General features: G+C 38.6%; 5 protein-coding genes and 1 pseudogene across 16 annotated transcripts; 4 read left to right on the top strand and 2 right to left on the bottom strand.

Moving 5' to 3' along the window:
* Positions 1 to 14,966: 14,966 nt before the first annotated feature.
* Positions 14,967 to 52,083, top strand: csad (cysteine sulfinic acid decarboxylase). Of its 3 annotated transcripts, none has more exons than XM_028471722.1 (17): positions 14,967 to 15,045; positions 15,119 to 15,289; positions 29,285 to 29,452; positions 32,929 to 33,119; positions 33,185 to 33,311; positions 34,503 to 34,593; positions 34,678 to 34,787; positions 35,841 to 35,956; positions 36,203 to 36,282; positions 41,981 to 42,035; positions 42,145 to 42,261; positions 42,934 to 42,998; positions 43,099 to 43,180; positions 49,196 to 49,395; positions 51,446 to 51,497; positions 51,583 to 51,672; positions 51,749 to 52,083. In XM_028471722.1, exons 3-17 carry the CDS (start codon positions 29,434 to 29,436, stop codon positions 51,920 to 51,922), a joined length of 1,569 nt encoding a protein of 522 aa, XP_028327523.1. In that variant the 5' UTR covers positions 14,967 to 15,045; positions 15,119 to 15,289; positions 29,285 to 29,433; the 3' UTR covers positions 51,923 to 52,083. The 3 variants fall into 3 exon arrangements, with proteins under 3 accessions (XP_028327523.1, XP_028327522.1, XP_028327525.1); XM_028471721.1 differs by having other exon boundaries at positions 14,972 to 15,049; XM_028471724.1 differs by lacking the exon at positions 29,285 to 29,452 and having other exon boundaries at positions 14,972 to 15,049.
* LOC114478685 (uncharacterized) lies at positions 47,929 to 48,046 on the bottom strand (annotated as a pseudogene).
* A 1,040-nt stretch (positions 52,084 to 53,123) lies between the features above and the next one.
* fbl (fibrillarin) lies at positions 53,124 to 66,572 on the top strand. Its single transcript, XM_028471743.1, has 10 exons — positions 53,124 to 53,224; positions 57,629 to 57,881; positions 59,524 to 59,601; positions 59,743 to 59,892; positions 60,189 to 60,283; positions 61,282 to 61,452; positions 61,551 to 61,683; positions 63,851 to 63,963; positions 64,922 to 65,067; positions 66,077 to 66,572. The coding sequence occupies exons 2-10, from the start codon at positions 57,872 to 57,874 to the stop codon at positions 66,099 to 66,101; spliced, it is 921 nt and encodes a 306-aa protein (XP_028327544.1). The 5' UTR covers positions 53,124 to 53,224; positions 57,629 to 57,871; the 3' UTR covers positions 66,102 to 66,572.
* Positions 66,573 to 67,203: 631 nt separating this feature from the next.
* Positions 67,204 to 158,240, top strand: dyrk1b (dual-specificity tyrosine-(Y)-phosphorylation regulated kinase 1B). Of its 3 annotated transcripts, XM_028471720.1 has the most exons (14): positions 67,204 to 67,520; positions 67,611 to 67,714; positions 135,104 to 135,279; positions 138,257 to 138,376; positions 138,490 to 138,678; positions 139,416 to 139,563; positions 140,721 to 140,870; positions 141,011 to 141,147; positions 141,820 to 141,966; positions 143,168 to 143,308; positions 146,350 to 146,470; positions 146,597 to 146,779; positions 150,220 to 150,323; positions 156,093 to 158,240. In XM_028471720.1, exons 3-14 carry the CDS (start codon positions 135,211 to 135,213, stop codon positions 156,609 to 156,611), a joined length of 2,028 nt encoding a protein of 675 aa, XP_028327521.1. In that variant the 5' UTR covers positions 67,204 to 67,520; positions 67,611 to 67,714; positions 135,104 to 135,210; the 3' UTR covers positions 156,612 to 158,240. The 3 variants fall into 3 exon arrangements, with proteins under 3 accessions (XP_028327521.1, XP_028327520.1, XP_028327519.1); XM_028471719.1 differs by having other exon boundaries at positions 67,204 to 67,714; XM_028471718.1 differs by lacking the exons at positions 67,204 to 67,520; positions 67,611 to 67,714 and adding an exon at positions 101,925 to 103,973.
* Positions 158,241 to 163,992: 5,752 nt separating this feature from the next.
* Positions 163,993 to 213,217, top strand: ppox (protoporphyrinogen oxidase). Of its 8 annotated transcripts, none has more exons than XM_028471731.1 (14): positions 164,034 to 164,102; positions 167,888 to 167,981; positions 186,820 to 186,920; positions 188,247 to 188,381; positions 189,055 to 189,170; positions 189,590 to 189,722; positions 191,537 to 191,681; positions 193,526 to 193,719; positions 197,029 to 197,089; positions 197,246 to 197,364; positions 198,576 to 198,689; positions 207,347 to 207,496; positions 207,634 to 207,676; positions 207,769 to 209,968. In XM_028471731.1, exons 3-14 carry the CDS (start codon positions 186,837 to 186,839, stop codon positions 207,903 to 207,905), a joined length of 1,431 nt encoding a protein of 476 aa, XP_028327532.1. In that variant the 5' UTR covers positions 164,034 to 164,102; positions 167,888 to 167,981; positions 186,820 to 186,836; the 3' UTR covers positions 207,906 to 209,968. The 8 variants fall into 8 exon arrangements, with proteins under 8 accessions (XP_028327529.1, XP_028327531.1, XP_028327528.1 ...); XM_028471729.1 differs by having other exon boundaries at positions 186,755 to 186,920; XM_028471728.1 differs by lacking the exon at positions 167,888 to 167,981 and having other exon boundaries at positions 163,993 to 164,053; positions 186,755 to 186,920.
* rbm42 (RNA binding motif protein 42) lies at positions 209,910 to 229,625 on the bottom strand. The gene is made up of 12 exons (XM_028471734.1): positions 229,556 to 229,625; positions 226,947 to 227,003; positions 226,671 to 226,806; positions 226,527 to 226,596; positions 221,811 to 221,882; positions 221,062 to 221,219; positions 215,884 to 216,057; positions 213,413 to 213,544; positions 213,152 to 213,269; positions 211,757 to 211,854; positions 210,188 to 210,284; positions 209,910 to 210,077 (listed from the first exon to the last, which is right to left on the bottom strand). Exons 2-12 carry the CDS (start codon positions 227,000 to 227,002, stop codon positions 209,965 to 209,967), a joined length of 1,224 nt encoding a protein of 407 aa, XP_028327535.1. The 5' UTR covers position 227,003; positions 229,556 to 229,625; the 3' UTR covers positions 209,910 to 209,964.
* Between the last annotated feature and the right edge of the window lie 1,923 nt (positions 229,626 to 231,548).

The following is a 231,548-nucleotide window of genomic DNA, read 5'->3' as shown; positions in this document are numbered from 1 at the left end:
GGTGGTTCTTGCTGGCACAAGACTGACACCCCACCCTTTACTCCACCATGGGCCAATCTTCTCTCCCCTAAAGAACCAATCTGCACCACCCATCCCTCCTCGACGATACCAGGACCAGGATCACTCTTCTCCTCAGGCCAGCTGTGTTCAAATTAGAGCGACACAGGTCTGATGTGTGCTGGGTCTGGACTGCAATAGCTCTATTTTTAGGAACAACCAGAAAAAGTCAGGGCCTTATGGAGTTAATGCAGCTTTTTTAATTCCTGTGGTGACAGGTAACACAGGTAAAATTGTTAAATTAAAGAAAAACAAAAAGCTTAATAGAGATTAAAATTTTAATATTATAACATGTCATCCAGTCCACTAGTGTCTCCAGTAAAGTCTTTAAAATTAGCTCTTCTTAATGTTAGATCTCTTGTAACAATTCACTACTAATTAATGATATTGTTTTGACACATCACTTGGACTTTTTACTTCTTAATGATACATGGTTGAATGATGGTAACAGTAATACTATTCTCAATGAAAGTGCACCACAAGCCTTTATTTATTTCAATAGGTGTCGTAAAATACTCTCCAAGCTGACATTAAACTTCGTCTGGCATCCCTCCGCAAAGCAGAGAATTTAAGGAACCGACGGAGAAAGAAAGAACATACACGAACACAGTTCTACAAGGATCCCTTCAAATTCCTTAAAACTCTGTTTGCCAAGGAAAAAAGCGGTGCCCTAAAAACAACAAGAGACGGACTGGAGGAGCACTTGAGAACAACGCACTCTGATCCAAGGCACTACGAACATCTGGCCATTCCTCCAGACATCCCACCAATCGCCCCCCCAGAACATCAATTTGAAATTGGCCCTCCAACCTGGAAGGAGGTGAAAAGCGTAGTCCATCGGGCAAGATCAGCATCAGCCCCTGGGCCCAATGGAATACCATACAAAGTATACAAGAACGCTCCAGATGTCTTGAGATTTCTCTGGAAGCTCATGAGAACAGTATGGCAGAAGAAAATGATACCCAAAGTGTGGCGTAGAGCAGGTGGAGTCTTGATTCCAAAGGAAAAAGATGCAAAGAACATCAGCCAGTTCCGCCCAATCTCCCTACTTAATGTGGAGGGTAAAGTGTTCTTCAGCGTCATTGCACAGAGGATGGCTGTGTACCTACAAAGAAATGAGTACATTGATACAACTGTACAGAAGGCAGGGATATCAGGCTTCTCTGGCTGCCTGGAACACGCTAGCATGATCTGGCATCAGATCCAAGTGGCAAAGCTGGAGAAAAAGGATCTCCATGCCATCTTCCTGGATCTCGCTAACGCCTTTGGCTCTGTGCCCCATGAACTCATTTGGACTGCTTTTAGGTTCTTCCATATCCCTATCACCATCTTAACTCTAGTTAAAGCCTACTTTCAAGATATACAGTTCTGCTTTTCAACCTCTGAGTTCACCACCTCATGGCAGCGCCTGGAAGTAGGCATCATGGCCGGATGTACTATCTCTCCTCTGGCATTCACCATGGCGATGGAGATCATCATTCGAGCCTCAAAATGGGTTGTAGGTGGACAGCGGGTCGGCTCTTGTTTGCGCCTTCCTCCCCTCAGAGCCTACATGGATGACATCACCACCCTGACCACCACCATCCCATGCACCAAGAGGCTGCTTAGGAAACTGGAGGAAAACATCAGTTGGGCCCGTATGAAGATCAAGCCATCTAAGTCACGCAGCATCTCAGTGGTGAAAGGAGTGCTTGCTGACTTGAAGTTCTTTATTGGCGATGATCCAATCCCCACAGTATCTGAACAGCCAATCAAAAGCCTCGGAAGGTGCTACGATGCAAGCCTGAAGGACAGGTACCAGGTGCAACAGCTGCGCAAGGACATCAGCGCTGGCCTACAGTCCATCGATAATACTCAGCTACCTGGGAAATTAAAGATTTGGTGCCTTCAATTTGGTCTCCTACCCCGGGTGCTGTGGCCCCTTGCAGTGTATGAAGTCCCCATCTCAACAGTAGAGAAACTGGAAAGAGGAGTCACAGCGTACATCAAAAAGTGGCTTGGACTTCCGCGATGCCTCACTAACATAGGCCTGTATGGAGATGGTGTTCTCAAGTTGCCCCTCACCAGTCTCACGGAGGAGTTCAAGTGTGCTAAAACACGACTACAGATGACACTGAATGAATCCAAAGACAAAGTGGTGAAAGACAACGCACCAACCTTAGCTACTGGGCGCAAATGGACTCCAGCAACAGCAGTGGAGGAGGCAACATCAGCTCTCAAACATGCTGACATTGTGGGGAATGTTCAGCGCGGAAGAGGAGGCCTTGGCCTAAATACCAGCCAACCAACATGGAGCAAGGCAACTACACCTACACGGAGGAAGATGGTGGTGGAAGAAGTACGCCGTCAGGAGGAGGCTGCAAGGTGGGCCAAGGCAGTCTCCCTTGGCAAACAGGGACAGTGGACACGGTGGGACAATGTGGAGAAGAGGAGGCTCAGCTGGAGAGAGGTGTGGGCCATGGAAGCACAGAGTCTGCGTTTCACCATCAGGGCTACTTATGATGTCCTTCCAACACCTGTCAATCTCCATCAGTGGTTTGGGGAGAACCCAGCTTGTACCCTATGCTCCAGGCCAGCCTCTCTCCGGCACATTCTAACAGGATGTAAAGCCAGTCTCACCCAAGGACGGTACACTTGGCGCCACAACCAAGTCCTAAAGAGCCTTGCGGCCGCCTTTGAGGGCAAAAGATCTGCCATCAACTCCCTACCACTGCCAATAGCCGACCCCACATGGACAACTGCCTTTGTCGGTGAAGGGGTGAAAGCAACCAGGAGCAGCTCGGCACCATCAGAGAGAGGCCAGCTGTGCTTAGCACGTGACTGGGCAATTCTGGTAGATATTGGCCAACAATTGGCGTTTCCTGCAGAGATCACCACCACCACCTTAAGGCCTGATCTGGTGCTTTGGTCCCGCTCCATCAAGAAGGTTTACATCATCGAGCTCACTGTACCCTGGGAGGATTCCATAGATGAGGCATATGAGCGAAAACACCTGCGCTATGCCGAACTAGCAGCAGAAGCACAACATCGCGGCTGGAATACAGAAGTCCGCCCAGTGGAGGTTGGATGCAGAGGGTTTGTAGCAACATCTACCACCAAACTACTCAGGGACCTGGGAGTCAGGGGCCAGAGCCAGCGCGCAGCCATCAAAGCTGCATCGGAGTCAGCAGAGAGAAGCAGCCAGTGGCTCTGGCTGAAGAGGAACGATACCTCTTGGGCCCCCAAATAGCGGGTTGGGGTATGTGGTTGGCTCTGGGGGGCAGGGCGCCCATGCCATGTGCGGGCCTGGGATGCAAGCTATGGGCTGATCACCCTGTGGCTGGCCAACTCTGGGGAGGGTGTATAGTGAATGGCCGAAACACCCTATGATCCGGAGGAACACTACTGATGATGCATCCTAGGCCCTTGCTTGCCCTGTGGGGGGATGGGTGTTCTGTTCCCCGGGTCAAGCTTTTTTCATAAACTTTTGTACGTGCTCGCACAAAAAGGGTATTAACATCTTGTCCTGTGTTTTAGAATTGTACTTACAGGAAAGGTGGTGGAGTTGCTGCCATTTTTAAATCAATATTTCAGTGCAAAGAAATAACATTTGGTGAATTTATCTCCTTTTAATATATGTCATCCTTACTGAAGGGTGATTCAAGAGTTCTGTTTTTAGTTGTTTATAGACCCCCAAAATATTCTGGAGAATTCATGGATGAGTTTGCTGAACTGCTGTCAATTGTATGCACTGAATACAACTTTTAAATAATAACAGGTGACTTAAATATTAATATAGACAATAACATGGACAATACTGCCAAAGAACTGTATGCTTTAATGGACACTTTTGGTCTTATACATCATGTGACTGGTCCGACACACACTCAAGGTCACACTTTGGATCTGATTATCTCTAAAGGTGTTTATCTCTGCTGTTGATGTAAGAGACTTATCTCTATCTGATCATTTCTGTGTCTTTTTTGACTTGGAGACTGTAACATCTGTTCCCCTTACTTCTGTGTAGTGTTGTGTTCGAGACCAAGACTTGCCAGAGACCAGAATGCACCGAGACCAAGACAAGACCAAGACCGAAACAAGTCGAGACCGAGACCAAGACCAAGACCATAAACATGTTTTTTTTTCAATTTAAAAAAATATATAAATAAATAAAATTATGACAAGTTAAATAACATTGTCTCTTTAATTTTAGTTTCTTTTAAATACATTTGATGGACAAAAAAGGTGCCTGCAAAAAATTAACTAAAATATTAAAACTACTACTGCCACTGATAAATTCACAATTATTCTACATATTTGAAAACAAGATTTTTATGTCAGCTGAATGTACAGCAAGTGTTTAAAAGTATTTCTGCCAAGAATTAATGATTCTTGATTCTGATTCTTTGAGTTGTGCAGGTCAACAGGTCACAGATTTCACAAGATAATTTTTTAGTTTGAAAAAGCCTTTACACAGGCCATTTTTATTAATTCACTTATTTGATATAGTTTAATTTGGTTACTGTACTGTAACTAGGATATTCAATTAACAAAAGTTTCCAGCTGTAACTGTAAAAGTGAAACTTTCTGAAATAAAACTACAAACAAGTTGTCATCAGTCTAAAAAACAAAGAGCTACAGGTAGATAATATTGTTGAGAATTATTATTATTATTCTGGATACAGTGGAAACAGAAACTATGAATAATAATTATATTTTGAACCTGTTTATATTGTGGGGAACATATTATATACATAAATGTAATTGGAGTCTAAAGCCACAAAAAAACACCACTTTAAAAAGAAAATGGACTAATATAAGACCTCTTTACAGTTATTTGAGTCATTTTGGCTTGTGCAACTTGTGGTGATGATGCGCTGGTGATGACATAATCCAAGATGGCGGCGGCCCGGACTACAGCCGATACTATGTAATAAAAGCCTTAAAAGACATGGATATAATGAAAAGAGTGGATGGACAGAGGCATAAACATGACACACACGGACACACACGGACTTATTAAGCACACGGACCTCGGTAAACAAAACATGCTTCACCAGCCAGCTGGCACTCGGACCCAGAGGCGGAGTAAGTGCGTCCCCCGTACTGCATTCACAGGCTGTAATATCATCAGTTTATCATTTTACCTGTTGTTAGAGCTACTGTCTTTACCAGGGAGATAATATTTATTACTGGTGATTGTTTTCTGGAGTTTTACTGGGATTTTTACCGGTGATTAGTTAATATCTCCTTCTGCTCCGTGGTCCAAACTGACACCGTAGCCAGACACACACACACACACACACACACACACACACACACACACACACACACACACACACACACACACACAAGTGTGTCACATACGTCACTCAGTCACATTAATGAAGGTTGCGGTCATTATACGGGGTGGATTAAAGAATGAATAAAAGATTTTTTTATCCCGTTCTTCTCCGTGTTATTATCACATTATAAAAAAGTTTAAAAATAGCAGGAATTAGTGCTGGTCTCGAACGGTCTTGAGAGAAAATCCCGAGTCCGAGACAAGACCGAGTCAAAATGCTTCGGAGTCCGAGACGAGACCGAGACCTTTAAAAAAGACCGGTCTCGACGACCACAACACTACTTCTGTGTGTTTAAAGAAAAGGTACAAAAATGACAACGCATGTGCACAGTTTATGGAATCCATAGCAATGAGACAACATTGAGTGCTGAGACAGTTGATAATCTTTTGGATGAGTTTAATACAAAAGTGGCTCCAATCAAAACTAAGAGAAAATCAAACACAGAAAACACCTTGGAGGAGGACTAAGATAATGCAGAATTTGAAATCTGACTGTAGAAGAGCTGAGCGTAAATGGAGATCAACAAAACTCCAAATTAATCTAGCACTGTACAAAATAAGTCTGCAAAAATTCAATGATGGCTTGTTCAAAGCAAGGCAGCAATACTTTTCTGAAATTATTGCCAAAAGTGTCAACAACTCTCGCATGTTGTTTTCTGTAATTAAAAAGCTCACAACCCCCCCAGATCAGATATCCCCTGAATTACTGTCAGCTGGAAAATGCAATTAATTTGCTGTATATTTCAATGAAAAAATACAATCAATAAGGTCAAACACCAAAACAAACCAGCAAAATAACCAAAAGCTTGAACAGCTTCAACCACTGAGGGATAAGTCAACTACAATGTTAGTTTATTACAGTGAACCCAAAAACAATAGAGGAAACTGTTCAACAGCTGAATCCATCAACGTGTTGCCTTGACACAATACCCTCAAACTTTTTTAAAACTGTTGTAAAGTCAAGTGTCACTGATTTGTGTCAAATAATTAACTGCTCATTCCTAACAGGCACCATACCAAAATGTCTGAAAGTAGCTGCTGTGAAACCTCTGTTAAAAAAAGAGAACACTGGATGCCTCTATACTGGCTAACTGTAGACCAATCAGCAATCTTCCATTCATGACCAAGATCATTGAGAAGGTAGTCTTCAACCAACTGAGTCAATTCTTCACATTCAACAAAATATTTGATATATTTCAGTCAGGTTTTCATTCTCATCACAGCACAGAAACTGCTCTTATCAAAGTGATCAATGACATAAGGTTGAACACTGATTCAGGAAAAGTATCTGTTCTCATTCTATTGGTGCATTTGACACTGTAGATCATAAAATTTTGTTGCACAGATTGCAAACATGGGTTGGACTAAATGGAAAAGTAATGCAATGGTTAAAGTAATACTTGAAGTTATTTTGTAAGCATTGGAAACTTTGAACCTGACCGATTACTAATGTCCTGTGGGGTTCCTCAGGGCTCTGTTCTTGGACCCCTTCTGTTTAGCCTTTATATGATTATTTTACAGAACTGTAAGGTTGAATATCAGAGCTATGCAGATGACACACAGCTACAGTATATCTATCACTGAACCCAGATGACTATGCTCCCATTGAGGTGTTGTGTGACTGCTTAGAAAAAGTAAACTGCTGGATGAGTGAAAACTTCCTTCAACTAAACCATGACAAGATGGAGGTGATTGTCTTTGGTAACATGGAAAAGAGGACTGCTATCAGCAAGTATCTTTAGTCTCTCTCTTTAAAGGCTAAAGACCAAGTCAAAAACCTTGGTTTTCTGATTGACTCAGATCTTACATTCAGCAGTCAGAACAAATCTATCACAAAAACAGCCTTCTACCACTTAAAGAACATCTCCAGAGTGAAAGGTTTAATGGCTCAGAAAGATCAGGAGAAACTGGTCCATGCTTTTATCTCCAGCAGACTGGACTATTGTAATGGTCTTCTGACAGGAATCCCCCAAAAGAGCATCAAACAGCTACAGCTGGTTCAGAACGCTGCAGCTCAGGTCTTAACCAGAACAAAGAGGTCAGAGCACATTACTCAAGTTTTAAAGTCTTTACACTGGCTCCCAGTTAGCCTCAGAATAAACTTTAAAGTTCTCCTGCTGTTGTATAATTCTGTGAATGGGTTTGGTCCAGAATACATCAGTGACATGTTAGTCAGGTAGACTATTGTAATGCTCTCCTCATCGGGATCCCATGCAAAAGCATTCGCAAGCTTCAATACATCCAGAACAGCGCTGCTAGGATCCTGATGGGGGTGCGCAAATATGATCATATCACCCCCATCCTGAAATCACTGCACTGGCTCCCTCTGGAACAAAGAGTTGAATATAAGATCTCCCTCCTCACCCACCAGTGTGTACACGGAAATGCCCCAACCTACCTAAAGGAACTTCTTATCCCCCAGACCTCCTCGCGCACCCTCCGTTCCGGCAAAGCTCTCCTCCTTAAGATCCCCAGAACCAAGCTGCACAGCATGGGTGACCGAGCCTTCTGCTCGACTGCTCCCAGACTGTGGAATGCTCTCCCAGACCATCTGAGAGCTCCACAGACTGTGGATTCTTTTAAACGCAGCCTAAAGACACACCTTTTTACAAAGGCCTTTCCGTAGCCTTTTTTATAACTCGTTGTTATTGGTTTTAAACTGTTTTCTAGTTATGTTCATTATAGGTCTTAGGCTTTTCTTTGTAGCACTTTGAGATTTCTTTAATGTAAAGTGCAATACAAATAAAATCTATTATTATTATTATTATTATTATTATTATTATGAACACAGCAGGTCTCTCAGATCTATGGACACAGGTCAGATAGTGGAGCCCAGAGCTCACAGTAGTTATTATGCTGCAAAGAAGTGGAACAAACTGCCAGCAGAGCTGAAGTCAGCATCCAATGTGAACATTTTTAAATCAAAGTCAAAGGCACTTTTTTTCTCTACTGCGTATGATTGAGAGGGAGATTTATGGTCATGTTGTTGATGTAATGTGTTTGTTGATGATTTTAATTGATTTTACTGATGATTTTAAATATTCTTATTGATTTTAAGCTGTTGAATGTTTTATCATGTAAAGCACATTGAGTTGCCTTGTGTATGAAATACGCTATACAAATAAATTTGCCTTGCCTTGCCTTGCCTTGCCTTGCCTTGCCTTGCCTTGCCTTGCCTTGCAGTCTTTCCATTACACCATGAGCTTAGAAAAAGGGAGTAAGCCTGTAAAGCAGTCACATCTTCTGATTTTACTAAGGGCCAAGTGTGGTGGATTGCCCTTCATCTAAATGTTGATGTGATGATGTGAAGAATTCTCCGCGGACACCTTCTTGATATAAGTGAAGATGAGTGTCCAAATTAGATCCTCCATGGTAGGTCTGAGGGCAGGAAAGCCAAACGCTGCTCTGAGGGACGGACAGCCAAGCAAACACATATATGGATCTGACAAGAAACCTGAAGCCCAACATGTGGAGTAAGGCTTTAGCTAAGGGGACAAAGAAAGGAATCAGCAAATGTTTATTACGGTGGTAAAACTCCCATATAACAACAACAAAGGCCGGAGTTAGATTAGTCAATATAACATTCCAACAGCAGCGCCTCTGAGGTGTCAAGGTCCAATTGTGAAAACGTGTGTCCAAACATCCAAATGGCCAACACTCAAGTCTAGGTAAAACACATATTGCATTAAATGAATCATATAAAGCAGTCAATACACCTCACAAGCAATAGCCTTCTCTAAATATGCAGCAGCGACTTTATATTTGTTGCCAAAATGCTCATAAAGCAGCCTCTTTGCATGAGCATAACCCCGACTGGGTTCCATATGCTGGCAACTACGTACTAGTTCCAACGGCTGACTTCTGGTAAATTGCGCCAGGTAGTACAAGCAATCATTACTGCTGACTTTGTCCTCCACCACTTGTTCGAAAGCCTTTAGAAATGAGAGATACTGAAGTGGATCACCATTAAATACAGGAATATCTCTTGCTGGCAAAACCATTAAATGCTGTTGTTGGACTACTGCTGCTGTGATTTCATTTTGTTTTTACATGATGTTACACATGTCTCCGAATTGGCTATTATCTATAGGCTGAGTACTTAACGTGGTGGTTTGTCTCTCCTCAGCTGACTTGGAACATTTTAAATGTTGAAGAGTAGCTTCTTGTTTTTGATTCTGGGTTCTTTGCTGGTGGAAATAACCAATTTTCCATTGGCCGTGACTTATTTTGTTTAATGGTTAATTACTCTTTTTTTTCTTCTCTAGATAAGTATGAATTAATTCCATTTGATGATGCCCTTGCACTTCAACCATCAGCAGCCTGCAGAACTGCTATTTTGGCAGAAGATTCTTCCAGCAAAGTTTCGAGCTCCAGTTGTTCTCTTTGCATTTTTAGCTTTTACTGTTGTTCCTCCAATGCATGAAATTTCTTTAAGGCTGCTACATGTGCCATCAAAGCAGCTTTTTCAGCCTCTGCTTTAACTCTAGCAGAGGAAGTAGTACTTAAACGTCCACTGCAAGCACTCATTTTACTTTTGTTACTAACAACATTAGAAACACTGTGGATTTACCCCATCATTGTCAACATCATGATAATCATCATTACAAGTCAATGTTTGATGTTCAACACTTTTTTCCATTCTTTAACATAAGAAATGCCCTTATTTAACTTGTTTTCTTTCCTCCTGCAACGTTTCAAGCTTTGCAGCAAGTGCTTTAGCAGTTAATTTTACCATACGCTTTGATTTTACAACTTAAGAGTCAGTGTCAGTATTATTAGCGTGCTCATCATTGCTTTCGCCCATCGAATGCGCAATAATACCTGCGGGTTTATCCTTTGACGCATGCGCATCCATTGCTGAGATCGCTCAAACCGAAACTGATAGCAAAAAGTCAACTGTCACTTGGTATTGATGATCAAAGCACTTGGTTTTTCCCAGAGTAAGTGTGCATGCAAACAAATTGTCACCTTTGAGTTGTAGCGTTACACATACCTTGCGGTGGGCCACATAGACCCTAAATCCTACCTCCACCTGGCAGATCTGCAGCCAAGGAAGGTCCCGCTGTCTTCACGCAGGTAAACGATGTCCTCCTCCTCCGAAGAAAACACCTTCTTCCATACGCTGAAAGCAAACGTCAGCATCCTCGTTTTCACCGATCCCCACTGACAGTGATGAGGCGGCCGGCTGCGGCTGCCTGACATAACAGCAAACCTGCATGCCATCCGCAGCCGCCGTGCTCCGATCTTTGTAGCAACACCTCCGTCTCTCAGCTTCTGCGCGCTGCCGTGCATCGCTCCTTCCTCACGGCAAGATCCGATCTCCCAGCCGCTGTGCTCCATCTCGCAGCCATCGACCAACCCTTGTCCCAGAAGTTGCATCACATATATAATCTGTGACACACTCAATTAAGACCCACACTTGTAAACATCAATAAAATGGTCATTACAGAAGGTATAAATGAAAGTACACAGTTCCCACTTCAAATTTTGCAGAGATCAATTGTTACAATTTTTAGTGTACTCAACATACATCTATGATGCACCTGTAAATTAAGAAATTGCTTTGTGTACTTTGCAAATGTCAGATTTATACGACTATGTGCATGTAGATTTAGTTCTATTTCATAATATTCCGTGAGATGTCTCACTATGGGATGCAACCTCTGTCTGCATTCCTCAGAAGCATTTATTTCAATTTGCCAATCCTGATTGGCCGGTGAAGTGCGTCCGTCCGCCACGGGGAGACCCACCTCCTATAAAAGGAGGACGCAGACGGAGGCGCATCATTCAAACACCTCTTCTTCTCTGAGCTATCTCGCATTTTTCTTTGCCAGCTTAACTGTCCACAGGCGGATTCTCTTTATTCCAGTCGCTGGATGCTGGAGGAACTAGCGCCTGACCTGGACCACAACTGGTCGAGAAGTGAGTAAAATACAGCTCTTACCTTGCTTTACTTGGTAGGTGCTGTCCTTCGCTGCCGACAGGTGATGAACCTCCGAGCCTCGGCTCCAGCTGACGGCTTCTTCCAACGCTGTTGCTCCGGCACACATTGGTCCCCAGCGGCTCTTTCACTCTGGTGTTAGCCCCGCTGCACGCCCCTTGTCGCAAGGCCGGTGCGTTGACCTCAGAATACCTCGCTGTTGTCTTGGTCCCATGCCCTCACCGCCTACGGGCCCGTATGCACGTCGGTTCTCCCTCTGGGCTCTCACGAAAGTGTGTAGCGCGACTCCAGCTCCTGGTGAGAGAATCGTATTGTGAACCCAGTATCGTGAATCGAATCATATCAGGAGTTGAGTGAATCGTTACATCCCTAATTTTAAATATAGCAAATTTCTCTTTAATAAAATTCTGAGTGAAAATATTTGATATTTGTATGAAAATAGTGTAATGTCAGAATATTTCTGTTGAGAAATAGTTCCATTTTTTTCAAGTTATAAAAGGAGACCTTGGTTTCTGCTTGCTTAATGCCTAATTTCTTACCTGCATTGATTTAATAAAAAAAAAAAGTTTAAAATGTACTTTTACCAAATTAAATGTACTTACCTGAAATTGTGTTCATTTGTACTTACCTTGTTTGATGAAAAGTTATGAACTTGTTTGCATTGTGTTTTGTGTTCCAAGGTTTTTCACCTTTCTTGAGAATAAAAGTAAGGACGAGTGAAATCCAGAGTCTGGTCAAGTCCTTCCTTTTTCAAGTGTGGAAAGCCATGACTTTATAAAGACACTTGACACACATTATTAATGCAATATATACAACTACACAAAAAAAATGATTTTAATGTATTACTTTGTATGCACTCATTTCATAATACAAAGGCAAACTCCATACCTAAAAACAATTCTTTAAAAAAAAAAGAAAAATTCTTAAAAAAAAAAAATATATATATATATATACAGTATATATATTGTGCATGGTATGAGTGATAATACGTGTTATAAAGGCTATTGTACAAGTGCGCCTTCAGATTTTTATTTGTCCTTTGGTGTGCCTTGGGCACAAAAAGTTTGGGAACCACTGCTCTAGCAGCTGTGTTTATCAGTGCATTTATCCAGTATCCCGTTGAAGGAAAGCAACAAAAAAAAGTGGTCGTAATAATGTGGGAATTCAAAAATGTAATTTATTTTGTTTTAATAATCCGTTTGTTAAATGTGTGTGTGCTTATGTTTAAATGACAGCTGAGGTTAGTTGAATACTTTATTTTCAGTCTCAGTCAGATTTTGTTGTTTTGCAGCACAAATCCACACACACAGAGTTGCGTACACAAAGTCAGACCAGACGAGATCTGATCGTGGCGTACGATCACGTCGGAATTGATTAATACCAGAGCTTGCGTGAAATTTGGTCGAATGCACTTCGTACGCTCAGATCTGAACGTACAAATGGTTAATAAATGGGGGCCATTAAGTGCAGAACATCATTTGGAATGCTTTGGAACACTGAAGCTGCCCATTAACTATCACCTGGTCCACCGCAACCATGAACGTCTTGGCAGTGAGTGGGGAGTAACCTGTGAAAGTACAGTATTATCTGTAAAAACTATGGATGAGAGCTTAATGTTTTAAGCTCACCACACATAGCATGCAGCCCCTCTTGGTAAGCTGTGCGGTACATTGATTGGCACCTTCCTAAGCCAACGGAGTCTCTACCGTACACATAAACTCACTTCCTCACTGCCCGTTGTCTACTGCGGTCAAGCCAGCCGTGGTTCGCGTTTGCCTGGTCAAATCAGCCGCACGTTGTTTACTTGTGCGCGAACAGTGACGTGCCGTCAGGGTAGGCAGTGCCTACCCAAGGGTGAATTGATATTTTGATTATTTAATTATAATTTTTTATTTTATTTTTTTTTTTTATAAATTATTTATTTTTCCATTTCCAATAGCCTACAGTACCTATAAGTTTGAAAGTGTCCGCATTTGTGCAAATTACTAAACAGCGCTGTTTCCTGGAGCAGCTGCACAGTATTTTTTATTTTTTTCTCGCTCCGCTGTAAGGCAGAGGGAGGCCACGCCCCCTCCCAAAGGCACGTCGCTCTTCTGCCTCCGTTCTCATTGCGTGATTTTACGTGTTTGCGCATGCACAGTCAGGTCCCCAATGTGACATCAATTTACGCGTAAAGGCAGCGTAGAGAGCTGCCTTTGCACATAACCCCGCTATGCTAAATGCTATACGTAAGTTCAGAGCACATTAGTGAATAGATGACACGTGACTGCTGCTGCTACGTTCTCTAGCTAGTGGGCGGGATAACACTACAGTGTGGATGACAGATGATAGAGAAACTTTGTTTTGAGGAAAAACGACAGCTTTTAAAAGATGGAGACCAACACCTGAGTTACCAGAGCTTCAGCAAAGGTAAGGTCAGAACATGTTTCATACTTTTCACAGTGAATGGAACAAAAGGAAGGATTGGCTTTGTGGATGCTCCTCACTGAGGCTGTTCTAAGTTGTCATTTTCTCTGTGTTTCCGTGTTTCCAACACAAACAACAGATGTGCTGCCGTGTCATGAGGTATATCTTGTTGGGAGAGTATGGACGCTATATTAAATAATTGTTTATGTTTCTTTAATGGTGTTTATGATGTTGATTTTGTTAGATGGCTAAACACTTGTTCATGTGGATCTTATTGGGTTTTTTCTTATTATGAATTTTATATTTTGATAAGCGCATTGAAATGACTTTGTTGGAAATTGCTTTATACAAATAAAATTGATTTGAATTGAATTAACACTTGACAGCAGAAACATATGAAATTGTCATTGGTGGTCTTGATTTGCAACGTGCCTACCCAGCCCTAGTGGTCACGGCACGTCACTGTGCGCGAATATACTAATACTTACGGTAATCACAATGAGACCGCCCTGAAGAGCTACTGAAAGAAACTGTGAGTCAGACAGCAGTCTCACAATCAGACCCATGAAAATTACGATACATTCGAAACTATTATTATCTTTAGTAATAAACTGAAGATATCACTAAGGTATGCGTCCGGATTTCAAAGTAAAAGACGACGTGAGAGAGAGAGAGAGAAAAAAGTTCCCATAAGTAGTCCATGATTCATATAAACATTTAAGAATATTTCACCCAAATTTGACATGAATAAAAAACTTTTTTTCTATAAGTAGTCCATGATTCACATTTTGATTAACTTAGTACTTCCTAGACTACTTGCATGAATAATAATGAGTACTTTTACTGTGTACTTTTTGAGTAATCCTCAAAATCATGTACAGATCACAATTTAAGGCTATCACTGCTGGCTTGACCGCAGTCTGTCTGCATGTCAGTCCTTTTTACTGCTTTTATTGTCGTTTCTTACTATAATGAGACTGCTCCTGCTCTCTCTGGTCATCAGCTATACTGGTACTTACCGTGCACTTTCACTATGGCACAACAGGATATACAGTTGTTATACCTATGTAATGTTTGTGAATGCCTATTGTAAAGGGATAGCGGATGTGCTGAATAAATGTTAATATTAAATAATAAAAATCTAAACGTACTGTAGCAGCACCAGGGTGTCTGCAGACAAAATGCCCTCTGATTGGCCTCCTTGTTGGGCGGGCAGTATGAAACAGGAACGCTGGGTGTTATTTCCTCATTGAACTGTCAGCTTGGGGACCCGCCCACTTCCTGGTTTCCCGTCGCGAATCGCTCTCTAACCACCGGAGTAGGTATGATTTCAGCTGCATAGTAGTAGTTATGATCAGCAGCCCTTCTAATGCTGATGTTTTTTCCTGTAGCTTTGGGTTTTTCGCTCCATTGGTGCCCGTGCTCACTCTCCGTGGTGCTGATGTGCACTCGCCTTCCGTGTGACACCTTTTGACAACTCTGGGTTACCGCTGTGTACGCCTCTCCTTGCTTCCTGCTGCACTGGTGCGCGCTCTCCTTCAGTGCTTGACATCACCTGAAAGGTATGTTTACAGTGGAATGTGTTTTCAGATCCCGCGATTGACTGTACTCCTGTATGGGCTGTTTTATTGTGTAGCTGTGGCTGTAGCTGTGTGCGCCCTACTCGCTGTCTGCTGCGCCGGTGTTTATAGTTTAAGTGGCGACCATTTTAACTGGCGACCGACTTCCGGTAGCGTGGCTTGTTGCCAGATGTGTTCAAAAAGGACCAGGGTGCATAGCTGCCCGCGTTGATGCCGGGTAGCTTTTATTTACGTTGTACAACTGTTTAAAGTGTTAATATGTGATTGTGTTTGCAGCTCTGTGTGCGGACGCGTTACATGTAGAAAACCGGACTTCTCGGTGCAAAGTGGACTCACCACGGCTGTTGTAAACAGGAAGTGACGTGTCTCGCGCTTCTTCATCCACATGTGTTTTTACAAAATCTACAATCTGTATATTATGATGTAACAATAAAACAAAGAACACGTATGCCATTGCTGTGGCAACAAGCCACGCTACCGGAAGTCGGTCGCCAGTTAAAATGGTCGCCACTTAAACTATAACACCGGAGCGCCTCCGCCTTCAGCCTCTGACAGGTACACAGCCCCGGCTCCAGAACCATATTGTGAGGGGGGGCATGTGATGACCACGGGGGGCCTGATGATTTTCCCACAGATCTGCACCTACATATGCATACAGTACTTAGGTATTGTACTATGGTCTCTATTATTACCGGGACAAGCACAAATTTCAATTCATATGCACATGAAAACCAATTGTAAAACACCAATCACTCATACAAACTTTTTTTTTTTTTTAATTTACAAAAAAAAGAAAAGAAAAATTAAGAACAGGGAGGGCCCAGGGCGCCAGATGTCTCGGGCTGGATGGGTGTACAGGTCAGTGCGTCTGCTTGGTTGCCTACCCGGAATGGGACGCAAGGTAGCTACTGGGCCCACTTTTAATCGCATCTCACTATCCTAGCCTAGGACAAAGGGAAGGGAAAAAGGGGAGAGAAAAAAATTAAAACACAGGTTAGGTGCAGCATGTTGGGAATGCTGATGATGATGATTATTATGGTTACTATTATTGTTATTACTATTATTGATGTTATTATCATTGTTTTTTATTACTATCATTATTAGTGTTATTATAATTATTGGTAGTATCATCATGATAATTATTATCACCATTATAACTGTTATTATAATCTTTGTTATTGTTAGCACCGCCACTATTATTGCTATTATTGATGTTATTATCATTACCACTAGCTTGGCACCCCCATATTTTGAATTTTATCTAATTTAATCAAACTGTATACTCAACCCCCCTCGTTTTTGTTTTTTGTTTTCTAAATCTATTTAGTTATTTATGTAGTTTATTTATTTTTCTTTGTTTCACGATCATTTTCCTTTTCATTTAATTTTGCCATACCAAGAAGTGCATACTTGTCTAATTTGTTCGTTACACCTGACTCAGAATTTTAGATGTATTTAAACCAACTCTGCACAGCTCTGTGATTATAGTGTTTGCAAGAGTTTTGGCATCTCCCTCATCTGCAGTAGCAATAGTTAGTAAACGCTCCCTAACTTCCAAATCTTCTGCTACAAAGCGGATCACGATGGAAATGTTTTCACAGCCCGTGGGGTCTCGGGTGCCATCAACTTTAATGGTAAACCATGAATCACTGACTTCATGTACAATTTCTTCAGTTAAAATATCACTCATTATCTTAATTAGTTCATTTTGTATGTCATGTGATGTATATCTGGCATTTTGTGGGATTGTTTGCAGTATCTTCTCAAGCTGTGGGTCTTTTCTCACAGAATACTCAAACAATGACAAAAAAAGTCCACAGCTTGCATCACCTTGAGAGTTAAATGCTTCCACACTCCCTCTGAGAGGCAATCGGTTTATGGCCAGAAACTGTAACATGTCGATAATAGCACCGACGTAGTACCGATTTCTGGCTAGCTGGCCTTCATTCACAAGGGTAGAAATCTCCTGTCCTGAATCAGCCCTCTTCACTCTCTCTCGCCACTTTGCCACACTCTCCATGTGTTCTCCACACTCTTCATGCTTGCGCAATCCTCTCTCTGCTGCGCGTTTCCAATCAGAATAGCCAGTTTTCGTGATCACAGAATCTCCAGTCCCAAAATTTCGACACGCAAAACAAAATGCAGCGTCAGCTTTGACACTGTATTCTAACCAGTCTCGACGGTTGTACCACAGGGCAACAAACGAGCGTTTCTGACCCTTGAAAAGACGAGAGGGAAACTTTTTCAAGATGATCTGAGCGGGCTTATCCTCACCTAAATCATCCGGAGGACCACTGTGACCATGACCTCGGGTTTGCGAGAGCCCGCTGCTGCTGGGATTGGCGCTATAATCGGCATGCTCCGACTCCACTGGGGGGGCTTGCGCCTCTGTGTTGCTACCGCTAGTTAGCTGCGGCTGCTCACCACCAGCTGTTGGCTCCTCTAGCTCCTTTTTTGCTGCAGGAATATGGCTCTCCTGCTCAGCTGTCGGTCGTGCAGTTTGCGGTAGCGGTGATCGGAAGAATTTCCTGATAACCATTGTTTAATGTCGTGACTCGTGATATTCATTTTTTGTGATAACCGTTTCCTTACGTAAACAGACGTTGACACGTCACTTGCGGCAGCACGCACGCATCACACGACACAAGCCGAGAGTCTCTTAAAAGATTTCTTTTGAATTTTACATTTTATTGATTTCAGTTAGCTGAATATGAATTGATACAATGTGACAAACAAAATGAATTATGACTCGTTTTAGAAAAAAAAAAAAAAATCATTAGGCCTACCACTCTGACAGCCAATGGGGGGCAAGGAGGTATGGCAGGGGGGGCATTGCCCCTCTAATTGACCCCCTGACGCCGGGGCTGCAGGTACACACACCCCATGTCTGCTTCCGCTGTCATTGATGTAAATATTGTTTTTAAATAACGGTTTGTGTGACAGGGTTGTTTATTGGAGTGAGTTGGAGACTGTTGCTGCTTTGCTTCACGTCGCTGCACTGAATATCTGTGGAACTGTGTGAGTCCAGCCGCCCTCTTTGTGTCCCCGTGCTGGAGGACTGGACTTCCCCATGACTCATTCCGACGTGTACCTAGCACTGGTCATTGTTGTTAATTTACTTTTGTTTTATAAAGACAGTTTTTAAAATACATTTTTGTAATAAGCATGTTCAACTGGGAACACGTCTGAAGCTCCTTTAATCAACGGGCCTGAGTACCTTGGGTGATACATTTATTATTTAGTCTGCAAAGCATTAAGTACTCTATTTTATTTTAAATATTACTATTTCCTTGGGTAAAACTCCCAAGGTGGCGTTGTTGCTAATAACAATCTCCTCATATCGCCACATTACCTTGTTTCCAAACATCTTTTAATGCTGTGCTCCGATTCCCCCAGTGGATCCAATAGTGGGAGTTTTTCTTATGTGGGTACATTACCTACATTTCATATCCCAAGTAAAGAAATTGCACATGTTTTCAATACCCACTGAAGTTAATTATGGATTGCATGCACTGCAATTGTATTGTGGTTTCAGTCATATTCTTGATTATGTATTATGGTTCAATGGTGGAAAATTACTTTTTTCATAGGTAATTGTTCACAGAATATGAACTCACAAAGTTGATATGAAATATGGATTTTGACCGCAAATTAGTAAAAACTGTAATGTAACGGTATGGTTTGTATTTGAAATCATAAATATGAAAAATTATATTCATTAAACATGACCTTATGGAATCATACTGTGTACCTATTAATTCTTGGACTCCTGTTTCACATTGCAGTCATTGCAAATGAGTTAAAAGCAGCTTTGGTGGTGTTGCTCTGATTATAGTTTCTGACCAGGATAGCCAGATATGCATTTATTGACTGTAGAAACCAAAAAAGAAAAGAAAAAAGGTTATGATATTGGGATCCTGCGGGGAATGGTTAGACAGCTATTGTGCTGACTTACACAGCTGTAATTGGTTTATGCTTACTAAGAACTTTAAAATTAGTCATTGTACCTCACTTTCTAACTCCTTTCCAGGACCATTCGCATTGATGTCCATGTAGAACAACTTGTAAGCTCCAATTTTAGAAAGGACATACACATTGTTACATTCCCAAGCTTCCTTGACATCTGCAAAAAGTAAAACATGATTTTAATTAAAAATACGTGATTGACAGACACATAAGCTATCAATATCAAAACTAGATTAATGTGATTTTTATTTATTTAGGTTTTTTTTAAAAAAAAAAACATTCATTTGCATTGTATATGAAATCCGCTAGGTTCCCAAAGTGGGGTATGCAAATTGTCACAGGGGGTGGATAAAAAATTTAAAACAGCGTCACAAAATTGGGAACTAGAATACAAATGGATCAGCAGTTGGGAGCCTCCATGCCTTTGTAAGACTGTCCTCTAGTGGTGAGCAAATTCATTACATGGCCAGACGCCCTGCTCTCGCAGACTTGCGTGAATCTAATTAATTGATTTACACCCGTGAGTGACTGGTACTCATTTCACCGTGTGCGACACACCGTTGAAAAAGAAGTGGTTAGAGGTGCAGTCTGCAACTCTTATAAAAGTGACTTTTTGTCATATTTGCTAAAGCTGTCACTATGTACAGACAGCTTTACATGAAACTAGTAGTTTGTGTGGAAAAAAAACAGGCTCATTGAGTCCCCCCTAGTTAGCATGCAACAAGTAGCAAGCTAACTACCAGAAGAATGGCTCTTTTCACAACAGAATACAGCAGTCTTCTCCAAAAGATAACTGAAATGGAGACTACAGTGTGAGGAATACAAGTAAACATTGAGATTAATGGACACCATGGATATGATAATAATACGACTGTGCCGCTGTTTCAGAACAGCGGAGTGGATAGAGCTAACTCGCTACCAGCTCATGCTGTTGGATTAAATGATTTAGTCAAGGAGGAGTCTGAGGTGTTAAAGCAGGATTTCACCCATCTGCTAAAAACTGTGAGCTGTTTACAGCCTAAAGTGTTCATCAGTGGCCCGATACCTCCAGTCAGCAAAGGAGATCTGAAATTCTTGAGGATTTACTCTTTGAATATATTTTTGTCTTTGGCTTGTGCTGCCCTTTCAGTAAATTTTATAGAAAACTTTCTTATTTTTTGGGAACATCGTCAGATGGATTGTGTCTAAACAAGGCTGGAGTGAAACCTTTCACATCCAACTTATTTTACTTCACCAGTCACACTGCTATCAGTCCTGATAAAGACAGAGGACAACATGTACCATTGGAGAACAAAACAACAAGGAAAGAACATGGAGTCGATGAGCTTCCAGCAAGAAATCAAAACTGCCAAAATGAAGAGGTCAACCCACCCCCCACATCTCAGGACCCACCTGCTTCACCCCTAAATTCACTTACTTCCACCTCATCCAGCTTCTCTCCTACGCTTGCCTTCTTGGATTAAACTGCCCAGATGAACGAGCTGGTTCTGGCTGGCACAAGACTGACACCCCACCCTTTACTCCAGCATCTTATTTCGCCTAAAGATCCAATCAGCACCACCCTGACTCTTCTCCTCATGCCAGCTGTGTTCAACTTAGAGCGACACAGGTCTGATGTGTGCTGTATCTGGACTGCAATACCTCTATTTTTAGGAACAACCAGAAAAAAGTCAGGGCCTTATGGTGTTAATGCAGCTTTTTTAATTCCTGTGGTGACAGGTAACATTGTTAAATTGAAGAAAAACAAAAAGCTTAATGGAGATTAAAATTTGAATACTATAACTTGTCATCCAAAGAGTCTGACAGTGTCTCCAGTGAAGTCTTTTTCATTTTAATTTTATATACTTTATTGCTCTCACAATGGAGAAATTCACTAACCAGCCCTGGGGATCAGTTGGCAGCCATTTTGCGGTGCCTGGGGAGCTGTTCGGGGTTAAGGGACTTGCTCAACAAACCCACAGTGATGGCCCAAAATAAAACTAAAAATAGCTCTTAACGTTAGATCTCTTGTTAGCAAATCACTGCTAATTATTGATATTATTTTGGCACATAACTTTGACTTTTTACTTCTTAATGATACATGGTTGAATGATGGTAACAGTAATACTATTCTCAATGAAAGTGCACCACAAGCCTTTATTTGTTTCAATAAGTGTCGTACTTGCAGGAAAGGTGGTGGAGTTGCTGCCATTTTTAAATCAATATTTCAGTGCAAAGAAATAACATTTGGTGAATTTATCTCCTTTGAATATGTCATCCTTACTGAAGGGTGATTCAAGAGTTCTGTTTTTAGTTGTTTATAGACGCCCAAAATATTCTGGAGATTTCATGGATGAGTTTGCTGAACTGCTGTCAGTTGTATGCACTGAATACAACTTTTAAATAATAACAGTTCACTTTAACATTCATGTAGACAATAACATGGACAATACTGCCAAAGAACTATATGCTTTAATGGACTCTTTTGGTCTTATACAACATGTAACTTGTCCGACACATACTCAAGGTCACACTTTGGATCTGGTTATCTCTGGTGCATCCACACCAAACGCGTTTTCTGCGGTACTGTTTGTGTCTGCCGCAGGATTCGCAGGATCAAAAAATGTTTCCCATTTGCTACATATTCGCGTCTGAAGCAAAGCTCCGCCCACCAGACTCCCAAAAAGGCGACAACCAGGCTCTGTTTGTTTCCACCATCAACTATGGAGGACCCCCGTCAATTCACTGCTCCTTACCCACGGAAGGGGAAGAAACGTCGGCTTTCCTGGCTTCACCAGGTTAACCAGCGCCACATCCAACTCGGTGAGCTTCACTGCCTGCTTCAGGAGCTACGCCTGGATGATGATTGCTTCCAGCGGTACCTGTGAATGAGCAGCGCCCAATTCGACAACCTGCTGGGTCAGATTGGCCCACAGATGTCCCGGCAGGATACTAACTACCGGGGCTCCATTTCTGCAGCCAAACGACTGTCTGTCTGTCTCCGGTAAGTTTCATAAGCAAACGAAGATGCCATGATTCATCAGACACATCTATCAAATACACAATAAAGATAGATAGATACTTTATTAATCCCAAGGGAATTTAAAAGCAGAATTATTAAAATTATTGTTTTCTGGATATACATATTCAAGATAAGGCCTGCTTTATTCTTGTCTTTATCATAAATATATTGCAATTAAAATAAAAGTTCATCATAATTTATTTATTTACTATTGTTTTTTTTTGTCCTCTGGCGACCTATTCTGGAAGATGAGACTTGTTTCATTAATAATATTTATTGTTTATAGCTCATAATATTAATAATTCATAAATCATTAGTTATTTACTACTGTTAATTATTGTCATCTGTTCTCTCTCTAATCTCTCCCCCTTTTATGTACACGTACACACACCCACATTATATATATATATATATATATATATCTGATTATCTATCGATCTGAGATTTTCTATTTTGTTCACTGTGCAGGTAAATGGTAAATGGACTTGATTTATATAGCGCTTTATCACCACACTGAAGCAGTCCCAAAGCGCTTTACATATCAGCTCATTCACCCAATCACTCTCACATTCACACACCAATGGGACAGGACTGCCATGCAAGCCGCTAGTCGACCACTGGGAGCAACTTAGGGTTCAGTGTCTTGCCCAAGGACACTTCAACACATAGTCAGGTACTGGGATCGAACCCCCAACCTCTCGATCAGAAGACGACCCTCTACCACCTGGCCACAGGTGACTCCTTCAGGACCACAGCTAACAGCTATGGACGAGAGGTCTTCACATCGTACTTCTCTGCAGGAGCTGTTCCAGGGCTAGACATATTGCACCAGCACAAACAAAACGAGTTTTTTAAGAGCCAACCACATACTTCTATAGAGCAAACTTTCTACTCTGTTAACATGTGTATAATAAATATAGAAGAATGGGGAGAGAAACATCTGTCAGCTTCATTTTTAACAAGAAAGAAATAATCCAAGAAACCTCACTTCTGAAATTAATTTAAGGCATTAAAGGTCTCACAGAGAATGAACATGAGGAAACTATATATTCTTGTATGAAAATATACAACCTTGATGTGGCGTACACATAGCTGTTAAGATGCATTGATAGAAATTAAAAAGAAAACAAAAGTACACTTCAAAATGTGTTTATAATCAACAATTTTGAAAAAACATTTACATTAACATTATAATACCTCAATTTTAAACAAACTATTTACTTCAATATTATAATACTTACGTAATAAACAAACTAGTATAAACAGCTATTCACAATGTGGTTCCTGCCATGCAAAGAGTGCCCCCCACCCCAACCCCCTGACCTATGTTGCTGCTTGTCTCTCGTGGGGAAACAAAGGGGTCGATGAAGGACATGACCACAGGGTATTTCCACTGTTTGGATGTTCCTGCAGCTGACTCAAAACGCTTCTCCTGACTTTTTCCCTCTCATAAACCATCAGTGAAAAAAGCTGGTGTAAGCGGCTAATACTATCATTAGCTAATGCTATACTCGCTCACTGATGACTTTTAAAGATGAAAACTACAGAGAGAACATTTACCTGCTGCTCCCACCTCCTCGCTGATTCTCCTCCACGCCAAATCCTTCCTGGTGCTGGTCCCGGTTAAAATAACAGGCCGTGTCATACTGGTGGTCACACACCGCTACGATTAGCTTCTCCTCAATGGTTGAACGGGTGAAAATACTGGTTTTCGTGTTGCCTGCCTGACATCATTGCCAACAAGGACTCTGATTGGCTTTCGCGTCTGCGCATCATGCGAAACAGCTGCTGGAGTTCAATATTTTCAACTCAAGCAAACGGAGAATATCACAAAAATCGGGAGCGCGCTTGCAGCAGCCATCGCTTTCCACGCGCGAATCAGACCGCGCCGCCCCACCGGCAAAGAATTTGCCTCCCAGCGCGTCTAAACCATTGACTTTGCATGTAATCTGTTTACGTGTGCCGCAGAAAACGCGTTTGGTGTGAATCCAGCATAAAGGTGTTGATATCTCTGCTAAGAGACTTAGCGCTATCTGATCATTTCTGTGTCTTTTTTTACTTAGAGACTGTAACATCTGTTCCCCCTACTTCTGTGTGTTTAAAGAAAAGGTACATACATAACAACACAGTTTATGGAAGCCATAGCAATAACACCAACCTTGAGTGCTGAGAAAGTTGATAATCTTTTGGATGAGTTTAATACAAAAGTCTATAATGTCATGGATGTGGTGGCTCCAATCAAAACTAAACTAAACCAAACACAGAAAACACCTTGGAGGAGGACTGAGATAATGCAGAATTTGAAATCTGACTGTAGAAGAGCTGAGCGTAAATGGAAATCAACAAAACTCCAAATTCATCTAGAACTGTACAAAATAAGTCTATGAAAATTCAATGATGGCTTGTTCAAAGCAAAGCAGCAATACTTTCCTGAAATTATGACCAAAAATGTAAACAACTCTCATTGTTTTCTGTAATTGAAAAGCTCACAACCCCCCCAGATCAGATAGTCCCCAGATAGCCCCTGAATTACTGTCAACTGGAAAATGCAATGAATTTGCGGTACATTTCCATGAAAAAATACAATCAAGAGAACACTGGATGCCTCTGTACTGGCTAACTATAGACCAATCAGAAATCTTCCATTCATAGCCAAGATCATTGAGAAGGTAGTCTTCAACCAACTGTGTCAATCCTTAACAATCATCAAAATATTTGATAAATTTCAGTCAGCTTTTCGTTCTCATCACAGCAGAGAAACTGCTCTTATCAAAGTGATCAATGACATAAGGTTGAACACTGATTCAGGAAAAGTATCTGTTCTCATTCTATTGGATCTGCTGCATTTGACACTGTAGACCATACAATTTTGTTGCAAACATGGGTTGGACTAAATGGAAAAGTAATGCAATGGTTTAAGTCGTACTTGGAGGACCGAAGTAGTTTTGTAAGCATTGGAAACTTTGAACCTGACCGATTACCAATGTCCTGTGGGGTTCCTCAGGGCTCTGTTCTTGGACCCCTTCTGTTTAGCCTTTATATGATTATTTTACAGAACTGTAAGGTTGAATATCAGAGCTATGCAGATGACACACAGCTATATCTATCACTGAACCCAGATGACTATGCTCCCATTGAGGTGTTGTGTGACTGCTTAGAAAAAGTAAACTGCTGGATGAGTGAAAACTTCCTTCAACTAAACCATGACAAGATGGAGGTGATTGTCTTTGGTTACAAGGAAAAGAGGACTGCTATCAGCAAGTATCTTGAGTCTCTATCTTTAAAAGCTGAAGACCAAGTCAAAAACCTTGGTGTTCTGATTGACTCAGATCTTACATTCAGCAGTCAGATCAAATCTATCACAAAAACATCTTCTACCACCTAAAGAACATCTCCAGAGTGAAAGGTTTAATGACTCAGAAAGATCAGGAGAAACTCATCAATGCTTTTATCTCCAGCAGACTGAACTATTGTAATGGTCTTCTGACAGGAATCCCCCAAAAGAGCATCAAACAGCTACAGCTGATTCAGAACGCTGCAGCTCGGGTCTTAACCATAACAAAGAGGTCAGAGCACATTACTCCAGTTTTTAACACTGGCTCCCAGTCAGCCCCAGAATAGACTTTAAAGTTATGCTGCTGGTGTATAAATTTGTGAATGGGTTTGGTCCAGAATACATCAGTGACATGTTAGTCAGATATGAACCCAGCAGGTCTCTCAGATCTATGGACACAGGTCAGATAGTGGAGACCAGAGCTCACAGTAAACATGGTGATGCTGTGTTTAGTTGTAATGCTGCAGAGAAGTGAAACAAACTGCCAGCAGAGCTGAAGTCAGCATCCAATGTGAACATTTTTAAATCAAAGTTAAAGGCACTCTTGTTCTCTACTGCGTATGATTGAGAGGGAGATTTATGGTCATGTTGTTGATGTAATGTGTTTGTTGATGATTTTAATTTATTTTACTGATGATTTAAATGTTCTTATTGATTTTAAGCTGTTGAATGTTTTATCATGTAAAGCACATTGAGTTGCCTTGTGTATAAAATGCGCTATACAAATAAATTTGCCTTGCCTTGCCTAATTTAGTATGCATACGTCACACAAAATGTCACTATATAACCCCTGTATAAATCTGCATGATGGGTGACTGGCACAAGTCATGGAGGGCCCGCCTTCTCCAGCTCCCCTGAGCCGTGGTAGAGGCCCGGCTCCCTTAGTCCTACCTCCTATCAGGGCCCGTCTGGGGCCCGGACCGGGGGCGTGCCGCCCTCCCAGCCCCCCCTATGGCTCCGCCCCTGGGTTGGAGGTTCGCATCCTGCTCTGTCCAAGTCATTGCCATTGTGTCTTTTGGGAAAGACACTTTACCCATATTGTCTAGTATGAATGTGCTGTGTGTGATCATAGGGACCGATGGTCTGTTATGGCAGCCTCGCTTCTGTCAATTTGCCCCAGGGCAGCTGTGGCTACAATAGTAGCTTATCACCACTGTGTGTGGAGTGAAAAAATAATGCAGTCCATGAGTGTCCATGAAAAAGTGCTATTTAAAATCCAATTATTATTATCATTATTATAATGAACAAAAGTGATACTAAAATGAGCGTGACAAAAAGAGACACAAAAATCTGATCAGAAGAGAGCAACACATGAACCATCAAGCAATGCTTGTTTCCCATCAACTGACAGTACCCAGAGGCAAGGACTAATCTCTGAATAATCCCATCCATCCTTTTACATGGCCATTCGTTTGAGGATGATAGGGAGAACATAGGCTTCTTTTTATATTAAAGATTTCACACACTCTCTTGTTGATCTGCAATACAATAAAAAAATACAGTAATTCAATAGCAGTATCATAAATCTCATGCTCATAAAACTATAAATATTATACATACCAGCTGTAAAACAATTATTCTGTGTGTAGAAAATATTATCTTATTAAACAAATAACATGAAAAACAGTTTTTTGTTAACTTCATTGTTCATCTCCTTGCAGATAGCTTCTGTCCAGTATTAGGACTTACACTGTTGTCAAATTTTGTTCTGTTTTTTCCTGCGTCTATGGAGGGATCTGAAACCTGACTGATAAACATCTAAAATATTATTGGTGGTCAAGTAACTGTTGAGCTGAGAGTAAACTGATTTTTCTAGTATTTCACTGAGAAATGGTAATTGAGGATGGATCTATAATTTCCAGTAACTGTTGGATCAAGATTATATTTTTTAATAACCGGTTTGAGGATAGATGTTTTTTGAGGGAAAGATACCGGACTGAAAGGAGCACTTGATAATTTGTTACACCTCAGGAGCTAAACAGTTAAATAATTAAAACGTTTGGTGGGGATGGGATCTAAGCAGCAGGTGGAGGGGCTGAGCTGGTGAACTAAATGTTCTGGCGTTTGTAGATTCAGTGGTTCAAAGTGAGACATGGTGGCATTGAGGGTGTCGTTTCTGTGTAACTGGGGATGTTCTTGAGGTTCTAATATTTTGTCTAATGGTGATCATTTTGTTCGTAAAAAAATAAAAAAAAAAGTGTTCACAGGTATCGGTGGAAATCATCTGTGCTGAGATTTGGCTGTGAGAGTTGACAAGTCTGTCAACAGTGGAAAATACTATTTATTATTGTTTATGTTTAAATTTATCAGTTTAGAGAAATAAGATTGTCTAGCTAATTTAATGTCTTTATTGTCTGTATAAAGTGTATTCCAGTAAATTTTATAGTGAGTCTGAAGTTTTGTTTTTCTCCATAATCATATAAGCTTGCCAGAAAGTTTAATAAAGATGTTTTTTAAAAAAACGAATTAAAAAGAAAAGAAAAAAAAGTTGATCTTTACATTAGGTTTATGCTATTTGTGATAAATTTTATAATCACAAATCTCATTCCTTTAGCTAATTGTCAAAAAAAAAAACCCAACTGTTGTTTTAGTTTCCTCTAAAATGGCAAAATGAGGGTATATTTATTTTTATTTTCCCAATCTAAAACATGGACCTATTTTGCATAATTGCTGGCGAGAAATTCACGTTTCTAGATCACATATAGAAAATGAAACTATGTGCATCTCCTAATAATTTAAGGTGGAAAGGGGAAAGTTGCTTAAATTGAACTGTATTATATTGTATTGTATTGTATTTGTTCAGAGTTACAAAGTCTGAAATCCTACACCAAATGTCTATCAAAGACGTATAAGGTTTTTGTTTTTTTTTAATCTCATGATAAGTCATAAAATGGGCGGTTTGTATGAATATTATGATAGGATTAAAATATTTAATATTACAAGGATACTATAAAAACTATATAAAATCAGGGGATCCCAATTTGGCAGGTCAAAAATGTAACCTGAAATTCTAATCACCCCTGTAATTCCAAGCAGGAGAAAGGAAACATGCTGAAATGAATCCCAGTTATTAGTTAAACTGTGCTTCATAATATAATATACACCAGTTGATGTTTGTGTGACATTTGTGCTTTAAAATGGGGGATCCCAATTAAGGCTGGTCAAAAATGCAGTCTGAAAATATATAATTAAAGAGGCCATTTTTACATTCCATAAAATAAAACAGCCTACTACTCCTGTGCCTGATGTAATGCTTATTGTGCTGAGAGGACACTTTCTGACAGCAGGTCTACATAAACAAAGCAATTACATCATTTATTAGGATCACCAAACATTATTCAAAAAGCAGAAGAGGTGATTAAAAATCAAATGACATGTCCCACATAAAACCGTTTTAAAGTATGTTCAACTGCGTCGGTCCGCTCTCGCTAAATGCATGTGCGCACAATGGCCTAGAGACGAGAGGGGCAATCACTCCTGCTCCTGAACAACTCGAATGGGTGATTTAGCAACTTAATATCATCTTATCTTCTAATTACCCCTTCCTTGTTGTAAATGCATTGTTTAAATTGCATTGTTTTGTCTTGATATTTAAAATAAATAATAGTTTGTACATACTGAGTACCACCTTTTTTAAAAAAAATTTGAAAGCTTTATTTTTATTTTTTAATTTGAGGGGGCTGCAAAGTCCACTCTTGTCTAGGGCACTGAATGACCTAAAGCCGGCCCTGATCACATGGAAATTTACTGGGAAGATAGCCGAGTTAATATCATGTGCTAAGCTGGAAATGCAGAGGCAGACATCATCAGACCCTAGGATTAACCATGGAGACTAGTGCAGAGGGTGAGCATGTTTCTGTCCTCTTTAACTCAAGACGTCTGTATGTTCATTGTTTAGAATAATATGTTGTATTTACTGTATTTTGATTTTAATGACAATACCTTCAGCCACCTGATGATAAGAAACTGAAACTTGTATATAAATGTAAAAATATTGATTTCAATCCCAGACAAATGAATTCCTCTTTGTATACATTCTGTTTTAACTTTGTTAATTTAATTGTAAATTCCTTATTCCTCTTTGTTATATCATTAATATTCCTGCAGGAATCTTTTAGGGCCAGATATACTGTTCATCACAGTTTTCAGTGGGTTGCTAGCCCTTTTTTTCCCTAAGCACAATTCGTCGTCGTATATTTACTGATAACCAGAGCCGTGCAGAGACCTTTGAAGGAGGGGGCTCAAAGTTAAAAAGGGGCACACAGAGAGCATCAAAAATCAAACGATCTCTTTTTTCCTAACAGTCAACCACCACTACCAGCCATATGTTGCTCAGGGTGATCAAAGATACAAAAAACTAAAGGCACCTCATTTTTAAAAGAAAGTATTACATTATGTAGTAAAACTAACTCCAGATAGAAGACTCGTTCAAAGTAGCTGTATCAATTTAAGCTAGCCCTCTTTGATAAAAGTTATAAATCAGATAAAACACCAGGGAGGTTTGTTTGCATTGTTTTTCTTTTTTTTTTCTTGAGTCCGAGACCTTTTCAGCAAGTTTTGAAATAGTCTTCACTAGAATTTTGTCAGACTGGGCTGCAGTGGGGGTCAGATGACAGTGAATGAGGATGTAGGAATGTTTGTTTGGTTCAGACAGAGTCAGCAATCAGATTAAAGAAGGCTGATATAATCAAAAGTGAACAGGAGTAGATAGACGTCAATACACTGCTGTTAATGTGTAATACTAATCATTTAACCTCACAAATCATTTGACAAAGTCCTGAGTCATGAAGTAAACCACGTTGTATTTAGTAAACCGTCTTAGTGGACTTTGTATTCTTACATTGTTACCTCAGTCAATCAGTGACATCATGTCATGATGTTTCATCTGTGTGTTTTTACCAGAGGTGTAAAGAGTACTTTCTCCTACTCAAGTAGAAGTAAAAGTAGCTCAATTAAATAGTACTCAAAGTAAAAGTTACTAATTACTTTTACCCCCACATTTATTTTTGGTAATAAATCTTGCCATGGTTACCTTGCATACAGTAAACATCTCATGTATAAACTTAAAAAGAAAGAGACAGAATCTTGCACAATTGGAACATAATTTATTTTCCATAAAGGCATCTGTATAAAATAAAAGGTTTGTCAAAATGTACACTTCTTCAGCACAGTCATTACAAATATCATACATACCAACCAGACTTTTTATTACCAGAAGATACGAGGGTGAAAACATCAAAAACACACCCTGTAGTCAAAAGAAATGATTTTTTTTTTTTGATGCTCAGAAGTCTTTTGATTGAGTCTAGAAATATTTGTTGCAAAGATTGAATTTTGGCCCAAATTTCATTAAATTGATTCAAATATTAATAATATCCAATTCACAAGCAGCTGTAAAAGTAAACATATTTTTATATGAATGATTTCATTTAAAACACGGCTGTAGACAAGGCTGCCCCCTTTCACCTCCTGTTAGACATTAGTGTTGAACCACAAGCACAGCTCATTAGAGACACAATAGTATAAAAGGACTGACAATAAACCACGAGCAACATAAATCGTCTCTATATACAGACGATGTCCTTTTGTACTTAACCGATCCCAAAACCATGATACCATATTTAAAGAACTTTATTTCAACATACGGTTATTTCTCAGGCTACAAAATACACGTGAAAGTTAACAGAAATATTGCACAATCAACAAAACTCCAAAGTGGGTTCAAATTGCCCAAAAGTGGTTTTAAATATCTTCAAATCTCTCCAAATCTTAAAAGTCTATATGCTAAAAACTACAAAAGCCTGATTCAAAGTGTTAGTAAAGACCTGGACAGATTGTCCGCACTCCCCCTGTCTATGTTAGGCCGTATTGAAAGTGTACGTATGAATGTTCTGCCTAGGTTCTTATGTCTATTCCAGATCCTTCTTATTGAAATTCCCCAAAACACACTTGACAAGTTGGATAGACTTGTTTTGAAATTTCATATGGCTGAAGAAAAGGCCAAGAATAAGACTTCAAATATTACAATTATTGTCCCCAACCTGAGATATTATTTCTGATCAGAACAGCGAAGACCTTTAATAACATGGATTCAAGGATCTTCATACACCCGCTGGCTCAATATTGAAAAGGGTCGATGTGTGGTCCCCCTCGATTCTTTGCCTTTTTCAGAAGTTCCATTAAAAGAAACTAAAAGTGAGTGGCTTAGAAATACACTAAACATTTGGAAGAAAATAAAGACTTAATTTAGACCTCCTAAATCGCTTTTGCCATTTAGTATTGGTTTCATTAGAGATTTTACTCCCTCCCACCTAAACATACTGTAGGTTTTAGAAAATTGTCAGAATATGGATTATCAATCGATACCAACTTCATAATAGCAACCCTAAATCAACAAACAGTTTTGCTCCCAAACACAGATTTTTTTTTCGATATTTACAGCTCAGACATTTCTTAAAAAAACATAAAGTAGGAGAGAGTCATGGAACCATCACCCATTTAAGATTTTCTAATATAATTTAAATCAGACACCAAGGTAAAAGGAGGAATAGTAATTTCTACCAGATATTTGTAGATATGAATACCAGTATTTCATTATTTGTATTTTCACAATGTTTGTGGATTATTTTAAAACTAAAAATAATAATTTATTCAGAAACGGTTGGGTGTAGAAATGTAACAAATTACTTTATTTCTTTTAAAATGTGCTTAATATGGGGTGCCAAGTGTAAAAAATTTAGTATAAAAGTTTTAGCTAGCACATTTTCATTATTTATCTCACTTTTCTCATATTTAGCACATTTTCCTACATTTAACACAACATTTAACCACATATATAGAGGTAAAAAAAAAAGCATTAAATCTAAATATTTAAATCTAAATCTAAATGATATGTTATATCTAAATGTTAAATCTTTATTTTTATTATACATTTATATATAAGATTTAACATTTAGACTTAGATTTAACGTTTAGATATAACATATAACATTTAGATTTAACATTTAGATATAACATATATCATTTAGATTTAGATTTAAATATTTAGATTTAATGCTTTTTTTTACCTCTATATATGTGATTAAATGTTGTGTTAAATGTAGGAAAATCTGCTAAATATGAGAAAAGTGAGATAAATAATGAAAATGTGTTCGCTAAAACTTTTATACTATATTTTTACACTTGGCACCCCATAGCTTAAGTACAAGTAAAATGACTGATTTAGAAATATACTAAAAAATGTGCAAGTACCCATAACAGCAACTCAGGTACAGTAATGTGATTACTTTAATCCATTACTTTCACCTCTGGTTTTTACAGAGTACTCTAAAGAAGACCAGAGTTCTGTGGCAGCATCTGGACATCCAGTGAAACCAGCCCCCGTTATCATTGATGGCATTCCCATAAACAACCTCACCAGAAAGGTTCTGGACTCACAGAGTTTCCTGTCTCAATCAATGAACATCATTTTGGAGGACGCTGTGAAAAAATCAACTGATGTCAAAGAGAAGGTAAAAATATGTTGTACACTGAGCTACTTCAGCCGGTTTAACCTATGCTAACTGTGTGGGTTCAGGTCTGTGAATGGCGCTCCCCCGAAGAACTGAAGGAACTGTTAGACCTGGAGCTGAGAGATGAAGGAGAGTCTGAGTCCGAGATCCTGCAGCGATGCAGAGACACGATCAGATACAGTGTCAAGACAAGTAAGTGGCGTTATGTTCATGCTCATCACACTCATCCTAGCCAGCATGGCACATACAGAGGCTTCAACAGAGTGGGAAGGAAGGAAGACACATTGATTGATTGATTGTTTATTCCGAGTTCAATGTACAATACATATACACGACTCTTTTCGAATTAACATACTTTCGTTTATACGTAAACTGAAAAAGGAGTGGAGGGAAGTAAACTTATAAATTCCCACCCCTGTAATTGTCATAATTCATATCAGTGGTTGCTTCCTTTCACATAACAGATAAACAGTTTACATATCCAAGAAACATACACATGCACATACACATACTTAAATATACACATATAAATATACAAAAAGATATGTTACCAACAATAGTAAGTACTTTAGTAGATCACAATCTGTTGTCAAGCTCTTATATGTAACAGTTTTATTTTTTTAAATTTTATTAAATATATTCCTGTCATTCTTATACTAAAAACACCTCCATTGTTCACCCAGATACACCCTTTACCTTTACATTCTATATATATATATATATATATATATGTATTTATTTATTTTTTAATCACAAAGATCACCGTTATTGTTATAGTTCAGCGTCTTTGGGTGCTCTTCACCTGATTACAGCACATTTGTCAAATTTGAGGCCAAGGGGCCAAATCTGGCCCATTGGAGCATCCAGTTTGGCCTGCAAAAAAATGAGAGAAAACATGAATCATTGTGTAAATAAAACTCAACAATATTAGCAGGCGCTCACAGTTTTCCCATTGCTAATGTTGCATGACTATAATAATTTTTTATGTTAAAATGTTGAAAAAACCCCTCAAAATTCTTACTAAATCCTTACATTTTCCTCAACTTATTACATAATATTTCCATTAATTTAATAGAAATTGGTCACAAAATCTGGAAAATTTAAAGTGAAGATCCTGTTGGGACTGATATCAATCACTTATTGCTTAAATATTGTCAGTTTCTTACATATTTTGTAATATATATATATGTGTGTGTGTGTGTGTGTGTGTGTGTGTGTGTGTGTGTGTGTGTGTAGAAGTGCAAACTAGCTTGGGCACAATAATATTGAAATTACTAATTTTACCAAATAAAATATGTGGCCCACTTGAGATCGAGCTGCTCCGTATTTGGCCCCTGAACTTAAATAAGGTTGATTGGTACAAGCAGAATGTATTTCTTCCAGCTCATCCTCGCTTCTTCAACCAGCTGTTTGCTGGGATGGAGCCCTACTCACTGGTGGCCAGTGTCATCGTGGAGGCCCTGAAGCCCAGCCTGTGAGACACTGATTTGATTTTACTGTTAGCTGAACTGCAGAAATCATGAAGGTGTTGAAGTGACAAACATGTGCTCTCCGTCAGGTACACCTACGAGGTGGCCCCAGTCTTCACCTTGGTGGAAAATGCTGTGTTGAGAAAAATGATGGAGCTGATTGGCTGGGAGGAAGGAGGAGATGGGATCTTCTGTGCAGGTCCGATCAGCAAGAGTTACTCTGTGTCCTTGCCAGTCGGGGACACAGGCAGCTGCAGTGCATGCTGCAGAACATAATGATCTGTGGTGGTGATGGAAACATCTGAGAGCATTTGAACGTGTTGGCAGAGGTGTAAAGAGCACTGATATATCCTACCTAAGTAAAAGTACTGTTACTTGATTGAAATTGTACTCAAGTAAAAGTACAAGTAAGTCATACATAAAATACTCAAGTACAAATAAAAATTAAGTCAATTAAATAGTACTCAATGTAAAAGTTACTATTACTTTTAACCCCACATTTATTTTGGTAACAAATCTTCCCACGGTTCCCTTGTATACAGTAAACATCTCAGGTATAAACCTAAAAAGGAAGAGACCAAATCTTGCACAATTGGAATTTAATTTATTTTCCACAAATGCATCTGTATGAAATAACAGGTTTGTTAAAATGTACAATTATTTAAGAAAAAAAAAAAATAACACCCATGAATTCAATTCAAAATTTAAAATAAATTCCCAGGTTCTAAATAAGTACATTTATGAACTCTGAAACTGAGAAAATAACCTTCATTAAATGCTGTTTTAGTGCAGGGCATTATATTTAATCTGATTGGTCGGCTATGATGTGATGCAATTGATTGTTTTCTGGTCGTTTCCTTTTTTGTATTTTCACAGTGTCCGTTGATCATTTTAAAACAAAAAAAATATTAATTTACTCAGTAACGGTTTAGTTTATTTTTTTATTTGTTTATTAGGGGATCCCCATTAGCTAGTGCCATGGAAACCAGCTAGTCTTCCTGGGGTCCAAATAGCAAACATGCAACAGAAACCATTTACAAATACAAAATTTGATTAAAATGGCAAAACAATTTGATTATTGTTTAGTGTAGTAATGTAACAAATTATTTGACTTCTTTTAAAACGTACGCATGTTAAAGAAAGATTACTGATTAAGCAATATACGCAAAAAGGTTTAAGTACTCATAAAAGCAACTCAATTGCAGTAACATGAGTACCTCTGTGTGTTAATTCCTGCTCTTTCTGTTTCCAGGTGGCTCCATGTCCAACATGTATGCCTTGAACTTGGCCAGATACCATCACTGTCCTGACGTTAAGGAGCATGGTCTGAGTGCTGCTCCTCGACTCGTGATCTTCACATCAGAGGAGGTTGGTTGATTGTGAATGCTTCCAAAAACTGCACATTTTAAACTTCTAGGAAACTTTAAAACTGATTACCACTTTTTTACATGTATTTTTTACTATACCTTCCAATCTGCACAAAACTATTCTTGAAATTACTCTGATCTGTCCCACAGTTTTAGTAAACCCCCTTTTTAAAGATTGATTTATTATATAAACTTATTGTTTATATAATATGATGTGGTATTTATCTCATTTTCAATTGTCTTGCAGTGCCATTACTCCATTGCCAAATCAGCAGCGTTACTAGGAATTGGTACAAAAAATGTTTACGTGGTTGCATCAGACGAAAGGTAAAACATACCTACTTGTGCTTTTAAAACCTTTTCTCTTCTTTATTAGAACTAGTACAGTGCCCGTCAGAAGTATGAATTCATGTGGGAGCATAAGGGGTATATTTGCGGGTGCAAAATGTGGGTGCAATTTTCCTGGTTTAATTCTATGCATGACTTCATCATCACTTTTATATTTTTTTGTATGGTGTATTTTTCTATAATGTATGTTTTTTGGAGTCATGTGTATTTGTGTATCTTTCTGTTTTCTTTTTGTGCATAAATGGTTGCTGTTTTTTATTTTTATTTTTTTGTAATGTATGTTTTTTGGAGTCGTGTATTTTTGTATGATTATTGTTTTTGTTGCTATTGTAGTGTGATTCAGGGGTAATTTTGTGTATTTTTTGTATAAATATTTAGTTTTGTGTATTTTGAGCCATTTTCATATTTTTGTTGTATTTTTCTGTAAATGTATGTTTTTTTGAAGTCGAGTACAGTGCCTGTCGGAAGTATGTATTCATATAGTGGGAGCTGAAGAAGAGTTGTCAATTATGGGCATAATAATAACAACATACTCTGTAGCATTATAAAGGGGTATATTTGCAGGTGCAAAGTAAAATAGTGTGTGCAATTTCCCTGGTTTAATTCTATGAGACATGCGCATGATAAATGTGTTGTTGTTTTTTTTAAGTCATTTTTATATTTTTTTCGTTTGGTGTATTTTTCTGTAATGTACAGTGCCTGTCGGAAGTATGCATTCATGTGGGATTATTAGTATTTATTTTAGTGTATTTTGAGTAATTTTCATGTCTTTGTTGTCATTTGGTGTAATTTTCTGTAATATATGGTTTTTTTGAGTCATTTTGTGTGTTTTTGGAGCCTTTTTGTGTATTTTTCTGCATTTATGTTGTCTTTTGTGTACTTCCTGTATAAATATTGTTTAGTTTTTTGTTTTACGTCATTTGTGCAGTTTTTGTATAATTATTTTTTGTTGCCTTAAGTAGTGTGATTCTGGAGTCATTTTGTATCTTTTTTTAGTGTCGTTTCTTGCATTTCTGTTGTCTTTTGTGTAATTTTTGTATAAATATTTAGTTTTGTGTATTTTGTGTCATTTTCATATTTTTTGTTGTTTAGTGTGTGTGCCTGCCTAACTTTCAATGAACTTATCTATTTTCAGTAGTTAGGTGTAGTGGCAGGTGTGTCGTGAGTGAAGCTGCAGTAATCATCAGGCGGGCTTCACTATGTAGCACCGTTTACTGATCTGACTCAACACTGCAGTCACTACCACCCAATGGACGGGTGTCGTGACACAGACTGTAACCGAACTAAATGGTGGTCCGTTACACACGTAGACGATAGTGAAGCGCACCTGATTGGTGTGTGTGTGTGTGCGACTCTCTACCTTGGACTCTCATCTCCTCCGTTGGTTCTCTCACACACGCGCGCTGAGAAATGTGCAGCTTTCAACACAGCAGCCATTGCCGTCAATAACTTCCGGGTGAGGTTTGTCCGGTCTAAATAGCGAACGATCAAACTAACATGAAAATAAACGTTAGTAAATGAATGCAGTTGAGCCAGCCGTGGTTCGCGTTTGCCTGGTCAAATCAGCCGCACGTTGTTTTCTTGTGCGCGAATATACTAACACTTACGGTAATCACAATGAGACCGCCCTGCAGAGCTGCTGGAAGAGAGAAAAAAACATGTACCGTGTTTTTCGGACTATAAGGCGCACTTAAAATCCTTTAATTTTCTCAAAAATCGACAGTGCGCCTTATAATCAGGTGCGCCTTATGTATGAAATTAACTACTGCGCTTCAACATACTGAACTGAAAAAGTGAGTGTATTGTTCTGTATTTTATGTGTTAAACCTGAACAGTGTTGAGAGTTATTGTTAATGAGTTGAATAAAGTTTGACTTATCTGACTATTTTATTTCGCTTAATGCGTCTTAATAATAATAATAATAATAACAAATTGGTGCGTCTTATAGTCCAGTGCGCCTTATGTATGAAAATAGACCCAGTCAGACCCATTCATTGATAGTGCGCCTTATAATCCGGTGCGCCTTATAGTCCGAAAAATACAGTAAGTATATTTCACCCAAATTTGACATAAAATAAAAAACTTCTTTCCTATAAGTAGTTCATGATTCATATTTTGAGCAACTTAGCACTTCATAGATTACTTGCATGCATAATATTGAGTACTTTTACTGTGTACTTTTTGAGTAATCCTCTGTCAAAATCATATACAGATCACAAATTTAAGGATATTTCACCCAACTTTGACATGGAATAAAAAGATAATTTTCCATAAGTAGTCCATGATTCATATGTCACTGAACTTAGTACGTCATAGACTACTTGCATGCATAATATTGAGTACTTTTACTGTGTACTTTTTTGAGTAATCCTCTGTCAGAAGTGCTAAGTTATTCAAAATATGAATCATGGACTACTCATGGAAAATTATCTTTTTATTTTTTGTCAAAGTGAAATATCCTTAAATTTGTGATCTGTATATGATTTTGACAGGATTTCTCAAAAAGTACAAGTAAAAGTACTCAATATTATGCATGCATGTAGTCAAGGATGTACTAAGTTCAGTGAAATATGAATCATGGACTACTTATGGAAAATTATCTTTTTATTCTACGTCAAAGTTGGGTGAAATATCCAGAATTTGTGATCTGTATATGATTTTGACAGAGGATTATTCAAAAAGTACACAGTAAAAGTACTCAATACTATGCATGCAAGTAGTCTATGAAGTGCTAAGGTACTCAAAATATGAATCATGGACTACTTATGGAAAATTATCTTTTTATTCCATGTTAAAATTAAGTGAAATATGCTTAAATTTGTGATCTGTACAGGATTTTGACAGAGGATTACTCAAAAAGTACACAGTAAAAGTACTAATATTATTGATGCAAGTAGTCTATGAAGTGCTGAGTTATTTAAAATATGAATCATGAACTACTTATGGGAAAAAAGTTTTTTATTTTATGTCAAAGTTGGGTGAATTATACTTACATTTTTTTTCTCTCTTCCAGCAGCTCTGCAGTACAGTCTCATTGTGATTACCGTAAGTGTTAGTATTTTTGCGCACAAGAAAGCAAAGTGCGGCTGATTTGACCAGGCAAACGCGAACCACGGCTGGCTTGACCGCAGTTCGAAACTTCATCACCAAATAAAGAACAGTAAGGCGGGCTTCACTATGTAGCACCGTTTACTGATCTGACTCAACACTGCGGCATTTTTCAACTTTTTGCAGAGTAGTGGGAGTGTGGTTTCTACAATGGGCAGTGCACTGAGGTGATTTGTTGAGTGCACGGAGGAGGAGATCACCTCTGGCTGCAGCGCTCCTCTCCTCTTAAAGCCTGAATTATGCTATTGTGTTACAAGCTACGCCATAGCTAGTGGCACAGTGGTTGCCCAACAAAAGTTCGGCGTCTAAAAAGCGAGTCGCTCTGCAATTTTACCAGCATGCTGCTCGAGGGTAGTGGTTGTATGTGAGTGGTTTTGCGGTGCATCACGTGTGGTGCCAGCCATGAAGGTAAATATTTGAACGCTAGAATGTTTTGGGTGTTTCAGTTCTCTCTTCTGCTTGATCCATTGTAGAAACCACACTTGCACTACAAAAAGTTGAAAAATGGCAATATTGACTGTAATTAGCCTGGAGAAGAGGTTTTGGGAGGAACAATCACAGCCCCTGTGGTCTGCGACATCTCGATGCATAGTTAGATTTTTTTGTAGGTACGCGTTAAACTAAGGCCTGTTTACATAACAACGTTTTGCTTGTGTTTCCGTTTTTGTTTCCAAAAGGTTCTGCATTCACACAGCAATGTCTTCAAAACAATCTCTGTTCAGGAAGAATCAAAAACGATGTAGTATACATGTGAGGCCAATAAATGCTGATATTAGGGATGTAACGATTCACTCAACTCCCGATACGATTCGATTCACGATACTGGGTTCACGATACGATTCTCTCACAATTTATTTTACAAAATGAGACTGTAGACAAATTTTTTTTTGGGAAAAAAGTAGAAAATGCTGTACTATTTTCCTTTTATTTTTCATTGTCAAAAGAATTCCTTGATAAACTATTCAAAACAATGCAATTTAACTAAAAATAAATCTTGAATGAAATAAATAAAGGAATAATACAAATGAAAATGAAGCCTATAATTTAAATTCTGGTTCTATAATAAACAATGCAAAACTGTATAATAGTTCTTTTTCTTTTAAAAGTGCAACTGAAAATGTATTGTGTGCCTTAACAATTGGACTTTAAAAAAAAAAAAAACGATTGCACTGATTTACGTCATATTTGTTTGGACCAGCAGAGGGCGCTGGTAACACAGTGGTCGGTTGGCATGCAGATATCTTGCAGTGAAGAAGAGAAGCTATGCTAGCAGACAGAGCTAATAGAAAAGCGTGACTTTTACAGATATTCAAGTAATATTACAGATATTCTTTCGGTGCTAGAGGGGTAATGAATCATTTAACATATTTAAGAGTAGAAGGCAGCCAGAAAGAAAGTATTAGCAGACTCCGCCCACCGCCTACTCTGCTGGTTAAAAAAAGTACTGCGATTCAATTTTCAGAAAATCGATATCAACCGTGATACCTATGAATCGATTTTTAACTGCCTTAAGATTAATCGTTACATCCCTAGTTGATATGATTTCTACTTCCGCCGAACACAAGTAAGAGTGTTTGTATGCACTCTTTGGAATTAAAGTGTTGATTTACTTCACAGTAAACTGGATCAGTGGAAAAATATTTCATGCCTGCACCTTGCAGGTTCTGATCACAATCACAGTGCTGCACTCCTACTGAGAGCTATTTGACCGAATCTGAGGTCAGGCTTAATTTCTTAATCTCTGTAACACAAACTCTGGTTGGACTCGGCTCGGCACTGCATGGTGAATGAACAGTCAGATGATGTTTCAATAAACGCGAGTTGACGCACAAATGTTTGCTGAGGAGGTGAACAGAGGCTGTCCTCTGGTACATGAATAACTGATGTTATAAAATGCATAAATGACTTGTTCTTGACTTGTGTTGCTGTGTGGGTCACATATGAGAGAGCAGGTCTCTGAGCTGTGTGTGTTACAGCAGTAAACCGGTTCATAGCGTCACATGAAGCTGCTTGTCATGTTTACATTTGTATGCAGAACGAGTGGCTATTAAATAAAGCCGAGTTATTCACATGTGAATAGTGTCGGCAGCAATGGATTCAGGCTTAAAGAGAGGTCGGCTTTATTTGGGTTTGGGCTGTATTCTGACGGCTATTGGCCGGGTAAAGTCTAACCTTGTACGTCCAATTAAAGCTAGCCTCTGAGACACTGCAGCCATAGTGCACATGCACGAGACACAGAAAGTGTTGTTTCCCTGTTTACACAGACGGAGAGGGAAGCATTTTCAAAAACTTCTACTATGGAGCCGTTTTTAGAAAGTTCAGTTTTCAAGCACCAAAACGTCATTGACGTGAAAATATACCGCCAAAACTCAACAAAACTTTTGCTTTTTCATGAGAACACGTTCTCGTGTAAACAGGGCCTAAGCATAGGGGTCTGTGTTGACGTAGAGGGCTATGAGTAGCTAGGGAGGTGACTTAACGCAGAAGCTTGATTTAGGCTTAAGGTTTATATGCAGATTGTAGTGAGGTACAATCTGACTGATCCATGTTGGTCTTTGGTGTTTCTCAGAGGAAAGATGATTCCCTCTGCTTTGGAGGAACTTATAGAGACTGCTAAAAAAGAGGTAAGGACATAGTTCAAATCATCTGATTGGCTTTTAAAGAAGCGATACTTCAGGTTAAAGATGGTCTGTGTCCATGTGTCTGTGTCAATGTGTGTCTTTCTTTCTCTAGGGGACAATTCCCTTCTTTGTTAACGCCACAGCAGGAACCACAGTCCTCGGAGCTTTTGATCCCCTTGAAGAGATTGCAGATATTTGTGAAAAGCACAACATCTGGCTGCATGTGGATGTGAGTTTAAGCGAGATTTACAAAAGGTTTGTGCTCGTAAAAGCATGCACAAACGTCACTACGCATGTTGAAAGCCGTTACAGGGCACCGTACAATGAGGATTGCAGTTGTCAAGCACACAAAACGGCACGCACAATCCATTCAGCGTGTTAGCCAATAATTAATATGCCTTGCGGACCTATTAGCTGTGGGGCACAAAAGATGAAGCCATGCGCTCTAAAGTGGGAGGAGGTAATGTAAATGGATCAAGTTAGCACACACAATGTGATCTACTAAATAGGCCACTGGTTTGCGGAGAACATTGATTTTTCACGTTTGACAGACAGGTGTTAACTGTCATAATGAGGATACAATATTGTTTGAAAGGGAAAAAAAACAATAAACTTTGCAGTGTTAAAATAAACATGTTTTTATTGGACTTTAATTCTGGATGTACTAACATACAGTATTTACTCTGAGTATGACCTTTTCAAAAAATAAAAACAACTTACAATAATCTGGTGTGTAGTAACTCATGGGGATTTTTTTAATCCGACTTCTCGTACTCAAACTCTCGATGATACTTATCTTGTAATGTTTTAATTTTGCGATATCTTGTTGTACTATAAATAATTTTACCTTTAGTAATTATGTTTTTGGTTGTTCATCATTTCTCTTGTTTCTTTTCTCCAGGCGTGTTGGGGAGGAGCTGCCCTCATGTCTGACAGACATAAGCACCTGTTAAAGGGCATCCACAGGTAAACTAACACCACAGTGCAGAGTCATAGTAGATGAACTGATAAGAAATGAAGTACACCATACATCACTCAACGCTAACGCAGTAGCTGTTTCTCTCAGAGCGAACTCAGTTGCCTGGAACCCCCACAAGATGTTGATGGTGTGTCTGCAGTGCTCAGCTTTCCTGGTCAGGGACAAAACGGTAAGTGAAAGTTACGCCTCAGAGAATCATATGTTCCACAGCAAACTGTTCTCACCACAGCTTCATCTGAAGAGGGTTCTCCACACAGGAGATTTCAAACTCCGTGAAGAAGAACAATTTACAGAATGTGTTAATAGAAAAAAGATTCATACAATTTATTCACAGCTTTGAGTTTCAAAGGCCTTCCAGCAGGGCTTGACACTGCGAGTAAATTGGTTGCATATTTTTTCAGTGTGCGAGTAAAAAATTTCATGTGGTTGCATCTGTGAAAGTGCCAGTGAAAATCCAAAAGGAGGAAACTTCCTCATCCTGTTGAGTCTTCCTCCTGTGAATCAGGGTCTGACATGGACACTACATGCGCTGCCATGTCCCCAAACACACACAGCTGCTGCTGCACCAACACTGGGGACAGGCGTCCGGGCAACAGAGTGCATGGGGGGCGTGACGAGCGGACGTGGGGCGAGGTGGCTGGTGATCGGGGTGGTAGTGGCGGGGTGAGAGAGCACGCTGAGCTCACCGGGCTTAGTGACGGAGTGCATGTGGGGTGCCGAGCAGGAGAGCGCGTCGATGGAGAGCGTACACGCGCAGCACATACGCGATTCCACACCAAAGAGGAGGAGCTCATCAGAATCAACATGGAGGGACCACAACTGATGGACTATGATGCCAGGCCAGATGTTCAGCTGTGGTTCTCCCAGGGCAGGAGTCTGCAACCTGTGGCTCTGAAGCCTCATGTGGCTTTTTGAGTCTTTTGCAATGGCTCCCTATAGCTTTTTAAAAAAAAACTATCGAAATAGTTATTTTTTTACAGAGGCTATAAATGACAAATAAAATCAAGATGTAACAATTTGTTAACCTAAAATAAATCACATTGGGCAATGACTCAGCACCTTCCTACTTCACCTCCTGCAACATCTACAGACCGTCAATGTTTCTGCACCTGTGACTAACCTTAAGTATTAAATCCCTGGTAAGATAACTAAACCAACAAAAACACTATTCTGGAAGAAAATAGAGATTTTAATTGCGTGAGGACAGATTCATTTACAGTGACATGCAGTCAGGGTAGGCAAGGTAGGCAGTGCCTACCCAAGGGTGAATTGACATTTTGATTATTTGTTTTAATTATAATATAATTATAAATTATTTATTTTTCAATTTCCGATAGCCTACACTACTTATAAGTTTGAAAGTGTCATCATTTTGTGCTTTTCATAACCCAAATCGCTAAACATCGCTATTTCCTAACCCCTGTAAGGCAGGAGGAGGCCACACCCCTTCTCAAAAGCACGCTGCTGCTCTGTCTCTGTTCCCATAGCATGTTTTTGTATTGTCAGTTCCCCAAGATGACAACCATTTACATAAAAAGGCAGCTATCTACGCTGCCTTTGGGCGTAACCACGCTATGCTAAATGCTATACGTAAGTTCACAGTGCATTAGTGAATTTACGTGACTGCTGCTGCTACGTTCACTAGCTAGTGGGCGGGATAGCACTACAGGCAGGATGACAGCGCTAGAGACTATAGAGAAACTTTTTTTTTGAGGAAAAACGACAGCTTTTAAAAGATGGGAGACCAACACCTGAGCTACCAGAGCTTCAGCTAAGGTAAAGTCAGAAAATGTTTCATATTTTTCACAGTGAATGGTACAAAAGGAAGGATTGGCTTTGTGGATGTTCCTCACTGAGGCTGTTCCAAGTTGTTGTCATTTTCTCTGTGTTTCTGTGTTTCCAACACAAACAACGGATGCGCTGCCGTGTCATGAGATATATTTTGTTGGGAGAGTATGAAGGCTATATTAAATAATTGTTTCTTTAATGGTGTTTTACGATGTTGATTTTGTTAGATGGCTAAATACTTGTTCATGTGGATCTTGTGGGTTTTTTCTTTCTTATTATGAATTTTATATTTTGATAGCGCATTACACTTTGTTGTAAATTGCGCTATACAAATAAAGTTGAATTCAATTGACACTTGCCGGCCGAAACATATGGAATTATCTTTGGTGTTGACATTGGTGGTCTCGATTTGCAATGCCCTTGCCTACTCAACGTAGTGCTCACGGCACGTCAGTGTTCATTTAACCGCCAATGTGCCAGTTAATAATGCATGTTTTATGTGGCAAGAAATTAGCAAGTTTTGACCACATGATCATGCATTATCAAATTCAAGTTACTTTTTGTAGCCTTCCAAATAAAAAAAGAATCTTCTTTATATAACATTGTGTTCATGTAAACTGAGATACGTAAGAATGTGAAGATGCAAGATACTGTTTTATTTCTTGATGTCAATTTATTTTATTTTAAACTATTTTTAAGTTTCCATTTACATGATCAATAAAAATCAAGTTAAATAAAATCAAACATTATTCTGTATAATTTTACCTGTATAGAATTTAAATCACTGTATTATATTCAATGAGGAAGTTAGTTGCACCAGTGCCACCACTGGAAATTTTATTCCAGAGCCCTTCCTTCCAGGCTCTAAAACAACAAAGTGAACCTTCTGAATGTGCCTTTTTTACCTGCATGGGCACTGACTCACACTTCAAACTGGTAGAATTTCTACCGTCAACTCAAACTTTTAATGATGGCGCTTCCAAAGACCTGGACAACATTGAACAAAATTTTTATACAAAGAAGATTTTTTTTTTCATAGCCATACCAGCCTGTCATTGCCCAATCTCGTTAGATCTCGGAAGCTAAGCAGGTCTGGGCCTGGTTAGTAGGTGGATGGGAGACCACTGAGAATTCCAGGTGCCACAGTGGGGTGGCAGTCACCTCAGTGGTATCTGTCATTATGTCCTTGGGCAAGGCACTTCACCTACATGGCCTAGTATGAATGTCGTGCGTGAGTGAGTGTTGGTGGTTGTCAGAGGGGCCGATGGTGCACTTTGGCAGCCTCGCCTCCGTCAGTCTGCCCTAGGGCAGCTGTGGCTACGATAGTAGTTTACCACCACTAAGTGTGGAGTGAAAAAATAATCCCTTAATTCTGTAAAGGGTCTTTGAGTGTCCAAAAAAGCGCTATATAAAATTGATGCATTGTTATTATTATTAACTCAATTTCTTTCTTTCCTCACTTCAAACAGATGACTAGATTTATTAATCAATATCCCTGACACATCTACGTAGTTCTCTCTGTCTCCTTCACAGCCAGCAAACTGCTCTGGTACGAATGAGACCTTGTTTTTATGATGTTTTCCAGGAGTTCAAGGCACACAGTTTTGCCACTCTAGGTGAAAATCAGTGATGCCGACCCTCTATTTGCTGCATACATACCATGATAGCAATACCACACAAAAAGTATGTCAGACAAACCAGCAACACAATAAGCCACACACAACGCAAAGCTGAGCCAACAAGTGTTCTTAAAGTGTCAACAATATGCAGGCATTTTAGCGATTCATATCATGCAAATTGTAGTGATGCACAGAAAATGTGGCCACCAAAAACACTTTTAACACCAAAGCAACTTGGCTGTAACAAGATGTCAGTAAACACTGCGGTCAGTGCGCATTTGTCTGGAAATGGTCCAACACGGACACGTTGCGGCCCTCAGTCGACGCCTGAAACGCCTGTTCCAAAACTACTTATCAGAGGCATAAATTCAGCTTTAGAGTCTTAAGTAAGTAACTTATGGACTGCAACTCTGTTAAATGCCGCAACTTTATTGTGCTCTCACACAACCACACGTTAGCATAATCAGCATACAGTAAGCTTTGTCGTCAAACACTGACATAATTGAGTAAATGACCCTGACTCCTGTCACTTGTCCAATGTCCTGTTTTGCCTTAAGAGAGTACTTCTCTAGGTGATTGCATAGTTTACATATATGGCTGCACCGGCCCTGGGTATAACCCACCATTCTTCACCATTTGCTGGTCTTGTGATTACCAACAGCATGATGGGCCTCCTGGGGTCTTTGTTTTCTAATTGGTAGCTGGCTCCAAGAATCATTATCTTCTGCATTTTCTGTCGACATGCATGTTTATGATGCCTTGTGTGTGTGTGTGTGTGTGCGTGCGTGCGTGCGTGCGTGTCTAAACATTTACAGAGTCTAGTTCCCTCAAGAATGATCCTAAACTGTTTGGCAGGTTACATTAAAGCTAACATTCTGATAATTCTTAAGCTTAGCTCCACAATCAGTGTACATAATCTGACACGACCGTGATTTGAAAATGATCATAGGTTTCACACTTACCTTACTTATACTCATATGGATATGGAATGGGCAAAATGGGCATGTGCCCAGAGCCCGAGAGCGAATGGGGGCCCTTGACGTTCAGGGTTTTTTATTTATTTATTTATTTTCAATGTATTTGTATTTGAATTTTTGTGGTTTTGAAAATGCATTATAATAATGAAAATCATATGAATGTTAAATAATTTATGATATTAGATCATTAATGTGTGATTACACAATGATGTACCTGAAGAAATGCCCTTCTCCCCCCCTGCTTTCCCGTGAGTCTGAATAATAATAATACATTGGATTTTATTTAGTGCTTTATCATAGACAATCAAAGCGCTTTACAGAATTAAGGCATTATTCTTTCACTCCACACTTATGGTGATAAGCTAGCCACAGCTGCCCTGGGGCAGATTGACGGAAGCGAGGCTGCCATAGTGCACCATCGCTCCCTCCGACCACCACCACCACCACCACCAACACAAACACACTACATTCATACTTGGCAATGTGGGTGAAGGACAAGGACACAATGACAGATACCACGGAGTGACTGTCCCCCACTGTGGCACCTGGAATTCTCATTGGTCTCCCAACCAACTACTAACCAGGCCCAGACCTGCTTAGCTTCTGAGATCTAACAATATCAAGCAATGACAGGCTGGTATGGCCACAAAGAATGGGGGATTTACCAATCAGAAAGGAGAATTGGAGCGCACCAGCTGGAGATATAGGACCAACACAAAGTCATTGTTCTGGACTGTTAAGGCAGCATGCTCAAGTTTGCCTCCACAGGTTGTTTGAAAAAGGTTGTTTGAGTCAATTCTGAACAAAAAGAGTCATGGAGATTGCTTCTCTTTGATTCAATTTAGTTATTTAATGCTATGTGGAGATTATGGATCGAGAGTTGACAGCTAATGCAGTGGCCAAGCACTTAATATATTTTTACAAAATCTATAATCTGAAAAATGTGATGATGCAATAAAACAATGGACACACATATTCTGTCTCGTAAAAATAAAGAAACACTTGATATCCTGCATCAATGAGAAAAACAAAATCCATTTCTTCAGGTACAAATCTCTTTTGTAACAGACGTCTCACAAAATGTGTTCAAGCAGCACAGATTCACACGAGAAAAGTTGTTTGTGCATTTGTTGCGGCAGAGTCGAGAAGTTGTAACAACATAGTTGTGGTTGTAAACAATCATTTGCATGAGTAATAAAAAAGAACTTGAGTCTACACGTGTTAATATTTTTTCTGACTTCATATTCAAATATTTTCTTTGGGTTTAAATCTTAAATCTACAGGTTCACATTTTTCACATTATTTGTGACATGAAATTAATTTAACGTATGTGTGGAATATTTACACACAAGCTCACATCATATTCCACAAGCTCTCATTTTGCAACATATCTACCTTCATACTGAAATTATGATGCTTCTGAATCTGATGTGTAGTTAAGAGTCAGGAAACACTCAATGTGATGGGCAGAGTTCCTTGGTGTGCACACACACAGTTTTACACATTGCAATTCTACACACAGATTGAAACACGGATCAAGGTACAGACATACAGATTGTGTTAGAGCTCACAACAATCATTTAGTTATAATAATGCCCCCATAGCAGGGGCCTGAGGCAGGTTTGTGCCCAGGATCCAAGGTCATAATGATCTGGTTATAAGTAACTTTTTAACTATCAGAAACAGTACCTTACACATTAGATATTGGTAACATCCTCCACCCTGTTGGAGCCACTCATAGTGTAGGTGCTGACAAACACTCACAGTGATTAAAACAAGCATTTTCTTCCCTATCCTCAGAGTCTCCTCCAGGACTGCCACTCCTCGCGGGCCTCATACCTCTTCCAGCAGGATAAGTTCTATGACGTCAGCTACGACACGGGAGATAAGTCGGTCCAGTGCAGCAGGAAACCAGATTCCTTCAAGTTCTGGCTGATGTGGAAGGCTTTGGGGAAAGGAGAGTTGAAGCAGAGGGTGGACAGAGCCTTCGCCATGGCAAAGTGAGTCTGCACAGAATACACTGTACGCCCAGTGAGTGCGTTCAGCAGGCGTGTGCACAGATAGACTCCTAATGGTGCTCAAGCACTTACCCTTTTGCCCCGCGTGCGCGCGCGTGTGTGTGATAACCACAGTATGGAGTAATTAATAATGAGTGGAGGTGCACATTGTCTCTAGTGGTCATTTGATGTCACTACAAAAGTAAAACAAGATGTGGTTGCATTGATTTAGTTAGTTATGTTTCAGGGTTTGCAGTAGTCTTTAGTGATTTTTTTCCTGTTGGCATAAAGCGCTCATTTAGCTCAAATGAAATACTTGCAGTCAGTATGACTTACAGTTTTCTGTTAAGTCTATTCTCATGTATTACAACTTAAAGTTTTTCGTTTTCAAAACCACTGGAATAAGTTCACAGAATTAAAAAAAAAATAAGTACATAACCACACAATTTTATAAAAGAAAACAAAAAAAACTGCTTTTGGCTTTCCTGTCAACTGGGCAGCAATTAAAAAAAACAAAAACTTAACTGTTAAAGAACATTTTCATTTGAACTGTAAGATGTTAATGTTTTGCATTAACCAAAACATACAAGAAATGAGTATTACTGTTGCATTATAATAATGCAAAGGCATGGTTTGGGCCTTTTTGCTGAACACCTGCACCTACATTATTTATACATAAAGAGATAACTTGAACAAACCTTTTATAATGATTGACCCAGAAGCCTTCTTTTAGATAAGTTTCTAAAACAAGTCATTTTTGAGGGTCTGCTACCTGGGTGACATTTTACCACTTTCTAAACCAAGCAAACCCTTCTGAATGAATTTAAAGGTGTTAGTCAGTGCTTTGGGACAGCTGCGGTGTAGTGCATAGATCAGTCCTAAGAGAACCAGGACACTGTCAAGTCTGGGGAGGCTGACCATGGCATCAATTTTGATGACAGAGATTCTCACACGGTGATAGTGAACTGGACTTGTGTCTTGGCCACTGATAACAGTAAGGAGACCCACTGGAAAACCACCAAGCTCTGGCTCAGACTCTCCCTGAATGAATGAAAAAGAGATCACAATTTAACACATGGAACAGACCAGAAGACATAATTTATCTTTATTATTACAAGAGACCAGACCCAAAGACCCTATGCTACGAATCTAGATAATTATATCATGGATTAATCTCTGTTAGCGGGCTTCAACTAACCAAACATACCCTGTCAGAGAGAAGCTGTCTTATTACAGTCAAGTGATTTCAACTTCGGTATGTGTGTTCACATATTAGGGGTGGAGATTGCAGCTTCTGACCAATCACTACAATGGAGAAAACTGGCATAGGATTTGGCAGGAATGAAAGAACACCGGCAGGAAGCTGCCGACACTGTCAATGTGTAAAAGCGTGACATTATTCATCATATTAATCCATTGGATGGGATATCCCCATATCCCATTATTATCATAAATAATGTGACACATTCAGTCAGGTGATGAAGCCTGTGTCTCGATCCATATGTGCGTACGAGTTAAGTCATATATTAATTCATTCATTAACTATCAAGACACATGCTTCATCAGCTGATTGTACATCAGTTTGTCAGATGTAAATCTATATCTTTCCTAAAGGATGTCATCAGTCACCTGTCAGATCAGATAATCTCACTTCGCAACATACTCCCGAAATCAGAATAAACAAAGACTCTCAGAAAAACAAAAAGAGGACCACATGGGCTACACGCAAACAAAACATAACAGACCCTGACAGATCCATGTTCTACACACATGAATCAGCCAAATTAGCAGAGAATCAATGAAACCAAGCTAAACGACATTCACAGGAAAATGTTTCACTGAACATCTTATCACTTTGAACAAAACGCCAATACAGTGCCTTTACGGTGAGGAGAAAGAAAACAGGCCATACAGGACAAATGTATGTGTAGCCTATGTAGAATGTCATTTTAATAATTTGGATGGAAAAATAAAACACAGCACTTATTAAAGAATCCCATGTAAAGCATAGTGTAATTTTGCTGATGTCCTGATGATAGATGTGTATTTGCAGGTATTTTGCAGAACAAATTAAACAGAGGGAAGGATTTCAGCTGCTGATGGAAGTGAGTTCATTCATAAACCACAGTTTGTATGTCTTTGTGTGTATTTGAAGTATAATGCAACAACATTTCCGAATCCTCTCTACAGCCGGAATGTACAAATGTTTGCTTCTGGTACATTCCACCCAGTCTGAGGAACCTGCAGGGGCACCCTAAATTCTGGAAGAAGCTCCACACTGTGAGTACCATTAACACACGTTGACATGTGAAAGGGACATCACTGAAGTGAATCATTCCTCCTCTTCCTCCTGCAGGTGGCCCCGGCCATCAAAGAACGTATGATGAAGGTGGGCAGCATGATGGTGGGCTACCAGACACACAAGGACAGGGTCAACTTCTTTAGGATGGTCCTCGTCAGCCCTCAGGTCAGCACGGAGGACGCTGACTTTGTCCTGGATGAAATGCACAACCTAGGAAAGGACTTGTGATGACAGCACATGCATCCTGCTTTCATTTAATTTTCATTTTGTGAAACTATGAAAACTCATCTCACAGGTTTTACTTTCAGTTTGCTCTTCTTTGTTCAGTGTTCATGGTGTATACGTATTTTAGGTGCATACAATACAAATCTTACCTTGTCCAATCTTCATCAGAGGTTTGTCTATTTTTGTGTCTCTGCACATGCTTTATTCAACTTTATTTGTGTAGCGCAATTTACATCAAAGTTGTCTCAATGCGCTTATCAAAATATAAAATTCATAATAAGAAAGAAAAAACCCAACAAGATCCACATGAACAATCATTTAGCGACAGTGGGAAGAAACAACTCCCTTTTAACAGGAATAAATCTCCATCAGAACCAGGTTCAGAGGTGGCAGCTATCTGCTTTGACTGGTTGGGGTTAGTGGACAGAAGGACCAACAGAACAGGATAGAGAGACATACCGTGCAATAGTTTGGCTGACCTGTCCCTGGATAACAGTCACAGTCCGTTAAAATCCAGCCGCAGCGTTAGCTTAGCTTCACTGATGCATCTTTTGGAGACAAAAATAATGCGCCTATTTCCACTCTGAGAAGCTCGTCCTGCTCTCGCATTGACTCGTCATGATTGGCGCACGTGATGTAAACAGAAACACGCTGACAATGCTTCTTCTTCTACTGTTTTACCATGTTTGGCACTGTAAACAGGAAGTACACTGCAGCTAGCAAAGTAACGGACAAACGCACCATATTGTAACGGCAACAGCGTTATTTCTTTAGAAAAATATTGCGTTACAGTACTAGTTACTGTCAAAAGTGATGTTGATTACTGATTACAAGTACCCCTTAGCTCATGTTATACATCATTTATTTGTGTCTGCAGGCTCGACTAAACTCCTGTGTCTCGTCCAACCTTAACCTTGAATTTAGGGCTTTTTATTCGTTTGTTTCTGATGTTTTGCTCGTTTTATAATTTGAATTTCAACTTTTGGTTTATTTTAAAGAGTTGTGCCACAAATTACTAAACTATAATATATATATATTTTTTAAAAACTTACAAATGTTTCTGTATACCTCCTGAGAGAAGTTCAAGTACTCCTAGGGGTACGCGTACCCCAGTTTGGGATCCACTGTACAAACCTTGTCATGGTGTAATATCCTTTTTAACCACTGGACGTCAGCAATACGCCCGACGGCGTCTAGTCTGCCGGAAATACACAAGAAGAAGAAGAAGCAGCTGACGACAAAGGACGACGAAGAAGAAGAAAAAAGCAGGAGCAGAAGCAGCTGACAGCTGTTGCTAAAGTTGCAGTAAGTGTATGGTCATTGGACACTTAGCAGCAGTGTGGGAGAGGTGCTGTCAACATAAGTATGGGTTGTGAGAGGATGTGTAGGACCAAAGTGTATAACTGTGGTGGAGAGCACAGCTCAGCACATCCGGTGTGTGAAACCATAGACATTATATACGTAGACGTCGCATCGACCATCTTGGAACGGTGTCAGTCGCTCCAACAGTGATTACATGTATATGATGTGCTACACAATTAAAGTAGTCATAAATCGCTCAATTCTCAAGCAGTTTTCACGGGATTTGTTTGTAATAAACGTCAGACATGACAAATAGATAGATAGATAGATACAGATAAATAGAACAAAATGAACCCAGAAAACGTTCGAAGTGCTCAGGTTTTTATTGAAACATTGCTTAAGGCTATACATTGCATTTGACAATTTGTTATTATTGTTTAAATTATACTACTACTGTATTATTGTTGTTGCCATTCATTATATTCTCATATTTTTATTATTAACTAATTTATATTATAGTTACTGGTAATATCATTATATTATTAATAGTATTATTATTATTATTATTGCTATTATTATATTATATTCCTATATTACCTTATTATTATTTAATATTGTTTATTATTAATATTATCATTTTTTATTATTGTATTATAGTTACTGGATTCTTATATTATTTTGTTATTGATATTATTATTATTAATAATAGTATTATATCTCTATCATCACCATCTTTATTATTATTGCAGCCAAATAACTGAAATATTCAAGGAACAATCTAAGTGTATAATGTCTATGTGTAAAACCATAGACCAGTGTTTCTCAAACGGGGGTACGTATACCCCTAGGGGTACGCAATGGACTACAGGGGGTACTAGAGAGAGAGAGTGGGGAAAATTAACAAATAAAAGCATTAAAAAATATTGGTTTTATAATGTGTATTAATTTGTTAGTTAAAAATGATAATCATTCTAATTATTACCAGCAACTCACAAAACGACAACAACAAAAAGCACAAAATAAGAGAAAAATATACTGAATAATAAAAAGAACAAACAACAACAAAATACACAAAATGACACCAAAAACACACACTAAGAGAGAAAGATATTTACTATTACAGGCAACACAAAAAACGACAACAAAGACACACTAAATGAGAAAAAAATACAAGGGCCTCACAATACAAGATCAAGGGCCTCATTTATAAACGCTGCGTACGTACAAAAGAAAGCTTACGCCACATATAAGCAAGGTTTGGGATTTGTTAAAAAAAGAAAAACCCAGCGAGATAATGTGCGCAGCTGCATGGCAGCTCTGACCCTGCCGTACGCGCAAAATCATGAGAAACGGGAAACTCCAACACCAACAGGAGAAGAATGAAATTAATGACAGCTCTGTGAAATTAATAAAGTTTGTGTGAAATAATCAAACACATTGAACATTTCACAGCACATTATTTAAAGTATGCATTTGCAAAAACAGAGGAGGAAAAAATTATACTGACGCTCCAGGGAGTGAGTGACGTACGCAGGCCTGCAAATAGTTTTATAATAATAGCAATAATTTAATTAAAATCACATAATCATTGCGCAAAACTGCTGATCATTTGGCCGCAACACCTGTAGCTGTTATAAAAAGGAACACACTCCAATGCGTAAAGATGCACAAAGGCTTATTTGGCACTGCTGGAGGACGAGGTGCACGGCATACACTGGAGGGAGAGGATAAAGACCCCCTCCCCTCACATTTTCTCCTCTGCTTTTATGTGTGATCGTTTATTTTTCACCTGTCACAGTCTGATGAGGCAATGCAACGCGATCTGCCTTTCTATTTTCTTTTTTCCCTATCATTTGTAATGTGCACTGTCGCCAAATTTTGCTCTCCTGCATGTGCCCACCTCAACAATTAATACCTCCACCTCACATTGAGTGAAATTTTTTTTATTTGCTCGTTTTGCCCCTCGATCCACCGTGAAATTTGTATCAGTGAATATTCATTTAGGGCGTTCACCAGACCTTTTATGGGCACCGTATGGGCGGAGCAAGGTGTTTCCCCACTTGCGACAACTTTTGAGTTGACTGTGATTTATAAATGGAAAAAGGCATAAAAGAAAAGAATTTGTACGCACTTCCTGGTTTTTATCTTACACCAGCTGAAGTGTGCTTACCTAGGCACACTTTTATAAATAAGGCCCCAGATCACTACAAAATACAGAAAAATAACAGACACATACGAAACAATCAAAAACACACAAACTGAGAGAGATTAAAACACACAAAATAAAAAAAGAACAAACAACAACATGCACAAAATGACGCCAAAAACACGCAAAACGATCATAGAAATGATCTTGATTAGAACATAAAGTGAAATACAAAGGTCAGTCTGACATCACAAGGGAGAAGACCGTGAATGAGAAAATTATAGAAATAAATCTATTCAGGAAGCGCTAAATACTGTTTCATTCACTTATTTGTAAAATAAGATTGTTTTAAATGTGTGTTATCACTGTGTTATTAATCCTTCATTGTTCTCTATAGTTGGTTTTTTAACAGTATTCTGAGTAGTCTGACAAAGGGGGACTTGGATTCAGAAATTAAAGATGTGGGAATACGTACGTGAGCCAAAAAAGGTTCTATAAGTGTCTATAGTTCCGGACCTCAGACAAGAGTGACTATTGATCCGGTGTAGTGAAAAATAATCCTATGCGTGAAATCCTCCTACAGGCGCATGTGCACTGATAGCGTAGTAAATATTTACACGTATAAGTACGATATTTTGCTACCTTAAACCCTAATTCTAACCCGAACCCTAACCCTAAAAATTAAAGGAAAGATTTTGACCTTTTTTCAACATGACGGACGTGCATGCGTAGTTTGCCAGATGCGCATGCCCATTGTCTACCATGCAAAACTTTCACGGTAGGTTTATTCTGCACTACACCGGCACTTAACGTGCGCATGCGCAGTTCCATCACTGCCGGACAAGCGTAATGTGCCTGTGTTAACACCGTGTTATGATACCCGAGTGGTCTAAGGCGCTAGACTTAAGGACGTTTCCTTCCGCTGATGTGGGTTTAAATCCCACTTCTGACATTTTGTTTTTTTCATTTTAGCATATTTAACAGGGCAAATTCCACTTTTAAAAATACATATATATACATAAAAAATATATATATTTTAGGGTATTTTCTGGGTTAGGGTTAGGGCTAAAATAAAACTGAGGAAACTATAGCTAGAAGGACATGGTCCGGCAGTGACGGAACTACCGGCATTCGGTTTACTGCGCATGTGGACACATGCACACAGGAAGTGCCGGAACTATAGTCAGGATTGTCTAACGTTTGGCTCCGGACCAATAGCAACAGCCAAAAAGGTTTGAGAACCACTGTTATACTGTTGCTGCTGCCTAATGGAGCTGACCTGATTATGCGGCGCCATCTTGTGTGGGTCCTACGCACTGCTCTAGTGCGTTAACTTTAAGGAGGGGTAAACTATTGAAGTCTTCATAAAACAATGATTTGTGAAATTATATTATTGTGAGTTATTCGTTACAAACGGCAGACATGTTCAACCGACAGACGTAAGGAAAATAAAGAAGAACCAAGGAAACATTTTTGGAATATTCAGGTCTTTCTTTAGATTATAGCTTGTAACATATTTTCACAGTTTTGAACTAAACAATGTTTATTCCTTCACAAAACCCAATAATCATCAGATTATATATGGTAAAAATATTTTAACATTTTGAATTTAAAAAAAATAATATACACTACACAGATAATGTTAATCAGATGCTTATTATTTAGTATACAATGCATCTGACAATTATTACAATCACTATTGTATATTTAATAGGAACACATTTATCAGGTATCAGACATATGCTTTAAAACAACAAAATATAACTCATCCTTCATATTAAGGATTACTGTATGTTGCATATTAAATACTGTACATCCAATACCATCACATTATCTCCTAATCACTATGGTTTAAGGCTAAAATAATCATGCATTTACCCTAAATTATTTCTCAATTTATGTATTACACTAGTAAGGAATGCATTACATGAGATAGTGTGATATGAGCTGTTGCTTTTATGGAGTGTCAAAATATTATGGGGTGCGATTGTCTGGCCATTAAAATAAATCTTTAAATTACTCTAAATTCAAATTTTCTTCCCTAATTTAGTTAAATTATAGTCCTGTATAAGATTTCAAATATAAGATAACCTTTATTTCTGTTTTTTATTTCCATCATAGTATTCATGAAAAACTTGTCGGATGACGCCCATTTTATGAAATATCATGCGGTGAAATCCTCATACGTCAGTGAACCATTTTTTCCTTAAAAAAAAAAAAAAATCGTGCTTGATGAATACTGTCCGACTCTGAAATTCCAGGTCCACACTCATTACCACTGGGTGGCGGTAATTCGCCGATTAGTGAGTGCAAATCGCCAATAAACCCAAGAAGAAGAAGAAGAAGAAGCAGCAAAAGTAGGAGTAGAAGAAGAAGCAGCAAAAGTAGGAGTAGAAGAAGAAGCAGCAAAAGTAGGAGTAGAAGAAGAAGAAGCAGCAGCAGCAGCACGTGGGGGCAGCATTCTGATCGACTGTTAAAGAAGTTCTTCATTTCTGCCAGAAAACATGAGACCAGGTAAAGTAAACTCATAGTTTGATTTACGTTACGGTGTTGTGATGTTTTTTGCGATATTGTTAAAGCGGTCGCATCTTCAGTGCAGTTTTAATGCTATTAGAAAAGCTTGCTTACACGTGCGTGTGTTGAGGAAGAAGCTTAAAAGTGGTTCTCAGTTAGAAACCACACACGACTTTTCCTCCGTTTGTCTAGCTCTATGTTGACTGTATTCTTGGATCACCTCTGAATTTAATGATTAGTAAGAGTACTAGCATGATTTCTGTTAAGTTAAACACATAATTGGCTTAGATTCTGCTGCCACGTGGTTTTCGAAGATCGCAGTTATGGAGTTCGGTTTAACAACAAGAAGTTAAAGGGATCAGATAAACATTTAGTATAATAATGTAAGTATATCCTTTAAAATGCAATAAACTGAAATTTCTCACGAGTATGTATTCCCATTGTAATGGAATGTCATGAACCTCTAAACATCTTACAAGAAATAAAACAAGCTAAAAGTTACTTGCATCAAAATCACAACTAAAAACAATGCAAGTCTAAAATCAAAATTCCCCTTAAATATTTAACATTTAGGCACAGAGGTTATAATTGTACATTCCTACAGGTAACTGTGCTGGTCCATTTAGGACCTTTGTATCCCCATTCTGAATGTTTGTGAATTAGTTTACATAAAGACAGTTTTATATTTATATTACATTTACCACTGTGTATATATTAGGGGTGTGCATTCTATTTATTTTACAAAATGGGACTGTAGTCAAATGATGACTGAAAAATATTTTTTTATTTTTTGGGGGGAAAAAACTAGAAAATACTGTATTGTTTTCCTTTTATTTTTCAATGTCAAAAGAATCCCTTGATAAACTATTTAAAACAATGCAATTTAACTATATCACGAAGGTTAGTGATGTCTAACGTGGTGAAAAAAACTACACATTTCCAAAAATGGACTAAAAGCACATTTATAACACTTTCTGCTGATATAATCTGAATTATCACAATATTTGAATGTCAATCAAAGGAAAAGAGGTTACTAGGAACTAAAGTGAAACTGAAAGAACGTCACATTGAGACTGGGTGCTCACTCACCTTTCACTCAGAAATATGAAGTATGTTGAATAAAACAATGTAGCTTAAAATGTCTCTGATCCCTTTTTCTTGAACCAGAGTGTCTGCTTTATGTCAGTTATAATCTGATAACGTCTCACATATCCTAATATATGGGTTTTAGATTATTTGAAATTGTTTAAGGCATAATATTGCATTGGTAACTTACATGATCTCCGTTACTTATTGTTAGTTTCCGTAAACAATCAGGTGTGCGTTTCCCTTTAAATGTTGTCGCCACAAGAAATTGTTGGTCAGCATTATTTTGTCTCCTTTAATAAAGGATGCATCGTGTTTCCTAGGCTAAAGGAGGTATATAAAAAAAAAAAAAACTTTGAGCCTCTTTTCCTGATCTTGGAGAGAACTTGGACGCTCTTTATCATGGCTGGCACTTAAACACTTCTGGGGTGAAAGAACAGTGGGTAGGAAAGAAAATAGGATGGACAATTTGATGCAGCCTGTGTCATTGTAGTTTGATTTGGAATCAGCTCTTTATTCATAACTTTTCAACATGATTTTCGTGTCTGTTTTCAAGGTTTCAGTCCACGTGAAAGGGGTCGAGGTGGAGGCAGAGGAGGCTTTGGAGGACGTGGTGGAATGAGGGGAGGAAGAGGTGAGCATCCTCTTCATAACAGGCTCTCTTTGGGGATGCAGTTTTGTCCACTGGAAAACTTTTCACATCCATTTGTGAAAATAATTGAGCCATAAATGTGGTACTGATAGTTGTTTTTTTTCCCCCTTTTCTAAATTTTAGGTGGAGGCTTTAGATCACCAGATGGAGGATTTCGAGGCAGAGGAGGAGGAGGCGGCAGAGGAGCTCCACGAGGTAGAGGTGGTCGGGGCGGAAGGGGAGGTGGTTTTGGAGGTGGAAAGAAAGTCTTGATTGAACCACACAGACATGAAGGTAAGTTTCCTTATAGCATTTTCAACATTCTTTAAACTACTACAGTAATTGTTAAATTTACTATACAGACAAATTGTGAGGGTTAGATGTGACTGTCTTTAGGCTCTTAGCTGTTTAAAATCCCTATTAGCGCCAACCCTAAAGTTTTGTCTCATACTTAAAAAAAAATTCTAGAATTTGGCAACTCTTTTCTAGACGCATGTTTTCTGAATCTTGTTTTCAGTGTGAGACTTTCCTAGAAACACAAGCATGTTGGTGACCTTTATACATTTGCAATGCTGTGATGTTTTTTCCAGGAGTTTTTATCTGCAGAGGGAAGGAGGATGCCCTGGTCACCAAAAACCTGGTGGTGGGAGATTCTGTTTATGGAGAAAAAAGAATCAATGTTGAGGTAGGTGTGAGATGAATGCGCTGCATGTTTTTAGCCTTTCCTTTAAAGGTCCAGTATCATGCTTTTTTCACTCATCTCCATTTGTTCTAGGAACTCCAGCAACATAGTATTTGAGGTTTATTACAAAGACTCCCATCACCTCTCAGAGTTGGTCGGCCTATGAAAATGACTCTTTTGGCGATGTCATGACAGGAGCTGAATCTGAACAGTGTAGGGGTACTGTTTTACCTGTGGGTGGGCTGTGGAGACCATCCTGGAATTGCTTGTTTTTCTCATTCAGTTTATAGATGTAGACACCAGAAATGTCTTTCATAATATGGGACCTTTATGTCAACTTTGTATATCACTTTTCACAGATTGTAATCACAAAATGCTTCACAATAGTATAGCATAAACCAAACAATGAGTCAACATCGTGGGACATAGTTGACTAATAATTATTGAGCAGATGTTTGCATAAGATAAACATGTCCTCGCATGTGAACATGGGGCAGCTTGTATGTTGCCTGTTTTTTATCTAAAGTGTTAGATTATTTTAGTGTGGTGTATATGGGCCTGACCCAGCCGTGTACATGTCAAAAGCAATTTATTCAGAAGCTATAGCATTTGTTTAGGGTTTGAAATGAACACTTGCCACTGGCAACTAGTCGTGTTGAATAATATGATAAACAAAGCAAGGTAAACAGTTGGGAAACAAGGCTGCTTCTTAGCACAGGGCCAATGGGCTGTTAGTTTAAGAAAAAAATGTTGGTTCTGCTTTTCAACATCCGTTCTGTTTTTTTTATATATATATATTCCAATTAAGATTTTAAGAAGAAAAATGTGTTATGTTGACAACACTTGCTGTGTTCAAAAGTAGTTCACTGGTCAGGAACTGGCCAATAAGTGCCTATTTTTTAATTTCTTTTAAGGTCTATTAAGGCCTCGATTGACCTGAATTTTTGAAGTTTTGGGCATTTTGAGTCTTCTGTTTTTCATTGGTGTCACTACTATTTCAGGAAGGAGACGTGAAGACAGAATACAGAGCTTGGAATCCATTCCGTTCTAAGCTAGCAGCCGCTATTCTGGGAGGAGTTGATCAAATCCATATAAAGCCTGGAGCCAAAGTCATGTATCTAGGAGCTGCATCAGGCACGACAGTATCGCACGTCTCTGATATTGTTGGTCAGGTAAGCATGCTCAGAATGTCTGTTGTAATGTTTGGTTTCCTTCTGTCCAATCCTAAGCTGTACTAAACATGTGTTGGTGTGTGTGGTTTTGTTTGCAGGAAGGCCTGGTTTATGCAGTGGAGTTTTCCCACAGATCAGGCCGCGACCTTCTTAATGTGGCAAAGAAACGAACCAACATCATTCCAATCATTGAAGATGCCCGACATCCGCACAAATATCGAATGCTGGTTGGTAAGTAGTTTTGGACACTGTCACAACAAACACTGGTGACATTTAACATGCGAGTCTGCAAAGAAGAATATCAGAAAATAAACATAAGACTGCTGAATAAGGACCCTCCAGAGGACACACCTCAGTGCTTCCAGGTAGACACTGGGAGAAGTTTTATATAACTTACTTCTGATGTTTTTTCATTCAATACCAAACATGGGTTTTGATCACAACATCTTTAAGCAAAGAAACTATGACGATTCAAATACTAAAGGATTTTACACTAACTTCTTGCTGTCAGGCAACAATTAAATAAAGTGACTAAATAAAATGAAGCATACTTCATATTTTCTTAGCTATAGCAATGTTACTTAAAAAAATTTAAAAAAATCTTACGTCCATTGTCATCCAATCTACTTAGTACATGGTGAGTTCAGATTTAGTTATATACTATGTCACTGAGAACATTGCACACCAAATCATGACTGACTGTGGATATTTCACGCTGGACCTCAAGCAGCTTGGGTTCTGTTCCTCACCTGTCTTCTTCCAAACCCTTGGACCTTGATTGCCAAATGAAAGGCACACTTTACTTTCATCAGAAAAGAGGACTATGGACCACTGGCCAACAGTCCAGTTCTTCTCTTTTTTTTTCCTGCAAAAACTGAGAAGTAAATGGTGATTTCTTCACACTATTCAAATTTTTTGAATTTCTGTTTTCGTGGGTTTTATGAGCTGGAATGTATATGTAAAAATAAGCAAATACTTAAAATCATTTAAATTGTGAGCCCTGAATCTATAATTTATGAAAGTTTAACTTTTTGAATGAAACTAAACAACTTTTCCATGATAGTCTAATTTTTGTGTGTGTGTAAAATCCGCATTTATGGAATTGCGGATGGAATCGACCAATAAAATTCCAATGCGGAAATGGACAAAATCGGCATAAAACGTAGTCATCGTTTTTTTATGGGGAAATGTTTCCAGAGATTTTTTTTTTTTTTAAGGCCCTACATATATATTGATCAGACACCATCACTAAAGCAGCTTTTCAGATCCAGGTTTTAAATCGTGGCTTTTATTAGCCTCAGAATCCCGTGCATGAACACACCTGAACAAACTTGATACCGTTAGTTTCCTTACCTCAGGTGTGTCAAACTCCAGTCCTCGAGGGCCGGATTCCTGAGACTTTTAAATGTGTCCCTACTCAAACACTCCTTGTGGAGACCAATGTATTGTGATACATTGCTCTGCAGAAGCATGATGACAAGCCATTCATTTGATTCAGGTGTGTTGGAGCAGGGACACATCTAAAAGTCTGTGGAATCCGGCCCTCAAGGACTGGAGTTCGACACCCGTGCCTTAACTTATTGAATATTTCACCCTCTTCCTGTTGTAATTGCATACAAATCTGTTCCCCTCCCCATGTCCAGAAACTTCTTTTTTTTTTTTTCCAATTGATATTTGCTTTTTATTCAAGCAAACACCTTATTTTAAACATAGAGAATGAAAACAAATATATAACAGATGAATGACTTCTGCAGTCAGATATTGTACATTTGGTGCTCGACGTAACAGTTGTCCTTTGGAAGTTAAAGTAGAGCCCTGTGTTCCAACATAATGCCATTTTAGTTCTTTATATCTTGTTTGTATTTTGTTTTGCTCATGTTCCTCCTAAATTTCAATTGTAAAGTTAAATTAACATTTTGTTGGTGACACTGTAATTATTAGTAATCAAGGAAACAATAACCGATATTTAGAACAAATATTCATTTGCTGTTAGAAATAATAATAATAATAATTATCCACTATTTGTAGGTTAAAAACTGCTGATACCAATTAGTATAAAATGCTGAATTTGGGCTTATATCGTCTGCCAATTATTAGTCATTTGCTAGTTTAGGAAAAAGATTTTCATGCAACAGACACAATTTCATTTCATGTCGAATTATTTATGCTTTACTGTGATTGTCGTTGGTTTTTTGTCATAAAAATATGCCCTAAAATATGAATTGTTTTGAATGAAACTTATTTTGAGCTGTGAAAGTGAAGCATATGTGCATGATCATGCTAACACTATCTCTGCCACTATTAGAGCTGGTATAAAGCCTCTAGGTGTGACTAAAATAAACATTGTCAATGGTCGCTGGGCCTTGACTGACTTGTGAGTGTATTTCCTGTTTTTTAGGCATGGTGGATGTGATTTTTGCTGATGTTGCCCAGCCGGACCAGACCAGAATTGTTGCTTTAAACGCTCACAACTTCCTGAAAAACGGTGGACACTTTGTCATCTCCATCAAGGTATGTAGTTTAGTCAATTAGGTATCTCTGATTACAAGCTTGTCAAAAGATAACAATTGTTTAGTTTTCAGCTTTAAAAATAAAAAAAATAATATTGATGAGAATCCGAGACTGATCAAAATTACATTTGATAGCAATTCTTTAAAAAACTGTTGCGTAAGGCCAGTCAACCTTTTCCATCTCAATGAATTAAGTTTTTTTTTTTTTTTTTTTTTTTTTTTTTTTTTTCTAAATGTACGTTTATCAAAAAGGTAAAAAATGTGACTACTTTCTTCAAAACTCATTTTTTTCTTTCTCTAATCTCATAAGCAATAACGTTTTAGAACCTAATAATAAAGTACTTTGAGTGCAAAGAAGTATTTAATATTCAGCAAGGCCGTTCTCGTGCCCCCCGTCCAGTTTGGGAACCACTCCGTTAACTACTGCACCCACCCACGAGTAGGCCTTATTGTTTAGTGATTCAAAAATGTGTTGCCTTGTGTGCACGTCACAAATTGTATTGTAAGATCAGTGTTGGCCAGAGATGTATGAAGTGGGCTCTTAGTTTCCTATTTCTAAAATACATGATCTATAAATAATAATGCAAAAACATCTTATAGTGCTTTTCATAGGTGCTTTACATTGATGTACCTTATTCTTGCTCTCTACACACAGTGGTGGTAAGCTACTATTGTAGCCACAGCTACTGGGGCAGCCTGACAGAAGTGAGGCTGCCATAGTGCACCATCAGCCCCTCTGACCACACACTCACACACTACATTCATACTAGACAATGTGGGTGACGTGTTTTGCTTAAGGACACAATGGCAGATGCTACTAGCAACTGCCCCCCAGTGGTCTCCCATCCAGCCCTGGTCTGCTTGGGTTCCTAGACCAGGCAAAGTCAGGCGGTATGGCCATATTGACCTCATCACCTGTGTAACTTTGTGTGTTTGTCCTCCATCATGTCTTTCACTAGGCTAATTGTATTGACTCAACGGCTGCTCCAGAAGCTGTTTTTGCTTCAGAAGTGAAGAAAATGGGAGTTGAGAACATGAAGCCACAGGAGCAGCTCACACTGGAGCCCTATGAGAGGGATCACGCTGTGGTGGTGGGAATCTATAGGTACAAAAAAACTACTCCATCTTTCAAACTTTTACTCTTAGGGACATAACTCCTGATGTAAACACTGGGCTCCACATTTTTTAGACGCATTTGTGCAGTGTGCAGCCAAATATAAATACCAAACTAGCCCAACATGGCAAGTTCAATGATAATTCTTGCTGGTGTGGTGCTGATCATTTTGAATTTATTTTGGCAGGTCCAAAATGTAGCCTGAAATGTTAGCTGAAAAAGGATACGAAAGTATTAAAAGCATTTAAAAGTCCAACAGCGTAGATTTGGGCATTAAAAGTCTAACAATTTAACTCTGCGTTCACTGAATGCATGCGTGCGCTTGCTGCCGTGGGATGCCGGTATTGTCCGGTGGGAGTAAATTAACGCAACACCAGGAACGTAGCGGCTGGGCCTGGTCTGTTAATGTCTGTGTGCTGGTTTTGTTTATTCGGCCTGTGCAGCTGCATAGTAAAGGGTCTGATTAAAGAGAGGCGCTCCCATATTTTCTTTTATACTTGACATTTCTGTCCTCTTTTTTTTTTTTTTTTTTTTTTTTTTTTTTTTTTTTTTTTTTTTTTTTTTTTAACAAAATACACCAAAATGATTCTTGTCCAACTTTTAAACCTTTAAAGTATTTCAATCAACACTTAAACAAACTAAATACATTTGGTTTTATCAGAAAAAAATATCTTTGTGGTTTAAAAAAAACCAAAAAAAAACTCAGATTTTTTTTTTTGCATTGGTATGTCAACCTCAGTGTGTAATGACGTCTCACAATAACAGTGTCCATTTCCTGAATTTGATTTGAAAGTTTTTCATTGCCATTGAGGGGCTAGAATGATGTGCTTTGGAAATTAGAAGGCACATTTAAATAAAATGGTATATTTACACTTGAATGTAGGGAAAATCTTGCTAATCTTGTGCACCAGATGCAATATAACGACACCAGAGTTTGAATCCAAGCTGTTTTGCATGCTTAATGATGTTTGATTACCAATACTTTTTTTGTCCCTCACAGACCACCGCCCAAGCAGAAGAAATGAGATCGACAAGAAAACTATGGTCAACATGTCTGTTGTTCTGTTTCTTTATCTGTTGGCGAGTTATGCCCTCTTTTATAGATTTAAAGCATGGATAGTATACATACTAAACATCTGAATGGGGTTATGTGTGAACTGTAATGGACTCAGTTTCCAGTGTTCATACCAAAGCTCTACATTTTTTTTTTTTATTATCTATATCTAGTCACTGCCTACATTTTTTAAATTGCCTACATTTATTTTCTTTATTTTCAAAAAAAAAAGTTTGGCTCTTTAGAATAAAACTGATCCCTGTAAAGTCCTTCAGACTAATATCTTAATGTTTGAAAATTGAGCTGTTTTTTTTTCTTTGTTTTTTTGCAGTTTTACTTCAGATAAATTCCCATCATATTAAAGCTAGGTTAGAAATGTGTATCTTTTGTACATCTATTGCACATCAAGTAATAAAGATTGTAATTGTATCTGAAAATATAACTTGTGAATTTGCTTTGTTTTGTGAAACTAGCATTGAAATTATTGTCCAATGGGTAGCTGTCATATTCAGCTGCTGTTTATCAATGGCTGTCACCTTTGTTAAAGTTATGTCGCTTTTAATCTTTTTTTTTTTTTTTTTTTTTTTTTTTTTACATACATAAGAACATTAACACCATGTATGCTGTTTTTAAAATACAAATTCCTTTTTATAATATTGCAGTTGTGATTAGATATCTGTTTTGAATTAAAACTTGAACCAGTTAAGATTTTCTTTCAAACAACCAACTCGACTTTCTGGGGAAAAGGAGGGAAAAAATAGTCCTTTTAAAAATAACCCATCCTTAATGATTTTGGTGATTATTTGCTGTCTACCAATGAATTATTGCACAAACTAATTTAATCAGAAAACCTGCAGATAACGTAAAAACCTCGCGCTCCTACCAGGATTATATTATCAAAAGATTATAATCGAAACAGAATACAACGTGGTAAATGTTGATGAGGATCCTGGTGGGAGTGAATGTATGAGAATGAGTGCGGTGGATTTGTTTGTCAGCCATTTTGTGGGATTTGATCTAGGGCGCGTCTTGCGTCGGGAGCGCGCACTGAATGCAGCCCCTGAGCGCGAGAGGCGGGACGCTAACAAGCTAACAGCACAACAGCTAGCTCCACTTTCTAACGCACACTGCAGATGGTAGAGCGGTGACACGGCTACATTTAGCTGCCAGTGTGTGGTCAGAACAATGTGCTCCTTTTCCTTTCGGTTCTCATTGACTGATAGAGTATATAAATATTTCCTGCTGATTTAGTGAGTTCACTGTAAGTGTCGGAGGACGAGCCCTGGCTGAGGAGTGGGCTCTCTCCCCCTCCCTGTGCACGCTCAGTGCTGCGCCGGTCATCACTCTCCTTCACAGCTCGCATCTTGAGCTCAGAAATGACAATAGCAAGGTTTGCCTCCAAGCCAATGTCCCCCGGATTTTATCCCCGCACTGCTGGCAGATTTTTAATGCGACCTTTGTTGGATTTGTGTTGAAAAAGGACCGCTATCATACCGGGGGAGGGGGCTCCGTTCGTGCGGACTGAGGGAGATAGGGTTCAGAGTATGGCTGCTAACCGGAACTGGTTTCGACACACCACCTGAGGTAAGACACCAGCAGACCGTTATTCATGGAGCCAGTTGGACTGTGTGGATGTGAGTGAAGGGGTTGACAGCTCAGTGGTAGAACATGTGCTGGATGTTCAAACCGGTCCCTCTCCAGGGTTTGCCTGGCAGCTCCGTGTCCCTGGTCCTGTACCCACCGTCCACATGCGGGTTTTAAACACATGTTCAACATGGCAGTGTTGGCTGTCAAAGATGGTTTTGGGCTCGCATTGAGATAATATGGTTTAGGTGCCGACGTCAGCTGACAGTATATAACACTGGCCTCACCATCTTTAACTCACCTGCTATTTACCACATCACTTCAATAACCATTTGGTTTTAATATCGTGGTTGTTTTCACAGCAGTTGAATAACAATTAGCCTTTAACAGCCAAAGAAAATGGAATCTATGACTCTGCTTTTAGCAGAAAAGGAAGGTTTAGGCAGATCAGCGGTGCTGCTGTGGCATTTCCATAGGTGGAGGAAGGAGGTGCTGCTATAATATACCAAGAACCATTGGAATAATTATTATACACCAACTGTTCTCTACGCATTGCTTATTTCACCACATACATTGTGGAGTAATACATGATTACTAACTTAAGTAGTTCAATCTTTTATTTGATTTTAATGATAAAATCTAACATAAGCTGTCGGCCTGTTTGTCTTAATAGTAGCACACCAATGTACAGATACTCTGGAAAAAGGCCAACATTTAAAACATTCTATGGGAAAACAAGGGTTACTAGTCAGTAAATCCAGACCAATCTGTCTGTGGGCTTTGCTACAGTTTCTAACCATTGGAATAAAGGAGAGTGATGGCACTGACTCAAGATGTCTGACCATGTCAGTGCAATATTCAATCACAACTCTGAATTACCAGCATGCTCCCACTCCTATCCTTTCATCCAGAGTTACTGGTTTTGACTTAGCTTTTAGTGGTTGTGCTTGAGTGGAAACATGTTCCATATTGACCCCAAAACAGCCATGTCATGTTAACGCAGTTTAGTGTTAAATGCCAGTTTAAGCTGGTTGCTTTTCAAATAATTATTCCTTTTATTTAACTCCTTTAAAATAAGGTCTTTAAGCTCCTAAATGACTCAATATAGTTTAGAGTTTAGGCTAAAGTTAGCAACAACACCTTAAACAAGACCTTAAACTTCCTAAACTACATTTTGAACACACCTTCAGATAAACAGCTACACAAAAATCATTGATATGACACTATGTGCAACATTTGAAGGATATCGTATGAGTAGATACATTTTGAGGTGTTCTATGCATTACCAATAAACTAATGACTTGCGGATTTGTTCAAAGAACACATAGTTGTTTTCTGAATAACTTTCTAATGTCTTGGAGCAGAACTAACAGATGCGTTTCTGTATAATGTCCTGAAGGGATCTCATCCCTTTGCTTAAAGTAAAAAGATTATGGCAAGCTGTTAAAAGGGCAGAATGGGGTTCTAAAGGTTGTTAGGATGTACCCGTGCACATACACCCAGGCTTTAGAATCAGGAACTGTCCTTTATATACACACTGGGCATCTGTGTGAGATAACTGTGTATCTTGGGCCATATGACTGGTGGACATTTAGGCATATCTGATATTCATTCGTCACTAGGAATATTCTATGGGTCTGGTCATTTCTCACCATTACTGAGGACCAGTTTCTTGAGGTAATCGGTTCAGCCTGAGCTGGTTAGGCTGTTGATATGATTGGTTTGAGCCAGCTCTGTCTCAGACCTAGCTAACGCCACATGTAGTATAACGTATATTTACAATAACATTACAGATTGTTTTTTCCTAGCAAATGTTGACAGGCCATAAAGTAGCCTCGGCGTAAAAATGTTCACTTTAACTTGTTAGTGTTCACTAACATTGTTACCATGCTCCTGGATTTGTACGACGTCCAAATCAACTGTCAAAACCTGGGAATGAAATGAAAATCATGGACATTTCAGCAAGTGTTTTTCTGATTTGTGATGCAATGAAAGACAAAGCAATTTTTCTAAGTAATAACATTTTATTGGAATAGACTGAGATAGAACTTGCAAACAATACAGCATTTACATTGTTATCAGTTCACGCTGAAGCAGGCTTGTGCCCCCTGGTTGCGCACGCAATCCGTGCATCTAGTATTGTTTGTACACAAGAGCAGCCTTTTTTTGCTGGCTGTGACTTGAAGTGGTTACAATATTTTTCAGATTGTAAATTGCAACATAGGTTTCTCGCTTTCCTAGAAATTACCGTAACTGCATGCCTGGATGTTAGGCTGCCTCAAATTGGCATAGTGCAATTTTGATTGGCACCTTTTTTTAGCCTCCAGCATGCCTCTTCTATTACAAGGCACACTATTGACTGAAGAACATGCACGGGAGGGCTCTGATTGGCCTACAGAGGAAAATGGGGAAAAATACAACAGTTTATGCAAGCAGAACACTTCCTATTCTTAATGTCAATTTGTACATTTTTATATCTCATTCCAACATGGCATTGGGATTGAAATATGAAACCAGATTAACATTAAACATAAAAGTTGGAGGTGTTTTGAACATGCCCACTCATGAGTATTATCTTGACTACACTGAATCCAAACAATTTATCCATTAGATCAAGTTTTTCAAACTATGGTAGTTGCTGCTTTAGAAAATTGCCTCACTGCAATACAATAAAGGGTTATCAATGAAAAGAAAATTAACTTAAGAAATTAAGGTAGGGTGGGTTTAACATCCAGGGTTTTTTTCTATTGTGAAAGAATGAGGCTGAAATGTCTTTTGCATTTTCACTCTGTTCTAGTGTTGAATGTTCCTGTGTACTCTGCCTTCCTCTAACAGTTTTATATACTGTTTCATCAATTGGAATTTTAAAATATGCTGAATGAGTGTGTGAATGTAATGCTCATGGGCCATTCTGATCTTACCATAAACACAAACATAAAAACACTCTACAGTTAAATTAGAGACACTAATGCTACTTTAACATTTACCCTTCAACTGATGGGTGATGGCTTAAGTGGGGAAGCATTAACCCTGCACCAGGAGCAGGGTCAGCTTTAGAACTGCACATCAGTAAACATTCACACATCCTACTGATGCTAATTATATAAGACCAAGACAATTAAACAATTTTACCTCATTGCAGAAAAATATATGAATGTACTCCTCGCATAACTCCATTTACCATTATGCATATAGCACCAGTGTTGCCACAGTTACTTTGAAAAAGTAAAGTGGCTACTGATTACTCATTTAAAAAGTAACTGAGTAACTTTACAGATTACTTGATTCTAAAATTAACAAAAAAACCATGTGTCGAAGTGTCCTTGGGCAAGACACCGAACCCTAAGTTGCTCCCAGTGGTCAACTAGCGCCTTGCTTGGCAGTCCTGTCCCACTGGTGTGTGAATGTGAGAGTGATTGGGTGAATGAGCTGATATGTAATGCGCTTTGAGACTGCTTCAGTGTGGTGATAAAGCGCTATATAAAATCTAGTCCATTTTACCTATTACATACTGTATGTGAGGAAAATGACAAATAGTAACTCACAGTGATTTTGATAAGTCATTTTAATCTGATTACTGGTTTAGAGATAGTAATGCATTATCTTACTCATTACTGAACAAAGGGTCATAATAGAGTAGCATGTTACTAAGTTACTGGCATCTATGTATAGCACCAAAGACAACAAGGCACTTATCATAAATACGTTATTAATATTAATATTATTAAAGAAACAACATTTAAAGATTTAAAGTCAAGGATTGAAAATGTACCTCAGGAGAAAGATGATTGAAGGTCATCAACAGCTAATTCTTAAAAAAGGTCTTCCATGGTGGTCCATCTTTGTATCATTGTTAGAGTAAGATTTAGACCAATAGTAGCTACACTGGACCCACACCGACACGTGGTGCTGAACCATAGGTCTGCAGCCATAAGCATTGTGAACAACTAGTTTGGAGAGAATGGGAAGAAAGCTTTGTTCATGTCCATGTTTAAAGTTGAGCATCGATAAGCCGTGGTTTGTTCTAAGCGTGTGTGGTTGGTGAACTAAATTTACATATGCATACTGGTAAATTCTGATATTTCAGGGTAAATGTTCATGATGGAGTTATGCATAAGTAGAGAAAGTAACTTTCTCCTTTAGTCAGCGTTACTGACACATCAGGTTATGTACATGCTTCCAAATCAGCACAAAATGATGAAACGGTCCTTAAACTACATCCATCACTTCACAGGAAGAGACCATGGACTAAATCCTTCAACATACTTAACAAGATCTCATTCAATAACACCATAATAAATTTCAATCTGTTCAAAAAATTCACGCTTGGATTTTGACTTCTTTGATAGGTCAGAATGTGGGTGTGGTTTTTTATTGACAGCCCCTGGGTCAGTCTGCATACTATGTGCATGCAGTATGAAGAAACTGTGTGATCTGAAGCACACTGTCATCAGAAGGATCACGAACTATCTTTATATTAAACCTTTACTCTTGTCCTTCCCCTGTATCTTTATATCAGGAAATTGCTGACATTTGATTGTACGAATTGATGCTGCAATTTAATTCTTATAAGTGGAATATATGGATACTATAATGCCAAGGCAGCAGTAGGGTTGCACAATTCATGTTAACAGGGTTATTTTCACATCCCAAACAACAAGACGGACGGATGTGGTGACATCGTACATTGAAAAACAAACCACTGTTATATACCATATATAAAAACAACTTTAAAATCATTTACTACTTAATTTTTTTGGTCATTTGTAGTTCTCAGGATTTCATTTATGGGTCAAATAAAGCTCCCTTGGGCGCTTCAATCCTTCATTACAGTCGAATGGCACACGTGACTGTGAGAGAATAAATGGAACAACAAAATGAAATGAAAATGAATCACAGGACAATTATACAAGTAGTGTTCTGTGAAAATGCTGAACGATTTAAAAAGATAATGTAATGGCAATATGTTTTTCCCTCAATATTGCCATTGCCATTTAAAGCTGCAGTATGTAAGTTTTTTTTGGCATAATTTGGTCAAAATTCTTTAGTAATCTTTCATCATATTGTAATTCTACACTTTCTCTTGGCTCTGTACTCAACCTTTAGAAATCAAGGAGTGGGACACTCTTTTTCAGCCAATAGGTTGATTTCACGTGACGTCACATTGCTGCATTGTGAGAGCATGAAATTCAGATGGAGGGCAGGATGTGAAGTAGCTTGAGAATCTGCTGTCTGAAATAATCAAAATGTCCATGTTTTGTGGAGTTTACGGCTGCTTCAATTGTTCTAACCGAGAAAAGGAAAACAGATCTTATAAAGTACTGAAGATTGTCGTTCACAAAGGTGAGAAATGTAAGGGTTAGGGTTAGGGTTTAGGTTGCCTTGCCCCCTGTTCCTTCTTTCTTTCACCCCTGCACACTGTACGCACAGTAAAAGCTGAACACATAAATGCTATTTCACTACATGTATTATGTATAGTAGTATGTATGTGACAAACAAACCTCTTGTATCCTTGACTGTCAGGCTAACGTCATTAAGATGTTTTGCATGTTTGTTTACATGATAGCCGTTACTGCTTGCATCTTAACACATAAAATAATATAAGAACAAAAATTCACCCTCGCGAAGACCAAACAATAATCATCTTAGAGCCGTTTGATGCCGAGGTTGTGGACCTACCTGCTCACAAAGAAGTTATATTCCTCCCACTTTTATAGGCTTTCATCTGCTGTTTGGTGTAGTAGGATGTCTGAAGGACCAGATAGTTTGTGATATCAACAGCCACGATGGTAGATAGATACTGTAGATCGATAGATTCTTTATTCCCTCTGACTGTTTAATTGTACAGTCGTACAGCGGTGGGGATGAATGACCTGCGGTAGCGCTCAGTCCTACACTCTGGATGATTCAGTCTGCCACTGAAGGAGTTGCTCAGACCCTGGTCGGCAAATTTTGTGAGAAGTGAGAGACTAAGAGAGAGAGTAATAACAGACGTGCAAAGGGGGGCGCAGCAGAAAAAAGTTTGGGAACCGCTGGACTAAGTGATCTACTTAGGCTTCTCATTTTCCCATTCACCCCTGTCAGTACTCTCTGGTGATCGGGCAGCGGGGGTGACTGTCCTGGGCAGCAGATGCATGTGGATTTGCAGAGCAACGTGGTTGTCTCCACTGTGGCGTATCCTGATAGTTGCATCCTGAGCATATTTATCCACGGATACAGAAGCAGCATAGCAGCGAGGCTTCTCCATTTGCTCGGAGTTTGGTTCTGAGCCACGAGGGCCACTTCAGCACCTCCAATTCTGACTCTATCCCGGGCATTTGAAAACACTCCTTGGCAGTGACATGTCATGACCACTAGGGTTGGGTAGGCGCGTTGCAAATCGAGAACACCAATGACAATTTCATATGTTTCTGCTGGCAAGTGTTAATTCTAGGGATGTAACGATTCACTCAACTCCCGATACGATTCGATTCACGATACTGGGTTCACGATACGATTCTCTCACGATTTATTTTACAAAATGGGACTGTAGACAATTTTTTTTTTGGGAAAAAACTAGAAAATACTGTACTATTTTCCTTTTATTTTTCATTGTCAAAAGAATTCCTTGATAAACTATTCAAAACAATGCAATTTAACTAAAAATAAATCTTGAATGAAATAAATAAAGGAATACTACAAATGAAAATGAAGCCTATTAATTTAAATTCTGGTTCGATAATAAACAATGCAAAACTGCATAATAGTTCTTTTTCTTTTTAAAAGTGAAACTGAAAATGTATTTTTTGCCTTAACAATTGGACTTTAAAAAAAAAAAAAAACGTGATTGCAATGATTTACATCATATTTGTTTGGACCAGCAGAGGGCGCTGGTAATACTGTGATCGATTGGCATGCAGATATCTTGCAGTGAAGAAGAGAAGCTATGCTAGCAGACAGAGCTAATAGAAAAACGTGACTTTTACAGATATTCAAGTAATATTACAGATTTTCTTTCTGTGCTAAAGGGGTAATGAATCATTTTTTAACATATTTAAGAGTAGAAGGCAGCCAGAAAGAAAGTATTAGCAGACTCCGCCCGCCGCCTACACTTGCGCCCTCTGCTGGTTAAAAAAGCGATTCAATTTTCAGAAAATCGATATTAACCGTGATACCTATGAATCGATTTTTAACTGCCTTACGATTAATCGTTACATCCCTAGTTAATTCACTTCAAATCAACTTTATTTGTATAAAGCAATTTACAACAGTCATCTCAATGCGCTTATCAAAATATAAAATTCATAATAAGAAAGAAAAACCCCAACAAGATCCACATGAACAAGTATTTAGCCATCTAACAAAATCAACATCATAAAACACCATTAAAGAAACATAACCAATTATTTAATATAGCCTCCATACTCTCCCAACAAGATATATCTCATGACACGGCAGCACATCTGTTGTTTGTGTTGGAAACACAGAAAGAAGTAGACAACAACAACAACTCGAAACAGCCTCAGTGAGGAGCATCCACAAAGCCAATCCTTCCTTTTGTACCATTCACTGTGAAAAATATGAAACATTTTCTGACCTTACCTTTGCTGAAGCTCTGGAAACTCAGGTGTTGGTCTCCCATCTTTTAAAAGCTGTTGTTTTACCTCAAAAAAAAGTTTCTCTATCATCTCTGGTGCTGTCATCCTGCCTGTAGTGTTATACCGCCCACTAGTTAGTGAACGTAGCAGCAGCGGTCACATGGAATTAATTCACTAATATACTGTGAACTTACGTATAGCATTTAGCATAGCGTGGTTACGTCCAAAGGCAGCTCTCTATGCTGCCTTTGGACGTAAATGGTTGTCATCTTGGGGACCTGACTGCGCATGCGCAAACACGTAAAAACACGCAATGGGAATGGAGGCAGAGCAGCAACGTGCCTTTGGGAGGGGGTGTGGCCTCCTTCTGCCATACAGCAGTGTGAGACTGTGCAGCTGTTCCAGGAAATAGCGCTGTTTAGTCATTTGGGCTATGAAATGCGGACACTTTCAAACTTATAGGTACTGTAGGCTATTGGAAATGGAAAAATAAATAATTTATAATTATATTATAATTAAAACAAATAATAAAAATATCAATTCACCCTTGGGTAGGCACTGCCTACCCTGACTGCACATCACTGCTCCTTGGCCTCTGGAGCTCCTGTTCTATTTTTAGTAGATATTTACTGTTCTCCAGCTCCCCTCCTGTCCTGACCACTTTAAACACAGCCTAAATCACCCAAAACACCAAAAAAGTAAGCAAATCATCACTCACTCCAAAATCAGAGCCAAAATGTAAAACTTCGTCCGTTTCTCGTCAAGCGCAACGGTGGTGAAAATGGGAGCAGCTTTAATCAGCTTCACCTGCTCAGACTGTTTAATCAACATCTCATCAGAGCTACAGAAGATTCGTGGGGAAAGTTGTGTGTTGCTGTGGACGAGACCACCGATGCCAGGGATTGTAGAGTCTTACCCGGGGTTTCCACTGGATACGTCTCTGCTGCACCGATCCGGTATTTCACCGCTGTCCGCCATCCGGTAATTCACACCGGTTGCGTTTTGAGTGCGCCGCGGTGCACTCCGGTTGAACGACTGTGACGTCACGAGACAGTTCTCACGATATTTACATAATCGCGCGAGAACGCAGTTAAATGCATGTGTTATAAACGCAACAATAAACAGATAAACAGGTCAGTGTTCCTAACAAAGGAGTACAAGAAGGTTGGACTCTGGATTTGTCATAGCCACATTTTTTAGCAACAGCCAACAGAGCTAAAACTGCACCAGTAAAACATGAACTAAATCAAAGTTGCTGCAGTTTACAGTGCAGTTACAGTATGAGAGGAAACAATATAGTGAATGTGAATTTGTTTTTACACATTATGACATTTTGGTGATGTATTTACTTGAAATATAATCTGAAGTGTTTTATTTTGAAAAGTAACCCGATATTTTATTGTGGAGTACGTGCTTAATTTCCTGTTTAGCTTCATTTGCTCTGTGCTGATTGTTGCGTCGTGCTCCGGTATCAGCCAGAAATAGAAGCCCTGCGTATATATGGCGGAGGGCACTGGACTACCGCATCTGGGAAGGAGCAGACACGCACCGCAGCGAACCCGGTGGAAATTAACACATAGACTAAAGTGGAAACCTATCAGCTCCAGTGGAAACTGGGGGTTATACATCGTAGGTTAATGATAACCTCTGATACTGTAAAATATTCTGGCCCCGAGTGGTGAAATAACTGATGCATTTTTGCGTTCATTTATTTTTGTGTACTCACAATGGCCTGTAATGATGTCATCAGGATAATTTAAATTAAGTTGATCAAAACTTAATCATTAAACCTGCTCAGATTCAGTAAACCATTGATCCCTGAGAGGAAATATGGTGACATTAATGCTGCTCTCTTACATCTTTATATGACATGAATAATAAAAAGGAGCAGTCAGAATAATCCATGTCAGTACAACTTATATCTACGTTTTAATTATATCTTACTCATTATTTTAAATTACATTTTTATTTTTGACACATTTTTGTTCAATTATAGTTTTATTTTTTTTTATTAGTTTTTATTTTGTTTCCTCACAGTACAGTACAGCTAATATTTACCTTTTAATTGTATCTTACTATATTTTTGACATACGTTTTTTTTTAATTATGGTTTTTTATTTATTGGTATTTATTTTGTTTTGTCACAGCAGTTAAAAAATAATATTTTCAGAAAAGCATTAATATTTCTAAAAAATGGAATTTAAAGATATTTATGTGGAAAACATGGAATTTGAAAAAAAAATTAAAATGGAAATTTGGAAAAAAAATGAAAATGGCTGTTGATAAGCTTGTGGGCTGGTGCATGATGCTTTGTGTGATTGACCTCCCCCTTCTGTGTCTTTGCTAGCTACACTTCTTACCCCTCTCACTATCTCACGGTCATCCTACTAACACACATGGACTCTGCTGTAGTTCTGACACCGTCATTCATCCTCTGTTTTGCAACCTCCACTTCTCCTGGTTCTCTCCGACCTTCTCCCTGTTCTTACAATTGATCAGTATGTTATCCATAAACATAGTCCATGGAGCTTCCTGTACCCTGACTTCATCTGTTAGCTCTTCCATCACCACTCTAAAACATATAGATGTATATAGATGATCCGTGGTTTAATCAAACCTCCACTTTGAAAGCTTCTCTCGCACCAACAGCTCTTATTTCCTTTACCACTCTGACATTACTTCTCAGGCTCCCACGACTTCCACATACAATACCACATTCCCTTTCTTAGCACCCTTTCACATGCAAAACACAGAAACAAAACACAGAGCAGCTCCTTCTTTGTAAATCTTCATCAACAATCACAATGTAAAGCAGGCATCTGTACTGTGCGGTCCTGTCCCCTCTCTAATTGCTCTTGTTCTAAAGTTCTCCCTTGCTTCTAAAGGTGGGAATAAGCTCACTTCTTCTCATCTCCTATGGCATCTTCTCACTTTCCAGGTTTGAGTTGAACAGTCTAATTCAAGGTGTCTGCAACCTGTGGCTCTGGAGCCTCATGTGGCTCTTTGACTCTTTTACAATGGCTAAAGCAAAAAAAAAAAAAAATCATTTCATTTTATAAAAACAATAAAAAATAAAAAAATCCTCCCCTTCATAGAATCTATTGGTAAACAAATATATCAAGATTTCAAGATGGCACATTAATTAAATATTTTGATCAACTGTTTAATAGTGCTGTTTAATGAGAGAAATGGCATCTTGTGTCTGTTGCCAATACTTTGAACTTTGGCACACATGCTGCGATGTTCAGACGGAGACATTGATTGACAGTGGTACTTTTCCTTCACCACATTCATTGTGGAGAATGCACATTCATGGTTGTAGGTTGAGCCAAACGTGAGAAGATGAAGTCCATCTTATGTAGCACAATGATTTTAGCTGCAGTTACCATCTTTGTCCAGAAGGTGATAATGTCACACCGAGTCTCTTTCAGTGCAACAAACGCTTTCCTGGAGGTCAATTAACTTGCTTTGCAGTGAAGCAGCTGTGTAATGACTTGTTGTGCTTTTGCAGAGAATTTCTCGCCATAAATGAACTTGTTAGCCCAATGTGAAGACAGCAAATCTTGTCTTTAAAATTTCAATCAGCGTCTCATCAAATTCAACACGATGCTGATGGTCTCCTTTTTCTTTAGTCTGTTCCACATATTTGAAGGAGTGGAACATTTCCTCCTGTAGGGAAGATTAAATCTGAATAAGAAGTTCTGATTTAAAACGTGCTTTCATTTTAAAAACACACGAGGTAAAATCTAGATGATCTGTGTGGCAGGAATGATCAGAAAGGCAACCTATAGCTGTCACCTCCAATGTTCTCTGGAAAGCTTTACTAACATCAGCTCACACACTGGGTTGTCCTTTCCTTGTAGATTCAGATTGAAGTGATTGAGATGATGTGATGTGTGATATCAGTTCATAATGCCACAGCTTTCATCTTTTCTTGATTCAACAGAATGTCCACAAACTTTCTTGCTGTTGCACTTTTATGCTCTGTACAAACACTGGTAGGTTGTTGCTAACGGCCCAAAAAAACGCTGAATGAACCTTTGTCAGGATCCTGCACAGCACTCGATGCTGGAGTGCAGAAGAGACTCCTCAGAAATCATTGTTGCCATAATTTCAGAATACGCTTCTCCAAGACTAGCACAGAGGACAATTTGGTGGATTATGGATTGCTAAGACATCAGGTTAGGGTGGTTCTCTATGTGTACCCACCATAGCAGTTTTAAACGTCTTCCCTCCTGTCTGTCCACAGAGGGTTACCATGGCAACGCATCTTCAACAAACTCCCTCTTCGGCTCATCATGAAATCACACGAACACCATCAACTGATCAGTGATGTCAGTAGACTCATCCACGCTGCTTTTTCACTCGATCACAAAGCTGTTTAATTAGATCATCAATGAGTGAGATTTTCTGTCATCTCTTTTTCTTTGCCTTCAAACATTGTGTCCATCACTGCAACCATACAGCCCTAACACATGTATAGTGTTATTTATTTATTTTGTCATCTTTCTGTTTCCACTATACATCATCTTTTATCTTCTCGTTTTAGTGTTTTTTTTTCTTCGGTTTTTGTGTGTTTAATCGGATGAAGTTTAACAGCAGTTTTTAAAAAATTAGACTTATTTAGTTATTAGAAAGAGTATTCTTACTAATGGCGTTTTATTTTCAAGTCAAGTATTATGCAGTGTCACCACTTTTGGCATATGAAGCTTTATGTGTTGTTTTTCTAAGGCAGTGTTATTCAGTCAGTGTGCCATGAAAGGTCGTCAGCTGGAAATTGACCAGTTTCACATAGTTGGCCATACAATATTTAGAGAAGATTTGATTTGTGTTGTTGGGCTTCCTGTGCCTGCAATGTGCTACTGACAGTCATTTCAATTTGTATCAAGCCGGCAGAGGGAAGTACTGTAGTAACACAATAGGGTGAAAAAGGAGTGATGGTGAAGCCTCTCGGTGTCAGAAAGAGGGTTGTGAGATACTGTACTGCCCACTAAAGTTGCTAAAACCTCCATAAGATTGTTCAGAGTAACGTATAGTTCAATACAAGACACTCTGTGTGTAATATTAAGTTTGAAAAGGAGTTAAACTTAAATCGAGTGCCTTAAGTTGTGTTTCAATTAGATTCAATGAAGTTGTGTTTGTTATAGATAATGCCAAATACAACAAAATCATCTCATTATCGTACTCATCATCACAAATAATGACTGTATTAATTGAACTGGTGCCTCATGTTAACTGGTGACAGAGTATGTGTCAGCTTTTAGGTGTAGGTTACTGAGCTCTACTCCAAACCAGCCAGTGTGTTCAACTTCAGACCCATAAACAAGCTGGTTCTGGACCTGAAATACATGTTTGGGTCACTACCTACATTGCAATATTTCAGTGGTTCTCAAACCTTTTTGGGATATTCCCCACTTGAAACGAAATATCCAAATAATCCTGACAGATAACACATTTTCAAATTTATTCAACTAACAGGAAACAATTAACATGTTACATAATAATTCAAAAATAAAAAAATAGATTAAACTAATCACTTGCATAAAAAACACATTCAAAAATACAGGCAATAACGAAACATTGTTTGCGATCTGTTCCAAAAAGCTTAAGAAAACAAAAAAAGGAAATTCAGTGCATGTATGAAATGAACTAACAGAGAAAAAGTAGCATCATGTTTCATAATGCAAGTAGCATATTTCAAAAATAAAATAAAAACTAAATTCAATTCAATCAATACGTGATTGATGGCTGAGAGAGGAGGAAACACAAGTCTCTCCTAACAGCTTTTAAAGGAGGGGCGGGGTCAACAGTGACTGTTAGTGACGACAGAAAGTAAAAGGGTACCAAAATCAATCTCAGCCAATTGCAAAATTCAATTGTAATAGCAGCATTCAACTCATAGAGGGCATTCACTCTACTATTTTATTATGATTACACCTAATCATATACAAATTACACTTTAATGTTCATGGGTGCATGAGCATTTTGATGAATTAAAGCAAGATTAATCTCATAGGCCACAGTTTTATGATGTTTTTTAATTCAGAATGAATTATTCAGAATTAAGTGTGGAATTAAAGTGTTCTGCTTCGTGTTTACATAGAATTTGTAAATCAGAATTGAGTTTTACATGGAAAACAGGTTTATTCTGCTTTATTCAATTCCGCTTTAGGTCTGGGGATTGGGATTGGGTTCTGATTGGGCAGGGGCGAACGTGACATATCAGGAAAACACACTCAACAAAACTTTTCCTTTTCGACTACAACATAGAAGACCACATAATATGAACCGTTTTCACTTTTATTATGATTTCAGGTTTGAAGCAGCAGCTCCACAATAACATACGGTTTCACTTAAGTCTACTGAGCAGGAGAAGGGTAGCAGACGACTGCACTTTCAACAATCAAAGCCAGCTGTTAATGTTAACGGCTGCTTTACCTTCACTATACAGGATGTTGAGTGAGAGGTGAACTTTAAGACGATTCATGCATCATTAGTGAAGCTCTGTGGTCTGGTGCAAGGCTTTATTTCCCCTATGAAGCCTGTTCCGGTTGCCGATGTCCGTATGTCTGTAATTAGTCAATGTGAATGTCTACATTTTATGCTTCTGTCCATCCACTCTTTTCATTATATCCATGTCTTCTAATGCTCTCATTAAATAAATAGTCTCGGCTCAAGTCCGGGCCGCCATTTTGGATTATGTCATCACCTTGCGTCATCGAGACAGGAAAAGCATGCGCAGAATGACCAGAATTAACTTAAAGCAGAATTAAACAGAATTATTTAATTCAGAATTAAAATCGGAATAAACCAGCCAACTAATTTTGATTTAAGTTTAATTCTGAATTACCATTTTCATTCAGAATTAAGTGTTTACAAGATCAATTTAAAGAGGATTTAATTTTTATTCTGAATTAAAGGGGTAATAAAGCTCTCATGTAAATGTGGCCATTGTAGATGTAGGTGAGCAAGGGGTGTTTGCCTTATCTTGGACACATGTATGAGGGGGCTCCATGCTAAAAACCGTTGAGAATAGCTGCTTTTCAAAAGAGCAATGATATTATCTGGGAGAGCCACTAACACCTCAGAACACATGTTGTTATTAATACAGTGTCTAGTGATGGCATTTCTGAGTAGTAGCATTTAAAGTTTAAAAAGGTTTTTTTTTAATGTGAAGTTTTTACATACCTCGGATAATAATTGAAGCAGCAACATCAGACACATATTTTCATTAAGGTTTTGTGCACTCATTTCTTAATTGAAATGTATTTCCTGTTGATCTTAACATGTTTTTCTACATTGGTTTTGCAATTCTGCTGCTATTCTGTAATTCTGTTGCAGACTTTATTTACTTCTCAGCCTTTTTGTTTTTGACATCCATTTGAGTTGTGCCATGAGGGCATACCTGTATATGGGTCCTCATCGCTGTTCATAAACATCTTCCTCATACCAAGTTATTAGTTTAATAAATACTACAGAGATGTGCACACTGTGAGACAGACAAGCAGCTGAACACTGCCAAACATCAAGGTAATACATTTAAAATGATAAATAATACATGTTATAATAATAGTAATGAAAGTAAGTAAATAACACTCAAAATAAACTAAATGCCACTTGAATCAATGTGGAATCAAGCCGTTTTTTCTGTTTAAAGCTTTGAACAACAAATATTTAGACAATAATCAGTCCTATACTCCAACAGGTTGTAGTAACATTATGAAAAATGTGATCAACAAATACTTTGATATTTGAAATGCATACAAATTTGACTCACTACACAAAAGGCAGCAAAACAAAACAAAAAAACCTTAATTTAGATAATTCTGACATCAGAATAATTCTCACTACTTATTTATCCAGAGCAGCCATGTAATCATTGACAAGTACACTGACATTAGATTTACCAAGAGTAATGTTCAGTATGACTGTAAAGGCACATCATTCACAGAAAGAGGGAGAGAGAAGCCACAGGTTACAGTGTGTGGTCCTGATGCTCAGAACAGGATTCACAAACAGCCAATGAAATTAGGGTTTACTAAGAAGAGTTTGCCATGATTGGATTTTTGCCTCTTGCAACATCAGCATGATTGGGATTTAGAGGGGTTTGTTGTAAATTCACTTATCAGAATGTGACTTCTGCAAAAACAAAAAATGTTTTCTTAAAGCTGATATCCGGAGTTTCTGAGAAATCTATGTTTATGTATGATTCTTTTGAAATGCAAAAATATACCTAGCTAGTCTTTTACTATGGTCTACTGCTGGTGGTCATTCATATACATCAATGTATATAAGTCCCGCCTTTGTCCTATAGACCCCAATACAAATAAAAACGAGCGCGGTGATCATCCAGCCATCAGGCTTTGACTTCCTGTAGCAGAGTCTGTCAATCAAAGTGAATGTGGAACTGTGCACGGAAACAAGGCCGCGCGTCACAACAGCAAACAGGTAAATATGATTTTGGCTTTTACCTGACCCATAGACCTATATCAATGCGACCCGATGTGAGCTTGTTATGTTCCGTGATTGCGTGCATAAAAGTAGAGGCGTGGCTTCCGGTAGTTTGGCAGAGGTAGTGGGAGGAAGTGAAGCTGTTTAAGGCGAGACATCAAGACATTTCTCAGAGACTCCAAATATCAGCTTTAAACTTTGGTCAATATTGAAAAGTAGTTGGCGGCAGGTACAACGTAAACTGCCAGGTGTTGAGGAAACCCCTAAACCCATGACTCATGGTGTTTATTAGCTTTGGTAGTCAAACCAAAGTGTGTTGAGTTTTTCAATGTTAGTAGTGGTTGGTTGATTAACAGATCGATGAGGTCATCGGTCCCTGCTCTGCTGCTGAAGGAGTTTTCATTCCTGAACAGAGAACAGGCTTCTGCAGATACGCACTTGCATCACAGAGCTGCTCGAGCCAGACTTCACACCATGTGGCCATCACACGTCTGTTCATAGTTTGTCTGTGAGAGTCGCTTACTCACAAAGATTGATAGCTTCAACAAGTCTAGTGGAAGTTGTTTAGCCAACGTATTTTTAGGATGTTAAAGCTTAGGTATGTCAGGTTATCTGTAGTTCACTATCCAATGGAAGACAAAGGATTCATTTCATGTGGTTAATCTCACCTTTAAGGTATAATCCTTTTAAAAAAATAAATAAAAAATACTATGTATTATTTAAAGTCCCTCTATGCATGCTTATGTATTTGGTAGCAACTGGACCAGCTTGTGAACACTGTCTTTTCAGAATCACTTTGACCAATCCACATCCCACATGTTGATGATCTACTGTGTCTGTAGAGGACACCGTTAGAGTTTCTATCTCTCACCTTTATTGTGTTGGTGTTTCCGCCGTTTTCACTTTTGTACAGGAGATTTTTACAGACAATAATCTGATACATTTTACTTTTGGTGATTCAAATGACAAATTTATTAGTGATGCACGATATGGAATTTTGGGCTGATATCCGATATATGTTACAACTTGTGTGGTCAATAACCAATATTGATACTGATATTTCCACCCACACACCTAATTGCAGAGATCTTATTGGTTCTCTTGTGGAATTAACACAGAATTATTCTGCATACTCTTTTAACATGTTGGACCGCTTGCAAATGCAGACATATGACAAAAGCAGTAAACATTCCTTGGGCAAAAGAAGAAAAATTATTTAACTTACGTTGTGGAAAACACATATAATATATTTATGACATTTGTTCTTAAACAGTTTTATGCAGCGTAACCTACTTAAATCACTTACTACCTACTTACATGTTGAATTTGAGTGGAAAAAAATCGTGTTTTTGTAAGATCCAAGCATTCTGTGTCAGAGCTATATATGAGGAAAAAAATCAAACCGTTTGGAAATGGGTAAATTCAGTAAATAATTCTACTTTGAAAATGTTGAGAGCCTTGTACCTCTGTTGATTTCCATATATAATGTCTATGGGTTGGTCAAGGAAGCAAAGCCTATTCTTTCATCAGTTTGTTAGTTATATCAGCAGAATGACAGATGGCCGATACTTATTTTAAAGCTGATATTGAATGATCCCAATATTTTCAGATAATATTGTGCATCACTATAATTTACTATTTGAATGATGTTTTGATCTCTCTTGTTTTCTTTTCTTGTTCACTTGATGATCATATATCATTAATACTAGTGGTGGACAGAAACAAAGTAAATTTACTTTATATCCGTACTTTACTTGTATGTTATTTTTGTCAGATCTTTCACTCTCATACTTTTGAGTATTAGTCAGTTTTTACTATTTTAAGCTGCATTTTTTGTATGAAAAGTGCTTTATAAATAAAGTATTGATTGAGTGATTGATTGATACACTTATAATAAACACATTGCAGCATTAATAATTGATGTAGATGGCTATTTAAATGTATATTTAAATAAATGAGATACAAAATAACCTGCGTTGCCAGGCAACACTCAGTGCCTGGAGGTGGCCATTTTTAAAAAAGTGAAATCTGTGCTGTGATGGACACACTCCACCATGTGACTTGTAAACAGAGTTCCTGCATGCTGCTCCCAGCAAGTTCATAAGCAAAACATTATTTTGTGATTTGGGAGAAAATCTGCTAAAACAGAAAGATGTATAACTCTAGATACTCATTTATTGCTAACCTGTTTGAAGTATTCACTGTTGTCAGAGTCTAGAATTGGTCTATAAAAAAATTCCAATGCTTTCTGAGTTTGAATTCCAATCGTGAGGTTCTCTTTACAGCCCAGTTTAAAGGAGGGTGTGCACATGTGTGTCTGCACATGTGACGAATCAAAAGAAACAAAAGAAACAATCAACAAAATTATAAAGAGCTAATTTTTGTATTTGTAAAGGTGCTTGTCACCTGAGTTTCAGTGCATTCTGCTTCGTTACACCTGATCCAATGATTATGGTAATAATAAGTTGAGCTCTACAGGTGGCCTGAACAGCAGAGAGAAAAGTTAAACTTGCAGGACCGCAGTCCCTGAGGACCACTGAGACCACCTCTGCTTTGATTGTTAAGAACCAGCCGTTATCAGGACATAAAAAACAACCAGCAGAGCCAAACACTACCAGGAACAGACTCAACCTGTGTGTGTATGTCCCTCTCATTCACATGCAGAGAGGTTTAGCTCTGACATTGAACTGTTTGATAGAGATTGACACGAGAGCCATCCATTGTTGGCTTTAGGAGGAGGCTTATCAAGTCAGCAGGTTCAATTTATACGTAGTGAAGCATATGACTCAAATGTGAGCTTTTCCTAACAATATTTTCAGTCTTTTTAACAAGAGAGTTAGTTTGACATCCTGAGCATGTGTCATTGCATCTTTTAGCATTCATGGAGTTTCACTCACCAACAGTGAACTGCTACTAGTGGACCTCACACAGATCTAAAACAGCCTGGTTGATGTCTCTGACTCCATCCATATGCACAAAAATAATGAGTTTTTAAATGTAAATAAGATATTCAAAAAGTAAAATAAATAAATGCATGTTTTTTTTTTCAAAGTTGATTTGCAAGATTCTTTGTCAAACGCTAATGCACAAACCTCCAGCTAAATGAATTTGGTAGGTTCTTACTATCCATCCATCCCTTTTCAGGCCCGCTTTTGCCCTATTTCAGGGTCGTGGAGGTCTGTCAGTGCCTATCTCCCGCTCACACTGGGCACTAGGCGGGGGTACACTCGCCTGGACAGGGCGCCAGTCCATTGCAGGGCAACACACAGACACAGACAAACAACCACTCACACTCACATTCAATCCTACGGGCAATTTAGAGACTCCAATCAACCTAACGGTCCTGTTTTTGGGAGGAAGCCGCAGTACCCGGAGGTAACCCACGCACGGGGAGAACATGCAAACTCCACACAGAAAGGAGTCAAGTGCCCATCCCAAGGCTTGAACCCAGGACCTTCTTGCTGTGAGGCGGACTGCTAACCACTAATCCACTGTGCCCAGATTCTCACTAATTTCGAATTAATATTTTTTTTGTGTAATTGTGTGATTGTTGTGCCATATCGGCATACCATAATAATTTTTTTAAAGACATGTCTTATGGTTATTGGATCAAAGTGCTGCATTTGACACTGTGGACCATAACATTTTGTTGTACAGATTCCAAATGTGGGTTGGACTAAATGGAAAAGTTTAAGTCCTACTTGGAGGAGTGAAGATATTTTGGAAGCATTGGAAACTTTGAATATTACAGATGAACAATGTCCTGTGGGGTTCCTCAAGGCTCTGTTCTTGGACCCGTACTGTTCAGATATGCTTTCTTTAGATGAAATTGTACTACAAGTATATAGCTCTAATAATAGATTATCAGAGCTATGCAGATGACACACATCTATATCTTTCACTGAACACAGATGACTATGGTCCCATAGAGGTGTTGTGTGACTGCTTAGAGAAGGTAAACTGCTGGATGAGTGAAAGCTTCCTTCAACTAAATCATGACAAAATGGAGGTGATTGTCCTAGTAACAGGGAAAAGAGGAATGCTGTCAATGAGTGCCTTGAGTCTTGATCTCTAAAAACTAAAGATTAAGTCACAAACCTTGGTGTTCTGATTGACTCAGATCTTACACTCAGCAGTCAGATCAAATCTATCACAAAAACAGCCTTCTACCACCTAAAGAACATCTCCAGAGTGAAAGATTTAATGACTCAGAAAGATCAGGAGAAACTGGTCCATGCTTTTATTTCCAGCAGAATGGACTATTGTAATGGTCTTCTGACAGGAATCCCCCAAAAGAGCATCAAACAGCTACAGCTGGTTCAGAACGCTGCAGCTCGGGTCATAACCAGAACAAAGAGGTCAGAACACATTACTCCAGTTTTAAAGTCTTTACACTGGCTCCCAATCAGCCTCAGAATGGACTTTAAAGTTCTGCTGCTGGTGTATAAATCTGTGAATGGGTTTGGTCCAGAATACATCAGTGAGATGTTAGTCAGGTATGAACCCAGCAGGTCTCTCAGATCCATGGACACAGGTCAGATAGTGGAGCCCAGAGCTCACAGCAAACATTGAGATGCTGCGTTTAGTTGTTATGCTGCAAAGAAGTTGAACAAACTGCCAGCAGAGCTGAAGTCAGCATCACATGTGAACATTTTTAAATCCAAGTTAAAGGCACTTTTTTTCTCTACTATTGTTGATTTTAATGTTCTTATTGATATTTAAACTGTTTGATGTTTTCTGTTGCAATGTTTGATCATGTAAAGCACATTTAATTGCCTTGTGTATGAAATGCACTATACATTTTCCTTGCCTATATTATATTTAGGGCCTTAAATTTTCCATGGTTGCTAAAAACTTGAAAAGAATTTAATTCACGTTTTAACAGAGAAATCAATCTGACCGTTAATTTCTCTCTTTCTCTCCCTTTCTCTCCATTTAAAGCTGCTTCCCCCAATAATTGTTCATTAGATAAAATCATACTGAATGCTTCATAGATCAATGAATCAAACATTATTTACTCCAAAAAGAAAGGAAAATGCTTGAAATTACCACTTGGAAGTTTGTTTTTTATCTCCACTGTATACATTTTGTGTTGAAGTGTAGACCACATGATGGGAAACTGTGGAGGGTTATCTCATAGTTTTTGTGTCCACTGTCCAGAGAGGAGCATGTCCACTCCCTGTGTACTTAAAAAAGAATAAATAAAAAAAAAATTCAATTATTGTCATTTCATTGCACATCTTCATCAAAAGGAAAACTGAAAGGGATGGAGGGAAATCAGATCTAAGACCATATGAATTTTTTTCTCAACACACAGTGATAGTCTCAGATAAACACAACATAAAGGCTAGGTAATGTTCCACACACACACACACACGCACACACAGTTTAAACTGGCAGACTTTATACCACTGTTTGTTGCACTTACTAAGGGTTGTTCTTGAAGTCTTAACTCTTACTTGTGTTGTAATTCTCTTTCGACAAGTGTCTGCTAAATGAAATTCTGAAATTGTTCTGAAAACCTCCCACACATTACAAGCATCCATTTACAATTACATTGATATGCACAAAGCAAAGGCTTGTTACAAAAAAGCAGAATGACATTTATTCATCCAGAAATTGAACTTATCTTAAGCTAAGTATCTTCTTACGTTGCAAAGGTTCTAACATCCAGGAGGGTCTTCATTCTGACTTTTTTCAATTATTTTTTGCTCTCTTTTCATCCCTCTTTGACTTCAGTCCTCCTTCTCTAATCCGAGTGGCTGAAGATTTCATTAAAAAAAAAGCATCTCACGTGTGAGTAAAATTACCATATTGTTGACTTTCATATTAGCTTTCAGAAACTGGTAAAATATCTCCAATAAAGCAAATATTAGTAGCGTTACAGTCTTTTAAATTAACATGTTTCCCGAGATGCGTTCAGGGTCCTGGGAAATCTGGACATCTCCATGAGTTTGTAAAATCCGCCCTGACACCGCCAACAGAACATGAAAAGTGGGCATGTCCGGGTAAAACCGGACGTATGGTCACTTGTGATGCAGCAAAAATTTGAAAACAGATATCATGATGACGTAACAAAAGCTATGGCCGGCACGTGCTTGTCTGGATACGGCCCAACGGAGTGGCTGTATTTCTATAAATATGAGCACTAAAGCGTCTTTGAAGGTTGAGACGGATTGTGGAGCAAAAACATTAAAATGTACGCATGATTTATGATTGTAATTAATGTTTCTGTGTCGTGTCATAGTAGACATCGATGGTAGCTATATGGACCCATACTCCACAGCTTGACACGCGCCTCTAAAGAATTCAAAACTATGAAGTCAGAAGCATGAATTAGGCTTCAGAGTGTCAGCAACCGTTTCACCAAGACTGTACTTGATCCGTGTTATACAGATCCTTACTGGAATGTGGAATAAAGCAGCTCACACAACAAATGATCCATGCCACGATGGATGCAGAGAGCCTGCTTGGAGATGTGCAAGAGAAGGAGAGCAGAGACATAGAGACAGTGAGAGACTGTTCAGTGCTGCTGCTTAAAAACCTCTCTGTGATAAAGCAGAGAAGCTGCTCTTCATCCCAAACTTCAAAGCACTTTGTGTTTTTTTGAGTGAACATATTTCATTTTTTATTTTCTTTTAGTATCCCAGTCAGTTATAGGCCTGTACATTATTATTATTTAATGTAATCATGAGTGGAGTCAGATTTCAGATCATTTTACTTTGTATTGTATTTTGTTTTATATTGTGCATTGTTGGAATGTCAGTGCTTAATAAATATTTTCTTATATTTTTCAATTGATTTATTCTTTATAGCATTCGTATTAATTTGTGCATTTGCAAAGTCTTAATTTTAGTGAGGTCAGTACACAGTCATTGTTATAATGCATATAATGCAATGGTACCAGTAATTGGCATAATCATTTATTTTGGTTTTCTGCCTTGGTTTTCTCATTTTAGGCCAACACAGTTAATTTCAGTGAATCCCTAATAGTCACCCTATCCAACTGGTTTGTTTAGGTTAAAGGCATCCAATAGTTGCCATGGTAGCATAGATTTCCCTGTTTCAATGTGTCTTCCTTGTTTAACTGGAAGGTGTGCATGGATCTGTAGTAAGATGGCTGATAGTGGCATCCAAATGCTGTGCCCAACAACATTTTCAAAGTCCAATTTCTCCTTTCCTGGTAAGTTTTATACATAAGGCTGACATCACCCTGTCATTATTATGACATGGCACCTGTCATTAGCATGATAAAGTGTTACCAACATTTCTTACACAGATTAGTAACAAAGTTTTATTACTCTGCTTTAGAGTGATCAGCTAAAGTGTATTTACAGTATGTGTTGGGTTGCATATCATTTTAACAGCAAATGATGCACAATCCTCCTGAATCCAGAGCGAAACACACACACAGTCTGTATTTGTGCTGCGCTTTGCATATAACACACGCATGACACAAAGGCAGTTTGTAGGTGGAGACCATGCATGTGTATCAGTCTGTGTAACAGCCATGAAGTGAGTGCAAGACTTGTGCTGACAGTTAATCAGTCAGTGGTGGATTTTTGATATGTGCTTTCCACTCAAATGAGTTGTTCATCCAAACAACTGGCCTCCCTAAAATGAGATTTGGATAAACCGCCTCAACTTAATTCAGAAGTTTGGAACCATCTTATTAATATCCAAGTAAAATTTGAAAGATCAATACTGAATCGAATCATGATTAATGGATTCAAAACCTTATTAATCAAAAAGGAAATTGGCCATGATACCTACCTCTAATACCTAATAATACATTAATTTTAGCCCCGCTCTGGGGTAGGACTGTACTTTTTATATGGAGCCCAGTTATGATAACATCATTAATGCTGCTGTACTCTTCTCTTTATCTGGGTTCTAGACCCTCAGCTCCACTAGGCAAACATACATGATGAAGCCAGACTGTTTATAGCTGTTAGTGATTAGCTGTTTTCCTCGCTAGCTTAGCTCAGAGGTTAGTTGGTTTGTCTGAAAGATTAAGCTATGGAAGTACACATGGTGGGTACAGTGACATTGTGAATGACTCATTAAATCACTTAATACCAGTTGTTCTTTACACTAGTTGACGTGTGCATGTTGCTGACATGTTTTTACATTTTACAGACACATTGAATGATGTCTGCCAGCTATTGATGTCACACAAAATGGCAGTTAGCAGGCTAAAGGCTAAAAAGTTGGGACTTTCAAAATTTCCAAAATTTAGTTTATGGTTTATCCAGTTCCACGTCACTTTACACTTCTCCATTTCGTTTCGGTTTCATAATCTTTACCTGTTTAGATTACTTCACTGGCTATTTAATTACCTGAAATCATAAAAAGTGTTAATAGAGTCTACTCAAAAACTAAATGTGACCCAGCTTTTGTGGCGGCTGCAGGATCAATCAAGGTTTTTGAATAATCTCTAAAGACACACCTCTTCTCTCTGGCTTTCAACCAAAGATTAATCTACATCTGGTAAAGTTTATTTTTTATAATTAATTTTTATTTTATTTCACTCCATTATATATTTGCACTATGTTAATATATCTTAGCCATTGTTTGTGTCATTTTTGTCAGTTGTGTTGCTTTAATCTGTTCAGAACTACTGTTATTAATTTTACATTTTCATGCTTCAGATGATTTACAGATCACACAAGATTACAATGCTATAGCGACATTAGCCACAATGCTAGCCCCTTTTAGGCCACCCGTTTAAAATACCTTGGAAATGTATGATATGGTCAGAAAACTACAGTGCAATGAAAAAGTATTTGCCCCTTACATGATTCCTGATTATTTTGCACATTTATCACAGTCAAATGTTTTGGATGATCAAACCAACTTTAATATCTCACAAAGCCAACCCAAGTCAGTATAGCTACATGATGGTTATATTTATTAAGGGTGAAAAAGTAATTGACCCCTCATTGTTAAAATGTGAGTTAACTGTGTCTTTGGAAATGTGAGAACAGTTTCACTGGCCACATGTAGGCTTGATTACTGCTATGATTGTTGAATCAAGAAATCACCTAAATAGAACCTGTCAGACAAATGGAAGTAGGCTACAAAAAGAAACAGGATCCAAAGAAGTTCAAGAACAAATGATAAACAAAGTGGATTAAATCTATCAACCTGGAAAAGGTTCCAAGGTTTTGGGACTACAGCGAACCCCGTTTAGAGCCATTATCCACAAATGGAGAAAACTGGAAACGGTGGTGAACCATCCCAGAAATGATCAACCAACCAACATAACTCCAAGAGAGCAATGATAATTTATCCAGGACGTCAGAAATGATCCCAGAATGACATCCAAAGAACTGCAGGACGATCGGCAGCAAAAAATGTAGTACAGTTTGGGCGTCCAGTAGTGCAGTTTGTATTTACATATATAGCAATAAAGTACAAAATATATTCTATATTAAACTGCAGTGTTTGTTATAGCTGGTAAATAGTTGGAGAGGGGGGAGCTCACATTCTAGGAGGCGTTTTAGGTGACGTCACCTGCCAACGAGGGCAAAATCCAATTCGCCCGTTTAAAGCTGACTTTTTACAATATGTGGAATAACAAGGAAGGGAGGAAACAGAAATTTGTCAACTCTGTCCCTCTGAATGAGGCTAAAGGGATGTATATCACTGTATCAAAACCATTATAAAGTGATTTTTTACATCATACCTCCCCTTTAATGCACTTTAGTTTTTTTTTTGGAATGCACGTTGTGTTTTGTTTGAAGGCCTAATATAAATGAAAAAAATTGTTGTGCTTTTTTTGTAAAGCAAAGGCTACTGGAATAGTTAAAAAAAATGTCAGAATATTCAATAAACATTTACTTTCTTTAAAAAACATGTCTAAAACATTATTCTAGGCTATTTATGCACTATTTAAAAAAAGTGAAAAACATAACAACCGCATTCGATATTTGGTATTATTCGAATTCCTTGACAGTGATGCAAAATACTTTTATTACCTATTGCAGGTATTGCTGCAAAGGGGGACACCACCAGCGATGTTCAGGGGCAATTACTTTGTTACTTTGGGTCAGAAAGGTTTTGGATTTTTTTCCCCCTTAATCTAAAAGATCATTTAGAAAGTGCATTTTATATTGACTTGGGTTGTCTTTGTGAGATAATAAAATTGGTTTGATAATCCAGAACATTTAAGTGTGATAAATATGCAAAATAGTTAAATACTTTTTCAAGGTACTGTATATTTGTGAAACCTTTAATTACCGCAAGCTGAAGAATCATCCTCACGTTTTGCGTGAAATCTTGTGCAGCTGTGATATCGGAGGTGGAATGTTTCTGCAGTAACGTGATCACCAGTTACTTTAATACACCATCCACTAAACCTGTATTTAGTACCAGAGCTTTTGTAGATGTGAATGCCATCAGAATAATGTGAACCGCTTGTTCATCACATTCAACACAGATGAAGCTCTGCATGCATTTTCAGTCAAAAAACAACATTATCACTACCTTAATGCGTAGTGTGAGATGTGGAACAGAATTTTGGGCGGAATCGCACATATTGTCCGTTTCTCACACTTTCTAGACATTTAGTGACCAGTTTTTCAGTGAAAAATAATGTGTAAATGCATGATATTGTTCCAAAACATGCATATGAGGCAAACCTGTGTCATGTTGGGGCCTGATTTTAAATGAAGAGAGGGAAAATGGGGCCATACAGACACAACATTATTGCTGTGTTGTGTTGAAAGTACTTTACAAAGTTGAACAAAGGAACACAAAAAAATGTTTTTCATCTGAAATTTGTATATTCTGATTAAGGCAAAAGTTTGAACTGTTATTGTAATATCTATCTAAAAAGCAAGTAACGTCTGTGTGCGTGTGTGTCTCTGTGTGGAGCAAATATCTCCCCGACGTGGTGCGAGTTCGACCTGAAACTTAGTCAACAGGTTCCAAATATCCAGAATGTGTGTATCTGTTATTTTGGAGTAATTTGGCCATTTCAAAATGTTTATTTTAATTTTATTTCACTTCTGAACAGCCCAGAAATGAAACCTATTCAACTTTTGACCTCAGGGTGTGAGGGGGCGCAAGCGCACCATCTATATCTATTTCACCGCACAGCTCCTCACCCAAGCAAGAGTCATGTGTGCGGCCAGAGTCAATCGCTGCGCACACAGCCAAGCAGACACGGACTGTAAACACACGAGCGATAGAGAAGAAGATAGTTTAGATCAAGACACGGGAGCTCTCTGAATAGATCATCTGAAAACGTCAGTCACTGGTGAGTCTTTTGCAGACAACTTTCCCAACTCATTCAATTCTCCATCTGGAAAACTGCGGATTCTCTGTGGTGCCGCGCATGGAAGCTAAGCTCTGACCACTCGGTTCAAAGGTAAAAAATTATTTTGTTTTTTTAAAAAAAGACAGCCGAATTGTAGATAATACTTTAATTTACTTACTCACTCATGTAGTTTGGAGCTTTACGTTTTGTTTTGCACCGTTTTGTTGTTTTTTTGATTAGTGCTACAATGTCTATGGAGTTTGGTTATCAGCGTCTCAAACATTTCACGGGAACACACACACACAAGGTATTTATTTATTTATAATAAAAATATACTAAATGAGTAAAATAAAACACAAAAAAAATGCACAAAAAGACAACTGAAAGATAAAAAAAAAAAAATACACGACTTCAAAAAATATACATTACAGAAAAATACAACAAAAATATGAAAATGACTCAAATAAAAATATACTAAATGAGTAAAATAAAACAAAAAACTAAACAATATTTATACAAAAAGTACACAAAATGACTCTAGAATCACTCTATAATGGCAACTAAAAACAGTTATACAAAAAATGCACAAAAAGACAACTGAAAGACACACATAATGACTCCAAAAAACATACATTACAGAAAAATACACCAAACAAAAAAAATATAAAAGTGAGTTAAAAAAAATAAAACAACAAACATTTATCACGTTCATGTCTCATAGAATTAAACCAGGGAAATCACACACACTATTTTACTTTGCATCCACAAATAAACCCCTTCATAACACTACAGAGTACAGAGTATGTACACCTCTTTGTACATCCAACCTTCTAACAAATACTAATTTGGCCATAATTACCTCTACTTAAGCTCCCACATGAATGCATACTTCCGACGGGCACTGTACTAGTTCCAATAAATGGTGAAAAGATAATTTCCTACAGAAAGAAAACATCTGAGCAGGCCTACAGATAAAATACTACCTAATACATTTAGTTTAATCATTGTACTTGTGTTTCACGCTATGTTTCTCTGTCTGTCTGTCTGTTAGCAAGATATCTTGAAATGTTAGGAATGGATTTGGATGAAATTTTGATAGTGGAACAAGGAACAGGTGATGTGGATTAACGAAAATGAGAAAATACCACGAATGAAAATGTGAGCTGTGAAAGGGGCCTGCTCCTTTAAGCGTGGTGGCTTATGGGTAATGTAGTAGTGGTAGTGAAGTGCATTGTGTGTATGTCCCGCCCGGTACTCGTACTGTACTCTTTACGACGTGTTTGTGACAAATCTTAAAAAGAATAAATGCGGCAGTTTATTCTGTTATTATTTTAGCTGTGTTTTTATATATTTCATTTTTGTCTTATATAAAGAACAGCTGATGTTTATTCGTTTATGATAAACACACGCCCACCTTTATTATCCACCCGGACATGCCACTGATTGGTGCGTGTTGAATTTGCGCTGCTAAGTGAAGTTGTTGACACAGTAACACTCAACACATTTTGAGAGCTATAAAGCTTGGGTTAAGAAGTGTTTAAATTATATAGCCAATCTTTCACTGATTACATTCTTGCCATCAACATTATTAATGAATTTTAATACTTTTCTCTCTATTACAGTCAGATTTCACTTTCGCTAATGGGCCTTCAGTCAGCAAAGGCCAATCCTTCTCTGATTATGATTGGCTGTTATTTTAACTTTGACCAATCCTAGTTCTCACACTTTAATCTAACCAATCAAAGAAAGGTAGAAAGTTTAAACCTCATTAGAAAACGGTTGTATTCATTTGTAAATTGTTTCTGTTTTAGTTTTTTTCTTTTCTTTTCCTCAACACAGTCAATAGAAAGAGGGGGAAGGAAGAAAAACAAAAAACAACTATAGATGTGTGTTATATAGCTATGTATATGTTTTGTATATGTGTGAAAAGCTATGCTTATGTATGTATATGTTTGCTGTATTTGGTTGTATGATGTATGTGGATCTATATACTGTAAATTACTTACGTGTAGCTCTATATGTATATATTTACCCTGAGATGTGGGATAGTGGGAGATTGTAGGTTGTGAGCAAAATTGTCCTTTCTTCAGTATTGGTTGTTTTATGTTTTGTAATTTGCTGTATGTGAAAGGTTTTATGTCACCCCTCGAAAACGATATATTGCATCTCAACAGGCTTTCCATAAATACAATTGTAATTTGTAATTGTTGATGTTAGATTTAAGATAGACCTTGTGCCATGGAAGATTCCATTATATTTTGGGGGGGGATCCTGACCAATACACTGATTCTTTTTCAGTTTGATGGAATTTCAAAAATTCACATTTCTGTTCATAATCGACCAATATTTATTAAATTTGAATAAGTTATGTCGGGTTGCTTTTCTAATTACTCCACTCCTACGAGTTTCATCTGGATCGGTTTCAAATTGTGCATTTCATTGTGATTTCTCCCAAAAGTGGGGGTGCCCATACATTTGTTTAGGAGTGAATGATCATGGTACCATGATCAGGATCACTGATCCAGTACCTGCCAATATCAGGCAAAGAGCAGATTGGGCGCTTAGTGGAGGTTTGCGCTCTCGTGCTCTTGTTTAAGATGTGCTCCCTGACCAGGATAAAACAAACCTCACTTATTTATTGCTTTGGCAATTGATCCAGAACCCAAGCACGTGTTCAATATTAGTAATTACACACTGAATACTCTGCATTCCAGTCAAAGTTGGTGGTTTATACAATATAAATGAGTTTAATTAATAGATTCAAATGAATGTAGAAGCGATTATCCTCTTTGTTTCACCTTGAAAAGTTTTGCAAGCAAAGTTGGAGTTATTCTGCTAGTTGTTCAAACCTGAGATTAGTCAGAGACAGAGCCAGATGAAATGCTTCTTTTTAAAAATCTATCATTTAATAATGACCAGAAATTAAATAAACAGGAATAACACTTCAGTATGGAAAAACAGCATCTCAAGGCTACCCCCTGAACTATATGCAGAGACCAGTGTCCAACCAACAGGGACCAGGGTCAGCCACCTCCAGCCACCATCTTCTGATTCAACAGTCCTTCATCCTTCCTCCTCCTCCTCAGCATGGGACAGCGCTTCTTTCTTCAACCAGCCCGTTTCTATATACGCCTATGCACTTTATTTCTTTACCTGACCCAGAGTGTTGTAACAACGGAAAGTAAAATGAAGCTCTGAAACATTGAGATACTGGATAAAATCCCACTGTAAACCACAGTTATATTTCTTAATATTAGCTTTTAATAATACATTTTCATAATGTCTAAAAGTGTACAATTACTCTGTTGATGGAGGCTTATTGATTGATCAGTGGTTCTGAATGATTGTTAAACACATGACAATAGACTGCTCCCCCTAAACTAAGTGTGTTCAATTTAAATATGTATGTTATATTATAAAGTAGTATACTATTGGTCAAGGGCGTAACGTTTGTTTGAATATTGGGGGGTCATATAATAACAGAATTAAGTGTTTTTTAATACATGTATAACAAAATGATTGATAAAAATGTGTGTAATTCCCCTACATTCTGGTAGGAGATGCACATAATTAGACACACCATGACCAAATTTGTCATAAATCATTTTTGCATAAATAATTTAATGTCATGTAGGCATGGGAATAGCATGCAAACTTGTCCTAAAATGCTACTGTCATCTACTGTAGTATTCTAACCAGAGCCTGTGTTGTATGGCAGTGGTTCCCAAACTGGGGTACGTGTACCCCTAGGGGTCCATGAGCACATTGCAGGGGTACTCATACAGATTTAACAAATGATTAAAAACTGTTGGGAAATATTCCTAGTTCCTTTTTAGGCTTCTTTTTTTTGCAAATTCACCACAAACTACGTAATTTATTTAAACATTAATTAGCTACATTTTACAAAGGAGACCCTCTTTATTTATGATTGAAGTAATCACATATGAGTTGCATGATATATTCTTTTTAAATAATTTACACATTGTATTGAATTTGTAGATTTAAGCCTTAGGAAACCAATGTTTGAGACACATTTAGGGGTTTATGAGAGCCCGCTGTTCCACATATAAAAAAGCATATTAAATTATGGAGACGGTACTATGATATGAAGAAGGGGTACATATGATTTGACAAAAATGCAAAGGGGGTACATTGGACAAAAATGATGAGGAACCACTGTTGTATGGGGAGTCAGATCTATGTTTGAATTACTTCAACACAAACAGCCCGAGTTAATTCTTTAATCTATATTACCACTCATTTAAAATAAAGTTGACTGTGCATTAAACAAATTATCCAGCCACAGGTTATAAGGTTTTTACTTTTTGCCCAGACCTGTTAATTATTTAGTTTTTATAAATTAAAACAGAAGTATAACCATTGTTTTAGCTTTAATGATTTGGTTTGAACAGATCTTGGTTCTCATAAAGTTGTGTCTTTCCGTGCACATTCATCTATTTCCCTCTCATATGTGCTTGTTTTTGTTCCTATGGCACCGCCAAGTGCTGAGAAAAAGCAAGGTTTCACTTTGTGTGAAGTGCTTCCCACTCCTCGCTGAAAGCACCCTGCTGTAGCAGCATGGTACTTCTATCTTCCCTCTGCATCATGTTTACCTAGCAACAAGCATCAGCCACAGCAGGCTGTCCTATTGGCTGCTTGAAAACGCATCATGGACCAATAGTAGCGCTGTTGCCATGGCACATTATATAGTTGCTGGGTGGAATTTGCTGTAAGGCACTGAGTCTCTGAGTGTTGCCTTCTGACCAACCATTGAAAGCTCTGTTTGGTCTTTGGTACAGCTGAACTTGATTTAATGGAAGCTAGACAATAAGTCAGTTAATGTACTTAAACTACTCAGTGATAAAACAAAAGCACTTCTACTACTATTGGCAGTTATTGAAATTAAACAGTGTGATGAGAAAGCACAGATGACTGAAAGTGATTTGATTCTATTCTTAAGCAGCATCCATGTTTCAAAAGATGTTTTTTACACATATTATATATTATATGATTATTATTATAACAATCATACGTATGCATTGTATTTTACAGCAAACTGTTAAACAAATGATTAAATATTTCCTCAAATTGTGATAAGTCTTCAGTAGAATCAATTTATCAAAGCAGAGTGGTAACAATCAAGCAAAGCAATGGGTTAATAAAAACTAGCCACAATAAACATTTACATTGTAGCTCAAAAAAAGCGTTAACAGTATGGTCTATTGTAAATAATAATAATTACCCCCTTCTAATTATAAGTGCCCTGAATTGTGATTTCCAGTCAATACTGGCCCAATTTAAATTAATATAAAAATAACTCAATATATTAAAACTTGCCTTAGAAAGATTCAGTGAAACTATATTACCCTAATTGTTGTCATCACATAAAAAAATTTTTTGTTAAATTATTTCTTGTTTTCACACCTGTTATATATGTATTACACATTCACAGAAATAACTGAGGGCAATTAGTCTTTTTTTTTTTTTTTTTTTAAATCATATCTAGTCGTTGTTTATCAGACTCACAGTATAAACTTGTAACTACTTTTGATAAAGGCAACAGTGGACTGACAATGCAGTATTTTATTTTTTAGAAATTGCATTTATGATAGAAGAAATCTTTTAGAAATCATTTTAAACCAATTTTTTACTGTACTGTCTAATGTTCTGTTGGCAAAACTAACATTTCTTGTTCTTGTTTTAGTGTTTGCAGATCAAACTGTCATTCTCTAATTCAAAAGGTGTTATTCATTTATCATGTTTCAAAACTTAAACTGAAATTTGTAGTTAAATTACCAGTATTTTCTTTGTAAATATGTTGTTTGTGGTTGTGTTAATTTTTGTGATTGCATTATTATGCAGGACTGGATTGTAATTATTATTTTTAAGGTATTTCAAATTGTATATCAAATAACAGACCATGATTTGTACAAACCTTATTCTGGGAAGCTGCGGTATGGCTATGCAATGCAGTCACGTGTGGGGATGGGGCACCCTGGGGCTGGAGCTGGAAAAAAAAAGGTTAGATCAATGTAGAAATACAGGAACAAGCTCAATATTCATGATACAAAAACTCATGTTTGATACTTAAATAAATGCAAAATAGTCAAATCTTGTTAACATTACAATGTAAACAGTGAAGTCACTGCTGCTTCTCAGTAATAATGTAATATTTGGGTCCAGTGGTTCTAAGAGTCAAAGATACTGAATAGAGGGAGTTACTCTGGCTGGTACATTAAACCGTGCACAACAGTTCAACAGCCAGCGTTGTACTTAATTTAGCTGCGATGTTCAGGTAGCAACAGCAACAATTCAAGTGCAGCTGCGAGAATGACTGGTTTACAGCCAGTCTGTGGACTCCCACAGCCTTCCTGTACACCCCTCCCTCCTTTTTCCCTTTCTACATGACATCTTCAAACTATTTCCGCGTCACTCCTCGTGCAGTTTAAGAGACATTGGAAACCATCCCAGCAGCCCCGCCCACAGGCACGTCGACGAACCAATAGTTACTGCGAACGGGGTTTCATGTAGCCAATCGTCTTCCTGCTGCCATGGCGTCGGATAGCAACAGAGTATCCGGAGGGTTCAGCTGAATGAGGGCAGCTCGTGCATCTGCCCGAGTACACAGAAGTTAAACATTTGTTGCGGAACTAACGATAAATACGCCAACTTTAATGACAATTTTACCAGGACTCCATGAATTTCGAAAAACTGGGTTGGCAAGCATTTATAAAACACGAGTGTAGCGCACTCTGATATAAAGTATTTATTAAAAAAGGGGTGTGTGCACTAAACAATTAGCACTATGTTCCCTGCAAATATATTTTTGTTTAAGCGCAGGATGCCCATGTATGCCTGTAAATAAAGGTCCAGTATATATATCCCACTGTTACTATAAATGGACAGGACAGGGAGGTTTGCTTGGAACGGCCTATGGTGACTAGATTCAGTGACTGTTCTGTTTCTACACAGATCACCAAGTCAGACAGAATCTCAACAGCATTTGGTGTTAAACCTATTTTAACGTAGTGCCAATGTTGTGTTGAAATCATGTCATTTTTTATGCGGCGCTTTTATGGTTTCTTTTCAGAGCTTTATCGGACAGAAGCAGTGGGACCCCTGCTTCTGGTAATGGTACAGTCCGTGCTTGGAGGGTAGAGCGGTGAGAAACTGTAAGAGGAGAGAGGGGCGCAGATTATGACTAACGGGGAAACCTGGACTGAGAAATCTGCCTTTAAAATGGTCCAAATACCCCATGTGGAGGTTTCCACGGTCACTCAACATAAATTCGACTTTCGGAAAGTCTAAGGAGCGGGAATACTGCAGTTAAACGAGAGGAAGCCGCTGGAAGCGATCGGGAGCAGAAAAGGAGTCTGCCTGTAAACTCGCACAGTCCTGATGCAGTGGTTTTTTTTTTTTGTTTACTTTGAGCACATTCAAGAAGTTGGCGGGGAACGCAGGTTCGTACGACATTTCTATCTTTAAGTGAGCTCAACTGGCTTCTGGATGTTTTTTTTCTAGACTGTGTTGGTAAACACAGGCTGATGGACGCTACAGGAGAAATGCATTGATCGACTATGACGTGGCTTCAGCACCGAAAACTTTGACATTTGGACCCATTTACTGCTGTGAGGAAAAATAAGTGCACAACTAACCTCTGTGTGTTTGCTTAGTATGGTACTTTGGCCTCAACTGGAAACTCATCCTGAGGAAGCTTTTTAGGAAAGCCTACCAAGCTGTTGCGTGTGTGTCTACACCAGCTTTACACCCAGAAGACTTATTTAAAAAAAAAAAGAAAAGTGTATTACTCTCCATATTTGTCTGTCTGAGGAAGAGCTGCAAGCAGAGCAAAACTGGAATTTAAAAGGTTCAGGAATCAGGATCCCTGCTGATGAAGATCTGTGTTTTACTGGATGAAGCACGGTGATAACATCACTGTGCACAGCCCTGGTCTTGTCCAGTTGCCAGGTCTACCTCTCCCTAAAAGCATTTCTTACTTGAAACTATTTTTAGTGGAAGGGATGGGGTAAAAGCAGACAGCTGGAAACCCAACTCCCCCCATCTCCTCATCTTTGACCCCATCTATCATTCTACCTCAACTCATCACACTTGGAGTATACTCTGAGAGCCTGGCTGGGACCTTACTGAACCACAGCGTGAAAACAATAGAAACAAGATGTATCCCAATCTGAGGGAAAGAGCACTAACAATGTAGAAATATTGGGTTCTAAAGATAAAGGCTCGTTCTAAAATGATACCTGGTTTGGAATAGGTCAACTATTAAGAATATGAATCCAGATCCAGTCAATAATTACATTTTTCAGACTTTTCAGATCAGGCTTTTTGTTAGTGTGGATACTTGAATGACATTATTTTACTACCTACAAAAACACAAACCAGCATACTGGATGTTAAACATATCCCAATTGCACAGAAAGAATGCACAAAACTGCCAACCTAAAAAAAAAGCTAACCTTACAACCATGTATTATTTTTCTCTAATTTATATAGATAGCCAGATATATATCTTTCGTGTACTTCAACAGAAGACAGATAATACATCATATATTTTTTTATTTGAAAGAGTCTGCCTGTAAACCAGTTCTTTGCCTTCGGAACTACAATCATAAAAGATTGGAGCAAACAAAACCAAGCTGGACGGAGATGGTGCCTTTTTCTTATTCAAGACATTTTTGAAAAAGAATAATTGAATGTAAAATGCTGATTTGAACTCTGGGATTGATGTCACACCTGATGACAAGTTACCTGATCTACAACTTCTCTTTTTGCCGTGGACATATTTTTTTCTCATTTGTTTGAATTGACTGATTTCCTCCTGTGTTGAACCTTTGGCCAAGTTTCTCCATGGTTGTCACATCATCATCAGTGGACGACAAGGCAGTCCCACCGTGCAGGATGGTCCAGTCTGATCCTTGGATTACCTCAGCTCTGCTACGAAAGGCCAAGAGTTAGTATAAACACAACTCTTTCTCTCTCTCTGTGTGTGTGTGTGTGTGTGTACGTGTGCGTCTCCATGGAGTGACATTAAGACAAAAACTGGCTATTTATTATTTCTACATTCAAATGCTGAATTAAATTATTAATGTCTACAAATACCAAATTAGTTAAGATAGTGGAATAAGTTGCAAATTAACTATTGCTTAAACAAAAAGGCTGAGTTGACAATTGCGTTTTCCTTATTTTGCTTTTCAAATACAATTTTAATTTTGTGATTTGAAAAGCAAAGCAACATGTTCGCCAAATGCAGTTTTCATGCTAAATGGAAAAAAGCCTTCATTCAAGTTTTCAACATCAAAACTTTTCAGAAATGTTATCTCGATGGCTATCTGTCCCCTTCAGAGTTTAAAAACATTCAGACTCATTTGAGAGAGCTGTTATTGAGTTAAAGAGATGGACAAATGTAACTAAACTCAGTTCTAATTCCTATTTATTATGTTAAGTGCCCAAATCGTATGCACTGCCAACCAGTTAAATATTTTTAAGTTTGGCTAAATAAATTGCAGTAAAACATGTTAAGATAGATAGATAGAAGCTTTATTGTCATCGCACTGAAAACAATACAACAAAATGTTGTTGGCAGCAGTCAATCATCATACAGAAGAAACTTTAAAATACTCTAAAATATATGTGGATATAATAAATAGAAGTAAATAGCAATGAATAAAGACAATGTTAAAAGTAAAACCCAAAAGCCTGTTAAAACCTGACTCACAATATAGTGACTATAGTTAAATCAGAAATTTAAATACAACATGAAAAAGTTGATGCTGCTGGGGATGCAATTTTTTCTTTTCAAAGACTGTGTAGGCCTCATAGATAATTAAATCAAAGATCATTTTCTGGAAAAAACATAAAAAGTTGAAATTGATGCTCCAAAGTCTGTTTTGAGCTCCACTGTAAACACTCTCTTATTGACATTGTCGGAAAAGTTTGCACATTGCATTGTGGGATATGAAGTCCCATAGACGGATGCATAGAAGTGCTTTTACTTACTGTAATTCTTACCGTGATATCTTGTGTTTTGTCAATCGACAAGAAGAAGATTGATTCTCTTGACACTATTTTTGTTCTAGTTTTTTCTTCCCTGTATTCGGCCAGAATCAGATCTTTCTGTGTAAGCCCCAAATTAAGTATCTGTCATCGTTTTGCCACAAGTTTCAGTCGTTGAAAACATCAGAAATGTGTTGGGAAGTCACTTTGGTATTGGGGCAAAGAACAAGAAATCACACATCTATTTGGCCTACACTATGTCTTCATTTGATTGAACATTTTGATCTCCAATAGCTTTAATGCTGAACAGTTTTTATATTTTAAAAGGTGAATTTGAGTAAAATGATTTAGTTTGTGAGAGTGTAATCTCACAATCTCATGTAATCACTATGATTTTTGACTAGCCTGGTTAAAGTTCCTTTGTAGATGCAAATCTAAGAATTTATTTGATCCTGTTGGATACAGTCCTAAAAAATCGGAGACGAAAGAAGTCTAATTGTCTGCAGATATATTGGAACTGTGGGAAGAAGAGCTTTAACATACTAACATACTATAAGAAGAAACTGGAGTAAGAGATAAGGAGCAGCCAGTTTTATTTCTATTCATAGGGTAATTAAAATGCCAAAGCTTTTCAAAGCTGATTTTTGGCTTTGTAAGGCATTTATACTTTCTATTTAACAGGAAAAACACTTTTTTATGGATCACACCTTTTTCAAAACAACAATTTGCTATTTGGATCAGGCAAGGAAGCACGTGACATTAGACATTGTATGATGGACAAAAGTCTTTTTTTCTGACTAGAAAGAGGAAAGCAAATGGTCCTAGTGGGTTTTGATATGACTTTAAATGACAGTAAGCTCCCACAGGAGATGCACCACACTAGATACACTTTTTCCCCTTAATGAAACAATGCAGCTTAAGGTTGTGCTGGCGCTTCAAACTATGGCTGGTTTACTTAAGAATTTGCAGCTGGTCCAGCTTCTGACTAATAAAAGTCGTCTGTGTGGTGATGATGATGTTGTCTTTTAAAAGGAACTGTGCTGCAATTCACGCCTGCCCGACTAAGTCCCTTTTTCAAGCACAACAACGTCCCCTTTTTGGACATTTTCATGTTGCATGATGTCGTGGTGTAAATCCCATTCATAACATTTGATGGTGGCTGACAGGAGAGTTTTTTTTTTTTTTACCATAACAGTGTCATTAAAAGACTGATGATCTTTGTTTTTTCCATCCTCAGTACATGAAGTCATATTTTCATGAAGTCATTCAAATGAAGCATGAATGATTATTTTTGTGGCAATCATCCAGAATGTTTGGCTCACTCACTACATATTTGTTTTCTTGCACAAGTTATAACTTTTGTTTTCAAACTTTGCCAGATAAACTTCGCCAGTGCAAAAATTACAATACTTTTACTTTTTCCCCTGGTATTAAGATTTAGTTCTTGAGCGTAGGCCTAATAGAATATCTAAGTATTACCTAGGTTTGTCAATATGTTCGTGCACTGTGTTGTGTATGGAATGGTGATGTGGTTACAGTCACATCACCATCAGAGGCCAATATCTTTATTATATTACAAATTGTTGCCCGCATGCAACGCTTTTGTGAGTGGAGCAATATTCACATGAAAAAACACATCCAATCTAGAGGCCGTTGTTTACAGATCACACAGATTTGTTTGCCACACTAATGGCCCTATAGTATGAATCCGATAATCTTAAATGTGTAAACCAATCCGTTTTTGGCAGCTTTTATTGCATCATAAAATATGCGGTCTAACACATCTGTGAGGATTAGGTTGGTTCATCAGTGTGAAATTGTGAAAAACAACTTGCTACAAGTTTATTGAGAAGGTGAGGTTGAGAGGATCCACAGAACTCTGCAATATTTGGCTGAATTACATATTTGTGGATTTTTAATGAGATTGTATCTCTGTCTGAGGCTGCATGAGGGGGCTCTGCATCCGACTCCTCACTGCTGTCCATGGCCATGCTAGTAGCTCAGCTGTCCACAAGTGTCGCGCTGCGAACATCTTTGTTCACCTGCTGACCGTACACCTTGAATATTATGTGTTGCTGTCACTGGCAGGTTACGCTTCAACTGTGGGCGGACTAGTGTTAGCAGTCGATGTGTGTCGATCTCTTTTATCTTTATCTGTATCTGCTCACCAACTGACAGTTCATCGGCCCGGGGCATAAATGTGCACCAAGTCCTGCTTGTGCTTTGTCCACTTAAGTTCTTCTGGTCTTTGGTTTTGATGCCATCCTGTTTCAGCTCCCTAGTTTCTCAGTCACTTGTTTTGCCATGTATGGGATCCCTAGAGCCATCAGGGTTTATGTGATCTACCCATATGCTGAAGCCAGGTCACCCTGGATCTCATCCTTGGCAAAAAAAAAGGGGAGGAGTGCCTGAACATCATTATTCGTCCAACGGTCTGACTTGGTAGCATGTGTTCAAATAGTATGATTGAATAAGTATAGGAATGAAATGTGATCAATAGAGGAGATTGACTGCTCATCAGAGATGAGTTTTGTAGTAGGGCTGGGCGACATGGACCAAAACTCATATCTCAATATTTTTTCTCAAAATGACGATATATCAGATAAATTTTAATATTTTTAACTCAATATAGTCTTACCAGAAAGATAATTCTGGGTTGAATTTGCTGATGAAAAATTCCACACTGGCATATTCATTACCAAACAACTGCACAACATCACCTATAAGGGACAGCACGTGTGAGTGAGTTCTGTATTGTGGCTTGCATAGGGGCAGATCTGGGTCAGGACGTCCATTGAACTGTGCTTTTCATGCTTTTCTGAGAAGTAACAAAAGCAGCGACTCCGAAAATTTGTTTTTAATATCAAATAAGCTATAAAATACTGTATATATCTCCGAAATATTGAAAAATTGTAAAGTACACTGTTTGACTGTACTCTACGTATAATATTAAATACTTGTATGATGGGATTTGTACTGTGTGATTGTATTAATCAAAACTAGTGAAAAAAATTTGATATCTTGAATCTCGATATATTGCCCAACCCTACTCTGTAGACCGGTACATTAATCATTGCCTTTTCTTTCCCTGCACTGAATTTATCATAACTGGAACCAGCCTTACTCACAGTTTCATCTAAGCTCATGGCATCTTAGCTCACAGTTTACATGAGCTATTTTTCTACAGTTTCTTAACTTTCCACTTTTTTAAATATTATTTCTGAAGCATAAATGTCAGCCTATACATACAGCATATTTAGTGGTATTTAGCCATTTCCATTGAGTATGGATGTACTAGTAAATTACTAGGGAGTTGTATGTTTTGTTTTAAACATTTTCCCATTAAAGAAAAAAAAAAAGTGACACCAACACTCCCAATTGGATTCTTTTGTGGCATTCTGTGTATTTCTGCATCCCCATTGTTGTTGGTCTGTAGAATACAGAGTTGGAAATAGGAGCCTTTCATTGATCAAGGGTAACATAAAATAATTGGAAATGTAACATTGTGGCCTCTTGAACTTTCTCTTGCTTTCTCCAAGCAAAATATTAATCTTCTGCAGTGAAAAAACTAGTAATAATTACTAGTAAATAGAGGTAATGAACTCATTCCTACTGTGCATTCTAAACATATAATTGTTGGTTTTTATTTTTAAACGTTTGGAAATAAGAATGATCATCACTTGATTATGTGCAGTTTTCTTGTATAGGAAAGAAGAATAGTTTTTCCACGTGTTGGAATGGACTCTATTAAAAATGAGAATTTAATGCTTGGCTGGATGACACGGACCTCTCTTCTGTCCTGGTTGTCATGTATGTTTATGTTTAAACCTTTAACTTTTTCTACTTGAGACATTTACATTGCTCAGACTACTATTTGGTGTACTGGTAATTTACAACAGTTCCTTAAACTAATGCTGGACAATCTATAAATATAATTATGTAGATAATCATTTGCATATTATAGCACTCTGACTATGAACTGTATTTGAAATACTGCTATAATCAGAGGAATAAGAGTAATATTTGATTTGCTGACAACAAATGCAATAATAATGTGTGTCTGAACAGCTGGATTTATTTAGGCATTCAAAAAATCAGCCTGCAAGTTTATCTTTTAATCATTAATGAAACCTTTCGGTTAGTGCTGGGTATAGTTTATCAAATCAAAACATGATATATCTACCTATAAAAGCAAGGGAGGTCTGTGTATGTGTCTGTGTGGAGCAAATATCTCCCCGACGCGGTGCGAGTTCGACCTGAAACACGGTCAACGGCTTCCAAATATCCCGAGTGTGTGTATCTGTTATTTTGGAGTAATTTGGTCATTTCAAAATGTTTATTTCAATTTTATTTCACTTCTGGATGGCCCCGAAATGAAACCTATTCAACTTTTGACCTCAGGGTGTGAGGGGGCGCTAGCGCACCATCTATATCTATTTCACTACACAGCTCCTCACGCGAGCAAGAGTCACGTGTGCAGCCAGAGCCAATCGCTGCGCACACAGCCAAGCCGACACGGACTGTAAACACGAGTGAGAGAAGAAGATAGTTTTATACCGGAGAGGAGCGTCTGAGTAGCCGTGCTTGCACTGATAAACTAGCAAAGCTCTTAAGTCTCACTTATTGGGCCTGATGTTAGTCACTGATGTTCGTGTGTGTGAGCCACTGCCGACTCCACTTCCTCCTGTGCCATGCTATCGTTAGCGTCTCAAACATGGGAGCTCTCTGAATAGATCATTTGAAACCGTCAGCCACTGGTGAGTCTTTTACAGACACGTTTCCCATTGTTTAAACCATATAACTGTTGCTCAATAACGCACTGTTTCACTAGAGTCAGTATTGACCTCAACCTGTTCAATTTTCCATCTGGAAAACTGTGGATTCTCTGTGGTGCCGTGCATGGAAGCTAAGCTCTGACCACTCGGTTCGAAGGTAAAAAAAGATTTTTGTTTTTTAAAAAAAATAGTCAGCCGAATTGTAGATAATACTTTAATTTACTTACTCACTCATGTAGTTTGGAGTTTTATGTTCTGTTTTGCGCAGTTTGGTTGTTTTTCTGATTGGCGTTACAATGTCTATGGAGTTTGGTTATCAGCGTCGCAAACAAACATTTCACGGAGCACAAATACACTGTATTTATTTATAATAAAAATATACTAAATGAGTAAAGTAAAACACAAAAAAATGCACAAAAAGACAATTAAAAGAACAAAAAAATACACATGACTCCAAAAAATATACATTACAGAAAAATACAATGCGGGTGCACGAAGGAGATGGATGTACACACACAGTATTTATAATAAAAATATGCTAAATGTGTAAAATAAAACAAAAAACTAAACAATATTTATACAAAAAGTACACACAATTACAACAGAAATGCATAAAAATACATAAAATTAAATATTTATATAAAAGAATACACAAAATGACAACAGAATCACACTACAATGGCAACAAAAAACTATAATTATACAAAAACATAACAGAAAGATACACAAATACACATAATGACTCCAAAAAACGTACATTACAGAATAATACACCAAACAAAAAAATATAAAAGTCAGTTAAAAAAACAAGAAACACATTTATCATGTTCATGTCCCATAGAATTAAACCAGGGAAATCGCACACAATGTTTTATTTTTCACCCGCAAATAAACCCTTTATAACACTAGAGTACAGAGTATGTACACCTCTTTGTACATCCAATCTTCAAACATATAGTCATTTGGCCATAATTAACTCTACTGAAGCTCCCACATGAATGCATCCTTCCGACGGGCACTGTACTAGTTTGTATAATTCTGAAATGTTTTTCAGTTTTGGGCAATCAAACCTTTTTTTAACCTCTTTGTACCATTTCATGCTATTTATTGGACTTGCACGACTTGAATTTCAATAAATAACTGGAAAAAATGAGGGCGTTAGGATGACTGATAGTGTATATACAATACAGTATATGGTATACCATGAGATGATTCTGGGTCATAGTCACTAGAGGAGCAATATACAACCACTTTTGGCTTATTTGTCATAAGGGACAGCACATGTGAGTAATTTCTGTAGACTGGCGGGTTTCAAGGCAGATCTGGGCTGCTAAATGCAGTTCCTCGTGTGCAAGCAGCGATCAATTTAAAAACGAGTCCCTGTGCTTTTCATATTCTTCAGTAGCATTACAAGTTACCTTTCAGAGCGAAGGGGAGTGAGTGAGTGAGAGAGCGGGCTTGTAATCAGAGGGTCACCAGTTGGAATCTCTCCCGGGCCATCACTGTGAGATGTCGAGCAAGTCCCTTAACCCCAATCCTGGTGTGCCTGCAATGGCAGCCCACTGTTACCCCTCAATGCAGAGAAGAATTTCAAATACGGTGATGAGTAAAGTATACATTCATGATTATGTTACCTCTACAGTAAGAGTTAGTGAGTGACAGGCGGTGTGATGGTGCTGTGCTGTGCTGAATTAGTTTGAGAACAGACAGGGTAAAAGTAGCAAAAGCAGCAACTTTGTGCTAAATTGTCATTTTGCCTAAAAAATAAATCTTGGGATATTGTAAATCTCCATATTTGGCCCAGGCCTAATAGTTGCTATAAAATCAGCTGTTTCTACCTTTTGTGAGCAACAGACATCACATACAGTCAATGTGACATCATATGTTATGTCAATATGTCTATGGTTGAAACAACACTGGTTCATTAATGTAGCTTAGTGACAGCCTCACGCTGTGTGTTAAGGTTGGATTAGTGATCATGCTATCCTCTGGTAGAAAATAAATGCAGAGCTTTATCTAAAGTGTCTTTTTAATGTGCTGTGATGAACAGGTGGTTCAAATCATTATGACTGCATTCAAAGACGGGTTTAGCTAATGATGTATTAGCTAGGGGTGCAACGATTGTAATTTTCTGGCCGATCACCAATTTTTTTAAAAGCCTGACCTGCCGATACCGATTTTTGCTGATCCCAGTTTTTTTTCCATAACTGGCATTAAACAACTTGAATGTTCAAATCTTATTTTATTGTAAAACATTGAACAATACCTGTGAAACACTACAAATGTGTTGTTTTAACTGCACATGAGGTAGTTATCTGAAATATAAATTAAAAGTTTTGAACGTTGCTGTCCAAAATACAAAATTATATGAGTTCTATTCAGTTTTACTATAAAAAAAAATCACAGCATTTGGGGTAGATGATAAAATAATAACCTACAGGACAAATTAACAAAACATCTTGTCCTGAGTTTTAGGTTTCCTTTTAGAGCAAAAATAAAAAAAAAAAGTCTAAATGCATCAGCTTTGTGGATACTTAACTATAAAAATATTACTCTAAAAATAAATTTCAACAGCTTACATGATAAAAACTCCTAAAAGTCAAACATTCTATAGAAATAATAAAGTGCATCATGTGTAACATGTTCATAAGTCAACGTGTAATGGCAGAATGAACATCACACAGATATGTTGTTCTCACTCTTATTACAGTCACTTGTTCATAGTGGAAGCTTTTTATTAATATTCAATGTCATGAACTCCATCATTTCCCTCCTAGTATCTTTTCACTGATAAGCGCTGTCAGCAGACCACTGGCTCTTTGCTGCACTAGCTTTAGCATTAGCTTGATTACAAGCATCAAATACTGCATACTGGTATCTTAAATGGTGAATGAGGTAACTTTTCTTTTGCAGCATCACCAAGTCTTATTTCCACGTTACAGGAATTACAAATTGTGATCCTTTGCTTTCTTTTTGTGTAATACTGGTGACATGCTAAGCTATCCGTGCTCCGGGTGACTGTTGTTGTTTTCCTGTGTAGCAGAGGCATGCGCACGCACGCACATGCACACATGACATGGTGGGCGGGGCCTGTTTCCCAAATAATATTTTGGGGCCAGATCACACATTTCCATGATGTTGTTCTTATTAAACCAGTAACTGAGGGTCTAGCAGTGTGGCTAACATCGCTCTTGTGACATAATTTTGGGTGATTTCAACTTAACCATCTAGTTTTTGTAAATCATATGAAGCATATCAAATTATTGTATGTGTTATTTTCACATCAGAGGGGTAGTTTATCTTCAAAACTTAGATTTTCATAAAGATTAACAAAAATACATACTCCTAAAGAAAAGTACTATGAGATGTGTTTTGCCCTACAACAGGAATTCTGTCTTGCATAAACTTAAAATAGCTTTGGTCACAAAAAGGAAATTTTTTTCCTGACTTCCACAGTATATCATAACTTACAGTTCAGTTAATTTTTGTGTAGGTGTGGCCTGAGCATAGAGCCCTGGGCTCTTGTGGCTTTTGTCATGATAAGTCATTGAAGTGACGATGCCTTTGGGTTTCTACAGGCATGAGAGTTTCATGTCACTTTTGCATGTTTTCGTTGTCATAGTAAACATTATAGCCCTAAAATAAAAAAAAAGACAACCAGAAGAACCACAAACTCTTCTTCTATGGATTTCTTTTCAATAGTAATGGTGGACAGATGTGTCCCACTGTGTGCTTGCAGGCAAGCGATGCGAGTAGCTCGGTATCACCCAGCACATCTATCCTCCCTTATTGCCTTTTTGTAACAATTAAGTGTTCTTTGGTCCACTTAGCAGCAAGCTATTGAGCTATCAGCTAAGAACTAAAACAATTCTAAAGTCAATGCCTTTCCTTTTGCACAGTAAATAAATGTTCAAACATAACCGACTAAGTTTTTTCAGTCAATGTTACTTTGGCTACAATTTTTTTGTAAGATATTGTATGACTTTATGTATATACTTCACAATAACTGTCTTTTTTTTTAAATTTGTCCTTTTAAGTTCAATTTTATTTTATTTCTATAGTGTGAAATACAACACAGTTATCCCATCAATATAGTTTATTTTTATTTATTAAGGGACAAGTTATGGTATTTGGCATACGTATATCTTTCCATCTGATGGGTTGTACCAGATTTAGCTTGGAGCTCAGCTAAATAACATCTGGCAGTTACACCTAACAACATTACATACCAAAAATAAATATTTCACACTTTAGTAATGCTGAACGAATTACCGTAATCACATCAATATTGAGGTTTTCACTAATGCGATTACCTAACCTCAGATGCAGAGGTTTTTTTTTTTTTCCGTCTCTATCATTTAAGTGATATACTGTGTATGTTCACCAAGAACCACCTTCCTGGGCTGCTGGCCAATCAGAGATGTTTACAGGACATACACTTGTATGAGCTGTAGCGAATCTCAGTTACCCCTCAGTTGGGTGTGCTAACAACTACACTAGGGCCCTATAAAATCTGCGTTAACGGAATCGTGGACGAAATCACGGAAACGACCAATGAAAACGGAATCTCCCGTTGAAAGCGGAAATGGACAGAATCGGGTTGAAACGCCATCACCGTGAGGAAAAGGACTTTTTTTATGGGGAAATGTTTCGGGGACTGCTTATTATGGTTATAACTTCTGATACTGCAGATAATTTTGGCCCCCAGTGGTGAAATAACGGATGCATCCTTTGTTTTTGTGTAATCATTATGGTCTGGAATGATGTTATCAGTATAATTTAAATTAGGTTAATTTAAAATAAGTTGGTCAAAACATAATCAATAAACCTGTTCAGATTCAGTAAACCATTGATCCCTGAGGGGGATTTGGGTGACAATGCTCCTCTGACATAAATAATAAAAAGGAACAGTCAGAATAATCCATGTCAGTACAATTTATATATACCTTTTTATTTTATTTTACTCATTATATATCGTAAATCAAATCCCAATCACAATATCTGTCCGAAAAATTGCTATTAGGTTTTTTGTCAAAATCGTGCAGCTTTATACTTTAGCTATAAAAAAAAATTAAATACTGTAGTTATGAACAGCATCTCATGCTATAGGTATAGGGATTTACTCACAAACAAATGTTGATGGTAGAAATTGCTGCTCAAAAGATTGTTATTGACTCCATCACAAATAATAATCGGTTTGTTGACGAATGGTCATGTGACGTATACTTTTGCACATTGTATTGTGGGATTTGTAGTACCACTACAAGAAAAGCTTATTTAAGAAAAGTTTTTACTTCCTTCTCACTGTAATTTCTTTTGTTTCTTTGCCAGAATATGAAGATTTGCTTGATGCCATTTTGCTCTGGTGTGTTTACGGTGTTCCTGTGATATTTGCTCTACGAGACATATATTTTCGACTGTATTAGACTTTTTACTGTCAAAAGCTACATGATAGATATCTAACATTTGTTTTGAGTGAAAATATCAGAAATATGTTGGGAAATCATTTTGGCAGTGTTTTTCGAGGCATACTGGCATCAGTAGTGGGTGATGACGACAACTGTTCAGAAAAACCTGAGGCCTAGTATACAGACAGCAACCATGTCTCAAAGTGTCTCTTACCACCTTTCCTCAGTCAGAGTCTAAATCCAGATGGAGATGTAATAGCATAAGGTACAGATATTGGAAGTTCCCACGGGCCCAGACTCTTAAGGGTGCTTTCAGGAGTGTGTTGGGTAGGGTGTCCCATCTCAGCTCTAAAAAGCAGATATTATATATCTGCTGTTTAGTTCAATGAGTAAAACCACCATGGATCCCAGCATTATATTTATTAGTTGGAATATCAGAGGATTCAAGAGATCTAATTTTTTCACACGTGGAATACTTCAAATCCACTGTCGTATGTTTCCAGGAGACTCACCTTTGAATCAAAGGTCGCCAGTGGGCAGGCTAATCTGCTCTGTCGTGACTCGTGAGTCAAGTGTTAAACATAAACTTTAATTCAAAAGTAGGCATAAGCAGATTTGCTGAAGCAGTGTGTAAATTTATCAGCAGAATTTGATCTAATTTCAGCTAAGTCAGTAGAACATTTGTTACTACATAGTTATAGTTAGGGGGCCAAGCCCGCGGGAACAGCGAACCCCGTATGTAAGCATACGCGGTTCCTAGGACCAGCTGTGCTAGGAACCCTATTGTAATCGTAAGGATTTTTATTATTATTATATTTAGGGGCCAGGGAACCGCGTATGTAAGCATACGCAGTTCCTAGGACCAGCAGTGCTAGGAACCCTATTGTAATCATTCCGATTATTATTATTAGGGGGCCAAGCCCGCGGGGCCAGGGAAGGTTCCTAGGACCAGCGGTGCTAGGAACCCTATTGTAATCACAAGGGTTTTTATTATATTTATTATGTTTCCTTGGGTAAAAGTGGTGCTGCAGGCTAAACCGTGCAAGGTAGGGCGGTGCCCTATGGTGGTTGGGTCCAAAACCCCCAGGGGACCTTGGACGCAAAAATTCACATATATCTGCCAGCAGGTGGCGCTATAACAAAGGTCAACACGTTTTGGCAATGTTTGTTGCAAATTCAAAACCTTGATTCCTTGAATAGCACCGAATCACCTGGGCTAGGCCACGCCCATTTCCACCTGAACTTTTTTTGGAGCAAAATCGCAAAAACTGGAAAACTTACTTTTTCGAACTCCTCCTTGGGGTTTTGTCCAATCAGCGTGAAACTTGGCACGTAGAGTCTTCATTTGGACCTGATCTACAGTCCTGCAAAAAAATTTTGTTCAGGCACAATATGCGCAAAATATTAACAAGTAAAGTTCTCTAGCTAGCTATTAAAACGCAAACTGTTGCATATATTGGTCAAAATAATTGCTAACACCACCAAATCTGAGATCCTTGGTTGCCATGAGACTGTCGGTGTATGAACCAAATTTGAAAAAATTAAGCCTCTAGGGGGCACTGCAATTATGAGAAATGTATATCTCCTAAATGGCACAACCGATTTTTACCAAATTTGGTGGGTATGACCTTGGGTCGCTCCTGGGACCGTTTGTTGATGTTAATCGTGATTGGTCAAAGTCGGCGTGGCTTATTACTACATAACATATAAATAAACAAACCTTTATTTCAGCAGAAGTAATATGTTGAGGGCTGTGAAATTTACAGGGTAACTATAGAAGAGCACACAGATCACCCATACCAAAAAGTGCAGCACTAGGTGGCGCTATAATGGGTGCAAATACATTTTGGCCTGTAACTTTCACACTTTAAATCACTTCTTCCACAACTTCATATCCACCTGTTCACTGCAAATGGCACGTTGGCCTGTGTCCTGACGCTCGCCACAAGCCCGTCATCCGTCATAACGTACTTACGAAACCTGGGGGCAGAGTCGATCGGGAAGGCTTGGCCCCCTTTCATAACTGCTTGACAGACCAGCTACAGCACCAAGCCACTTCTCAATGCAAATTCATGCTAATTTTAAATCAAATGATAGTTTCCTACTGATGATACTAAAAGAAATGAATTCCTCCAAAATATTTTGAATTGCCCACACTTTCTTGAAAAATTGTAAGCTCTGGAGTTGAATAAAGGTCTGGGCCAAAGTGGTTTCCAATGGAATTCTTAAAACAACCTATGAAAAATTGTTACCAATCATCCTCTTGTTTGTGTTCAGTGAATCTTTTAAATGAGATTAATTCCAACCAACTCTGATATAAGCCACTGTTGTTCTCCTTCTTAAAAAGGACATAGAGTCCACCTCTTGTTGGTTCCCGTAGACCGTTCTCTGCTTGATGCTGACATGATGGTGTTGGCTAACTATAATTACATCTGGTTTAGAGAACATGCTTCCCAATAAAAATATATCTGAACAGAAATAGAAAAGGTTTTAGAAAGGACGACATTTTTTTTTTTAATACACTTTCACATTGAGATTGTGATTTATTTAGATGTTGAAAAGCATTCAGCAGGGTGGAGTGAGTGTACCTGTGCCTCCTTTATTCATCCGCCATGTTAACGAGAGCCTCTCATGGGTCTTCCACAGGTGCTGATCTAACAGAGCGACTGTTTCATATGTCATATGTACACTCTCACTGGGAGTTTGCTACATTGATGAAGCCACCTGTTGTTGAGTAGAAGATGAAGCTGTAGGTGACGGCACAAAGAATGGTTTAGGAAGAGCTTTAGCTTGGGGTCAATTATAATTGGAATTGCTTAATTAATAATTAACCATAGAGTAATTATAAGTGAATAGCCAGCAATTCAAGTTCACTTCAGTTATTTTTTACTGTCAGTATATGGTGGGAACAACTGAGAGCGGGGACAAAAACTTATCAGAGAGCTTATATCGGTGATTTTAGATGCAGTCCAATAAAATCCGATATTCGTTTTTTGGCTGATATCGGACCGATATCCATTATCAATATCGGATAGGGACACCTTTATTATCCCGTTAACCTGTCACTTTTCTTGAAGATCATTTTACCATTTCAAGAAAAATTTAAATCTAGGGGTATACTCAGAAAAAAAAGGCTCATACGACCATATCGAAAATTTTAATACCAATACTTTCATTGATTAGGAAGCCTAACAATGTAACCAAGAGGTAATAAACTAATTAGATGATAAATAATATTTCAGGGGGAAATAATATTGTAATTACAATTGTAATTGGAAAAAGTGCTGGTCAATTTAATCATAATTGAACATGGATAATTGAAGATGTGATTGTAATTTAAAAAAAAAATTGACCCAAACCCTGGTTCTAACCCAGACCTTCGCCTAAACAAGCCACACTACAGATCGCACCCCCACTTGCTGTCCTTTATATGAGAAAAAGCCAAAGGTGGCACATATTGTGCAACTGTTTGTTAATAAATGTGTCTGTGTGGCATTTTGCATCAGCAAATTTAACCCAGAATTGTCTTCCTGGTCAGACATTATTTGAATTAAAACTATCAAGATTTATATCCTATATCACCACTTTGAGAAATAATATTGAGATATGAGTTTGGGTCCATATCGCCCAGCCCTAGGCTCTGGCACGCTTCCATGTTCCTGAAAAAGGAGCAAAAGCAGGTCAGAAAATAAATGGATTGTTCATTAACATGATCCTAGTCCTAGAGAAGAGTGTTGTTGGTCTCCCTTCTATCACGTGCACCAAAGTCTAGTAACTAGTTATTTATTTTTATATTACTGTAAAAAGCAACATTTGCATTACTTTAAAAATAATCCTCCCCCTGCTCCAACTATTGCTGTTATAGCCTATATTTTATATGTTACTCTATAGAGAATAAATCACACTATTGATCACTTTAACAGTTTCCATAAGTTTACAATCATAACACATCGTTATCATTGATACATTACAGGTTTCATGTTTCATTGGCCATATGCTGTCTGGTTGAGGTATTCATGCTACCGGTAGTTAGCTGCCCTTTAAATCAGGTGACTCCTTTGTAAAATTAGGCTGCGTGTTTCTTATTACATAGCGTGCAGTTTCCCAGTCATACTGTCACTGGTTAACAGTCCATCTGTTAATATTGATTTGCTGTTGTTTGAATTGAAATGCTTTAATACATTTGAATGTGTGTGTCCATTGGGTCTCCTTTTTCTCCTAACTTTGTCAAAATTTCACAAATTAGAATTGTGGCAATAGAAATGACATTTGTGCTAAGATTGAAATATTCTTGTCTTTGTCCTGGAAAAAAGAGAAATTGTGTAAATATGTCCACGTGAAGGGATTTGTTTTAGGGCGTACTCAGACTAGGTCATCTGTGCCATGCTTTAGCACAGTTGTTACCAGTCAGGGGTGTTTGGCTGAGTAAAGAAAGAAGCCCACCAAAGATAATATAGTAGTATTTAAATTACTGGATTTAAAAAGTGATGCATTAGTCATGAAATGCCAAAAGTAATGCTGTTCACTTACAGTAACTTGAATGTTCTGGTGATAGAAACGCTCATTATTCCATCATTTGATTGATCCACTGAAGAATAGGAGTGTGACAATATCTCAATACGGCGATATATTGCAATATTTTTGCTTTTCTGCTTTTTCACTTAAATGTGCAGAAAATGTTGTGACTGTTTGTTGGAACCAATATATTGTTTACTGGAATATTGCACTATAACGGTGTCACTGGTAAGAAAGACTTTTTTTTTTGTTTACAGAAAGCACTATTGGAGATACTTATTTGTTTACATTGGTATGTTGACAATTATTCACAGAAATGTTGCACTAAAATTGTGTCGCTGTTCATAGGACACTTTTTCATTTTATTGTCTTTCAGACATATAAAATAAAAATTGTATTTTTGATTTGATGTATTTCATTTATTTGACAGGGACCATGTACATTAGCATTAATCAGCATATGAAAAGATGCTTTGTACCAGATTTTAGCTCCTGTAGCTAATATCCATCAGCAGTCCCCAAGACAGACAATTATAAAACACTGTACAAAAAGCATAAAACAATACAGTTCATAATATTTGCAAACAGTGCTATTATACATTAAAAAAAGTACATTTCATCAACAGGATTGTTCCTTTATAGTCTATACCCACCTCCTGACCTTAGTTGTTGGTTTTTCACTTGATCTTTTTTTTTCTTATGTCATAGATTATTGTATATTGTTTTCTGACCAATATATCGATAAATGCAGTATTGTGAGATAATAGTTATCATGAGCTTTGTATCGCGTATCGTATTGTGAGGTACTCAGAGGGTCCCACCCCTACTGAAGAAGTGAAAGTGTGGCTCAGTGAGAAAACACAAGCATGGCCACCATCTGTAGGAGTTTGTCAGATTTAGACACAAAACATATTGTTGACATGACACAAAAGAATGGATGATATGGACATATATATGTGGACTTATATTTGTGGCTTAATTAAGTGTCCAAATGGCCTGTAGTAGAGAGGAGACGGGCTGTATGCTAGCACTATTGCTAGCACTGCTTTAATGGCACTACCAGGTGGACAGTTGGTAACCATGTTTATTGTTGAAACTCATCTGATATAGATCAGAAATTCAGTATGTTGTTAAAGAGCATTGGTTTTTGATGAGCATTAAACACTATTGAATGTTTCTAATATACAGCAGTCAGTGCTGAACACAAACAATGTAAATGAACAAGTATGGGTGACTGGTGACAAATTGACTCAGTAAGACAAATAATTTACACATTTGTAGGAATTGTTTGTTTCAATATTTAAATGAAGCAAGTTAACATTTACAGAAATCTGAACAAAAAAAATCTTCCCCATGTTTTCACAAATAACATTAATTTGATTCTGTTCTGTTATTTCATTCTTTTATTTCACCCTGTTCACCTGTATTATGTCACCCTCCAAAAAACAAATGACAAAGGGAATACCAGCAGGGGGCGTGTCAGGTCTTAATAATACATTTTATTTATAACACATTTTACAATTGCAAAAAATCTAAAAGTGCTGGTAAATAATACAAATACTAACATTTACTGGATTTCTTCCTGTCCTACAAGTAGAGTCACTGATTTCCCATCTTTAAGGAGCCAAACGTAGCCGAGCTCTTGTTTCTAGAAACTACTTCTCTTTAGTCCTTCACTTTAGTAGCCACTTAACATTTCAGTTGTGAAGCATAATTAACTGACTAAATTTGATAAACAGCAGCTCCTCATTTGCAACACAGGAGGCAATGTTCATATTTATTTATTTTTCTCTCTGTATGTCCTTGTTCACTTACAAAGTTGTTTGGTGACAGCGGCAGGAACTGTCCCTTTGATGCCAGGTGTGCAATGTGCAGGAAATGTGTCTCTCCGTAATTCTTGTAATGAATGTCCGTTAATATTGTGAGCCGATGTAGTTCGTAACAGACTGTAGAAAAAATTGTAAGGTCGTGCTTTCCAGGTAAAGTTCCGTGATGTAGGGTTGTTTACCAGGAAATGTAGATTTTTAGTTGTTAAATGAACAGTATACACTAATGCTGCATTCACACCGGATGCGTCACGAAATGTTTGTGCATCCAGATTACGTACAAAGTCAATGGATAGACATGTCCCAGAGGCGAAATGTTGCCTGTGCGGCGGTGCGGTCCGATCCGCATGTCAAGTGCGTTGGCCGTGCAGGCTCGCTCACGATTTTTTGTCATATTTGCACATTCACAAGAGTTGAAAATATTGAATTCCTGCGACTGTTTTACATGACGAAAGTCTTTGTTCAAGCTGACGTCAGGCCATCAACACGGACACCAGTCTGTTCACCCATTCAACCACGGAGTAGAAGCTGTGTGTGTCCACCTGGAGATGTATGACACGGCCTTTATAACGGGACCAGACTAGGAAGGATTTGGCGTGGAGGAGAATCAGCGAGGAGGTGGTAGTAGCAGGTAAAATTTCTCTCTGTAGCACTGAGCTAGGATAACGTTAGCGCTCATCACACTGGCTTTTTTACTGGTGGTTTATGTTTATGAGAGCAGCAAAGGAGCGCAGCTCCTTGCTTCAGCAGGCAGTGAAACTCACCGAGTTGGATGTGTCGTGCATATGAAGCGAATGGAGACATTTTTTGATCCTGAAAACCTGCGGAACGTTTTGTGCGGCAGACGCGTCCGGAGCCGCAGAAGACTCATTCAGTGTGTATTAGAACTACAACCCCCATGAAGCATTGTCCCAACAACGGACGGGGACTTGTGTAGGACAATTAACAGTAATAGTTGTTTTCCCTTTTTTTTTCAACATCCTCATGCAGAAGGATTATCATTAGCAAATGTGATGAAAATGGTCACACCCGTGCAGCCCGTTCTAGCATTTGAGAAAAAATAGAAAATGGAGGAAAAAACGTTTTAGTATCTTATTGCACTGTTTTACATTTATTTGTGTGTGTTTGCTACAAATACTGTGTCACAGTTTAACAGATAGCTGAGCTAGCATAGCATGGATTAAGATGCTGAGGTTACTGTGGTAATGACCATGTTGAATTAGATTTTATTCTTCAAAGGAACGCAGTAGAAGGGTGGGTAGCTCTGAATTAGCTGAAATATATCCATTTGGACTGGTTTCATAATTTGGTTCCATTACAATGTTCTTATACCTGATTACGACGCTTCTATTTATCATTTGTGATGTGAGACCTATAACACCACATTTATTGACTGTTTGTCCTTACGATAACGATTATTCTACACACACTCCACCTGTACTGTGCTAAGGAACGATCATCCTGAAATGCACTGCCTAATTTATCTTTTACAATAATCATTTAGGCTAATATTTATTTCTTAAGGCGTGGTGTGGTCTGGTTTATTTGTAACTAACGCAAAACAATGATGTCCAGTGTTAATGGCTCTGAGACTCTTACTGTACAAAAATGGGGAATTTGCTCCGACTTGAGCCAGAAATCCAACTTTTCAGCCATGCTGGTAGTGTCCTGGAGTTGTGCTTGCAGGTGCCAGACCAAGTAAGTGAAAAGCCTAAGAGCTCTTTACCTAACATAAAGAATGTACTAAAAAGGAACTTGTTTAGTTTAGAATGCACAATAATGATTTTCCAGTTATTACTGGCACATAGCACTATAATTAGATAGTTCATTACAGGCACCAAGTCCACCAGAAAGAACAGAACAACTTATTTGTTGAACAGGATTGTGACCATAATTTATAATACAGTAAATCCTCAGATCTCTAGTAAACATTAGAATTGGCAGTATTTAAAAACCTTTGAGCCCACTGTCATTTACACTAAGATGAATCAATGTTGAATCAAATGTGCTATTACTATTTGTTTATCTAATTATTCAAAGCCTGCGTATGTAATCATTCCACATGCTCAGGTTTTTTTTGTTTTGTTTTCACCTTTATGTTTTGCTATGTATTTTTTCATTTTAAATTTAAGTATTAAAGAAAGTTTTTTTAATGTTTGTACAGATATGTTTTGATCAATTATTGTACGTGGCTCTTTTAAATAGAGTTCAGTTTTAAAATGATCTTTTAATGAGCAAACCTGCCTCGCAGTGCAAAGTCTGGCAAACAAAACCAAGCACTGGTATTAAAGTAAGGCCAGACTAGGGCTAGATGATATGGTCCAAAACTCATATCTCAATATTTTTTTTCTGAATGCTGATATACGATATAAATTTTGGTTATTTTAATTAAAATAAAGTCTTACCAGAAAGTAAATTCTGGGTTAAAATTGCTGATAAAAAATGTCACACAGGCACATTTATTAATAAACAGATGCACAATATTGCCACTTTTACCTTTTTCTCCTCTAAGGGACAGCACGTGTGAGTGAGTTCTGTAGTGTGGCTTGTTTAGGGGACGGTCTGAGTTAGAATGCACTCAGAAATCCATCTAACTGTACTTTTCATGCTGTTCTGAGAAGTATTGAAAGCAGTGACTCTTAAAACAGATATTTTGATACAAAATGAGCTATAAAAATATAAATACATGTATTGATATTGGCAATATTGTAATTTTCTATATCACCAAAATAGAAAACTCGATATATCTTGAATCTCGATATATCGCTCAGCCCTAGGCTAGAGCTTAGCCAAAACTCAAATAGCATTACACACACCAAAAGTTACAATAATACATTTCTCCAGATGGAATTGCAAACCAAACCAAGTGACAAAGCAACAAACACAGTTCCACCATGAAGTAGCATGGAGCTTAAACCATTAACATTGCTTAGCCATAGCCGATCAGTGACAGGGGTTCACAGTATTAAGATAACCGTACTATGTGCCAAAACATAAAAAAAACATAAGAGACAGTTAATTTGTAATCCATACCTAACCAGATCAAATTGCATCACAAATCTATGAAATGTTACTTTTAAAAGAATTTGCTAATGTGGGAAAGCAGGTCATTATTAGTGTTAAAAGTAGATAACAGCAACATTTTGATTCCCTTTTTAAACCTTTCATGTAGGGAATCAGGCATTGTGCCAGACAGTTGGGTTTTTAAAGCCAAGATGCTCTTTTGTTCTCCTTTTAAGATGATGCCTAGTTTTTTTTATCTTATCTAATTGTGAAAATAAAATAAATTAATGTCATTTATCAAAATTAATGATTGAACAATAAATAGACATCATAATTTCCAATACAGTTATATAAGGCATGAATGTTGGTGAGAAATGTATGAAAACAGAGCAGTGGATAAAGAAGTTGTGTTGCCAGGTTGGTTAGTGTCTGCAGGATGCGCTTGTAGGCTACATTTTGGTGGCGTTTGGAGGGTTTATGGGTAGAGTTAGCTGCTCCGTCTGGTAACAGAGCAGACTGTGTTGTATGAGGAGCTTCCAACAAACAGCGACACATTGTTGGACATAAAAGGTCAAAAAGTAGGAGACAGGCTGTATTCAATAGTTTAGTTAGCCTCTGTTAATGTGTGCTAATGTCTGAAAACAGCTGCTAGTTTAAGAGTAGGTTTGTGCAGAAAAAATGTTTTCGAATGTAAAAATATGAATACTAATAATACTGAAGCATGGATTTTATGTTTTGGGGATTGATATTTTCAGCAAAGTATATTGCATTTATAATTATTGAGACACTGACTGTAACTAAGCTGTATGACAGCCTATAATACTGTAACATGTTTAAAGACACAAGTTGTTGCATTTTTAATATACAATGCAACCCTTAAGTCTTTTTGTCAGAGTTGTATTATCTTATGGCTTTGCTATTTTTTTCCCTGTGTTTATTCTGGCTTTGTCAGGTCATAAAAACTGTCCTCCTTTGTAGTGCTGTGCGATATGGAGAAAATTTTATATCGCAATAGAGGTAGATTTCTATCCTGATAATGATATATATCCCAATATAGTATTTCTTCCTAAAAATGACATTAAATGAATAGAAAATTGCTATCATTATATATTGTATTATATTTAAAATAAAAATGGTTTCTATAAATGAATTAACAACATGACTATTTCCTATTTCTCAGTACCTTTAGGATTTTGTGACTAATTTCTGCGATTGTTAAGGCCTAAAATGACGGATTTTGCAGCAGCTTTTGCCAAATATTGTTTCAAAAGTTGTGACTAAGGCTACTTATTTTTTATAATAAGGCTTTATTATTTGTTATAACTTTGCATAGGCTGGTAAATTTCCCCCAATATAGAAAAGAGCAGATTCACAACAATTTACCAAGATATGGATAATTTCCATCACAGTTTAATGGTCTAGTGCAGATAATATTACAGAGTATCAGTGTTTGTGTAAAACCAAAATAATAAATAAAACTGGTACTTCTCCTTTAAAAATCTTCTCAATGAAGGAATATTTGTGACTTTTGCTACATATACTGTTGTCACATGTGTTCTGATTTGTAAATTTGTATGTGGAAATGCCACCAGGGGGCCTGTAGTGAATTTTACTTGCAAGCTCCATCAAAGAAAATATGATAGTAGAGGTTTATAATCTTTAAAAGTCCTTCTGGAGCAGCAGGAGATAAATTAACACTTCCATTTGTGAGACATTTTTGCAGCTAGTTTGCCAAGAGTCATATTGGCTGTAGTGACACAGTTTGTGAGCAGTGTTTCACCTCTGTATACCACAGTATCCATTTTTGGCATCTTTGTCACACTGAACTAAACACTTAAGCAGAACCAAGTAATTTTTTCACCTTAATAAATCCTTCTCGTAGTCCCAGCGAGGTTAATACAAGTGTTTTTGGGGTGATTGGATGGTCTTTTATCTCTCCTTGCTATCTCTAGCCAGAAAACAGCACTTGCAACTTTTCCTGCCTCCGACCCGGTGGCAAGATGTACTGCTTTACAGCAGCCCAATACAAACTAATGCTAGATTATGACCAGCCCCATGGTTGCACACAGTTGTCTACAAATTAACTTTTCTCAAACTTATATAATGGCGGAGACAAAGGCAGGGAAGACCTTTGTCCGAGGAACGGAGCAACTCCATGCAGTGACAGCTCAGCAGCAGCACACAGCAATCACACACAACACTGTCATCGCGGCAACAGGCACGCACACACACTCACAACCCAGCGCTCCATCAGGCAGCACACACACAAATATCCATCCATCTATCTATCTATCTACAGTATTTGTCTGTCCGTCCATCCATTTTCAGAGCCGCTTTGCCAGCACACAAACAAACACATCACACACACTTCCACACTCCCTTCCGTATTACTCCCACATCATTCATTTATTTTACTTGTCTCTCTTCCTCATACTGTTCACATGGTCACATGGGACTATATGTGTGAAAGCACCCTTAGTGTCACTGTTGTATTAGGATTTTTCAGTGATCGGTGCTACCGTCTTGGGAGAGCAAAGGTGCGCATGTAGCTGTGGGGTAGGGCAGGCAGCGAGGGGCAGAGGTGAAAGTTTTTTACGACAGTGACATAACCAAAAGGGACCTTTATGGGGAGCACTAAGCGCAAGTCACTTAGTTCTGCTTTAAAGCTCATATCCGAGCATGGCCCCATCAGTGTTAAATTATGTAGAATTAGGCTGGGATTTGGCTGATAGTGGCCGCCGACTTCAGTGGCTGATGGTGGCGCACACAAGGTGGACCTGCTTCAGTCACGTCAGTGCTGTAAACTTAAAACTAGTATCTCTGGGTGATGAAAACATGCTACTGCAAAGTAGCAACGTTGCTGTGAGTATAGATTAGCCTGCTTCATGATGTTTTAGCAACAGAGTGGGACTAAGACCACACACATTAAATTAGCGATATATACGATAGAGGGTTATATCGCGTGGTAGACATTTTTATGTCGCACTAGGATAAATATCGTTATATCGCAAAGCATTACTCCTTTGTTGGTGTTTTGGGTATGTCCTCTTTACTTCTGTGTGTGTCCATGGGTATTCACCTCAGATCCAAGTGTTATAAACCACACAATTCCACTTTTGTTAATCAACTTTAGTTTTGTTTTATTCACCTGGCACAGTGGTGGGAAAATTGAGCATAATTACATGCATTTGGAACGACCTTCTTTCTGTACCTCGTGCCTACATTTTTTTACTTGTCACAGCCTGGTCATGCTGATCCACTCCCCCTCACGCTTTGAGTCATGTCTTCCAGAGACACACTGAACCATTATCCAACCTAAACCAGAGCATAGGATGACTTGAGGATCAAAATGCACATCAGAAAGGCGATGGTGGCTGGCAGGGTGGGTTGAGTTGCTAGGGGAGAAAACATGAGTTACTGAGAGCTGGGTCTGCTATTGGAAGCCACTCGCCTAAGAGGAGAGGAGAGAGTCATGGCTAATGAGTATTGTAGCCTGGTTGCTGAGACAGCGTTGGGTTTATTTATAGAGTGCTGGGCAGGCAGCCCTTAGATACCAACAGCAAATCAGATGTCTGAGAAAGAAGGGTCCTCAGCCAATTGCATTGCAGGACAGAGAATTCCAGATTCAGAAGGTGCTGGAAGTGTTCCTTGGTCCCTAAAAGAAAGATTGATTTCTCAGGCTGATATTCTCAGTTTCACAGCATGTTGTGTCCCTTTGTAAACCAAAACCTGATGCTGTTACTGTGTCCACTAAAGCCCTAAAATTTAAAAAGGTAAATAATGAGACTTTGGATTGTCGATTTATATTATGACTCAATTCTCATTGATTCATGTAAAAAAGCATGTTGATTAAAGACAATTGTTTTCAATAGTTATCTGTTGGATTTAGCACAATTTAAATAAAATGAACACAGAGGCTCACTGGGGTGTACATTGTTTCGGATCACGTTGCATCTGTGAAGAGCTTGTCTGTCTCTGTAATAGAAATGTGACTGAATGGCATTCTGTCAATTACAAGATAAAGACAATGTATAGTAGGTGTATGAGATCAAGATAGATGTCAACTTTAAATTGCATTAAATCACTCATTTAGCAGCATTGTGATAGTGGATTCCTTCCCAGCCTGGGACCTTTAAGTGTGTTTGCATGTTCTCCCCATGACTGTGTAGGTTTTCTCTTTGTGTCTTCCTTCCACTGTCCAAAAACTTAATTGTTTAAATGAAATTACATATGGATGCATACAGACACACATGCACACATAAATATACTGATGTGCCTTGGTGAAACCAGGAACAAATCGGCCTGACACACACCGAGAAAAACCTTTTTTTCAGAAAAAGTAGCGACTTCCTTATTTATTTTTGCACATAATGCAAGTTGAAGAAACACTCCATGCTTTAAATAGCAGTATCGCGGATTTAAAACAGTAAACTTTCTGGTGGTTGTGGAGGACATCCCTGCAGAGCAGCTTCTGCATTTTGTGGGAGGGGAAATCCACAGCTGATTAATATATCGGCATAGCAACTACTTTGGCTTTTCACAAGTTTTTGTTTTTGGTTTTGGCCAATCAGCTGCACGGGGAAGTAAACATGGCTACTTAAGCAGCTATTCTGATAAGGAGTTGTGGCTCGCTACTTCAGTAAACTGTGTTTTTTCAATGTGGCTGTACCTGTTCACAAAGATGGATGCTTCTCACCATTTATATATTTGCCTTGGTTTATAGCACATGGCAGTGAAATTTATAAAAGTTTTCTTTCCTTTTCGCTTCCCTTTGACTCTTGTTCTGACCTTAGAAATACTCCATTTCAGCTGTAATCCATTGTTTAATGGCCTCATCGGAGCTGTTTCACTGTTGGTAGCATCTGCTCATCCGATAGAAGATGAGTGTAGCTACTAAAAATGAAACTGAAGGCAAAGGTATTAAATGTGGATGTGAATCATTTAAAACAGGCGTTATGAAGATGTCCACCCACCGATTTTCAGACCTGCTTGTTCCTTTCAGGGTCGTAGGGTTCTGCCGGTGCCTCTCTCCGGCTCACACTGGGCGCTAGGCGGGGGTACACCCTAGACAGGGTGCCAGTCCATCGCAGGGCAACACATACATAGACAGCCACTCACACTCAGATTCACTTCTACAGGCATTTTGGAGACTCCAATTAACCTAACAGTCATGTTTTTGGAATGTTGGAGGAAGCCCACGCAGCACGGGGAGAACATGCAAACTTCACACAGCAAGTGTCCACCACAGGACCTTCTTGCTGTAAGGCGGACCTGCTAACCACTAAGCCACAGTGCGCTCATTATGAGGATGTTTCAGAGTTAACTATATGGAGAACATTGGAGTTTAGTTACATTTCTTTTCCCGATTAGTACACTAAAGCCAAGGGCTCCCAAACACAACTGTTGACAACCATTGCTAGGGGGTCGGGGTAATGCAAATGCACAGCTTTTGTTTTTGCCCCCTCACCCCCTGGTTAGTGCTCTTTATCTCACAGTGATGCTGACCAACCTGGAACCTGCGGGAGGGAGGGGGTGAGTGGCAAAGAACATTTTTTTAATTTTTCAGTCCCTGACACACAGCTCGTTGTTATACACTTGTCAAATAACAAATACATTTAGACACTACATGCACTCAGTGTAAACAGTTAACACACATGCTACTCCATCATTTGTGGAGCAGGACGTGTCAGTTAAGTGTCCGTTGCATGCAGAGGCACAGCCGCGAATGGTGTGCATCTTTTTGGTCTAATCTCCACGTGTATGCAGACACGCACACATACACAAAGAGAGAAAAACTGGAACATTGGGGAGCTCTCCCTTCTAATGACTGACAGTTTTAGTGTGAGTCTGTAGCTCTGAACAAAGCTCTCGTCTTATGGTCTGTATCTTCTGCATCTTGGATAGAAAAGCCATGTTAGAGAGAAGTGTAATGTAGTGCTTCTAAAGCTTTTGTAAATGGAGATATTATAATCTCTACTGTGAATTATCTCTTTTTGACATTTTTGGAAAAGTTTCGAAACAATGCATAGAAGTGTTTTTACTTTATTCTTACCGTGATTTCTTGTGCTTGCCTCCAAAAACTCTGCGGCCGTGTGTTCTCGACACATTTCTGGTGTTTTCACGGGTGTGGATGTTTATTTTCGAGTTTACACAGAAAGATCCTAATCCAGCTAAAATTGGATGTCTGGCAGGGTGAGGTGATGTCACAGGGAATACTGGCAACAAACTACGACAAAACTGGTGTCAAGCCAATCACTGTCCTCTTTGCCTGGTTATAAACACAAGAAGTAAAAACACTTATATACATCTGTCTATGGGACTCTACATTCAACAGTGCAATACGCCAAACCTTTGACAATATCAATAAGTTATAGTAGAGATCAGAACAATCTTTAAAATTGCAATTTCAGTTGGCGGATGTTCAAAATCTAAACATTTGATCATTTTGATGTTGAAAAGATAAAATATAGTGATTACAATTAACAACTTTCCTTGCGTGCGGAAGTCACCACACCTTTTGAAATGGCAGTATCAGGGTGACAACCAATCACATGCACATATATGCCAATGCCAAACAGCTTCATTTGCTGTCGTTACTGACTGCGCTAGCACCTAAACATGTAATGACGTTACGTTCAGCTAAGACCCCAGATCCTGCCCATGGCATTTGGAGCATATGGTTACAGTGTGGAGAAGAGGCAGAAAAGGCTTACTGCTGCACTCATAGAGGAACATCTTTTGGTGGAGCACTGGTATGGCATGGAGCAGTTTCTTCCTCACTGGAAAAACAAGACTTGTCATCATTGGAGGCAATCTCAATTCAGAGAAATAGAGAGATGAGATTCTGCGACCAGTGGAAGTTTCATCTTTCCACAGTCTAGGAGTGAACGCTCTCCTTCACAGAGTGGCTTTATCACAGACTACCTCTTGAACCCATTATTGGACACGTGGGATAGCTTGGACATGTTGCTTGTACCACCAAACAAGACTCACTGGTAAAATAAACTGTTTGACATTAGAAGAATTTACACTTTCTTCCTTGTTACAATGCAAAAATATTTTACCAAACCTCTTTACTTGCTTTTTGTGCAAAATTTATTTGAGGCAAAATACCATAGTTACATGTATAGTTTTTGGTTATGATAATGCATTGGATTTTATATGGCACTTTATCATAGACACTCAAAGCATTTCACAGAATTAAGGCATTATTATTTCACTCCACACTTAGAGGTGATAAGCTACTATTGTAGCCACAGCTGCCCTGGGGCAGACTGACAAAAGCGAGGCTGCCATAGTGCACCATCGGTCCCTCAGACCACCACCAATACTCACTCAAACACTACATTCATTCTAGGCAATGCGGGTGAAGTGTCTTGCCCAAGGGCACAATGACAGATACCACTGGGGTGACTGTCCCCCACTGTGACACCTGGAATTCTCAGTGGTCCCCCTTCCAACTACTAACCAGGCCCAGACCTGCTTAGCTTCCGAGATCGAACGAGATCGGGCAATGACAGGCAATTTAACTCAGTATGTAAAATTAAATTTGATTATAATTCCATCCTTATTTTCTTAAACATAATAATTGTTAATTTTATGTTTAGTAAAAAGTAAGTATATGAGATTAAATACTTGGTCATGGTGTTAAAAATATTTGGCAACACTAAAGTTTTATAATAGCTTACATTTATATAGCTCTTTTCGAGGACACAAAGCGTGTTACAGAAACCATTATTCATTTATACCAGTCACTGACACAGGCTACAATGTAGCCACAGCTGCTCTGCGGCAGACTGACAGAGGCGTGGCTGCCATTTTGCACCTACGGTCCCTCTGGCCACCACCAACATTCATGCACAATTCATACCCATTCATATGAGGCAATGTGGGTAAAGTGCCTTGCCCAAGGACACAACAACGACGACCTGGATAGAGCAGGATTTGAACCCCAAACCCTTCAATTACTGGATGACCCACTCTACCACTGAGCCACGATCACCCCAGAATAAATTAACCAATTTTAAAATCTCATTCTTTTACTTTCCACCATTTTTTTTTAGATTTGACATTGTTTGTCTTGCATATTTAACCTGTTAGCGACTAGAATAATAACAGGTTAAACTGGACAACTAAGCATCATCAAAATGGGAGTACAAACATATCTTAGAAAGTCAATGTCAACATTTATTTGCAAATATAATTACAACAGAAATATTGTGCCTTCTAGGTATGACAACAAAAATTAAAAATTTACGCTTACCTTCATCTTCTGCTCTCATAGATAGGAGATGTGGCCATAACCTCTAAGTACATATTCACCAGCCTTACCTCAGAGATGTGAGCTCAAGGAAGTAGGAACCCCTTCTAACTACATTTGTAGCATAAAAAGACTGCGTGTGGAAGTCGAAGTGTTTTCTGACAGCGTAACGTTCAAATGTTGCTCAATGCCATTCTTGGTTCATGTATTAAAGACAGACATGCATTTTTGAACCATTTTATAGATGCTGAGATAAGCATCTTTCTCATGGACAGAAGTGAAAAGAAGGCATCAACCGTGGTTGTTTCTGTGGATACAGAAGTAACTCTAGAATAAGAACCAAACAAAGCTTCTAACTTCCAAATATTTTTTTTTGAAAGTTGAAATGGGAAAATAATCTAATAAAAATATTTGCTCTGAAAGACAAATCTCGATTATTTTATTTGTGAGTAGTGTAGCACTAGCCATCTAATTAAGGTATTTACTGTATATCAGTTTTATGCCACTTTAGGTTCAATGACATGTTCGACTTGCGAGGCATACAGTACAATAATGACTTAATTTAACTGGTTTCCTGCTTATTCTTTTTTAAATACATTTTCACTTGTGTTTGTATTTTTTTTTTATTCCTTCAGTCTACTTAGTGCAGGGTTCTCCAACCTGCTCTAAAGGTGCTATTGTCAGGTGTCCTCTGCATTTCTGGGGAGTGGTGTCCTAGTGGTTAAGGCCAGCGGGCTTGTAAATGGAGGGTTGCCGGTTCAAGACTCACCTAGACCAACACTGCGGGGTGTTGAGCAAGTCCCTTAACCCCCAACTGCCCTCTGCCCCCCAGGGATGGGTCACATGCAGAGAACAAATTTGTATATGTCTAAAAAAAACATATATGACAATAAAAAGGTGAAAGCCCTGATTCTTCTTTTGTCAGGTAATTTAAACTTGTATTCCTTGCTTGTGTGGGTGGCTTCCTGAAAGCAAAGGGTCCTTGATGCTTTTCCTATCAAACATTTTGACATGGCACATGACGCTAAAACATTTGTGTGCCACGGAGCTATCAACAGGTGGTCTGAGTGCAGGGTGCAGAGCTATTTAAAGTACACTGGCAGTGAGCCAGCTGGCCTGATGGGTGAGACTCAAAGCCTCAAGCCTTTATAGGCCTCCAATCCCCTTTTTACATAGTTTGCAAAAATTGCATAAAGCGATTGGTAATTTCAGGACAAAAGGATTTTTTTCCTTTCTAGGCACTCAGTGGCATCTCTACAAAATAAGAATAGTAAGAACAAAAACGTTTTTCCTACTGTCTATTAGAAATGTTACCTATTCTTATTTACTTTTCTTTTACCTTTTAATGCTTCTTTTTTAAATAATATGTGATATTTCAATTCAATGTTGGTTTGATGTTCGAAATAAAATGAAATCAAATCAAATCAAAACTTTAGTTCTCAGATATGTTTTGTGGGTTGTCTAATCCTGTAAAATAATCCAGCCCCCAGTTGGTCCTGCACAAACAGAGGTTGTCAATTGGCAGATCGTCCCCACATTTTGGAACTCTCCACAAAATGTGGTCTGTTAAAGTTGTAATGGTCACATGTTCTCCTGAGCTTGTTTTGTATGCCTGGTTATGATCATAGTAGCAAATTTTATCACTAGTCTGAGCACTAGTAGACTCTGCAGACCATGCACAGTAATCTTTTATACTTTTGCTGTCAGTTTGACAATTTGCATTAATGTATAAATGCATAGAACAATCTCAAAATAAAAAGTAAATGAGGCTCTCATTCAACAATTTCAAGCTTTAACCCAAGTTTAAGCAAAAGTGTAACAGCTCCTTCACAGTAGCTTAAATTTTCTGATTAATACATCAGATAACTACATATTTTATAACATATGACATTACAATTAAAAAAAAAACTGGAATTCCCTTAGCATCTCAGCATAGTGCATATAAAAAATTAAACAAAAACCTGTGGCACACATATAGTCTACTCAAAGGGTAAACAAATGTAAACAAAGAGGGCTGGCTCACATCGAGCTATGGTAACCCACATGGACGGAATTTGCAAAATAAAAATCGTTTTTACCTACAAATTCGATAAATTGATTTCTTTGCCCAGCCTTAGTATACCATGAACATGCATCTTGAAGGATAACTAGATGCATGTTGACATAAAAAAAAAGACATTCCAAAATGATAAAGTGGAGATGAAATACTTCCTAGGTTGTGGTCCTGCAGTGTGGGGCCCCTGGTTTTATACGGCTCAGACATGATTCTTTATTTTTAATGATGGTCTTCTTCTCGTTTAGGTGGAAACGGCTCAGGATGTCCTCCCACCTCCTGCTCCTCCTCCTCCACCTCCTCCTCCTCCTCCGCCTCCACCTCCACTGCCCGGGACTCCCTCGCTGAGCCAGCCATGACCAGCCAGCACACACATACACACCCCTCCTTCAGCTCCATCCACTCCATGGCCGAACAGCAGCAGGTAATGGCAGCACTACTGCAGGGTAGCAGTGATCTCTGGGAATGATCTCAGAGTCGTTTTAAAAAGATGAAAATCCATTCCAGAAACTATGCATTGTACCGTGGTTGGATGGATCATCACAACACAAGTCTTTTCAACGTGTTTCCTTAATGCACCTGACCGATGTCTAAGTCATGTTTACTTCAATCAATCAATCAATCAATCTTTATTTGTATAGCGCCAAATCATAACCAATGGTATCTCAAGACACTTTACAGTAGAGCAGTCTTAAGGACGGACTCTTCATTTTATGGATACACACATATGCATATATACGTATATACACATACATATGTATCCCACACCCAACATGAATTCATCATGGCGGCAAGGAAAACCTTCTGTTAAGCAGCAGGAACCTTGTGTGGATCCCATTCCTATGATGAACAGCCATCCACGTTATGCTGTGTTGGGTGTGTGCAGAGGAAAGGGTGGAGATAGAGTTGTTGAGACTCTGTAACTCCACACTGAGGGTCCCATGGACCTGCAAGACAAAAGCCAGAAGGAGTACAGGAGCAAACACACAAGGGAAGAAGCACCCATGACAGAAGATCTATTGAGTTTTGGTTATTATGTGGTGTCCTTTAGTATCACATTTTACTAAATGTAAACATGAATTAACCTTGTTCTGGAAAGCTTGTTCTGCAATATATTCAAATTATGCTGTTGTCACTATCCAAGTTGCAGAATAATGCATTTTTTATAGCAATTTTCATGTTTCAACTTGTTGACCTAAAAATGCCTTCGGAGTGTAATTTTTACTTGTATACTGAGCCATGTTTTTAAATATTTTATTCAATAATTAGATATTTACTCTCCATCCTTGTCACAGTCCCATTTGAAACTTGGGATTAGCCAGCTGATTTCCCTGAATCATCAGTGTCTCGCTGTCACACAGTTAGCTTGTTTGACTTAATTTCTCTCCTCACTGATGCAAACCTCTACTTCTGAAGGTTCTTTTTGACCTTGTTCCTGTTCTACTGACTGATCACTATGTCATCTGCAAGCTGTCATGGGGCCTCCTGTCTGCTGACTTTGAAATTCACTCCTCTAAAAAAAGGCTAAGGGATGGTCTTTGGTGTAAATCCTCATCTATTTTAGAAGTTTCTGTCACACTGGTTGCACAGCTCACTGCGGTCTGACTTTCCTCATACATGTCAGGCACCCCTGACTTCCTTCAGCATTACCACACTCCACCTCTTAGTGGGGCTGTTTTATTGGTTCTGTAGAACCAATAAACCTTTACTTCTTCTCATCAGCTCTTGGTAGCACACCTTCCACCTTCTCAACATGGTCTTCTCACTAGTTTCCCTGTCCTTCATCACTCTGACCTTTTGTACATCTTTTCCCGTCTTCCCTTTGCCTAGCTAACCTGAACATTAAACAAGTCCTGTTCTCCTTTTTATTCTATGCCTAATGCGACCCTCTTTATTACTCTGCTTAGGACCAACAGCAATACTACACAATGTGTTTCTTTAAATTTGTCGGAAGGACTGGGCTGGCCAACTACCTGTTAGATTCTAAATACAAGATCCAGACCTTTTGGTGTCCCTATTGATCCTGTTATCAGTTTTAGATTGGGAGTGTAGTACTTAGAACAGTTCTTATCTCATCATAATGACGAAAATATTGTTCTTTAAGTAAAATATGCTCAAATTATCATTAGCCATTTCTCTGCATTTGATTGAAAGCTTGGCATGCACAAACACACATTAAAGACATCACACGAGAAAGTACATTACAATAGTTTTTTATCCTCAGAAAGTCAATTACAATTACATTCTCAATTACTAAAGTTCAGTTACAATTAGTCACAATTATTGAGCCTGAATTAGGTAACCTAATAAAAGTTAACCTTCCTCTTGTGTTAGCTTTTATTTAGCATCTCTAATGCAAACAGATCCTAAATCAGCTGTAAAATGCACTAAAAATAAATATAATCTAATTTCTTTCCTATCTAATGGTTACTGTGTTAGGCTTTATAATCAATGAAAATATAGGTTTTAATATTTTTAGTGTGGGCATCTGAGCCTTTTTGTGTCAGCACACCCCTTCATTTTTTCAAATGGTAAAATGTGGGAAAGCTTGATATGAAACACATTTTAATAACTGTTAACTACATATGTGTAGAACTGTACATATAACTTTAACAAGGTTCTCCGGTTGTGCGTTTTGCATTTTTATTGAATATTCAATGCAATTATAATTACAAAGTCAATTATCTGAACTTAATTACAATTTAATTACGACAGCAACAGATTTAAAAAAAAAATACAATTACAGTTATAATTATGCCATAATTGTAATTAATTATCAATGAAGTGATTACAATTGACCCCAACCCTGGTGGAACGCTTCTACCTTGGTCTTGAACACTACAGGCTCACTCCAGTTCTCTTCACCTATCACTTCACCTCCCACCGTACCAACACAGTTCTTACGTTTATGGATGACACAGCTGTGGTGGGCTTCATATCCTGGTGATGAAAAAAGCTGTGCTGCTCAGTAAACAACAGAGTCCTTTCTCCATCACAGTGTAACCATGTGCTATGCTGTGCTGTGCGGCATAGCACACACAGGACTTGGACCAGAAGGTAAGACCAGCACAGGTCCTCTCCCAGACCTGGACTATGTATACACTGACTGGTTCCCTCCCATCCAGGAAATCAACTTTTTAAGCCACTCCCTTCCAGAAGGCAGTACAGGAACATATTGTATATAAGATTTTGTGTATTTGTATTTTGTTCTTTTTCTGATTTTTGAGGTTTTTGTGTGGTATTTTGAAAGCATTACATAAAGAACACTCACTTTGTGTGTACGTGTGAATATACATCTATAGATACATATGTACAGTATATATGCACATGCGTACATATATATCTATATATTCTAAGTTGCTAATTCAAACAAGAGAAACAGAGGCATTGTTTGTCTGCAGATGCTGTCGGATATGACTATACTGCAGCGGAGGATTCCCCCAAGCTTCAGAGACCCTGCCAATGCCCCATTAAGGAAACTCTCAGTTGACCTCATTAAAACTTACAAGCACATCAATGAGGTATGACAACTGATACGTCCAACTTTCTATACCTAACAAACTTTGTGTGATTAGATAAAGTGTAACAGTAACACCTGTATAGATGTAAAGGATGTGGAGATGTTCATCCACAGGTGTACTACACTAAGAAGAAACGCAGGGCTCAGCAGGTTCCTCCTGAGGACAGCAGCACTAAAAAAGAAAGAAAGGTCTACAATGATGGCTATGATGATGACAACTATGACTACATTGTCAAAAATGGAGAAAAGTGGCTGGACCGCTATGAGATCGACTCACTGATTGGGAAGGGCTCATTTGGACAGGTGAAGACAACACAAGAAGCTTCACATTCTACATTTTTACCTTTTAGATACTTCCCCTCTTAAAGTGTTCTTTTTCATTAGTTACTATATGGTGCTTTTTCTTTTACTATTTCCCTATATCTTCACAAAAACATCAATGTGTTATTTGGTTATAATTGTAAAATGAGGAGTTTATTTATGTTTTTGTTTTGAATGTTTATCCTATTTACAGTAAATATACTGTACAATACATATATCACACTCAGATGAATTATTTAGAGCTTTTTATTAGAGGTGTCACGATACAGATTTTTCACTTTCAACCCTGAGTATTGTCTGATATTGATCTGATATATGAGTGTTTCACACATACCTTTATTACTTATTTTTGTGTGGAATGTTAGAAATGGCTCAGAGAACAATAATCAGCAAGAGTGCTCGGTATTAGTCAAATTATTTGAAGTGCTAGAGCATTAGTCTGGAATGGGTTTTAGATGCAGGCAGTTTAAATATCCTACTTTTTATGTATCAATATGACAGAGAATGAAGTTTGTGAGTTGGGGGATAATATACTAAACTAAATATTTATCCCCACTTACCCACGTTTTATGCATTGTTACCAAACCATTTATATTAAAAATACAAGACAAAGTGGCTCGATTCATGACCATAAGGCTTTTAAAAAATGCTATACCTTGTTTGACTATGTGATTGGATGATGTATTTGCATTTTATTTATTCATTTATTTCTGTTGCAGGTGGTAAAAGCCTATGACCATCATGAACAGGAGTGGGTTGCTATTAAGATAATTAAGAACAAAAAGGCCTTTCTAAACCAGGCACAGATTGAACTTCGTCTTCTGGAGCTTATGAACAAACATGATACTGAGATGAAATATTATATTGGTAAGCTGAACACACGTGTACTGCAGTTAGAAGGGTTATAAGAAAACGTTCACATCCGTGATGTCATTTATTTATTTCATTTATCACTGCCATAGGTTAAAGTAGGGCTGGGCGATATGGACCAAAACTCATATCTCGATTTTTTTTTTTTTTTTTTTTTTTTTTTTCTCAAAATGGCGATATACGATATAAATCTCGATATTTCTGGGTTCATTTTGCTGATGCAAAATGCCACACAGGCATATTTATTAACAACCAGTTGCACAATATGTGCTACTTTTGGCTTTTTTCCTATTGGGACAGCACGTGTGAGTGAGTTCTGTTTAGGGGAAGGTCTCATTAGGACGCACTTAGAAATCCATCTAACTGTGCTTTTCATGCTGTTCTGAGAGGTAGCAAAAAAAAAAAATTTCATACAAAATAAGCTATAAAATATATATATATATATATACATATCGATATAGGTGATATTGTAATTTATAATTATCGCAAAAAAATAAAACTCCATTCATTTGATTTGATTTAATTTCAAACATGAACACAATAGCAGAGTAGCTCACAATGAGAAAAAAAATAAATAAATGATAATAGTAATAAAAAAAAAGAAAATAAATCAAATAAGGCAAAGAGAGAGCAAATGGTACAGAAATCCTGCTCATGAAGCCTATACATGTTCGAAAAAGAGTAGGAGGAAGTATATACTATAGTACTACTATATATGATCCTACCCCTTGTAATATCTAGTACTATACATATAATCTTCTTATTATATACACCTATTTACACTATAAATATACATATATATACACAATTCATTGACATACTGTATATCTATATAATTATACAATTAATGTACATTATATCTGGAATCTCGATATATATCAAAGACACACTTTCCCATTGATATTTCATATAATATTCCGGTCTGTAATATTAAAGAGTCCACCCATATTTTCAGTGTAAGTTCTGATATGAAATGGTAGTAAGTCAGGTTGTACCAGTGGGTCGTGATGAGATTTTATGTGATTTACAGCACAGATTAAACAATGTGTGACATCATTTCCCAGGTGCTCCAGTTGTAGTGTCACTTTAAAATATGATTGAATCTCTTTTCTCACCAACCACTCTGCTTTGTCTGTCCTTCTTTCTCTGTGTAGTCCACCTGAAGCGTCACTTTATGTTTAGGAACCATCTTTGTTTGGTGTTTGAGTTGTTGAGCTACAATCTGTACGATCTGCTGAGGAACACCAACTTCAGAGGAGTGTCACTAAACCTGACCAGGAAATTTGCTCAGCAGCTGTGTACAGGTGAGTGTGGGCCACGCTTGGTTACATCCATTGGTATGATTTTGCTCTTTTTGCTCTCATCATCAATCTGTATACCTACATTCTTACAGCTCTCTCACGGAGACACCAATTAAAGCACTTTTTTCTTCTTTTTTCAATAGCGTTATTATTTTTGGCCACTCCAGAGTTGTCAATCATCCACTGCGACCTGAAACCGGAGAACATTCTTCTCTGTAACCCCAAGAGATCTGCCATTAAAATAGTTGACTTTGGCTCCTCCTGCCAGCTCGGACAGAGGGTGAGCCTCCTTTCACACCCAATAGTTATTGACGTGTACCAGTGCTGCTGATTGGCTGATAGTCTGTTCCAATAATCTTCATCCTTATACATTTTGAAAGGTCATGCAGATCAACTGCATGATTTTTAAATCTTATAACACATCGATAAAACTTCATGTTCAAAAGCTGAATGCTAGTTGTTGGGAATTGGAAATGTTCAGATGTTCATTGTGTTCAAGCTTTGTGCATTATGCTATACAGTAGGCCATCGGGGCAGGGCCATGTAAATGTGATGGGTCACATCAACATTCATGTCAGCCATTACAATAAAAAACCAATCTGAACATTAACCCAAGAAAAAATAAACACTTTGAGTGTATTCATTTTTTTTGTATTTTGTTGTCGTTTTTATATATTTTCCTATTTTTGTAGTCCTATTCATTGTGTTTTGACTAATTATGTGTATTTTTGTAATCCTTTTTGTGTATGTTTTTGTCATTTTGTGTGTTTTTGGAGTCATGAGCTCATGCTCGTTGCCCATGTTTATGTATACTAGGCAGATTACACACATTTAAAGCAGAAAAATGCCAATAAAAGTCAGAAAAATGGAATGTCTAAATAACTAAAGCCGAAATTGAATAAGATTTTGTATCGGCTCTAAACTCATTGTCACGTTTCTTCTCTTATTTCAGATTTATCAATACATCCAGAGCAGGTTTTACCGCTCCCCAGAAGTTCTGCTAGGAATGCCATACGACCTGGCTATTGACATGTGGTCACTGGGATGCATCCTAGTGGAGATGCACACGGGAGAACCTCTCTTCAGTGGCTCCAATGAGGTAAAAGAACATGGTTATTTGTTAGGTTTGATTATTAGTTTTAATTGCATTTAGAAGCCTTCTCTTTGACTGCAGTAAGTTACTTCATTGGAATAAAGTCTATGGGATCCAATGAAGTAACTGTTAGAAAAACACTTAATGGTTCATCTAATTTATACCGTAATTTCCAGACTATAAGCCACTACTTTTTTCTCACTCTTTGAACCCTGCGGCTTAAACAATGACGCGGCTAAATTGTGGATTTTTTCAGGCTTTATAAGCTTCATGCCGCCACAAAATTGAGCTCTGTCACATTAGACCAGGTGGAACAATGAAATTAACATTAAATTCTTCTTGTTCGCACTGAATCATTCTGATCACTCATTTTGTCTCATCATAGCAATGACGCGGAGAAATGTTGTCAGAGAGAGAGAGAGAGAGAGAGCGCCTGCTGCAGCAGCAGCGGGGATGAAGTAAAAGTCAGTCAGTTTGTAATAGAAAGATAAACAGTATAAAGTTGTTAAATCACAGCATTAGGTTTGTTCAGGATTGATCGATGCTCTGGACTCTGAGGGTGATGGAGACGCTTCCGTAAGGAGGACGGACAGACGGAGTGGAAATCAGAACATCCTGGATACAGGCTGTATCCAGGATGTTCTGATCTCCGCTCCGTCTACAGTACAAGTCAGTCAGTTTGTAATAGTAGCATAACAGCATGAAGTTACCAAATCACCATGTTGGATTTGTTCAGAAGCGATCACATCTGTAGTCTCACTTGCTGTGATTGCTCCGTGATAGTTCACGGTAAAAAGAGCAGACACAGTGGTGTATCAGTCTGGTTCCAGTAAAAAAAAAAACATTAAGAGCTGTAAATGGACTGATATGTAGACGTGGGGCAGTAAGGAGGTGACTTCATGTAATAAAGGAAACTTATCAGTTGAAACACGGTCATTTCCCTGCAACCTAACTTGGGTATAGCAGGCCGCCTACCTTCCTCTGATTGGCCGAGTTGTCTGAAGGGTACCCTCATCAGCCAATAGAGTGCGGCTTATGTTAGGTTGCCGCATTTGTGCGGATTTTTCTTAGAAAATGGCTAAATTATTGTAATTCGGCCAATAAAACAGTGCGCTTTATAGCTCGGAAATGACGGTACCATAATATCTCGTAGTAACGGTGCAGTGATACTTTGTAAATATTAATGTGTGAGTGTTTGTGTGAACAGGTGGATCAGATGAATAAGATCGTGGAGGTCCTTGGGGTTCCACCCAGCCACATGTTGGACACAGCTCCAAAAGCCAGGAAGTACTTTGATAAGTTGTCAGATGGCCTATGGACGGTGAAGAAGAACAAGGATGTGAAAAAGGCAAGTTCCACTTTCACCTCAAAGGTGATAATAATATGATGATTGTGAAGTCAGTCAGTCGACTTCCACCAAGAACAGCGGTTTTTTGAACCTGGGTTCAATCGAACCGCAGGGCGTCGTTGAGTCAGTCTCAGGGATTCCGCAGGGGTCAGGACACACAGTAAAAATGTTACACAAAATACATTTCAATTCAATTATTAAAATATAAATTACATTAACAATGGTACATTTTAATTCAGATATAAATTTTTGAAAAATTAAAAGCATTGTGGACAAAGCAAAAAATCAGCCTAGGAATATCAGTATAATCAAATATATGCCCATGGTTCGAAGGAATCATACTTTATTTTTCCATTTACGAAGGGTTTGGGGAATACACTGATGAAGCCTGCAGGGTTCAGTAACTCCAATAAGGTTAAGATCCACTCACCTAGAAGATGTATTGTTCATTACAGGTAAAGTACTTCCAATGTACACGAGCTTTGTCTTGGTTTGTTCACTTTCAACTGTGTGACCTCAGAAAGGCGTATGTCTTTACAGCTCAACTGACTTTACCAAACTAAAGCGCGGTACACACATGAAGATAATCAGGCTGTTTTTGTCCCAATTTTTTCTCCTTCCTGACCAAGGATGTCAAACACCAGATTATCTCATGTCTTAAAACAGGGATCACCAACCTTTCTGAAGCTATTGGCTACTTCATAGGTACTGTAAAGTCTGAAAGGCTACCAGTTTAAAGACTAATTGTTCATGGTTTCACTTTAATTAGAGGTTAAGATAATAAGAAAGGCTACTGGTAATTTAAAATGGCAGGAAATGTTTAAAAGTCAACATGCAACATTTTATTCCTCCTAATTTTTGCATTTGTTTTCATTGGCATTTTATAGAAAATTGTATAAACATATAAAGTTAATTTAATACTAAACTTTATTGTGTTTGTCATATGTACTGTATTTATCTTTGTGAGTTTGAATCCTAGAAAGTAAATGAGATTTATATGGAGCTCATTGGTGACTAGAGCTCCTGAGGGCCCCTCACATGGTCCACGTGGGCTACCTGGTGCCCCCTGGCACCGTGTTGGTGACCCCTGTCTTAAAAGATTATCCTTGAAGGTGATCCTGTGGTCTGAAGTTTAAGAGTGAATTTGTCCTGATAATCTGCTCTGAAACAGATCGAGGCTGACAATCGTAAATATTAAACCTCCGTGCGTGTGTGCGCGCACGTGTGCTCAAGCTAATGTAGACATTTTGCAGAGCAGTGTGAGTTGGAGGATCCACGGTGCACCATGCGCTGCATCTAAGGCAGTGGTTCCCAAACAGGGGTTTGTTTACCCCTAGAGGTATAGGAGTACATTGCAGGGGGTACTTGGAAATACTTAACAATTAATTTAAAAATAATCAGGAAATGTTTCTTGTACTGGCGCCCTCTCTAAGGTGTACCCCCATCTAACACCTAAAGAGAGCTGGAGATAGGCACCAGCAGACCTCCGCGACCATGAAAAAAGGAAGAAGCGAGTAAGAAGATTGATGGATGTTCCTAGTTTTTTTTTAGGTTGTTTTTTGGACAAATTCACCACAAACTAACAGTACTATTGCTCAATGAAATACCATATTTTCTTTATGCTGTAAAGGCCATTTTATCACACTTCTGACAATAGCAGACAACAATTAACTAAATTTTGTGAAGAAGACTGTATGTAATCACTATTAAAACAATCCCATAAAAGTTGCATGGAATTTAAAAAGAATAAATTCCACTCATTGTTTGTAATTTGTAGATTAAATGTTAGGGAACCAATTGTTGGAGACACAGTGAAGGGTTTAGGAGAGCCCGCTGTTCATTAAAAGAGAAAGCATATGAAATTATGGAGGGGGTACTTATAATTTGATAAAAATGCAAAAAAGGTTGGGAACCATTGATCTTAGGGATTAGAAACAGACTTTGCTCCAGGGTGGATGGTGTTCAAAAGACAGTTTTGCAAAACATCATGGACTAATTGTTTCTTTAGGATGTGCTGCAAATATTGGCTTAGATCTAACAAACAGAACCTGGTCCATCTTTGGAACTGACAACAGATCATTTAGCACATGCAATGTGATTTACCAAAAATACTAGTGATTTTTGGAGATTTACTCCATTTGACAGGCAGGTATAAACTTTCAGATTTATGAACAACATAATTACTACAAATAAAAGTATATCAAAAATAAGATGTATTTATCCTTAGGCCTCCTTTATCTATTTCAGGCAAGTCAAATCTAAACTCTGACTAATAAAATTATATGAAATATCTCTAGTTTGCAGCATTTGCTGTAATTCAACAATATATCAATTCTCCTCTTCCACCAACATCTCCAACATTTCATATTGTGTGTGTGGTTGTTCTCCTTAGTTCCCAACGTAGCCCACACCCACTGAGCCCTCATTTAAACAAGGTCTTCAAAATTATTAGGTGTTGTTATTAATTCTACTACTATAATTATCATCATTATACTTTTTATTTTTAATGTTATTATTATTATTATTATTATTTTCAGTTTTATTTTTCTACTAATTATTATTATTTATTTATTTATTTGACTTATTGTTAGTGTGTGCATAGGTGTTTGTGTGTCTGTTTACATGTGTATAATGACACACAATGAAACACTGACATTGCACTGTGTTACAGGACAATGCCTCTCTTTTATTAACTTTTTTTATTTTAATAAGAAAAGCTGCAAGCATAAAGAATACAAATGTCCATGATATTGTTGTTGTTACAAATAAAATTAAAAAAAAAATGGCCTAAGTATTTTCTGAATATAAAGCACATGGCACCCTCAGAGGCTGATTTTATAAGCGATTGAAGGCGTGTTCTCTTTAGAACCCTTTATACTCAGGATGGACGCACCTGACTCCCCACCCTCATTATTTAGGGCCGTGGTTCAATAAGATTACTGTTTCTACTGGAAAATAAAGCAAAAATACTATTTTTCTGACATTCCTTCTCATGGAGTGGATTAAGTGTCTGGCTCTGTATTTCACTTTCTTTATTGTAGGAGTATAAACCGCCAGCTACAAGACGTCTTCATGAGATTCTCGGAGTAGAAACTGGAGGCCCAGGGGGAAGAAGGGCCGGAGAGCCTGGACACGCCCCCTGTGACTACCTGAAGTTTAAAGGTCAGCTGACAGAAAAAGATGGATCACTACTACATCACTGTGCTCTAAGCTGGATTGGATCATTCTAAAATGTGTTTTCACGTTTACTGCTACACTTATGGCCAAACTCTTTCCGTCCTTTTCCAGACCTTATCCTGCGTATGCTGGACTATGACCCAAAAAGTCGCATCACACCTTTCTACGCCTTGCAACACAATTTTTTCAAAAAGACGACAGATGAAGGAACCAACACCAGTTCATCCACATCCACCTCTCCTGCCATGGACCACTCCCATTCAACCTCCACCACTAGTTCTGTTTCCAGTTCTGGTAAAGTCATTTCCTTACTCCTTTTATGCAGCAAGAGTCCTAAACCACTTTTTATATTTTGACTTTGAATGATGATTTACAAATCATAATGTCTGAAGCTAAAAGTTGGATGAGATGACTTGGGGAATTATTCTAAAAGGCAGATACAAAACAGGCCCAAAACAAAAGTTATACTGGGGTTGCTTTCCTTGCGGAAAGGTGCATAATATAAAATAAATAAAAATACAGCCTTAAGTTAGATTTATTCATTTGAAATTTATTTAAGGAAAACCTCAAACATTAAGTGAATTTAGATGGATGTTATATGTATTTTGATCAACTATATCTGCATAGTCAATTATGGGTAGAATAAGGTGAGAGATTATTTTCTTTTTGTTACTTGTAAAGTGAAACAGTTTGAGGACCGATAGAGAGGCATTAAACAAGAATATATGCGTTTTAATACATAATCAATATGTGGTTTGAAGTTTAACTCGGGGTCCAGCCACAATCCAAGATACATGCCAGAGGTCTCCTTTGTCATTGGGGAGCCATTTTCAAGTCATCAACTTGGAGTAAATGGCCCAAAAGCATTCAAAAGGTTGTTTTTTTTCATATTGAGTTTTAGGAAATTTATTTTTAGCCAGTATAGGATTGAGTTGAAATCTGCCTGTAATTTGATTTGAAGTTGAGACAAGTTAGAATCTGAAAAATAAAGTGCAGTATCATCTGCATATAAATGAACTTGACAATTTTTACATACTTCAGGGAGATCATTAATAAAGATGGAAAATAAAAGAGGACCAAGAGTAGAACCCTGTGGCACACCTTTTTCCATGATACACTGACCAGATTGTGAATCTTTAAAAACAACAAATTGATTTCTGTTATGGAGATAAGCATTAAACCATAAGAGGGCATTCCTGTTAAGACCTATTGCATTAAGTTTATCCAATAGTAAGTAGTGGTCTACCAAATCAAAGGCTTTTGACAGGTCAAGAAATACAGCACCTGTGTATCGGTTATGATCAAAGGAGGAGATCACATCATTAGTAAATTTAACTAAAGCTGTTGTTGTGGAGTATCCAGAGCGGAAGCCTGATTGAAAAGGAGATAAAATATTGAAATTTTTGAGATATTCATATAATTGTTGAAAAATAATTTTTAGATGGTTTTAGATTAACTTGAAGAGGAATAGAGGTTTTGTATGTTAGGATAATATGAATAGTGACAAGTTTCTCTAAAGTGTAAGTACACCCTAAAACCACTTTTTTTCTGCTAAATACATATATGATTAGCTATGAAGTAATGTAGTTAATTTATCCTTGTTCTACTCACATTTTAGTCTAAGTATTTAAATGTAACGTTTTTAGTAGTAAAATGTCTATAGGCTTAACACCGGCTATTACAATTGAATTTTGCTATTGGCTGAGATTAGATTGATGCCTTTTTGGATCAGTGACATCACTAACCGTCACTGTTGGCCCGCCCCTCCTATAAAAGATGGGAGGAGGACTATGTGTGACACATTAATGGGGGGAAAGTAATGAAATAAAACATGTACAGTAGGTGGCGATATGCAACACACCAATAACCAAGAAAGAAAAATAGTTTCCTCCTCTCACAGCCCACACTGAGCATTGTTTAACAGCTCGATGCTGAAATGCACAGCTTTGTGGGGGCATGGGCTGCTGTGACTGGGCGTGTCTTAACGATTCTTGGAGCAATGCCCACAATTAAGGCATTTTTTGAATGTCCCACTAGTAGCTGGGCAGCAAACACCTGGGGGTGTACTTACACTTTTAAAAACAAATTCATATATATTTCAAACACAAATAATAATTAAAACTATATATGTTTGATGCTGTTTATACACTTTGATGATGAAAGGTCTGAGCTTTCTGGAAGACAACAGGAAGTTCTATAATCATCCCATAGAAGATCTCAGTCAGTCCACTTTTCTACCTCTGACTGTGTTGGTGTTTGTCTTTGGAACGTAAATAAAACCAACCAACTGGAGCAATAGATAACAGATTATTCTAAGGCAGGATGATGCAGGTGATGTCGATCAATATTTATAGGCAGGTGCTGCCATCTTGTGTTCATTTGCTTTATTGTCAGCAATGCTACCTGGTAATGATTCATCTTCTAAGTTGTGTTGACTCCCTGTGACTGTCCAAACGTCACATGTTGCTTTTATGACCAAACATCCTTGTCATTGGATACACGATGATTAGAAAATATAAAGTACACACCGAATACAAATTAAGAGTTCACAAAGTCCACTGCCTTGTTTTTATTAAGCCATTATTACATTAAAGTGATGCTTTCCATCCATTTCAGTGCACAGAAAGATCTCTTCACAGAATTTTGTAAACCTTCAAAAATGTTGTGGGTATTTTTTAATTATCTTTGAGACTTTTTACTTTCTCTTCTTAACTTCTTTTTACGAGCAATACTAACACATTTTCTTCTTTACAAAATAGAAATGATAAGACAACAATTTAGCTTTTATTCTGACTATTACCTTTTGCAGAGCTTTAGTTAGATACGTTTTCATTGAACAATGAGGAAGCGAGTTCTACACAGCAGCCAGCGAGCTGTGGAGCGATGAGAGCACAGTAAAACATGCATATCATTAATTATATTGTTTAAAGGGGTGTGCACCAGGCTTGGGGTCAATTATAATTGTCATTGGGAAATTGATTATTTCATTACAATTATAGCATAATTGTAATTTTAAAAATTGGTTGCTGTTGTAATTGTAATTGAATTGTAATTGTGTATAGATAATTGACTGTAATTGCCATGAAAGTTCTATAAAAATTGTCAGTTATAATTTAATGCTAAACTGTGGAACCATGTTACAGTTCTATGTACAGTTCTGCACATGTGTAGTTAACAATTATTAAAATATGTTTCATATCAAGTTTTCTTACATTTTAGTATTTAAAAAATTGATTAGGAAGCCTAACAATAGATATGAAAGAAATTAGATGATAGATATTTGTTTTTATGTATTTTACAGCTGATTTAGGACCTGTTATCATAAGCGATGCTAACAGAAAGCTAACAACTTTTATTTTAGGTTATTTATTGTGATTTATTGTAATTGAATTTGAACAATTGAGACTGTAATTGTAATTTACTGTTTCAGTAATTGAATTGTAATTGAACATGGGTAATTGAAGACGTAATTGTAACAAAAAAAATGTAATTGACCCCAACCCTGGTGTGCATATTGTGCAATCGTCATATCTATTATGACTCATGACGAGGCCGGTTTCTCTGACACTGTCTAGTGTGTCTCTTAACTCATGTGAGCTGCCATCCTTTCACTAAGAGTCAGTCTGCAAGGTCAGCAGGACCAGTGAGCGTACTGGTCCCATCCCTGTAGGACAGGAAACCACGGTGACCCCTGAAATGTATCCTTACCTTCATGATGCTTTTTATGTTTGCAGGTGGCTCCAGTGGTTCTTCTAACGACAACCGCAACTACCGCTACAGCAACCGCTACTACAACTCTGCTGTCACACATTCAGACTATGAGATGACCAGCCCTCAGGTACAACACCCATGTCTCTCTCTACGTTTGCTTTGCCTTCTTCTTGTTTTATAAACCTGTCCTTGATGTTGTCCTTTATTATTGTTTTAAGTGATTTTCTCTAGTTTTCACTCTTCTGGCAATAAAATATTATCAGTATCAACTATATATAAGTATGTTATCAGTAATCACTTGTTTGACCTGCTACCATCGGGCCGACGGTACAGGTCACACAAAACCAGGACAAACAGACTCAGGGATAGCTTCTTTCCCAGAGCTATCACTGTAATAAACAAATCCGCTCACATCGCTCACACATACTGATCATATTGATCTTGTCCAATAAAACATATCGCTGCTATTGTAGATCTGTACATTCAAGCTGCTATCTGTGTATTTATCTGGGTATTTGTCGGTACATATTATTGTCATATTTAAATTTTTTATTGTTTTTGCTGTGTTTTATATTTATTTTATTTTTTTCTCTCACTGGCACCTTGGAGTTGCACTCAAATTTCGTTGTACCCTGTACAAGGACAATAAAAGGATATTCTATTCTATTTTATTCAATTTGTAAAAAATAAAAATAAAAATAACATGACAGTTGGGAGCTAAATAATTCCTAACCCAGCAGATATCAAAGGTAGCTTAAAGTTTGTGTAACAAACACCAATATTTACATATTTCAGCGTTTCCCTTCCAAACAGAATGAGCACTTTGGTATTGACTTGTGCAAAGTTTTGTTTTTATTTCTTAGTGAACTAGGATAGGTTGTTTCAAATATCTTAGGGGAAAATAAATATATATCTTTTTTGGATGTTGGTCTCCACAAAACTACCACAATCATCCTTTTGTTTTTAGACAAGCTTCATTATGTTGAGATGAGGGCTTTGTGTGGGAATTATGAATAATCCGTACATGCTTTATTTCAATAGCAAGTAAAATAAATTAAAGGAGAAAAAAAACTAAAGTAAAGATGAATGCAATTGTCAGTTTTTAATGGAGTAGGAAATACTCAGTAAATAATACATAATGTATACGAATGATCATTTACCTTATCACAGACGTTATTATTATTTAAACTTTTAATTTATATTTGAGATAACTACCTCATGTGCAGTTAGAACAACACGTTTGTATTGTTTCACAGGTATTGTTCAATGTTTTACAATAAAATAAGATAGGAACATTCAAGGTGGATGCTGTCAGTTAAAAAAAAAAAATTTTGGATCGACCAAAATTGGTATCTGCAGGTCAGTCTTTTAAAAATGTCAGTGATTGGGTGCACCCCTAGTTATTATATATTTGCTTTTTGCTGATATCCGATATGCCAATATTGTCCAACATTAAATTATTGATATTAACCAATATTGATATATACATATACATCCCCTCAAAACTAACTTGGTCACATTATATATATCTGTAAGGGAAAACCACATAAAGTCTACTTTTAATGTGATTTTTCACTGGATTAACATCATCTGTGCAAATAGGAAAAGTCATTCGACCACAGTAATGGAAAATGTGCTATATTCCTGTTTAATGAGTTTTCTCAAACAACAGCACTAGGCTTTACACAATTAGGATTTTTGGGCCGATCACCGATTAGTGAGTTTTTAAAAAACAATCACCGATCTGGTCATTTGAGTAGGGATGGGTACCAAATTTGGGGTGGTTTTTATTTTAGGTACCGACTGAATTCCTTCAGCTCTACCTGATACTGATTCAAGGAAAATCAAACGGTACCATGTTTACTACCTAAACGCATCCTTGTGACTGTGAGGGAATGTAAGGGTGCTTTTTACACAGATAGTTTGGTGGACTCGCTGTGGTTCAGGTGGTGAATTTGCATTATTTTTGCATTTTAATTTGGTTCGGTCTGGTTTCACACATGCTATTTGCCAAGCGCACCAAACCCTCTGAACAACGTCACACAGACAAAACGCCTATTGGTCAGAATACTTCAGCCTCCAGAGTCAAAAACAACACTTCTCTCAGAAAAATGCATTTTCCAAAGGAAATCTTCAAACAACCTCCACAGAAACATAGGTAATAATGATTAGAAATTACCCATAATCACAATGAGTGTGGAAATGTTTGCGTCGTGTATGTATGTGTATTGCTACAGGATGGAGGAGCGCTGGGTGTGTTCATTCGTGCGTGTGCTCTTTGCCGCAACAACAGTTTGTGTGACTGATTTGTGCCCCTGCAGTCACTGACAGTTGCGCCGTCACGTCCTATATTTGGTCCCTCTTCCTATATTTTCCAAAGGAAATCCTAAAATAACCCCTGCAGAAACATGATTAAAAATAACCCATAATCACACGATCCCACAACCTGCGCTAATGCACTACATAAACACAGCTCCATCTCACACCTGTCAGCGCTCAGAGGCGTCGTGTCACCGGTAAGGATGTATAATGTGTGAAGATGTGAGAATGTGTGAGCAGGTGAAACAGCATAGTCAGGTTTGCAGCCATCGCTGACTATGTGAACAGTTTGGGGAAGAGAGAGAAGTGAAATAAATTAATGATGTGGAAATAATACGGAAGGGAGTGAGGAAATGTTAGTGAGTGAACAAGTCTGAAAATGGATGGATGGATGTTTGTGTGTGTGCTGCCTGTTGGAGCGCTGGTTGTGTGTGTGTACCTGTTGCTGTGACGATAATTTGTGTGATTGTTGTGTGCTGCCACTGCGCTGACACTGATGGAGTTGTTTCGTCACAACTGCGCTTCAATGATATTGAAGATATAGACTTCGAGTGAGCTTTCAGACATCGTAAAAAGACCGGACTATCAGAGGAAATGAATCATGGTGAGAATCAAAGAGGTATGTGTGAAAGCACCCTAAGAGTTGCAGATTTTTAATGGAGGACCTGAACAAACCATTGCAAGCACAAGAGCGTTATGATGTCAGTAGCTGCTGGTTGAGTAAACGGATGAATCTAATTTTTAAATGGATGCAGATCGAGCACCTGTAAAAACACGGCAGGTGTAAATGTGAGCTTGAAAACCATTTAATTTAATCTCCTGAACATCGAGCTGTGGGGACTACAAGATAGTTGGAGATCAAGCTGCTGAGAGCAGACCACACTGGAGCTACGTGAAGTCTCCATCAGAGGAGCGCTGACATATTTCCCGGTTCTGTTGCATCGCAAAACCCACTGTTGCATGTAGTCAGTACTCACAGGTATGCACCTGTGGAGGTGGGGCACGCGCACATACACAGTCATGCTATCTCCCTCAGTGTGTCCGGTATTAAAGCAAAAGTAAACGTGAGCGCTCTACTCTACTGACTTTACCTTTTACCATGCAGCTGCACCGACTGAATAAACGAAACAAGCTCACCAACACATACAGACGCTAACAGCAGACGCTATCCCTGCTTTCAGAGCCGTAGACTCTGGAAGCAAACTGAGCTCAGCTGCTCCACTCCAACCAGTGACATTTTTGCCATTCGTGCATAGGTTTTCATCTATGTTCACTGATGAAATACTATAGAGCCGTTTCATGTAGAGCATGTCGGTGGTGTGGAACTCTTCAGTGTAAATGACAGATAAAACAATGCAATGGGAGCATCTACAGAAAGTTTCATCTCGAGCATTGACCTCATTGATCGGATCAGCGAATTAAGACCTTACAGCCGATTAAAATAATTGCATAACATGCAAAATATAGCCAATCAGATTGGGGTAAAGCCTAAACAGCACATATCAGTTTTTCAATATCTGTGGAAAAATCGATACTGAAGTCAAACGAGTTTATATTTTATGGCAAATATTGGGCGAGAATATTATGACACTATCATACCACTGAAGTAAATCACAATAACGATGCAGTATTCTCATACTATACTTGTATACTGTACTGTTTAAGTACTCAGCAGATGAGAAGGACCAAAATTTATATCTCAATTTTTCTCAAAATGCAGATTTTTGTATCAATCTCCATATTATTACCCAAACAATGTCGTACAGACAGATGATTCCAAGACAAATTCACTGGTTTACCATGTTGCACCACTTAAGGCTTCTCCTTTCATCAGGGACAGTACGTGTGTGTAAGTTCTGTGCTGAAATGAGTTTGTTCTGTTACAGAAGAGAAATACATTTTCATCCTTTGTCTGAGAGGTTCCGCCGCTTGTAGAGCTGATGGAGTTAAATGGCGTCAGCTACTCCCATTTTTCCTTCTCAAACTCTGGTGTCTATGTTGTCATTATGTTGCCTCTGCACACAGAGGGTGCGTGAGGGTGTTTGTGTGAGAGACCAACAGACAGAGGTAACGTAGCATAAGCAGCCACTCTTAAAACTAGCATTTCAACATGAGATAAGCTTGAAAATAAAAATCCATCGTTATAGTTAAAGGTGTTGTCAGATATTGATATCAGATATTGGTTCGATATCAGCAAAACAAAAATCTCTGATGAAAGCACTCCGATACATTGATTTTAACATTCCACTCTACAAAAAAAAAAAAAATAAATAATAAAGTTTGTATTCCTAACGATATCACAATATTAAAATGTCACAAGATATATCGATTTGAATTAATATTAATTTCAAAGTTGATCAACAGAGAGGGTGTGCAAAAACCAACAATAATGGCCACTGCTATCATTTTAAACTGTACCTGTAGGGAATTTTACTTCAAGCTCCATCATATATAATATATGATAGTAGAGGAATAGTTACTGTAGGTTATATTCTTTAACAGTCATTTTAGAGCAGTAGGAGATAAATTAACACTTCCATTTGTGAAATACATTTGCAGCTATTTTGCTTGGAAGAGTTATATTGGCTGTAGTGACACAGTTGGTAACCAGACTAATTGATGATTCCGGTTGCTTCGCCCAGGGGACCCAATCTGGCTGAAATAAGCAGCGTTGCACCTCCGTGTACCATTTGGGAAGTTGGGCTTACGTCAAAGATGCCGTTAGCGGTAGTAAATAAATGGGCGCCATCTTAAAATGAGGGAAAACAAGACGTCCGCCTATTGTTTGTCCGATGACAAAAACATTTTTATTTCAATACAGGAGTGATTTATATTCATGAAACACTACCAGAAGAGGACAGGGGACAATATAAGGCTAAGTTATTAGTGCTAGGGACATCTGAATGTTCGTACAAAGTCCCAGCCAACACTTGGACACTGAACAATCCAAAACATTGGCCCAATTTCACCTACCCAGATCTTTACAATTACGTAATAAATTAAGTAACCCGCACGGTAAAAATTCTGCGGTAAAATCCTCGCACACTATTATTCACATTGTACTTTATAATGGAGCTACAGTGGATATAAATAAAACATATTGCTATCTAGAATGAAAGCTAAAGCCACCAACGTGCCCCTAAAATCCTCAATCCTCATTTCAGATCTTAACTGTTCACTTATCGGTTAAAAGTTATGAAATGTAGAGAGCATGTAAGAATAAGACGTGTTTTGGAATGAAAAAATTATATCTGTATTATTTTTTACATTGATGGAACAGACAAAAACACAACAGCCCTTCAGCATGGTGAAACCTTTTCTGTTACAACGGGAGTCAATACGATGTTAACGTTGTTTTACTGCCAAACAAATATATGGCGACTGGCGGTGCTTGGCAGAAATGTCACAACTTACCCGGATGCCCGACTTCCCTCATAGTATCCATTTCTGCATCTTTGTCACGCTAAACTAAGCACTTTCCAAAAATATTGTCCTGTATCGTTATCGTGAGCCCAGTATCGCATATTGTCTATGAATGTTGTGTATTGTAAATAAAGCCTTTTTTGCTTCGTTACAGGCACCCACCCAGCAGCATATGAGGATGTGGCCCAGCAGCGATGGAGGAGGCGGGACTCAGGATCAGGCTTACACGCAGCTGCTTATTCACAAGCCAGCTGCCTCCCAGCAACACCAGCGACAGTTCCTGGACCCTCCTCTCCATCCACATCCAACCTACTCTCACCATGGGAATGGTGGGCGTGGTCTGAGACAGGCTGGACAGACGGTTATTGGCACTGGAGGGGGGCAGCAGGGAACCTCGCCCCAGATGAGTGACAGCATGGATATGGGGGGTGTGTCCCTTGGGTTGCACCACCTGGGGGCAGTGTCTTCCATGGAGGCCTCTCAGTTCGGCTCTGCGTCCCTGCCTCTCACTCTACCAATCGGACTCTCTGCCTTCCGGACTCGGGCGGCTCCCAACCCCCCAGGCCCCCAAGCCCCACCTCCTGAGGACTACTACCCCGCCTCCAACAACAATAACCCTGCTGCAGGAGTCAGAGGAAGGCCGGACTCAGACGAGGGGCCTGCTAACTCTTGATAAAACCTGAAACATGCCCTAAAGCCATACAAATTTAACTCCAACTTCTACAACTACACACGTACGCAGCCAGAGGTCAGAGACAGCGACGACTTTGTGCTGCACAAACAGTTTCTCCTGCATCAAAGGAGGAGGATCAGAGGAGGATGCTGGGAAAAGTCATTTTTTCTGTTTGAGTTCATTGTCTTTGTTGCAACTGTAATTGGAATGGAATGATTGTGATGAGTTTGCTATTAGTGTTGATAAATATTATTAGAGTTTTTCGGGGGAGGGGGGGAGGCTCGAGGAGTTGTGGCTTTTATTTGTTTTGTCGGCAGAAGAGGAGGACGGATAAGACAGAGAGAGGGAGCTTTTATTCTGCTAATGATTCACATACTCGCTTAATGTGTTAGAAGTTACGTTACACTGGTTTACACTGGGTATTTGGTAGCTCCAATATAATTTTATTCTCCTTATAGCTTGGAGAGACACTGACACCAATCCTACACATCTTTTCAATAGTAGTGAAAAGGATTCCTCGCCCTCCTGATACAATTCCTGTGTTAGAATAATGTACCATGTAAAGGTACATGCTAATGGTGTTTCAATTCAAAGTAGTGAAAGTGATCAGAGTCGGTAACTAGACACTTGTACCTGTGTCTATACATCTTTAAAATTAACTTCTAACAATTTTGGTCCTGTTTCATTCCCTTAGAGTCACACTCTCAAGGAGCTTTGACTAAAATCTGTGTGTGTGTTGGTAAGCCATGCGCTAAGTGGTTTCTCAAACAATCTGTACTTCTGTCATCTGTTTCCTTTGTTACACAGTTATACCTAAATGCAATGTTGCTGTTCACAAACCAGGCAATTTAGATTTTTGAATATTTGAGATTGAATCATATATAGTTTAAACTATTGTTATTGGTACATGCAGCTTTGTATGGTGTTGTTAAAGAGAAAACCAATGCTACCATAATTCAGGACAGTTGGAGTTGTAGCCACCCATTGCAGATGTCACTAAATGGTTCTATTATCACGTGCCCGTTGACACAGAAGGATCAGCGTGTCCCTGTCGTCACTCCCTCCCCCCGCCGTCTGATCCTCCTCCTCTTTCTGCTGTTTTTCTCCTCCTGACAGCTCCTCCTCTCGTGCTGCTAATCAACATGACAAATTGTCCGGATTGCTGCTAAAGATCCAACACAAAGATCAATAAAGACATAAAAATAAATAGAAACAGAGATTTTAAAAAAACTTTTTAACCCTCTGCTTAACAGAAATGGAAAACGTAAGAACCACTGCATCTCAATGTATTTATTACTATTTAACGAGGAAAAAAAACAAACTGAAAGTAACTGTTTTTTCTGCTCTTCTTTGTTTGGTTGCCTTCTTTCTGCAGGTGAGCTCTGACTGGCTTTGCAGTCGTTCTCCAAATGTTATGGTCACGCCCCATGGGATGGTCTGATGGGAGGGGCCTGCTAATGGGGGCTGGACCAGAACATTTGGGAACCTCTGGGCTAATGTAACAGTAACTGGTGACTTGGAAATGCTGCCAGTTTAGGGGATGGGGTCAAGGGCAAGGGTTGGGGCGAAATAAAGTTGGATATATAATAAGAATAAAGAATATACTTTTGCACACCAAAGTCAAACTAATCTCAGGCCTCCGCCTTTTTATTTCTATGTTGGCTGGATTTTTCAGGCTGTAATGTTTCTGTTAGTCTAAAAGAAAAGTGCGTTGTTTTTTAATGATCAGTATAAGCCCTCGGTTATGCATGAGGTGACATATTTTATGTTTTATCCCATTTTTTTTCTTTTAAATTAAAAAGTATCTCAATGGGCGTCTTCAGAAGATGTGCTTCATTTAAAATGAAATCAAAGAATTAGAAGTTTGACAGAATTGGCTTTTTTTTTTTAATCATAGAGCATTGAGCATTCTATAAGTGTTTGACCCCCTTGTTTTCAACCGTTAAACAAATGTACGGTGTGCAGAGCTCAATCTAGCCTGGATCAGGGTCGAATCAGACCTGGGAGATCAAGAAACATGTATTGAGCTCTGAAGGGGGACAGATAGTTTTTAATGTGAGTTTTTGTGTGAAACTCACATGAGTAATTAAGTTATTTTTGTAAGTACGTGAAGGTAATACAAGCTCTTAGCCACCTGTCTTTGTGGTAGAACAGGCGGTGGACATGATGGCAGAGGTGGATGTATTCAATGTATGTTTTTATTAGATAGATTTTGTGTCCATGTCCTTCATAGATGCCATGAATGACGTCGGTTTTTAGAATCTCATAAGCCAAGCCAAGGCAAGCAGCGCAATATCACTGCAAAGGTTTGTAAAAACAATAAACTGTCTAAACACACAGGTTAACACGTAAGCGTTGAGTAAATAGTGAAATTAGAGTCTGACTGAGCTTTATAAGATCACAGATATGAGAGCAGTGTGGCTAGAACAGGAGCAAAGCTGGCCCAGATATGGAGATTATGTTCTACAAACACCCACACAGGTCTAAGGCTATGAAGGACTCATAAAGATCTGAGTGAGACTTAAAAAGCTACAGAGATTGTGTCCGAGTGTTTGGATTTCTGTGAGCCTGCGGCGGCACTTGAGGATGACATCTTTTCCATTTACAGGGACCTTGGTTGCAAAAATGTAAGGGTTTACCAGGTATACTAAGTACTAGTACTCAGTAGGGTTCTACCAGTGCACTTAGCCCATTAATGACTATTTATTCCTGTCCTTAAACTCAGCCCGTCTCCCCTCCAGGACCAGCAGGACTTTGCTGATCTTGGCGATTTGGAGTGTTTTCTACTGGAACCAATACTACTCTTCTAATGGTTTCCAGCAGGCTGTACACTAAAAAATTGAATGCTGCCCTCACCAATACTACTGCCTGTGGACTATCAATCAATCTTTTATTTGTATAGCGCCAAATCATAACCAATGGTATCTCAAGACACTTTACAGTAGAGCAGTCTTAAGGACGGACTCTTCATTTTCTGGATACACACATATGCATATATACGTAAATACACATACATATGTATCCCACACCCAACATGAGTTCATCATGGCGGCAAGGAAAACTTCTGTTAAGCAGCAGGAACCTTGTGTGGATCCCATTCCTATGATGAACAGCCATCCACGTTATGCTGTTTTGGGTGTGTGCTGAGGAAAGGGTGGAGACAGAGTTGTTGAGACTCTGTAACTCCACACTGAGGATCCCACGGACCTGCAAGACAATAGCCAGAAGGAGTACAGGAGCAAACACACAAGGGAAGAAGCAGACATAGAGGGAGTGTTCGAGAGAGGAATGGGACCCTCTCCGGTCCCTCTCTATCCTAAATGACCTCTCTCTTAATGCCCTCTCCAACCGAGCATGCCAGATCCCCCCGGCAGTCTATGCCTATTGCATCTTAACTATGAGCTATGAGCTGGTTCCTTACTAAAAGCTTTACCAAAGAGGAGTGTTTTGAGCCTAACCTTAAAGGTAGAGAGGGTGTCTGCCCCCCGAACCGTGGTTGGTAGATGGTTCCAGAGAAGTGGGGCCTGATAACTGAAAGCGCTTCCTCCTATACTACTTCTAGAGACAAATGGAACAACGAGTAGGCCAGCATTTTGAGAGCGTAGTGTTCTGGGGGGATTGTATGGCACTACAAGCTCCTTGAGATAGACTGGTGCCTGTCCATTTAGGGCTTTATAAGTGAGAAGAAGAATCTTGAATTCTATTCTATATTTTATGGGAAGCCAATGCAGAGTGGCTAATACAGGAGTAATGTGATCTCTTCTCCTAGTTTTAGTCAGTACACGTGCTGCAGCATTTTGAACCAGCTGAAGTGTCTTAAGCGACTTGCTCGGGCAGCCTGCTAAAAGAGAATTACAATAATCCAGTCTAGAGGTAACAAAAGCATGGACTAGTTTTTTGGCGTCGCTCTGAGACAGGATAGATCTGATTTTAGCAATGTTACGGAGATGAAAGAAGGCAGTTCTTGAAGTTTGTTTTTTGTGAGAGTTGAAGGATAAATCCTGATCAAATAGAACCCCAAGGTTTCTAACAGTTGTGCTTCGTGCCAGAGTAATGCCATCTAGGGCAGTTAGGCTAGCATAGGTTTCTCTAAGGTGTTGTGGGCCCAGTACAATGACCTCAGTCTTGTCTGAGTTAAGAAGAAGAAAATTTTGGTCCATCCAGGCCCTAATGTCCTTTAGACAGGCCTCAAGTTTAGATAGCTGATTTGTCTCACCTGGCTTCATTGATACATACAGTTGGGTATCATCAGCATAGCAGTGAAAGTTAACAGAGTATTTTCTCATAACACTACCAAGGGGGATCATATAGATACAGAAGAGGATTGGACCTAGCACAGAGCCCTGAGGAACCCCGTAGCTTACTTTAGTGTACACAGAAGACCTATTATTCACATGTACAAACTGGTACCTATCAGATAGGTAGGACTTAAACCACTTTAGGGCAGTCCCTGTGATTCCAAGTAATTCCTCTAATCTCTCTAGTAGAATATAGTGATCTATAGTGTCAAAAGCTGCACTAAGATCTAATAAAACCAGCACTGAGAGTCGTCCTTCATCTGAAGCCCAGAGTAGATCATTATTTACTTTAACTAAAGCAGTCTCTGTGCTGTGTTGAGCTCTAAAACCTGACTGGAAGTCCTCGAACAGGCTGTTGTTTTGAAGGAAGTCACAGAGCTGAGCTGCCACAACTTTCTCAAGAATCTTTGAAATAAAAGGAAGATTAGATATAGGCCTGTAGTTTGCTAAAGTGCTGGAATCAAGAGTAGGTTTTTTGAGAAGGGGTTTGATTACAGCTACTTTAAAGGACTGTGGCACGTAGCCTATTGATAGGGATATATTTATTGTCTCCAACAAAGACGGGCAGACTAGGGGATTATATATATGAAGTCTGAAGACGGTGCAACTGCTAATGCTAACAAAACAATGACAGGGACGTCTTATCATCACACTTTTTAGCATAATTTACAGCTTACCGAAGTGCTCTGTCCGTCTCCAAAGATAGAAGGAATTGAACCCTCAATCAGACAAAGTCTTTCGGCAAATCCTTCTTTATACTGGCAGAGGTTGCTGAAGCAGTCATCCTTGAAGTGCTTCGCGCACACAAAAATGACCTTACCCACAGATGTGGGTACATTTCTGTGAAAAATAAAACTCAACCAGACACATCGAAAAGGTTCTGATGCTGGGAGACGGTGTAATGAAGCGTGTGGGTTACTACATCCAACAACCGAACATTTTGACTTATCCTCTTGTAACCTCAGCATCCTTGAGCTTGGACTACAAAATATAAGCGAGAAATAAAAATGGCGGATTGCTCGAAGTGTTGGACCTGGAGTTGATGTACTAATTTGGCAGTTCCGCTGCAAATACTGTGATGTAATAGTTCAAAAAACGTAATAGAGAATAGAAAAATCGAAACAGATTGAAAAATATGAGCAAAACAGAATATAAAGATATCTACGGAGCACCTGAAGAGACTTATTTGATTTTTTCTGTACTTCTAAGCACTCTAAATATACAACAAAGTGCATTTTAGGGCTAAAAAAGTGGATTTAGCATGATATGTCCCCTTTAATGGGGCAATTGAGTCCAAGGTGGATTTTAGTAGACTAGCAGAGCTATCGACAAGCAGATCCAGTTGAGAGGGGTTATAATTAATATCATAGTTATTTATTGGATGGTGCACTGAGTTTAAGGCAGCAGGAATGGCCTCTTTAAATTTAGCCACAGCACTATTGGACAGATTTCTACTCGTAACTATTTTATTGCACAGTGCGAGATCCTCTAGGATAATGTTAAAAGATATTAAAAAGTGATCTGATAGCAGAGGATTTTCAGGGTAGACTTTTAGTTCATTAATATCAAGGCCATATGTTAGAACAAGATCAAGAGTATGATTTAAACGATGAGTAGCTTCATTAATAGTTTGAAAAAAGCCAACTGAGTCTATTAGGGACATAAAGGCTGAGCTCAGGCTATCACTATCTTTGTCCACATGGATATTAAAATCTCCTACTATCAGTATTTTATCAGAACTGAGGACTAAGTTTGATATAAACTCAGAGAATTCTGATAGAATTTCAGAATAAGGGCCTGGAGGACGGTAAATTATCGCAAATAAGACTGGCTGGCAGGTTTTTGATTCGGTATGAGATAAATTTAGAACCAGGCTTTCAAAGGAAGTGTAACTGGCCTTTGGTTTAGGATAGATTAGGAGAGAGGAATGATAAATAGCTGCTACACCACCTCCACGGCCTATGTCTCGTGGCATATGAGTATTTAAATGACTGGGAGGAGTGGATTCATTTAAACTAACATATTCATCTTGATACAGCCATGTTTCAGTTAAACAGAATAAATCAAAGTTATTTTCTGAGATAAGGTCATTTACTAGTAGAGATTTGGATCTCAGTGATCTAATATTTAATAGAGCACATCTAATGGTTTTATGTTTTGGTGTTTCTAGATATGAGATTTTAATTTAACAACAGCAGGAATACAGGTGTTTTTATGATAACTATAATTCTATAATTTAATTATGATAGAAATATATAAAATGATTTATTATTATTCCACAATTATTATATTATAAAGTGTCTCAGGTGGTAGAAGGGATATCTACAGATTGAGGGTTTTGGGGTTTATTCCCAAGGTTATACCTGTCTGTGTGTTCAAGTGTCCTTGGGCAAGACACTGAACCCTCAACCCTGAGTTGCTGCCAATGGTTAACTGGTGCCTGGAATGTCAGCTCAGTCCTATTGGTGTGTGAATGAGCTGATATTGTAAAGCAATTTGGGAACAAGCACTTTGGTGGAAATAAAACAAAGCACCATTTATTAACTAGAAATCAATAATTCACACGCTGTAATATGGAATATGGCCATACCAGCCTGTCATTGGCTGATCTCGTTAGATCTCTGAAGCTAAGCAGGTTTGGGCCTGGTTAGTAGGGGGATGGAAGACCACAGAATTACAGGTGCCACAGTGGGGGACAGTCGTGCCAGTGGTGTCTGTCCTTGTGTCCTTGGGCAAGACACGTCACCCACATTGCCGAGTAATAATGTAGCGTTTGAGTGAGTGTTGGTGGTGGTCGGAGGGGGTCGCTTCCATCAGTCTGCTCCAGGGCAGCTGTGGCTACAATAGTAGCTTACCACCACTAAGTGTGGAGTGAACGAATAATGCCTTAATTCTGTAAAACGCTTTGAGTGTCTGTGATAAAGTGCTATATGAAATCCAATGCATTATTATTACTGAGCATGTCGGTTTTACTTTTAGTTTAAATAGATTATCTCGACACGTTCAGAGTTTACATTGTAATCCACACTCTAGGACAGAAGGTGGCGGTAGTGCGTCAAGGTGTCAACCCAACGAAAAACACACGAAGAAGAAGATGACGCGAGAAAAAGAAGAAGAAGAAGAAACGGAAACGGAATATATAAGGTATAGTTATGGTCGCTGTCAGGTGTGGAACTGAATGAACTCACCAAAGGTAAAAAGTCACAGTGGTCTTGGCTTTATTTTTTATTATTCTTTGTATTGTTGCTAACTCTGTGTGTGCCCATCTCTCTCACTTCAATTCAAAACAGCTTTAGCTTTATTGGCACGACAAACGTGTTTTACATTACCAAAACTAGTGACTTTGAACAATGTACAAACAAACAAAAGCTATAAATGTAAAAAATATTAACATTTATTTAGTGTCTCGGAATTGATCTGTAGTGTGAACACAGCCAACTGTGTCTCTATGTATGGCCAGCATCTCTACACAATAGATCCTAAACTGGTTATTTAATCACCCCACACACACACACACACACACGCACACAGTGTTACACAAGTATGAACGAGCGCGCGAGAGAGATGACAAAGTTTATTTTAGTAATATATATATATATATATATATGTTAAATATTAGCAACGACCAAACGACACCAAAAACACAAACACTAAGAGAGACGTATTTAAACAATTCCAACAACACACAAAATGACGACAACAAAAAACACAAAGTAAGAGAAAAATATACTGATTAACAAAAAGAACACAAATACACTAAAAGCACACAAAATTATGATAGAAATGATCTAGAAAGTATGGAAGCCCGTTTCCACCACTAAAAAAAAAAAAAAAAAAATCACCAAGGAAAGTCATAATTATGAGTTAGAAAGTCATAATTTTGAGAAAGAAAGTCATAATTATGAGATAGAAATAGTCATAATTATGAGAAATAGTCATAATTATGAGTTAGTAAAGTCATAATCATGAGTTAGTAAAGTCATAATCGTGAGATAGAAATATTTTTGGTACATCCATCTGTACCCATGACACTGACCAGAAATCTCCATTTGTTGTTCAATAAACTGAGCTACTTCAGCCACATCAGTTTTATCCTTTCAACGCCAGAGCCTCTTTTTGCTTAGTATCTTTTCAAGGTTGCGTTTACTCAGCATATTTATGTGAATTTGCAAGCAAACAAAGTATTTCATCATTTGTAAAGCCCCGTCTAAAGTAGTCTTTGATAGTCTTATCAGCATCTCTCAGTGTCAGCTCACCACATGAACAAGCTGCTGTGAATGTGTTTAAGTATCTCATAATTATGACTTTCTATCTCATAATTATGACTTTACTAACTCATAATTATGACTTTTTTTCTCATAATTATGACTTTCTTTCTCATAATTATGACTTAACTAACTCATAATTATGACTTTCTATCTCATAATTATGACTTTCTTTCTCATAATTATGACTTTCTTTCTCATAATTATGACTTTCTATCTCATAATTATGACTTTCTTTCTCATAATTATGACTTTGTTTCCCATAATTATGACTTTCCTTGGTGATTTTTTTTTTTTTTTTATTGGCGGAAACGGGCTTCCATAAGAAAGTGATGAAACTTCTACAAGTGGAGAAAATAAAATTTATATTGAGAGAAAAAGTAAACATTTTCTATCTAATATGGCAATATTTTATAGACTACTTAGATAATAACAATTAGACCATAAAAGACAAATATTAAACAATTTGTTATTCACGCCCCCCTTTTTTTCTTTTTTTTTCTCTCATTCATTCATGCCTTTTGTGTATATGCATATGTATGTATGTGTGTATTTATATGTATACTTACGTACAGTATGTATGTTTTTTTTGTTTTTGTTTTTTATTATCATGTTTTTGTTACTAGTTTCTGTATCTGGGTACTATGAGTGCAATGCAAATATTTGAATGCATAATCATATAATCAAGCTGTACTTATGTGCCTGGATGTTTCTAAAAGTTGAAATAAAAAGAGTTTGAAAAAAAAAAGATCTTGATTTGAACACAAACTAAATATACAGTCTTGGTCCCACATCAAGAGGGAGATGACCATAAATGATTAAAAAAAACAAAAAAAAAACTATAGAAATAAATCTATCCAGGAGGAGTCACTAGATAATGTTTCATTCCACTTATTTACATTTATTTGAAATGTGTGTTATCACTCATTCATTCCATCATTGTGGTCTATAGATGTTTTTTCACAGAATTCTAAGCAAAATGTGTTAGTTAGGCAAAGGGGGTACTTGAGCCAAAAAAAAACACTGCTACATATTATAGACAAAGCTGGAACACAAAATCAAAGACAGAAGAAGAAAAAAAATTAACCAAGGGGCAAAACACTGTACTGACTGTACAATCAAACACCAGATTGGACAATTGAACAATAAATGAAACCAGTCTAGAGGCGTTTCTGCCATGATGAAGAGAGAGAGAATGTGCAAAAAGTTTAAGCTCGTTCCTCCAGTGGTTAAAGTTAGGCTTGGATTTAAAGAACCAACATTTATGAAGTATAGCCGAACAAAACAATATTATTCACATCAAAATCAATCATCTTTTCATTAACAAAAAAAGCTAAATTTCACATTGAATACAGTGAACATATTAAGTTGAATTGTACTATGTCACACAAAAAGAAAAGATGATCCAAATCCTCAGTCCTGACTTCACAAAAGACACAGTAACCAACATCCAAAATGTCTCAATAATACTTCTGTAGGGTAAACATCATTAATCATCTTAAACTGAAGTTATTTCACTTTGGGGAAGTATTTGGATCTTGTCTTCTTCCTTTTGTCCATTTTAAAGGTAGGTGTAGAGGCTAATCTTTGGTTCCTTAGTTTCTTCTTTTGTTCTGAGCTTAACCTCTTCGGGAAATGACTGACACTGAGGCTGGTTTTACGCGTGTGACAACTTTATCCGTCGCAGCACGGTAAAATGACCGTGTTGCTCCGTCAGCCATCTTTTTATTCTTCTTCGACAGGTTAAATAACAACATCCTGTTCATGGGCAAAGACAACACAACTGCGCCCTCTTATGGCAGAACATGCATTCTTGCTTTCTTTGTAAATAGCCCAACATTTATAAATGTATATAGTTTTAAACCAAGATATGACATGTAAAATTTATCCTTTACTTTTAACCAAAATATTCGAAATATGAAATACAAAATAATATATACTATATAAGCATGAATTATTCCTAAACATATTAACTGTATAAAATGGCGCTTACAGTAGGATAGGTGAGTTTCAAAAGCGAGCATGATTGTGAATGTAGCCTCTCTTTCTCACTCACATGCATGCTCACAGCTGCTGCAGAAGAGCAGCGCAGCTCATCGCTTGCATTGTGTAGAAACGTTGTTGTCTCATTCAGCAGGAAGTAAGCACGAAACTTTACCATAATATTGGGGGATTGAGAACGAGAAGGGAGACAGAGAGACGTGATTAGTTTAAAAAAAAAAAAACAGTTCCTTTTTTTCCATTGGTTGAAGTTATTACAGGTTTACAACTGCTACAGATGATGGATTTTCTTTGTTCCTTTTTCAGAGCACATAAGATCCTAATTTCTGTCAGGACATAGAGACAATTTCAAACAAACTTAAAGTGTAAAGCAAACTCAGACATTTTCTTCTAAATACATTAAATAGGTCAGAAAATGTATTCCTTAAAACATGTAAAAAGCCGTTCAACCATATATAATGTAATTGTGGAGCTAGGCTTCACAAACTGTTTCAAATTTCTGTGTTCAGGATTTAATGGGCGGGTCAGAAATCATAGCCGCGTTACGTAATGCAGCCATCATTAAACCCGACCCTGCTGCTGAAGCACACCAAACTACCGTGGCCTCCAGCGGGCGCAATTCGGCCCCTAGCTGTAAACAAACCACATATTTGGACTCATTCAATGAAATGAGCACTTTTTTTAACACCACGATTGTGTGTTTTGCCTCTAGCGGGCGCAGTTCTGACTTTACCCGGGAGAGATGCACATATTCGGACTTGGGCGGAGCAGACCTTTCCGCTGACACAAAATCCAAGAAACTCTGAGTAAATATGTGGCTCAGGATCCTGGTGGACTGGTCATACTGGGACGGCTGATTTTTTTGAGAGCTTGCTTGAGATTTGAGTTGTTATGTTTGTGACATAATATCATTTTACATCTGCACTTTTAATAAATCTCCTTTAACTCAAATTTGCTCTAAAAGCCCTGAGTAAAAGTAAAGTGAATTATCTGATCCTGGATGGCAAAAAAAGGGATTTTCCAATCTGGATCATTTTGACTCAGAGTAGATACAAATTTAAGTTTTTTCAGATGCTTACAAAAAGTGAATATAACCAAAAGTACAATGCAACATACTTGTTTGTTTAGTACATTTGCTGGACAGTCACAACATGCATGTTGTAAGTAGGGCTGGGCAATATATCGAAATTAAAGATATATTGAGTTTTCTCTTTTGGCATAATGGAAAAAGACAATATCGCCTATATCGAGATATTTTATTTATTGAACTTGTTTTTATGTATACATTATTACAGTCAAACAGTGTTCTTTTCAATTAGTTATGAGGTATATTTCCGTGTCATATCTGGGCCTACTTTTAAATAAAGAGAGCAGGGAGGAGCGATTCAAGGTAGAGAAGTGGAAGGGTGGGGAAGAGTTGATTACTGTAAAGTGAGAGTGAGATGTGAAGTTGTAGATGTGAGGCTTAGCTATAATGGTGGTGGTTATGGGCAGAGGGAAGGAGTGAGTGGTAATGCCTGAAACAGGTATTTGGGATCAACGTGTCTAAAGTTAAGCCCACTACAAGTTTTATCCCACATTCCAAGGCATGCTAGTGCATCGTAGACCGACGTATGTGCAAGAAACTGCCACTGCAAACCCAAGCGCCGCCCCGGACTCGAGGATGCAGCTAGAATAGCAGAAAGAGCGGGGGCCAGGGAGGCCAGGCAACCCCTCCCCGGCCGAGCAGCCCCCCAGACGCCCCCAAGACACCAAGCCGAGAGGCAGCCACCGCCCCCACAGACACACACCCGAGAAAGCACTCAGAAGCCGAGGAGCCAGCGCACTCCACCCCCAACCCCAAGGCCCCCCACCAACATACACCCCCACCCCCGCACACGAGCCCGAGACCCCAGCAGAGGAGCCAAGGCCCACGCCCAGCAGACGGCCAGAGGCGCGACGAACGGGCAGCCGGCGGGCACTCGTCAGTGGGCCCAGAGCCAGCAGGGACCGGACCCCAGGCCAGAAGGACCCGGAATAGAAGCAGGACCGGGAGCAGCACGCCCGAGGACAACGACCACACCCCCGGCTGCCCTGGGCAACGAGGGGACGCTGCACGCAGCACCGCCAGCCCCCAGGCGCACCGACCCAGCGCCCCCAGGTCACCCTTTTTTGACACTGCCAGCGCGATGCGCCTCAGTTATTGCTAAAGTCCCCCCGCCACCCCACCCACCCCCAAGAGCCCAGCCAGATCGCCACACCGGCACCGCGCAAACCAGAGGCGGTTCTCTGAGTACCGCCCAAGCAGGGGCCACCCCACGTCGCACCCACTGGTATGCAAGAGCGCGGCCCGCACCTGGAAGACCCCCGCCAGGACCGGCCAAGCCAGCCGGCCAAGCCCGTCGGTCCCCAAGAGCACCCCCCCGGGACCAGGAACCCCCAAGGGCGAGACCACGGGCGAAGCCCCCCGCGGAGCACCCCCCCCCAACCCAGCCCACGAACCAGCCACAGTCAAGCAGGACACAGCCCCAGACGGCGCAAGGACAGCACACACCGAGGACAGCCCCCAAGGTGACCAGGAGACGGGACAAGGACCAAGCCACACCCATAGGGAAGAGGCACCCCCACTCCCCGCCGGGCCGACACCGCCCGGGGAGACCCGCGAAGAGAGCCCCCAGCAGCATCCCCCCAAGCCCCCCAAGACCCACCGCTTCACCATGCCCGACCGGACCATCCTGATGTATTTGCATTCTACACGGTGGCCCAGCCATCAACAGAGGGATCAGGCCCCCACCCGACAGTGTCAAGTCTATTTTTTACAATGCTTGCCCAACTTGAAAGGACATGGATGGAGCACAAGTAAGACGTGAGGCCAACTCAGCTTTTAACCATTTATTCAGTTTTGTTTTAGGTTTGTAGCAGCAGCAGCAGGTTGAAAACCTTGAGAAAAAAAGGGGTGAAAAGGAGAGAAAGGAAGAATGAGTTCTATTCAAATGTTTTCCAATGAATGAACAATCTGACCTTATATTTTAAATAATGTATCTTTTAAATAAATGAATTTTCTGCTACTTAATATTTAATGGTTTCAACCTAAGATATGTAACTAGTTTTAATTGTAAAATTAAATCATACTTTGATATCCCTATTTTAAACATTTTAATCAAAGTCTAACTTTTTAACAATGTATTTTACCCATAAACTTATTTATTCATTTTATTTTATATATAAACTTATCTAAAACTTTTAACCAATATTTATTGCTCTTAATATTTTAGAGATGTTTTCTTAACATAAATTACACTATGAAATCAGAATATATTTATATCAATTGAATCAACTGTAAACCTAATGTGCTTTGACTAAGACCCCTCTGGTAAACACATGGTAAGGCCAAACACTATGTATGTAGATTTAACTTAAAGTTGGGTCAAAATAACATACAAACAAGCACTCAGCTTGTGTTCTTTAACATGACACATAATCCAACTTAAATACTTGCTTTTAGTAGCTTAACTTTAAAAATAAACCATATAAATTCAATAAACTTGAAGCCACTCACCAACAACATCCCTGAGCTCCTCCACTGCATTGTCTGTGTGTCTCAACAAAGGTGTGACTGATTACCAACCAGGTTGGAGCATGAGGAGCTTAGAGCCAACACTCATGCTGGTGCTCCCCTAGTGTTTAGATGCAGAACTACCCCTACATCTGACCTAAAGTGGAGTGGACAGAACAGGTTGGAAAGGAGGAAAGGTTGAAATTGTTGTGCAAGGTGTTTTCTCCCGGAGTATTGGATGCCTTTGTTTGTCTCTTCATTTTTGGCAAACCACCTCCCACTTGAGCTCCTGGAGAAGGAGGTCACACCATCTCTGGGGTCTGAGCAGTTTGTTCCTCGACTGGCAGCAGAACAATAAGGCGTCTCACATCTCTTTGTAGGACGGTAGTTGGAATTTTTGCTGTTTGATGTTTCGCAGGGATTATTGGGACCGGATAACTTGGAACCACCCTTATGCTGGCATCTCTGACATTTCCTTTTCCATCTTGATTGACTTCGACCACCCTTCCAAGTCTGTATTGGTTTCTTAGAGCATTTTGGTCAGCCACCCAAACTATGTCATCGACAGCGACATTTCGCTCTTTTGTGTGCCACTTACTCCTGATGAATAGATTTGGCCCTGCAAGTTGGCACCACTTTTTCCAGAATTTATTGACTTCTGCTTGTATGCATTGTAGTCTTTTGTGGGGGTAGCCTTTGAAGTCGAAGTTTGCAAAGTCCCCTTTGGGGTTCGCTCGTCCAAGCAGGAGACTGTTTGGGCTGACATAGCAAATGCAATCTTCTCTGCTTTGGACTTTAGCGTCTATTGGTCTCTCGTTCACGAGGTTGGATGCTGTGAATAAGATTGTCTGGAATTCACTCCAGGTCTAAACTCCATCACCTGCCAGATTGTTAAGGGCCCTCTTCACCAGACGGACTGCTGCTTCAGCTGCGCCATTTCGGTGGGGTGAGTCTGCTGGGTGGATCTTCCAAGACCACTCTGTTCCATGTTTTGATGCATTGTTTTCCAGTTGTGTCATGTCCAAACTGTCGAGGTACTTGTACAGCTCTGCCAGCGCTGGTTTGGCTCCGACAAAGTTTGAACCTGGGTCAGACCATACCTTCTTCGGATGTCCTCTCAGGGCTGTGAATCGCTGGTAGGCGAGAAGGAATCCTTCAGAAGATTGATCACTGACAATGTCTGTGTGTATTGCTCTTGAAGCCATGCAGCAGAACACAGTGCCCCACACTTTGAGTTTAACTCTCTTCTTCACTTCGTCCTTTACCATGTATGGCCCAAACAGGTCGACAGTGGTGTATTCAAAGGGATTGGCAGGGTTCACTCTTTCGGGAGGAAGGTCGCTCATCACCTGTTGACATGTCTTTGCCTTAGTCTTCCTGCAGATCACGCAGCTGTCCACGACTTGCTTAGCATGTCTCCTGCCTTTGATTACCCACGCTTTGCTCCTCATTCTTAGGAGAGTTCCAGCAATCCCCTCATGGTTAGCTTTGTGGGCTTCTCTGGCGAGCAGAGTGGAGATCCAATGCTTAAAAGGGAGGATTGGAACGGTTGCTTTTTCTTCAGCAAAGTATTGGAAGCGTCCCCCACACATCAGGAGTCCATCGCTGTCTCGGTACACAACCAACCTCTGGAGTGCTGTGTCTGGAAACGTTTGACCCTCTTGGGCTGCAAGAAGAAGATCTCTGAAGGCATCATGACATTCAGCAGCTGTTAAGGTAGGTAAGGTAGGAATGTTATCTTCATCTCTACTTCTTCCTCCCTTTTTCCGCCATGCTTGAGCAGCCCGTCTGATCCAAGCAACAACATTAACAAGCCTTTGCAAGCTGCTGAACCTTTCCATCTCAATGAGTCGCCCAACCCAGCCAACTGGAGCGGACCAAGTAGGTTTACCCTCTGGCTTTACATCATCTTGCTGAGGTGTCTGCCGTGCATCCTTCTGGGCCTGGCTCCTGGTACCAACAGCTGTAAAGGACTTTCTTTGGAGTTTGTCAACATTTCCACCAGCATGAGAAGCAACTTCCCCAGGTGATTTTATGGGCCACACTTTCACTGGCAATTTTAGAAAATCTGGACCTCTTTGCCAAGTTGATTCTTCCCTCAGTTCCTCAGTTGAGCTTCCTCTTGTTATGATGTCGGCGACATTTAGAATTCCAGGTATCCACCACCAATCTGTTGCAGGAGTAGACCTTTGGATCTCACCAACACGGTTAGCAAAGAAAGTTTGATAGCCGTAGCTGTCTTTTTGGATAGCTCCTAGTACTGTCTGGCTGTCCACTAGATGAAACCACTGCTCCACTTGAATCCTCACTTGCTTCTCAAAATACTTGCGAAGTCGAGCTGCAAAAACAGCACCACAGATTTCGGCTTTAACAGCTTCGCCCTTCTGGTCAAGAGGTGTTAACTTGGCCTTCGCCTCCACAAAGCGGACTTCAACCCCAGTTGCTGTGTGCCACCTGAGGTACAGTACTGCGCCATAGCTTTTATCACTCCCATCAGAGAAGGTGATTGCTACAGGATTGCCTTTCCAGTCTGCTGGTGGGAACTTGATTAGGCTCAGTGCTGCATACTCTATGAAAAGCTTTATAGCCTCCTCTCTGAGGCCTTCTGAGAGTGGTTTGTCCCAAGTTTCTTGAGTCATCCTTCCACCACCAGCTTCTTGGAAAGCCCGTCGTACCAGAATAGCACCTTTCTGCTTCAGGGGTGTGACCAAACCGATCGGATCATAGAGTCCTGCGACTTGGCTCAACAACTTTCTCCTGCTTAATGGATTTGGTGTCTCCACCCTTACCTCTTCTTTAGTTAGATTCTTGCCAAGCCTCATTTTACTTTTCTTCTTGGAGAAATTGATTGAGGTAAGCATGTACAGTTTGTCTTCCTCGGTTTCATAGCCAACCCCAAGTGCTCTGTTATCCTCATCCCGCCTCTGATTTGGAAGAATGATAGTTTTGCCTTGGGTTCCCAACTGGTGATGTTTATCGTCGTGCTGGACTTGTCTCACTTCCATTTGCCTCCCACTTTGACCGGACCATACCCAGGGTTTGAGGAAGAAACCACCAGTCCTTAGGATCTCTTCTACTCCTTGAGTGATCTTGATAAGAGTGTCCAGACTATTGTGGGAAGTAAGTATGTCGTCGACATAACTGTCTTCTTCAAGGACTCTACGCTCTTCCACCAGGTGAGTAAATGCTGGTAGCTTGGCTGTTTCTCTCATTGCCAGCTGTGCGATGCACCCTGCTGGTCTGTCACCAATATTTACTCTGGTTATGGCATACTCCTCAATGCCATCAGCAGGATTGTCTCTCCAGAGAAATCGGTGAAGGTGCATCTCACGGTCCTCCAACCATACTGAGTTATACATCTTTTTGATGTCTCCTAAGGCAGCATGCACACCCTGCCTGAACCGCAGCAGAACAGCTCTGATTGGATTGAGCACATCTGGTCCTTTTAACAGTATGTCATTCATACTTAGCCCTTTGAAGTTTTGGCTACTATTCCATACTAGTCGGACTGGAGTAGTGACAGAGTGGGGATTCGGGGCTATCAGATGACTCACGTACCACACAGGGCCTTTCCAGTCGCTCTTTATCTTTTCAGTAAGCTTTATTGCTGCACGTCGATCTACCATTTCATTTATTTGTCCGGAATATGCTGCTTTCCACTCTGGCTCTTTCTCTAGCTGCTTTTCGGTTCTTAGGAAAGTAGCTCGAACACCACCAATGTTGTTTGGAAGCGAGCTGGGATCTTGTGTCCACGGATACTTTGTGTCCCAATGTGGACTGTCGGAGTGAGCATCTGCCTTGACGTATGTTAGTCCCTCCTCTATTATCTCCAACTCCTTTTCCTCCGCCAGTGTGATTTCTTTGCCCCCTGGCTGGCAGTTGCCACATCGACAACCCCCACATCTTGGCTCGCAGGATGCACCAATGCTCTCCCATCTCCACCAATCAAGGAAGTCTCTGGTAGAGCCAGCTGCGACAAATGTGTTCACCAACTTTCCTGTCAGATGAACTTGTGATGGGGGTCCGTTGCCTCTCATCTCCCGATATTTGACTGCAGCTGTACGCATCGATCGAGCGAAGTGGGTCTCTGAGTGATGTGCAGCAATCTCAATGTGTTCGAATAGAGCAGGGTGAGCTCCACCTACTGTTTTGCCTAGAGGGCTGTCCCATAGGACGAGGTCCCCGACAACTTTTACTCTTTGGGGAGCCAGTCTTCCCTCGCGGTGACTGATTAAAAGTTCAACTTCCCTCGGGCGTTTCAGGTCTTCCAGATTGACTTCAGGGAAAAATCTTTGAAGTTTTATGGGTTCGATTTCTTTGTGGACTTTTGCAATTTCATCTAGTCCATAGCAAATAAGTTCATGTGACCTTTGTTCACCCGAGGCAGTGCGAATGCGTACTCTGAGTAGATATCGTTTTGTTTTCACTGTCAAAGCCATTCCACCAACACCGTACAGGACTAAAGTCACTCCCTCACTTCGGAGCCTGAGCCGTTCAGCAGCCTTGTGCGTGATATAATTTGTGTCCGAAGCGAGGTCAATGAGCGTTCCGACTTTCTGCCCTGCGTTTGCTGTGACTTCCATGAGCATTAATATGACAGGAGGTTCGGAAAGTTCATTTTTCCGCAGAAGTTGTGACGACGGTGGAGTTCCCACCCGAGTGTTTGCATTGGTGAATGCCTTCTTGCATCTTTCAGCCATTTCTGGTGACAATTCTTCCAGGAACTTTTCCTGCTCGGAAGTAAGGTTGCTCCTAGCTGCACTGCTTTGCTTCTTCAAATCACAATACTTCTGTGATTGCGCTTCACTTTCTTTTAGACAAAGGAAGTAATGATGATCTGGAGGACCCTCCTTTCTACATTTTTGATCCCTGCAAAGGTAGGTATCCTTGCAGTCTTCCCTTCTTGTATGCCAACCAAGACATATCTTGCACGCCCCTAGTCGTTTCAGTGTGGCTCTCTTCTCTGGTACACTTAGATTTTTAAATTTCCTGCAGTAGAAGAGTTTGTTGTAGTGCCGTTCATCACCACACAATCCACATGTATTTGCAAGCTCCCTTTTTGTGGTCTTGGTTGAGGCAAATCTTTTCTCTGGCCTTTTAGCTGGAAAGTTGTCAGGCTTCTCTGTTACTTTTAACTGCTCCAACCTTTCCAGTACGCCCTCCTGCCTTTTAAGGAACCTCACAAGCATGTCGAAATGGTTCTCGCTAGTCACGCCGTTGCTTGGCTCCATCATATGAACAATCCAGTCTCGTTTCACAAATTCAGGGAGTTTGCTTTCGATATTTCGTATGGCCAGTGGATTCTTTATTGCACTGGTGCTGTCGAGTTCAATGAGATCAGTTAGTGCCTTCTCAACTGCCTGGATGAGATCAATGACCTTGCGTGGTTGATTTCCTCGAATAGGGGGTAATCTCTCCAAGTCTTCGAGTATCTCAAGTGCAATTGCAGACTTATTTCCATATTTGTTCCCAAGAACTCTGAACATCTCTTCAGCAGAGGAATATGTGGACAGTCTCAGGTCTTTGATTATCTTGTCTTCAATGCTATCCACGAGTTGTATCTTTTTAACTTCGACAGATCCGGTGGGTTCGCCTTGTCTTTGCAAGTTCTCCCAGTCCTTTTTCCATCTGTAGAAATCCCTACTGTTACCACTGAAGATGGGAAGTGCAGTTGGTTTGATTCTGACAATTGGGTTTGTTGGCGCTGGGGCAGGGCTCAGTGCTACCTCGTTTGCACCATTACTGGCACCTGAAGTTGGATTTGCGATTCGTCTTGCAGTACAAAACTCCGCCTCTCTTAGTTCCAGCTTGTTCTTCAAAGCTTTTGTTCCTTTGATTCTGTTAATGAGAGTTCTTCTCTCCTCCCCAGGAATCCACTTTTCCCAAGCACGCATGGTGTCGTTGACTTCCTTGAGCCTTTTCCCCAATAAGTCCATGTGAACACCATAACTCTCAAAATTAGTGCTTGTCACAGGTAAATCTTTAGCTCGCTGTCCAATCTCTTCAGCCCCTTCAATGGTTTCCATAACTTCTTGTTCTCCATAATTTGTCCACAAAGTCTCTTGCACCATATTCTTCACGAGCTTGAATCTTTCCTCAGCTTCTTTAGCTGTTTTCTCAATTTCCTTCTGATGCTCAAAAACTTGCTGTTCTTCCTCCTCTTTTACCATGTCTGACAGTATGCCTGCCAAATAATTGTCATTTGTTTTGAGGAGTTCATCAAGTCGGTCGGTCAATTTAATAAATTCATCCAATAATTCTTGTTGAGCCATGGAATCTGCCTCCTGTGAGAGATGATTGGCTTGACGAGTAAAAAGACTCTTGGAGGTTGTCCGCTCCTTCTTGAGTTGATTAATCGACTTCTCTTCAGCCATTGCCCTCGCGTCCACAATTGGATTTTAAAAGCCTTTTATCTTTTATTCTTCCTGGTTCACGAGTGGTTTTCAACTGTCAAGTCTATTTTTTACAATGCTTGCCCAACTTGAAAGGACATGGATGGAGCACAAGTAAGACGTGAGGCCAACTCAGCTTTTAACCATTTATTCAGTTTTGTTTTAGGTTTGTAGCAGCAGCAGCAGGTTGAAAACCTTGAGAAAAAAAGGGGTGAAAAGAAGAGAAAGGAAGAATGAGTTCTATTCAAATGTTTTCCAATGAATGAACAATCTGACCTTATATTTTAAATAATGTATCTTTTAAATAAATGAATTTTCTGCTACTTAATATTTAATGGTTTCAACCTAAGATATGTAACTAGTTTTAATTGTAAAATTAAATCATACTTTGATATCCCTATTTTAACCATTTTAATCAAAGTCTAACTTTTTAACAATGTATTTTACCCATAAACTTATTTATTCATTTTATTTTATATATAAACTTATCTAAAACTTTTAACCAATATTTATTGCTCTTAATATTTTAGAGATGTTTTCTTAACATAAATTACACTATGAAATCAGAATATATTTATATCAATTGAATCAACTGTAAACCTAATGTGCTTTGACTAAGACCCCTCTGGTAAACACATGGTAAGGCCAAACACTATGTATGTAGATTTAACTTAAAGTTGGGTCAAAATAACATACAAACAAGCACTCAGCTTGTGTTCTTTAACATGACACATAATCCAACTTAAATACTTGCTTTTAGTAGCTTAACTTTAAAAATAAACCATATAAATTCAATAAACTTGAAGCCACTCACCAACAACATCCCTGAGCTCCTCCACTGCATTGTCTGTGTGTCTCAACAAAGGTGTGACTGATTACCAACCAGGTTGGAGCATGAGGAGCTTAGAGCCAACACTCATGCTGGTGCTCCCCTAGTGTTTAGATGCAGAACTACCCCTACATCTGACCTAAAGTGGAGTGGACAGAACAGGTAGGAAAGGTTGAAATTGTTGTGCAAGGTGTTTTCTCCCGGAGTATTGGATGCCTTTGTTTGTCTCTTCATTTTTGGCAAACCAGACAGGCCCAAATATGTGATCCTAACCACCTTCTTGTTATGGTACAAACTTCCCTATCCCCTGTGTGAATGTGTGTGTGTTTAGTGAATGTATGAGGTGCAATTAAACCTTTGTGGATATATGTGTATGTGGTGCAAATAGATCTGGAGGGTGGACGTGGTAGTTGCACCCTCCGGGGGGTGGTGTGTTGAGGTGCGATTAAAATTGGAGGGATTGGTAGGGCAATTTTTGGTGGGAATGCCGCCCCCGCGCCACTACTCAGTAGCACAAGTGGCGGCACCCTCCACCCTCAGGCCCACCATCCAGCCCCTCAAGGGTTGGGTATGGGTGTGTGGTGCACCTAGTGAGTGAGCCAGACCAGCTGGGAGTGAAGTGAGGTGTTTATTTTAGGAGGCCTGTCTGGTGTTCACGATCCCGGGTTCACGATACGATTCCCTCACGATTTATTTTGCAAAATGGGACTGTAGACAAATGACTGAAAAATATTTTTTTTTTTTTTTTTTTTTGTGAAAATACTGTATTATATTCCTTTTATTTTTCATTGTCAAAAGAATCCCTTGATAAACTATTCAAAACAATGCAATTATTTGAAATAATTTCAGGAAAATTTGGTTTTTTGAACAACTTGAGCTTTAAAATGACTGCATTTGGTTTGTTACATCTATACAATTTGTGTGTGTGTGTGTGTGTGTGTGTGTGTGTGTGTGTGTGTGTGTGTGTGTGTGTGTGTGTGGCACATATCTCCCCAACACGGTGCCAGTGTGACCTGAAACACGGTCAACGGGTTCCTAATATCCCGAGTGTGTGTATCTGTTATTTTGGAGTAATTTGGTCATTTCAAAATGTTTATTTTAATTTTATTTCACTTCTGGATGGCCCCGAAATGAAACCTATTCAACTTTTGACCTCAGGGTGTGAGGGGGCGCTAGCGCACCATCTATATCTATTTCACTACACAGCTCCTCACGCGAGCAAGAGTCACGTGTGCAGCCAGAGCCAATCGCTGCGCACACAGCCAAGCCGACACGGACTGTAAGCACGAGTGAGAGAAGATAGTTTTATACCGGAGAGGAGCGTCTGAGTAGCCGTGCTTGCACTGATAAACTAGCAAAGCTCTTAAGTCTCACTTATTGGGCCTGACGTTAGTCACTGATGTTTGTGTGTGTGAGCCACTGCCGACTCCACTTCCTCCTGTGCCATGCTATCGTTAGCGTCTCAAACATGGGAGCTCTCTGAATAGATCATTTGAAACCGTCAGCCACTGGTGAGTCTTTTGCAGACACGTTTCCCATTGTTTAAATCATATAACTGTTGCTCAATAACGCGCTGTTTCACTAGAGTCAGTATTGACCTCAACCTGTTCAATACTCCACCTGGAAAACTGCAGATTCTCTGTGGTGCCGTGCATGGAAGCTAAGCTCTGACCACTCGGTTCGAAGGTAAAAAATGATATTTGTTTTTTTTAAAAAGACAGCCGAATAGTAGATAATACTTTAATTTACTTACTCAGTCATGTAGTTTGGAGCTTTACGTTTTGTTTTGCGCAGTTTGGTTGTTTTTCTGATTGGCGCTACAATCACAATGGAGTTTGGTTAGTAGCGTCTCAAACACACACGGTATTTATTTATTTAAAGATACTAAATGAGTAAAATAAACCACAACAAATGCACAAAAAGACAACTGAAAGAATAAAAAATACACATGACTCACAAAACTAAATATTTATACAAAAAATATACAAAAGTGACCACAGAAAGATACACAAATACACATATTGACTCTAAAAAACATACATTACAGAAAAATACACCAAACAAAAACATAAAAGTGAGTTTAAAAAAAACAACACATTTATCATGTTCATGTCCCATAGAATTAAGCCGGGGAAATCGCACACGCTGTTTTATTTTGCACCCGCAAATAAACCCCTTTATAACACTGCAGAGCACAGAGTATGTACACTCGGGATGTAACGATTCACTCAACTCCCGATATGATTCGATTCACGATACTGGGTTCATGATACAATTCTCTCACGATTTATTTTACAAAATGGGACTGTAGACAAATGATGACTGAAAAATATTTCTTTTTTTTTTGTGAAAATACTGTATTTTCCTTTTATTTTTCATTGTCTAAAGAATCCCTTGATAAACTATTCAAAACAATGCAGTTTAACTAAAAATACATCTTGAATGAAATAAATAAAGGAATAATACAAATGAAGAAGCCTAATAATTTAAATTCTGGTTCTATAGTAAACAATGCGAAACTGCATAGGAGTTCTTTTTCTTTTTGAAAGTGCAACTGAAAATGTATTTAACAATTGGTCTTATAAAAAATGTCATTGCATTGATTTTTGGCAGATATTTGTTTGGACCAGCAGAGGACGCTGGTAACCCAGTGGTCAGTTGGCATGCAGATATCTTGCAGTGAAGAAGAGAAGCTATGCTAGCAGACAGCGCTAATAGAAAAACGTGACTTTTACAGATATTCACGTAATATTACAATTTTTTTTGGTGCTATAGGGGTAAGGAATCATTTATTAACATGTATAAGGCGGCCAGAAAGAAAGTAGTAGCAGATTCCACCCGCTGAGTACACTGCTGGACAAGAGAAGGGATAACAGTGTGTTAGCACTGTAGCCAGGCTAACACAAAGTCAGAGCTCTATTGAGCCCATGATTCCTCTAGCCCTCAGCTGTGAGGACTTTGACATTTTTTAACGATAAAATTCATAAGATTAGAGATAAAATTAGCCACTCCCTGCCTTCACCTGGGCCTGCTGTACCATTAAATGTAAATAGGCCTAACCTAAACTGTTTCACACATCTAGGACTTCAGGAACTTAACTCTATTATTTCATCCTCCAAACCATCGACCTGCCTTTCAGATCCGATCCCAACTAAGCTGTTTAAAGAAGTTATTCCCCTGGTCTGCCCATCTTTGTTGGAGACAATAAATATATCCCTATCAATAGGCTACGTGCCACAGTCCTTTAAAGTAGCTGTAATCAAACCCCTTCTCAAAAAACCTACTCTTGATTCCAGCACTATAGCAAACTACAGGCCTATATCTAATCTTCCTTTTATTTCAAAGACTCTTGAGAAAGTTGTGGCGGCTCAGCTCTGTGACTTCCTTCAAAACAACAGCCTGTTCGAGGACTTCCAGTCAGGTTTTAGAGCTCAACACAGCACAGAGACTGCTTTAGTTAAAGTAACTAATGATCTCCTCTGGGCTTCAGATGAAGGACAACTGTCAGTGCTGGTTTTATTAGATCTTAGTGCAGCTTTTGACACTATAGATCACTATATTCTACTAGAGAGATTAGACAAATTACTTGGAATCACAGGGACTGCCCTAAACTGGTTTAAGTCCTACCTATCTGATAGGTACCAGTTTGTACATGTGAATAATAGGTCTTCTGTGTACACTAAAGTAAGCTACGGGGTTCCTCAGGGCTCTGTGCTAGGTCCAATCCTCTTCTGTATCTATATGATCCCCCTTGGTAGTGTTATGAGAAAATACTCTGTTAACTTTCACTGCTATGCTGATGATACCCAACTGTATGTATCAATGAAGCCAGGTGAGACAAATCAGCTATCTAAACTTGAGGCCTGTCTAAAGGACATTAGGGCCTGGATGGACCAAAATTTTCTTCTTCTCAACTCAGACAAGACTGAGGTCATTGTACTGGGCCCACGACACCTTAGAGAAACCTATGCTAGCCTAACTGCCCTAGATGGCATTACTCTGGCACAAAGCACAACTGTTAGAAACCTTGGGGTTCTATTTGATCAGGACTTATCCTACAACTCTCACATAAAACAAACTTCAAGAACTGCCTTCTTTCATCTCCGTAACATTGCTAAAATCAGATCTATCCTGTCTCAGGGCGACGCCGAAAAACTAGTCCATGCTTTTGTTACCTCTAGACTGGATTATTGTAATTCTCTTTTAGCAGGCTGCCCGAGCAAGTCGCTTAAGACACTTCAGCTGGTTCAAAATGCTGCAGCACGTGTACTGACTAAAACTAGGAGAAGAGATCACATTACACCTGTATTAGCCTCTCTGCATTGGCTTCCCATAAAATATAGAATAGAATTCAAGATTCTTCTTCTCACTTATAAAGCCCTAAATGGACAGGCACCAGTCTATCTCAAGGAGCTTGTAGTGCCATACAATCCCCCCAGAACACTACGCTCTCAAAATGCTGGACTACTCGTTGTTCCATTTGTCTCTAAAAGTAGTATAGGAGGAAGAGCTTTCAGTTATCAGGCCCCACTTCTCTGGAACCATCTACCAACCACGGTTCGGGGGGCAGACACCCTCTCTACCTTTAAGGTTAGGCTCAAAACATTCCTCTTTGGTAAAGCTTTTAGTTAGGAACCAGCTCATAGCTCATAATTAAGATGCAATAGGCATAGACTGCCGGGGGGGGGTCTGGCATGCTCGGTTGGAGAGAGGTTGGAGAGGGCGTTAAGAGAGAGGTCATTTAGGTTAGAGAGGGACCGGAGAGGGTCCCATTCCTCTCTCGAACACTCCCTCTATGTCTGCTTCTTCCCTTGTGTGTTTGCTCCTGTACTCCTTCTGGCTTTTGTCTTGCAGGTCCGTGGGATCCTTAGTGTGGAGTGACAGAGTCTCAACAACTCTGTCTCCACCCTTTCCTCTACACACACCCAACACAGCATAACGTGGATGGCTGTTCATCATAGGAATGGGATCCACACAAGGTTCCTGCTGCTTAACAGAAGGTTTTCCTTGCCGCCATGATGAATTCATGTTGGGTGTGGGATACATATGTATGTGTATATACGTATATATGCATATGTGTGTATCCATAAAATGAAGAGTCCGTCCTTAAGACTGCTCTACTGTAAAGTGTCTTGAGATACCATTGGTTATGATTTGGTGCTATACAAATAAAGATTGATTGATTGATTGATAAATATATAGCGCCCTCTGCTGTTTAAAAAAGTACTGCGATTCAAATTTCAAAGTATCGATGTCCATCGTGATACTTATGAATCGATTTTTAACTGCCTTACGATTAATTGTTACATCCCTAATGTACACCACTTTGTACATCCAAGCTTCAAACACATACTCATTTGGCCATAATTAACTTTACTTAAGCTCCCACATGATTGCATACTTCCGACGGGCACTGTATCTATTTCACTGCACAGCTCTCTTCCGGTGCATGCCAGCTGAGTTTGGCCCTAATCTCCCTCCTGTGGACTTGTCTTTTGAGGAAAAATATTTTTTTTACTGTTGCTTATTTGGTGATGATGTCGTTTCAAAATGTTTGTTTGACCGTACACTATTTAGACCGGACGGACCTCACCCGGAAGTGATTGACGGCCATGGCTGCTGTGTTGAAAGCTACAAATTTCTCTGCAGCGCTCGTGAGAGAGAAAAAACATGTATTACAGAAAAATACACCAAACGACAAAAAAATATGAAAATGACTCAAAATACACTAAACTAAATACTTATTCAAAAAATACACTAAAATGACATATTACAGAAAAATACACCAAACAACGACAAAAATATGAAAATGACTCAAAATACACTAAACTAAATACACTAAAATGACAACAGAAATGCACAAAACTACACTATAAAATCAAACTAAAATACACAAAATTACTCCAGAATCACACTACAATGGCAACAAAAAACAATAATTATACAAAAAAATTCACAAAAACACAACAGAAAGATAAAAAAATACACATAATGATGACTTAAAAAAACACATTACCAAAAAATATAACAAAAATATGAAAATGGCTCAAAATACACAAAACTACATATTTATACTAAAATTACATAAAACTAAATATTTACCCAAAAAATACACAAAATGACTCCTGAACCACACTACAATGGCAACAAAACATTTGTACAAAAAATGCAGAAAAACACAACAGAAAGATACAAAAACACACATGACCCCAAAAAACATACATTATAAAAAAGTATATAAAAAAAGCAAACATTTATGCACAAAAAGACAACAGAAAGATACATAAATACACATGACTCCAAAAAAACATTTGTTACAGGAAAATACACCAAACAAAAAAAATAGAAAAGTGATGATGAAGTCATGCACATGTCCCATAGAATTAAACCAGGAAAATTGGACCCGCAAATATACCCCTTATGCTCCCACATGAATGCATACTTCCGACGGGCACTGTACTAGTCTATACTATAATTACGGAAAGGTCTGTGGATGTGTGCGCGAGCGTGTGGAGCAAATATCTCCCAGACGCGGTGCGAGTTCGACCTGAAACTCGGTCGACAGGTTCCAAATACCCCGAGTGTGTGTATCTGTTATTTTGGAGTAATTTGGTCATTTCAAAAAGTTTATTTTAATTTTATTTCACTTCTGGACGGCCCCAAAATGAAACCTATTCAGCTTTTGACCTCAGGGTGTGAGGGGGCGCTAGCGCACCATCTGTTGAGAGACGACTTCCGGCATCCGTCTTGATAACAGTTGAGACGACTTCCGGTATCCTTTTGGAAGGCAAAACAGATGAACTGTGAATCAACTGCTATTCATCCACATTCCAAATACCCCGAGTGTGTGCATCTGTTATTTTGGAGTAATTTGGTGAAGCAAAACGTTCAAAACATTAATTTTATAATTACGGCTCCCCCGGTAAGAGCGCACTACTTCCGGTTCAGGGTTGTTCTTATATTATTCTATGAGCTAAGAAAGGATGCTGGCAGCTACAATGTAAATGCACACACGCACACACACGGCTGATGCGGAGGACACAGAGCTGTTTAGAGAGAGTTGCGCAAAATGTTTATTTTTCACGGTACTTCCGTGTCTCTCTTAGCAAGACGCGCCGTGTGTGTGTGACGATAACGCACGGAGGAGATGGATGTAGACACACACACAGTATTTATAATAAAAATATCCTAAATGAGTAAAATAAAACAAAAAACTGAACACTATTTATACAAAAAGTACACAAAATTACAACACAAATGCATAAAATTATACAAAAATGCTCCAAAAACACACAAAATTACTCCAAAAAACATACATTACAGAAAAATACATCAAACAAAAAAATAGAAATGAGTATAAAAAAACAACAAACACATTTATCATGCACATGTCCCATAAAATTAAACCATTTGCAAAACGTTTATTTTTTGTGTTACTTCCGTGTATCTCTTAGCAAGATGCGTGTGTGTGAAGATGACGCACACACACAGTATTTATAATAAAAATATACTAAATGAGTAAAATACAATGGCAACAAAGAACAATAATTATACAAAAAATGCACAAAAAGACAACTGAAAGATAAAAAATCTAGCAGGATTACTATTGCAACAACACATCATCAGTAGGGTAAAACTAACCTGTCTCATGATGGTCTAAACCTAGCTCACATTCCCTATTAGTGGGTGAACAATGGCAACAAAAACAATAATTATACAAAAAATGCACAAAAACACAACAGAAAGATACAAAAATACACATGACTCCAAAAAACATACATTACAGAAAAATACACCAAACAAAAAAATATAAAAGTGAGTTAAAAAAAACAAACACATTTATCATGCACATGTCCCATAGAATTAAACCAGGAAAATTGCACCCACATTTTGCACCCGCAATAATACCCCTCATGCTCCCACATGAATGCATACTTTCGACGGGCACTGTACTAGTTATTACAACTGAACTATTTAGTAATTTAGACAACAATTTGTTTTTTCTGTCTTTAGCTTTCTCCTGCTGGTCGAATCGGATGGTCTAAAGCAGTGTTTCTCAAATAGGGGTACGTGTAGTACAGGGGGTACTTGAGCTATAAGGAGTGGTAAATTGGGCCCACCTTAGGTGTGAGATGACTGGAAATGGTAAAAACTATAGAAATAAATCTGTTCAGGAGCCACTAAATCAGTGTTTTTCAACCTTGGGGTCAGGACCCCACGTGGGGTTACCTGATATTTCTGAAAAATTAAAAAATATTTTTGAAATGTTTTAATTATTACACACAATCTTAAACAACTATTTCTATACTTTTACTTAATTTGTGAAATATGAATTTAGTTAAAATAAAATGCAGTAAATAAAATAAATATCTGAACTGAAACATGATCAAAAAAATCTCTTTGGGGTCACCAGAAATTCTTGATATCAAAATGGGTTCACGATCCAAAAAAGGTTGGGAACCACTCCACTAAATACAGTTTATTTCCACTTATTCACAAAATGAGATTAAAATGTGTGTTATCACTTGTTTATTCCATCATATACGAATAGGATAAAGGGGGAACTTGAGCCAAAAAAGTTTGAGAATCACTGGTTGGATTTGGCCACCATGCCTTGAGTTTGACACATGTGCTCTAATAGATTTTGCGAAATGAATTTTGTCTTGGTACAGCATGTATATCATTAATAGCGTGTTTGATCATTTAAACTATGAATGTGCCATGTTAGCGCTGTTAAACTGCTATCAGCCTGCAGCTGATGCTTTGCTGTTGTGGGTGATAAACAAACTGTCTCATATCTCTGTTGGCTGGCTTTATTTACAGACACGCCCTCCTGCAGTGCATCAGCAACATCATTATTTTCCCAATGTGCTCTGCTGTCATTGAAGGCAATCTTTGAACTACGATGGGAACCGTTGCTGTACTGGGAGGAGGGATTGGAGGTTTGGCAACATCTTACTACCTGTGCAAGAGCCCTCAAATTAAAAAGGTAACACACAAATATATTTATACATGGTTCCATTTCTTTCTCTTAAGATTAGGGGTGTGAAAAAAAAAAAATGATTTCACGATATATTGCAATTTTTTTTGGGGTGCCTCTTTATTTATTTATTTATTAGATATTTTATTAATATCCTTGTATGTGTGCAATATTTCAGTGGTTTTAATGCTTTCAATGTGTTGCAATAGTTATTTGATGCACATGATTTTATGATGGCAGTGTATAATGCCTGCAATATTTATGTATGCACAGGCATTTTATTTTCATATAATCTGTTCAGATCAGTGTTTAAACTGACACAATATAGGAGAAATTATCATTTTCTTCTTATTTTTGTGCATTGTCAGTAACTCAGGGAGTTTTATCCTTAATGTTCTCACTTACAGTTGATACAATGCCGTCATTATGTTGTCATGGTTACTCTGAGACTTCTACACAGTAGTTTCATTGAAAAGAAACTTGTTGCACTTTATTTTATGATGGCAGTGTGTAACTGCATTTTCTTTTTTTCAGTGAAAATGTGCAAAAACACTAATAATAAATAATAAATAGGATGTTTTGAAGCAAATAGTTTTGACTCAATTTGTCCTCTGAATGATCAATATCTTCTGATGAACATATACAGCAACTTGATTTTAATCTCTACGTTTAATTTTGATATTAACTGGGTAGAATATTGCGGTTTATCGGGATATTGCAATAATATCATATTGTATACCAAGTATTGCGATACCTATTGTATTGTAACATCCTTGCCAATACTCACCCCTACTTAAGATTAAGACGAGAGCAGGAAAGGTGTTCCACAGTCTGTGCAAATGCTGGAAAAGCTCCACACAACTGACAAAAAGCACAGAGCAAAGGAATGGAAAAAATTAAGATTCATAAAATCTCAGATCCAGCAAGGAGATCACCACTGTAGGTCTTAAAACCCTGACTGTCTTCCTCTATTTCAAACACAGTAGAAGATGCAGATGTAAAAGGTCTATTTCTTTCTTTCTATTTTTTATCTTGTATCCTATAAAATATTATAGATTTAGTCAGGTTCTTTTCTTTAAAAGTTCTTGTAGAGCAGGTAGGAAGAGAATAATATGGTTGTCAAGGAGACACGGTGACCGCCATTTTGTTCAACTTAGACACTTCTAGTGAGGCCATGAGGTTACATTAGTGCTGCCAGTCGCTCTGTGATGGGTTCTTCTCAGAGTAACATATAATGTATATTAAAGAAAAATCTAAATGATGTGATGTGCTGCTATCTGTTTATGTCTATGAATAAATACTTTTTTGTTTTAAACTGGTACACTTTCCTTACAGGTCATTGTTTTGGAGTCAAGTCATAGATTTGGAGGTTGGCTGTGGTCCACCAGGAGGTCAGATGGAGCTGTGTTTGAACATGGACCCAGAGGGATCAGACCTGCAGGGGCAGTGGGACGCAACACACTCAATATGGTGAGATTTACCACAGAATTGGTACATACACTATTGTAACATTAAAGCTGGGGTACTCAAATTATTTTCTTTCATTAAAAAAAGCTTCTTATCAGCATTATATAGTGTATTATAAAAGTAATCATTTCTGAAAAAATTGTATGTCTGCGTGCTGTCTGTGCCTTATAATTAAGTATTTTAGTTAATAAAACCCCAGAAGACACCGTCTGGCAGTCACCTCCTCCAGCTCCAATCACAGGATTTTGAGAAAAGAGGGGTGAGCAGAGCCCACGAAGGAGCCTCCTCATTGGCTGCCCCAATATATAGTGAAGCGCGTGCACGGTGCTAACTTGTTTTCAGTAAAGCATGGCTGCCGAACACCCACCAGGAAAGATCGCCATACCTGCGTTTGCTGTTACTGCATAAATTGTTACAAAACCCAACAATAGAAAATCAGAGGAAGAAAAGAAAGAGATGCTTGGATGCAACTTCAGACTGTCAACCTATGTGTGTGCATGTTAAGCGCTCGTGCGCGACTTTGTGCACTTCCAGAGGAGGAGACTGGGAGGAATTATCAGAGTGGGGGGCAGGATTTACTGTTTGAATTCAGCCATGCCCCTCTGTCGTGGTTCAAGATTCAGGTAGTGCAGCTAAATCAATGCACTAATTTTGATTGTTGGCGTACTGTATATAGGTGGAGGATGTGGGACTAGAGAAGGAGATCCTGCCTGTCACTTACAGCCATGTTGCCTCCAAAAACAGATATTTGTATGTGGGAGGAAAGCTTCACAAGATGCCTTCAGGAATAAGGTGAGAAAAGGTCATCATATCATAGGTTTACTTAAGGCTTTTAGTATTTGTTTTTTTTTTTTTTTACTATTAGGGATGAATTAAAATAATTCAGTAATTTCCATACAAGGTGCTTCAACATGCTGCATTGTCTTTTGACAATATACATTTGGCACAGCCACACCAGTCATTAAAGAGTAAACAGCTGTGCGTGTACGGGATCGTCTAGCTGCTCATTGCTGTCATCTGACTTACGATTTTACATTTTTGGCTCACCAGATTCATATTGTGGTTCCAACATGTATTATTAATTGTCCTGTAAAGTTTCAGCTTGCGAAATGTGCAATTGTAAACCGGTCTATTCCAGGAGTTATCATACTTACTGCTATACGTTCCTTATGTTTTCCTCTTTTTGCCACTTTTCTGTCTCTCTCCTCCAGTGGACTTCTACAGAAAGTCCAACCTTTCTCTCGTCCCCTGATGTTTAGTTTGGTAAAAGAGATAATGGTGAAAAAAAGTCAGGAGGAAGATGAGTCGGTCTACTCGTTTGTTTCAAGGCGACTTGGAAAAGAGGTGAGAACTGCTTTTTGAACATTTTTCTGTAAGCAATGCCTTTTACATTTTTGCCATTTAAAACAAAGAGTTAAGAATGTAACTATGGTTCTACAAGTATGAATCCCCAATGACCTCCAGAGGCAGTGTTTAAGAACTGAACGATTTATACCACAGTATCTTTCTTGTTTGGTTTAAAAACAATTGTCGTGAATTAATGTGACATGTTTTCTATAATGGATGTTTAACTACTTTTCTTAATTTGGACAAAGAATGATTACTGATGTTACATAATTTTCAGCTGTGTCTTATGTAACATCAACGTGATAGAGTACGAGGAATAATTCTGGAAGTTAATTCCATTACAGAAACTAGATGACCTCTGCAATTAGTTACAAGGGGGAAAAAAAATATTGGTGTTATCGGCCAAATGAGTTGTAAAATATTTGCATTTTGGATATTGGTCAAAAATCCATTACCATGCATCACTAATTTGGAGTTTCCTTGATTTAGGCCTTGATTGTTCAGAATGTAATATTTTACCTAAGGTACAATAATAGACTAACAGACTTCTTAACAGCTATGGCTTCATGTTTTTATTGAACACAGCATGTAAACTTTCATTGTGCAGGGTGGGAAAAGTATGTAAACCTTTGGATTTAATAACTAGTGGATCATCCAATTAAATACTGTAAGTTTTGTATTTAAAACATTTCCAGCATACAATATTACCACCTCCATTTTCTCTGTAGGTGAGGTTTGTCTCATTGCGTTTTCCTGTTTAAATTAGCTCTAATAAGAATAATCACTGGGCTTTTACATCAGGTGACGGAGACAGACTTTTCCATAGAAGCCAGATCAGAGATTTACATTCCTAGGATTTGAGAGTTTTGAGTGGTTGTAAAAAGAAAGTAATATTTGGTTAGTTTTAGCTATATTTAGTTCTTGCATTCTCTTAGAAATAATTAGCAATGCTTAAAAACACTGGCAGTCACAGAAGTCTCTGCCTGTGTATCTTAAGGTTTGCTCTATGTGGCATGCTGCAACTAACACAGTGGTAACTGTGAATAATGTTTTTAAATCAAGAAACCTTTGTTACGGCTGAATTTACGGTTGACCTCATTTGGAGACATGATTTATTGCTCTGTGTTGAATGATGGAGTCCAGGAGAAGCATTGATGATTTTATATAAAAAAAAGTTTATTCTAAACTAAGAAAAAAGGTACAAGATGGAAACAAAAATGGTGAACCCCTGGCCAGGCGAACCAAAGACAGAGTGACGAGACACAATATTAAAGCCACGTATATCTCCCCTTAGTTCCCCCCTCTCTCCTCCCCCCCCCCCCCCCCCCGAGAGATAGGGATAGAGACAGGGAGAAGGAGGGAGGGCAGGAGATGGAAAGAGAGACAGTTTACTCCTCGAGTCAAAACAGTTCGCTCCCCGTTATCTGATTGCTATGGAAACGGAGGTGTGTGCGAACTATGTATTTGTGTGAATGAATGAATGTGTATGGGGTGTGCTATGTGAGTGTGTGTGTCTGTCCTTGTGGTTGTTTTGGAACTTTGGACAGGCTGTTCTGACCCAGAGTGAAGACAAGTTAAAGTTGAAGACATGAGAAATCACACAATGAAAAGTTACACCCCAAGGCTTAAGGATTAAAATATATAAGTAATTATATTATTAAGCATAACTAATTATTCTGCCCCAACACCTTCAAATGTTGCACTTTAATCAAATTAACCACATTCATCCACTCGATGGATTGTTGGATTTGTGGACAATGGTATTATTTAGTTAATTTTATATTTCCCGTCTCCTTCCTGTGTGTGAGCAGTTGGCAGAGATTGCTGTGGACAGCCTGTGTCGTGGTGTGTTTGCAGGAGACTGCAGGAAGTTGAGCGTACGTTCATGTTTTCCTGTTCTCTACAATGCAGAGCAGCGCCGAGGCTCCCTCATCCTAGGAATGTTGCTGGGTTCAGGTATAAAACCCAGATTCTGTCAAGTGTCTCTCAGTAGCGTTAGGCTCCTCTACATTTTGTAAGTACTAGTTTGTAGATTACAGATTTGATGCACTGATGCCTTTTTTTGATTCTGAGATTTGTATCCACCTTTTTGTGATTTACTTTAGAATGTGGATAAAAAAATAAAATATGGATTGTTGGATGGCTGGAATCATTTTGTAGCTTTAATGTCGGGAAGTTGCACAAGTATATCCCCAACTTCTGTTTTTAGCCTTTGATTTAGTATGGGCTGTTGAATCGATCGCTGTTTCCTAGCTGACATTTTGAACATTTATCTCACTTTCCTCACATTTAGCACATTTTTCTTTCATTTGAGACAAATTCATTTAAAACAGCATGTTCTATATCATTGCTAAAGTAGTGCGAACATGAAAAAGAAATCTAAATGTTAATGGTATATCTATATCTAAATGTTAAATGTATATCTATATCTAAATGTTAAATCTAAATATTAAATCAGTCAAAAAGTGTAAAACTAAATGTTTAGAAATTATACAAAGTGGGCTGGTCAGCGCCTGTCAATCACTCGGCCCCGCCCACCCTCCAAGATCTTCATCGTGAGTCAAAGGGAGTTGACGTACAGCATGCTGGTACTCTCAGTGAATCTACATCTGTTAAACTATCTAAGGGCAGTTGTTCACTCACATTCCCTTGGCTGATGTGCAGCTTGTACACCAGTCATTACCGCACATTTTTTGAGTTTGTCAGCTTGGAGCGATCCCGCAATGTCTCACTCTTCTCCTCTCCTCACTCACTGAGCTGTAGTCGGTGGTGTGGGTGGGGTTTTGTGATTCACAGGCACTGACTGGCCCACTTTGCCTAATTTCTAAACATTTAGCTTTACACTTGGCGACTGATTTCACATTTAGATTTAGATATACATTTAACATTTAAATTTAGATATAAATATAACATTTAGAATTAACATTAGAGTTTAATAAATTTTTCATGTGTACACATTTTTAACAATGATATAGAACTTACTAATTTACATGAATTTCTGTCTGGCTTTGAAAAGTGACCTAGTTTTTACATTTGCCACCCCTTAATTTAGAAGCTATTTGTATGTTCATTGAATGAACCTGAAGGATTCTATTCTGCATGCAGAACCGTGTGTAATGGTAACAGCATCAAATTCACTATCAATGAAAGAATCCTGACTAACCTGGACATAGCCTAAAGCCAATGTTTACAGTGCAATGTAGTGATAATATCTAAATGCTGGGGTCATAACTTTAAGTTGTTGGATTTGTTGATGTGGGTATTGCTTTGAGATAACTGGCCAGTTGAAATACTAATTACCACCTTTATTAGTCTATTAGTCTAATATTAAGGATTTCATTTCTATCAAAGTCCATACAGAAAATTACAACTTACTGATTGAAATGTAAAAGTTGCTGCTGTTGATGTTTGATATTTTGTAATTCCCTACCTACAATCCATTGGGGCCCAAAGACTGATGGTATTTGCAGGTTGCTGCAGCAGTATGCATAAGTATGCTAAACTTTTCAATATTTAGATCACTTTTAAAATCTCAGCCAGTAGATTAGAGATGAAGGTTGAAACAAAGGGAGGTGAAAGTCTGCTCTTCTCATTGATTAAAGTATTAAGTCCTAAAGCAGATTGTAATAAACTGTGTTGTATTTGTCTGTGTGCAGGCCTATTGTAGACTGAAATAGGTAGAATGGATTGATGGATAAATGATACTGTGAACATGATAACATTACATGAACTTCTAGTATTGTATGATGACCATGCGTTCACTTTTCAAACACTTCCTGTGGCCCTTGTGTGTCCTACAGGTCCTGGTCCTGTGATCTTACCCGGCTGTCTGGCTCAGAGGTCTGTGAAAGAGTCCTGGGCCCAGTGGTCTTTGAAGAGGGGGATAGAGTCCTTTCCAGAAGCTATCATTGAAAATCTTCAACAAAGCCAAAAAGCAGAACTTCACCCAAATGCAGCTGTAAAAAAAATTGATCCGTCAACCCCTGGATGGAAGGTTAGTGATGAGATTCTACCAATGACTTTTAATAAATGTGTGAAATTATGTCATGGCTTCTTGACAGCAGCAAATCAGGAGAGTTCGTTTGTTTGTCTGTTAAAATGTTACTATTAAAAAAAAAAAAAAAAAAAAGTAAATGTAATTATATATTTGTTATTCATAGTTAGATTTCTATGACTTAGATCAGATTGCTACAATAATAAATGATTAAATAATAAAGTTCCAGTTCACGTCACTAATGGATGGTCTCTGTTGTCATATGGATGTGCATTCTGTTAATGGAGTGTGTGTGGTATACAAAGTTGACTTTGTTTTCTTTCACTATTTTCCCTCACCTTTCCTATGTGTAGTGTCTGTCTGAGTAGCTCTTCCCTTGTGTCCCTCCCTCATGCTCAGTGTGCTGCACACTATGCTGCATCTCCTTAACTTCTCTCTCTTTGATAATCTTTTTTATATCCCAAAATCTTAGGTGCACAAATGGGCTTCAGGGTGTAATAGAACTTAATGCAACCTAGAATATCAATAATTATGTAAATAAGGTGCACACCAAACTAGCAAATTTTGGTCTGCTTGAAAATGAATGTATTGCTTTAAGATCATGCTACAGATATGTCCTATTACCTTTTTCTTAAAAAGCAAAATCTTGATGGTTATTGCTTACAACAAATCACCAAGATTCAACCTGTGTGGAATAATGTTTCCCTTATTAAACTGAACAAGATGATTTGCATTTCCTGAACAAAATGCAAGTTAGGATGCAGATGACCAAAGGAAACTTCACAGAATTAGCTTTAATTTTAAAGGGGGCATCTGCAACCTTCACAGAATCAGTTTTTATTCTGAAAGGATATAACCCGTTGTTGTCCCAATCGGTTTGAATAAGAATTAATCAATTCTTCAGTAACCATAAAACTTACAAAAATGTTACACGATTACAGGAGTGTCCTTAGTATTGCGTACACTGTAGTACCTGGTCGGTAAATCGGACTAAGTATGGGGGGCGACTTGGCGTACAAATATCTTTTCTACAATAATTATAGTGAGGATGCTATCAATCAATCTTTTATTTGTATAGCACCAAATCATAACCAATGGTATCTCAAGACACTTTACAGTAGAGCAGTCTTAAGGACGGACTCTTCATTTTATGGATACACACATATGCATATATACGTATATACACATACATATGTATCCCACACCCAACATGAATTCATCATGGCGGCAAGGAAAACCTTCTGTTAAGCAGCAGGAACCTTGTGTGGATCCCATTCCTATGATGAACAGCCATCCACGTTATGCTGTGTTGGGTGTGTGCAGAGGAAAGGGTGGAGACAGAGTTGTTGAGACTCTGTAACTCCACACTGAGGATCCCACGGACCTACAAGACAAAAGCCAGAAGGAGTACAGGAGCAAACACACAAGGGAAGAAGCAGACATAGAGGGAGTGTTCGAGAGAGGAATGGAACCCTCTCCGGTCCCTCTCTAACCTAAATGACCTCTCTCTTAACGCCCTCTCCAACCTCTCTCCAACCGAGCATGCCAGACCCCCCCCGTCAGTCTATGCCTATTGCATCTTAACTATGAGCTATGAGCTGGTTCCTAACTAAAAGCTTTACCAAAGAGGAATGTTTTGAGCCTAACCTTAAAGGTAGAGAGGGTGTCTGCCCCCCGAACCGTGGTTGGTAGATGGTTCCAGAGAAGTGGGGCCTGATAACTGAAAACTCTTCCTCCTATACTACTTTTAGAGACAAATGGAACAACGAGTAGTCCAGCATTTTGAGAGCGTAGTGTTCTGGGGGGATTGTTTGGCACGACAAGCTCCTTGAGATAGACTGGTGCCTGTCCATTTAGGGCTTTATAAGTGAGAAGAAGAATCTTGAATTCTATTCTATATTTTATGGGAAGCCAATGTAGAGAGGCTAATACAGGAGTAATGTGATCTCTTCTCTTAGTTTTAGTCAGTACACGTGCTGCAGCATTTTGAACCAGCTGAAGTGTCTTAAGCGACTTGCTCGGGCAGCCTGCTAAAAGAGAATTACCATAATCCAGTCTAGAGGTAACAAAAGCATGGACTAGCTTTTCGTAGTCGCTCTGAGACAGGATAGGTCTGATTTTAGCAATGTTACGGAGATGAAAGAAGGCAGTTCTTGAAGTTTGTTTTTTGTGAGAGTTGAAGGATAAATCCTGATCAAATAGAACCCCAAGGTTTCTAACAGTTGTGCTTCGTGCCAGAGTAATGCCATCTAGGGCAGTTAGGCTAGCATAGGTTTCTCTAAGGTGTCGTGGGCCCAGTACAATGACCTCAGTCTTGTCTGAGTTAAGAAGAAGAAAATTTTGGTCCATCCAGGTCCTAATGTCCTTTAGACAGGCCTCAAGTTTAGATAGCTGATTTGTCTCACCTGGCTTCATTGATACATACAGTTGGGTATCATCAGCATAGCAGTGAAAGTTAAGAGTATTTTCTCATAACATTACCAAGGGGGATCATATAGATACAGAAGAGGATTGGACCTAGCACAGAGCCCTGAGGAACCCCGTAGCTTACTTTAGTGTACACAGAAGACTTATTATTCACGTGTACAAACTGGTACCTATTAGATAGGTAGGACTTAAACCAGTTTAGGGCAGTCCCTGTGATTCCAAGTAATTTCTCTAATCTCTCTAGTAGAATATAGTGATCTATAGTGTCAAAAGCTGCACGAAGATCTAATAAAACCAGCACTGAGAGTCGTCCTTCATCTGAAGCCCAGAGTAGATCATTAGTTACTTTAACTAAAGCAGTCTCTGTGCTGTGTTGAGCTCTAAAACCTGACTGGAAGTCCTCGAACAGGCTGTTTTGAAGGAAGTCACAGAGCTGAGCCGCCACAACTTTCTCAAGAATCTTTGAAATAAAAGGAAGATTAGTTATAGGCCTGTAGTTTGCTAAAGTGCTGGAATCAAGAGTAGGTTTTTTGAGAAGGGGTTTGATTACAGCTACTTTAAAGGACTGTGGCACATAGCCTTTTGATAGGGATAGGGATGCTATACATCCTCACATTTCGCTATTTAAAATCAACTTTTCAATGCACATTGATTTTTTGCACAATGGGAACATTTTGTTAATAGAAATGAAATAAAAATTGAGTGTTTGCAAAAGAACAGCAAATAAAATTAAATTAAAAAAAACCTGTGAACGTGTGACCCACATTAAGAAGAAATAAGAGAGGAAAATAAAATAAAAATAAAACATTTTCATACATATGTATCTATGAGCGTTTCTAAACTATTTCTCAGCTTTGTTTTTAAAATTGTTTCTGTTTGCAGGTTCATTTAGAGGATGGTGTTATATCAGCTGACTACATTATCTCTGCACTGCCCGCTAAAGGTGAGACTGGAATGTAGGTGTGGTCTTAATACACAAGGCTCTATGTTTTCTATAATTAAAGTTATATTTAGTTCATCTTCTGTACTGCAGTTACAATCTCCAACTGAAACCTAAGTTTAGCAGCTTTATTGTTTGACCCTTTTGCTGTGTCCTCAGCTCTCTCCACAGTCCTCCCCCCTTCCTGTCCACAGCTGATCCAGCAGCTACAGGACATTGCCATGGCAACTGTTGCTGTGGTAAATCTGGAGTATGATGGTTCTATCCTGCCTGTAATGGTGCGAACTAAAACATTTTCATTCTGTTTAAACAGTCACTGATGTGTCCAGAATTTCTTTAACTAATTTGATTTTACGAAGCACGAAGCTATTTTAACCAAAACTGTCTTCATTGCAAGTTTGTGAAAAATAGCTTTGTTTGGTATTTATCTGTATAAATCTCTTAAATGTTAAAAGTGTCAGCGGAAAAAAACATAGTGTATATACTTACATCTTTATATTGTACTTAAACCAACCTTCATATTGCCCAAATATTGGAGCAGAAAAGACAAACATGTTTTCATTTGATGATACAAGCATGAAATTTTGTAGAGCTGTTGATGGAAGTGTACATTTTCAGAACAAAGTACTATCCACCTGTAATTCACTTTAGTCATTTTCCAAGATGGCTGCCATAAAATGCTTAAAGGTTCCATATTATACTGCTTTTCATACCATTTCACACGTTTCAGAAGTCCAACAAAATAGTAGCCCAAACGCACCTGTCGTCCTGTACTTCAGGGTTCTAAATAGTTGCTCTCATGAGCTCCCCTCAGAACAGATGCCTCTGAGTAGGAGCTCTTTTCTCTTTCATGTTAATGGAAACAGCAGTAACTGAGCAGTGTTAGCTTGCGTGCTAATGTTACACTGACATTTTAACAGCTAACAGCTTATCATGCTAGTTAGGCTTATTGCAATAAAAGAAACACAAAATATTAACTTACATCTTCCACATTTGTGCTTAAGTCATGAAGTGTTGGTACTGTGTCATACTTTATAGTTTTTGAGCTAAATGAGCTCTGTACTTGTTTTCATAGCAATCCTCCGTAAAATGTCGGACGCACATACAAATGTTTGGGAATGTCAGACAGCCACTCACACTCCCATTCATTTCTATGGGCAATCTAGAAACTCCAATCAACCTAATGTTATGTTTTTGGTTTGTGGGAGGAAGCCAGAGTATCCACACAAGTACAGGGAGAACATGCAAACTCTACACAGATAGGACCCAAGTGTCCACCCCAGGGCTTGAACCCAGGACCTTCTTGCTGTGACTGAGGGGGATGTGCTAACCACTATTCTACCTTGCGTCCCTTAAATAAATGTCATGGTACAAAAAATCTAAATTGTCCTATGGACAGCTGGGTTAATATAAACCACAGGACATTTATTTAGTATCAACCATTTAAAACAAGCAATGATTTCCTTTATTTTGTTTGTGTTAACGTTAGGGCTTCGGTCACCTTGTTCCTTCATCTGAGGATCGTGCTTTACTTGGTGTGGTCTACGATTCTGTTCCTTACCCTCAACACAACAGACCGGGCGCCCTCACCACCAGACTGACGGTAAGAAACTCTCCTGTCTCTAGTGCAGGAGTATTCAACTCCAGTCCTCGAGGGCTGGATTCCTGAGACTTTTATATGTCTCCCTGTTCCAACACACCTGGTTGAAACCAATGTGTTGTCATGATGTTAGATGCATGATTACGAGCCATTCATTTGATTCAGGTGTGTTGGAGCAGGGACACATCTTAAAGAATCAGGAATCCGTCCCTCGAGGACTGGAGTTGAATACCCCTGCTCTAGTGTCTCGTTCTCTAAGATGAATCATGGTCTTCATGTTAGAATGTGGTAACATGTCCAAATGGAAGCCAAAGTTGACCAGTTAAATTTACTCTAAAGCATGATTAATACTTGCTCTATGGATCACAGATAATGTGAAGATGATTCTGCACCTCATCATAGAAGCAAGTTTTGCTACATATTTTGAATCAAAAGCTTCATGAACATATAATAGTAGAGGCTCAAAGTACATAGAATAATAAATTGAAAAAGTGAACAACCTGTTGGTGCTAAAATAGTGTCTGAGAGGTAAAAACTGATAGAATTGTCTTCGTTTAAAGTAAATGCAGTAAATTTGTTATAAACCTAACAAATCACCATCTATTCTGGAGTAAATTTTATGTACATTTAAAAAAAATGCAAGTAATTCCTTTCTTTGGGGTGTTTCAAGCACTAAATATCTACCAGCGCTACCGTCCTACTGTGTAGTGACTTGGATTTTGATCTTTGAGCCCTCGGTTCAAGGCGGTATTTGTGTAGTTTTGGTTCTTCACGCAAATAAAATCCCCTCCCACTATATTTATCCCTTTAGAATGTTCAGCTAAGAGTGAGGCAGTTTCTTGGAAAAAATGTCAGAATCAGAATCATCTTTATTAACCATGTATGTTTAACATACAAGGAATTTGACTCCGGTAGATCAGTATGGTAAAAACTAACCTGCAGTGGTGAGTAGTGCGAAAGGATGATGAAGTAAACATGAGGTGATTATCTTTTTCAGTATTTACATTAGCAAGTGTGCATAGATGAACATTTAAATGAAATAATATACATTTATGTACATTCACAGTGACAGTTTAGTTCCAGGGTTATTTCACAGCATGAGGTCTGACACTCTTTGACTGTTTTGGCGTACAGTGATCTGTAACGTCTGCCGGAGGGGAGGAGTTTGAACAGTTTTTGTCCAGGGTGTGAGGGATCTGCAGTGATGTTTCCTGACCCTGGACCAGCACCGATGATCTTTTCTGCAGACTTGTTTGTCCGTTGTAGTCTGTGTCTGTCTAGTTTGGTTGTAGATCCAAACCAGACAGTGATGGAGGTGCACAGAACAGACTGAATGATGGAGGTGGAGAACATAATCAGCAGCTCCTGGGGCAGGTTGAACTTCCTCAGCTGACGCAGGAAGTACATCCTTCTTTCTCATAGTGTCTATGTGGGAGGTCCACTTCAGATCCTGTGACCCCCAGTTTCCACTGGCTGCGGCTCCGCTGCGTTACGTCACCGCCGTGTCACCAGAGCTGATAGGTTTCCACTTTATTCTATGTGTTAATTTCCACCGGGTCCGCTGCGGTGTGTGTCTGCTCCTTCCCAGATGCGGTAGTCCGGTGCCCTCCGCCATATATACGCAGGGCTTCTATTTCTGGCGGATACCGGAGCACGACGCAACAATTAGCACAGAGCAAATGAAGCTAAACAGGAAATTAAGCAGTACTCCGCAATAAAATATTGGGTTACTTTTCAAAATAAAACACTTTTTCACTATTTCAAGTAAATACATCACCAAAACGTCATAATGTGTAAAAACAAATTCACATCCACTATATTGATTCCTCTCATACTGTAACTGCACTGGAAACTGTAGCAACTTTGATTTCGTTCATGTTTTACTGGTGCAGTTTTATCTTCTCTGTTGGCTGTTGCTAAAAAAAAATGTGTCTATGACAAATCCAGAGTCTAACCTTCTTGTTCTCCTTCGTTAGGAACACTGACCTGTTTATCTGTTTATTGTTGCGTTTATAACCCGCGGGTAAATGTGTGTTCTCTCATTTACCCGCGGGTAAATGAGAGAACTGCTCTGTCTCGTGACGTCATAGTCGTTCAACCGGAGTGCACCGTGGCGCACTCAAAACGCATCTGGTGTGAATTACTGGATGGCGGATAGCGTTGAAATACCGGATTGGTGCCGTGGCGCAGCGGAGACGTATCCAGTAGAAACGCCGGGTGAGATTGTGGATCCCAGGAACCTGAAAGTGTCCTTAGTAGACGCTGTGCTGTTTAGAATATGGAGATGACACTGGACTTCAGGAGAAGCCCCCCCTCACATTCTGAATGGGTTTAGCTCCAGATTCCTGTCAGTCAGGAAGTCGGTGATCTACTGACTGTTGGAGGCCGGCACTATGAGCTGGGTGAGTTTCTGGTGAAGGGTGTCTGGGATGATGGTGTGAAACGCAGTGCTGAAGTTCACAAACAGAATACTAGTGTAGGTACCTGGGAAGTAGTGATCAACCGATTCATCGGCTGAGTTTTGCGTGTTTTACGTGCATCGGCCGATGCGCGCTGCTGCATTCGCAGATCCACTTTATTAACAGTGCGGCTGCTCCGTGTTGCTGCAGACAGAGAGCAGAGCCCCTCCCCCCACTAGCAGAGTGTGAAGGAAGCTCTACATTCCCAACAGGTTTTAAACTTAGATAGTATCTTTTAACTGTTTAACTTAGTGATTCCGTGGGTCCACGTGTTGTCGCACTTCTAGTTAACAAGCAGCTGCTGGAGGTTTGACGTGTGCGCGCACACGCGTGTTTCTTTTTCTCTCTCTGCTTCTCACTCAGCGCTGCGCTGAGAAGTTTTTTAACTTTGTGAAGCAGTTTACTGCATGTTTGAATATTTATTCCTGTTAATGTTGATGCAATTTAGAACAGAAACTTGAACAGTTTGTTGCTTAATGCATATCTGACATCATGTTTTTTGCCTCTGCTAATTTATGTTCTGGAGTTGTGTTGGAATGGACTAATGTTCATGGTTTCTTTTTTTGTTTAATACAGTGCCCGTCGGAAGTATGCATTCATGTGGGAGCATAAGGGGTATATTTGCAGGTGCAAAATGTGGGTGCAATTTTCCTGGTTTAATTTCATCATTGTTTTTTTTATCTTTCAGTTGTCTTTTTGTGCATTTTTTTTTGAATAATTATTGTTTTTTGTTGCCATTGTAGTGTGATTCTGGAGTCATTTGGTGTATTTTTTGTATAAATATTGTTTATTTTTTGTTTTATTTTACTCTGTTAGTATATTTTTATTATAAATTGTGTGTGCGTGTGCGTGTGTGTGTGTCTCTCCATCCATCTCCTCCGTGTGTTATCTCTCGCGTGCGTTTTGCACATATTCGGTCGCAGGTTGTTAAGAGAGACACAGAAGTACCACGAAAAACAAACGTTTTGCAACACCAAAGTCGCAACTCTCTAAACGGCTCTGTGTGAGTTCAGTATTTTCATCCCGGTGTAGTGCATGAACGTGCATCAGCCGTGTGTGTGTGTTGACATTGTAGCCGCTAGCATCTTTCTTAGCACATAGAATAATTTAAGAAAGACTCATCCTTGCGCAGAACAATCAATCATAGTGGAGCCGTGTTGTGGACCCATTATTATTATTATAATAATTACTTCAGCCACTGCTTGTGACAGAAAAATTTAACATTGACGCTAAAACATTTTGCAAATACATCTTGAGACACTGTCAATCTTTACGTCATACAAAACTACAGTACGCCAGTTAAATCAACTATTCATCAGCATGCATGGCTATACTGTACAACCCCTCGACCAACAGAGAAAGTCCAGTGCCACCACTGGATAAGTTTGTGTAGAGCCCTGATTATAATAAAAATGATGATACGAATATAATAGTATTAGCAAAATAGTAATGGTTATAATGATAATAATAATAATAGCAATAACAATAATATAATAAGAATCTAGTAACAATAATACGATAAAAAACAAAAAATTAAATAATGATGTGGTAAAATGATAATATAGCAATGCTAATAATACAAAGAGAATACCAGTAACTCTAATATAAAATACTAATAATTAAAAAGGAGTTTAAAAATATAATGGTCATTATAATAATGCCAATAACATTAATACAGTCGTAGTACATTATTATATTATATGATAATAATAATAATGGCAATAACAAAGAGAATCCAGTAACTGTAATACATTAATAAAAACAATAATAAACATTAAATAATAAAGTAATAGTAATAATAATACAATGAGAATACCAATACCTATAAGATAAAAGAATAATAAAAAAAAGAATATAATAAGAACAATAATACAGGTGTAGTACAATTAGATAGAGATATAATATTAATAGTGAAAGTAGTAACAGTAATGGTTATAAAAATAATAAATAAGAATAACAATAATAAAGTAGTAGTACAATTAGATAGGGATATAATATTAATAGAAGTAGTAATAGTTTACTATTACTACTATAAGATAAAACAATAATAAGAAAGACTAATATGTAGTCACATCATTCATCTCTCCTTCTTTGGATGCAGCGTCTAGGTGTATTAACTCGAGCACCATGTGATAAGCTTTAGCTTAGTTTAGCTTTCTTAACTGCCGACATTAGAATTATGTGCATGTTAATACGGACTTTGCAGGTTTTTCCGCTATAAATGACTTGACTTCTCCAGCGTGTGATGCTCTGCTCCGGAGTAAAAGCGTCACGTGCTTATGTGGTGAAAATATGAGCGTTTATAATGCTGTGTTCACGGATAAACATGCATGTTTACTTACCAGAATAGTACGCCCAGAAACAATAATCATAGTGGAGCCGTGTTGTGGACCCATCCGTTCACAAAAACGTTACATTCCTCTGAATGTTTGTCAGCACAGCCTCCGTCCACAGTCATGGAGACGAAGGAGGAAGTGAGTTTGTGACCCGAGATATAAAGGAAGTTTGGAATCACGGGAATAATATTAAATAACCATGAAATATTAACTTAAATGACTTTTAGTGGTACAAAAATGTTTTTAATATTGACCTTTTTTTTTATATAACCCAAACTGCGACACGGTGACATCATGGAACTGGAAGTAGCGCGCTCAACACTGCGCTCTTACCGAGGGAGCCTTAATAATAAAATAAACGTAAATTTGACCGTTTTGCTACACCAAATTACTCTAAAATAAGATTAATTAACGTGGATGCCGATAGCCTTTTTTTTTTTTTTTTAGGTGTGTCGCAGTTGATCACCGTTTCGCCATCAAAATGGATACCGGAAGTCGACTCAACTGTGATCAAGATGGATGTCGGAAGTCGTCTCTCAACATATGGTGCGCTAGCGCCCCCTCACTCTCTGCGGTCAAAAGCTGCCGTCCAGAAGTGAAATAAAATTAAAATAAACATTTTGAAATGACCAATTTACTCCAAAATAACAGATACACACACTCGGTATTTGGAACTCGCACCGCGTCTGGGAGATATTTGCTCCACACGCACACATCCACACAGACGTCCCTTGCTTTTTAGTTAGATAATTATATATCCTTATACTCAATAATTATGTTAATAAAATATATCTTCAGCCAGGCCAACTTTTGTCAAAGCTATTATCAGGACAAGGATGAACAGGTCTGTTTCATAATATTTCATGAGATGTCTCACTCTATTTTTGTACTTGTTTTTGTTAAATGTTTTTTACTTGGTGTCATTCTACCTCACCTTTGTTAATTTCAATAAATGTTCCTTTTTTAAATTGAGACTTGTAGCATTTGTTATCGTAATTTTATGATGTAAATTGAGAGAGCAAAAGTAGTATCAGCTCCAAATATCAGCTCAAGAAAATCGGCAGTCTGCATCGGCTAAGGCTGATGGAGAAATAATTGGCATCGACCCTAAAAAACCCATATCGGTCGATCCCTAGTGGGTAGTCGAGATGGTGTAGGATGTAGTTCAGTCCAATGTTGACTGCATCATCCACCGACCTTTTTGCCTGATAGGCAAACTGCAGGAGGTCCAGCAGGGGGCCTGTGATGTCCTTCAGGTAGCTCAACACCAGTCTCTCAAAGGACTTCATGACCACAAATGTCAGGGCGATGGGTCTGTAGTCATTGAGTCCTGTGATGGCTGGTTTTTTTGGGACTAGGATGATGGTGGACCTTTTGAAGCAGGAGGGTACTTCACACAGCTCCAGTGATGTGTTTAGAATCCATGTGAAGATGGTTGTGAATGTTGTCTTCATTTGGTGTGTAAAGATTCATAATAGTAATACTTCTATCACCAATTGTACCACCACCATCACGTGGTATCCCTCTTTTATTTACATGTATTTTGTCTAGTTTGAAGCCTATCAATTAGGTACAGGATAGCCACTCGTAGAATGCACTAAAATGTGGCCCTTTTTCCTGTCATCCAACTGAGTCTCTCTTAGAAGTGCTGTTAAGCGGGGTGGTGTTTAGCTCAGTGGGTTGAGCGCCCGCCCCATAAACGGAGGCTGTAGTTCCTCACCTGCAGCCGGTCCAGGTTCGATTCCCGGCCTGGGACCCTTTGCTGCATGTCATTCCCTGCTCTCTCTGATCCCTTTCCTATCAAGCAACTGTCATATAAAGGCCAATAGAGCCCAAAAAATCCTTTAAAAAAAAAAAAAAAAGAAGTGCTGTTAAGCAATTCTATCTTTTTAGGTGCCAGATTGTCTTTCATCAATTACTGGTACCTCAGAAGTTGTTCAAAGTTAGATTGAGGTTACAATTCAAAAGCATTTTAAGTTTCATACCCATGTTTGCCGATACCATAAAACTAGACTACTCAGAGAGTGCAAATCTCCCCCAAGTTTAGAGGCGCAAAGTCACCAGCAGGTGGTTCTGTAGAACCAGCTAAACATCCACATCACGCTAAAAAAAAAAATTCTGGATACTTTAAACACTAACTGCTGGATCATTTCCAAAATAAAACACTTTTTTCCTTTTGATAGCTCTGCAGAAGCACGAGAACGAGCCATTCATTTGATTCAGGTGTGTTGGAGCAGGGACACATCTAAAAGTTTCAGGAATCTGGCCCTCAAGGACTGGAGTTCCCCACCCTGCTCTCGGGTCTAAAAATCACACTATTATGGCCCTTGGTGGAGCCTGGTCCTGAAGCTCCAATGCAGTTTTAAAGAACATAATCAAGAATGGCACCATTGTTTTCAACTACTGCTTCTTCTGGGATCCCATATAGAGTGGGATATTTCAAGAGAAATATGCAATTAAAAATTCAATATGGTGGCCAATTTTCAAGATGGCCACCATTGCTAATTCAATGATTATATAACCAAAAAATGCTCGGATCGGGCCAAACAAGGTGTCAGCAAGTTTTTTGAGGTGATTGAGTGTTGGGGCTCTAGCGGGCGCAGTCCTGACTCTACCTGGGGGGGGGTGCACATATTCGGACTCAAGCGGACAAGACCTTTCCGCTGACACCTCATCTGGCTTGATCTGAGGATTTTTTTGGTAATATAATAACTATTGAATAGCCATCTTGAAAAATGGTAGCCATATTGAATTTTTGAGTGGCCAACACCTTTTTCCAAAATAGTGGCCCTTACTGAGTATCTGTGCCAAATGTCATGCTTTTATACCAAAGTGAACAATTTCTTTACTAATGCTGCTGCACTACAACACCCTGATGCTGTCATAGTCATGAGCACAGCTTCACTCTTCAGCAGATAGTCTAGCTCCCTCTCCTGGCACATGCTCCCATCTTCAGCATTACTCACTCTGTGCTCCATATGGTTAATATTTCATCTAATTTCTCCATTTTCTTCTCTGTGTTCTGCATTGCCATTTTCTTGCCTGAGTTTCTATATCTCCGCTAGTAGTTCCGATACCCCGTGGTTGTCTCCGTCAGCCATGCTAACTTCTAGCGTTAGCTGTTTATGGTTAGACTTGGTTCCATCATGTTTTCCACTTCTTTCTTGTTTTGTTTCTGGCTGGCGCTCATTTTGGTTTGCTATTTATAGCTCAGACACGTGTTCTTCTGTCAAGTTCACCTGTGTTTTGGGAACTTTAATTCTTGGGTCGGACAGAGCCATGAAACCACACGTCCACTTCTGGCATTAGGCAAACAGAAGTACTCAGCAAAAGAACATTTGGAAAAAATTAATGAAACACTAAAATAATTATAAAGAATTTGGATCTTGTGTTTTTTCATTCTCAAAACTAGAAAAAAAACGCATATCCTGAAGAAAATGCAAATGAGAATGCATATGCATAAATGTACAACATGCTGTAAGCTGCATGAAGGAATGAAGAATTGTTGAAAATGTTCTAACTTTTTTCAACATTTATTAGTCTATTTTTTAAAAAAGTCAAAATGAGTTGGAAGAGTGAAAAGGATTTTAAAAGTTGTAAAAAGCTGAAAGACCTTTAATTATTTTTTTTTAATTCAAATTATTATAAATGTGTGAAAAGTTTGTGAAAAATTCAATAATTATCCAATCCAAATTCTAGTACAGGCCTTGCATGAATCCATGAGAAATATCTACAAATGTCTAAAATGTTGCAAGTTAATTTACTAATTACCAGGGGATGATTGTTCAGTCTTTGGCCTTATTTTTAAGCATTTGGTTGTACAGTATGTCCATCTCTGAGCTGCTATTGTGACTTTGTTTTGAAGGTGATGATGGGCGGAGCCTGGTTCCAGGAGGCGTTTGGTGACCCTGAAGCAGTAAATGAGGAGGCTCTTTTAACATGTGCACTTAATGCAGTGCGTTGTCACCTGGGGGTCATGGCCCCTCCCAGCTGGAGTCGAGTGGCTGTTCACAAGGTGTGTCTAACACCTCACTTATTAGATCATTATTATTTCTTTTAAATTTGACACATGTATTCCATTTTTTTGGGCCTTTTTAGCTTTGGTTGAAAACAGTAAGAACTGATGCTGACCTGTGATTGCCTTTTCCTCAGGACTGTTTACCTCAGTACTATCTGGGCCACTTTCGTAAAGTCGGTGAGTTGTTTTCAGCCTTTTGTATTAACACATTTAAAGTTATAATGGTTTCTATGTATGTATGTTAATGTTTTTATTGTTTTTCTGTCTAGAGTTGATGCGTGACCTCATCAGGCAGAGTAACATGCAACTGTCTTTGACGGGTTCTTCTTATGACGGTGCAGCAGTGAATGATGTCATATTCAGTGCACGTACCGCTGCAGCCAACTTATTGGGGACTGGGATTTAAACACTTGACATTGTGTTAATATGTACCATTATTTAAGTGAGCTATAATATATTTTAGACTGTGAACATCATGGACAATATAAAATCAAATCATTAAATGCACAGTAATGAAAGGTCAAAGTTGGTCATTTTTAAGGACCTGAGGTGTTTCTGAAAAAGTAAAAAAAATAATGAAATGCTTTGGATTAGTATCTTTGTGTGGTATGTTTTTTAGTCTTTTGAACTCAAATTTGAATTGGTTTTCTAAGTCAGGATGGTTATACAGTCATGGCTTGTACATGCAGCAAGTGGAAAGAAAACAGAATAAGAAATTTAAAACTGCAATACATCTAAGGTTAGGTGTTAACTCACTATATTAAGTCCTAGTATGATCGTGTTTAATGTAACATAACTAGAGGTTTGATTGATGTGTCCTGGCTGCGTGGGGCTTCTGGAGAAGTTAAGACACTCCCATAAGTTGACAGGAGCTAGTTTTAATATCAGGCCAATAGTGGAAATGTCATTCATCCATTCTCATCCAATAGCAAAGTTAAATTGTAATAGGTGGGTTTCAACCAATAGAGGACAGTCACTTAAACTTTTAAAATAAAATACACCTGTGTTAAAATTACCATTTCAACCCCAGACAAGATTAGGAGGAAAAAAAACTAGAGAAATAAATGGAGTTTTTTGAAGGACATGTTTAAAACTTGGTATGAAGTTGTTAAGTATAATCTAGAAGGAGAGAGTAAACTGATTTTGTAATAACAGCTGTTTGTACACTCCTAGAGAGTAACAGGTTTTAACACCTTTGAAAAACTTAAAGAATTTAAATTCTAATGGAGATCTGTTTAGATACCTACAATTCAGGCTTTTTTTTTTTTTTAAACCAGGAATCTCAGCAGAGGTTAGTGAAGTAATTAGGATTCTGACTGGTGCATATAAAAATACCCCGATGTGTTTGGTCAAAACTGTACAATAGTTTACAGAAACCCATTCACTCTATGTAAAAGCCAAATGGGAATATGAACTCATAACTGTGTCTGAGTGTGATTGGTATTCTGTATAAAACACAACTAACATCTACAAGCTCCAGAAGGTGGAAGAATTTACGCCTCGGATTAAAATCAAACTTTTAAGTTCACCTCAAACCTGTTGGAGGCAGTGTGGAACTCCAACCACACTAACCACTCATATTTTCTGGCTCTGTACAAAAATACAACCTTTCTGGGACAAAGTTAATGGATTTTGTCAAATTTTTAACCAAAGATGGTCCTTAAGCCATGGAAGATTCCATTACATTTTAGAGGAGATCCAGAGCAATATACAGATTCTAGATCAGAAATCTGACAATGTCTGGTTAGTACCTCAATTAGGAAACAAGGACAGGGATCAAACCTCCAACCTCTCAATCAGAAGACTGCCCCTCTACCACCTGAGCCACGGTTGCCCTAATAGTAAATGAAATCTGATCACTGTGTGAAACTTGATTTTATGTTTTTATGATTAATTTTTCTAATTCATAATTATAATCTTCATATGGAATCATGCTCTTTAAATAAAAATTATTATGCTTCAATGTTGAGCAAGTATTTAGTTTTTAAAAAAGTTCTCATATTTACAGGTAAGTATCCATGTCATTAAATATTAATTCGATATGATGCAATAACCACAATTAGTTTGAATCATTTTGGAGTTTGATCATGTTTGCACTGTTGGTTTGTTAAACTACTTTTTAGAAAAAATGCATGAAATCAGAAAAACTTGAGCAGCATGTTTCAATGAGTATCCATTTTCAGCTTTGGTTCATGTATATTTACTTTGTGCACTTGGTTAAAAACCAACCAAAAACATTACAATAAGATGTAACGTGTAGTCACGTCTTCCCATTCTGGGTCCTTTCCTAATCTGATGTTAGAGTCACTGCTTCTAGTCTTAAACCCACAGATCAACAGTGACTGCTGAATGAGAAGGTGTTAAGTTTAACAGGATGTAGGTCCACTAGGATCCTGGAAGTAAAGAGCAGTTTTTCATTAAAAAGACAGGTAATGGTTTTATTAGCAGCTGTGTGTGTATACGTCCTATCTAAGGCCCAGCTTCTTCTTCTCTTTGTGTTTCTTGCGAACCACTTCAATGTTGCGGTCCTTCCACATACTCTTCCTCAGCTTGATGGGACGGCTGCCCACATATTTTCCTGAAAGAGGTGGTTTGTTAGTTTGGAGCTGGTGATGTCAGTGATGTTTGAAACAGAAAGCGGAGCTGTGTTAATAATAAAGAACATGTAACGTGTGCTCTGAGCCTCACCGTTCATCTCCCTCATGGCACGAACGTAGTCGTTTGGATCTTTGAAGCTGACAAAGCCATAGCCTTTGGTTTTCCCCGTCCGTTTATCTCTGACCACCTGACAGTAGCAGCAACAAACATTTCATTCTGTACAATCAATGCTTTGCAAGGCGGTCAATCGAAAATATTAGAAATCCATTTATTTACTTATTTATAGTCAATCCACGTTCACAACATGATTAGCCTGCTCCTGCACACTACGGCCCTCATTTATTAAACATGCGTGAAAAAAGGTGCAAATCTGAGTTTACAATGTGTCGTACGACAGGACCAACTTATGAAACATTCTTATCTGACCAATCCCAGATCGGGTGTTGATAAATGTTGCGGCTAAATTTACATGTTATGCCCTGAAATATTCCAGGTTCAGAAGCCCCGCACACTGAGGTCAAACCATCACTGGCAAAGAACTAAACTTTTGCGAGCTGAAAATCAGCATCCACACAGCTGAGGTGAAGAAAAAATTAACCTCGCGATCACTAGTGTCTGTGAAACACATCAGACCTTGTTAAACTACCTCTTTATTATCATAAAACATGTTAAATGTATGTGGTTACTTAAAAAAATTATATTTTAAGAATTTAACAGAATCACAATCTGTTGAAGCAAAAGTTAAACTTTTCTGAAAAATATAATTTGACAGTTAAACACACCACTTGTTTTTGATATTGGGACTTCAATTACTTGTTCTCGCAAGTATAAAAAACATGAAATAAATGGTATTTCATACCATTCTGTACTTGTAAATGTGAAATTTGTAATTAATGACATCACAATATACCGCAATGGATATCGTATTGTTTAGTATCAGGATATTGTATAATGACATGCAAATCGTGAATCATATCATCAGATTCATGGGAATACACGCCTTTGGCTTGTTTAGGAGTTTATTATAGTTATTAAAGTACAACTGTCATACACAAAGATTATTGTGCATTTAACACATTTAATTCATCTACATAAATAAATGTATGTGAATAGATCTTCGTCTATCTCATTGGTCTATTCTGGAAGCCTGATGCACTACTTACACCAAACAAATCACATTTGCAAAAGATGAGTCTTTGTTTTGGCTCAATCTAACATACGAGTGTCAAGCTAATGGTCGGGGGGCCAAATTCCTCTCTTTAGAGCATCTGGTGGGGCCCACAGGGGAACGTAAAGATGAGATGGAAATTTACACAATGATTCATGGTTTCTAACCAATTCAGGTGTAGTTATTGTATTTTTTCCATTATTTTATCACAACTGAAGTCATTTTCCCCAAATCCTGCAATTTCTCACAAAAATCAAGGAGTTTAGAAGAGAAAGGATCAAAATCTGTCATTTGTTGCTTTTATTGCCCTCCTAAAATCGGCGCTGTATTTGAGATCAAACTCTTGAAAACAAGAAAAGTTGAGATTTAACTTTTTTCAGTTTTTAACAAAAAATAAATTAAATACCAATTGAACATTAATGGCGTGTCTTTTCGAGGCCTAATCTACCTGCTGTACAAAGAGTGACTGGAGAAAGATTTCCAGAGTCTACCTTTGCTTTTAGGAAGGATGGGTATCTGCTGAAAGCTCGGGCCAGGATGTCATCATTCACCTCATTGCCCAGATCACCACAAAATATCCGAAAATCATCTACAAAAATAAAATAAACAGATACAAGGGTTAGTTTGTCATGCACTTACAAATATGTGGTGGCTTCTTTAAATGTGTTAATGTTAGTAATTAATGGTATATTTGAATTGAATTTATATAGCACTGCTTTAAAGACGCACAAGTAAAAAAAATAATGCAACAGATCCAATGTTGTACTGTGCCTTTAAAATAAAGAAGGTGTGGAGACAGACAGGAGAAACATTAGGGGCTGTACTACGAACCTGGATTTCCTCTTATCGTGTTATACAATTTACGGGATTTTTTCTGTGTGCTGTACTTTGACTGGTTACCATGGTAACAGCTAATCTGGTCGTGAGTAGGTTTTTGTTCTAATTAAGATCTGATCAATCAGTTGTCTGCCAAGAATGGGCGGGTCCTTCTCTGTACACGTTTCTGTGTGATCTGATTTGATAGAAGAGAAAGAATAGATAGATGCAATCCTTTCATTTATTGATGACATCCTATAGGAAACGTAGATTTTCATCTGCTGGACTGACCATCATAAGTCAGCCTGTGTATATATTCATTTATTTATATATGATTACAGCAGCTGTGCTGTTATATACAAAGTGTGGAGGGCCCTGTGACATAATATATGCTCTATAAAATACAAATGTTCACCTAATGACGTAGGCTGACTGAACGTTATTGACTGAATGCAGCACATCTCTTTCAGAAGGTTCACTGAAGTCTTTATAATGAAATGTTGTTCACACTAAGTGAATAAAAACTCATCTGTGCTCACATTCCTTCCTTCCTTCTGTTTCTGCAACAGTCTTGTTTTTGGCCTGGATTATGGATTTTAATTCTTCATTATTTTTAAGAATGGTAACATAAGTTGCTCTGCAGGGTTTTTCCATGTTTGATATTGGTCAGACGCTGAATTCTTCAGCCAGGTTGGACTCACCTGGGTTATCTTTCATTTGCACATTTTTAGTGTAGTTTTGGTACTATTTTCTGTGGGTGTGTATAATTATTATTATTAGTGGGTTTTTTTTTTATTATGGCGCTCTTCATCATTCTAATTACCCCTCGGGGTTTAATAAAGTTTTTTCTGATTCTGAAGTTTGATAACCAGCTTCGTTGTTTGGTTTAGTATATCCTGGATAGACTGTTATGCATCTGCCTAAAGGACTACATATCCCATAATGCAATGCACAACATTTTTCTGTCAAATAATCAAGTGTTTACAGTGGAGATCAAAACAAATGTTTGAGAAGCAATATGAATCTTTTACATTTGTTTTCCCTCACAGCTCTAAGTGGATAGTTTGTACCTGCGTCCCACTCCAAAAGACTCTGATCCTCCCAACTGGTTCCTGCTGCGGTGCGGATACACTTCTTCACTTTCTCAACCTTTGTTTTCTTTTTGTCGTCTACGACAACCTCACTTGGCTGCAACAGAACCACACACATCACATGAGGTCCTGATCTGTATCCACTGATAAAGTTATAAAGCGACAATGCAGAATAAAAATTAAAAAATGTACTTTATTTGTGAAGTGTGAGTCGTGTTGAGTTTTTTGATCATGTTGTACCTCTGGGTGGACCGGTTCAGGCTCAGGGATGTTTGGTCCAATGACTTTACTTTCTTCAATGTCCTTCTTATCAAAAAGTCCTGCTGCCATCACTGCCAACTGCTGCTCTGCAACCCGTGCTGAGAGTTCTTCCTGCAACAGCCAAAAAACAAATCAAAGAACACATCAAACATGTTCCCTTTTACCATGGCAACAGGGGAGGAGCATGTATAATATAGCCGGAACGATAATTAAACTAAATTATTTTTATTTGTTGTTCTTCGTGGCCTGGTACCAGGGTTGGAGTCAGTTATTTTTCAGTTACAATTACGTTTTCAATTATCCATATACAATTACAATTTAATTACAATTACATTGACCATTTTTTGTGATTACAATTAAGTTACAATTATCACTTTCCCCCTGAAAATTACAATTATTTTCTCAATTACTAAAGTTAAATTACCATTTTACCGCCCACAAGGGACCAAAGTGCTTGACTAATGATCTCATGTAGTATGTACTGTATTTAGGTCATCATTTATAGGCCTGTTGTGATGATTGTATGTGCTTTAGTGTTTGTATGTTATAGTTTTAGCATCTTTAAAATTACATTTTAGTGCATTGATTATAATATGTAATGTGCAAGCCCAAATAAGGACAAGAGATGAAATTTAGAAATAGTTTAGAAAACTATTTTTTACAAAACATCAGTACAGTATTGTTACCATTTGTATCGTCTATTTACATTGAAAATGTTCATTTTAAGACTACGGCTCTCTCTCAGTATTGAGCGCAGTATTGAGTGTGTTACTTCCGGTTCACCGGTTCATGACGTCACTGTCGCAGTTTGTTTGGGTTTAAAAAAATAAGGTCAATATTAAAAATATTTTTGTACTGCTAAAAGTTAATATTTCATGGTTATTTAAAATCATTTAAACTTCCTTTAAATCATGGGTCACAAAGTCCACTTCCTCCTCCACAGCGGCTATGCTCAGAGGAATGTAACTTTTTTGTGAGTAGATGGGTCCACAACACGGCTCCACAATGATTATCGTTTGTCCTGTGCAAGGGTGAGTGTTTCTTCTTATATTATTCTATGTGTTAAGATGTTAGCAGCTAGCAGTAACAGCTATAATGTAAACACTGAACAGAGGGTTACACCGGAGAGGAGGGAGGGGCGTCTGAGCAGCTGTACACTCACTGATATACTAGCAAAGCTCTACGTGACACATGCATTTCAACCTGATGTGAGGAGTGGGTGCACGTGTGTGAGAGTACCAGCCTGTTCTCTATACGCCGTACCACAACTACAACGATGAAACACGTTAAATGCTAAATAACTACTTTTATTCTACCTAAACCGCCACATTGGTACAAACTTTATTTATCAACTTATCATGCACATGTCCCATAGAATTATACAAGGGAAATTACACACGCTATTTTACTTTGCACCTGCAAATAAACCCCTTTAAAACACTACAGAGTACAGAGTATGTACACCTCTTTGTACATCCAACCTTCAAACACATGCTCATTTGGCCATAATTGACAACTGTACTTAAGCTCCCACTATATGAATACATACTTCCGACGGGCACTGTACTAGTTTAAATAAATTGGAATATATCCAAACTCTTACCCCTAACCCTGTATAAGTGTGAAGATTCACTCACAGGTAGTAGTAAACTTGATATGAAACATACCTGAGCCACGGTGTGCGACCGTGGCTCAGGTGGTAGTGGGTCGTCTTCTGATCAAGAGGTTCGGGGTTCGATCCCAGTACCTGACTATGTGTTGAAGTGTCCTTGGGCAAGACACTGAACCCTAAGTTGCTCCCAGTGGTCGACTAGCGCCTTGCATGGCAGTGCTGTCCCACTGTGTGTGAATGTGAGAGTGATTGGGTGAATGAGCTGATATGTAAAGCGCTTTGAGACTGCTTCAGTGTGATGATAAAGCGCTATATAAAATCAAGTCCATTTACCATTTATTTTAATAATTGTTAACTATGTGTGTGTAAGCCTTAGAAGTGTAACATGGCTCCCTAGTTTTTTGCCAATTACAATTACAAAGTAAATTACAATTCAATTAAGATTACAACAGCAAACAAATTTTGCAATTATGATAACAATTACCCCATAATTGTAATTAATTATCAATTACAATCATAATTGAGCTCAACCCTGCCTGGTATCCGTCTGTGACCTGGTGTATAGGGAGCGATTTGGTAGAAAGAGAAGCATTAGGCTGGAGGTAAATAAGGTCAGATCAGATTAGTTTAGGGTCTTTGGTGAGTTGGATTAGTGCATAGTGTTCCTAGAGAACACTATTTCTTCAACATATCTGATACAGACATGTTGAAGAAAAGAAAGAAAGTGATGAAGATGTGATGGAAGGTGTGGTTTTAGATGTTTTTTGAGTGACCTTGTGTATGCAATGCTATACAAATAAAATGAATGTGCTTTAAGAATGGATCAGAATCTCTTTACCATTCGGGCTTGTCTGTGACTGTGAACATCTGCTTTCTTGTGTCCAACAGATGTTGCAGGAGCAGTGTACACAGTCGGCGCCGCCTGAATGATTGAAGGTGTTGATTTGTCCATTTGAACTGGACCTCTGTGTCTTACAGGCGGGGAAGACGTCATTGGCACCATATCAGCAACCTGATTCACACACAGTGAAAACAATGAGAAAACAACTGGCCAGATGTTACCGGGTTAGACTTTCTTCTTTCTGCATTTTCGTCATATTTTAACCTTCAACCTCCCCCAGCATCAACGCCCTCATCCTGCTTCACAGCATAAAGCTGCAAAGTAGACAAAATATAAGATGTCAAAACAAGCATTGGAGGGAAAAGTTTAACACCCAGTTCTAAATGTTTCCAGCAGCAGCGTGCTCTAGTTCCCAAGTGGTCTAGCATTGGGACTTGATTAAAAAATATAATTAATTAGAAACTTTTTGATTAATTCATCTTGATTAATCACCTAATAATATTTGACACAAGAAAGCAACATTTTTCAATTGAAATGGATTTTGTTATGACTGAATCAATGAAAACAATAAATGAGCTTAAACAACAAAATTGCGTTTTCATCACTCATTGCTAACATAATGTGCAATATGAATAAAGAACGTTATGATTTCATTGTTCACAAAAGGCAAACCCAAATTTATGTAAGCTATACTCATGTTTTTCTGGATTGTAAAATAAAAAATCCAGAGAAGTGGAAACAATGCAAAATAGTTAGAATATCTGTGGCATGAAATAAACAGCAACTGATGAATTTAGTTTAAAATCGTCTTTCTACATAGCAGGTCATAAGTTAGGTCAGACGATGCTATCTGTAGTACCGCTTCTAGCGCCGCCCACTTCATCTATCATCAAGAGTGGTCAACTGTCCACTACAATCATTTATCCACTGACTTTGTTCATTTGTCAGTGATAGACATTCATTTTGGCTCTGAACCCAGTTATCTTGTCCAGTGTGGATTGGTGACATTGCCTGCTCAGACTATAGGACCATTGTCCGTGCTCGCTGCTACATGTTCTGCCTTATTACTGAGGAAACTGGAGTCGGTATCCCGCCTTTAGTTCAGGGGTTCTCAACCTTGGGGGTCGGGACCCCATTTGGGGTTGCCAGATGCCTTAAAGAAACATTTTTTAGTTTTTTACAATTTCAGATATTTTTTTTAAAAAACTTATTTCTATCTTTTTACTGCAACTACACCAAACTTTTAATGTTTTAACCTATTTTCATCACTTTTTCTTGCCATATTTTGGCTTCTTTTAATGCATGTTTGCTCCCATTTCTGTCCCATCAAATTCCAATGCCTTTTCTGCACATTTTTTCCACTTTCAGGACATTTACAGCACTTATAAACTCACTTTTCCCAAGGTCTCATGCGTTGACCCATTTTTGGTCATTTTAACCCATTTTATTTTTGATTAAAACAAGGATTTATCTTTAAGATTACTATAAACCCGTACCATGGCCGAAAAAAATAATACACTGTTGATGACAGTGGGGGTCCCCGGTCTCTGGGGTTGCAGGCTGAAAAGGTTGAGAACCACTGCTCTAGTTCTTATGGATAAAGATTCATGAATCCTCCAATGCTGAATGCATCTCTGCAACTTCTACTTAGATGTATCGGAGCATGAAGAATTAGTAACTGTTTTTAGAATTTTTTAACTGGTAGTGGTGCTTTGGATTAGTGAGTACTGAAATCTGAGGAGAAAGTGGATTGGTGCATCACAATTTTTTATATATTTGGAGATAAATGTAGATAAAGTGTAGAAGTGCCTGCTTCATAGAGTTGGTCTCCAAGCCACATTTTGGGAAAAGCGACCGCCTTGCTTTTCTGCTGCGGCCCACTTACATCAAAAGGCTTAAAGCAGATCCAGTCACAGTCGGAACTGTAATGAAGTGGACTGAAAATGCTCTGGGAGAACTGCAATGCTGCTTGGAGGCAAAAGACATGAACATCTTCAAGGTAGCCACAGATAATATTCATAAATACACGGACACTGTTAGCAGCTACATTGACTGGTGCACTTCCATCTGCATCCCCTCCCGCACTATCCGTGTTTTCCCTAATCAGAAGCCCTGGTTTAATGGAGATGTTTGCAGAAAAATCAGGTTGCGGTGTGCAGCTTTCAAGTCTGGAGACACCGGTGAGTATAAACATGACCGATATGAGCTCCAGAAATCCATCAGAGCTGCCAAGAGGACTTACACCCAAAAATTAGAGCGACGCTACAGGGACAATAACACGAGAGGTAGGGATGTAACGATTCACTCAACTCTCGATACGATTCGATTCACGATACGATTCTCTCACGATTTATTTTACAAAATGGGACTGTAGACAAATTTTTCTTTTTGGGAAAAAAACTAGAAAATACGGTACTATTTTCCTTTTATTTTTCATTGTCAAAAGAATTCCTTGATAAACTATTCAAAACAATGCAATTTAACTAAAAATAAATCTTGAATGAAATAAATAAAGGAATAATACAAATGAAAATAAAGCCTACTAATTTTAATTCTGGTTCTATAATAAACAATGCAAAACTGCATAATAGTTATTTTTCTTTTTAAACGTGCAACTGAAAATGTATTTTGACAATTGGACTTTAAAAAAAAAAAACCGTGATTGCAATGATTTATGTTATATTTGTTTGGACCAGCAGAGGGTGCTGGTAATACAGTGGTCGGTTGGCATGCAGATATCTTGCAGTGAAGAAGAGAAGCTATGCTAGCAGACAGAGCTAATAGAAAAACGTGACTTTTACAGATATTCAAGTAATATTACAGATATTCTTTCGGTGCTTGAGGGGTAATGAATCATTTATTAACATATTTAAGAGTAGAAGGCGGCCAGAAAGAAAGTATAAGCAGACTCCGCCCGCCGCCTACACTTGTGGATAGCGCCCTCTGCTGGTTAAAAAAAGTACTCCGATTAAATTTTCAGAAAATCGATATAAACCGTGATACCTATGAATCGATTTTTAACTGCCTTAAGATTAATCGTTACATCCCTAACGAGAGGTATGCGGAAAGGAATCAGGTCTGATGCTACTAAAGCTGTGGTCCAACATACTGTTCTGCCAGATAACCTCAACCAATTTTATACTAGATTTGACCAGCACAATACAGACATTCCCCTCAAAGCCCCCAGTGACCCAGGAGAGACCGCAATGCAGGTGTCACCCACACAGGTCCTCAGAGCTCTGAGGCAGGTGAACCCACGCAAGGCTGGGGGACCTGACCGTGTGCTACCAAGTCCTGAAGACCTGCGCAGAGCAGCTGGCGGAGGTGTATGCAGACATATTCAACACGGGGTGGTGTTTAGCTCAGTGGGTTGAGCGCCCGCCCCATGAACAGAGGCTCACCTGCAGCCGGTCCAGGTTCGATTCCCGGCCTGGGACCCTTTACTGCATGTCATTCCCTGCTCTCTCTGATCCCTTTCTTGTCAAGCAACTGTCATATAAAGGCCACTAAAGCCAAAAAAATCCTTTAAAAAAAAAAAAAAAAAAAGACATATTCAACACATTCCTTTCACAGGAAAGAGTCCCCCGCACCTTTTAGTCCTTTGTGATAGTGCTAGTCCCTAAGAAACCAAATACAACAACACTGAATGACCTGAGACCAGTGGAACTAACATCAGCCGCCATGAAATGTCTGGAAAAGCTGGTTTTAAATCACATCAACTCCATGGTTTCTGCTACTGTGGGCTCCTATCAATTTGCCTATTGTTCAAACAGGTCAGCAGACAATGCTGTGGCGCTGGCACTTCACTCCACCCACCAACACCTGGTCAATACTAACACCTACGCTCGCCTTTTGTTCCTGGACAACAGCTCTGCCTTCAATACGATCAGGCCACTGAAGCTGACTGCTCAACTGGCTGACCTGGGAGTTCCAACACCCACCCGTAACTGGATCCTGGATTTCCTCACGGACAGACCACAGGTGGTAATGATAGGAATAAAGGTCTCTGCAGAGCTCACAGTGAGCACAGGGCTGCTGCCTCAGCCCAAAACTCTTCTCCTTATACACATGACTGTGTCTCCCCACACGACAACCCCTGGGCACTCCAAAACTATGTGGAAGTAGGTCCCCACAATGCCATCATGGCAGAAAGTGCAGGTCGGATCAGGCTTACACTTCATGGAAAATAGTCGACGTGGTGTCAAGTATGGCCTATGTAAAAAGTTCAGATGTATCTGTTGGTGATCTGGATTTTTCGAGGAACAGAGTACAGTGTCCCACACAGTGTGCCAGTCTAAGTCCACAGGAAAACTTGAAATATCATCTCGGGAATGACCTTGTTCTTAACGTAGAAAAAACAAAAGAACTCGGTGTGGATTACAGGAAGAGAGCCCCCCTCTGCAATCACAAACTATCGGTGGGATTGAGGTGGAGCTTACTGACAGCCACAAGTTCCTTGGCCTTCATGTATCCAAGAACCTCAGCTGGGCAAAAAACACTGGTGCTACAGTGAAAAGAGCTCAGCAGAGGCTGTACTTTATCAGGCTGCTGAAGAAGGCGGGGCTTAAAAGTCAACCCCTGATCGAGGCCTACAGAGGTCTCGTTGAGAGCATCCTAACCAGAGGTATCCCAGTGTGGTACGAGAAGACCATGCTGGCTAAGAAGAAGAAGCTGCAGTGAGTTGTCAAAACTTCAGAGTGGGTCATTGGCACTGATCTCCCCTCCATGGATGTCATTTTAACACAGAGCAGAAGGAAAAAAGCACAGAGCATTTTAAAAGACAAGCATCATCCAGCCCATGCTCTGTTCCAGTGGGCGGAGTTAGGTTACAACTAGAAACACTGCAGGCCTGTAAGCATCAGCACTCATAGGGCCCACTTCCACAACAGCTATTTACCCGGCTACTGTCAGACTCGTGGCACAGGACATTAAACAGGGCAGATACCACAGTACTCTTTCATTGAGAAATTAATCGCCATGCTGGACAATTTTTATCTTTTTGTTGAGTATACTTATGTCCTTTCCTTGTTTGCATCTTTAGTTATACTGTCTTGGCTGTTTTGTTATTGTTTGTATTTGTTAATTTAATCTGACTCTGGAACATGTACAAGAATTCCATTGTACCTGTTCTTTTTTGGCATGTGCATATTTCAATAAACTTTATTCTCTCTTTACCTGCGCCGCAGAGGCCATGCGTTGCATGGATTGGGAAGGTCCCTGAGGAATCTGGCTGTGTAAAGGAGGAGGAAGCATCATGGGAGGTGGAGGAGGAGGACGAGGCATGGGAGGAGCTATTGGAGGACCGCGCATCACTGGGAGTCTCTGACCACCAACTAACAGAAAAATTAACAAAGAAAAACAAGCATGTAGAACAAAATCACACAGGTATGCACAACTCTCCAACACAGTTCTAAGAAAGTTAGAAATGTGAAAGCCTTTTGGCAGTACCTACTATACTGTGAGAATTATTTATTTCAAGGTTAAACTTAAAGACGAGCATCAGGTTGTAATACTATACATTTAAATAATATTTTGCTTATTGACATATATTGAATTAAAAATACTCCACACTGTGAAATATAAGCATTATAATAGTGGCAGAATTTACTACTTCAAGCAAATGTTTTAGACAGGACAAAGTCTACAGTTAAAGAACTTTCAGCCATTTTAAGAATGTATGTGTATAATACTTCATTTGTCCCACAGCAGAAACATTCAGTTACTGCAGCCTTACAATACATATAAAAAAAGTAATAAATACATTTTCCACAACAGTAAAAAGGACTAAAGTAACATTTAATATTCTTAAGATATACTAAGATATTTATGTGTGTCATATGTAACAGTTCAGTATTCAGTAAGGCCTACGCATGGGTAAAGTTTGAGAGTTAATTGTAACAATTGTTTTTGAGTGTTATTCTCACCTGGTCTTTGCAGAATGTGTGGAATAAAGGCTGGCCTCATCATTGGAGGTGGAGAAGGACGCAATGGAGGAACTGGGACAACAAAAGGGAAAGTCGAGCAGTGAAACATCTAGAAGGGCAGGGCATTAGAGTACCGAGTTATTCTGTGTCCTCTGCCATCAGTTTCACGTAAAAAATCCCTCTTTGGATTGATGGAGCCGACACTTTGTTCACACGTCCAAACATTGAAACGACAAAATAATGCAAACTTTGACTATAATTGGTTAAATTCATTCCATTCTATTATTCTTTCATCATTCATTCACATTTCAGATTATTTTTTCCAATCTGAAAAAAAAAAAAAAGTTATTTTCTCATCTTAAACCTCCATCAAGATGTAATATATTTGAGCAAAAAACTTAACGTAAAATAGCAGCTCAGTCGAAGCAAAGAACACATACAGCAGAGGGGTATTCCATAAAGGAGGGTTAAACTCTGAGTCTATCCATAAACTCTGGGTCAACATACCCCACGATGGAAAAGTCTGGGTATCTGATTCCATTACAGCTGGTATGAAGTGGGTCAATCAACCCTGAGTATGTAAACCTTGGGTTACTTACGTGCACGCACACGATAAAAAGCCATCATCAATGGATCAGAGATGACTCGAGCTGCCATGACAACGAAACGGAAGAGAGTGATTTATTCACCCTAATGGGTGAAATAAGCCGGTGTTTGAGGAATATGAGCCTGTTCTAAAGGTGCGTTCAGTCTTCAGTGACTATAGTGGCTTTAATCACTCGTAATTAGTCACTTTTTGGTCGCTTCATCCTTTTATTGCTTCAGTGACGTGATGAGCGTGGAATAATATGTATAAAATGTGTCTGAGGAGATGTGGCAGCTGCATAGGATGGTTGCATAGAAAGCCCTCCCGTTACACTGGATATAAAATCAGTGACTGCTGCCTGATATCGAATCATTTACATTGATTTTTAATGTAATTTTGTCGCCAGATTCATCTCGACGTGCTAAAAAAACACTGAAGCGGGCCGCGACCCATCGCTTCCAAGAGCAGTGTCACAATTCACTACGCCATCATATCTTCAAAGATACGTGATCTACAGATTTAACTATATAACAATATAAAACAACAATTGAGCCTTAAAAGTGGATTTATTTAAATTTTCATCTCCTACTTTATATTATCCACAGGTTTGTATTTAGGGAACTTTACTACAGATGTCAGTAGATGTTTTAATGCAGATCAACCTCTCAGTGTCTTTCACTTAATGATCTGTATCCACAATGTTATAAATAAAACTACCGTTTGTATACAAAAAAAAAAAAAAAAAGAAAAGTAAAGCAACACAACATTAGTAATGATGTGAGCACATCTGTGGTGTGTGATGTTACTAATGTGTTTCATAGAAGAGTGTTAAGGTTCATTAAAGTGTTCAGAAATGGTGTTCAGGTGGGCGGAGCCAGGTAGAAACCCAGGGTTCCTTTGATGAATCCTGCCAGCGACCAGGTTTAGTTCACGGACAATGTTGCCAGGGTAACATACTCAGAGAACAAGATACCTCACGTTTAGGAATGAGATACTCTGAGTATGTTCGGTCTCAAATGAGGGAAACTCTGAGTTTGAACATAACCTGCTTTATGGAATACCCCTCAGGTGTCAAGTTGGACAACAAAGATTTAGGGTTGGGGTTGCCTATAAGCCCCAGTGAAGCGTACATGCCTCGTCTGTACTTCAGAGAGAGTTTAGATAAAGTCTGAAGTCTCTTAACATTCGTTAAAGCAACTACATTTCTAGTTGGAAGTCTGATTTAAACTGTGGAGTTGGTGAGCCATGATTTACCTATAACTAGCATACTAAAGGGTTTCCTCTTATCAGTTGACACCGGGCAGATTGTTATTGAGTCGTTTGGGAGATAAAACATGATGTTGGAGATGTCTCAAAACCCCCCGTTTAAAGATGACCCCACCCCCTCTGTCCATCTTCTCTAGCCAGGATGTGTAGCTGTGGTTTACTCAGATGAATGACTTTCTTTAGATGTCAGTGAACTGAAAAAGCCTCAATGAGAGGTGAAATGTCGCCAAGCAAAACAACTAAGCTACTAGAATTAGAACTGGGAAATATATTGTGATTCAAGAAATCGATTCATAGGTATCACGATTCACATTGATACACTGAAAATTTAATCGCAGTACTTTTTTAAACAGCATATATTTATCCTCTTGTCCAGAAGTGGAGGCGGCGGGCGGAATCTGCGACTACTCTCTTTCTGGCCGCCTTCTACTCTTTAACATGTTCATAAATGATTCCTTACCCCTTTAGCAGTGCAAGAATATCTGCAATATTACGTGAATATCTGTAAAAGTCACATTTTTGTATTAGCTTTGTCTGCTAGCGCATAGCATCTCTTCTTTTTTCAAAGTCCAATTCTTAAGGGACAAAATACATTTTCAGTTGCACTTTTAAAAAGAAAAAGTACAATGCGTGTGGTCCGCTATGAACGAAGCCAGGTATAACGAGTCCTTCAGAGAGTGCGCGCTCACATTGAGGGCAGCAGTAAAAAGGAAGAACGTGCCGAGCGCAGTGATAGAGCGTATCAGCATGGAGGGACCAGAACTGATGGACTATGATGCCAGGCCAGATGTTCAGCTGTGGTTCTCTATTCAAACTATTGAAACAAAGTCATTTTTTACAGAAGCTATAAATGACAAATAAAATCAAAATATAACAATTTGTTAACCTAAAATAAATCACGTTGTGCAATGACTCAGCACCTTCCTACTTCACCTCCTGCAACATCTACAGACCATCAACTTTCCTGCACCTGTGGCTAACCTTAAGTTTTAAATCCCTGGTAAGATAATTAAACCAACAAAAACACTATTCTGGAAGAAAATAGAGATTTCAATTGTGTGGAATAGTTTAATTTAACCACCAATGTGCCGGTTAAATATACATGTTTTATATGTGACAAGAAATGAGCAATTAGCATGTGTTGATCATATGATCATGTGTTATCAAATTCAAATACATTAACTACAAAAAAATTCTTTATATAACTTGTGTTCACGTAAACTGAGATGTGTAAGAATTTGAAGACGCAAGATACTGTTTTATTTATTAATGTCAGTTTATTTTATTTTAAACTGTTTTTAAGTTTCCATTTACATGATGAATACGAATCAAATAAAATTAAACCCAACAATATTCTATATAATTTTAGCTGTATATAATTTAATACACTGTATTGTCTTCATAGAGAAGGTATTTTTTTGGCTCCAGGAGGACTTTAATCCAGGTGAGATGAGGTTAAATTGTTCCTTGTAGAGTAAAGGTTGCAGACCCCTGACCAGGGGAAGAGGGTTAGGAGACCCCACTATAAGAGCTGGACCCTCTGTATTTAATTTCATGGGGTGAAGCATCGCTGATGTTAAGTTGGTTATGCTACTGTTAAGTTATTCCAAGTACAGCCTTTCTGCAAAATAAAAAAAACAGAATACATGAAACATGTTGTTATACTTTGCTGTTATTTATTTTTTTAAATTGTTACGTCTTCTTTTAAAATTGTATAAAAGAAATGACCTGTTATTTCAGCAACTGCTTGTTGCAGAAAAATGTAATATTGTCACTAAAACCTGAAAACATTTTGCAAATATATCTCGAGTCACTGTCCATCTTAACTTCATACAAAACCACGGTACGCCAGTTAGGTCAACTATTCATCAGCATGCATGGCTATGCTGTACACCCCCTCCTCCACGGTTCAAAAAAACGGTGCAAATTCTGTGCAATTTCAGTGCCACCACTGGAAAAGTTAGTGTAGAGCCCTGAGGAGCATGGCTGAATTTAAATTGTAAATCCCGTCCCCCTCTCTGATAATCCCTCCCGGTCTCCTCCTCTCACAGAAGTGCACAAAATTACAGGCAAAACACGTCACCACGCAAAAGGATGCACACAAAATATAGGAAAATAAAACATTAGAAGGAAAACAGCCACTTGCACCTCCATAGTTAGTCCAAGACTGAAAACAAATTAGCACCGTGCAAGCACTTTCACCACGTATTGCTGCAGCCAATGAGGAGGTTTCTTCGTCGGCTCTGCTCACCCCTCCTTTCTCTAAATCTTGTGATTGGAGCTGGAGGGAGTGACCGCCAAGATTTTGTCTTCCGGGGTTTTATTAACTAAAATACTTAATTATAAGGCACAGGACAGCACGCAGACGTACGATTTTTCAGAAATTATTACTTTTATAATATACTATATGATGCTTTTTTTTTTTTTACTTAAAGATAATAATTTGAGTACCCCAGCTTTAATTTGTATTAAAATACTCGTTTTAGGAGTGGCTGCTTTGGTTACGTCTCAGAACAGCATGAAAAGCAGTCTGATGGATTGCTGAGTGCGTCCTAATGCAGACCTTCCCCGAAACAAGCCACACTACAGAACTCACTCACACGTGCTGTCACTTATGCAGCAAATTTTACCCAGAATTGACTTCTAGGACTTTCCTGCTCGTAATTGCAGTGTTTCCTGTTTACCTAAACCAGATGAATATATTCACAAATATCTGTTTCAAACCCAAAGCAAGATGCGTAAATGTTATACTGACTGATGTCATTAAAAACAAAACATGATTCATTTAAGTGGGTGTGTGTATTGGGTTTTGGGTGTGTATCCACAAGCCAAAACCCAACTTCTCTCAAAGAATCAAATCTTACCTGGCCCTACAAAGGTTGGGGGAGGTGGACCAACGAAGGTAGCAGCCCTAGCATCTAATGTCTGCTGAACCTAGGGAAGGAAAAACAAAAAAGAATATGTAGCTAGCCCAAACAATTGGTTAAAAAACTTTATCAAAGACAAACCTGTCTGTAGGTATTTGTGCCTATGATGGGGCGCACAACTGGAACTGCTGGAACAGCCAGAGCCACTGGCATCACCTCCAAGACAGACTGGCTCACGGTTACTGGGACTGGACCACCAAGAACCTCCTGCTCAAAGCTACAGAAACAGTGACGTTTGGACTGAATATTAATGAAACCTTTCTCACAGCAATATTTAATATAACCACAGTAACCAATCAGGAACTGAGCTGTAGGTATTTAAAGGAGTTGGTTGGACATGGTGCAGGTTGTACTCACAGAGCCATCTCAGCCTCCATCTCCTTTAGACGCTCCTCTCCTGACTTTAGAGCCATGCTGAGGGAATAACAGAAGAGGATTAACATAGCTAGAGACTCACGGGCTTTTAAAAGTACTGCTGTGAACTTGCTATTTGCATGTTCTCCCAATGTTTGCATGTGTTTAGTTCATCCCCATAGTCCTAAACATAGTCCTAACGCATGTCCAACAGATCCAATGGAGTCTCCAATGCGGATAAATTGCCCATAGGAATGAATAGTAACTTTCATGTATTACCTGAGTAACTGCTAGGTGTAGCCTGATTGATAAAAGCACAAAATATGTAGTTTTATCCTTATTTCAGACTTTAAAAAGTTGTAGTTTTGTTTTAGGAATTGTTTCTGTGTTGGATCAGCAGATTAAGATTCCAGCACCACAGATACAGCACATCAGAAACCAAACTTGGGATGAAAGCAAGAGTTTGACAGCACTGTGGATTGATGCTAATCTCCCTGTACCTAATAATTCCCTTTGTGTCCTTCTAGCATGTAAGATAAAACAGATAACCAAAAACATGACATTGCAAAATATTATTGGATGGATATTATCAAATCCATGAATATTCTATTGAGTTCAAAAATAAACAATATGAACACAAAAAAATATACCATAAAAACTGTATTTAGATAATAAAGTGTTAGTGCAGGTCCTCGGACCATAATCTAAATTCCTGTAAAAAGTTGTATAAGTCATCACTGCTATGCCCAGAGAGCAGCATGTCATGTTGCAACTCTCTTCTTTCAGTAAAACAAAACTATTAGCCATTTTTATAATCAGGTTGTTCTTTTCCGATATTACTGATATTAGGCTTTACATGATCAGGATTTTTGGCCAATCGCTGATCAGTGAGTTTGAATAAAACGATCACCGATCCGATCATATGAATTCAGGTTGTTTTTTTTTTTTGTTTTTTTTGTGGTACCAACTAAATTCTTTCAGTACTACCTGAAACAGATCCACAGAAAATCAAACAGTACCAAGGTTCGGGACCTAAACACAGCCTTATGACTGTGAGGACCTGAACATAACATTGCACGCACAAGAGCGTCATGGCTCCGCTTTTTGAAAATGCAATGAAGACCGAGCACTTGCAAAAAACATGGCAGATGTAAATATAAGCTTCACTCCAGCACTTGAAAACCATTTAATTTAGTCACTGACCAGCAGCTGTTGACTACAAGAAAGTTGGAGATGAAGCTGCGGAGGCAGACCACACTGGAACTACGTGAAGCTTCCATCAACATTAGCATTAGGAACGCAGACATATTTCCTCACTGTTGCATCGCAAAACCTGCTATTGCTTTGCTTATAGTCCGTATTCAAAGGTGCACATCGGAGGTGGGGCGCATACACGTACGCACACGCACTTGTGTCCACCATCACCCTGAAACGGACAGAAGTGGCCGGTATGAAAGCAGAAGTAAACAGGAGGCATCACTCCGCTCTCGGACTCTCCCTTTTAACATGCTCGGGCTGAATAAACAAAAGAAGCGCGTGCACCCAGGCGCTAACAGGATCAGAGATCTGGTAGACTGGGGAAGAAATCGGCTGCTCAGCCACTCCGCTCCAACCGAGAGACAATTTTGCCATTTGCGCATAGGTTTTCACCTTTGTGCACAAATGCGGGTGAAATAAAGCCATGCCACGTTGGTGTAAATGAGATGATAACACAATGCAATTAAAGCATCTACGGAAAGTTTCATCAAGACAAAGACAGCATTGATCAGATCGGCGAATTAAGACATTACAGCCCATCACATTAATTGCAAAAAATGCAAAATATCAGCCGATCCGATACAGCCGATCAGATCAGTGCAAAGCTTAAGCGATATCGGTCTGATATCATACAAAAAAAAAAACAAACGAGTATTGTATTATATCGACCTGTCCTGTCTCTAAAATGCCCAATAATCTGGTAGAAGCGGTCTGCTCCAGCACGGCTGTTGTAGACTATTGTTCTGTTTGAATAATATTACTTGATCAAGCCTTTTCTAACATTTCACACAATAAATTATGAAAATATGCATGATTAATCCTGATTTCGTAGTGAACGTTGTATCGGATTCGGGACACGCTGATATTTCATCATTTAAATTGCCACTCAACAACACAAAGATAGCTAACATATTAATCACATCATGAATACCATTCTCGTAATTGTTTTAATATAATGTGACTTGAAACAGCAACAATTTTGCTCTCGCTTCCAAAATGAATCGTTAGGATTAGCAACCAGTGGATAGTCCTACTGATTCTACCTCACCTGAAACATTAACATCATGGCTCACACTGTCCATGAAGACATACATGTGTTAGCTCGTTCTTCATATTGTCTGGATTTGTTTGTTGTTGATCACTTTGACCGACAGATATTTGACGAACATGTGTTTGTAGGAAGGACTCAGTTCAGTATGCTTAGCCTTGTGCACTAAGCTTAAAGCCAACATATAAACGCACACTTTCATTGTTTTTGAAATGCTAATTGTCAAAATACCTACAGTTTATTGGAAAATTTACATTTACTGTGAGATATTCTGAGATAAACAGCGGTTTAGAAACGCAGTACTTACGTGAAGACGACGAAGAATTCGTCTTCTTCTTCTTCTGCTGCTGCTGCTTTTTACTCCTTCTTCTTCTTCTTCTTCTGCACATTATTGGTAGTTTCAACGCTATCTTTAAGTGCATAGCGCCACACACTGTACAGAGTGTGTGTAGCATCCAGCTTTTAGTGCCACAATCTGCTCTGGAGTTAAAAAAAAGATTATATATGTGTGTTTTCCACAGCTATTTTTGAAACACTCAATTTGGTTGGTTGAATTCTTAAAAAATGTGAGTCCCAGGGTGAGACCAGTTGAGAACCCCTGCTCTAGTGCCTATTTAGGCCTTTACAAATATTGAAAAAAATTTGACAGCATACATATTTACAGAATGATAAAAGACTTTCATATTCATTCTTAATCTTATCACTACATGAAATACAAATGTACAGATATAACAGTTGGTCTGAGTAATGGTTTGCTTTGTGTTGTATTGTTATTGCAGGGTAGGGCAGACACAACACGCCCTCAGGTCTGTGACTGGATCACATCCATGCTCAAGATCTCTTCGGCTTCAACCCAAAGGCCACACTGACCTCACAAAACGCACATCGACTGTTTTTAATGAATGACAGCTCACTCACATCATACCAGTCACAGTGATCACTTTATTAAACTTTCTTTCTATTTTAATACTGTATTCACACCATGCAAATATTGTGTCCCTTCAATCATTATTTTCCTGGTGAAAAGAAGTATTTTTCTTCATCACAGATAACCTGCAACCCCACTCATAACTCCACTTCTCGAATTTCTAAAAGATCAGTTCAAAGATCTCTCTTCTATATCATGTGCAGCTTTATCATTGACCGCCTCCCAACACAGCAAGTCACATGCTTTCTCAGTGTTGAAAAATGCTGCTAGCACGGATTCCTTAGGCTTATGTCCCTCTCTAACAAAACCACCAGTCCATGGGGCTCTGTCCTTTCCTAAATATTTTCCTACACTCAATCTCAAACTACAATGTGACCATTGACTCTATTACCTTACATTAAAGGTTAGTGCTATAAGCCTTTTCACACTCTGGAACTGCACAGGAGTGACCTGCGGGGGTTATAGGTCAAGCGGGATAAAAATGTAAACAAGCTCGTCCACTCTGTTGATATTTCCAACCTAACAGCATTTGTAATGTTATTCCAGAGATCGTTAGTGTTTTAATAGTGTTTATATTATCAATATTACACATATTCGGACTAGAGGAGATGACCAGGGTTTTCCGCTGATGCCACTTTCGGCCGATCCGAGCACTTTTAAAAACTGATGGAAGCAGCTCAGCAGCAGTATGGAAGCAGGGCAGTCCTCTCGCTTCCACCCCTGGTGAATAAAACTACAGACTACCTGGGTCTCCAGCGGGTGGAATTCAGACCCTACCCAGGAATGATGCACATATTATTTTTTATTAAGCTATTAGTTTGATTCAATTTACTAATTCGAAGGAAGCGCACAAGATGGACAGGTCGATAAGTGAAACAATTTGAAAGTCAGGAAAAAACAGAATGTTCAGCTCATGTGCAGCATTAGCTTTAGTAGCTAACTCTGTCTTTCTGCCTCAGAGACCGATACCACGTTTATGCAAAAAATCTTTGAAGTAATCAATGCTCCAACAGGTAAAATAATCTAAATCTCTGTCAGACTTGCTGTCAGCAAAGGCGAGTTTATCATTCTTGACCTTTGAACGCATTCGCAGGAACGGAAGGTTCCGAGAATGTGAAAAAGGCTTATTAGCCCATAAACAGTGGGGTTTGGTAAGTCTTTGCTTGGTTTCCTAACTGGGACTACTAGTACCTCTCCTCAAACACATTGTTGTTGTTTTTAAACTTGTAAAGTACTTTGAGCTGCATTCCTTTAGTATGAAAGGGAGATACTAAAACCCGTAAAGATGCAGAAACATTTCGGAGAAATAGGCTACTGGAGTACATTCTGCCCCCGTACTGCATGCACAGGCTGTAATATCACCAAGTTTTAG

The sequence above is a fragment of the Gouania willdenowi genome, chromosome 16, assembly GCF_900634775.1.
Source record: "Gouania willdenowi chromosome 16, fGouWil2.1, whole genome shotgun sequence".
NCBI classification, from domain to species: domain Eukaryota; kingdom Metazoa; phylum Chordata; class Actinopteri; order Blenniiformes; family Gobiesocidae; genus Gouania; species Gouania willdenowi.
The sequence above is the reverse complement of the archived record's forward strand: the minus strand, read 5'-3'. Positions and strand labels throughout refer to the sequence as shown.

Excerpts from the sequence above, each read along its gene's own strand:
- ppox (XM_028471728.1), top strand. The coding sequence starts at position 186,837 with ATGGGAACCGTTGCTGTACTGGGAGGAGGGATTGGAGGTTTGGCAACA. Across the intron at positions 197,365-198,575 it reads GTTCTATCCTGCCTGTAATG|GGCTTCGGTCACCTTGTTCC; the intron begins GTGCGAACTAAA and ends TGTTAACGTTAG. Across the intron at positions 207,677-207,768 it reads GGGCCACTTTCGTAAAGTCG|AGTTGATGCGTGACCTCATC; the intron begins GTGAGTTGTTTT and ends TTTTCTGTCTAG.
- rbm42 (XM_028471734.1), bottom strand. The coding sequence starts at position 227,002 with ATGGCTCTAAAGTCAGGAGAGGAGCGTCTAAAGGAGATGGAGGCTGAG. Across the intron at positions 216,058-221,061 it reads GCATGGCCTCTGCGGCGCAG|GTTGCTGATATGGTGCCAAT; the intron begins GTAAAGAGAGAA and ends TGTGTGAATCAG. Across the intron at positions 210,285-211,756 it reads CATCCTTCCTAAAAGCAAAG|GTGGTCAGAGATAAACGGAC; the intron begins GTAGACTCTGGA and ends TGCTACTGTCAG.
- dyrk1b (XM_028471718.1), top strand. The coding sequence starts at position 103,871 with ATGGTTGTCACATCATCATCAGTGGACGACAAGGCAGTCCCACCGTGC. Across the intron at positions 135,280-138,256 it reads CCATGGCCGAACAGCAGCAG|ATGCTGTCGGATATGACTAT; the intron begins GTAATGGCAGCA and ends GTTTGTCTGCAG. Across the intron at positions 138,377-138,489 it reads CTTACAAGCACATCAATGAG|GTGTACTACACTAAGAAGAA; the intron begins GTATGACAACTG and ends GTTCATCCACAG.
- csad (XM_028471722.1), top strand. Across the intron at positions 33,312-34,502 it reads CAGATACAGTGTCAAGACAA|CTCATCCTCGCTTCTTCAAC; the intron begins GTAAGTGGCGTT and ends TATTTCTTCCAG. Across the intron at positions 34,788-35,840 it reads AGATGGGATCTTCTGTGCAG|GTGGCTCCATGTCCAACATG; the intron begins GTCCGATCAGCA and ends TTCTGTTTCCAG.
- fbl (XM_028471743.1), top strand. Across the intron at positions 59,893-60,188 it reads TGAACCACACAGACATGAAG|GAGTTTTTATCTGCAGAGGG; the intron begins GTAAGTTTCCTT and ends TGTTTTTTCCAG. Across the intron at positions 60,284-61,281 it reads AAAAAAGAATCAATGTTGAG|GAAGGAGACGTGAAGACAGA; the intron begins GTAGGTGTGAGA and ends CTACTATTTCAG.